Source organism: Xiphias gladius, chromosome 6 (assembly GCF_016859285.1).
Source record: "Xiphias gladius isolate SHS-SW01 ecotype Sanya breed wild chromosome 6, ASM1685928v1, whole genome shotgun sequence".
In the NCBI taxonomy this organism is placed as follows: domain Eukaryota; kingdom Metazoa; phylum Chordata; class Actinopteri; order Istiophoriformes; family Xiphiidae; genus Xiphias; species Xiphias gladius.
Window position 1 is genome coordinate 15,488,739 of NC_053405.1, and position 284,878 is coordinate 15,773,616.

Here is a 284,878-nt window from a genome sequence, read left to right on the forward strand (position 1 = left end):
TTGTGTCTGGGAATGTCATGGTAGTTGTGGGAGTCGTTGTGGTGGTGGTTAAGAGAGTAGTTGTGGAGGGAAGGGTGGGGCAAATAAACTGATCTTCTGTTAAGGATTTGATTTCCTGCCCTTTTAGATCATCTGGATACTCACAGACCACAGGGGAATGAATCTTGTCAGAGTTCGCTTTTATCCAGAGGTGAAAAGAAATCAGATTACAGTCACAGTGCCAAGGGTTGTCACTGAGGTAAAGGTTTTTGAGGTTTGTTAAAGGCTCAAAAATACCCTTAGGAAGTGTCTGGAGGTCGTTGTGAGCTAGCTTTAGTTTGGTCAGTGACTGTAGCTTTTGAAACACATCTGCATCCAAAGACTTTATCTTGTTGTTCTGTAGTATCAGCTCTTTCAGCTTCTCGGGGCCTTCAAGGTTTTCAGCCGATAAGCTAACAAGTTGATTTTGAGATAGATCCAGCATCTGGACTTTCTTTAGGGGGCTGAATATTCCTTTAGGAAGAGTGCGGAGATTGTTTCTGCTGAGGCTCAACTTAGTCAGTTGAGGCATTTCTCCAAAAAGCACTGGTGGTAGTCTTGTCAGTTTATTCTTCTGTAGGTTCAGAGTATTAAGCTTAGGGAAGCCAACGAAAAATTCTTGAGGTAAACCAGTCAGAAGGTTACTATCCAATGTGATCTTGTGTAGTTCGTCTTTATGTGGAAATAGATTTGGTGGTAATTCTGCTATTTTGTTTCCTTGTAAGGCAATTTCCGTCAAGTGTGGTAAATTTTGAAAAATCCCTTCAGGAACGGTGGTCAGCTGATTCTCATAAAGCCGTAGTATTTGAAGTTTGTTTATGTTTGAGAACCAGTCTGCAGATGCACTGGAAAGATTGTTTTTAGCTAAATGGAGTGACGTAAGGTTTTCAAGATCATCAAACAGCCCATCTTCTATCGATCCGATCTCGTTCCCATGTAACTGGATCTCTGTTACATTTTTAAGGCCGTCAAACAAGCCTTTCTCCAAACTACGGAGCTTGTTGAACTTTAGTATAATCTTCTCCAGGTTGCTGAGGTCTTTAAATACTCCCACTGGGATCGACATTAACGGAGTGCTGGAGATCTCAATGTGCTTGAGGGATACCAAACCTTCAAAAGCTCCTGGCTCAATAGATAACGTGTGAGTGTTCATGAACTCCACCTTTTCAAGCTGGGGGTTTTTAGCAAAGGCTGCTTTGGGGATTGTTGCAAGATGGCTTTCCAAAAAGAAAACCTCTGTTACACCTGATTTCAACTTGTCAGGAATTTCTGTTGTAGATTCAGAATAAAAAGCCTGGTTCTCTTTGGGACAGTCTGTCACTTTGCTGCATTTTTGTTTTTGAGTCAGTAAAGACTCAAACAGTAAAAGCAGAAAAAGAACAATGATTTCTCCTCTTGACATGCCGTTCACTATGAAAAGAAAAACAATTGTGTGATAATGTATAACTTATCAAATTGAGTACATAAAATTTTGACCTTGTGCACGGTTTTTTTGTGATACCTAATCAGTAACATTATAATAAGCTTTGCCATGTTGTCATTAAATCTATGTTCTGTTACGCTCAAATACTAAAGAAACATTGACCTACCTGATTATTTCCTGTCCCAGGATAAAGCAGAAGGTTGTTAAATCAGCCGAGACATAAACAAACTCAGTCTCATTAGTTATTTTCTGTCATGATGTTGGGCAGCAGGTCTCGTTTGTGGTGCATCCCACATGAGGTGTGGTGTAACGTACATCTGCAGCTTGAGATAAGAGCAGGGACGGACGGGTTTTAAAGTTTCAGCCTATACCTACACTGCTCTGCAGCATGGCTTTAAAATTACATAATGGATATAATTTTTTCTTATAATCACTGACATTCCACATCTATATCACATCTTTAAACTGTTCATTTTCAATATTCTGAATATTCTAAATTAAAGTAGTTTTCAAAACAGTGTGTTCTGCCAATGAGTTGAATGTTGATTTTAAACTTGGATGATTAAACTTTTGCCACTGAGTCCATAAACAAGACTGCAGTAGCCACCAGCCTGATGTATATGTGAGGTTATTCACCTAGAACAGTAGTATAAACAGCAGTTTTTCTTTTTAAAAGTTTGAACATTCTTCACATACTTTAAACACTAACACACTCTATGGTATGTAAACATTTTGATGCATCTGTTCCCACATCAGGACAGGCAGAAACAAAGTAAAACTCTAAATATCCCCAATGTTCTTCCAGTTCACATGCAGTTATCTCCGGTTTGTTGATTATGTTTTGTTTTAACTTCTTTAGCAGATCATTGTTATTGCCAGTTAACAAATAGAGAAAACATACATAACAACGTTTGTGATTCTTTTGTTTTGTTGGAATTTTAGTATTTAGCCAAAATATTCTCAAACATTAGTTGGACTTCCAGTAGATGGCAGTGTTTTATATAGAATTCATTATTGGCCGAAGTTATTACCAGTGCTAAATGTACACTATCACTCCAATACTCTGTGTTTATGAAAAATAACATAGTTTGCTGATAGACTGCTGTGAATACAAAGCCCAAAGGTTTTGGTACAGTATCATGCTGTGCCTCCTTCCCCTCACCATGAAGACTAACAAATCTACTTAGTCTCTACTGGTGATTTAAAAAAAAATCATGTGACGTCTAAGTGGTTTCAACAGGATCAGCATCCTACAAAAAGCAGGCCATAACATGCTGTATGAATAACAAAATCTCACAATACTTTTAGGTGTGTTAATGTATGTATTTTTCTTTCCTTTTACTTCATCTAATACAAGGTATAACAGTATGCCAGTGTAATACTACTTCCTTTTATAACTTAACCTTTATTTTGTGGGTAAACCTATTTTTCACAAGCATGAAAGAGTTTTAACCTCCACCACATCCCTGAATAACGTGTAAATAAAGGATAACTTGCTGTCAGATTCTGGGAGAAAGTTTATATGTTTGTATGTTAAAACATGAATTGCTTAGTTCAGTAAATGATTACTACAACAGAAGATTGCTCCAACTAAAAGCAGTCCATTTATTCAATGTATAGTAGCATTTGCATGGTATTGTGTTACAGAGGAATAAAAATTACATATTTGATTTTTTATGGATAGCCCTTTTGCGAAAATGTGAAGTGTCTCCTAAATGTATTGTTGTTAGCAGAAAAAGGTATTTTCAAACTGTAATAATTAATAATGAAAAATGAAACACCATTGAACCGAATAATGAGTGCAGTCTAAATTTGACTAAAAGAAGTATACTGTTTCAGTGCATTTGAGTTTACATTCACCAAAGGTCCAGTTTCCCACAAAATGGCATGGTGGTTTTAACAGTTTGCCTTCTTTTTATAGCACACAGTACTTACTGTTAAATGTGATAATTACTAACTGAACACTAATGAATAAAAAAAAGTCTGTTTACTTGTGTTTTCTAGTTGAAGAGGAAGGAGCTGAAGTGGTTCTTTCTATGCTTTTGAGGCTCTAAAATCAATTCTGTGCTCCAGATTTTCCAAGTAAACCACAGTAATCAGCCAACAGTTTCTTTAAAAGTTCTTGGGTTACTGAAGGTGGGATGGTTTGGTCTACAGCACAGAGTTCTTATTTCTGCGGCCTATATTTCCCCTGCCTCTCTTGTTTTTCCTCCAGCATACACAGCTAATGATGATAGTGCTGATGATGACAGTGGACACTACTCCGATGATGATGAGGATTATTGCAGTATCATTAGAAACTGTTCCTTTTTCCCCTTGTCCACTGCTGGTGACCTCCTCGTGCTCTGAGGTGGGTGTGGCCTTGACAGCAGGTGAGGAAGTGCTTCTTCTGGTTGGAGGAGTATTGGGTTTCCTCCTCTTCTCCGTTGATGTAAACACAGGCTCCTCGGTGGAGCTGAGAGGCATCAGGTTCTCATTTTGCAGCTGAGCAATCACTTCACCATTCAGACTGAAAGGTATGTCACACACCACAAGGGTTTGGTTGACCTTTGATGGGTGCTGTCCCAGCCAGTCCCTAAGAGGCAGAATATCCTTGTCACACCTCCACGGGTTCTGTTGTAGGAGTACTTCCTTTGCCATGGTTAGCGCATCTAGACTTTCCTGTGGCAGGTTGGAAAGGGAATTGTTTCGCAGGTCTATCTGTCCTAGGTGGCTCAGGCCCTGCAGAAAACCCAAAGGGAGGGAGCTTATGAAGTTGTGCTCCAAGGAAATGTTGACCAGGCTGGGCAGACGTTGGAAAGTCCCAGCTTGCAGGGTTGTGAGCAGATTGGTGTGAAGTGATACCTCTTTTAGCTGTTCCAACCCTCTAAAGGCCCCAGTCGAAACATAGCTGATCTGGTTGCGACTGAGCACCAGTAGATGCAACTGAGTCAGATTTCTGAATGTGTCATCCTCCACACGGATCAGCCTGTTGTCATACAGCCACAGCTCCTGCAGGGCCATAGGCCCAAACACCCCTGGACCCAGACTCTCTAGCTGGTTTTCATACAGTGAGATTTGGGAAAGGAGGGGCAGATTTAAGAAGATCCCTTGTGGAAGTGATGTAAGCCTGTTGTGGGAGAGGAACAGCTTCTTGAGCTTCAGAGTCTTAGAGAACAGGTCGTGGTGGAGGTGAGTGATTTGATTGTCATTTAGGGATAGTTCCTCTAGGTTTCCAAGGTCATCCAGACTGCCAACAGGGAGTTCCTGTAGCGAGTTTTTACTAAGCCGCAAGCCCTTAAGGTAAGAAAGACCCTTGAATGTCTCTCTAGACAGTTGGCTGATGTTGTTTCCGGAAAGATAAAGGTAATTTAGGTCAGTAAGAGGGTGAAAAGTTTCGACAGGTACAGAAGTGAAAAGGTTCCTACTGAGGTCAAGAGATTTCAGATATTTCAGTGGGGAAAACCAGTTTGGGCGGAGCACCAGGAGTTTGTTGCTCCTCAGATTCAGAGACTCAAGCTTCTGAAGATTTTGGAACAAGGCCTCAGGGAGATCTTGCAGTCCAGTGCCAGTAAACCCTAAGGCACCTATATTCAGAGTGGAATCAAATGTGCCAGGGCGCACTTCCCTCAAAACAGTGTCTTTAATCACAAAGATGCCAAGGGCATTAGAGAAATCAGTGAGGTCCTCTGGTTTCAGAGAGTAGATACTGCAGTTGGAGAAGTAGAGGGTGGTGGTAGACGAGGGCACAGCTGTTGGGAAGTCCAAGAGGCCACTGCAGAGAATTTTGGTTCCTTGACATTTGCATCCATCCGGACATGCCCAAACAACAGCATTGAGGGAACAGAGAAGTAGGAGCACATGAAGGGTCAGTGGCAGGTCCATTTTTTCACTGGAAGAGAAAAAAGAAATGTATTACAAGTTGAAGCTGGTTATGAGTCTTCAAGCAGATTTACAAGGCTAACGGCTTTGTAAATGCTGGCATGGTCATTATGTAATAAATTCACCAAATTTTTTGGCATTTTGCATATCAAACTCAATTAACTTGTCACTGGCAGTACTTTCACTCAGCCTGTCTTTTAATGTCTTTTGTGTCAAAATTAATGTAGATACTTAAGTGAAATTACTTCAGTACTTTTGGGCTTGGAGGTTACAAATTTTTAAAAGAAAGCCAGTTTTAAGAAGGAAAGACGTGCATTTGCACACACTGGGACGGAAAGCCTAGCAAAAAGTTGTATTATGGGAAATGTAGGAAATGTTTGTGGAGTTTTACCGATATTACAGACTAAAAGTCAGATGGTGTCAGCCTCTGCTGTTTTAATTTGGTCCCTTCTTTTTTAAATCGGTCCTTTGCAAGTCCAGTAATTTTAAGGAAGTCCAAATTGCTGGAATACCCCTTTAAGTCATTGCTGAGCTTTGCACCAGTTGAAGTCTTTGTTGTGTTTTTACTTCACTGCAATACTCTCTTTCTCCTCTCCCTGAGAGAACAGCCACAATGGTTATTCTCTGCACTTTAAATCACCACCATAATAAGACAGTTATACTGAAGAAAACTCTAATTAGTAACAGTGTCTCCATGTTGCAGCCTCAGCATTCTTGTTTTAAACAAAAAAAGGCATTAGCATAAATTGATCCTGTGTTGTATTTTGCTGCCTGTGGCTTGGAAAGTTTCCCATCAGCATTGCCAAAAGGACTGACTGGTAAAACACCATGCTTAACAACCTTTTGGCATTAAAAACATTTATTCGTGATTCATGTTCAAAAGCAGTTTTGGAGCTCAAATATGCTTGAAAAGTTTGATGCAGAATGTTTTTAGAAGTAAATGCCCATACTGTTGAGTTTATGCTCGTGATTTGGACATGCTGTTTGGTTTGCTGCCACAAGCAAACATTATTACTATTATTTTTTATCTTTGGTAGGTCTATATCTCAACTTGTCACACTTCTTGCATGTGTTTGAGGCTGAGGCTGTGCTCACTCTTTGCAATAGTAAAGGAGGCTCTTCAGATAAAACTGTGCCAACATAATGGCGTGCTTCTCTGTACAAATCCATTTAAAGTTCTGCAACTTTGGGTTGGCAAGCATGAGTCGTTTCTCAGTGGCTGAGGTGTATTAGGGTGCAGGAGGAGTCTTTCTGAGGAAGTAACTTTCTAAAGAGGCTGTTATGTCCTTCAAATGAGCTCAGCTTTCTTTCTTTCTCTTTCTTTCTTTCTTTCTTTCTTTCTTTCTTTCTTTCTTTCTTTCTTTCTTTCTTTCTTTCTCTCTCTTTCTTCCTTCCTTCCTTCCTTTCTTTCTTTCTTTCACACTAAAGTTGGAGGGTCATAATATCTGAAATACATCCTTTTTTCCATTCACTCTCCTTTTTTGATACATTTTGTACTCATATCTGCTTTCGTTCAAGTGGTGGGGTGCTAGCTCCCTGCTGTGAGAGGGAAATAAATGTTTTCATTGTTAGTAGAACATTATTACTCTGCTATGTTAAAAAGAAAACAAATATTTTTAATCTCTAACCCTATAAACTTGACCTTACTAGTATCGATTTCCCTAAGCCTTAGAAATATATTGGTTATGACCTTCCTTCTCATTTCTTCATATGAGGTTTGTGAGGGGCAATACCAACTGGTTTCATTACATCCCCATTTCCCCTTTTTATTTTAACTGCTGTGAGTGTGAAGGGTCAGGAGTTCACATTTAACTCAGGGATGTGTTTCTTATTATGCAAGTACCTAAATTACTAAAAGTCAGTTATCAGTTGAGTAATGTATTATCTGAACACAGTTCCACTTCAGTTCTGTGTGTTCCATTAGAAAACACCACCACATGCAACTTCAATAGCTTTCAGAAACATGACACATCGTCTCATCACGATTCCCCAACAAAATATCACTGAGAACCGTGGAGCCAGTACGCCTGTTGTGACTCCCCACAAGTATAATTTCAATAATGTTGCCATTTGTGAAACGTGACAACCAAACCATGTTTCCTCTCTGGAATAGAAATTATAATGTCCCAGTCCAGCGAAAACCACTGTCTGCTCTTGCCTGGGACAACCTGGAATGGTCTGCAGTACAGTGTAATGGCTGAAGCATTTCCAGGTCACCATGAATCAAATAGACCCACACAAACACACACATACACACACACACACACACACACACAGATACACACATACACACACGCACCCCACCCCCCCCGCCACAGCTGAAGGATCAGCACTTTGTCTGCCATGAAAAGACTGCACTAGCAGAAGAGAACAGACACTCAGTAGTCACGCCATTGAGCTTTTACCGAGCGTTGATTCATTGTATATATAAAATGGTTTTGTTTATCACTTTAACTGACACAATGTGAGAACTCAATTCCTCAAAAATAGCCCAATCTTTTAACAGACAACTTAATTTATTCGCTTGATTCAGTCCATATTAGGAATCCCAGTAGGTAGTCTCCTGTTTTACACATGAATACACACATTTCTTGGCAAAATCAAAAACTGAATTGCTAGTAACATATTGATCATTAACACTGTCTTATTATCTTATCTTATTTATGATAAATCCCCTTCCCTGAAATATTTACGTACCATGTTTTCCTTGACAAGTATGTTACTAATAAGTACCAATCAGCAGTTTGTTTACCAGGACAGCATGCCGTTGAGCAGAACTTACCTCCAGTAGTGGCTGACGACTGAGCGAACAGACAATGAGTTGGTGTGGTTTTCTTTTATGTACGTCCCCCCCTTCCTCCTCAGCTTCACAAATCCTCTGATGAAAGTTTTCCAGCACTCTCTGAGTCTCACAGCATCACATTTTCCTACTGTTCGTCATCACTTGATTCTCTTCATCAGTCAGTTTTTTAGGTTTTTTTCTTTGTTTTTGTTTTTTGTTTTTTTTTTTGCCCTGAGCTCATGAAATCTGCAGGTTCTTTCTCTGAAGCTTCACTATCACTGTTCACCACACGCTCACACTCACACTCACATTTTTCGGGGGATCAGGCAATGGGGAAGCCCCACCCTCTGGAAATGGATTTGTGTTTATGTGGGAAATAGAAAACTTCTAATAGGATGTGTGGATCTGTATTTCATCTTACAGGATCCACATATTTTCAATTATGTAACTACATGTTTTTCTTGTCTTCTTCCATGAAAAGAAGGTATCTTTGTTTTGGAGGATAGTGTTACAGGGAGGTTTAGAATTTGGTGTGGTTAAAGACAATAGAATTGTTTTTGTGGTTTTTTTTGTGAAATAGTTTTGCTTGTGTTTCCCCTCTTGTTTTGGTTGTGCAAATTTAAGCATCAGCTGCACATAGTATCTTTGGTATGACGTCCCTGATTTGGGCACTTGGCAGACTTGGACGTGTTCACAAAACCACTGTTAGGAGATTACAGATTGCGAGATGATCCAAAAAAAATCCAAACAACCAGCACAGTTGTGGTCAGACTCTTTTGTTGCAAAAATAGTGAACTTTCAGTACTGTATAATTCTGGATAAAATTATGTGATGAGGCTTTCCCTGCTATTGCAGAGAGCCTCTGTTTGTGTGTATACACAATATGTGGGCATATGAAACTGACTAAATCATAAATATCCAGATTGTATCCCGAATCATTCAAGTATGCTCAGTATGGCAGAACACACAACATCGGCTCTGAAAATGTTCTTTTAAGGATTTGTTTTTCTCTGAACCTGTCCATGTAAATTCAGTGTGATTTGTCTGTGGTGCTGAAATGTAAAATGTTGTGTTCTTCAATAAATCAGTGGAAAAGACAAAAAAAAACCCAAAAAAACAGTGAACAGTGAGTGTCGGTTTTAAGATTCCTGTGTTGTTGTGTTGTTCTAAGTAAATCCATCTGTTAAGTAACATGACAAACTCTCTCTTTACCACAGAAAACAGATAGTGAAGGTGGAGCCAGCAGGAGCCTGCAGTTTTCTGATATTTGTTGTAAAGATAAAGGAAGATATATTGAAGATAAAGTAATAACTGTACTGCAGCAGTACATACCAGTGTTTTATAATTGACATAACTCACCAAAGCCAGTTGACAAAATCATCATGAAGACCTTTTACCATTAAAATTGCCCACACATGATTCTCTGTATAGCAAAACGGAATGGAAGAACATCCCATGTATATCCCATAATGTTCATATTATAGTTTTCCAAACTTGGATATAACCTCAGTCGTGTGTCAAAACAAACAAATGACAGTCCTGGGATACTATCTTCACTTCTCTTTTCGAGCATATGTGAACTTGGATACTGTCCTCTTGAAAATTACAGTTTACTGTCTTAGCTCCCATACTTCCCGTACACTTTCAGTATACATCCATTTCCATTTGAAGAGCATTTCAGTAGCTAAAAAATACCAATGAATTTGCTGCAGGAGTGTTTCAACCAGATGGTCAAGAGTTACAAATACAAAGGCAGTAATGGCCCCTGACTGATGGGCCTGTATGGATAAAAGTCTGAGTTACAGTAACAGCCATTCCTAGGGGCCCTACATGGTAATATGTAATAAGTGTATATTTTCTCCAAAAGATTTGGAAATGAATGTTTACCTAGCTAAATTGGTCATGTCCATACTTTCAACTTGGCTTCATGACAAAACAATTCCATTTAAATGGGAACCAGTTAGAGATCAAAAATAAACATAACAGTAACGTTATTGTAGCTGTCTTGGGCAAATGTTTTAGCTAAGACTACATTTTGTTAAAGTCAGAACTGCTGTCTAACAGTTAATTATTGGACCTTAGAGGATTATCGCTGTACCCTACAGCCAAGAGTCTGCTAAGACCAGGGTTAAAAATGTGCTGTGGAAAATCTCTCTGGATACCAGGTTAAAATAAGTTCATCACAGTTATTTTTCGGATGTGTGATATCAACAGGTTTTTCCACTTTCCACTTGTTTTTCACTGTGGTGAAATAGTGTGTGACACCTGCAGTGCAATTTTCTGTCACCATGCTCATCCTCTCTCATTGTGTGTGTGTGTGTGTGTGTGTGTGTGTGTGTGTGTGTGTGTGTGTGTGTGTGTGTGTGTGTGTGTGTGTGTGTGTGTGAGTGTGTGTGTGTGTGTGTGTGTGTGTGTGTGTGTGTGTGTATGCTCACTGTTGTATAAGCTCAGTGTACTGGAAAGGCCTAATCACCCGTTGTCATAGCAATGAACTTGGGTGCTGTACACCAATTCATCTTCTTTTGTTTGCTGTTTGTTTTAAAGTCCAATCACTTCTCGTGGAATTCATGGCATCCAGTGTCATTTTGTGAAGGTTTAAAAGCTTCGAAAGCTTTTTTGACCAGCAGTCGAACATTCTCTGTTGTTTCGCCCCATAAGAACAATGGTATCAGTCTAATGTGTAATTGTAAATACAACTGGTTTCAAATATAACTTTAGCTGTATGACCTTTATTTGCCTTTGTAATCTTCTCCAATTTTCTTGTGTAAAAAAATTTGCATGAAAACTTTAGGATGAAATTAAGAGCCAAAACTTTTCTCAAACTTTTTCTAGGTTATATTTTAAGTTTTGTCATGAGTAATCTTGGATACCACTCCAAAAAAAAGCAGTCATCGCTGTATGCAGAATTTTGTGGGGGTTTTTTTCATAATGGAGTCTTGTGAAATTACAGGGCACTGTTTTGCAAAAGAAAGTAATTACAAAAGTTATTTTGCTCCATTACCTTGTGAAATCTGAAAGATGACTGGTTAACAGCTTCCTGTTTTAAAGGCTGATACAATAAGGAAGGTGTGCTCTTCCTGGTTTCCAAGATAGGATGCACTTAGGAAAAGCATATTTCCTCTTTTGGGAAAGCACATTCATTAAAATGCCCCTCTATTATTCACCTGTAGAGAGGAAATCCAAATAGGAACAAGATTGGATCATAAAACACACTGCAGTGCTGGAACAGGCTACACAAGAGTAAGGTTTCTTAAAAATACTTTAATAACTTTTAATTTTACTGGTAGAAATATAAAAAATATGACCAAATTGCAACAAACATCTGAGCTCCCTTACCGCTATTGCTGCCAAATAACAGTGTGCGAATGTACAGATAGTGAGAAGAAGTAAAGAATAAGACCAAAAGAATTAGATATTCCTGTATGTATGACCCATAGACTGTCTTCATTATGATATTGATACTGATAGTGGTTCTCATTACTACAATGTGATGTCTGGCCTTGGTCAGATCCAAACCGATAACAGATGTAGAGCAAAATGTACTTTTAATTACTGATGGGAGAAGCAGGAATAACATCATTATGGTGTAGCTCGATGGGAAGTTTATATGTCTCCATTGCAGGAAATCAGATCTTCTACTCACAAAAAAGCATTTTCTATCTGCCAAAATGTCGAGAAAGAAAGAAAGAAAGAAAGAAAGAAAGACAGAAAAAAAGAGAAAGAAAGAGAATAGGAAAGAGAAAAAGAACAAAAGAAACAAAGAAGGAGAGACAAAAAGAGAAGTTAAGAAAGAGAAAGAAAGAGGAAATAAATAAAGATAAAATTATTTAGTCAGAAATTTGCTTGATTGCTCAAACATTGCAGTAACACTGCTTTGAGGCTGTCATTGTTCTTCATGCAGTTTGAAGCTTTAACCACTAGAGGGGAAAAAAATCACCTGTGATTACAATTGATTACGGGGGCTTGGTTTTGTTTATGGTGCTTAAAGTTTCACTCTGCATAGGTTTGCCTTAGTCCTAAGGAAAAAAACTGAGAAATAAAATATGGAAAACTTGAAAATGCAGTTAGTCATAGTATGTATAAACCTTCATGCATGCAACCTTAAGACAAGTAGCTAGCAAAGGAAGAATGTCAGAAAGAAAGTTTTATTTCGTGTTTATTTTAAAGCTTAAATCTGGCTGAAGGCTGAAACTAGCAGTTATTTTAACTATTGATGGATCTGGCTAATATTTTCCAGATAAATGCAGTAAATTCATTGTGTAGTTGCAAAATGCCAAAAGTAGTGTAAAACAACTATCACAACCTGCCAGAGCACAAAGTGATGTCTTTAGATTGCCAGTTTGTGGAACCAACAGTCCAAAATCCAGAGAGACGTCATTTACTTACATACAAGACAAAGAAGAGCAGAGCATTTGAAAAGCTGAGGCCAGAAATGTTTTTGCATTTTTGCTAGAAAAATGACTGAAACGAATGAACAAAAAAGTTGCTGATTTAGTTGACTATTTGATTAATCAACCAATCCTTACAGCTCTACATAAATTATATAAAATTATGACCAAATGATTAGTACAAAATGTTGATTTACACAGCTCTGTTTTTAAAGCTTATAAACAGTATTGTATATTGTATTCTATAATATTTGATTATTCTATATAGTATTATTATTATTATTATTATTACTTTATTTTTTAATGTTACAATATTTTATTCCAAGTCTAGCAGTCCTAAAGTAACACTTGAAGATGCAACTTAATCATCATCAAGAAAAGCAACAAACAATAATAATCTTTTATGAAAGGACAGTTTATCTTGGACTCTCGTGCACCAGGCCTGATAACATGTTTGGTTACCCTTCATTATGTGCACACTCGTCCTTTAGCTTATCTATGGTCTTGCTAAGGAGATACATGCCATATATGGCAGCAAGAATGAAGAACAAGCCTGCGGCCACAAGGAAGATATGGCAAAACATGAGGAACCAGGCCAAGGCTGTATATGAGGGCAGGAACCACAGATACACCCAGCCCCTGTGAAGGTTGTGGTGAACAAACTCAGGCCCCTGTTCAATCACAAGACGGTCATAGAAAGAAGGCGACATGTAATAAGTTGAGTGAGTCTCAGCAATGAGAAGAAACTCTTCATTGGGTAGACCAGTGGTTACAGTGTGGAGGGATGTTGAGAGTGTTGTGGCATCGGGGCTGGTTGAAGCTGCAGGCTTGGTGGTTGCTGGGATGGTGACTTGTTGGGTAGTTCCTTGAGTGGCGGTTGATGTTGTTCCGGGTGGTGTGGTTGTTGAAGCAGGTCTTTGTCCACTGGTTGAAAAATAACTTGGGACCTTCTTAGCATCGCAAAAGTTGAACTCTTCATCACGCAGAGAGCCAATTGTTCGGAGCAGTTGGTACACTGGACTATGACATATCACATCCTGTTTGTCAATGACCACATGTTCGTTATGTCTTATCCATCTTGCAATACCTCTAATGCTACAAGTACAGTCCCAGATGTTGCCACTCAGAGTAAGAGCCCTCAAAACTGTATTTGACAAGAAAATATCTCCTGGAAGAGTCTTGAGGTCGTTATTCTTCAAATCAATGGTCATAAGCCCTCGAAGGCCCTGAAAAATGCTTTCTGGTAGATTCTTCAGCTTATTGTTACTGAGAAACACTATGCCCAGTGTGGTTAATCTCCAGAACAGCTGAGGATGTAGATAATGGAGGTTGTTGGATTTCAGCGAGAGCTTCTGAAGGTTGGGAAGGCAGCAGAATAGGTCTGAAGGCAACTCCCTCAGTTTGTCATTAAAATGTAAGTTAAGGCTCAGCAGCCCAGACATGTTGGAGAATAAATTTCCAGGAACAGTAGTGAGATTAGTATTATACAGATAAAATTCTCTCATCTCAGGCATGTGACCCATCAGGTGGTCTGGTAGAGATAGCAGCGGGTTTTTATAAATGGTAAGCTTGCTCAGCTTGGGCATATTATAAAAGCTTTTTTCCGGGATAGCCTGAAGTCGGTTGGAGGACAAGGTGAGGACCTTCAGGTTCCTCAGTGACCAGAACACCTGAGGTTGAAGGCTGGCAATCTGGTTGTGGTGGATTTTTAGCTCCTCAAGGTTGACAAGTCCATCAAACATCGCAGCTTCTAGCACCTCCAGCTCATTGTTATAGATCATCAGGTGGCTAAGTTTGGTCAAGGAGCGAAAAATGGTGAGTGGAAGCTTCTTTATGGAGTTCCTGCCAAGGTTAAGAAAGGTAAGGTTGGTCAGTCCGTTAAAAACTTCTGAAGCAAGACTAGTCAGTTTGTTGCGGCTCAGGTCCAGATCCTGCAGCCTGACAAGTCCGTTAAACATTTCCGGAGCAATGGTTTCCAACTGGTTTCCATCTAAATGCAGCTGCTCCAGAGTGGTCAGTGGACTGAACACTCGAGCAGGAAGGGTAGAGAGATCGTTGGATGACAGCTTGATAGACTTGAGCTGTGGAGCAGCGTGGAAGGCCAGTGGATGGATAGTGTGTAGTTGGCTGTTAGTCAGACTGAAGCGCAACAGGAGGTCCTGGTTTTCCAGGCTCTGCTCATTTATGATCTTCATGTTTGTGTCGTTGAGCTGCAGTAGGTATGTTTGGACAGGCAGCTGCTTTGGTATATCTGTGATGGTGTAGCCAACACACTTGACGGCTCCTATAAAGTTGCACAGGCAGCTTCTGGGACAGATCATGTTGCAGGTGAGGTGCGGCAGTGTGAAGAGGATAAGAATCAACCGCAAGGGGCCTGGGCATTTGAAATAAAGACAAATTTAAACAAATATGATCAAATTTGAAATTACACTTTTATTGTAAATGTTTGTCTCATTAATATCATCTAAAATAGCAGTGTAAGGTAATAATCTTCCTCTATCTATCCAAAAGGCCTACATTTTTCTTCAACACAAATTTTATCAGGTCAGTTTTAATGCGAATCTGGAATTCAATACTTGACATACTTCTCCAAGAGTAATTATCAAAGAAATAAGTTAAAGTGTTCTTCACTTAACAGTCTAAGACCAAAGCTATGGCTAAAATGACTTGGGTTAAATCAAAAGAAGAAAAAAGAAAAAATTAACTGTTCTACCAACCTCTGAAGTAAGAATCCGTCATCTCCCGTTTGATACTGTAATGATGATGCTTTGTGCTGCTCTTGGGGCTGGAGGTGTCTGGAGGAGCTGGGCACCCTCTGTCTATCAAGTCACCCTGCCCCCTGCTTAGCCACAATTACACCACCCATCTTTCATGCTACTCCGACCAGTGCCCTAACCTCCCAGTCCCTTCTACCTGGCACCTTCGACTTTGAACGATATGAGGACATCAGACTTTTGAAATGACTTTATTCATTAAGTTTATTTCACCAGACATAACACTTATTTTATTAGACTTCTTTATATTGAATTTATTACATACATTACTGTACTGGTCCCATCATAATGTTTTTGTTGGATTATAATCCCATTAGTTTAAAGTTTATGAGTTTACCTAACTGTTACTAACTTTTGTAATTGCCAATTTCCTATATTAAGCTCCTTGCACCCTCTGTTTGAATTGCCTTTTATTTTCCTTATATGGAAAGTTTGTGGGGAGGTTTTTTTTTGTCTTCTTGGAGAGTTTGGGTTGGGTTGGGAACTGTAAAGTCTATCGTATATTATATTTAGCTATACATTATAAAAAAAAACTCAAAAAAAATTATATGAATGACACAGAGGATGTTTGTTCATTTCCTGTGGACTTATCTTCCCCGGATGGCTTCACCCCACTCTGCCTGGGCTCCAGTTTGTGGACTGAACTGAAACAGATAACACCATTTCCTGAACCATATCAGTCAGGGAGTTTTGTGTCTGATGCCTGTAATGTGACAGAGAAGTTTGATATAAAATGCATTTGGAAATAAAATTTGTAAAGGTGTGACTTTGTTTCAGATTTTTATAGATTTGACAGCTAGAGCTTCTTCAGTGTGTCACCTCTCAACATGTCGAGTGTTGGTAAAACAGAGATAGAAAGAAAGTGTGTCTGATTCATTGGCTGCTCACTGACCATTACACGGAGTACCAGGCAATGATGATGTACTGCTTATCAGTAGTCACTCCCAGATCCCAACAGGTTCACAACAGGGTCCCATTAGTTTAATCATAATGGTTGTCTAAGTGTTACGAATGCATGATGCATTTTGAGTCAGATTACACTGACTCACTCACACAATTTAGAGGCAAAATCATGAAGTCACTATTGCGAAAAGAGAAACAGAATTGTTAACTTGGGAGACATTTTTCTTTTAAGTCTAAATAAGTAAATTGCAACTGATTGCTGATTAGTTTTATCAAGTGAAGTTTCTCTACATGTCGCTTTTTTCTGTCTCAGTTGCATCCTCCAAGAGCTGATCGTGATGGAGGAAAATACTTGAGTGTGTTCTGCTGTAACCTGCTGAAAATTATGTAGTAAAACTGAAAAAGAATTATAGTTCTGTATTTCAAGAAAAAAGGTTCTTACATAAAACCCAGTAATAATTATTACTGAATTTTACAGGTATATCAATTTACATTTTAGATATTTTTTTTCATTGACACCTTATTGGGTGATATATTGCAACATGTCACACAAGAGCAGATACAGTGCTAAAAGAGCAGTTATGCCAAGTAATGTTGAATGACTGAAATATACAAAATGAACAATGTTAAATAATAAAAATAATATCATACAATTATTTATGTGTGCATATATGTAAGCACAACAGAACAGTCTATTGTAATATAGAATTGCTTTTTCTTTTTTTCCCTTTCAGTCTTTAAATAAAAAAAGGTAAATGTGGACAATTTACTCTGGAAGCACTAACTGATGGAAAAAATTCTGCTTTCTTACACAGCCTAATTTATCTTCATACAATGCCGATATTTACATCATATTTGTTATTGCATGTGCACAAATGAACTGCGTGGGTTATACTGTAATGTCCTAGATTGTGTATGTGTGCGTGTTTTGTATGTGGATATCTTGATGTGCAAATGCATTAATAACCTCTGAAATCACAACAGCAAAAGACTTACTGATGCAATGCAAGGGTCATCCCTCTTTTTTGATGCTGCTGTTTTAGACTGCGAATGCTGTACAGCGTCATATTCGGTCTGGTTTCCCTGAAGCCTCACTTGTTCATCATGCTCTGTCTGGTTCAGGTCTTTTCAAAGCAGCGCTCCCTTTATTTTAGCCTGTGACTCAGCTTTGTCAGCCTCCTCCAAGAGATCCAATCAAATGAACTTCACGGTAGAGTAAATCACCCGTCACTGCAGATGAGCACCACATGCCACACTCCTTCACTCAGACACTTATTTCCACTGGATAAAACATCTAATATCCAAAGTGAATAAAAAATAAAAGTGGGCATAAGGGTTAAAAGTATGGATATGTTGTACAGCAATATTGTATATGCCATTTTTTGATGGGAAATGAATGCAAAAAAAATTGTCTCCTTTTTTAAACCTCTAAAGAGAGTCCATTCAGTGACCAAGTCATTTCCAACATTTTCTCTTAAGAGCTTTTAAAAGCAAAAACAAAACAAAATTACCCCAAAAAAAATTCAGATTCATGTTATGATTTTATTTGTTTTGTAAAACGAAGGGCATTGCATTTCTAAAAGCAGCGACAGATGTTGGCAGTTACAAAAAATGTTATGCCCAATTCAGCCACAAGATGGCGACATAAACACAGGCAGTAGGCAAATAAAATCCCTGCTAAAATAAAATGTCTTTGCAGACAAGTATATTTTGTCATATCTGACCCTCAAGTATTTCCAGTGAGTAGCTGATTATTTACACATTAAAGATTTGCCGTCACAGTCCTTAGATCTCTCATGAGAGCATCTCAGTGCAGTGGTAATGAAACGTTTATTGATGACACTGATTATGATACAACTCTATGCTGCTGGAATAAATACAGTGTGATTATATTACTGGTGTTGTGAGTCTTAAGGCTATGTTGGGCTTTGCAGCAAGATTTCACAGTGGTCGTCCTCCTCTTGTATCCATCTCAGACACAGTACTTCCAGAAGCAAGCTGCAGACGAAAAGGAGATAAAGACTTGTAGAAAGACATTCGACATGCAATGTATATATACTGCAATGGTTATAATTGATGACAAATATTAATCAGATTGCATGATGCATAGAAATCCGTAACTACTGAATTTAACTTACGTTCACCCCTCTTCTGAGTTAGGGATTTGCCTTCTGCCAAACTGGCTCTGATCTCCCTCTCCAGCTCCAAGTCCTCCCTCAGCGCCCGCAGCTACAAGCAGAGATCACAGTGATTAAACACAGAGGTGTAGCCGTCATCTCAGTATCAATACACCACCTAACAAGAGTAACAGGTTTTCATTCAGATCCTCCTGGGTGAAAGCAGAAGGTATTCATATTTTGAGAAATTGAAAAAAGATACCTGCACTGCAGTTATATGCAAACATAATATGTCACACTGTATTGGATCATGACAGGTTTCCTTGCTAGTCACATTTTTTCTAAAGTTGCTTCATGGTGAATCTGTAAATATCCTTACCTCCTCTAATTCAGCTAATTTATTGGCCTGCTCAAGACCTGTGGATAGAAAAACCAGTAAAAATCCCACAAGAATGTGTTGTTTGTATATGTGTGTGTGTGTGTGTGTGTGTGTGTGTGTGTGTGTGTGTGTGTGTGTATTTATATATAATTTTTTTTTTTTTTTTTTAATTGTCTCTCACCTAGAGGATTGTCCTTTTCAACTGGAACTAAGCTTTTGTGTAGTAAGAGTGCTAGAATCTTGCTCTGGGCATCTGTGTCTTGGGCATCTTTGGGATTAAAAACATGGTTTCCTGTGCATACAAAGCAAATAAAAATGCAAGAAAATGAAGTCATATCCATCCCATTTCATAGTCAAGCATTGTCTTTTAACTTGTTGCATTTTGGCAAAACTGAAGCCAACAATAGTAGTAATTTAAAGGTTTGCAGTAGTTGTATGCAGCCTCCTCAGAAAAATCTACAAACAACTTAACATTTTCATTGTATTTAGACCCAAACAAAAACTATTTTGTGAACTCACCGGGGTTAAAAAGGCTCCTTCCCTCCGCATTCAGCACTCCCTGCAGTAGTAACAAACCCAGGAGTCCTAAGCAGTAGTTCACAACTGTAAGCCTGTCCATGGCACTCAATGTATGGTCCCAGACAAACGCCGCACTATGAGTTGTCCCTCAACCAAAGCAAGCAATCTACTGCCTTGAGTCCATCCAGTCAATATATTTATCCTTTCAGAGGCTGGGAGGAGGGGCAAGTCAGCCCCCTGTGCAGTAAATCAATAGCTAGTCATCGTGCGTTTCGTCAATAGACCACCTTTTCATGGGGCTCATGGAGCGTCTCAGTGAAATGCAGTGATCTGACGTCGTAGGTGAGGCCCGTAACCCTACATCACTCTGACATGGGCAAATCAAACAGAGAGAGGAAGTTATCAATCTGCCTTTAGGTTATGAGGGACCAGAATCAGATGTTCTTGGCACTTGCAAGTCTTTTTCTTTTACATTAATTGCTTCTTGAAATAGGTACATGGGAGTGTGCTGTCTGGGGGTGGAGGGGGAAGTAAATTGATTCAGTCTCTTAAGTGCATCATTGCCAGAGATGAGCTCCTCAATCCTGGCCTCAGGACTGATTTGGAGCTGAAGGATAATCCATCAGTGCGGGCAAGCCAACCACAGGACACCTCCTATGTCCATGTAGTCTATTTTGTGTATCAAGGAAATCACATCTCATTCCGCTGCCAGGGGAGCACGTTGTGTTTGTGCAGTGTTAGGGAAATGATATGGCTGGAAACTGCTGACTTTGGCCTGTGAGGGTCTCATAAAAGCCCCTGGTCTCCTTGAAGCCCTCCAAACTTGACTCAGGAGCCGGTTGATGTCTGGCGTCTCGCTTCCAAGAACCTTTCACAAATCCAATTCGTCAGTCATTCAGCTGTTGAAAGTACAGCAACTCAAGGACTCAATGAAGAGACTAACAACGTGGAGCGAACTGAAAGAGTCAGGGGAGTGTCTGCTGGGGGGATCTTGGGGACCATTTGTAGTTATAGCCATAAAAGTAAAATTTCTGTTTGATAAGGTACCTGATACTAATTCAGACAAAACAGACGTAATTAGCAAGGGCAGCAAGTAACAACATTGTCTGCAGGTTGGCATTTTCTCGTTATTTATATCAAGTGAATTCCTTAGTTTGGGTAATGCATGCTCAAGGAGCTTTTCTCTAAAGTGCACAGCAAGATATTTCAAAGCCAAACAATTGATCCAGTTCTGAGTTGTTGTTTTTTTTAATGTAAGAAATGTGTGTGATGTGGGAGCCAAAGACGTGCAGTCATCAGCCCTGTTTCTATCCTCACCCAATCCACTGCATCACTAATGAAAAAGGTCAGGGTCATGTTGACCTCACAGTATATGATTTAAAAAAAAAAAAAAATTTAAGGCTTTTTTAGCATTTAGTATGTACACTGCCTGTGGGTGTCTACTATTGGCGTTACTGATTGGCTAATAAATGGAAAACGAATTCATTTTAACTGATTTAGGTTAAAAAAGAAAATCATTTGAAACAGGTGTGGTTCAGGTGTGGCAGACATCTGCAATTTGAAATGTTGGACATTAGAGGGAGCAGTTATATTAACATAGTCAGATACCAACTGCTGTCAGATCACATGACACGTGTATTTGTTTGTGCAAATTATATATATATGTATAGAGAGAGGGGGAGTGAGACAGCAATAAGAGCAAACAAAGCTTGTAACACATTGTCACTTATGAATGTGTGTCCTCTTTATTCAAACAAACAGGTGTGTAGTCAGTCTACTTTGTCTGTTTTGGAACTGTCGCCCTAATACCGTCCGCGTACAGAGCCTCGAGGTCTGTCCAGTCATTTGGCCCATAGGTTTGGCCCGGGGAGGTGTGTTGTTCCCTTTGGCTTCGTGGCGAAGACTTCCTGTAGCTGCAGACGCCGACAGTCGCTGCACCTTGCGGAGGGAGCCGGGTCACATCGACCAGACGTAGCCACAGTTATACCGGAAATGTGATAATTTCGCCTTCAAAATTAAAGATGGAAACATGGCTGTTGATTGGCCTCTGCACATTTTTTTTACGAGTATCCTTAGATTTAACGATAGGTCAAAGCCACTGTTATTTCGGTGATAATATATTCTAAACTCAAAGTTTACTCACAGTTTTGACCATATCTCACAACTCTCTTCAGTGAATGGCACTTGCTCTGTTCCTCAATGTGATCTATGTGCAGAACTTCAGTCAAAAATTTCAACAATTTGAAATGCAGGGCTGTGAAATCCAATAAACACGGTATGAATTTTAAACCTGAGATGCTTAATTGCTTTGCTGTCAAAGGCCCTAAAAACTAATTTTCTCAATCAGCTACTTACTTTGAGTGATGGGATCCTATATGAACAATCTATTTTCTGCCGAAGTTATAACATGTTTGATCATGTCACATATGAGATTTCTGTATTGATCCTTTCACAAACCACACCCGCATAGTTTTTGAGTCTTTAACCGATAAAATCTTAAGATGTTTTTACTTTGAGTGTTGCTTACTTAGTCATGAATGTTAAATATTGGAAGAAAATACTTGTGATTTGAAGCTAATTTTTCAGGGGCTTTAACTATCCAAACTGAAATATGTAGATGGAGTTGTGATTAACTCCAGTACCTTACTTGAGTACATATCTGGGGTACTTGTACTTTACTTGAGTATTTCTATTATAAGCAACTTTATAATATGTAAATATTGTACTTTTTACTCCACTACATTTATTTGACAGCTTTAGTTACTAGTTACTTTGGAGAGCTGGATTAGTAAAACAAAATAAATATATATATATATAATAAATCATATATAATTATGATACATTAGGCCCGTTATAGTGACGGTTACACATTAATGCATCAGTAATTATCATCCAGTGATATAATTTACAGTCTATTATTCTGAAATGGGTCATTCTGCATAATAAGTACCTTATGTATTTATTGATGCTAATACTTTTGTACTGTCACTTAAGTGGGTGTTTGAATGCAGTACTTTTACTTCTAACAGAGTAGTTTTGTACTGTGGTATTGGTAGTTAATCTTATGTAAAAGATCTGAAGACTTCTTTTTTCAACACTGCTTGTCATGGACGGATTATGAAACAACAGAAAGATGGGCAAAGATATGTGGAAGCCCCCCTCCACCCCCAGATAGGAGCAAGAGACCCAGTCTGAAAGAGACATGTCTCTTTGTGGTCATTTTGAGTCCTATTGTGCTTCTTTTGCTTGTCTTTGCGGCCCTTTTGTGTTTCTTTGCGGATGTTTTGCATCTTTTTGTAGTCACTGTGCAGGATTTTATGTATTTTCTGTTGTTGAGTCTCTTTTTGGTTGTTTTGCATCTTTGTGGTTATTTCGCGCCACTTTGGATTAATTTTTTTGCGTCTTTTTGTGGGTGTTTTAATGTTAGCAGTCACTTCCGACGGAGGCTTTGGGCCCGCGGCCGGTGTGCCCGTTTACAAATTCATCCATGCCGGCGGTTATGAAAAGCGTTTAAAGCCAGTACATGTAGTGCTTTGTTATTCAGCTCTATGGCATAAAGTCGTACAAACGTCTTTTATTTTGACGTCTGTGACAGGAAGAGCCGGTGTTTACTATCTCCGACTTGGCGGGCTGGCTTGTAGAAAGGGCCGGGGAAGGAGGGACGCTCGTAGAAAATCTGACGCCAGCTTCCGCAGAGTATCTGCCAGGCAATTACAGCGGCGACGTACCGAGAGAGAGGGAGAGAGGGGGAGACAGAGAGAGAGAGAGAGAGGGGGGAGACAGAGAGAGAGAGAGGGGGGGTGGCTACCGAAACTAATCAACAGGGCCGTCCAGCACCTGAACCATCAATCGGGTTTATGAGTAAAGGCGATCAATCAGCCTGCCGTTAACCTTCGGAAGAAGCGCGGAAGTGTAATTCACCGTCAACGGGTTTTTTTTTTTTGTTTTGTTTTTTTAGTTTTTTTTTTTTTAAATACTTATTATCAGCGTCAACATGGCTGAATGTAACATTAGCATCGACCAGAATAAACTACCTGGAGTGAAAGAGGGTAACGTCCATGATATGTTTCTCGTCTAAATGTGAAGCAAGCTAGCTGTTTAGCATATGCAGTTAGGCTGATGTTAACCTAGTGCACACAGGTGCTTGTTTTCGCTCTCACACACCACGGTTATGATGGTTGTTAGCACAGCTTGCTAGTGGATGCTAGCACAGTAACGTTAGTCCTTAAGGCTGGAGACAGGTAGTCGGCACTGATTAGACTCCTCGGCCTGGGTACAAGTGTCGTGCCAGCTTTTGTGTCCCAGTCAAGGTTACAAGGGGAAACATTATTGTATCACGGAGAGCACAATATGTCCCCCTTCATATTTCCCACGGTGTTTGGACTATGGTGAAGTGGTGATATACACTCTAATGGATGTACACAGTGTGGATAAGTACAGCGTTACATGAGTCAGGTGACTTAATGGCCTTAATACTGATCACATTGAAGGTGTTTTTTCTGTTGCAAGGTATGTGGTTCAGCCAGAGATCTGAGGACATGATGCCTTTGTTTTTTGAGATGCAATGGACTGATGATTGCCAATTTCATATCTGACAAATCTGATTAGACTTTGCTTTGGGCTGTAAAATCTGTTAACTGCAATGAGTCATTATCCTAAAAGATTGGACTGCATCACCAACCCCCTCCCACATAACTTTTATACACACCCAAAACTTTGTCTACTATTGTTACTGGTGGAAAAGCAGGTGGAGAGCGGGGCTTTAACACCGAAACAGATTTTGAATGGGATGCCGTGCTGGTGGAAAGAACCCATCCTGTTTGTGTGAAGCAGCTGCTCAGCAGGATGCTTGTTATTCTGGTCAGAGAGAGAAGGAACGTGCATTTCCACTGCTTGGGTAGTCTGCAGAGGGAAAGACTGAGAAAGCTGCTGGAGAAGTTTAAGTTTCATCCCTTGTGGGTTAGGAAAATAGTAAATATTGTGAACTGTCTAGTTGTTACTGTAGTGTTACTCACAGATGAACTGAGCTTGTATTTTGACATTCCCCACTGCATGTGAAAACTCTTGTGGTCTTTGTGCATTGTGGCGTCATGTTAAGCTTATCTTCTGTTTCTTAGCCTTAGGTGATTTCATGATGGAGTGAGAACTTGAACCCCGCTTGCAGATATAATTGCCTACTGTCACTTGTTGCTTTGTGTTTTTGAGAAAACTATGTCCAGTTAAATACTGCCACAGTCAAACAAACCCACAGTCCTGGTAGAGTTAAAACGACTAGCGTATATAAGTATACCAGCCACTATAAATCTCAGGTTTCTTGGCTTAGAAGATTAAGCATATGGTTGAAAAATGGTCTATGTTATTTAAATCCCGTACTGATCTGAGGCAGCGGGGGGCTTGGTTGGAGGTCTTGTTCTCCTCTTTCCAGCATCTGTTTATTCCAACCACTCACCCTGTCATCCACCCTTCTACTATAACCAGACGATCTGGACCACTCGTCAGTGTTTTGTTTGGTTCCCAGGCGTGTTTGTGCTGTTAGTAATAATGGCAAATAGTTCTTATTTTTTCAGAGCTATCTCTATTGCATCCTAACACATAGTCATACTGTATTTCTGGTTATTCTTTTTTTTTTTTTTTGGGATGAAGTAGTCTTTTGAGAGCAGATGATGGTCCAAAAGCCTTGGAGTGTGAGGTTACTGAGTGTGGCTAGGTTCTGTAATGAAAGCTGGGAGGAGGAGAGCTTTAAATACAAGATTAGTGTCAATGAAAGGATTTATAAGACTTTTTTATTATATATATATATTAATATAATATAATATAATATAATGATATGAGTGACTGTATGATGTGAATAATTTGCATTGTAAAACAAACGTGGGTAAAAGAATTATTAAAGCAAGTTAAATTTTTCTTTTATTTTGGTCCTCCCTCAATAGGACCACTTCCAGTAGCAGAGAGGTGCATGGCTTCTTTCAAGATGAAATCATGGCTTCATTTTCTTCTTCTATATTTGATGATGATGTTTACACAAGTTTTGCAGCTGAAGTAAAGTTTCTTACTGCAGGATTTCAAGAATATCATTGTTAAACAGGAAGTAGTTAAATCCACGTGGACTGAACCGTAGAAACAGATGGTATACTGTAAGTACTTGCTGTACATATGCTATAAGGTCCATCCAAATCCATAATTAGCGCAGGCTGTGATAAAGGTCTCACATGTCCCCCTTAGTTTCTACTGTTTCCTACACAGGAAACCTTCAGCATTTGAAGACCTCTGGATCCCGAGTATTCAAAGGGAGAAAAAGAGAAAAGCTGTCCGCCTCATTTCAGAACACTTTAAGAGGGATGCGTAGTGATAGTTTGGGGTTTTTATGAGGAAAACTCCCCTCCTACAATGGTCTTCTCAGAAATGAATGCTCACAGCATTTTGCCATCAGTAATATTGAAATCATACATGGGAAGTGCTTTATTTTAGATTTGCTGTGAAGATATCTGTGCAAGATGGAAAACAAGTAGTAAAATATAGACTTTTCCGAAAAACAAAAAAGTATTGCTGGCCAATAATTGTGATCATCCTCTATAGACAATATCTGTATCTAATTGCAATCTTGACTTTAGCTGTAATGGTGGACCTTTAGTCCTCAAGCTCAGGCCCAATCATAACTATATTTCTGTCATCCAAACTCAGCTACTGTGAATGTGAATCACTGATGAATATGTTGTTCAGATGATTATCAGCCTTTTCAGATCTCACGCTGTCTGCTGGTGTACATCCCAGTGCAGTTAGTGCCTATTTTGTAGGGTAGAGCTTTAAGATAATTCATTCTTAGTGGCTGATTAACTTATTTTAACCACATCGGCGTTTAGGATACATCACACGATTAAAATGCACATAAATACGTTAAATGTAGCTCTGTCTGTGCCTTGTGGATGGACACACAAAATATTGGTGAGAGTTTTACCCATGGTCTTGTCACATTTTGTCAGCCAGTTCAGTGATGGCAGCTTGTCAGTAACAAGTCTACAGTACTTCTCACTTCTTAAGGATCCTCTCACCTCTACATAATGTTTAAGAAAAAGCTCAAAAAGTTGCCACAACATCAGTCTTTATTTAGGTTTCTATATTGTTTTTTTTTTTTTTTTTTAGCCTGAGTGTAAACGATGGTTCCTCATTCACAGTTTCACTTCATGCTATGCTGACCAAAAATAAAAACCCATTTGCCAGATGGCCAAACACTTAAACAGACTGATTAAAACTGTTTCTCCCAGTTTTTAATCTGTGAAAAGTATTACAATTTTTAACTCTCATACCTTGTTAAACTAGTCATTAATAATTTGGGTTTCAAGAGTTAAACAGATCTTTTGATTTTGCTCCAGTATCATCCAGTGGTTATCCGAGAAGAGTAGTTCATGTTTATAATAATACTAAGTATTTTGCTGTTTTTCATTCATTTTGCTATGAAGCCTACTTGTCAGCTCATCATATAAAAAGCCACTGAACATAAAATGAATTCTCAAATTAATTATTTCTTATGTTGCGTTGACGACAAATTCGATCCTCTTTTTGCGTTTTCTAGTTAACCTGTTAAACTTTGCTTCCTGTTCTCGATTGTGTGACCGTTTATTAAATAATTTTTCTATTCAAGCATGTGTGTAGGCAGATGGGCTGGATTTTAACACCTGTGTATAAACCTGAATATGACAGATTCGTCTCTCTTGTATTTTCAGTGTGCCGAGACTTTGCTGTGCTGGAGGACCACTGCCTGGCCTATAACCTCCAGGAACAAGAAAGTAAGAGACTATATATTAGCCATTTTTTGATTTGTTGCACTTAGTCCCCATGTTTTCACCCAAAGGAACATGTAACTCCTACTTATTTAGAAGATCTTTCCTGCTTTTCTGCTTTCAATGCTCCTTATCACAGGGCTGACCTTTGTTGAGCTCCAGTCAGAGTAAAAAGCTCAGGTGCCCTTGATGGGCTCTGTTCTTGATTAAGATTAAAAAATCCACAGAGTTCATACAGATAGGTCCATTCCCTTTTTTCCGGACTCTGTTTAAACAGTTAAGTCATTTATTGTTGTAATGTGTACTGCATCAGACCCCTTGCTGCATTCCTAGGTCACTTAATGATTAAATTTGCAAAGGAACAAAATATGAAAACATTTTTTAGATCTTAACAGTAAAAAAAAAAAGAACGCAGTCCACAATGCTCACCTTTTCCCTTTTGGAATTTTTGTCAAGTCTAACAGGGTAAAATGCAGTGTCAGTGGCTGCAGTCTGATTAAGCTTACATAAACCCTGCTTCAGCCACACAGTTCACCATGTGAATGGTGCAGGATGCCACAACAATACTGTATCAGAGCAGGGCTGTGGAAGAATACAGTGGACTGGTGCATGTGATTTATCTGGATCACATTAATTGTTTGTGCTGCAGCTGTAGCACAGAGAAGCCCTGATTCTGGATCTGAAGTTGGACAGCGCAATGAGCTTAGCAAGGGTTTTTATATTGAACACACTGCGAGATACTATTGTCTTCATCTGTGTGCGTGTGTGCGCTTGTAAAGAATTTTGTGTGTGCATGTTTTGCAAATTCACACAATCCCTAACTAGTCTTTTTTTTTTTTTTTTTTTTTTGTGCATCCTTGTTTGTATTTTGATAGGTGTGTGTTTTTCCCTGCATGCCTCATTAGATTAGCTGGTGCCTTTTTTTTTTTAATGTGAGATCATATGTGTGTAATTAGCCGGCATCTTTTTCACATGATTTTAAAAGGCACATTGGTGACTCACTATAGAGGTTTTGTTCCCCTGCTGTACATTATTTTATACAGTCCCTGCATTACAAATGAAATTACATTGTCTGCCAAGACGCACTGACAAAAAAAGACCCAGATATAATGAGGCCTTCCTTTAATCAGACACAAATTAATATCTGCAGATAGCTGATGGCCACCACACCTCCTCATATCCTTCACCTGCATTCATTCATATAAAAAGTTACAGGAACCAACAGATGGAGCTGACTGCTTCTATGTTCAGGTTTCTTTGGTGAGCTTTTGTTTTGAAGGGATGGATACATTTAGGGTGTTGACAGCGGAAACAGAAATTCCATAAATATGTGGAATATTTGGAATTTCTAATTCCATAAATATGTTGCTTTATATTAACATAAAAGGGTAAATGCAAAAAAGCTCTACAAGAAAGAAGGCCAGATGTCACCCAGTGCAGATTAAACTCTGTTCTAGCTGTGATTAATTTGCTTTTGGCTGGCCTTTCCGTGTGTTGTCATTAACCCTTTTAAAGCCTTAGTGATCCATAAACGAGGCTTATCTCCCTTTGTTCCCTTTGTTGCCACACTAACTGCTCTGGTTTGAGCTGGAAAAACGTTTGTTTCACCTTTGACCCTCACGGTCATTGAGGAGAATGCCAGCTGATGAAGCCTGGCAGTCCTCTAAATATGTAGTGTCCCTTTTTAATTTTTTTTTTTTTTTCTGGATCAATTCAACAGATGGCCATCCCAATGGTTACTTTTTAGCACATTCACTGCCTTTATTACCATTTAAAATGTTTAGAATATAAAACACTGAAGCATGCAAATGCCACGTGGAAAGTTTCGTTATGACTATGTTAGCACTTGGTGTCTTTTTTTTTTTTTTTTTTTTTTTTCCAGCGTCTGTTTCAGCATACAGCTCCTCAGACCTCTTCAAGGTTGAGTTTGTTGAATGAATGAATGTCACGATGTCCGGTCATGTTTTTCTGCCTTGAAAGATGAATCAATTTTCTTGCTGAAAAGCGTGGCAGTGGATAAATGATAGCCTTATCTTGCGCTGTGACATCAGTTTTGCTTTCAAAAAATATTTTTTTGTGAGGTGTCATAAACTTAAACAATTGATCAGTGTCATACAAAAAAATCAATGTCAACCCTCTGACTTTGTACCAAGTTGCCACAGATGTGACTCACAGTTTCCCCTTTCATCTCACCAGTCAGAAAGCAGAAACTTTATGGAGCCTCTCACGGGTAAATTGCCAAATGTAATTTGGTCCTTTCACATGAAAACTGTGAACAGATCGATAGGCAGGTGAAACAGAGCTAAACGAATGAGTGATGCTTTCCATGCTTACAAAGCGCTTGGAGTGCGTCAGCAAGCAGGATTTATCATCCGTTATGGCCCACAACGTGCCATCACACAACCTTGGAACAAAGCCGTGGCTGCGAACATTCATTTCTCAGTGACTAAGAGCGCTCTGTTTATTACCAGAGACTGAAGCATCTGTGTCCTCGACGTTGATCTTGTTCTCTGCAGACCATCAAAACAATGCCACTGCTCCTCACAAGAACATTAAGTGTGGATCTGTAAACACAACTGCTGTGCAGTGTTGTGCTGTTTGTCATCCATCTAATTCCTCATCAGTAGTCCAGTCCAGCCAGCTGACCTACTGCGGTTTGTGTGTACACAGTTTTAAGAGCAGTGCTTATGTGTTTGTGTCTACAGTTGAGAGCCACTTGGCATCAAACGTCCATAAGAGCCGTCTGGTGCAGAAGGACCTGCAGGTGGCCAAGAAGCTGCAGGAGGAGGAAGATAAGAGGGCCAAGATCAAGGGCCAGAAACAGCAAGGTGACATGTGGGTGTCTCTCTCGCACCAGAAGACACACACACACACACGCTCACGAACACCATTTATATAATGTATGTCTGTATCAAAGCAAAATTGCCCTGCCAAGAGATGGCAGCCTATAAAGAGGAGACATGGCTGAGTGATCACCTGGTAAAAATTTAAAGCAGTGATGTATTTGACTGTGTTAGTAAATTGTGCGTAAATTTATTAAACATTTAAAATGATACAGTAAATCACATGAGATCCAGAGTTTACTCAAAAGCTGTTATCTGGTATTATTTTATATAATTATATGGATGTAGATAGATCTATCTTTATAAGTGCAGAATTAATTAAATGCCTTTTGCCCCTAAAAGACTTCATTAAGTCATCGGAATACTTTGCAATTATATTTGTGTAGCTGTGTATAGTAATTTGTTGCTTTTTTTTTAGCATCTGTTTCAGTTTAGTTAAATCTAGTGTAATTACTCCCAAACCCTATACATAAAACAGATTTATGCTTCTCCAGTGAGGTGATCCAGCAGTCCCATCATAGGGACTTTTATTGTTGAAAAACAGTAGATCGTGTCTTGCATTCATTACTAGAAGAAAGCCTGTTTATGCTCTTTAATTCAGTTTATACTAGAGTGTGATGACGGAGAAGTTTGGTACTAAAGGCCCTTAGCTAAATGACAAAATAAAAATTTGTTTAATGTTACTGAAAAGGATATCATAGAGCCTGTCATCAGTTTTATATACTGTACGTTATCGTTGCTATCAACAACTGTTACCGGCATTCTAAATATGTTGGAGAAAAAACAGACAGCCCAAGCAGATCATTCAAAATTTTTCTGGTCTCTGTGTGGTATCATCCATAGCCCTGATTATGTAGATACTGAATTTTTCTTCAGGTGTTTGGGTCAGCCCCAGCTGCACATCCAAAACTATGCAGCATCCATGCACACTATCCACATTGATCTGATGCAGAAACATAAATCAAGCTTCGCTGACCGCTCCTTAACATAGCTAAGTTACCAGGAACAGAGCATGCAAAAAGGCACTTGGATTCGAAGTCCTTCTATCTGCTCTGTCATTTTTTTTTATTTTTTTTTAAATAAAAGTGCTGACTCACAGCTCAGTGAGGTCACTGTTTCAAGCACACATAGGCATAGAGAGCTACAGCAGTGGGCTTGCACCCCAAGGGAGAGGCCAGATGCTCCACCACAGATGCAGGCCGGCCATACTGCTCATCATGCTGGGAGCTCACACTGCCATCCACCCTGCTCTTTTCAGTGCCACTTCACATACACCCACTCTCACATTTGACTAACACAGACACACATGGGAATGCAGCATCACTTACTGCCTACTGATGAATGCATACTAAAGTTATCTTAAGTTCTCCTGAGCTGTCGGCTGCTCGGGTCAAATAAAGGCGGAGCGAAGGGTAGTTAACCTGTTACCGTACCTTATAAGGAAAGCATGCAACTCGTGTATGTACTCACACAAACAGAGAGATGTTATTTGCATACCAGCCCTCCGAGGCAGATGGTGTTGTGTTAAAATCTCATCGTTTAAAAATGTGAGTGAACTGAAGCGGACTGGAGAGATCAACTTCACAACAGGCGAGGACATTCCTGCTCCTGCTTGAAGCACCCACGTGCTCTCTCACAACATGCTAGAAAAGTTCAAAGCTGGGCTCTTGGTGTGTTCACTGCTCTTATGTAATATGACAATGTAATAATAGTTAGCATATTGTGATATCTGATGATTAATAATTGTTTATTTTTTGCAGTGTTTAAGTGTGTGTTTGTTCTTCAAACTTTTTAAAATCTAAGTCTGCTGTATTGAGTCCGTCAATACCAAGCCATGTGAGCTTGAAATATATTTAGGGGAATTAGTTAAAAGCCAAATGGCATCAACTGAAAGTGCTCAGAAAAATGTGTATTGAGCAGATATGAGGGAAGTATAAGAATATGGATTAAAAAAAAATAAAATTAAAATCTTTTTAATGTGTGTGTGTGAAAAAGGTGCTTTTATTCACTATGGAAAGTTTTCTTATCAACATAACATCTTGGTCATTATCATCATCATCATCATTATCATCCAAATTCATACTCTTACAAGGTGTAGATCTGTTACAAATGTTTTAATGTTGTCCACCATCTTCCTCATACACGCATTACTACACATGGGAACCTCAGTGAGCGCCAAGATAATGAGATTGCCCAGGAGATTCAGGAACAACTGGTCCGACAGGCAGAGCAACAGCGACAGCAGGAAGAAAAGGATGCGGTAAGAAATATACACATGCGCGCCCAATCAGACATTTCTGCCCACTCAAGCATAATGTTGGTTACATCCCCCCGTGAATGACTTGACTTTTTTTTTTTCTCAAAGTCTTAATCACAATGTGTACGACCTACTTAAAGAGCAGATGTCAGAATATTTTCATGAATGTTTTGTCATGATATTGTTGCTATGGTAGAGCAATGGAAAAAATAAGCAAATTGGGCTGAGTAATGCACCACAACACTTGCTTACTTGTTTTATTTATCTAAAACATCGGGGAATGATGGATCTCCCCACTATAATCTGATATGTTTGAAACAACGCTGGCTGGCAAATGAAAAAACTAAAACTATGTTTCAAAGTGACCATATATGTTACAGATTGGGTAAAACGGTGACTTTTTTTATATTCATGTGGGACAACATGTTTACTGTTGCCTTATTTTGTTTTGTAGGCCATAGCTCGTAAGCTGCAGGAGAAGGAGATGAAAGAGGAAAGGAGGAGACAGAAACAGCTGGAAGCAAACTTTGAGGAGGAGTACTTTGAGGATCACGGAGGTGGGTGAGAGTATCACTGGTTTTGTGTGTGTGTGTGTCTGTCTGTGTGTGTCACATTTGTATTTGTTTCCCATTTGAGCTTGTCTGTGTTTAAGAACATGGGAGAAGATATACGTTACTTTTTGTGGACTGGGATTTTTTTTTTTTTTTTTTTTCCCAAGCTCTGCATTTGTGAGGGTGTGCTTCTGATGCTGCATGGATGGAAATTGTTGCTGACTACAGGCAAAGCTTTTGGAATGCATTCATAAGCACATAATTAACCTTGAAAGGAGGCTTACATGTTCCTGCAGAGAAATAATTTATCATTTTGCTCCTATTCAAGAGCAAACACCGCTGCAAATAGGTGCTCCATTTTTAAGATGCAGATGAAATTTGTTTTTATATCAGATTTTACCTCAGATATTAAATGAATCCCCAGTGAGTGGGTACCAAATGCATTAAGAAAAAAATAGATTTACTTGCTGACGTTACATACCCACCTAAAACATCTTTGTCCATCTTTGTCTATGTTTGTTATGCTTCTATAACATATCGGTGACCATCTCACTGGCACATATTGGAATCCATTTCAAGTCTTCACATGCATATATCATACCTCTTTATGATTCATCCCACTGGAAGTCAGTTCATTTTTTACTGAAGGAGAAACAGTGACTCAGTTTAATCTTCCTCTTTTCTTTGACCTCATTTTTTAAATTGTTGCCTTCTGTCAAGTAACCTGTATAGGTGATTGACAAAGAACTTTATCCTGATTCCAGCGCCATCTCCATTATGAGAAATGCAGGTTCAGAGCAGGTCCTTTTATTGCAAAGGGCAATCAGTTTGTCAGCATGGGAAATTTTGATGCTGCTGAAATGTAGCAGCCATCTAAGAGTAGCATGGATAGGTCTGAATGCAGTTTTAGTGCTCGTGCCACCGGTGTGACTTTGAGTGTAGGAGGGGAATATATTTCTCACGGTTCTTTTTAACATTCCCTCCTCATGAAAGCTCAGCTCTTTTCTTTGCAGCTGACTGAACATGCTGAATCAAATCTGGCAGATTGAATCTGTTTTCCTGCCTGAACCCTCAGCCACGTTGTATTTGGATTTTGTCTTCTCCAGAGGCAGACATTTAGCCCCCACCACCACTACTCATGTCATCCCTAGATGGTGAGCAGAGAAGGATAATATTTTTAGTAAACTTCATAACACAGATCAATCAGTCTCTGCTTTCTCAACTGTTTTTTTTTTTTTGTTTTTGTTTTTTCCCTTCAGTGTTCCGCAAATATTCACCATAGATGTCATAGTCTTTACTCCCACTGGCAGGTTGCTGTTGTATATGTTTATTTGTCTGCTTACACACAATTTTTAAGTTTTTTCCACTTCTCGTGCTCTGCGGGTATGCAAGTAAAACATCGGATGCAAAACAGAGGCGGCGGTTCCCAGGGGAGGGTACAGCGTTGTATAGACACAGACATTGGCCTCTTTGTTGACATAAACAGGACTGGCCAAGTTTCTCCTGCTGTCAGTCTACCCGTCCTGTTGTGTCTGTATGGTTTTCCAGCCATTGCTGTGCTTTATCTCTCTAAAGAATGTCACACATGGCGTGTGGTCAGAATCGAGCTATGCCCTTGCTGACTGTGCCAATCTGCCCTGCTCTCTTTATACTAGAATATTTGTGCCACCGCCAGGCTCACTGTTTGATGTACAGCCTTGTATGTTACATAAGTATCCACCTCTAATGTCCCTGCTGAGTTTGCGTGTGCATGTAACTGCAGAAGTGTGAATGTGCTCACAGTAAACAAAGGTTCAGCTCCTTTGTTTACTGTCCGTCTAATACTATAATGGAATGACGTAATTTAGTAACCAGATGCATTTAATGCAGGTTATAAGATTATCACTGTGCACAAAGTCGTTTAGTTTTAAGGCTCACTCTCTGAGCATGTCAGTGTCTTGCACTTGTATATGAATTCTTCATAGTAGTGTTATATTTTAAATCTCCACCCCACTAGTTTTTATATCCTTATGCACATGTACACACACACATTCACACTTTTTTGATATCACACAGCTTCTCATTGGGCCGTGTAATTGGCTGCTCCTCACAGGAAATGAGAGGCTGCTGGCTGTGTTTGTCTTAATCCAGTGGATTACAGTTACACACAAACCAGCACGGGGGCAGAACCTGTCTCCACTTGACAGATGCACAACTGGAAAAGGAGAGGGAGGTAGATGGATAAGTGTTTTTAAAATTGAAATGAGAGAGAAGAGAACAAACACTTTAACCAGCCACGTCACGGCAGGTACCATTCAGACTGTCTGTTGTACCTGCCTCCTTTTTTTTTAAAATTTGAACATGAACAAGGTCGATTGGACATTTAAACAGCAGGTAAGATAGCTGGAATTCCATTGAGCTGACTCTCAGCACAGAGAGGACTTGACTTTGCTGTGCTTCCTCAATGTGCTTTTCCACTCATTTGTTTTCATTCAAACTTTTGTCAGTCACAGGCCAACTCCCAGCAGGACGCTGTTCTTAGAGATGAACGTGTTGTTCAAGTTCAGTTTCAGTCATGCTCTGGTTATAAAACCGTATTTGCTTGGTTGTCAGGTGTGGCACATACTGATTTTCACCTGTGTCTGTTGGTTGTTCCACTATGTCGCATCAAAAGTCTGACATGTTGGGAGCGTTGTCATTCTGTAGGACTATTATGCATTCATAAAACTGTATATTATTTAAGTTACAAACACCGGTTGCCACTGACCTCACCTATTTTAATTTTCCCAGAGTAATAACCACATCTCTGGACATTTTGGGTGTAGCTAATAGCTACACTCTTTACATTTATGGCATATACCTTGTCTTTTGACCATCCCTCTCCTCATTGGTACTGTGTCTCTCAGTGCTTACTAACCATTTCATTTTATATCATTCTTATCTGTTACTTTTCATCTCATGTTCTGATCAAAAATCGTTATTCTCTCCACTCCTCCCACCCTCACTCCTTCATCTCTGCCCGCCTCAGCTGCAGGACGACCTCTTGCTTTGGACAAACACAACTGTCACATATCAACTTCCCCAGGCCAATATGATGCATATGCTCCAGTGAGCTCACATCATGATTACTCGCCAGATTATAGCTCAGCAGAGCCCAAAAGAAGCAGGTATCCAAGACAGGACCCAGTAGCACCCCACAGCCGCTCCAGATACCCTGAGCACTACCTGGTGGCGGAGGGAGGGCGAAGCAGGCATGCAGATCCGTACCCAGAGCACCTGCTGCCCTCCAGAGGCAAGCAAGGGGACAGGTACCCAGAGTTTGAACCCACAGAGAGTGGCAGAGTCAGGGGCCTAGGGGGGGAGGACAGAGAGAGAGTGGTGAGGAGGAAGGAGAGACCAGCCAGACCACCTCCACCACTGATCACCAGAGAGACAGACAAGGCCTGGGAGAGAGAAAGGGACAGGCAGCGTGACCGAGACAGGGGCAGAGATCTGGAATGGGAGAAGCATATGGGCAAAGAAAAGAGGAGAGACAGGGAGCTAGACCTTAGGGGGACGAGAGCAGGAGGAAGAGAAAGGGAAAGATCCAGAGAGAGAGGACAGAGTGGGGACAGAGACAGAGAGGGAGACAGGCAGAGACAGAAAAACAAAGACAGACCACGAGCAAGAACCAGGAGCAAGGAGAGAGGACTTGATGAGGATAATTTGGAGCAGGGTCATAGCAGGGACTGGTGGAGGGAGGGCCAGGTTTCCAGGGAGGAGGCAAATGATGATGTTGAGAGGGAGAGGAGGGCCAGGGGCCGGCAGCGTGTCCACTCTGTCCCCAAAGAAGAGCTTAACGAGCCCAGGAGCGACGAGGAGAGAGGGGGCACCGGGGATTTCTGGGACCCTCGGCAGGGGGAGGGTCCCAGCAGGGAACGCATTCATAGTCACCCCAACGGAGAGACAGGTACCACCCTGAGCCTCCCTCTGGGCTCTGCAGGGGGTGTTTGTGTAGTGTGCTGGAGTTGCTTTTTCGCTGTGGCAATCTCAGGTGGTGGGTTGATCTACTGAAACATTGCAGTTGCTAATGAAACTAATGAAGATACAAATTTTCTATTCTCATGAGGACAATGAAGATTTCACAGTAATATCTGATTATTGATGTGATTCAGATTTTCATGGTTTGAAATTATTTGATTTGTTGCTGTTTTGCTGTGGAGTTCGCTCATTCTTGCATTGTCTGCTGTGTTGTTGAGCAAGGCAGCGATTACACTGCTGAGTCTGAATGTGTGCTGTGTTTTTGTTTTTTAATTTTTTTTTAAGTAGAATAGCTCCTTGCATTGTTGATAGTGGTGAGCTGGTTGTACTATTTTACACACCAGTGGAGTTGCACTGCAGCCCTTTTGGGTGGCTTATGGCTTTAATCCAGCTACAATTGTGTGTATTGTAGTACTGAAATGATTAGTCGATTAATCATTCACAGAAAATTATTTTGATAATCATTTTAATCATTTCATTTTGTCATTTATCAAAATGCCAAAAACATTCTGGCTGCATCTTCTTAAACGTGAGGATTTACCAATTTTCTCACATATATCAGGTCGTATTGTGCACCGAGGGAGTGGAGCAGTAGTAGCAGAAACTGAGTATGGGCTGAGCGAGGCCACCGAGGGGTTGACGAAGCTGGATCTCCGTGCGCAGGAGCTGAAAGACATGGAGGTGGCCAGGAAACTGCAAGAGGAGGAAATCAAGGTACGGAAGGAAACCAGAAAATGCATTAGATTTTGTTTATTTGTGGATACAAAAGGGCTGGCGAACAGTTTTATGTTTAATATTAAAATAAAATCAACCCAAAACTCATCAAACACTGAACTGAAGAAGCACGATAATGTGCCAGGTGAATCCTCTGGTACATAAGTTTTATAAATTTGAAAAGCCTTCCCCAATTAAACTACCATGTACTGGTGAGAGATCCCAAAATTTCTGACTGTGCATGTTAAAAATCCAGACATTAATACTTGGCAATAAACACTGTAAGCCAAGAGCAACTTCAAGTACTTAAACCTGGTATTAGTGATGGCTACAAAGAGCTGGTGTTAAACACTAACACTCAGCTCCTGGATAATGATTGATGTGAAGTCAGGTCAGATATACAAAGTCAGATTTTGATCTTATAATAAATCCAGTATCAGAAGAGTAGGCATATAATAGGCCCAGTGTAACAAGTACAATGTCAGTTCTTCACACCAGTGGAATGGGTGTGTTGGAGGCTTTTCAGTGTTCTATAGAATTAGGTTTTTGGCGTAATAACATGAAAACAGAATTATAAAAGAAAAACTTGTACGCTTTTGGTGTGTTCAAATTATGCGTTAAGTCTACTTTTGAATTGGCATGCTTACGTGAACATCGCAACTGCACTGTCGCAGCAGCTTCAATATCTGGAGTGAATACTGTATGAAAGAAGCAATTGGAATACCACTATGTGATAAAGTGAAATCCTCTAACATGTAAGCTATATATGACTTGAAGCCTGAGTGTCAAAAAAGCATTTTGAAAGGCTTCAATCTTAGTCATTACTTATGTTATACACTGTTGTAGCAATGTAATCCCATCTGGGGAAAATGTGACTTTTTGATTGTTTTTTTTGGTTTCAGGCAAGCAAGGTGCATGTACGTGCAGCCCAAGTGGCACAGGATGAGGTGAGTGGGCGTGAAGTCTGAAAACTTTTCTGACGCTGTCTGTCCTCTTTTAATATAATTTCATTTCCTGAGCTCAGCCAATGAAATTAGCTTTGTCATATAATCCTGAATATATAAAGCCATGTCTAGACCAGACATTATGTAAGAAGAAATAATCCAGTATAGTACAAGCGTTGTTAAATATGCTCTTTTAAATAGACATATGACTGTAAACCAGGTGTGTTCTGATAACTGTTTGGATCCCAGAGTAGGAATACACACTGTATGTCATATGACAGTTAAAACACATTATATATGTCATGTAAATACATAGTGACATGAAATACAATCAACATGTAACCCACAAATCGAATCTTGTAAGATATTGGAGCTTTTCTCTGGCTGTATATATTATGCAGTTGATGTGGATGTGTCTGCTGTCTCGCTCTGGCAGGAAATGGCCCGACTGCTGATGGAACAAGAGAAAAAGGAGTACAGGAAGAATCGGGAACGGGAAAAGGAGAAGGAACGAGAGAGGGAGAGGTTGGCCATGGACAGGATGGCAATGGAAAGGAGGCGGCAAGAGGGAGACTACAGGGTAATTTTCTGTAACCATACTCTTTTGAATTTCTGGGGGGGAAATATTTTTGCAGCCCATTTGAAATATATGTTTGTTTTCATTGTGGTACAAGAACCTTAATTTTAGATTTAATTTTATTTTTGTTGGTTTCCAGCCAAATGTGGAAGAAGTCGTCCGGCCCAGAACACGAGATGAGTACGAATACCAGAGGCAGAGGAACCACAACAAGCCTGCCAGGTACAAGACTCATTACTTCGTAAGAACAAATGTTTCCAGTCAGCCAAAAAGTAGATACTCAATCATTACATTAATTTTCTTTCTCTGTTTTCTTCTGTCTCAGGCCTCCTCAGCCTCGGGCACATGACTATGAGAATGTGAACCCTGGCTATGGCTACTCAGACCATCCTGTCCCCCCTCGTGCTCCCGCCAGACCTGAGGCTGCTTACAAAGGTATGATGTCCATGGGAGGGAGTGGCTGTATTGACTTCATCCTAACATAAAGTACTGTCTAATTAAATAAGGATGTACGCTGTGTTTAATGACTACACTGGTGATTTTTCATTATTGCCTACTAACTACAAATTGCATATTGTTAACATTACTGCTTACTATTTTTCTATACCATATAAGATGTTTATTCTTTTCACTTCTTACTCTTAACTGTGTGCCTCCAGAAAGCATGACTGTCCTAACTGCACATATTTTGTAAAGGAACTGTTGATTTTGAAATTGCTGAAAATAGAAATCTGCACATATCTTTCTTTAGGTTACACATCCTTCCTATAATGTATCAAGGCAGAAGAAAATTACAATACCATGTCAGTTAGTGAGTTTTAGCCATCAGATAATGGTATTATTTATAGGATGCTTGGATTAAAATGAAAATCCTCATACCTTTTTGATGTACTAAAATCGAGGCATGCAACAAATGATTATTTTCATTATTGATTAACCTGCTGATGATTTTCTCCAATCAATGAATCATCTACTCCATAACGTATCAAAAACCATCAGTTTCTCAGAGCTCAGAGCAACTAAAAGTGAGCCCAAAATTGCTCATTTTGACCGAACATCAGTACAAGATGACAAATGTTTGGGTTTTTTGCTTGAAAAATGACTGAAACAATCAATCGATTAATTTTCTCTCAATGGATCAGCTTTTGCCATGTTACTGTAAAGGTCCCTACCACTGCTTGAATTAACTCATACATCCTAGTATTGGGTGTACTTTCCCTGAGAGAAGACAATTGGGACACAGGAAGTGATGAGTTTTTGCCCCCCCACCCGCCGTTAATGAGTTGGCAGTCAAGACATGACAGGAAATGAGGATGGATGGAGAGATCGAGAGAGAGAGAGTTGGGGAATGAATCACTAATGGTCTGCGCCTTAACCCTAAGGCGAGCAGGACGCACAGGGGAATGATGTAATATTTCACTGAAGCGTAAACATTGCTCGTTTCACATAACTGGAAGAGTAGTTAGTGCAAGCAGCAGAAATCAGAATTCCACATCTCAAAGAAGAAAAAACTGATCTCTGAAAAGTGCGGTTAAGAAACACTGCAGTTACAATACAACTTGGTGCTGATTGATCTGTCTCTTCCATCTTTTCCAGGTGCCCATAACAAGCGGTGACTCAGGCTCTCTACCATGTCCAGACATACTATCAGTCCTCTTTTGTCCTTTTTTTTTTTTTATCTTTTTGTTTTCAACCATTCACACTCTGTTGACCAAAAGCCTTGGGAAAGTCTGATGAGTTGGCAATGGCTTTTTTTTTTTTTTTTTAATAGTACCCTCCAAAGTTGGCCCAGAGTTAAGTGGGTCTGGGAGTGCTGGAACCGCACTCAATTTTTTCCTTTTTTAATTTGTAAATTGTGATTAATATTATTTCTTTTAACTGACACAACATCAAGACAAGCCAAAAGAGCAGCCTTGTGACATGAACTCCCATGATTCATAGCTGTTGAGATTGAGGAAATGGCTCCTCATTTCCTGTGCTCATTGTGTGCTGATGTTTGTCCCATCTGTGGACCATGCCATCACAAGGGCTCAAGGCCTCTGCTGGATACAACCATGCAATCTCAGATTTCCTCATGACTCTTCATGGGACGTGCCTGTCTGGTCCAACATGGCTGCTACAGTGTCTTAGATACCAACATGGCAGCTGCTTTGTATCACCCGTGCTGCAGTTCTGTTCTTTTGTCATGCTGTGCAACGAGGCTACACAGACCCTATCCATGTGCCGCACTGCTTATGTCTCTGGAGGGATACGTTTCTGTTGCTGTAGTCAAAAAACAAAACAAAAAATAAACCTTTTTATCAAGATGCTGGTAGCTTCGGCTTTGACATGTTTACCATCTTGTTCTGGTACAGAGGAGGGTGAGCTTTGTCACGATCCATGGACATTTAATTGGCTGTAGGCTGTGTCTTTCTTTTTCTGCTTTGAGGGGCACTTTTTAACCCTGTCACCCTTAAGCTAAAAGTGGATGGATGATATTCTGTCTGACTCACTGTTTCTATGTGCATGCTTACTGAAAGTGTACAACTGTGTACATGCATTTCAGCTTTATATCAAATTATCTGGCTCCCTCTTCTTTTTTGTCAGAAGGGGCTGAGGCACCAACACGCCAGTAATCTTCTTTGTGGATTAACAAAATGTGTGCTAGTTCATATACTTCGGTAAAATATCCTTTTTCTGCCACTATTTCATATCAGCTTGTCATTTACAAACCTAAACTGGCTCATAGAAGAACCAGAAATGAAATGCATGTACATTACTTGTCTGTGTGTAACCTGAATTCATGCTTGTGCTTATGGCACAGACATTCTGCAATTGAATATATGCTCATTTTATTTAAATGTAAATACTCGTTTTTTATTTTTTTTTTTGTTTTTTTTAAATGTGTTACCAAATCCTGTCCCCCATTGTGGAAAATACAAGATTCTCGCTTCAGTCCAAATATCTTGTGTCCCACTTTGTTCAGAAAGGGAGCCTTTATATTTTATTTTTATACCATATCTTGTTGGTCTTTCCTCAGATTGTTCCCTTACTTTCCATTCCCTCTAAACTTTCCCAGTGTCACTTCCGGTCCTCATCTGTTTGTCTCAAAGTCTAAAGGCAGACATCACTTCCTGCCTGCAGAAAAAGGCAAACATTCCCACAATAGAAGTGCATCTGGATGGAGGGAAATTCAGTCACATTAACTGGAAAAGTCAACAAATTATATATTACTGCTCAAAGGGAACATATTTTAGTGTTTTTTTACTGCTCCAGAATCCATGATTTTCTGTTCATATTGGATAAGGAAAATGAAGAGCACGTTTAGGCGTTTGAGTTTACTGAAAAGTTTGTATTAATGCCAACAAATTGAATCAGTCTTTGAACATTAAGGTAGACTCTGCTGGCCTCAGTGCTGCTTCCACGTTCCCATGTAATAAATGCTGCTGAAATTATGAATCCGTTTCGAAAATGATTTCCTCCCTCTTCAGAGAAAATGTGTAGTTGTCTTTGCCTAAGTGTGAGATGTTTGTATTGCTGAGGACCTGCAGCAATATGTACAGGTGTTATTGAATTGATAATGTGCTCATTGCTGTTGACAGAATGGGATTTGTGCCATATGTTTGTAATCTTTTCAGGGACTTGAAACTGGGAAAAGCTTAAAGTCGTTGTGGTTGTAGCAGAGCTATCACACCCACAAAGGTGAGACTCCTAATTTATTCTGTGATGGGAGCACCACCTTGTGGACACATTGACAATTTAGAAACAATGGAAACGGATCTAATCAGGATGCGTCTTTGTGTATATGTGGATGTTGTGCATCGGACTTTGAACTCAATTACTGTCTGCATCAAACGTTGAGTGTTATGTTTTAAATTTATTTTAATCCAGGGCTTGTATGCAATCCACCAATCATGAATCAACACATGTGTTGGCACTTGCTGTAACAGAATTTTTTTTTTTAAGTAAAGTGAATTAACCAGTGGCTTTTACTTACAGCATTCAAAAATGTAATAAACAGTATCAGCATTTCCACAGTTTATGAATATGACTCATTCATTAAGTCAAAGATAGTGAAACCGAAATGTGCAGGCCCTCAAATAACCTTAAAAAATGTGTTTAAAAAAGTGTCTTTAAAAAGACCAAACTTTAACCCTTTAATTACCAGAGTCACATCACAAATTGTCTACCTGAAGGACTGGTTTCAAGCTTCCCCACAAAGACAAACTGCCCAAAGCAGAGAGGAAGAGAATTTATGCATTTTCTCCAGCTCCATACTCTCCCTCCTGCCAGTGACCTGCCGAAACTTTTGGCCCAGAGAAATTCTGCGTAGCAAAACACAACAAAAGGCATTTACATTTGAAATTGTGGTGTTGATGGCTCTCACCCCAGGTTCATGTCACATTTTTTTCTGAATGTTACAAAATGTGTCACTTGCCTGCTAAAAGTGTTGACGCAAGTAATCCTGGTCAGTATTTGCACACTAGCTCAACAACACGACATAAAAGGGAGACCAGTTTGCAGAAACCTGTTTTAACTTTGTGAAGACCTCCAGCTATTTGCATTCACAAATATTAACTGCACTTATTTGTGCTAAAAGAAGACGAGAAGACTGTTTCACATACAGTAGTAACTGCTGTACAAGCATCTGTTTCTCATTTTTATTCCTGTAGGAGCAGAGACAAAAGCAAACATTCTCTCAAACCAAAGCCTAATTTACAAAGCTTGTACCTAGACAGGATTTTACTTAACACGTATACAAATAGGGTCCTCTTAGATTGATTCTTTTGCTTTCTTTATCTTGGACTCCTTAAAATCAACCATGTGCTTTGTATTTTCATTGACCAATTTCCTTATAGGAGGAGCTTACTGTCAGTGCTGGGTAGCATTTTATTGTCAGTATTTCTTAATAAATCATGCCACTCAAGAAAAGTACAGAGTTACACCCATCACTGGCTGATTGGAGCTGGTTCACCGACATACCTGACATACTGATGCTTCGTCTGCATGTGGTAACACCACTGCCATGCCCTCAGTGGGATATGTCACAGCCAAATTACTGGAGGCTACACCTCCATAACCAGAATAGTGGCTGCTGCTGCTGCTGCTAGAAGAGTTAAAAAGTTTCAAAATCAGACAGGATATCTGTTTTGCTCCTGGTGGCTTCAGGATGCGGTGAATTTTTAAATCATCTCCTAAAATGCTCCTCAGATAGGTCCTTGGATACCTGGTGTATTAAAAAAGGACAAGTAGACATAAAACCTAGCATTTGGCTTTCCAGTACTGCTTTAACAGATGTCGCCAAATTCTACAATGATGATGCAGGTTTTGGTTATGCTTTCCGGACAACAGAGCTCAGCTCAGATCAGCATATTTTTTTTTTTTTCTCTCTTTTAAAAAAAAAACAAAAACAAAACAAACTTCAGACATATTTCAAAAACAGAGTTCAATTTTGCACCTAGGCCTGAATACCACAGTCAGTCTCTTAAGAGTCTCCCAGCAAAAATCCATCCATAACTCCACTGGTTGGTCTTGGATGCACATTACACACACGACCAGAAACAATGACTGAAATTTTTGCGCACAGAAATTCCCAGGCAAAGTTTCCAGCTGTGTGGGTAACAGAACTTCTGTGAGAAGAACCCTGCGAAGAGAAACACGAGTTATTGTTTTGTGTATCAACATGGTTGTTGCGTGCGGGCGTAAGATGGGCCACCGTGGTGCACCTTTGATCCCTCTCTCCCTATAGCCTGCCTGCTGCTTCACAAAAACACACAATCTAATACAGGTACTCACACGTGCGAGCAAATGTTTATTCGTGTTCGGGCTCGAACTCGCTTGACAGGGCCGGCAGATTCATTTGACTCATCGGCGTGTGCCACGCTATCGGCGGCGGAGAGTCGCGGTCCGGCACGCAACAGGTGCTGTGCACCGAAAACCGAGGCGGACGCGGTGGCGTGCATGACGACTGGCGGGCCCGCGTGTTCGTTAACCAGTGTTCACCACAGCCGCAGAGACGAAACACGACCATGTGTAGCCCATTTAGGGGTCAGTGGACTCACCTGTCCTGGCCGGTGCCATCCGGACTGTCGAGTGGGATGGTGAATGATGAGGTAGCTGCCGTGCTGGCGTCTCACCTGGCAGGTAGGGAGATGAGTGCAGGCCGTCCGACGACAGCACGCCGTGTTGAGACACGAAGACACACCCACTTGTTGGAGAGGGAGAGAGAGAGAGAGAGAGAGAGAGAGAGACTCTCCATGTGTTTCTCTCCTTCCAGGTTTAGCCTTGATCAGCAACGTAAATCCTACTGAGAAAATAAAAAAACTCCCCAGACTCTTTGATAGGACTCTGTAACAGCAGGAGAAACGGTGATACTTAATAGGACGCGCTGCGCGTTTTTTCTCTCCCTTTCTTTCGGCCCGATGAGGCCTGGGGCGCATCTTCAGGAAAAACCGGTAGAGGTAGTCAGAGAACGGTTTAGTCAGACGCTGAACTGATCCGGCCCCGTTCCCCAACAGAGAGAAACCGGAATCCGTCTGCGCTATGGGAGGAGATCATGACAGCCGTTGCAAATTAAAATGTGTGACTGAAATCCAAAAAGCAAAGGCTAGACGATCTCATGCGTTACCTCCCGTGGCTTAACGTGTCACAATATGTTAGAACTACGACCGTATTTCCGGTTCTGCTTTGTAATCTGAGCACTTTATAAGATAACCTTCTCTCTCTTTGTCAAGTATTAATTCTACACAGACAGGATTGCATCAGCAGAGCTGCCGCTGGCACCACACCTTCGTCCAGACAATGTCTTTTCCAAAATCAGTAGCTACCAACTACTTATAACTGGGGGATTTGACCTTGTAGCTGAGAGGTTAACCTCAAATCTATCCACCTTGCGTTTGCAGAAAAAGAGCTCATAGTCTCACACGAGGCTGCACAGAGTACATTCAGTAAATTCAGGTCGCTTTATATCAGGTGGCCCTTTAGTATCTGACCAATGTTGGAGATGTGTCATATGCATTTTGTCCTTATGTAGGGTCACGTGCATAATCGTCAAAACAAATTAAGAATGTCACTCTCAAAGCCCTTGAGGAGTGTCTGTCATACTTTAAAAGTTGAAATCGAGCTACAGATGGCGACGGCTCTTGAATCCTGTGGACAACAGCAAACGTTGGGGGGGGGGTGTAAAAATTAATCAGGCCGTTTGGCCCGAGGCACTCTGCGCTGTGCCTGATGCTGGAATGACATCGGACCGGTTTGGTGCGGCACCCGGGCCCATCTGTGCAGGGAGTCACCCTTGTACGCATGCCAAGGCAATCCAGAGGTGCTTTTGTTGAAGCTTGCAGAGAGTAGCACCACTGACAGGGGACAGAGTACTACTGAATTCACTGTAGGATATTAATCAGCTGGTCTGGTTGTAGTTAAAAGCAAGGCCATAGAAAGACCTAAAGAGATTGGAGAAGAGAAATATGAACAATACAGCTAATTGTAACATGCGGCAACAGAAAGTGTATCTTACGCAACAAAAAACAAGATACTGTATATATGTAGAGTAATGTAAGCCTAAAACACTCATGTAAAAATGTGTATAACTGTAATCGGAAACAAATGTACAACCAGCAGATCAGACGTCTTAGGAACAGCTCTTTTGGCTTTCGTCCATCAGCAGTTGGCACAGGAGTGCGGGTAATGGGCATTTTTCACAAACAACATTTTGACATGTGACAGAAAGGAAAAGCAGGCAGGTGTAAATAAAAAAAAATGCGTGATGACTAAATTCCAGTTACCTGCTTCACTTTCAGGCTCCTGGTGTTTTTCACGCTGGGACACTATTGTTAATGTTGGTAGTAACACCTGTAGTTTTCCGGCTATGACGAGTCAAAATGTCAAGTGATTGTGTGAAAAAGCCGGATAAAGCTTCCGAATGACCTTACAGTAGGAAGCATGCGCTTTTGTCCTTGCTGAGCAGCCTTTATGTAATTCCTAGCTTTGATACGGCGCAGCGCCGACTGCACTACTGCTGCTGAGTAGTGCTCAAGTTGGGGGGAGAAGAGGAAAACCTGTGCTAGGTCTGATTTTACAAACTGTATTGATTTTCGTGGGCAACGTCTTCCTCTGTCAGAATTAATCATAATTTTTGGTGCTTTCATGCACCTGATACCATTTTTTTTGTCAAAGTCACTAAGAAGATTGCCTACCACCTGGTGAGTTTGCACTGTAGCAAATTTTATTAATGAGTGAGGGAAATCCCCATCAGCAAGCATCAAAAAATAGACAAAGGAAATATGTATAAATTGTCAATGACACAAATGTATAAAGACAGAGGTAAGGCCTGTTTCAGTAAATGACTGTGATTTTCTCAATGCATAAGCTACTTAGAGAAAGTCAAAAACAACCACTCCACACGTTATGTTTTTTATTCCCAGAAACCTGACACGCTCTCACAGAATTTGGTCACACCATGCGTTCGTTTCGGAAAAGCACAGGTGTATCTAATAACACTGGCGATGGCTCTAAACCCTGGTGGTGAGCCAGCGTGCACAATACAGCACCAGAGCGTTGTCCCTGAAGCACCTAATGGTATGTAGTCATAATTAATGTCACTGTTTACGCCTTTGTTTGACAAGTCAAACCTTCCTAGTGTGAGAAAGCCTTATTAGCAGCCAATCCCCAGTTCTCCCAGTGGCCAACTGTGAATACTGGTTGTTATAACACTAGTAACAGTGAAAATTAGATGATGCAGCTGCAACGTTTAAAAAAAACTTTACATTTCTATGCCTCTCTAACAGTAATTGTTTGAGACACTTTGTTCTGTGCCAGCAGGTTTTCGGCTGTGTATTTGATGGTTTCTTCATTAATTGACTCTGTAATATTGCAGATAAGTCAATTAGCATAGATACTATGTGCCAGTATCATCAAATATATAATATACATAAAAATTATATAAATTGCCCTGTGATTACAGCTAGGTTGTCAGACTATAATCTCTGTATCAATCCGGTGAAACCTCCAGGTTGATATGCTACTTTACTGAAAAGTAAAATGTGAACAGTGTATTTTGTAAACCACTGTTTTGGTAATGACGTCAGCTTCAGGAACTCTAACAAGTGTCTCTGCGTGTCCTCAGTGACCCCTGCTCCTGGTGGTTGTCCTGCTCGGATTGGCCACTAGATGACACCTTCCTCACATAGTTTGTGGGATGCCTCCCCACCTGCCCAAGTCACTCGGTTCATTTAACTTACATTCAAACCCCTCCTCTCTACTTGGCAACCCAGCCAAATAAGTATTTGGGTGTAATTAACCCCAGTGGGTTACTGCTAGTCCCAGAACAGAGATTACTCTGTGGCTCCTCCACGATATGTGCTTCCTCCTTTTGTGTGATGATGGAGAGCATTAGGCAGCGCTTGAAGGAAGTCATGTGGCCTACTGAATTCCTGAGATGGTAGGGAATGAGAGGGACCTCCATCCTTGTCCCCTGTCGCAGGACATGGCTTTAAATTACAGTGATAACCTGTATTTAATAATAATTTAACAGGTGGTGATGTCATATTTTCCAAGAAATGAATCCTGCCTACCATAGTATTTCAGCTAAACTGGCTGTGATTGTAATGTGTACCAGCCGAACCCTTCAAAAGGGCTCAGTTTGAGTTTTCTGTAAACAGTTTGATTGGTTCACAGGAACACAACGCCCATTACTGAAAGTTGTAAACTAATCACAGTCATGCTCCAATTCCCTTAATTTTAACTTTGCAAAAAGAGTCTAAGAACTGCAGTGTGTCGGTGTTGATCATGTGTTGAGGATGATCTTTGCTTCCTGTCACTTCACTTCGGGGTGATAGAGTAGATAACTTAAGAGAGGAAACTGGTTTCGTCACTTGTGTATAAATCACAAATTTTAGAAATTGCAAGAAAATCACACATGGGGGAACACAACAGATGTCAAAACATTTCACAGCTAAGTGCATAAAAATACTCCTAAAACATTTTGTGGGGCATGCACATCTTAATAATCCTGCTTACCCCAACATGGCAGCACAGCATATGTGGCACTGGCATCAAAGACTTAATAGAAAACAATGAAGAGTTTACAGCTGATCTCCAAGGACCTCAGTTTCCTGAGAAAAACAATCTGCACTGTGCCTTTTTAAATGCAGCAATTACACTTTATAGCCATTTCATAATTTATTTCCACATACAAGCACCCAGACATTGCGTTGTTAGAGGAAACAACCTCAGCCTGCTGATTTTTGATAAAGAGTGGAAAAACTGCCTCTTTCTTTGTTTCGAGGGTCAACTCAGGGAATGTCTGTGTGTGTGATAAGGTTTCGTCATTTGCCCTCGTAGACATAGAGCCAATTTTCCCTTCCTAGCAGCGTTGTGTTATGCTAACATGCTGATACTAAGCTCAAGCCATGGTTACCATGATTGCCATCTTAGTTTAGCGTGTTAGCATGCTAACATCTCCTAATGACCACTAAACACAAAGTTCAGCAGAGGCTGATGGGAATGTCATTAGCTTTGCAGGTATTTAGTCACATACCAAGTATTGAACAAATTAAAATTTTGACACTAGACAAAAGGTTAAAGGATGACGATAGATCAATCAAAAAATCAATCATCTTTCAAAAGTAATCGTTCTGTAGTAAACACTTATACTGCTGTGTTTCAAAAAACCCTTACAGTCAGATTCGCTATTAGAAGAGGAATATGACACTTACAATTAGTATCTGACATCCTTGGACAGTGTGTGTGTGGGTGTCACATTTGAGGTTTTCCCAGATGTCTTCATCTCAGACCCTGACGCTACATTACTATCTATAGGAAGTGGGTGTATCTGCTGATCAGCCATCAGAATCATAGTCATGTCCACTAACTTGCCCATCATCTGAGCAGTCACAGTGACTCCTCCCCTGTTTTGAATCACACAGTGAAAACTGTTTCTTAATGTTCCAGACTACTTTTACACATCCCCCCTGTGACCTCTTGCCCTTTTGAGATTACATGATATCTATTCTGAGGATCCCGGAGATCTGCTTTTTTTAGCAGCTAAAATGGAAATGTGAAGGCCTAATTTATTTTTGGTTAAAAATAGCGAAACATAATGCCAACAACATGATAAAATCACATCAGTGTCCATTATGATGATTCAGAGTTTTGTCTGTACATCATTAAAATCAAACAGATGTTTGCAGTTGTTTGGATGATATCTTTGTGCCTGTATCACAAAGCAAGTCCAAAAGAGTCCGGCTTCACTAAGACACTGGTGTTCCTTGAAGTGTCCTCACAAAGTTGGTTATCAATAGGCCCTGTTCACCAGGATTTTTCACTCAAGCACAGTTGCATGAATGATGAAGGGTTTGCAAACAATTGCCTGCAGAAAATTATGTGCAACATCAGCAGATCAACACACAGTATTAACCATATTCAACATCGGATATTAGATACCATTAAAGTATTGGTGAAATCAGGTTGTTTCAGTGATTAAAAATTAAATGATTCTTTGGGTTACAGGGATTTAGATGCATACAAGCAGAATATAAAAAGAAGGACTTCAGTTAGTGGTGCATTGGTTACACAAGAAGGTCCTGAGTTCAAATCATGCACCTGTGACTCAGACTGAAGAATTGGCGGGGCCTCTTTGGCCTTTTTGTGTGGAGTATGTGCTTAAGTGAGCTTCCCTCCCACAGACATGCAATACATGCAGTTCTGGTGAACTATAAAGTAGAAATAGGTGTGAATGTAAATTGTTTTTTATCTATATATTTAAACCCTGTGAAAGATTGACAACCCGTTGAGGTAGTGCCCCTGCCCATTGCGAGCTGGGATAGGTTTTAGCCCCCTCTATCCTGCAAAGGATAAGTCTGTATAGATAATAAATGAAATTAATAAAGAAAAAAAATAGGGCTAGGTGCAACACGATTTTAACATGGATAAACAAAAGCTAAAAAAAACAAAACATTTTCGGTCGTGGCCTCTTCCATGACTCTGAGAAGATGAGAAGAAGAAAAGATAATGCGAGACTGTCTTCTTCCCTCACTACGTACATGCACAGCTATGAGCCAGGCACACGTCTAATAAAGGTGGAGGACAGGAACTGGCCATTTAAGTCTTTACTGGAAGCAATTGTGAAACTGAAAACAGGACTGGAAAACAAATTCAATGATGGTGATAACAAATGAGAAAACGATGGGCTTCCATAAACAAGAGTTGGACCAAAGGGTGTTTAATTAGTGCAGTGTGTACAAATTTCACTGCCAGAAGTGTAGACTAGCAATAGCTGTCAAACCAGTTAGTTACATTGTCCCTCAAAGTATCACTAGAAGAGACTTGGTCCTCTGTGCAAACAGCTTATCACGACCTACGACGTAGCTACGTTTTATTGTCAGGCAACCTCTAGCGGCTGTAGTTACTATGACAGGAGCACGAGAGGTAGTCAGGTGACAAGGCTATAAAGATTGACTGCGTTGGGAGACTTGATCAACAAAACACAAGAATTTCACATAAGAGACTACTGGTTTTTTTCCAATGTGAAACCAATAGTCAGCGTTGTTTCTTTTAAGCATGACTGTTCCACAACCTTAAATGCTGATCATTATTGTAACTATAACAACGAAGGTCCTCAAACCTTGAGGAAGTACGTATTTTAACCCAAATCACAATATTTTCTTAAACCTAACTAAGTAATTTTTGTGCTTAAACTTAACCTAAACCATGACCGTGTGTTTATTATTGTTATCATGATGATGAAGGTCCGGCACACTTGCTGCTGGTACGTTCCAATGGGTCGCATCAGAGGGCGGGGGAAATCTATACGGTTGTTTAGGTTGGAGGACTTGTTCCGCACGAAAACTATCAACATTAGGTCAGCTTTGGAAGTATGTTTACTAGTAGAGTCAGCAAGATTAGGAGCAAAAAATAGTCAAATACAGATAGCCAAACAGTTAACCCAACTGAAACGGTTCAACAGTAATTTAACAGTTACTTAGCTAGAATGTTACATTAGCAACACATTGGCTTCCAACAGGTAGTAAATCACCAATCACACTATAGCTGTAATAAAACCAGAATCGATAGATAATGCTCTAACGAGGGTATCTGGGGAGTGAGTAAAAGATTCCTGTCAATAGTTGCTTGGTCACTCACCTGACAAAACGCTGGATCTGACAACGTCAGGTTAAACTGCTAGAGAACTTTGCCAGTGGTGGTTGCTATAGCAAGAAACTTTTCAGCTGAGACTAACTGCTGCTGACCGAATACTATGAACTTAATGAATCATATAGAAACGTGCTGTTTCAATATAAAATTAGGGAACACTTTATAATACAACAATACAACTTTGTAATGCCCCGTATTTACAAAACTAAAACCCCATATAGCCTTTCCTCTAAAATTCCCAATTGCTACTCCCTTGTTCCTCGTAGTCCTGTTTTCTTCCACTGTATTTACATACCAGTAGCAACCAGTCAGTAATATTAGTACCTGATTCATACCATGAAATAACACTGCAAATTGCAGGCTGATGTGCTTCTTAAACGTATCGTCTATTCTCCTGCGTTTGATAGAATACAACCATGATTTATATCCTCACTGAAAGTGTACCTCTTTTCTATCTCAGTGCACACCTGTTAAACACACACACACAGTACTTGTTAAACGTGCTGATCAGCACATCTACAGATGCATCATAAATTAATTTTCCATCTTTATCATTTTCTCACCAAGTCCTCCCAGGATGTGAATCAGTTATTACATGTATAGGGGCGGGTAATGCCGTCACGGCTAATTTACAAACGCAATATTGTTCCTGTGGGAGGACAGAGGGCATATGTTTTCTTCAAGTTAACTTACACATTCCTCTGGCACTGAGCATACTGTAAGAGGAAGTCTGTTTCTATTCCTAGGCCACGTGACTTTAAAACTTTTTATTGTGCATGTGCCAGATTAGACACTTGATGGAAGGGTTAGAAAACCACAGGGAAAATAGTCTATGTTTTCCTCATATTGTCATTAACCATCTGGCCCAGCCTACAGGCTGAAAACATACTACAGGAATTCCTTGGATATAAATTTTTTTTCCCCAGGCAGACCTTTAAAGTAATATTAAACAATGGGAGTGAAAAAAAATTAAACAAATAAACTAAATGCTTGAAAGGGAGGGATACAAAACGACTTGTTTTAGGCAAACTCAGATGGGAGCTAAGACTTTAATTACAGCAAAATGTTTTGGTTGAGGCTTAGTTCAGGAAAGGGCGTACACTGATTCAATCTAACAGGCAAATGAGGAGTGTTTACAGACTGGCATCCCCTTCACCAAATATGGTCAAATAATTTGAAAATTGTCTGGGTAAAATGAAGACTGTTTGTACACATAAACACAAGCTTGCTGTTTTAAATTGCTGAGAAAAGGAATGACAATTGAGCATGTTAACCACCACTTGTTTGGGTGAAAGACCTCCTCTTTTACTGATGTTCTTTACCCTTTGCTTCTTGTGTTCTCTGGTTGTTGTTACTGTATGCAATGATGGACACCTATTGCACCAAGCTCACTGAATAATACAGCAATGATTTCCTGATGTAGGCTCATGCAGGCTTAAAGTGAAACATGGACGTGCTTAGTGCTCATACTGTTGTAAACGAAGGATAACTTGGTAGGCATTATTATGAATTCATCATCCACATTTTTTTTTTCAATACATCATCAGCAACCAGCTTAACAGTGAAACAAGGAAGCTACAGATTTGACATCAAACGTGTGGATGGAAGAGGACTGGATGAGCAGTTTTTGCGGTTCAGATATAACTGTGATGAATAAAGCCTCATACTGGTGGTTCTGCATGTTTTTCTTCCATTCACTGCAAAATTGCACCGACATAACTGCAGACCACATGTAGAAAGCCATGAGTAATGGTGGTTGTAATAAAAATAGTGTAATTGTAATAATAATGTTAAGCTCCATTATTTCATTAGTGGTGGGCTAAATAGACTAAAACATGCAGACGCACCTGGTCCTTTCAGCATTTCAGATTTTGCCGGTGGAGCCAGGGCTCGCCCATGACGAACCAATCTCGGCAAACATCCAGACTTAAAGTTCAACTACACATGCAGATGAAAAAAAAAAAACAAATTACAGAAACTGCAGTTCATTCTGCAGCTCTGAACTGTGTAATGACAACAAACCTGAAGTCTTGATCATATTCACCTTTCCTGTCAACATGTCTATGTGGGCACCACGTGGGTAAGAGATTGGCCGACAGCCAATCTCTTACTGAGAATGGGTTATTGCACACATGTGCAAGTTTACCCAGAGACTGTATCAGATGGGGGCTCGGGGAGCACTTTGCAAAAATATTAACCCGTAATGTTGTTTTTCTTTTAATTGAGAACGTGTCGAGACGTGCTCATTCAACTATACGGACGTTTTTGGGATCGTTTCTTCAGCCCACATTAATTCTGAGGATTTAACTTTACATCACATTGCCATCGTTGCTCGAGGGCTGCAGCACGTCTCGTAAAGTTTGCACGACACTCCAAGAGGAAAATCGCGCTTTCGCCCAACTCTTCTGGGGCCGCAACTCCTTTTTATTCGGAAGGGTCTGTATCTGCCACCATTTATTAATTGGGCTGATACGACTTCCAGAGAAAACCCCCTCCCAGCATCTGCTGCAGGTGGAGTACAACCTCTCGTGCGTCACGTCCCTAGGACTTTATATAGAGGCTGCAGAGGAGCGAAGGAATAACGGTCTGCGGAGGTGCGAGGAGGCGTTTCAAGCGAGATCACCGTAAATCAGTGAGCGTTGACTTCAGCGACCATCGATCACTCTTCCTTTTTTTTTTTTTTTTTTTTAATTTTACCATTATCATTTACATTTTGGGCCACATCCAACCAAGTTCGCGGACTCTTTTCCATTCACCGAACACGCCCTGTCCGCTGTTGTCGGGAGACGATGGCCAGCTCGGGAATGCAGCTCCTGGGTTTCTTCCTCTCGCTGGTCGGCCTCGCCGCCACCGTTGCCGCCACTTTCATGGTTGAATGGAAGAGGCAGGCGCAGGGCAAGACGCACCGCATCTACGAGGGCTTGTGGATGAGCTGCAGCGGCAACGAGAGAACGACCTGCGAATTCCACGAGTCCCTCCTAAAGCTGCCAAGTAGGTTTCATCGCAGTCGACACTACTGGCTAAAACACCTTCCACTGGCAATGAGTTAGCTTTAATTAGCCAGACGTGCGTCTTTGTTGTATGAGCTCTTTGACTTGACCTCATCAGACTTTAGGGTATCAGCTCTATATTCACATAAGGAATGTTTATTTAGGGATTTGTCTTTTCTTCTTGTGGAATTTAGGGCCAGCCAAAGTCCCCCTCCGTCTATTTTGCAGAATTATATTTTTGTTTCACCTTCACATTGTATCATTTTCTGCTGTTGACAAAGGGTCAACTAGAAAACACATAGTGTGATTGTAACACATATATGAGTAATACGTAGGGTCTTATAGAAAAGGAGACACAAACGGAGAACATGTCCAACAATCACAGACTGCATCCACGAGAAGCCGGCTGTAGATATGAACCGACATCCCCTCCTCTGTCCCTCCAGCTGAAGTCCAGGCTACCCGGGCAGTGATGCTGATCAGCATCTTCCTCTCTGCCGTGGCACTGATGGTCTCCACAGTTGGGATGAAGTGCACCCGCTTCATGGATGGCAAGTCTGAGAGCAAGTCCACAACAGCTATGATCGGAGGAATAATGTTCATGGTTTCAGGTATGTTCGGTGGCTTAGCAGGACCTGACAAACCGTCACAGGCACTACAGATGAATTCTATGTCAAATATAATATAGCAACATCATCCCTATTCATCATCTTTGATGTAAGTATAGTATAGTAGGTGATTGTCAAAGTCAGTCAAAAGTTACTTTAATCTTTTTTATAATTCACATGCCATAAAATTCAGAAAATTATCTTTTATTCCTCCTCTATATTTATTCTTTTCTGCTACTTTTTGCAGTCATTCTATAAACAATATTTATAATGATAAAAATTAAACCAATCCCCTGAGAAATAAACAACATGCAAGCACAAAAGATTTTAGACCTGGGACAATTAGTCAATTCATTGATTAGTTGATTAACAGAAAAAAAATTGGCCATTATTTTGATAAACAGTCGATCGCTTTCTTTGTCCTAAGTGATGATAAATATTATATCTTTAGTCTTGAAGTGTTGGTAGGAATAAATCAAGCAATCTGATACCATCGGTCTGGGCTTTAAAAAAGTGTGGATGTATATTTTCCTCTGCTCTATCTCTAATGTTCCAAACACTTCAATTATTCATTGATAAAATAACAATCGACAGTGAAAAGTAATTATTAGTTGCAGGCCTAAATGATTTAAGAACAGTAGGATCTTGGAAAGATTTGCAGAATTAAAATGAGCTCTACGTTGATGAACAATATGATAGATGATGCGTTTTCTTTTTCAGGTTTATTGACCCTCATCATCACCTCCTGGTATGTCAAAATGATTGTTCAGACCTTCCATTCATCCCATCGCCTGCAAAGGTACAGCAGTCAAGAGAACACACACACACACACACACACACACACACACACACACACACTGATCTTGTAAACATGCACATGCATCTAAATGTGTGCGTATCTGTTTTTCTCGGCAGCTTCGAGTTTGGTAAGGCAGTGTTTGTCAGCTGGGCTGGTGGCCTCCTCACTATGGCCGGTGGCGCTTTCCTCAGCTGTCGGCGATGCTCACGGTCCGAGTCGTCCGAGTCCATAAGCTCCAACCACCTCCTGCCCACCACCAACCCCAAGTCCAACTACGTCTAGTCAGGAGGGCACAGGAGAAAGGTTGGCACAGTCTGAGGAAATGTACCACTGTGGGACTGTTATGAATATACTACCTAAATTCAACAATTAATTATGAGCAAGATCGAGCTGTGTGAAATGACTTGGAATCTAATTTATCGTGTGGGTGCAAACAGCCACAGCTGTAGCTTGTCCCACTGTCAGGTGTGAGGATGTGAAGGATTCAATGTTTAAATTACTTACCAATAACAACAAATTATTTGTATTTTTTTTTTTAAATCTACATGTCCAGTTTAAACCCAGTGGACTGTTTCAGCCTGTTTGTATATGTGTGAAATCATGAAGTTACTCTTCACAACTACCAATGACGAACACTCGTTTGAATAGTTTACAGTTTAGCCATGAAGTTTTTACACTCTGTAGCAGGATTTCTGTACTCTAATGGTGTACTTTCCCATACAAATCCTTCCCCTTACCTCTTCAGTTCCACACTGGTGTTAATATTTGTTTGTGTATATTGTTTATTATATGAATAAAGTTTTATATTTTTAGTCTTGTAACTCCTCAGGTTGTTTTTATTGTTACGTAATACATTCTATGGCAGTTTGAAAGATAATAGTATGTAAATTTTGAGAGGAAAAATAAATTATTTTGTTTTCTTTAATTTTTATAATTGAACCTTGTGGTCTATTATATTGCACATATTATATATATCATATTGTGTATATTATATTTATATTATATATGCAATATAATAAATTCTTTATCATCTTAAATGTTTTGTGTACCACCATCATCAAAACGCCAAATGAGGGAACATCTTTTGGAAGAATGGTGCTTCGTCCCTCCAGTAGAGTCCAGAGAGTCAATGCCAGGGTGCGCTTAAGCTCTAGTGGCCCAACACCATACTGAGACACTGATTTCAATGATGTGGCTGGTCGCTGCATTATATACTAACAATTCATTACATGAAAAAACAATTTGATTATTTTACACTGTATTTAGCATGCAGTTGCCATATCAAGGTACAATATCGATAACAGGAAAAGAAAGTCTTGTTAACATCATGATATTACTTTCACTCATCTCAGTTGGTGCTGCCTGAAACATTATATTTTAAACCCACTTGCTATGTTGGCTTTTCACACAGCCAGGATTTTTTTGGCTTCACTCCACTGAAGGTTTATTCATAACAGAATAACTACATATTTTAGGTAAATTGTGTTATATTTTTTTCTTTTAACCTCTACACATGGCACTGGATTAATGTTTTCTTCAAGACCCTTCCATACTTAAATTACTCTTTAATTCTGACTCCCATGGTGCAGTGCAGTAAATCATTCGCTTGCTTTACATGAACCGTTTTTTCTGAGAGTGATGAAGACTTACCACAGTGAGAAACACTCCATTACAAGTAAAAGTCTTGCATTCAAAGACTCATTGTGCAGAATGGCCTACTTCAGAATTATATGTTATTCACCATGATTGTTGATGCATTAATGTGCGAGCATCAGTTTAATGTTGCAGCTGGTAAAGTCAGAGCTAATTCTAACTACTTTATATACCGCTGGCAGCATAACCAAAAAAATTCATTTTAACTTAATTTTTGATTACATTTTGTATCGATAATCTGAATCTGCAAAGTAACAAGTAACTAAAGCTGTAAAATAAATGTAGTGAAGTAAAAAATACAATATATGCCTCTGAAATGTAGTGGACTAGAAATATAAAGTAGCATAAAATAGAATTAATCAGTTCAAGTACAAGTACCTCAAAATTGTACTAAAGTACTCAATGTTAACTTTCCACCTCTGGTCATGATGAAGATTGCGTGGGGCACCCCCGAGGCCTCAGTCTCTGTTTCAAGTGTAGTATCAAGGGAAAATCCATATGTGAATTAGTTTGCGTGGCGTAATAAAACAGCCAGTCTAATATTAACATCTCTGAACTAGTCTGCCGTTAGGAGTACGATGACTTAATCACACAGCAGTTTAATTTCAGCAAAGATTCGACGCATGATCAAATTTCACATTCAGCCTGCACTGAATCTGATTTGGTTCGGTTTAAACTGTAAAACACTGCTGTTTGCTGTGGCGAAGCAGAACCCGTTGCCTTGAAAAGACCTACAATGCTTTAGTAATGAGAGCTTTCCTGGCACAGGGATGTTTTCCTTCCTTTCATATGTACTGACATTTTACCCTTTAAATACTGTATTTAATGGCATCGGTTATTATAGCTGCTACCACTCAGAGTAGAGAATTTATTGGAAAAGGAGTGAGAGTTTCCCTCCATGGAACAGAGAGACAGTGTTGAGATATCACCTGTGAAGGAGGGAAATACTAGTGAAAAATACCAAGTAGTTAGTGTGTTAAAACTCAGCATTTAAGATGCTTAAAAACTGACTGATAAGTGAGGAGATCAAGCTTTGTAGGACTTCCCACATTTTGTTAAGAAGCATACAAATAAAAAGAGACAAATACACAAGACGGAATGTATAAACAATGATGGATAAAACATTTAAAGTGTGCCTCAGTGTTTTCTGAGATGACCTGACCTGTGCCGGTAGATCTCAGAGCCAAGACTACAAATCCCAGCACCTTGAGTCCTAAGTTTTGAACACGTTTGAACCTCAGTTTTTGCTCCAATCTCATACCATACGACTGAGCCAAAGTGTGTGTAACACCTTGTGTGACAAAAATCATTTGATGCTTTAAAACTATTAATTGCAGAAGAATGCCATCCTGGAGTGGCAGCTGTTGTCAGTGTTTTCCTGAACGCCACGGCAGTCCGACGGAAACATCTTCCAACCTGACAGAGCCAAACTGTTGGAGGAAATTTCCTCATTCTTCAGTTGAAACACAACAAATACAAGGAGGCTGTGTTATGCCCTCAGTGGATGTAAACAAAGGCTAGAATCCCTCATGGGACGGATGCAGTGCCAACCCTTCCTGAACTCTCAGACAAAAAAATTGAAAGTAAAATGGGAGAAAATGCTAAGCTGCACAATGGATGTTTTGTGGCAGTGGTATTATGATTTTTCTACCCTGTTTTATTCTATTTACGTCTGTATTAACTTAAACAGTTTTAATTATTTGTAGCACTGTATCCACAAACAGACCAAATCTTTACCAGCCATGTGTCTCTTTGAGGAAAGTGCACTGCAAGAGTTTTTGGCCTGAAAAGTTGGACTTGGCTGGAGTTACTGTATGGTTTTATTAATCTGGCGAAGTATAACTGTCAGACTCCCTTCATCCGAAGTACATTCAATTGAAAAGAAAAGAGGGCAGAGGAACCAATTAAAGAGCACTTACAAGCTCACCCAATTTTCATAATATATTACTGATTGCAACAACCACAAAATTAAAGAATCATCCATGATATGTGGAATTAATTAAGTCTGGGTAATGGTGAAACCTTCTCGAGCAAAAGACAGCAGACTGAAGAGACACACCCTTACAGCAACTGGTAATGCTGTACTTCTACATGAAGACAAACAGCTGTAATGCAATCCAGTACAAGAGCCCTGCAGGGAGAACTACCAGTCTGAAACTCGTACTGAGTTGTTGATTCCAGTCTGTGGTCATTTTTGAGATGCTAGTCTCTCGTGTTTGTTGTGTTGCATTGCGTTAACTAGGCTATGACATTTCTGTTATTTTGTCCGTTTCTTGTAGGACCCTTGTACAAACAAGCCGAGACGTTCATGTTGAGTCCTTTGTCCGCTATGGTTTTGTGTTTCCTCAACGCCCATTAAATCCTACTCTTTTTGCAGTTAATCATTCTTATGGACAAATACATTTAACTCATATAATATGACCTATAATTGTCTCTGAAAAGGTCAAATTTTTTCTACACTCATTGTGCCATACTAATTAAATTATGAATGAAATAGACAGGGATCAAACAGATCACATGCTCATACTTTAAAACATTTAGTAGAGTGTGTACCGAAATAGAGGAGTCATCCAAATGCAGATATAAATACACAGGAGTGCCTTCGTCCTTACAGTAAAGAGCATGAGACATCTGTAGCAGAGAAACACTTCAGCAGATGTGATGTGCCTACATGTTCTTCAGCAGGGAGTACTTGTGATTCTGCAGGATCCTCCCACACATTCACTGACTGATGCACGGGGGGGGGGAATTGATTATCCTGGATGCCAGTAAAGTGCATTCTAAAGGGTTTTCCTGTTAAAGTAAATGTATGTTTGTGTTACTGAAAATGAAATTTCCTCCAGATAAAAACGTCTCCTGTGTTTACTGCCCTCTAGTGGTGAAGTCCGCATGGAGTAGCTTTCACAGTTTGCTTTCAGATTACAGTTGTGAAAGCTTTTGCTTGATATGATATTTAAAACCATCACACAGACATTTTTCAGTTAGTTTTCAAGCTAATAAAAGTTTGGACCCAGACTAAACTGATAGACACACACACACGTAGATTAACCACATACCTGTGGCCTCTGTAGTTTCAAAGATGTTGCTGTGCAGGTTAATGTAGTGTTTTTTTTGTTTTGTTTTTTGTTGTTGTTGTTGTTGTTGTTTATTAATTTATTTATTTTTAAGATTCACCCATGTCTATTCGTTGTCCTGAATGATAAGATGCGGGAGTAGTTTTAAAACAGACCGGTGATTAAACTGCTTGTAACTGAAACGTCCTCAAGAGGGAGACTGTGTCTTTTAAGTGGACAGTGTCTGACGGTGTCTTGACACACAACCGCCTAAACAACAGTCTTCCAGAAGTCAAGGGCGCCAGCATTTGTACACATACCTCACCAGAAATGATACGAATTTGTAAATATTATAATAATCCAATGTCTGTTAAGAAACTGAAAAGTTTCAAACTTTTATTTAAACAGCCCACTTTTTTATTTTTTTTTACCATTTATGGGTTTATTTCACATGAACAGTGCACATTAATCAACATGCCTTGATGCAGGAAGTTAGCCAAGAGGTTATTTTTCATCTGTACCCACTGGGCAGATGTTACAGGGTCGCCCTGAAAAGGAATATAAAAAACTAATATTGCAAATGTATCGAGTTATTATCCTTGCGCCACTTTCCTGAAAAACGCACAATACCTAATAAGTACGGGGCTATATTTAACATTAATAGCTCGTTTAGACAAAAGTCGAGTTTTAATTGAGTCTATTGCTGCAGCTCTCCTCTTGAACCTGAGGAGAACTGTCTTCTTCGTATTGAGGCACATTTCTTTTTCAGGCATTTCCGTAGTCACTTTATCCAGCCCGAGAAGGAGCCCACACCTCTTCTTTTCATACTGCGGAGCATCTGAACATTTAACGTCTTATGGAACAAAAACTTATTTTTTTTTTTTTTTTTTTAAAGAGAAACGAACCTGACAACAAAGATTCGGATGTGCGTGGTGAAATACACGTACATTTTTGCTCCTGCTTGAGGCTACCCTCGGGGATCCCTGAAGGACCCCCGTGACTCCGCGCACTCGGCTGCTCCGGCAGCCTGTAAGGAGAAGCTCTGATTGTAGTCTGGCCATTCACGCCTCGGAGGGGAGGAGTCACCCGAGCCGGAGAAGGGTCACAGCAAAATGTGCGTCCCCGACTAAAGTAACATTCCGCCCTGATCCGGTGCCGTCCCGACTGTCTTTGGGAGGAACATATAAATGGACTGTAAGGCGAGTCTGAGCTGACTGTTGTCGTGACTGACAGCCGCTCCGTCTGCTCCCCGCCCGTCGCCCCTCACGGTCTGAGCCGAAGCTGAGGATGGATGGAAACTTTCCACGGGCTGCTGTCCTGTCAGTAGTCCTGCTGACCGGCGCGTTGTCATCCTCGGCCGCTTTCCTGGAGCCCTACGACCTGTTATACGACAACGCGGTGCGGGCATTTTACAGGAGCGACTATGAAACTATGGTGCGCTACATGGAGGGAGCGCTCAGCAGCTACGGAGAGGTCCGGCGCACCAAAGTCCGGTGCCGGCTGAGTTGCCACGACCAGCATCCGTTTGATGAGACCTTCGCGGACCTGCGCTTCTTCGACGTGGTCCTCCGGAGAGCGGCGTGCATGAACACATGCATCGACGAGAAACTCGGCACGCAGTCTGTGCACGCAGTCAGCGAGGATGTGGTGCAGGACTTCCACAGGAGGATCCCCTACAACTATCTTCAGATGGCTTATCAGAAGGTAAGGGGGCTGGGGGGGGGGGGGTCCTGCATGTGAATCAGCGAGGCGGGTCTGAATGAGCGCTATTGTTGTCCCCCGGCTGCGCTCCGCACTACCTGCTGGAGCCTCCGTCAGCCGCCGCTGCCGCTTGCCGAGCACCGTGATGCGGAGAAGCGGAGTGATGAGAGGAGAGCTCAGAGGAGCGTTTCGAAGGTGCTGCACAGCAAAGGCGCAGGCCCGCAGAACACTGCTGTTACCTGTGGTGGTTCGATGGCGTTTCCACTCCAGTAGCTGTACATAAAAAGCAGGGCACACACACACATGCACCAAGTGCCTCAGTCCTGTGCAGTATAACCACATACATGGGACATAAGTGTATGTATTTGCCAGTAAACGTGTTGGATTGACACCTGAAAACTGAGAAAATTCCTGCATCAGTCAGCAGTTGGCTGACAGTGAAAACTCCACAGCACGAGAAGAGTGTTGGATTTTGTAGGTCCCGATATTTATATTTAAGAGTTTCATTCTTTTTTCTCTTTTTTTTTAAAAATCTCATATTTTCCAATCTTTACTTTATTCAGGAACATAAAGTAAAGCCAAGTTGACGAGGATATGTAGCTATAATCTGATCTTTACGGCGCAGGATGTTTTACAGTTGAACAACAAATGTTATTTTCAAAGTCGAGGGGTGATTGTTAAGACAAAAGTCAAGTTTTAGGTAAACCTCCCTGGAATTACATTTTCTGTAAAGAATAAATGGAAACATACACATATGGACATGTGGAAAACGTGAATCTAACACAAATCAGCCATACACAGGCCAGTGCAGGCCAATAATATTGATCAGACTCGATGCAGAAACTTGTATATGTATATTGTATATGTATTAGTTGTTTAAAGGTGAATACTATGGAAACATGGAGTTGTCAGCCCTGACGGCCGCAACATGCGACAGGTTGATGTAACATGCACCTCGTGTGCCTTTGTTCATGCACCACACTCATGTCAAAGACTATATAATGTTGACATTTAGATTTATTTACAGGTAGATCAAGGCTCAGTAGCTCTGTCACAGCAGGTTCACTCTACAGATGTCTGTGCACTTGCTTCAGTCCTTTGTTTCACAACCCCTTTGCTTTTTATGGCTCCTCTGTGTGCCATGTTGCGTTTGAACAAATGTTTGTGGGTTTTTTCTGTTTCGGCGGCTCCAGCTGGGGCGATGTTGAGGAAGAGGCGTGGGAACAATCCAAGAGACAGATAAAACAGGACAGCTGGGAACAAAGTGTAATTGCTTATTCAGACTCTGTTTGACTCTATGCGGTGTAAGTCCCCCAGGAGCAAGAAATTTTGATGCTTTTGTCAGATTCTAAGAATATTTGCCATTAGATTTGTATGTGTAGTGTCACTAAAGATGGATGTTTTTATCGGAAGCTCCTTATTTAGAAAGAGCTGGAAACCCCCTTGTTATGCACTGATTCTGCATCTATTCAACAGTATTTTCAGGAGTTTTCTTGAATGTTTTTTGTGTAAAGAAAAGTGTCTTCCAAACTCTTTGTATGCAGACTATTATTTTGGACTGACAGCAGATGAAAAGAGGGGAACTTGAGCTTTACAAACACTTCATTCAACATGCAGGCGTACAATGACACAGTGATTCCTGCGAGGAATCAGTCTTTCTGTATCTGTCCCTCAACAGCACGGTCAGGGTCAACTTCAGGACACTTCAGGGGGCGGAGATTTGCAATTTCAGTGTCTCGAAGTGTAACTGTCACACAGCAGTGACTACATGTCAGAATCTAAGGAGAACTCACTCAGGCTGTAGTTGAATTTTATTCATCTTTTCACCTTCATGTGAGTAGGAGAGTGACATTTTAACCCAGTTGGAGCTCGGCTGGAAAGCTGGCACCATCTCCTCACACGAACCTGAGACCCAGTCGAATTCCACCGCCGCTGACTGCAGACCAGCTCCAAATGCCCGGGTGATGACACACAGCTTCCACTGCTCAGAAGTGTTGGAAAGTAATTGGCCCTGGTACTGTCTGCGGGCAAATGGTTTCTCAATTTTTTTCTGAATCAGCAGAGAAAGACTAAGAGCTGATGTTAAAAGTGCACACTCCTGTCTAGACATGAGCAGGGACACAGCTTGACAAAAAAGAGCTTCAACGAGCTGCAAAAATAATACTCATCTTCTATGCAAAGAATTATGATTTCTCTAACATCTGTTTGGAGAAAAAGTGGCCTATTATGGTTTTCCTCCCACAACAAAGTAGTAACCGAAGCTCTCATGAATAATCGAGCAGATCTTTATTTCGGCCTCCCCTTTGTTGCTCTGTGTTTCCTGGCGTCTTTATGAACTGAGCAAATGGCAGCACATCAAGGATGAGAGCTCTCATGTTGATCTTCCCACAGGTAAGGGGAGGCAGAGATGGAGGACTCCTATTGGCCAGGCCGATGTGAGCACATCAGACCAGCCAGTGTGTACACATGCATATTAGTATCTGGATCTTCTGTGGGTGTATACTGTATGTGTGCAGGGACCCTCCTATGTGTGTTGATAGGGGAGTGCTTGGTGGTGTTTGTGAAAATAAATAACATTCCTGCAGTATTTGACATTCCAGCGTCACACACCCTCCTGCTGACAGCCTCTGGCACAATGCTGCCATTGGGTCTGTCAGAAGAGGCTCCACAGTCACCAACTGTTCTCCTTGCTGAGGCTGCTGCGTATGTCCCCAGCTCGCCCATCATTTAGCCTGGCAAATATTTTATTTTCCTGTTGTGGTCTGTTTGCTTTACTAAAAAAAGAGAGACACGCCACCGTTTGCAGGTATTAAAGGGAGACTTTTGCAGCTGCCGGCGGGCTGGAACCTGATGGTCTCCACTGATCTCTGCCACTGTCCACAGCTCTTGCTACAGCTGCCCGACTGCAGAGCAAATCAAAGGCCCTGAACAGCCCTCAGGGGAAAGAAGAGATTGTATCTCCAGCTGCTGTAACCTTAATCTGAAAGGTGTCCTAGTGCTGCTATTCCAAGAGGTGATTGTGAAAGTAGGGCTTATTAGTTTTGTTTGAATTATAACAAATTTGGTATTAACATACCGTTTGAGCAAACATTGCTACTTTAATTTTTTTATTTTGTTTTATTTTTGTTTTAGTTAAATAGATTTTAACGTTTTTTTTCCTTTCACTTTCATTACTGCAAGCGCTTCCTGTAGTGAGGGGACCTTATGGATGCCTGGGGACATTACATGCTATTGAAAATCTGTTTAAACTGTCATATCCTTTTAAGAATCCGCGTATTTTCCCTTGAACTTCTGTGAAAAATGATGAGCTTTAGGTATAAAGAAAGGCAATGCAGAGGCATAAGCTTAACCTCTTCAGTCACACTGACACACTCCTAGTCACTCATAACAAACTCATGCTGTGCAGCCAAACATTCTTCAAACCCACTGAACGTTATTATAATTTCTAGTGGAGGTCCCAAAGTTTCCAAAGATGCCAAATATGTCAGAGTGAATTTTGAGCGTTTATAGAACAGGGAGTCTGGGGTTTGAATATTTTACTCAGTATAAACATCAAATAGTTTCAGTGAAGGGCTGGAACCACATGGTTTAGAATATACATATATATTTCTGTCAGAGTGGAATAAGATGATTTTAACATCCTTAAAGCTTCTCAGTGGGAAATTAAATGAAACTGGACGTTATGGGGTTAAACATGTATACTTCAAAGTACTGAAAAGGCTATATAACAGGTTTATGTAAAACAATATACAATCTTAACCGGTTGAATCACAAGGTGAGGCTAGCAAGCCCTTTGTCACCCATCCTGATCCAAACCTCCCAACTTCACCCTTCCTGTCAAAATAAAATTCTTTCATTGGGTATGAGAAAGAGTCTGCACAGATAACTATCCATTATTAATCCCCGTGGAGAAACTTGTCCTCTGCATTCAATCCATCAAAGTATTTAGGAGCCTAAATGCAGCGCCCAGAGAGAGCTAGATACACACTGCTCTCATCGTGCTCATCTCACAATACATCAATCTCATATAACCAGAGTGTAATGGGGGTTGTCTGACAGTTTGCTTTACAAGTCTGCCAGCAAAAATATCATTTTTTGCTAATTATCCAGTTTGTCCAAGGTTTGAGAGCTTGGGACCGCAATTACCAGTAATTAAGGTGGTTGATGATGCTCCATAATGAGCCTGTTGACATGCCAATCCTGTATGCACAGTTCAACCCCGGTTCTGAGACCGGACAAGACTTTTGAAGTTGTTACTTTAAATGTAGCACTAGTGTTGAGGAACAAAGATTTACAGGCTCCATGCCGAAAATATGGAGATTTGGCAGTAATTGCAAAGTGTAAGCTGACTGTGATTTGACACACATAAGTTATTTCTTCTGATTGAACTGACATAATAGAGAGAGGAGCAGCTTTCTCATGAGTTGATTTGTCTTGGGAATTAGAAAACGTGATTCAATAACCATCACATCATCATTTTGTTTTGAGAACTTCAGAGTCTCCCAGCACGATGTTAAAAGGTGAAAGTAGGTCAGGACAGTATCTGAAGCCTGTTGATGTTTTGAGCCTTCTCTTGAACTTTCTTTTCAAAGTCGGATTGATTCGTGATTCCCTCTTCTCTGTAAATATGATGATTTGATTACAACACAGGAGGCAGCTTGTGGCTCACGTGCAGCCCTACTTACCTTAGATGGCCACGTGGTTAGTGGAAATCTGGTGCCAGACATAACAGCACAGGCTGCAAATGAACGGACTTTGTACTGAAAGAGCTCATAGCGGTGAGCATTTGTGCGCTCGATGGGAATCACAGATAATACAGTCACCTGCAGATGATAATATGTGGATTGAAGCTTTCAGACACAGGGAGAGTGAGCTCTGTCTTTGGATTGGTTAAAGCAAGCAGAAACGCTGCAATTTGCTCAGAGGCAGGTAGGTTGTTTGCCACTAAGTCAGATTTTTGTGTTTGATGTATCTGCAGGGTTGTTTTGCGATGATCCTATCGGCAAAGTGACTGAGGGCCCGGAAGGGGGGTGAGAAGTAGTGCAGGAGTAGATGACAGTAGAATCAGCTCCCCACTCCGCTCCTGACTCAGGTCGGTTACGCCACTGTGACTCACCGAAAAGGTCCATTTATAGTTTGTGATGCAAAAAGCAGCTCAGCATCAGGGACATGAAGCAATAACGTATTGTGGCAAGTTTTAGCATCTTAAAGCAAAGTAAGTGTAAATAGAAACTTTAAAGGAATCGTTTGACATTTTGGAACCTGGAGTCTCCGCTGGTTGTATGGCAACCTCATGGTGATTACAAGACTCCAGGAAGTTACTGCACCCAGCCAAGAAATAGTCCCGCACATAGTCCCCTGTAAAAACACAACATGTTGTTTATACATTTAAATTTTTATATGGATTTACCAAATGAGATATATTGTGTTAATTAGTGAGCTTTGGAGGTGCTAGTCTTTGTGCTGAGCTAGGATAACCTGCTGCTGTAGCTCTATATTTACAGACATGACAGTGCCCCTCAGGCACGCAGCTGGTGACATAACACTGACTGCTGGTGTGACGTCGGATGACCAGAATTCAATGTCAGGACAACGTGAAATGCCTTTGTCAATTTGTCGTAGAATGCTGATGGCGGTGGGTGGCGTGGTGGTGCGGTGGTTTAACACTTCCGCCTCACAGCAAGAAGGTTGTGTGTTCAAAACCCGTTTTGGCCGGGGCCTTTCTGTGTGGAGTTTTATGTTCTCCCCGTGCCTGCGTGGGTATCCTCCAAGTACTATGGCTTCCCCCACAGTCCGAAGACAGGTTAGGTTAGTTTGTGACTAAATTGCCTGTAAATGTGAATGTGAGTGTGAAGGGTTGTTTGTCTCTGTATGTCAGCCATTTGAGAGACTGGCCACCTGTCCAGCGTGTATCCTGTCCCTCGGCCCATGTCAGCTGGGATTGGCTGCAGCGAGACCCTCAGTGGATAATTGGTATAGCTAATGGATGAATATGGATGACGGCTGACGTTGATATTTTGCTGGTTTTAAGTTGTGTTTTTAAGTATCCAAAATCCAATGTCTTCCAAACGTCTCATTCCAGCGGCACCTTGACCTAGAATACTGACAGTTTAGTCATGAAGTATGGTGACCAAAACCCAACATCTGCTAAACTTCAGATAAACATTACAATATCAGTTAGCCAACATTGGGTTTCGACATCAACCGATTTTCATTTCTAACTAAAATTTAGCATCTGTCTAATGTCTTTGTGATGTAACATCGACATCCAGTGCCAGCTTTAATGTACTGTTTGGTTGACTATGAATATACAGCAAAGCCAACATAATAGCTTCCAGGACTAAAATATCTTACTGTTAAGGCCCTTAGTGCCGTGGCTGTTTGTTCTTGTGTTGCTCTCCTCTCTCCTGTGCCTCAGGTACTGTCCCTCCCTCACCCGCAGCTGACTCATTACTCATCCACAGATGTATAAAGGGGGAGAGAGGGGGACCCCCCCCCCGCTGTTCTTTCTTCCTCTTGGGCTCATTTTACATGTGTTACTCACTTTATCCTCTGGAAATTTTAAGGGGACATAACACTTACCTTTATACTGGTGCTGTTGATGATGAGATGATTGAAACAAATCATTGGTAACAGATTAAAAACATCCAGTCTTGACAATCAAATGACTATTACAGAAACATGTTTATTTTACTGCCTGCTCCTAAAATAGATACTGGAAAAAGAACTAAAAGAGGCTACAATTTTTTCTAGATGAGATCCAAGTACTTCCAAGTCCTCACACATTAAAAAAAATCATTACCTTAAAAATATATATCACACTGATGATGGAAAATGGAAATTGAGAGGTATTGCACGACTGGATTTAATAAATGTAAATAATTCTCTGTCCCCTTCTCCTTTCCACACACCTGTGGCATTCGGCTGCTCTCCTGGCTCCCCCTAACGTAGCCTGCAATACTGTGCTTTACCCAGACAGCCAGACATTGTGGCACTTGGCTGTGCCAAAGGTCTTCTGCATGACTGGATTTGAGCGGATAACACACCACAGGAATGTGGGGGCATGCTGTGGCATGACACACCAATATTGTTCTCGCCCTGATTAACAATTAAATGGCTACACGGGAGGAGGAGGAGGAGGCAGGAGGCTGGTTAAGGATCACTCCTGAAAACACTGCAGCGGTTTGTGATCTGGGATGAGACAGCAGCAGGTTGCGGACTTGGCTCGGAGGCGACTTTGTCAAGTAGTGTAGTTGTGTAGTTGAATCCAAACAGCAGACCAGCATGAAGCAAGAGCTGACGGGAATCACGATATTTATGATTCAAGTTGAAAACCTGCACTTTTGATTAATTGAGATATTAATCACAGTGTTTTCTCAATTTATGGAACATCATAATATCCCTTGTCACAAAAAAGAGAGGATTTGGACCAAGATTCACTTTTGTGAGCATCCATATACTGTATACATATATGTCTATATGTGATATTTTTTTTTTTTTTTTTTTTTTGGAAAGTTGGCAGCAAGGACAGTTGTTGCCACTGCAAATTCATTATGTGTTTGAGCTTGCGTGTGTGCCTGTAAACCCTGGTTGTGTGTGTATTATTCTTTGTGTTTTGAGATGATCAGTCTAGCCAAAGAGTCCTTGGTTAGGGTGGAAAAGGAAGAGTTTGCCAGGCATCTGTTCAGCTTCACTTGTGACTTGAACTATGTGTAGACTGCTGCAGGGGCGCAAGCAGAGAAACCACCTCTATGTGTCATGTTATGTTTTTGCATTTAATCAGCACATGGAAAAGTTGTCTTCTTGAAACACAAGGAACATTTATTTCAGTCAACTCTGACACCCGCACCGTGCAAAGAAACTGAGTAGAAATGTGTTTGCATGCACTTTTTCTGTGTCTGATTAACGTGTTGACTTTCTTAGAAAAACACTCAACTTTTGGATGAACTGCTTTGGACAGAACATCTAGTTTCCTGTGAACCCTGCAGTGGTTGCATTAGAGGAAAGAAGCCTTTTATGGACTAATGATTGATTCTAATGAAGTTGAACATACAATGATCTCTGTAGCTGAGTTATACATACACCCATGGGTGTGTTATATACTATAAACCTGGCTGTTCAAATAGAGGAGATGGAAGGAGCCAGAGTACACTGACTAGTTTGGTGTTTTCTTAGTATTATATAGTAAAGGATTTATACTAAGTCGCGCACTGTCCTTAGCCTAAACACATATTTGGCTTTGACAGGACTGCTGGCACGGATTTAAGCCAACCTTTTAGTCCACTAAAAGAGTAAAATGTTCCTCGGGTTTTCTGAGGTATCCTCTATCCACACAGCTTGTTCTGCACAACCGTCAGCTATAAATTGTGCTAACGTCTCAAGTTGCTTCTGTCCTCAGCAGATCATTTCTAGGAATTGGAGAGCTGTGGGCTTAGGGGTGGAAACCACAATGAGGGTAAAGGGTACAGGAAGTCAAATCTGTCGTGGAAAACACTGGAAAATGAAGTCGTTTTCATGGTAGTTTTCTTTTCACTTCAAGTACACATGATTCTTACCCTCTTTCCTTTCATCAGTTTTGACATTGATCCCAGCAACACAGTGTTCTCATAGTTGAATAAAGCATTTCATTTGTGCTTCCCATTCATATATTGAACTGAAAGCTCCTCTGGTAAATTGGGTGAAATTTCATTTGCGTCCTCTAAGGCAGGAGGTTTGTGATATTTGGTATGCGGCCTCAGTAGCAGGGAGTGTGCGGCCTCATATGATCGGAGCAGTGACGCAGCAAGGTCACATGTCTCCTAAGCCTTTTTTACACTGTCTCGGTGAAGCACGCTTAATCCACGTTGTGGTCGTTTGCATTTCCACTGCATCTTCACGGCAGTGAATAAATGGTATTGTTCTGATATCATGGTTGTGCTTGGGAGAAGGGCCAAACAGTGACCGTCTCCACCCCCTCAACCAAGCTGCGTTGAGACTGACGGGATCAGCTTGAGTCTGGGTCTGACAACAATTCAGCACGAGGATAGCAGAGATGAAAGTATACAGTTGTATCGTTGTTTTGGGTTGAGTGTGGCTCCAGTGTTAGTTGTTTATTGTGAACATAACTATTGAATAGAAGCACTTAGGATGCATTATACATTTTTAATATTACTCCTCTCCTATGTTTGTTTTTTGAACATTTTCTGTATTTTGCAGCAAGAATGTAATATATTTCTTTTTTCACAAACAAACAGAATTTATTTCTTAGGTAGATATAACCTAATGGTATACTGTAAGGCCTCCCAAGTGTTGTGAACCTTGTTGCCTGAAAGGGTCAGTCAAGGTCATGCCCAGTCATGAGGCGCAGACTACAATTAGTAACTTAAAACATACGACCGAATGAAATTCAGAATGGAATACGGTACAGCTGGCACGATTAGTTGATCACCAAAAAATTAATCTGTAACAAGTTTGAAAGTCTTTGAGTCGTTTAAATAATTTTCAAGCAAAAATGCCAAACATTCTCTGTCTCCAGCCTCGCAAATGTGAATTACTGTAGGTATCCAATCAACTATGTTTGGCTTTTGGGCTGATGATTGGACAAACCAACCTATTTATAGACATCGCCCTGGGCTCTGGGAGATTGTGAAGGGCATTCTCTGCTTTTTTCTTACATCTTATGGACCAAACAATTTAGACACAACAAGATTGTCTGTCATATTTGAAGATTTAAATTACGGATCCTGTGTCAAATCATCCAGTATTTGTCAGATGTGAGACATTTTCACATTTTGAGGGCAGTTTGTTTGTCTTTTTGATCCCACAGCTGTTTCCTTTGAAATTCAGTTAGAAGTGTTTATGGTTTTATGCAGCCCTGCTCCACTGTCGTCAGCCTGCAGGGCAGTGGTGCCATGGTGAATCTGTGGTAAATGTGTGCTTATGTGGCACTTTGTGTGTGTTTGTGTGTGTGTGTGTGTGTGTGTGTGTGTGTTTCATTGTTGAAGAGGCTGAAATAGGTGGGTGATATTGCAATATGTCTTACATGAAAAGGTCAACAAAGTCAGGCCTGAGATGCTCTTCAGCCACGTCCTGTCTGTGTTCTATTATAAACATTCCAGTACAGATGTCTTAATTTCACGCCATGATATGACAACATTAAGTTCTCTGAATCCACCTGATGCTACACAACAGCTAGTTAAGTTTGACAGCTGGCATAGGGAAGGGGGACTATTTCCAATTCGCACACCTCCCTCATCCTCCCTCCAACTGCCAAAGAATAATTAATCTTAGCTGTGCATATCGCCAGGATTTCCAACTGTTATCCCTGCTTGTGACCTTCTTATCTTTGTCGTCACATCAAAGCATCTCCTCTGACCGACAGCTTTTTCCCTGCAGGGAATCAGGTAGTATTACACCTATTTAGAGTACAGGAGAGAGTAGTTTTCATGATCCCATGTTGACCTGACCCCTGGCCAGCACTGACCTTGCAGCAGTCTCCACATCTGGTTCAGATCTCTGTGAATTACAGCTAATAACGCAGTGTTGGGCAAAAGGAGCCACAAACAGGCGGGTCTGCTTTATCAAAGGTGTTTGATAGCAAAGGCTGAAAGTGAGGTTTGGGCTGGAATGTGTGCTTCGGTACTTATTTCTTTGGTATCACTTATGGTAGCACTTTGGTAACACATTCTTAGTGGAGTAAGCTCACTGTCAGTTGTATTAATTACTTTTCTAAACACAGTGTTCTTTATTTCAAAGCTTTCTATCCTCAAACTGCCTTGTTGTTTACACAGTTGCCCATGCTGCTTAAACAGAATTTAGAAAGTTATTTAGATAAAAATAATTAATCTTTTTCTAAAACAAATCCCCCAAGAAAGCTGAAAGTTTTGGACTCCCAACATGTACCTGGGTCATATCTCAGAGCTTCCAGAAAGTGGTGGTGAAACAGGATAAACAGAAAAGTGTTTATGTGTTGAGCTCACCTCATAAGCATTGAAATGAGCCAAATGTCCTTAAAGAACCTTTGCACTAAGCTCAGGATGTTCCCTGAGCAGCAGGACTATATCATCTGCGAAAAGTTAAAGTGAGATTAGTTTTGCATCATCTCCTGCTGGCTCCTTACCTGTTTTAAATATCAGCTCAACTGAATAATAGTGTGAAAAGTGAGACCTAAGGATTTACTCAGTTTGGAAGATCATTGACAGCTCTTTGGCTTTGAAAATAAGAGTTCAAAACAAATTACTCATCTGTCTAAAAGAATTAGCGCTAACAACCGTGTTGCTCAAACCAGCAGTACCTGATTTAATGGCCATTTTGGGGGCATGGAAAACAAGTTGTGAACACAGTTTTTAACTTGATATGGTGAACTTGTTAGCGTACAGTGGCTTAGTTACACATTCAGCAGTCACAGAGTCATTTTTTTGCAGGATCATGGTTTTATGGCCTCTAAATAGTAATTTGTAATTTGTTTTATTGGTATCACATTTGGCAAAGTTAAATGTTTTATGATCAGAAAGTTTTTAGCATCCAAAAGTAGATGTATGACTATGGCAGTGATGTTTGCTCTCTCATCCCATTGTTGACCGTTTTTAAAAATGGGCTGAAACTATGGGTTTGTTCTCTGTCTAATACACCTTAAGACTTTCAGGATGATGTAAAAATAATTTACTCATTAAAGCACATCCTAAACTACAATATGCAAGTCCTGGTTAGATCCCTGAAAACTGCTGTCAGCTAATGCCGCATGTCCAATTTTTGCTTCGTTTTACAACAGCTTTTAACATTTGGCCTTTATGTTCTTTGCCATTTTAGTAATGAGTCATTAGGAGTGTAGATTTGGAAGTTAAGTTCATTTGAAGCATTCAGGGGGCTGTGATGTCACCCAGTGGGAGAGCCCCTGCAGAGAAGGTCAACTTTTTGGCTCCAGTTTTGATTTTGAGAGAAAACAACCTCAGACCTGACACTTCAAAACGATGTATTACCCTCGGAGCACCCATTAAAAGGGAAGGCATCAGGCTTCATGTCTACATGCAGAATTAATCATTTGAAAATAAGCGCTTCCTCATGCTGTAATCATAAACATTACGACACAGCCGAGGCCAGAAACGCATTCAGTCCTGGAGAAAAGAGACTCCTAGGAAGTTCACAGACTGTTTGGTATCCATGCTGAGGGTATCCAGTGTCGCTTTGAACAGGTCTGCTTTGTATAATGGGGTGGCATGTTTACAATCATTTATTGTTTTATCCTTGAAGCTGTTTTGTAGGACCGTCTCTGGTTCTTCTTTGCTAAAGCCCAGTGTTTTGTTGTTATAGTTATGTGAAATATTAATGTTCACTGCCGAGGCCCTCAGACAGAAAGGAATGGGAAATACACTGGTGTGGATTGTACAAAATATAAAGCATAAGGAAAAGAATTCAAAACTTATTTTAAAATTTTGTGTTCAGTGAACAGTTGTATGTTGTTCATAGCCTGAATTTTAGTCATACTTCCTGAATACAAATTCTCAAAACTTCTATGGCAAAGGTATTGCCATTTACTCATCTCAGTTATTTTGTCTCACTGTGTGATGAGTCCTATGTCCAGCTAAAGGTAGAAAAAGTGAAGGACATGATTATTGATGACAGAAAGTCCTAATGACTGAGGGTGAAAAAAAATCAAGCTGGTTGGACACTACAGATATTTAGCTGCTGTTTAGGAGACGGAACAATTTTGATTTTAATATAGATGCCATTTAAAAAAGGGGAGGAAAATGAACTGTTTTTGTTTCTGCCGTGATAGATCAGGTTTTTAGGAATTTAATAGAAACAGGATTATCCTCCGGTATTGTTATCTGGTATGGAAATATGGCCAGTAAAATGGGCTTGACAGGCTTCTTAATGTAGCAGGCAAAATACTTGGAGTGCTTTAGGCCCAGCTCGAAGGTATTTACAGAATGTGAGTCCTCTGAAAGGCCAAGGACGTCCTGTACTATACTGACCAGAACTCTGACCATGTTTGTCCTAGGAAGACTTAAGGACTACTGGTTACTTTTGTATCGATGGCCATTAACACTGCTCAAGATGGAATATCTTATGCACAGTAGTGGCTGCCTCCTCTCGCACTGTTGTATTTTCACCTGCACATGAACATGTATTTGCATATTATACTTCCTCAGTTGATTGATTGATTCAACTTTCACTGGAGTTTTGGAATTGAATCGTTCCAACTGAGGCTGATATTTGTTATTATATTTATTGTTATCTTATAGTATAAGGTCATGTTTATGTGTAGACATAGGGGTGGTAACGCTGTGTTTATGCTTGCTAAGTTGCAATAATAGCTGTGGATAAACAGTTTATACCAAGTTAATCATATTAACACAGGCCAAGTTGATACTAAAACACGATGAGTCAATGATAAAACGCACAGTTCAGATAAGTGTTATCTTGTAATAATAATTATTCAGCAACAATCTGCTGGCAACATCTACCATTGTCTTCCACTTAAAAGATTGCACTGTTGTGTAACAGTGCTGTTAAGTTTTGCAGCAGATAGCAGTGGGGATAGAGAGCAAATGGTGCTGAGTGGGTTTGTAATCTCTGACAACAGTGGATCTCTTGCATAAGCTTTGTGGTTGTTTCATCCCTGTCAGAACATCTGTAAAACAACCATCTCACTTACTCCGTGTTACACATCCTGCTGTTTCTTGACATGTGGATAACTCCCCAGACTTTCCAGATCTAACCCGTCTGTTGTTAGAAACATAAATACCAGCTTAAATTAAAATAAATAATTAATAAATTATAATCAAATAAGTAGCTGCTTCCTCTTTTCAGCACAGATCCTGAGTTGAAATACATTTAGCTTTAGATGGCCTCCTCAGACGACTGTACATTTTTCTGTGGAGGCCTAAAGTGCTGACCTATTACAAATCCACAGGACCTTTCCTTTCATGTTGCTTTACTGGCAAACCCCAAGCTCTTATAAAGTAAGGCCTAAATAAGGCCTGTACGTGCTAGTTGAAGTGGTTTACGTTAATAATAGGTTTTAAGCCCTAAGAATATCTCGTATTTATGGCATATGTTTCCGAGAGTGTGATGTTTTGAGACCTTTGGCACAGCTGAAATAAATCACAAATTGTGTAATGTAATTAACTGAATTCCTTACTTTAACGATGGCTCGCACAAACTGAGCCACATCTCATTAAGATGCTGAACGTCAGCTGAGCAACAATGTTGGGGCACATTTCCCCTACTAATTAAGGAAATCCAGTGCAGTAGCTCACCTTGTGGGCTGGTTTCTAAGCAGCAACAGGGACACAAACAGAACCAAAGAGGGCTGCTGCTCTGTGGTGTGGTGGCTTATAGCATCTCTTCATCATGGAGGAATTTTTACATGGTTTGGGCAGAAAACTGAATGTTGGAGACTGTGTCATTCTGAGGAAATGAATGGTTAATTCCCCCAGAGAGGCTGTAATATGGACTCAGATTGGGACGAGAGAGAGGAATATGACTTTCTGTACAGTAGGACCATTGTAGCGCTGTGCAGAAATGACTTCATGACATCATGTAGATGTTGGAAAGTAAAACAACCATCCTTTGTTACACATAGTTTGAGTGGGAAAATCTTACTTTGGGTTATTAGAATTCCGCAGTGTAGTGTCTCTGAAGTGAGGGTTTATTGGTTTCACGAGTGGGAGTATGTCACTTTACCTTGACAGCTTTTAATATACTGTACATCAGGCCACTGTTGGCACTAGTTTGGCCTGCTGTCATGGAATACAGACAGCAGGTCATTTTTATCGAGGGATCTTTTCAAATAGCTCAACAGAGCATTTTAATTAACTTTTGCACTGAGGATGCTCTCTTGTATGAAGCAGGCTGCTCTTACTCTCTGTGTCCTGGCTCTTTAGCTCTTGTGTGGGCCCGGACTCACAGCTGTTCCATCAAGCCAACAATAACACAGATCTTTTTGGCCTCTTGCTTGCTGGTTGCAGTGTGGTTTTCAGTAATGTGTGAGCATGTCATACTGTACCTGTGGAGTGAAGCCTCCGTGTTTCGTCCTTTCCATGCTTCTACTGTACAGTCTGGCCGTGGTTTATGGCCGAGGTGTTGAGGTTTTAGTGCACCGTCAGCCTGTAGGAGGCCTCAGCTCAGGCTGCGTGTGTGGTGTGAGAGGCATAGCCGAGAGGCTCAGTCATGGGATGCACAGGCGCTGACTTGGCTTCAGACATCGTATGACTGCCAGGGCAGGATGAGCTCATCTGAATTAGTGGTGCTACAATAGAATTTAAATGTGGAATGAATAATGCACGTCATACAATCATAGTTTTTACAACATGGAACCTGTCTGTGATCAATGCTCTTTATATTTATATGATTGAGCCAATTTCACATCAAACATGTCAGAATAATTTAAAATCAGGATCGGTTATTCCTTTAGTACAGTTTGTGTGAGCAGGTATGATCACAAAACTAATCAAACTGGCATCAAACTGTATCACGATGTGTGAGACTCTGACTCTCCAGACAAATAAAATTAAAGTGTAGCTCAGAACCAAGAATAGAAATAAAGAGCATCATAGCCCGGTCAGTACTTGATATTGGAACTGATATTTGAGGTTTTAAAAAATCTGATGATAATATATAGTATCAGCTGATAGCAATGTTTTTATATCAACACATAATATGCACAAACATTTTGAAAAGGATTCCTTAATTATTCTTTTTTTTTTTTTTTAGGGACTGATCATGTGATCAAGATACATACTGAGTGAGAAATCTTACAGTCGAAAAATAAACTGTTTCTAAATTACCTTAAAAATAGTTTTGGCATTTCCGTACTGCAATGTCTGTTACTTGTCGGCTGACATATACACTACATTGATACAGTACCTGTAATAAGTTAATATTGGCCAGTATATATGTAAATTTAATGGTCTAGCTCTAAACGAGATGATTGTTGACATATCTAATAGTCATACTGTACATGTTGACTGCATGAGCTCTGGATTGGAGAAGGGCCTCAGATCTGCTGCAGATTTGTCACTGTCTCCCTGGTTAAAATGGTCTGTGTTGGGGTGAGGTGTGGGAATTGTGGGAATGTCAGTAACATGTAAGCTTCGTAGGGAAGGATACTCAGTCACTTTCCTTCACCTGCTTGAGGATAAAAGGCAAGATAAATGTTTGAAGGTCTGTGGGACTGTCTTTGATCTGTTTTTCTTTTTCTCACCCCCCCAACCTCCACATACAGCTGTCCTCACTTAGTGTTTAAATTTACACTCAAAACAATTCTTCATCCTCGGTTATCCTGCGGGCCTAGGGAAGACTACCATAGGTATTATTAACTGCCTTACAAGTGTCTTATTCCAACTCTTGTGGTATGCAAATGTGGGAGCATACCTATGTGGATTGCTCAGTGAAAGTTTAGATACATACATGTCACTCCCTGCTTTGTAATTTAGCGATTTTTGTTTTGGAAATTACCCCTCTAATTATGTATGTATGTTGTTATGTTTTCTGTTTCTAACAATACCCTCCATGCCCCCTGAGGCTATCTCAACTGTCAAGCGAGTCCATTTTTCCAATGACGTGATGGTGAAGAATATGAAGTTCAGGTTTTATGAGATTTTATGTTATTATCTCATTTTCTGCCTCTTTCCAGCTTTTACTCTTCCTCAAAGTGCCACAAATAATGGTCACAGAAAGTCCTGGTATTGCAGCCTGCAATACAACCCAAACAAAAGAGCTTTCATTTGAATATTATGTCTGTGGATTGTACTCGGCAGCCAATGAAATTAATGGAAACAGCAGTTGTGGCTAGAGGCTGCATGCTTGGATACCATGTCACATCTTCATCCAAGATGAAAGGGTGGCAGAAATACCAGAGAAGCAAAGATAGGGCTGGTTTCATTCTCAGGGTCTCAGTGTGACTCAGCTGTGAATAGAGAGGAAATGAGGTCAGTCACATTTTTGGAACTGCCCACACACACACACATCCGCGATAATAATGTTGCACTTCTTCAGTTCTTTTCATCTTCTCCCCATATTTAAATACATTTTTTACGGAGCATTAGTCTAGCTGAAAAGCCACCTGGTTCAATTCTTAATGGTGGCAATGGTCGAGCCCCCCAGAAAGCTTTGTTTTGTACATACACTTCACTGTATGTGCAGTTGTGTTTTTTCCCCTGCAGATTGGAGGGAATTTCCTCTCCCTCCTTGGGACATCCTGTTATCTGAGCTGTGACTCAGTGGAAAAACCTCATTCCAGTGACTGGACCTTTTCTTCCCCCTAGATCATTACATTTGATTGATTCAGGCAGTTTTTCTTGTCTAAAACTCCAAATTTAAATACCTTGGTTCCATTATTGAGCATTGATGTAGTATTTCATTAGGTTACAGGGCAAACTATTAAGTTATTCAATTACCAGCTGGCTAAAGGAAAAGTGAAGGGAATACAATCAATCATTCCCTCCTATAACTCTAGCAGCTGTGTGCGGGATGACTCAGCTCTGGACAAGAGGAAGCACTTTTTTAAAGGGGAAATTAATATAACTCCAAAATATCTTCTTGGGAAGGGAAACAGAGTTCTGAAGCCATCCTCTATTGTTAAGAAGATTAATTAATTAAATTTCATCTGTTCAGAACTAATTCTTTTTATTGTTATCAACGACATAAGAATACTTTAAGTACGGTCAAATGTTGTTTTGGAGAACACTGAATGATTTGGCACAGAACCACTGAACAAGCCTTTGTCCAAGACAACACCACTAAAATGAGAATGCTTAGCTCAACTTCACAGTACTTAAAGAAGAAATATCTTGACTAGTGTTGGGTGGATTTTGATAAAAACATTCAAACATTCTTTTGTCTTTTTAAACAGTGCCATCAACAGGCTTAAGATACAGTTTTTCCCAGTGGACCTCCAAAACTAATTCCCATCAAATGAACTCTTGTCAGACCCAGCTGTACATGGAGAGAGATGTTAACAGAGCTAATTTTTCTTTCTAGCGTGTTAGATACTGGCAAGCTTGTACCTTTTAAACCTTTGGATAAGCTCTAAATTGGTACCAAAATGTTTGGCCTTTCGGAAACGCAGTCACCTCTTTGATTCACTGTCTTGCCAGGGAAGACTGGTAAAGAAACCTCCATTATTTTTTGATGACATCAAACTGTCTTTGTGAACCTCTGGCAATATTTGCTAACTATGGACATGTTTGTGCAATCTCTGTTCAGACACGAAATCAGCTGGCTATTACACAGCATTGACAATTTAAACTAAGACCTTTCCTAAGTGATCTCATGCTGTTAAAATCCGTCCCCGGGGATTTCTCTTGTGTTAACCTTAAAATGAAACACACCCCAGTGAACCAGTCTGACCCTAGCTCGATGTAAATCTCTGTTTGCCCTCAGCTTCTAACTCTGGCCTGACATTATGACAAAACATTATGGTCAAAGTTTGGTCACACAAGGTTTCTCCAAGGAGTAATTAACATTACTACGTGATGTGAAGTAGAGAGAGGGAGACTGATAGAAATATAGGCCAGTTGTGCCTGAGGGCCTCTTGTTCAGCAGCCGGGTGGGGTGAACTCTGGCCTCTATGGCCTGTACTTTGATTAACATGTCAGTTTGTCATTTTCTTCTCCTCCCTAGAAAGAATCTTATTAGTGCTTTTCTGGCAGAGTTACACCCAAAACTTGAGTGAAGATTCGTCACATTAAAAAAGATGCTGTGTAAATTATGATGGTATTTTACTCACACCACAAGGGACTCGTGCATCCAATAAAGGCTGAAGGCAATATTGCATTAGCTGTTTATACCTTGTTTGCCTACATTTTGTCCAAAAACCTCTCGTTTATGAGTCTACGTGTGTTACTGGGCTTCCTGACTCAGAGTCTGAGTCATGTCCAAGTTTGGTATAAGACATTTTCCCCTCTTCAATTCCTCTTTCGTTTAGATTCGGCAGTGATCTAATTTTTTCTCTGTAGTAAAGGAAGTATTACAGGGGGAGCAGCCTCTCAGGTCTGGATCAGGATGTTGGGATCAGCATGCATGCGTGAGTCCGGAATTTACAAATTAATCCGTATCAAGCTTCAGGAGACACATACCTATTCAGTCAGGTTGAGAATTTGCTGAAGTCATGCAAACACTTGGCTTCAGGTGATTTAAAAAAAAAAAATTCTCTCAACATGCGGTATATTCTGTTCACAATGGTCGTCACCTCAGCTCCAAAGAACACCTACTGTATGTCTGTCCAAGCTCCCATCTTAAGGAACTGAGTAACATCAATGGTCCTGGATGCTTACATATTGAATTGGTCTGTCACTCCCCCTGAAAGAGCAAACTATTTATATGTAATGCAGATGTTTGTCCCTATTGTGTTGCCATAAGGCCTCATTTTGTAATGGCTCATGGCCACATTTTGTGAGTCTCTGAAGAGTCTATGCAAGTAAACCAGAGATTTAAGTATTTTATTAGAGGCATTATATTATAGTTTTCTTATTAGGCTGATATCCATAACTTTATCCATGATCAAATCCAAGCAAAGATGATGGAAAAAATTTCAGGGCATTTATGTCGTCGTCTTCGTTGTTGTTGTTGTTGTTGTTGTTGTTGTTGTTGTTGTTGTTGCTTTGAGAGTGTCACTGGCTGACCACAGGCCTGTACCACGAAGCAAGTTCGACATACCCAGACATCTTTTCGTTATCTGGCTTCACTGAGCCTAACATTTGCTGTACTGGATAACCTGTATCACAAAGCTGCTTATCAACTAGCTCAGTTAACTCTGGGGTTTTCTGTCCAGGTATGAGTGCGTTCATGTGAAAGAGGCGGAGTGATATTCAACAAGGTGAAATGGAAATAATATGATCACATAACTAGACTAAAGTCGGGCTAAGGATATACTGTAAATAAGTAAAGAAATTATTATAAATTTTCTTACTGAGTATTTTTGCTCCTTTGTCTTATGAACAATCTATTATGAGTATGTGATGCAGATTAAAAAGAAAGGTCAAAGTAATGTCAGTCTGTTTCTTCTGCTAAAGAAGAAACAAAAGGAGAGGAGAGAATAAAATTCATGTCTGATGAGGTCAATCTTATTGGCATGTTAATTATAACCATGAGAAGTATTCAACAGTGTGTGGATAATTTTCCAATAAAAGGAAAAGTTAGTTTTTGTTTCCAATTATCGTCACAAAGTCTCGAGTATAAAATCATCGACACTCTCAGGAATCCTGTTGGGAATGAAAGAATCTTTGTGCAATTAAAATGAAGCTATAATAGTTAATATGTAGTTATTTAGTGGGATAAACTCTCCCTCCATTTGTTAGAAGCTCTGTTTCAAAACCAGAGTGACACATAGAAAACCTCAAGCAGCAAAACAATTCAACTGATCTACAAAAATATCTATTACTCGTTATTATGTGTCACTTTATTGTAAACTCTTTTGTCCACGTCGGGATCCCGCAGAAATGAGGACTGTGGTTTTCCAGTGATCTGATTGGTCAGTAGTAGGGCTGTTGACAGGTTTTGATCTGATCCTCTGAAGTTTCCCTGCTCTGGGGCAGGTTAGGTGTGCAACACAAGTTCCCATGGTGATGTTCCCTGGTAAGAAGTGAACCACGGTCATTACCCTGAAAACCCAGGGTCAAACCTGAAGTAACCTCGCTAACCACGGATCCTGCTTCGTAGTACAGGCCTCAGATAATGTGAAGGTGAGTTATTGAAGTAATTCAATTAGGCGCAACCCAACAAACCCAACTGGCATTTCTCAATTTCTCAATTTCTCAATTGCAGAATGTCGCCAATGACAGTGAATTTTGTAAGTTTCACCACACTCCACTTCAGTGATTTTGGCTTTGGTTTGTCAATTTTAATTCTGCTTTTGGATGAGTTGATGAGTTAACAGGTGAATTTTCGTGCAGGGAAGCACTGATTTCAGCCTGGATTTCGTTGGCTTGTTGTGGTGCATTCATGACTTTAAGTACAGGTGTTTATAGACCCTTTGGGATATTTATATGCTTTGTGTTTTCTTTGATACCCGATCAGATCAGCTGTGTTTTCAGCTGCTATACAGATTATTTAATAATTCCATCGTCAGGATAGAGGTGTTTGGGAAACAGAGTCAGATGTTAGTGGGGTTCTGTTGACCGCAGTCTACCAGCTACAACCAGGATTTCTCTGCAGAAGAGAAGCAGACTTGGTATAATGAACAGATGTCTAATTCCAGACCTCCTGTGTGTCCTTCTATGCCAAACCACTTCCTCACAGTAGTATAACAGCACAAAGACCAGACCTGAAACTGAGACATTTCAGCCTCTCACCTCTGTAGTTACAGACGACATCCATCCAACAAACGTCTCAAAATACTAACAGGGTTCAGTAGACGCTGAGGTCCAGAAGCCTCCCTGTTAACTATTTTAAGTGGCAGCTAGCAGAGTCCCAGCCCTGAAAATAAGTTTTTAAGTGGAGCAGAGATTGTCCGAAACTTCCAGAGTCTGAATGTTCAGGATTCTTGGAAGAAGAGATCATCTTATCTTAGCTGTTGTGGTGTTTGGTGGAAGAAAACCAGGACTCTCTGTCTCTGCTTTTATACATTGCTGGGGAGGTTGAGAGGTTAGAGTGTGCAAAAAATTTAGAGAGCATCTCTCGACACTAATCATTGTTTATTCTCCCTGCCCAGTTAGACCGAAGAGTCTGTAAACTCTTCAACCCCAGCGGGGAGACTGCAGCACAAATTGGATGAGCACACAGTTGCTCAAACAAACCTGTGCCTGAGGTGTGCACATGCAAGACTGCACACACAGGAGGTGGTGTGCAGGTGGGACACGTCAACAAGCAATAACTCAACACATGCATCCTCCTCCTGCCCACACACATCTCTTCCATCTTACTCCAGCCCAAACTGATCTCATAGTGACTCTAGTTTAACCTCGATAGGTAATCTCAGCACGTGCTTTTATTTCCCGAGGTGCTGTTTGGAGGAAGGGGCTGGTGTTCGATCGTACAGTAGAAAGTGTGTTGATTTTATTGCCTGTGACCCAGCGTGACCGTAGCAGAAACCATTGCCAGGTGGGCTGCTCTGCCATGCAGACTGAGGGGTGCCGATGGATATCTCTGTCTGTGAGTGTTTCAGTGAGGCGGATACCGAGGCATTAGCCGCTGTCAGTCATTCACTGTCAAGGGCAGTGCTCAGAGAAACACATACAGAAACACTTATTCCAAATGGAAGCTGGTGCTGCTGGTGGTTTTGTTTCTGAGACAGTGTCGGGATGAATTGGGTGCTCTCATTCAGTCAGGAGGCAGTCAGTGAAGCTGCATTCAAACTACAGGCCTTTGAATTCTTGCTGGTTTTTAAACTGTTTACATTTACCTTATAAATACCCCTAGGTTTAAAGAGCAACAACAAAAATTGGGCTCGATTTTTATTTTTTATTTTTTTTTTATTTTTTTTAGCCACACTAGTGGGGTGGCTCTAGAGATGGCGATATCAGTTTGACAGTCGGTCTGCCACTTTGCTCAAAACTGAAATACCTCAACAACTATATGATGGACTTTCATGAAATTTCACACATACATTCATGGTCATCAGAGAATGAAGTCAACTTAATTTGGTGATCTTGTGACTTTTTGTCCAGCACCCCCAGCAGGTCAAAATTTTCACTCATCCAATACCTTCTACATGAATTGGTGAAAATTTTGTGCAGACATTCATCATTCACAGATGATGTATCCTAATGACTTTGGTGACCCCCTGACTTTTCATCGAGCGCCACCATCACTTTAACATTTTTGTTTTTTAGTGAAATGTCTTGACAACTGTTGAATAGACTGCCATGAAATTTGGTACAGATATTCATGGTGATCTCTTAAATTCTAATCTACCGCCATCATCAGGTCAAAATCTTAATTTGTTCCCATCAGCCTCAGCTAATGCTTCATTAGTAAATTTTAATAGGTGTATACACTATAAACAAAGATGGTGAACATAGTAAGTGTTATACCGTCTAATCATGAGCATGTTAGCATACTGATGTTAGCATCAAGCTTAGAGCAGTGCTGTGCCTTGGTACAACCTCACAGAGCTGCAAGTGTGACTGTAGACACTGTTCCTACACTTTTAAACCACTAGATGTGGAAAAAAAAACAGTCTATGCAGCTTGTTGCATTTCACACTGATTATAAAGCACATATCAGATAAAGTGTGTGACTTGTGGCGGAAAACATCAAAATTAAAACACTTTAAATTTACAGATCATATCTGGAGTCAGTCAGTCATATGCCTCATTTATGTAAAAGTCTTCTCAAGAGACGTTCAAGGCTCTATCTCCACAGGATATGAGATATTTTCTAGAGAGATGGAGGTGATTATTTTCATCTCCCACAGTGCTGACCTCTGATAGTAGCCTCAGGTACTGGTGTTAATTTGTGGTGGTGCTAAAGTACATACAGTCGCTGACATTTTTACCAGTGTTTTGCATTGCCTCTGTGATTTATAGCCACTAAAAAAAACAACTAAAAATGTCACTATTTTTATAGCAAAATCTGTCCTGGTTATTTTTAGAGTGTCACTGATTAAAACCCTAACATGTTGAGTTTACAGTGTAGAACATATATCGAGCATTTTTCTCATTTACTGTACGTAGACACATAATCTGACGCACAGAGACAGGTGAGGATACTGTGGGACTCTCAGTGTGTGGCCACGCTGGATTTGCTACAACAGGAAATAGAATTTAAACGATGTTATCAACAGACAAACAAACAGTGTAAGATTGTAAACACACTGCCCACATCTGGGCCAGCTCTCTCCTCTGTCGCTTTTTAGGCCTGGGCTTGGTTTCTTTGCCTTATGAGAGCTCAGTTTCTCTAAATAGGCCCAATCGTAGAGACACAGACTTTCACTCTGTCTTTAATTTGGCATGGAATAAAAACCAAATGGACAGGCTTGGACTCAAACTGGGGTCAATTGGTTTCCATTAGCCTGCATCCACATGGCTAACGGGTCCCATACCTCCAACAGTAGAGGAATGTAAGGATTGCCCATTTAACAAAGAACAATAGTGAGCAGAAGTAAAGTGGAAGCAGCTTTTCTTAATCAGGATTGGAAATCCTCGCTGGAATTGTGTCTCAAGGAAAGACCACATGGAGCATATTATTGCTAGGTCTGAATTTATGATTGTGAGAGATTAGCATGGCTTATTAATGTATTTTTTTATTTCTAGGTACGTTTTTGGCGATGGTGTCCTCTGACTCTATATCATTTCAGTTTAGTAGCTTTCACAGAAAACATGCTGCACGTGCTTGGCTGGTGATTCTGAGGTTGTGGCAGCAGAGACGAGCCAGCAGCAGCACTGACACTGACATTACAAGCAGGATCCAACTCCTCGCTGTTTCATTCATGTTGTAAAAAACCACAGCTTTGATTACATGGTGCAGTCAAGCAGTCCTACCCTGCCCTATTATTAGGACTTTCCCTCCAACACACTGTCTCTTTTATGAAGCCAGGCAGCGCCATCACAACTCACCCCTTTCACCACACTGGTGAGGCTTCTCTTTTACCTTCAGATTTTTCATATGGTAGAGTAAGCCCACCATAGCTTTAACAGTAAGAGTGAATGAAAGAAGGCTTGAGTTTTCCACAGAGGAGTCCAAGTCTGCTCTTCAGGAGTGTGATTCTATGAGACCTTTATATTTGTAACTGTTAAGGAGTCTGTTGTATGTTGAAATGCTCACTGGTAACTTATTAAACAAAAACACATGAGTTAGTCTTTGATTGTCAGTCTCAAACTATCTGCCTGCCTGTGTACCTGCTCACTGTGAGCTCATTCAAATCTAAAAAAACAATGGCTGTCGATCAAACAGACTCTCAACTTGCTGCCTGTTGCGCTCCTCTGCACATAATGGCAGCATCTAAACTCGTCTGTCGTCAACCTGGTGGTAAACTAACCAAAGTCAAAAGATTAAAATTAAAAACAAAAACACAAGAAAGAGTCAGCAAGTTTTAATTTTAAACTCTAAATCAGTTCATTCGTCTTTTTATTAATATTATGCTTAGAATGTACATTGTGTTCACATAGTAAACAGCGTTGACCAGTAACCTGACCAGTGTTAGTTACATTTTTTTTTGTTGCTCAATAGCCCTTGAAGTTGAGTACATTCAAAGACTTTTCCTGCTCTATCAGAACAATGATCTCTGAATTGACACATCAGAGTTTCTCTTCATCTCATGGAGCACTGAGGTGGCCCCCCAGAACTGTGTGTCTAGTCCGAACCCCACGGCTCCTCCGTCACTGCTTGAGAATGTGAAGCATTCCTAAGATGTCTCACCACTAGGTCATCAGCCTGGCACCCACACGACCCCTGACCTCGGCCCTGTCCAGCCACTCACAGCCAGTCACATCAGGAAGAAGACAGGAGTCCCTGCCTGTGCAGAGGATTTAGCCACAGACAGGAAGAGGTAGACAGGCGTAGACCTGCTTGCTCACACGCTCGCTTACTTATTTCTTTTACGAACTTGTTTTTACCGTCTGTAAAACTGGGAGCAAGTAACATTTCTCTCGAAAGCAAACACAGCACAAACTGATCATTTGGATCCTACTGTGGTGGAAAACATCTGCTTATAGATTTGACACACATACATATACACTGTTTGGGCACAAAAACACACACACACACACACACACACACAAACTTTAGTCCCAAAGCTCTGTCTGGTAATCAATATCATGTGATTGTGTGTGTGTGTGTGTGTGTGTGTGTGTGTGTGTGTGTGTGTGTGTGTGTGTGTGTGTGTGTGTGTGTGTTATTTGGCCAGTTTGGCCTGACTTCCAGTCAGCATGCTGTGTGTCAAGAATGCTAGATTTATGTAATGTGACAGCAGCAACAGGAACTCGTCGTGTTATGAAGGGAGTACAAATTTCTTTAGAGGCCTGCAAAGAGATTTTACTTTTGTGTTTGCTTCTTAATTATCTCCAACAAGGAAAATGAAAACAAAGTTATATTGTTTTTTTGTAAAATACTGATAGGATGAGATTAGGTGGGCACATTGCTCTTTGCCTGAGTGTCGATCTAATATTTTGATGGTGACTATTTTCTGGGGCTCGCCCTGTAGATCACTCAGTTTTAGCCAAAACAGTTACGCTGTGGTGGGGAAACGAGGATTCCTCTGCAGAACCGACTTTTTTTTTTCTACATCAGGAAACCTTGGTGTGCATTATCACGCTACGACGGCGGCCAATTAGCAAAGGAAAAAAGAGAAGCTGTGCATAAATTTTCATCTAGTTTGATTCCAGTCAGTTTAACCCATGGTTAGGTTAGTTCATCAAGCAGTGAGATTAAACTCCTATTGTAGAGTGAAGCACAAGTAGTGTTGCTATAATTATATTTGATATGCGGTACCATGTGATAGAAACAATTAGTGAATTAACCGATTAGCTGGTTGAAAGAAAATGAATCGGCAACTATTTAGATAATCAATTAATTGTTTATACACATGTACATACAAAGTTCTATTAAGTACATATAACCTGAGCTGGAGATCTGCTTTTTTCAGGTCATTCTTATCCATACTTAACTTTTCTTTAATGTGTCTGTGGAAATCCTCCCTGAAATCACTGCAGCAGTGTTGTTTGAAATTCTCTAACTTTTTTATTACAGTTTTTGTGAAAATCAGTGATTGTACTGTAAATCGTCAAATAAAGCTCATGGCTCAACATGTTCTCTTTTACCCCCATTTCACTTTTTCTTTCCACATGGGAACAGTGTCACTAATTAGTCTCACTGCAGTAAATGATTCGCCTTGTGTCCTCGTCTGTGTGTATATAGAAGAGTTATGGCCACTCGCTCACACACCAACCGACATGGCCTCTCACACGTGGAAACAAATTCACAAGGTATGGGTTTTCTCACACAGGTGTCCACACACGCCGACTCACAGCAAGTGTGTGTAAAGAGCCAGATGAAATGCGGCGGGGTGTAGACCCCCTGACATGTCAGCGTGGTCGGGTTTTTGAAACAGCACCCCAGAGGGAAGTGGCGACGGGCTGAGAAAAATGTCTGCAATTAGGTCTTGTCAGCTTTTCTCCCACTAAACTTTGTGTATCAGCTCATCGTGCACAGAGTGTATTTTGAGTGTTTGAAAATGCACATACAATAAATTTGAGTTATTGTTGCCGTCACATGCATGCAGCCTGTGCCAAGATCTCCTAGTGGGTGAAATGTAGAAGTGTGTGTGTCTGGGTGTGTGAGTGTTTGTGCACATTGTCATGCATATTTCTTTAGAGACTAAATCTAAATCATGTCGCAGTTTTTTGTCTTGGCCACAACTATGTCAGGAATTTCTTCGGCCCACAATAACGGTTCCAGCCTGTCAGTATAATGTACACCCAACGCTTTGTATTTATTATATCACAAGGATTCATTCTTAAATGGCCTTACTGAATGTATTGCACAGTCATTCATTTACCCTTATAATAGAGACTATTTTTCTCCATCAACTGGACACTGGTCGTTTTTACAGTTTTTCTTTTCTTTATTGAACATCTGAACAACACAGAAAAGCCTCCTACTATTGTCCCAGATTTATGGGAAGCCAGTGGAGGCCAGTCTTAAATAAGCTGCTAGATTTGCTCTGTAATTAAAATAACAAGCTAAATAATTTTAGGTGGTGATGGATGCCACGCCTCTCAACAGGGGAAAACTGAAGAGGACCTGCAGACCGTGTGTTTTTGCAGGATCTTCATAAAGATAGGATAAAAAGTAAGCATTAGATGTCGTTCTAATTTTGCTGTACGAAAAGAAGGGATAGGAAGGACAAGAGAGAGAAGAATAAACACTAAATCAAAAGAAAAATTAAGTTTATCCCTTGCTACTACAGCCAAAAGTCACGCTGCTTATATTTACTGATCAGGAATCAGTCTTTTGCCTCCCGCTGAGTGCGTACATGAACAACCTGTGTTTGCATCTCTTGCACCCCTTTTCTCTTTTCAGCATCTGGACAATTTTGCGGCTGAGCATTAAGTCCCCCTCCCCCTTTCCCACCCATAAAATCTGACCGTTCAACCCCGGAGGGAGTAAATCCTGGATCCGGTTGCATCCCCTGTGGTCTCTGCAGGGGAACAAAACTGTTGTAACTCCAGGGGAGGCAGTGAAAGGGAAACAATGAGGGAAAGATACTGTCCTTACTCAAACTCTACACCATCCTACCTGTTCAGTGTGTAGGGAGATGAGGTTTATTTTACGGGCAAGTGGACCCATTACAGGACCATTTTATCATTGAAAGCAGTTAAGCTGGCCCTCCTTGATGCTGGAAGCTGCTGTATATATAATGGACTTCTGCTCTCTCCTGGTTGTTATTGTAGCCCTCATGCTCAGCTGTGGATCTGGATGGCTTAGTTTCAGCTCACATACCACCAGCAGCTTTAGGAAGAGGCTAAAGGAGATGCATTCTTCCCTCCTGTAGGTAATCCTTAAATCTGGCAGGCGTTACTGTTTTTGCTTACTTTCCTGGCCATTTCTTGTCTTTTTCCATACCATAGTCTGAAGTATGCCTGGTTTTCTTTTTCCACTGCTCAGGGGCTGGCGGCTTGATTGATGGGCTGAGTTTGTGATGAAACACTGTACAGGACCGCTCTGTCATTGTTTGATTTAGCCCCCTAGAAAAAGCTGGATCCACTACCTCGTCAGAGAGTGAGGCTGAACCATGTTTGAAGCTTGAACCAGGAAATATTCCTTCAGGGCAAGTGAACCTTTCATGCTCTAATCTGGGGGAAACACAGCAGTTAAAGAGTCCTTTAGATGATGTTTCTGTCTTGACATGGAACTGTTTAGCATTTTTCAGTGACATGGGAAGTTGCTCTTGAGTGCATGCTTCCTCGCAAAAGGAAGAGTTTATGTAAAACTCCCCTGTTAAAATTGAACATATTAATGATCTTTGCATCCATCACTCGTTCTCAGATGCGTTTCAGTCTCTCAACAGCTGAAGTTGACTGTTTTGGGCATTTTGTGATGCCCCTTGTCTGCTCATTGCTACAACACCAGATTGATTTCAACATGAACAAATATATTTTATATTTCTCAGGGGTATGTGGAAGCCAGACAGTGTGAGAACCGAGCGGCTGGATGAATGCTGGCATTGTCTGCTGGGGCACACATACTCAATGCTTCACACACACACACACACACACAAACACACCTACATACAGTTTCCCTTTGTGTACTGTTCTATGCATCTCTTGAAGACCTTGTTGTGTGTGAACTAAAGATTTGTCTGCTTTAGATTTAACACTTAAACACCACATCATGCCCACCATTTCTTATTTTTCCAGCCTGATGTCTTTACAACCAAAGTGGAAAAGCTGAGGGTGCCCACTCTCATGTGAACGGGTGACCTTTGACCCCTGTCTCTGAGTGGCATGCCCGTAAATGTTTCCTTTAAATGCGTCATTCCTTGTAACGTTCCTCTCAGGCGGGAAATCCCTTCATATCTGGAGCTATATGGGGAAAGGTCTACAAAATTTCTAAAGTGGTTGGTCTCATGTTATCTCTTCCGAGGGAGAAGTGACTTCTGAGCTTCTTTCTGAATGGCGTAAAAGGAAGTTTCACATTTTGAGAAATTCCCTTATTCTCTTTCTTGCAGAGAGTTCAGCTGAAGTGATGCGTATAATAGTTTCACGTCTAGCAAACCACAAGCTAATTACCCGAAGAAATTCGGGTAATGGAATTTAATTTTACCCTGATGACAGTGTAAACAAACCACTACATCCATGAAACAAACATGAAAGAATTTGGATTTATCAGCATAAACGGACGTGACAGTGACAAAATGCGAAATGATATTAAGTGCCTTGAAGAGGAATTGCTCTTCTTATGCTCTGCTAAAAGATCACTTGCGGCTGTGTGCTGAAATGTAACCCCGAAATCTAGAAGAAAAAAACAGAAAAATATCCGACAAGATGTTGGATCAACCAGTCAACTTGCTTGACACGCATTGTTGAGATTACGGGGATGTTCGCATCAGCTCCTCTTTGAGCTTCTGCAATCCAGGCTTTCCCACAACACCCTTCTCTGCATAGGTTTGCAAAGACATTTGATACCACTTTCTGTAAATATCATGCTACACCCAGCAGTTAGCTTAGTTTAGCATAAAGACTGGAAACAGGTGGTAAGAGCTACCCTGGCTCTGTTCAAAAGTTTAAAAAACACCCATATACCAGCAGCCTCTTAAGTCCAGAACATAACCCCCATAAAGCCAGAGTTTTCACAACTTGGTTTTCACAACAACTACACAACTTGGTTTTTGGTGGGATTAAAACCAAATTTTAAAATAATTTTAAAAAACATATAACATGTTACTGGTAGACCTTCAAACAGAGCTAGGCTAGCTGTTTCCTCAGTTCCCTGTCTTTGTGCTAAGCTAAGCTAGCTGGCTGCTGGCTTCAGCTTCATATTAACTGTACAGACATGAGAGCGGCATTGTTCTTCAAATGTAACTCTGAGGGAAAGTCTGCCTGCTAGTGTGTGTGGTATCCCATGCATGGGATCCAGTTCCAGTCTGTATATAGCCTTGATACACACACCACATCCTCAACCAAAGGCAAAGTGACAGAGACAAAACACAACTGTGAGTCACATTTCAGATCTGTGGGAGCAGTCAGTGTGTTTTTCCAGTCTAGTAAAAGGTACCTTTATGTGAATGGAACCTGGTGGAGTATGAGATCAGAGGATAGTAGTGTAAAAATAAAACGTCGGCTAACTAGGCCTGCTTTTAGTAGTTCCTGAGAGAAAAGAGAGTGTGTGTCTGTGTGTTTGTGTTTATCCGTGTGTGTGTGTGTGTGCATGTGTGTGTGTGTGTGTGTTTGTATTTTCGTGAGAGAGGTGTTGGGAAGAGAAGGAGGAGGAGGAAGACGTTATAGGTGATTTTCCACCATGTCTGCACTACTTAAAACGTACACACCTTGTGTTTTTGAGGTTTCAACACAAAGGTGGCCTTGTGTGTCCTGAAACTGCCAAGGAAGCGAGATCAGACATGGGAAAGAGTGTGATGGTTGACTAAGGATACAGTAGCTGGTGGGCTGTCAGATGGCCTCAGGATAGCTTAGAAGAAAAGGCTGTGTAGTGTCACAAAGCTTAACTGGACTGTCACTGGAGACGGAGAGGATAATGGAAGCAGTCATTTCCCTCTACAGCCAAATGATGTCAGCCACAGGGCAGACATGGCTACAGATGTACAAACAACCGCATCAGTTCAAGTTGCATGATCCAGATTAGCTCATAATGGACATGAAGTGTGTTTAGATAACTAATAGATTCTGTATCATGAGCGTCTGTTCCACATTCTGGGTTCCCAGTGAGTTCACGCCACTGCGGTCAAGTATGTTCGCTCATTTTCCCCCCTAATCAAAGCCAGCAATTTTAAAACACACAGCTCGGGCACGAAATGGAACACTGAAGTCATGGTTTGCTCCCGTGCACAGCGGCATTATTATTCTACCACTGTTTTTTTTTCAATCTACAGTCTCTGCTAGGGTATTTTAGGGAAGCTGAAGGATGGAGGCCGGTGAAGGAGGGAGCGAGGGCTGGCTTTTCCCAGGTCGTCATGCCTCCTGTGTCTTCATAGGGTAATGAAAGACGCTTTTTAGCAGCAACAGCGTTGAGGCTTTTTCAGGCATTCCTCTGACATGACCTTATAGAAGGAACACGCTCTGGTCCAGGGTGGGGCGAGGACAGGCAGAAAGAGGCTACTATGCAGAGCTGTCAGCAGGACCAGACAGATGAGAGAAAGGTGAGTGGTGTGATGGAGAGAGCAAGCAAGAGAGTGGAGGGAGGACATCAAGGTAGACAACTTTTACCCATGACATCACTAAGAGGAAACACTTCCCCCACAGCGTATGCTTAACATGTTAGCCACATTGCATGTAATGTGTACACCTTGACCGGCTGGCTGGTTTCCTGAATAGCATGGCAAATAGCATGGAAGTATGAGTTGCAGTTCAGATCCTGTGTGAAAGTGTTATTTGTTTTAGCAGCATTGCAAAAACAAACCATTGTCTGGTTCATTTAGCTGAGATTATAAAGGGACTTATTCATAGCCTCAGTGTACAGTAAAGACATTATGTGGCCTGTGTGTACAGTAAGCATGTGCTGAAGCAGTTTTATGTCCATCAAAGCTATCGAGTTAATGAAATGAAAGACTTATGGGTGCATGATGGAGAGGTTCATTTGTACAGGTCATAATGTTTTCCTGTCCAATTAGCGTCATTCATACATCACAAGCACCCGTTGCCTCTGTATATTTTGATGTTTGAATGTGTGCGTGTGCACAAGTGTGAGTATGTGTGTTCAAACAAATGTTTCATCCCCATTTTGTCAAATCCTCCCTCCGTCTGGTTGGATATGGCCAACATATTGTCTTACACTAGGGGATCTTCCAGTGTAAATACTCAAAAACAGACATAAGTTGTTTTCCAGGCGTCCAGGAATTCCCAAAGTTCCTTGAATCGTCAATCAAAGTCCTCACCGTACGCCTTTGAAACGATCCAGAGTGGAAGGAAGTGGGACGCTCGCAACATGGGGAGGTAATCAGCCATTTAGACAATCTTTCCTACAGTGAGTTCCTCGTGCCAGGTATTGGTGCCAATACCTTCACTCAGCATATCTGCTGCAGGTATCACTGGCAATAAAAAGCTCTGTTGAATAGTCAGTGGGTGTGTGCAACTTTCCCGGCCAGGCAAATGTAATCCCAATCTATCCCATTTGGTAATGATTTACACGTATTGTAAAATGATCTCAATGCTCTTTCCAGCCAGATGGTCATATCCAAGTTCCAGCCTCTTTAAGTGCAACATGTTTTCTCAAGCCTGAAGTTTATTAATTAAATGGACCTCAGTGGTGGAAACCATAATGACCCCATTGTCAATATTGGAATAGAAAGACCAAGATGCATTTCCCCTCCGTATTCAATAACTTGTTCAGAAAGATGTACCATTAATAATTAGGGCTGGATATTTGCATTTTTTAAAAATATATCAATACTAGGGCTGCAACTAATGATTATTTTCATTATTGATTATTCTAAGGATTATTTTTGTGATTAACTGATTAATTGTTGCCCATCACAATATCATACAGCATAAGGTTTCGTGATCAAATCTCTATTTTTGTCCGACCAACAGTCCAATATCCCTAAATATTCAGTTTACTATGATGTAACACCACGAAAATTTGACTTAGTAGTTGCTGATTACATTTCTTTTGGCCGACTAAGAAAAATTACTGACTAATCGTTGTGTTTCTAATCAGTACAATACTTAAGTTTCAGTATCAATAATAAAACAATACTTTTTTGATACCTTACATCTATAAATAAAAACATTCTTTTCATTTAACAAAAGCCAATCGTATCAAATGTTACATTTTGTCTAAACACATCTGTACAAGAACTTGTACCTACTGACCAAATTAAGTAGTCGAAAATTTGCAAAATTATATATATACTGTGTGTATATGTGTATATATGTGTATATATGTGTGTGTATATATTATTATTATTATTATTATTATAAGATGACAAGAGTACAAATCTGACTAGATAGATACCTGCTTTCAGTACTCGACAGTTGGCGATGCTCCATGCTGTGGACACATTTCATTTGGTAACAATAAAGTGTCGACATTGTATACCCAACACTACTAATAAACTTAAATGTACTTCTTTCCTTTTCTTCTCGTCAAGTTCACCTCATGTTGTGTCTGAACTTCTGCAATGTTTGTCTTTGTTTGGTCTGATTAAAACGCATCTACCGCCAAAATTTGCTACCAAACCAAAGACAGATATTATGTGGTATACTTGTTTGATTTGGGGATAAATACATATTGAAGAATATACTACTAACCCTCCACCTCGTGACACAAATATTGGTTTAGTGACAGTAAACTTGCTATGGGTCTGGTCAGAAAAATGACCTCTGTGATTACAGAGGAGGAAAGATTCTTCCCATTAAAACACTCCGGGGACAGGTAAACACAGGCTCAGTGCTCCCCAGACAGATGGCTGGAATGTTTAGGTCACAGCCGTGCAGCAAAAATGTCTTTTCTCATGTTTATAGGTCCATGGCTTTAGGAGTAATCTGTTCTGAGCGCTCGGGAATTGAAACGATGTCTGTCAACTTTTCAATACAGATGAGAGTTCCTCTCTAATGTGATTTAAGGACAGGGTTTATTTTCTTTCCATCCTCTTCTTCCAAGAGTTTTTACAAGCTCAACATTTTTTGTTCTAATATTTTTATCATCTGGTTGTTTACATACGGGGACACACCTCTTCAACATCTCCTGTGATGGGTAGGTTTGTATTAATGTGACAGGTACTCCGAAGTACATTCCTAAAACAGTTGTATCACATTGACCTTTGAAAGCAGACACAACATCTCCACTTCACTGGCCTTAAAACCATTTTTGGCTCCATCAGGACACTGTTATCACACTCGCAGATGTTCCTGCTGGAATGTGTTCAATGTAAAGTGATGTGAGGCAATGCTGTACCGTAGATAGCCAGTAATGATTTAATACACCTTTTCAGGAGGGATCCGTCAACAATTAGCAGGCCAAATAGGTATTTAAATGCAGCTCTAAGAAGGTGTTGGAGGGATTAGCAGTCAACTGGAGTTCAAAATGAAAATGGCTGGAATGGTGTGGGTTTGTTGTTACAGGTACCAGTAAGAAAATAAAATGTGATCTAGAAAGCCCCCTTTGGGTAATACAGCAATGTGTTTTGAGGGTTATTGGACTTCAGAGCACTGCACAGCATTTTATAAAACTATGAGACAGCATTTCAAGAACTGGGGATTTGAAAGACGCTGAGGAGAGAGTTCTGTGTGCTTCAACCTTGAAATGCTCTACGTGTGGACGTGTGGCATTGCAGCTGTTCTTGTGTCCACTGTTAACCTGAACACTAACCTCTGTCTACTTCATTAGAGTTTCCTAACCTCTTGAGAACCATAGAAACTCTTTCAAACAGCATTCAGCACTGCGGTTGCCAGGTTTGACCACTTGCTGCAAGCTCCTCAGTCATTTTTTGGGAGGTAAGTTCTGCCCCTGACAAGCCATCTGTGTAACTCTCTGCAGGCCTGTTTGTGGCTTTGGGATACGTGCTTTTTGTGACAACATCATCTCTACATCTGTGGCGCCAGCCCAGGCGTATTAACATACCTGTGAATCAAGCAGGAGGCCCAGAGGAGAAAGGCATGCAAATGTACATTTGCCTTGGCACTACTCAGTGCCCACATCAAGAGCACTTCTCTCAGAGTGGCAGGGCGGTCCAGCAGCTCTGACACTGGTTGCTCTTTAGTGAGGAGGGCAAACTGAGGGCTCATACTGAGTGGTAGTTATTCTCCTCTACAGGTGCTCCTGTGAAACTCACTAGGGAGCAAAAATGTCCTCATGTGGTACAAGACATACACTTTTGTACGTGTGCAGAGATTTGCTTTTCGTGGCAGAGTTTTAGTGTTGCTGTGATTTTAAATCGTGTTGTGTTCCGTGTCAAAATTAACTAACGGAGTTTAGATCAAATATTTCCGTTGTGTAGTACCAGCACCACAAGTTTTTTCTGTGTTTGTATTTTTCGAGCAAAGTGACTTACAAATAGAAAAGCATTCTTGAAACAGCAAACTGGTTCAATTTGTGTAACAGTTTCACATTAATTGTATATAACTGTAACATTTTCCGGTTCAACCATTTCTGCGTAACTTGCAGTTTCCCAGGGAAAAAAAAACAAAACAACTTATCAAAATGAAAGGGTTGAGCAACATGACGATAATATTCCATGAAATAGTATAGGTTTGTTTACTGTCAACACTGTAGCTATGCCTTTAATATCTTTGGTTTCATGGTGGACAGTTGACTGTATTTTTATATGATTCTTAAATTTAATGTGATGAAGTATCATGATTTTACAGCTGTTTAATTTGCTGGATTAGCTAAAAACAGGCATTTCTGTCTGATCATTTTAACCATAAATGGTTTCTCACAATATTATTATTATCACAATATACTAATGCTGCACAATTCAGTTTCATAAACCATGATAGGGGCGTTTCGCCCTACCACCCACTCCTCCAGTGTAACACAGTGGCTAATGATGCACAGACTGCAGTGTTAGGGGGTTTTCTTGGAAAATGACTGACATTCTCAGTATCCTTTTTCTCCTCTGTGGCAAACACGGGGGAGACAAGTCATTTTGATTTACCCATGCATGGCTGTTTCTAGGCTGTATTGTTTTCCATTACCCTATTCAGTATAATGGCAATCTCACTTTAAGACCATGACTGATTTCTGCTGTCGTTCTGAGGGAGTGTTTTAACCTTTCACTCTGCTCATTTTGATACATGAGCATGTGTTTTTAATTCAGAATCTCCAAGCTTGGACCCTTTTGGGTTTTTGACAGTTTGATACAGTAGTCAGATGCCAAGAAATCCTCCATGTTGAATTATCTGTCTTCATAAAGTACTAGTGACCATCTTGTATGTGTTAGCTCAAGGGCTATCAAATATGACGGTAAATCCATTATCACTACAGTGTGAGTCAAGCACTGAAACAAAGAGTAGATCTGTTTAACAAAGGATGCGCAGTCTTACGCTATATTGCTATATTGCTATATTGCTTAGAAATAGAAATGCTAGCTGTGACTGTGAAACCCACGATGAGGTAGGAAAAATACAGTGAGTTTCCCGTGTTCAAGGCTTCCCCGCGTTGTGGGTTGCCTATTCTCGGGACAATAGATCTGGCAGTAGCTGACCACAGCTGTGTTTGGTGTACTGGAGTAATTCACTCCTTCCTCCAGCTGACCCTCTGGACTGAGCCAGGTCGTTCCCGAGGGGCTGGGGGCAGCCGGGGCCAGAGGAAGTGGAGGAGGTGGAGGCAGGTGAGTGCAGACTGCAGACTAACTTTCCGCTCACCTCCTTCCTCCGAAGCCTTTGTGATCTTTGCCGTTTAATTTGCATGAGTTTGGACAAAACCTATCAATAGATGATCTGATCCAGTAAAGCCAAGTCGACAATAGTGTCTTAGGAGGATGTTCTCCCTGAACTATCTTGGGGAGACTTTGTGAGGAATGCAGCGGCAGAGGACACAAGATAGAGCAGTGTTGTGTGCTTGAGGTTGCAACATCAGTTAGGGGCGTAATCCACCATCAGATACACTTGATGAATTGTGATGTCTTCATTTTTAATGCAATCTAGGTTTTACTGTGTGCTCCACAAGTATTTCGGTCCAGTCTTGATTAACTCAGGTTCCTGTCAGTGTACAGTCTATTTCTACATTAGTGAGTAATTCATTTCCACATATTTCATAAGGACTGTTATGACAGCTGCCAGCATATTGGTTTTGACTTGTTGCGTGTAAGTGCATTTAGCTGCCCTGTTAAATTCCTGTGGTTATTTCTTGCTGTATGGTTGTCAAATTCAAGACATCCAAACCTGACCATCTCTACTGGTGTTTCGGAAAGCTGAATACCGATCAACAGTTAATCATATTTGCGTTGGAAATATGAAACCAAGGCACCAAGGTTGGGCTGGTAATCCATGTGAATAAGAAAGCCACAAAGCAACATGACTGATCAAGAAATGCATCATTCTCACAGGGGATATTTTGATTAAATTCTCGTCAAACATCTGATACATTTCTATTTGGCAAGTAAACTCCATTTTTTAAATCCGTTCTGTGGCCACTAGAGGGATCAGTGAGTTCTTACATTCAGTATTTCATAACACAGAATAGATAGAATAGAAGAAAACCTAATACTGTGTGTCCCAATCACCTACCCTAGCTCTCTTCCTCCCTTGGTGGTTGTCGGTCATGCCGGGTGTGCCCCCGTGGCTCCAGCCAGGTTATCTGACCAGGAATGCCTGCGACACTACCTCACTCTTTGGCCTTTCAGGGGTAACCAAGCATGTCCAGCTAGGCTTTTCTGTCCTGCCTCTTCTGCTACCAAATGAAAGAGACCCAATTTTTTCTGACAGGGGAGTCATTCATCAAAAAGAAGTAGGTTGATTGTGGGTGGAAAGAATTTCTGCTTCTTCTTTTTCGGCAGTTCGGTTTGTGTTTTATGATGTATTGTGCAGACTTTGTGGAAACTGTCTGCCTCCCCCAAAGCACACACAAGGTGCTTTGCTGTGTTGGTGTGTGCAAAAACAGTCATTGACTCCCATAACACAAATTACCCAAATTTTTGATATATGTGGGAATTCAGTAGATTTATCTCACTCAGTCATCCCCTTGAAAACAATACAAAAGGACCAAAGGTTTTTGTTGAAACCAGTATCTTTCCTGGCTAACGTGAATCAGTGCCGAGTGGTAAAACAGAGGGGCGAGTGTGTTGAGAAGGTCTCTCAGCCAGTTATGTTTTTGGCCACCAGGCATGACTGACCTTCTCAAATGTCAGGAGAGAGGCAGCGAAACACTGGGATCTGCTTTAGGTTCACACTTGTTGAGAACAGGAAGGACTGGGACGAATGCATTCAGAATTCTCTGAGATCCTGTGACTGAATTAATGTTGGGATATCAAATCCCCACACAAGAGCCGGCGCTGTTCCTCCACTGCTTCCTGCTTAAACCTTAATCTCTCTTCTGCTTTGTGCACAGTTTAATCACTAAAACGCCCCATAACTGCACTTTTTTAAAATCATTTTTTTAATGATTAGTTTCTTGATTTCTTGGTCATTGTGCTATAGAGAATGAATGGAAAAAGAGGAAAGAGTGAATGGACATGCAACAAAGGTCACAGGGCACCAGGTTCAAATGTTCAGCTGGCAACAGGCTCTGTTTTCTGATGGTGTATTGCAGTGAGCTGGATTCAGTGCGGGCTTTTGTGTAACCTGCCCATGTTGAGGCTTGAGCACGATTAGGATCTTATCTGACTGGAACCAGGCATGTTCTGACGTTCCAGTTCTTCTAAAAAGACTTGTGTTTTAAGGGATTAAAAAGTATCATAAAGCTGCAAGAAACTAGCTCACAACAGACATCCAGAATTTTCCTCTCTCACCTGAGCTTTGTTCTTTTTATGTTTTATTTTATGTGCTGTTGATGCCATAAAGTTTTTTGGCACAATACGGTTCAGAGAAGGAAAACTTCCAGACCACTTCTTGTATTATTTTCAAACAAATTTAAAGATATTCATGTAGACTTGCATCTTATTAAGTAAATATTTGATAAAATATAGTACAAAGTGATGTGGTCTCTTTTCTCGTTTGTTTCAAATTATATATTCATTAAAGGCGTTAAGGTGTTTTAAAAGAAATGTCATTTCTGTTGTATGATTTATTTTTCTGTTTCCTTGCATTTCTTTCCCAGCACTTGTTTTTTTTAAATCTTATTTTAGGTTGATAAATAGGTCATAACCAAGCAAATTATGGCTTCCATTTTCTCACCGCGCACTTTACAGTTTTTTACTCTTTGTATGTTTTTATTTTTTACTGCAAATGTATCTAAAACTCTAAACAATAAAAACATATTGTGAATTTTTAAACATAAGGTACTATACCTAATGTTTTGTGTGTAAAAATTCTTTAAACATATGAACATACTTTGTCTACTTGGGTTAGTTTATTAGTCAACCAGCTGCTAAGACTGAGATATGACAGCTGGTGGCTTTCATCCTTCAAGTCATTCACACAGGACGTGGTCTGCAGTGTATCAGTGGCTTTCACAAACACACATTAACATACATTTCCTTGCCACTCAGTATTTCTCTTATCCATTCTGCAACTATCAACAGTCAACCGCCTCTTTTCTCTTGTGTTTATGTTAGATACAGTACATTTTCCAGAAGTGGATAGCATTCCTGTGGTGATTATTTCATTCTAATACTCCCAACATCCATTAAGCTCAGGGACCTCTACTACTATATGAGCTTTAATAATGACAGGATGTGCATGGGAACTGTCTGTGCCTCTAAATCTGCTCGGTTTTTCTCTGGTCTGATGAACCAAATTTAGCAACATTACTTATTTAACGCGGAGTCCAAATTACTTGCCACAAATCCGTTTAAAAAAAAAAAGGCTAGACTTAAATTTTGGCGAGTTTGTTCCTCCTGCAGGGACGGCCTCAGAGAAATGTCTGCAGATTTATCTTCTTGATCATCCAAAAGCAGTTACATTTATAAGGATTCAGAGTAACATATTCATTTTTTTAATCATGAAGATGTTTCACTTTGTTGCTGTTGAAATTGTGTAAATAAAGTTTTTACATATTCTACTTCTTATGGAAGATTGATTTAGCAGTTTCTCATTGGAGACTTAAGCAAACACTAAGCGAACACTTTGTTCTTACAGTTACATCTCTCATGTCTGATGTTAACTCACTACATCAGTTTTATTTGTGTGCTTTTAAGGCTTCCATGGGTTATTGGACCAGTTGTACAGTAAGCGTAACCACAGTGCCAGTGTCTGTTTTGGCATCTGTTTTAATGAATAGTCTCTCTGTTTCCCTCCCTCTAGTTGAAGCAGCCTGACAAGGCAGCAGCGGCAGCTCACACCTATTTCCAGGCCAATCCAGAACACGTGGAGATGGGTCAGAACCTGGAGCAGTACAAAAACCTGCAGGGCATCAAGGAGGACCACTTTGTGGACCGAGAAGCCCGGCCTCACCAGGTAAGCCGGAAATCTGAATCATTGAGTTTCGATATAGGCACAGCGAGTTTCCTTTGTTGTTATTTCTTCCTTCTCTTTTTCTTGTCTTTTTCCTTTTCTGTCTATTTTTTAGGCCTCTTACATGTTAATGCCACAGTTAATGACCTGTTGCTGTTTAGCCATCTTTTATCAGCTTTGGCCAAAGTGTCTGTGCCAGTGTTTCTAGTTTTTGTACTTCAGTTCTTTACAGGGTAAAGTACAGATGGTCTTACCATATGAAGGGCCCTTTGTGTTAATGGTCCTTGAGTATAATGACTGGAAACTCATTTAGGCCTTTTAGTGCTGGTTGCGATTAAGCCCTGAACGGTAAAGAGTCTTGGATCCTTTGTCTGCTGCTCCAGTGTCTTTCTGCTGTTTCTCTCTTTTGTCATCCTTTCTCTCTTTATCTTCAAGTGAAGCTCATACCCTGAGTATGATCTTCTACCATCAGGACGACAACAGAGACTCACTCAATGCAAATCTACCACAAAAACATGTTAAGCTGTCATTCATACCTACCATACCTTAATTAAACTTGTAAACATCACTGATGATATAAGTTTTTTGTGTCTCTGCAACTTCACTTATTACTGAGCGTAGCTTTTCTATATTTTTTTCTGCAGGCAGCTAGTGTGCAACAAGTCCAAATCAAATTTTCCCTGTAGACAATATGTAGTTCGGTCCATAAGTATTTGAACAGTGACACATTTTTCATAATTTTGACTCTGTAGACCACCATAATGGATTTCAAACGAAGCCGTCACAACATGATTGAAGTGTCGACCCTTTCAGCTTTAGTTCAACTTTAATATTTAACAAAAATATCACATTAACTGTTTAGGAATTACAGCCATTTTTACAAATAGTCCCTCAGTTTCAGAGGCTCAAAAGTAATTGGACAATTGATTGACAGTCAGTTTCATGGCCTGTTTCTTTGTTATGTTCTGACAAGTTAAACAGATAAAAGGTCTGGAGTTGACTCCAAGTGTTGAATTTGCATTTGGTAGCCTTTCATGGCAACTCTCAATATCCGGTCCAAAGAGGTGTCAATGCAAGTGAAGGTCTCCATCATTAGGCTGGAAAAACAAAACAGACCTATAAAACAGATGGCAGAAAATTTAGGAGTGGCCAAATCAACAATTTGATGCATTCTTAAAAAGAAGGAATGAACTGGCGGCTCAGCGACACTAAAAGGCCTGGAAGACCACGGTAAACAACCAAAGTGGATGATCGCAGAATTGGAGGAGATAGGAGTCTAAGGCGACTAAGATGAACTTCTACCACAATGATGGGAAGAGAAGAGTACGGAGTAGGAAAGGAACGGCTCATGATCCAAAGCTGCCACAACATCTGTCAGACATGGTGGAGGCAGTGTTATGGCATGGGCATGTATGGCTGCCAATGGATCCGGGTCACTTGTGTATATTGATGATGTGACTGCTGATAGAAGTAGCAGGATGAATTCTGGAGTGTACAGGGCTGTACTGTCTGCTCAGATTCAGCCATATACTGCAAAACGGACAGGATGGTGCCTCACAGTGCAGATGGATAATGACCCAAAACATACTGTGAAAGTAACACAAGAGTTTCTGAAGGCAGAGAATGGAATATTCTTCAATGGCCAAAATCAGTCACCTGACCTCAACCTAATAGAACATGCTTTTCACTTGTTGAAGAAGAAACTGAAGGCAGAAAGACCCACAAACAAGCAACAACTAAAAGCGGCTGCATTAAAGGCCTGGCAAAGCATCTCATGGGAGGAAACTCAGCGTTTGGCGATGTCCATGGGTTCCAGACTTCAAGCAGTCATTGACTACAAAGGATTTTCATCCAAGCATTAAAAATAATCCTAATATTTGTAATTATGTTGGTGCGTCCAATTACTTTTGAGCCTCTGAAAGTTAGAGTTTATGTATAAAAATGTCGGTTAATGCGATATTTTTGTCAAACCCCTTGAAATAAAGCTGAAATTCTACACTTCAATCACATTTTGACGGCTTTGTTTCAAATCCATTGCGGTGGAATAAAAAGGCAAAATTATGAAAATTGTGTCACTGTCCAAATACTTATGTACCTAACTGTATAAATACCTTGTTTTATATTTATTCAAAAAGAACTGACAGTTGTACTCCTTTCTGGCGACTGTTTCCTGTCCTCCTTTTTATTCTAAACAAATGACCACTGCTGCCACAGGAAATTTGATGTGCACCGGAGGACTTGTAAAAGCTTTTATGAGCTGGCTACAGGTTTACTTATAGCATTTTAACTGTGTTAATGAGGAACAACCAGATATTTACTCATGTATACATGTCAAGGATGAATAGATTTACTGAAAACACCAAAGATCATAAATACTGATCCCATTTTTCTCATCATCTTCCATCTCTCCGCCGACTGCAGCACTCTTTCATGGCAGCAGTGACATTGTATGACAAGGGCGACCATGAGGGTGCCATTGCTCTGTTTGAGGAGGCTCTGGTGGAGTATTATGAAGCAGATACAGAGTGTCGGGCCCTGTGCCAAGGACCGCAGAGGTTTGAGGACCACGATCACCTCCGGTACCGTTACAGCCTCCACGAAGTCCTGTCAGGTAAGAGCCAAGAACTGAACAGGTTTACCCGAACAGAAAACAATGTTGACATACATTTATCATCCAGGAACAAAGAACTTGTTTTTTGTCTATACAATCTGAAGAAGGGAATTGGTAAGAATAAGGGCTCAGTCTTCCTTCCCTGGGTAATTAAATACTGTAATAAATTTCCAGCATGGACATGGACTTGATGTAGTTTTTGGATGTAATTTGTTGGTTTGTTGGTTGAGGTTTGAATTATTTACACAGTTTGTACTAATTAAAAAAAAAACATGCAAACACAGTGACAAAATAAAAAGGGAGGGAACATCCAACATTGGTTCGGAAAGTTTGGGTGTGAATTTTACTGTAACAGAACAGCATATTCCGATATTTTATCGCTTGTATAAATTGATTTTTAATTTTCTCATCTCCTGCATGGTGCACCACATTAAAAGCTTAAACAGGATGTGGTGACATATAGATACACAGCACTCTGACAGTGGTTTCATAAATTCTGTCTTGAGTTTATTCTGATGAGACTCAGAAGTCCCGAACAACCGAAGACGAATGAAGTGAGACTGTTCGGTTGATATGTGAAGCATTTTTATCAACTTGTCCTGACTGTTCCATCAACATGTCTGGCAGTACTGCATGGCAACAAGCTCGGGCTGGGCTTTTTGTTGTGCCGAGAGAGCCTGGGGAGGTTTAGGCAAGGCCAAACAACACTCTTCATGCTCACTAAGTGATCAAATCTGCCTGGCATTGGCTTGGCACTGGATGGAAGTTGGCAGATCAGTGCAGATGAGGGATAAAAGCCATGTTTGAACTGGAGGATGCACCGAAGATAAGAAAGGCAGAATTGAGAAAAGGAGTCACTATCGAGGGTGAAATCACTGCAGGTTATTAGAACTCTATCCATAACCATAACCCCTTAAAAAGAAACATTTGAAACACAATTAATTCCTTGGTGCAGCTTAATTGCTGACAAGTGTGCTTTGTCTTAAATACTGTGTGTATGGCCCGGTCGAAAAAACACTGAAAGACGGCTAATTAGTTTTGGCCTGGCTTTGTTTTACTTACAATCATGGGATTATTTTCCACGGCAATGCTATAGTAGAGACTTTGATTATTTTGTTTATTTGTGTAGTATATTCTGTTTTGTGAGCTGAATAAAAAAGAGAGGATTGCATAGAATTACTCTTTCATGCACTAGCTCCACTGACCGAGAAACAGCTTTACATGATTACTCCAAGATTCTGTCCTAACACAATTCAGATCCCTGCTCTGCTGGGACTTTGAGACAGCCCACAACTCTGTTGTCTGAGAGTGAGGAAAGAAGTGCTGCAGCTGCTCAAAAGTGACCTCACTGTACATACACACTCAAAACACGCAAACACACAAGTGCTCTATCATCCACTCTCCTGCCTGTCCTCTCGGAGATGGTCATAAGGAAACTATATTTGGCACCCTGTGAAATCTGTCTTCCTATAAGGTTCGACAAACATCAGGATTTATCACTACCTGGGGAGCAACAAAGACATGAAAGCCCTGCACAGTTTTCGAAGGGAACAGCATTTATTTGACCTATTTCACAGCAACAAGGAATGATAGGATGTTGGACTGGCTTCATTTGATTTGAACGTCATAAATAGCCCCTCAACCAAAGCTGGGCAACAGGGAACAAGAGACATTTACTACCAGTGATTCGCTTTAAGAGCAATTTTCAGCGTCTGTGTAATATACGGTTCTTCTGATTTTCGGCACTAGGACACGTTATGATATGGTCTCATGTTGGGGATCAATATACTATACATTACACAAATAATATTTTATCAGCTAATTGGTGTAGCTTTGACCTAGAATGACATGTTATGTTGGAGTTCATGAAATTTTTCTCTTTCTCACAATCCGTTTTCCATCTATCTTCCTGTGATTCGTCAGACATTTCATATGCTTTGATGCAAAACAGGTTCTGCTGTCATCAAAGAAAGTGACTGTATTTCACCATTCTGATAATTCTGTGATTAGTCACTGTTGTTTCCATTAAAGGGCCTAAAATGCTCGAAAGTAATTCAGTATTTTCAGCTGTTTTTTTGAGTGCCCATTTGACCCTGAGCGGATATCACACTGATGATCTCAGCAGAATTAATGGCTGTGGTCATAACACCATAATATAATAGTGACCATATTGCACCAGTGCATAAATTAATACCAGATCACACAGGGTCTTAACTAAGTGTAAACTGGCTGTAAGTCCAATGTACTGTAACTGGAAGTGAGATCCCTCCTTCTCCTGTTGCTCTGCCTTTGGCATTAAGCTGACATTAAGTAAACATCAAGTAACATGCGTCCAAAATGATTTCATACATGCAATCATTTGCGAGGACAAATGATAAAACGTTTTAAAAACCATACTAGTTTAAAAAAAGACTACTGATCCCAAAATATGAATTTTTGGGGGGATTTTCCTTTGCAGTTTTGAAAAAAATGTGCATTGCAACTTGGGCAGTTTTGATTAAAATCAAACTAAAATCAAACTAAAATCATCTGCCTTCAGTTACATTGGTGATAGGAGCACTGATATCCAGCCCTTAACCTGACGCTCATCTTAAATAAGAGTCCAAATGCCAAATATAAGAGGGAACTTACTATCTCAAAGTTATGCTGATGCTAAAAACTGATTTTAAACCATTTTGTTGCAGATCACTTCACTCAGGTGCTGCACTGTGAACACGAGTGTGTCAGAGATCTTGCCACCCGGCCAGGCCGGCTCTCGCCCATGGAGAACTACCTGCCTCTACACTACGACTACCTTCAGTTTGCCTACTTCCAGGGTAAGTCGAAGGTCTTTGATACGTTTTTTGGATAATTCATACTTCGTACCTTTTTGTACTTCATTATCATGACTTTTTCTTTAACACTGTGTAGCCTGACTATGCTTGGGGGAATTATCAACAAAGATAATGAATACACCCATAGGTCATACACCCAAACACACACACACCCATATGAGAGCTCATGGTAACCACAAAGAGCTGCAGAGAGGTCGAGTCAATCAACAGTGAGCTACACCCTCTTAAAAGCTCCACATTTTTTTTATATCAAGTATTTTGGATATTACCTGGTGTGTGTCTGTGTACCTGTCTGGATGACTTTTATATGGGTGTGTACAGTCTAAAGCCGGGCCTTTTGGGTGTGGGTGTGTGTGTGTGTGTGTGTGTATGTGTGTGTGTGTGTATGTCTGTGTGTGTACGTGAATGAATGGACAGCCTCAAGTTTCCTCTTGTTGATGGATTAATGAAAAGCTCTTCTAGACAAGAGCGTTGGCACAACAACAAAGCGTCGTTGGGAAGGACAGTGTGCTGAGCAACTGTGAGATCACCAGATTATACTTAATGACCCATATGCATGCGGTTCAAAAAAAAAAAAGTGGATCATTGGGTCTGTGCAAGCACATCGAAAGCAGGCTTTGACTCCTCATGGCCACTGATGGAGGTGTGTGTGTGTGTCTGTGTGTGTGGGTCTGTGGAAACCTGAAAATATTTTTTTTTTTTCCTGAGTTGATAAGAGCGTCTCATTGAGTCTACTGTATTGTAAAAGTGGAAATGGCTCACATCTTAGTGTGCATCACTTCTTATGAAAAGACTAATCTACTTCTGTTTGTTTCTTTTAAGTTATTTAATCATATTTTTCACGATATCAAACTACCTTTATCCCAGTCTTTATGGCTGGCATTTTTTCAACAATAGCCATTCCCTATATATGCATTCTGCCTCTCTGTATAGTACTGTAGATTTCATTGTTACTCGCTGTCGTCCTTTTCCACGTGAGATTCAAACTGCATGGAAATTATGCATGCATGTAGTGGCAACACTGCAGAAAACAAAAGTCGGGGCAAGTGAAATTTGATCACAAATTCAGTGTTATCACTCTGAATGATATCGTGTCATGTCTTTTAAGTCTTTTTTATCAAAGCGAAGAGACGCAATGAATCCTCTTAGCCCATGGTTTGTTCGGGTGCACTAAACAAATACACCTGTTGTTCCTCTATGGCATTACTGACACAATCAGTCAGAACTCACATCATTTTGAATGGGACTCTGTGATTATTAAAATGCACTTGCTGATAACACCAGCAACCACAGGTGTCACCAAATCAGCCAGGAATTCAACTTTAAGGATACAGGCTTGAAGGTCAGCATGGCTTGTAGTTTAAAATAGTTGAAAACATTTTTTAAAAAAGTTTAAAAACTATATAAAAGTTACAAAGATTTTTTCAAATCTTTTAAAATCTGGTAGCATGCTGTGTGCATGAAATGCGGCAGGACTTCTTCTGGTAACAGCAATTTTATTGTCAAAACTGTAAATCTAAGGCAGTTACTACTTTCCAATAGTCAGCATTCTGAGTGCCCTAACACCCAGCAGCGCTGTGACCCTGCTGTGTTTTACACTCCTCAGTGGCTCCACACCACACTGCCACAGTGGACGTCTGCCATCACTCAGCAGCCTCTGATTGTGCTTTGGCTGCTAAAGTTTCCTAAATAAACCCTCAGTGACGTATTTTCTGTTTGACTGAGCTCAAATCTCCAGACTCTTACCGACCTGGTAGCACACAGCTGACAGCAGCAGATACACGGCCTCAGCCTCGGCCCAGGCAGGAGGTCTTTGGTTAACCTCGCGCCTCTACAAGCTGGTAAAGAATGTCTTTGTGAGCGCACTTAGCTGCAGTAGTGTAGAGCAGGTTACATATGTGTGGTTGCAGGGACACAATACAGTATTGTGCAGATGTGTGTTTGCCTCACTTCATCCCCGACATCCTTCTGTTGGAACCAGCAGCTCCTGGGCAATTTGCGCGTGTGCGTGTGTCTGTGTGCTATTTCCATTATGTCAGAGCGCAGACTTCGCTCCGTTGTAGTAATGGTTTTGGAATGCCAATCGTGATAAATTTCCACGTTTCACTTTCACTGGTCATCCAGTCCGTTCAGTAGATAACGCACCATTTCTGCATAAAAGGCAGCTCGAGTGCACCTGGCGAGATCTTTGTGTGTGTGTGTGACTACACCACCTTATTTATTTATTTATTTTTGGCACGTCAGCCACAAAGACGAACCACTTAAACGACTCTCTGTCTCTCTGTCTCTCTGCAGTGGACAGGCTCGAGGAGGCGTTGCAGTGCGCTCTGACCTACCTTTTATTCCACGAGGGAGAGGAGTTCATGACGGACAACGTGGATTACTACAGAGAGGCCCTGGGACACAACGGCGCACCACGAGAGGTCAGGATCTGCTCTGGGGACGTGGGGTCTGAAGGGGTAGATGGTTTGAAGTCTAAGAAGGAGAAGAAGGATGGATGGCCTGTTGATTGTATTTTATCCTTTATTTTAGAGCACAACTACACATGCCACAGTTCCTTTTCACTTTTTACAGGCATTTTTTTAACTTTAAAGGGCGTTTTCACCAAGGTGTTTTGAAGGTTGCACGGATCTTTGAGTATTGTAGTTTTGTAATTTCTAATTTCTAGTATTTTTCAATACCAAGGTGTTTTACAAAGTGGTTCAAAAGAGTAAAATCAAAGGCATACGGAAGGGTAGAAGAACTAAAAGACAGCAATAAAAATGGGTTAAAATAATTTAAAGGCTTAAATGAGGATAGAATATAGACACATTGAAACAGATTTAGAAGACGAAGCTTTACAAATTATACAAAATATCTGCAGCCTGTCTGACATTTTATGGACAGCCGCTCTAAATTCCAGGGGCCACAACTACAACAGCAACTTGTTCTCCTTTTAGATTCAAGTTTAGTTGGTGGGATACTTAGGTGAACTTGTTCCGATGACCACAAACATCATGAAGACCTGAATACTTTTTAGCAGGTTTAGCAGAACAACATTCTCGGGGGCTTGGTCATGCCGTGCTTTGTGGGCAATAATGACCATTTTGAAACTGATTCTAAAACTAATTTGCAGCCAATGCAATGAGGCTAAAACTGGAATAATGTGAGAAGATCTTTTGGAGTCTGGCAGCAGAATGTTGAACAAGTTATGGATGATTAATTGAAAACTGAAAAAGAAATAAAGTGGAAAAAGACTTACAGTAATATAGGGAGGAATATGGGGAGAGACTGCAGAAGAGAAGGAAAGAGAGAAGGCATGCAGAGAGGAGAGACTGGAGAGGAAACTTGTGGACCTGAGGGAAAATGTGGAGACAGGAGGCAGCAGTGCCGTTTGCTGTATTTCTTGGACGAACTTGCTACTCGCTGTTTGGCAGGAGTTGCCTCTTAAAGTTTGCTTTTCACTTGTATATGTTCTCCATCCAGCTGGAAGTATTAATCACATTTTGCTACGTCAATGTGTTTACGACAGCATATTTTTTCCTCTTGTAGCGCTCATTATTATTTCCTTGCCCCTTGGTGTTCATAACGCTCGGAGTTATTCAAGGCTGAATATCTGCCCGCCTGTCTGAGAAAATTAAATTTGCAAAGTCTGGCCACTCATCAGCCACTTCAGCACTGAGAATTTTTCCTTCCTAAACTCTGATCAGCTACTTTGAAAAGTCAAGCACTGCCTTGTTTAAGTCCCATCTACACAACCTCTTTTTCCTGGAAAGCCTGGTACTCATTAGAGTGAGCGAGGCTCTCAGCAGGACTGTGTGAATGCGTGGGTGTGTGTGGTTGACGCTGCATATGTGTGTGTGAGATACAGAGAATCAGAGAGCTGACATGTTCCAGTTCATGCTTTTTTTATTTTTACTCATAGCTTACATTTCTCTAGCCCTCAAGTCTTTCCAGTCCCATCAGCTCGCAGTACAGTTGTTGGCCCGAAGACTGCCTCTCCTCTTTGCGTAGTCTCTCCCTCCAGGGGAGCTCGGGGAGCTCGGGGAGCACATTTACAGAGCCCTAGATCTCAGTGCCAGGTCCGGGCTGCCCCCCTGCCAAAGAATCTTGTCTTTCAGTAACATTGGAGGAGGAGGGAAAGTCATGTCAGAGTGCCCACAGAAGTCTCTGGAACAATTTGTTGAGAGTGATGCAAGCGAAGACTTTTCTTTTTTAATCCAACACAAGGAAAATAATATTGGCTGCTCAAGTTTCATCACGGCTCCAAGCCCCAGCTCCAACCCCCTTCTTACAAAGAGACAATAATACAAATAACAGGACATAGGTAGTCTTGTAAATCCTTTACAGTGAGATGTATACGCACAAAAACTGTGCTCACACATTGTCTCTCCGTTTCAATCACCATACAGGATGAAAACAAATGCAGAGACATATCCAAGACTGTTAGATAAATTAAAGATAAATTATTCAATATGTGGATCATTTTTGTGGATATTTTGGGATTAGTGTGTATGTTGGTTGAAGTTATAAGAAATAAAGTACAGAAATACCAAAGATACCAAATTAGAAACTGTTTCTCTATTACATCATTTTTCCACCACAGAGTACTGGTAAATTAAATTATGAATATTGCGCAATATATTGTTATTGAATTCTTGAACTTTTAAACTTTTAATCCTCTAAAAGCAAACACACTTTCTGTCACAATCCATCTTAATGCTAAGGCAAAAGTAGCACCCATTGTTACTGTGTTAATTTAGGCCCTGATTTTTTTTTCCATGCATATTTTTACTCCAGGAAACAGTAATAAAACTGTCAGAGATGACACACCCATGACACACTCCAAACAAAGCTCCATACAGAAGAATGGAAGATGTTGTAAAATGAATATGCTTGTCTTAGCTAAACATTGGCATGATATGGACATTCTCTTTATAGTACTGTTAAATATGTGATGTATTTTTCTGTCTTTTCTACAGTTATTTTCCTCTTTCCAACATCTCTCAAAGATGAAAGCATGCTTTACGCCTCATAACTCAGGAAACTGTTTGCCATGAACCTTTGGTGTGTGTGTGTTTTGATGTGTGTGTTTGTGTGTGTGTGTGTGTGTTCACAGAAAGCTGCATGGTACCTGAGGAGGCACAAACAGGAACTGGAGCTACTTCTGGTTGGCAGCAAAACCATGGGTGTGGAATTTACCGAAGGGGTGCGTTAATAGAATACAGCTTTATCCCAGTGTTACTGTTCATTACTCGTGTTTAACTAAAAAACTCAAAGCAGACTGGGAGCACTTATTGAAAGACCAGTGCCCTTTAATTCTCAGCTTTACCCTGAAATGAAAAGCGACTGTGTAATTTTCCCGTGCAGTCCTTGGTAAGCCAGTCCACATGTCTCTGATGCAGAGCAGATCTCCTGCTGGGTGTGTAACAGCCTCAGTGTGCCCCTGCTGCCGGTTACTCAAAGCAGGGTAACAGGTGTCTGGCTCGGCCGCCGAGCTCCCCTATATTCTCATTCAGCAGCGACACTTACTGGTCATATTGAGACAAGTCATATTTCGCATTTCTTTGTACACAGCATTTATAAAATTGACTATGCCGCAAGTTACCTGAGGTAATAGTCAAATCAGTCCCACTGGTCTGGTGTATTCTTGATCTAATTTTTTACTTTGACTGCTTTTACTTTTGAAAGTATAAAATGTGCATAAAAAGATTTCCCTTTGTCTTGCTTGTAGAATTACTGGAGCAGCACAGGTGGAAGAGACAAGTCAAACAGGTAAAAAAGATCGCTGAAACTGTAAAACAAGTTTCCTCTGTCATTGGTATCCTCAATAGTAGGCAGATTTTAAACATTTAAAGAAGCTATAATCAATACTTTTATAACAACAATGGATCAAATGACTGACAGGAACGACTCCAAAGAGAATTATCACCGGACTCTGCAGTTTTCTTCAGCTCTACGGAGATTTATAGCTTCTTTCAGCTCATTGTTTTGGTTCACAGTGTCGCTTTCAGCAGGCAGCTGTCGCCAGTAAAAAAGCTCCAAAAATCCAAAGCACGCTACTTGTCTAGCACCAAACAGGAGACAAAAAGTTAGACTAGCAGGTGAACAGAGTGGAGCATTTAGCAGTTAAAGAGCCACATATTTCCCTCAGGAGTTAGTGGAGGCCAAAAATAAAGGCAGAAATAAAAGAATATGGAATGTCGAACTTACATTTATCTGTTGGCCAGATTCACAACTTAAAAAGAATAATAACTTTGCTCTGTATCTGCTGGAAGTGTAATAACATGTCAGTGTTTTTTTCTCAGATTTATCTCGCTGCCTCCAAGTGGCCAAAAAAAAAAAAAAGAGAGAATCAGTTATAGCAAATTTATAGTTTAAAATCATAATTTTGGCTCCTCAAAATGAAATCCAATATCTGTTCTCTGCTCTCTCAGGATTCCCTCTGGTACAAATGGCTGGATGGAATATGTTCCCATCTCAGAGAAGAGGATCGTCACTGTTGCTGCTCCACAGCAACTCAAAGAAGGTAAATCTTCACTGCAAGCAGAGCTGGAGGGGAATGGGAGTTGAACTGCTAAGGTTAAGTCAGGGGCGTTCATTTCAATGTTCTCTGACCACTGCGGTTGAGATAACACGTTCCATTCTTTAAATAACGTTCTGTGATCTGTGTAGGTGGCCCCTTGGTGTATGACAGGGTGCAGCTGGTGCAGAACTCTGCGACCTTGAACGGGACACAGCGGGTGCTGCTGGATCATGTTATATCTGAGCAGGAGTGTGCAGAGCTCAAACACGTGGCACAAGTAAGGTCGTTACACAGTGTTAATAAAATAAGGGGTTTAAATCACCGGAACCGTCACGGACAACAAAAAATCTTATTGGGCAGGTTTTCTTTTGGTTGACAGTTTTAATGCCCCTTCAGATTTGAAAGCTTCACTTGACTGTTGATGAATGACTGTTTGAACCTGCTCTAACTGTAAAGTTCAGTGTGTGAATCTGCACTTGAAGCTTAACTCTGGCTGTACTCTTGTCTTCCAGGCTGTCACCATAGCAGGAGACGGTTACAGGGGGAAAATATCTCCACACACTCCCAATGAGAAATTTGAAGGAGCCACTGTGCTCAAGACCCTGCAGGTACACTAACCGCTAAAAAAAACTAATTTTAATTAATTATGTTTTAAATGTAAAAAAAAAAAAAACCTTTATATATTATCTAAGCAAATTTAGGGCCCAAAGTTGATCATCAGCTGGGGAGAAGTGTTGGATCTAAAACTGAGAGGTCAAAAATTCAACCAAGCTGATCGAGATTACAACTCAGTGGCTTTATCCTAGGCAGTCATAAAATGTGTCACCCTGTAAAGCTGCCTGTCTTGACTTCGTGTTACAGTCTCTTTTTGTTTTCTCTTCCCCGCAGTATGGCTATGAGGGCAGAGTGCCGATGAGGAGCGCTCGCCTCTTCTACGATATCAGTGAGCGAGCGAGACGCATCATCGAGTCCTACTTCCTGCTCAACTCCACCCTGCACTTCTCCTACACGCACCTGGTGTGCCGCACGGCCATCACAGGTCCATCACGCACGGACACAAATACCGTACACTGTCACTTGATAATGCGTCGAGGGTAACATTGAATGAGCTCAGCTGCACAATAAGCTTAAAGTCCTTACAGACAGTTGTCAGGGAAGCAGAGACGCTACACACCCCCAGTGGATTTAATAAATGCTATCTGCTGCTATCCTTGACGGTTCAGATGATGTATGAGAGGGCAGTGGTAGATTTAATTTCCAGGAAGGAAAACACGGAAATGTACAAAAGACTGTTTCCTGTGTTCATTCAAAAATATCATTTGCTGTGTAGACAAGTATTAATGCGAATTCTAATGACTTTTGTTTTTTTGTGCTCAGGTCAGCAAGACCACAGGAATGACCTGAGTCATCCCATCCATGCTGACAACTGTCTGCTAGATCCCGAGGCCAATGAATGCTGGAAGGAACCACCAGCATACACATACAGAGACTACAGGTACAGTATGAGACTGCTGTTTTAAAAACGCATGAAGGAAATACATCTACTTTGCTGCTGCTGTGTTATACAGTTACACATGTATAATGGTCACTATCATATCGCTCCATTTACTGTTGAGTCTGTACTGATCTTTACTTTTCATTTATTTTCAGCGCACTGTTATATCTAAATGGAGATTTTGAAGGAGGGGACTTCATATTCACAGAAATGGATGCCAAAACCATTACAGTAAGCTGGTTCCCCGGCGATATGAGATTTGGTTCAGAACGAAAGATTTGAAAATGGCACTGCTTTCTGTAGGTCAGGGGTCCGACACCCAGTGGAGGCAGCCATGCTTTATATACATGCAGGTTAATTATTAATTTATTACAGAGACAGTGTTTCTTTTAATCAGTTAGGATTCGACCCTGTAGCAGGACAAACCAATGCACCAATACCAGTGACACTAAACGTAAATGGAATAGGGAAGTGTTGGTGTGACCGACATGAACAGATAACGGTCATTTTAACCTCACCCCTGTCCCTTCTTCATCTCTTTCATCCTCCCCAGGCGTCAGTGAAGCCCAAGTGCGGCAGGATGGTGGGTTTCTCGTCAGGAGGGGAGAATCCACACGGCGTAAAGGCCGTCACTAGCGGGCAGAGGTGTGCTGTAGCTCTGTGGTTCACCCTGAACCCGCTCTTCAGAGAACTGGTAAACGCCTGCTGTAGTTAAAGCACTTGGGCAGCCATGTTGGCTCTGCATAATAGTTTTGCCAATTTGCCTCTAAGGTTATCCTCATTTTAATTCCACTTTTGAGTCAGACACAAGTTTTAAAACGTTGTTACCGCAAACTTATTCTTGTTATAATCTCAATTATGGATTCTTCATTTTTGTGAGCTATGAAGGGAATTTCCTTCAATCAGAAAGGTTTTTGCTCACTCCTTTAATTCAATAAAGCGGCAAGGGCACCATGGGTATATATAGTGATCCATTTTTTCATCTGACAGCTTGTCAACCCACCAGACAAAGCAGCTTTAAATAATCAAATCCTGTCTTTTCAAATCATAAACTGGGCATGACAAGCACAGGATAATTCCTTCCATACATAAATACGAGACCATAGAATTACTGTGTGCCCAAATTAAATTCTGGTTCTAGTGGTGAGCACTGGTGGGAGATTTTAAATTGTCATTCCATTTTGCTAATCGGCTAATTTGAATTTAACAAGTGAACAACTGACATACAATTTAATTTTGTTTGAGAATCACACTCATTATTGCTGTTGTTCCTGTTTATAATATCCCTTCGCTATTCCTGATACCCCTTAATCTCATTTCTCCCTTATTTTTTTCTTTTTCTTCTCCAGGAGAGACTACAGGCGGATGAGGTGATCCAGGCATTGGACGCACAGTCTGTGTGGGGTCAGGGCCTCAACATCAACCCTAAAGATGAACTGTAGAAGCAGAACAGCCCCCCCCCCCGCCCAATCAATTCCTTCCTTATATTTTAACTATTTATTGAATGACCTTTGGATCAGAACATTTCTATTTTTGTACTGGTTGAAGTCCAAGATCGATAAGATTGACATTTTTTTGTGTTTTTTCATATTTCTTTACACACCAGTACTGGAGTCTACCTTTGGTTCTTTTTCTCTCCTTCCAGTGACAGCCTCAAGTTAAGAAAAAGTCCGATTAACTTTTGTTTTGTTTTGGACCTGCTGGGTTTTCTATTGAGGACTGCTCAGACCTGGGATCTGACTGAACTGTGAAGATGCCAAAGAGAAGAACGGCAGTTGACATTTCTCTGCTTTGGTTTGTGCTTGTTCTTATTCTGGACACCATATTCAGTGGCTTATATTAAAAAACACTATGTACAGTGATTAAAAAATACTTTAATTTCAGTGGTCAGTAGTTCAAAATAATATTAGATTTCATCTTTACAAATGGTACTGTTACAGTAGTACTCATACACAATACGTTTTTTGGGGGTTTTTTTCCCATTCCAAAAATAATTATTTTCAAAGTAGGCAGTGCACTGTTTTTCCAATTTGGGTATCTAAGTCTCAAATAGCACTCATTCAAAAAACAAACGAAAAAAAGAGCTCTGTTCTAGTATGGAGAATAATCATTGATCATGCACTCTGTCCTCTGTGTGTCAAGTCTAAAATAGAAAATGTCTTCTGTCACTACTTTGTCCATTTTTCCTCTTGGTGTGATAAATCTCCCCTCTCCTGTCTGGGCACACGGAGCAGAATCCTTTTACATGTTCACTGACATGAGGACATGGTGTTTGTGTGTTGTATGTTGTACTTTAACTTATGTGTTTTTTAAAACAGACAGCTGCTGTTGTAACTGTCTGCATTTGATATGAGTAATTTTTTTTTCATAAAAGATGTCAGTCATTCCTGTTTCAAGGAATACATATTTGTAAGGTCTTTTATTTTTTTCTATTTGTGTTGAAGAAACAGATGATAGGCCGAGTCGTGCACTGTAAATCCCATGGAAAGAAACATACAAAGAGTAGTTTTTTTTTTTTTTTTTCTACATAGATTTAAACTGCTAACCAGAAACTTAATCCTGTCGTTTAATGAGTTTGGCCACTTTTCCTTCAGTGATATTTTATTTTGAAATGCTGTAGCAAACAAAAGTTTATGTGTACATGCCTATGACTTAAAAAATATTATCTCACATCTATATTCAATTGTGTATTTTTGTTCTATTTATTCATGTTTTATTGTTGAGCATAAAATGTTACAAATTGTTCAGCAAAACAAAAATTTCTTTAGTATCAACTAAAAATGCTTTTTATGTCAAGAAAATGATTTGTTTTTTCTGTTTCACATCATCAAACAGTAGGCATATTTACTACAGTACTTTCTTCTTACAGATATATATTTAATTCCTTTACAGGTACATCAGTATAAGTAACCGCTCACAAAATGTAATGTATCCTTGTATTATATTAATGTAAGCAAATTCTCTGATAAAAGGCAAACAGTAAGAACTGGTTCTGCCTTTGTATCGAATCTGCGCAGCACAGCAGTTTGTTAACAGCTCCATTTATAATAAAGTGCATCTGCCTGTAAATAAACCAAAAAATAATTTAGTCAACACATTTTATCACAATTTATATTAATTTAGATTAATTATTTATCCAGGTATCGTCACACTGAGTGGAGGTCACTGCGGTAAACTTTTTTTTAAAGAAATGTGCTTTAACGAAGCACAGGAATCGAAATGACAAAACAAAAACCCTATCAACAACTGAACACAGAATGAACTATGTCTTGTGTTCCACACCGTCTTGTGTTGTATGGTCTGAGATTAAATTACTATATGAGCGGATTCACAGCATCAAAGTAGAATCTAATCCAGTTTTAGGTGATGCTGCGTGAATTCAGCGGGCTTGTCGGGTGTGTTTGGTTCAGAAGCGGTAGGCCAGTTGCTCAGTGAATCTGAATGGCTTGGTTTCATTGACAGTACACAGCAGGTCCCTCATACGTCGGGCTCGCTGCTCCTCCAGCACCAACCTGCGGGAGCGCTCTCGCGCCACCTGCTGCTCCGCTCGCTTCTCCGCCCGCTTTCGCTTCACCCACCTGAGGACGGAGAACATCAGGAGAGATGGTTTTGACACCAAATTTAATGTTAGAATATTAAGTGAACTATTGGCAGATCACATTAAATGCCTGGGCAGAGACACTTTTAGTATTATTACTGAGCATTTATACTAAATCATCAAAAGAAAACCTAAGATATTCTATAGTTTCTTAAAGCAGAGTTATTCTGCTTAGTTGTTGAAACTCCTTTACTAAATTTACTGTATTTAAATGAAATGTTACTGTAGCTTCAGCATGCTGTGCAGCTATTATATAAAGGAAAAATAAACAAAAACAAATATTGGATTGGATTTGGTTTGCAGATACTCGATATTAAAAGAGGATCTGATCAGGATCAAGAGCAAAAAAACAAGTTCAGGACCCTCTACTTTTAACTGATCTTTGTGACTTTCCAACAACAACTCTTAATAGCAATTACTTCAAACAAAGGCTCTGGCCCAGGGACGGCCCTGTAACCCCTAAGATCCTGGGCCCGTACCCAGGGGTTCAGTTCAGTAACACTTTCATGTCTGTGAGTGGCTGGTACAGTTGTTGACTATTACCGATAGCTCAAAAATGACTCTGCATGGTGCTGAGTCTTTTGAAAGTTTGAATTTTTCTGTCAGCATTCGCTGTGCCGACTGTTATTTCAAGACACTGCAAACTCTCTCTACACCTGCTGGGAGCTTTTGCCTGCTCAATGATAGAGAACAGTGCCACCAGCAAGCGAGCAACAAGTGAGCCTAGAACAGAGACTTGCATAAATGGAAATTAACTTAATCTAGACTGCAACTTCAACTGAATGCCACTAGAGGTAAGGAAAATGATAGTTTACTCAGTGCAATGTGTAATTATTTGAGGGGTTGACGTATCAAAAGCCAAATGATAAATACTAAAATTGTAGAGAAATGTTTGATTTAAAAAGGTTAAAAGGTTACTTCATTAATAGTTGAAAATGTAAAAATACTGTAATATTGGCTATGTAATTAATCAAAAAAAATTCCTAAGGGTTTATTACTACAGGTCTTGAATGAAAAAGCTACAAGGATTAAAGTGAACTCACAGTTTGAAGGCACGTTCACACTCCTCCCGGCTGCGTAAGAGGCAACCATCGTTCTCCTCGAGCTTCTGCAGCTCCACCAGCTGTCTCTCTCTCTGCTGCTGCTCCTGCTTCCTCCGAAGCCACAGCCTAAAAGCCTCCTTTGAGTCACTGTGCGAAGAGTCTTTCTGCGTGTAGAAGTAGAAATGAATGCAGTAATTAAGTGGAAATGATTAGCAAACATTCATTATGCGATGTGTTTGAATGGCTCTAACTAGTGCTGTAATTTGCTTTTCCTTGAATTTTCTGTGAACGAGTTTGGGATAACAGTTTTATTTCTGTTCTGTAATTACAGTTAAATTTTCTAAATCCTCTAAAATTAGATTACAGTGAAGCCTCTTGCTACCTACATGAATTCTGTATCAATGTTTCTTTTCATTTTGATATTCTAAAGCAATTATATTAGTTAAAGAACACATGACCTAGTGCTTGTTAAATAGTAAACCAATTGAATTAGACTAGGGACAGGACAATGAAAGGATAGTGGCTGACTAATCAATACAAATAATTGCTAATATCTAATAAAAACAAAACTGTTCAAATGACCAGCCATAGAGCCTTGTTTCATTATGATCAACTTTGTAATTGTGTTTTAGTAGGTTGGTGGGCCCCCTTGTGGCCATACCTTAGAATTCATCCTCTCCATCTCCTGAGCTCGGTGGATCCTTCTCTCCTCCTGTAGCTGCTCTCTCTTCCTCATCAGCCAGGCTTTGAACGCCAGCTCATTCTCCTGCCTCTTCTGCTCCTCCTCCTCATGTTTTCTATGCTCTGCCTGACATGGCGAACAAGAGGGATCAAAAACCCGATTCAAGTAATTAACAACATTACGGAAACATAAAAATGATGCATATGCAATTTTGTTATTTGATTGTAAATGTGCTATTTTTTCTGGTCAGAGTTCAGAAGTTACACATTTTTTATTAACTTCTATTTGATCAACTGTATCCCTTCTTTCCTACCTCTCTGGCCAGCTTCTCCTTCCTCTCCTGGATCCTATACAGCAGCTCTTTCTGCTGGGGGGAGAGGGCGTAGGTGGCCTGGAAGGGTGTCCCAGTGGCTGACTGCACCCGCCGCTTGCTGCCTTTCCTCTGGCTGCCTCTCTGGCTGTGGCTGGCTGAGCTGGGCCTGTTCCTGGGCTGCACTGGAGGTCTGGGGGCCTGGAGGTGATCAACGCCCTGCTGGAAGGGGGAAGAGCCAGCACGAAAACGAGGAGAGGAGGAGGAACTGTGGATCTTAGTTGAGCTCATAGTCTGCCCCTGGAGACGTGAGTAGTCGCTGTAGTTGCTTGCGATAGGAGGGAGCAGTCCTTGACTCTCCACCTCTTTCAAGCTGACCAGGTCAAACTTCCCATCTTTTTCTACAAGGACTCTGCCCTCCTTTACCCCATGCCCTCCATCACTGCTCCCCCAAGCCCTGCCAGATTCTCCGGATCCTACACTTTCTTCCCGAGGAGAAAGTTTTAGCTCAGACAGCTTCCCTGACACTTCAGTCTCTGCCTCCGTATCCTTCGCTTTAGCCTTGTTCTCCTTTCCCCCTTCCAACCCATCGCTTTTGCCATCTTTCCCAAACTGCAGGGGAGGCACCACCAGGTCCACCAGCGTCTCTTTAAAATGCAGCCGCCTGCGCCTCGTCATATCTGGAGCTTCCTGGTCCTGCAGCTCCCGGTTAGCCTGCTCGATCTTCTCCAGAATGTACTTCTTCTCCTCATCTGTCTGCTCATCCTCCCCTGGAGGAGGTGGGACTATAGGTGATGACTTATTTGGGCTGTCTCTGTCAGGGTCGTACTCCAATGGCTCCATAGGTGAGGGCCACCTCTCTTCATCTTCTTCCATCTCCTCTGTTGTGTTATCTGTCTTCTCTTCTTTGTATCTTTTCTCCTTTTGCTTCATTTCTTGCTGTTTCTCATCCTCCTCCAGTTCTTTGTCAATTTCTGTCTCGATGTCATCATAGTCGGGACCCTGTGGGATGGAAAAGTCGGAGGTACACTGTATTCATTAATTAGGTTTGAATGTAAATAAATAACCAGCATCAGTACTTAGCAGGTAGTAGGTTCGCTGGTGTGAGAACAGACATTTATAAGTGTGTTCATCAATATTGCATCCAGCAGTGGCACAGGGAAAGTATGTCACTGTATGTCAACAGAGTAGGTTTCACGTGCAAACAGTGAGATGTGCCAGCTCGGGTAACTCAAAACTACTCACTGTCACACTTTCACAGAGCAGGGTCAGGGACCCATTTAACACCCAGTCGGCAGTAAGCAGATCCGATAAAACAAAGACGCAAGGTGATAAAAAGGTAGAGCAAAAGTACAAAGAGGAGATGGAAGCAGTCTGCCCTGTGGTCGCACTTTGCATATTGAGGCCTGACTTACCTGGTCCTCACTCCGGCCTTCCTCACTGATCAACCAGTCCAGATCCTTCTCAAAGTCGTCCTCATACTCCTCCTGGGACTTTGTGCAAACCACCTGACTCATAATCTACTGAGAGAAGATCAGAGACAAAATTTTGCCACACTACTTGCTGGACCTAAGAAAAGTGATAACAGCCAGTCAGTCCTAAGCAAGATCTACTGGCCAGAAAACCAATAAATAAGTTCTGGGTATTCATGGCCCCCAGAGAATGACACATGTTGATTCCTGTGACATGCTACCAACAGGGAAAATTTCATATTTTAGCCCCATTACTAGTTAACTTTGATAATTAAAAAAAAAAAAAAAAATCATCATTATTTAGCTTGTTCCCTTAAACACTTCTGCACTCTGGGATCCAAAGCACTGCAGCCTCTATAGGTCACTTTTTGGTATGAATCCTGAAGATATGTTCTGGTCATTCTATCCATTCAGCCTCTCTGGTGCAAATCAAGGAATTAAATTTTCAGCCCAGGTTGTGTAGTCTTTGATCGTCTGGTTTATTTATATCTAATGACATCTTTGACATCTCGGCACATCCATAACTACACCACTGACTTAACATTTACACTTTGTACACTATGATGTACATATGTATATTGTATTACATTGTAGTGACCAAAGTCCACAGATGTTTACCGCACGGATGTCACCTCATTTAATCAAGGTATGAATAGCCCAAAGAGGTTAACATATCTGGGACTGCCCACCCGTCAGTGGAGTCACTCATGTGTGGGAGATGAGTGGCAATGCTAGATAACCTATGACCTGAGTGACTGAGGATCTAAACAGACAGGCAGCACCCAGCCTATAGTACGGATCAGGATGTCCCATTAGGTTCCCTCTATTTGGATAATCTAAATCACATCACACAAAACAAATTACAAGCCAAATACTCCAAATTATGCGTTTGGTTTCGTTTTTGTGTCACAGCGGGAATGAAGAACCACTCATATCAGCCTGGCCATCACCACATCACAGTATGTATATGGGTTACATGTGCGATTGGTCGCCATCTACTGGAGAGAAACCAGTACTGCAGGATTAGGAGTAAACTATTGTTATTGTTTTGAGTACACATATTCCCTGTCTGCTATCATGTGCGTTATGTTTATTGTAGCCGTTGTATCTGTATTTCTGTTGTAACTCAGAAACCACTTTCACTGGCTACAAGGCAGGATGTAACACAAATAGACTGTGTAATCCTGTTTATCTTTATAGCTCGGCGGCTTATAAAAATAAACAGGACAGATACAGAATAAGAGGGTAAGCTTTAGAACAGAGTTTGTGCCTATAGGACATATATTAATCAACATTTTGGCTGCCGTGAATAACAGCATTAAAAAAAATAAATAAAAGAATTCTGGTACTGGGGCTCTTAAACTCACCACCAGCTGGTTCGTAATAAGTGCTCCTGTTCAGTTAAAAGCGGTGAAAGAAGACCTCCCGCCCGGCTGTTTGGTGAGTATTTCTCCATCTAACCGGCCCACATACTGCCTGGCAGCCCGCGGAGCAACACCTGAGCACATAATCTGCTTCTGGTCCCTCCGCAGCCCTAAAAGGTTTACTGGGCCCGTCGTCATAGAGACCTACAACACGCTTTACTACTGGCGCATGCGCAGTCAGGACATACGCGAACCGAAACTCATTATACGGTTAATAAAATCTCCATGTACACAATGTAAACAAGTTAAAACACCCAAATGTTACAAAAAAATATTGTAGTCTGGTAGGAAATTTTAAAAGGTAACTAAAAAAAATGAAATAGCACTGTTTCTGGGGGTTAATTTAACATATGAAAAGCCAGCTACCGTATCAAACAAGATTAAAATGTATTATTGATTGCAAGGATCACATTAGCTTAACCATTTTTTTTCGTGCTCGGTCTATCTCAGAAAAGGGACCGGATTAAATGTGTGTCATTTGGATTATGGTAATTTGAATAATTGCAAATTTGTCTGGGAGTAGGCAGTACTAAAGCACAAACTCACCTGTAATTATAAAGGCTTTAAGGTGGGCTTTGTATTATCACCTCTCTTGTAGAGAGAGAATGATCAAAAAGTTGCAGACAAAACAATACAAGAGACAAGAACTTGAAACAAAGGCAACGCCAGTTCAGTGCATATCTACCATTTTATTTACAAAAATCTTGAATTAATTTACAAACTCATGTTTAACCAGGTTACAGACGTTTTCCTGGGGAAATGGGTGCCCACCCCATTTTTAGTTTGGTTAATATTTAGTCATGTTTACAGCACGGGACCATTGGACAGCGGTACCAGCCAGTCGACTCTATTTCTGGACCTTGTTCATAATGAAATGACTGAATAATATGAAATAGATCATTTAACATATTTTAAATATCCACATGGATTTGATAATGATGGGGGGTTATACTGCAAATATTACATTATGAGCAAAAGACAATTTAAACCTAAACAACGGTACATAACACAACAACAAAAGCAGCACTTGAATTCATCCTTACTGCTAGACAGAAAACGGAGCACATGAGGAGTACTGGAACGCAACATTTGATTTCGGGCGCACTGCACTGTGGGTTTTGAAGTCTCTTGAAGGCTTTCACCACTGGGAAAGCTCGGCAACGCAAGCGGCGGAGAACGACATCTCCCGTGTTGCGTCTGTCACTACCGCGGAACTACACGCCCCCTTGTCTCGAAGCACGACTGGAAGCACGTATGCACAACTTCTGATAATGTTTTGAATACTTAGTAAGAACACTGTAGCTGCCCACGACCGGTACGCAGTACTACGCACCGAGGAAGCAGCGGGTGTTTCTCTCAAAAATGGCTACCATCGTGTTTTGCACAGTAAACAAAACAGCTCTGACTACGGCCAGACAATGTTTGACTAAACATTTAAAGGGGTTTGCTAGTGCAAGACACTCGCATCTGCCGTCTCCCTCCACTCACAGCCCGTCAGGGACCTTGCTAGCGAGAACGAGATGGTTTTCCAGGGGCGCCGGGGTAAGGTTTATGTCCCATGGGACCGCAGGCAGATCCGCAGCCGGACGAACCAGAAGGGGAGCCCTGGCGCTCAGCGGAGCTGCAGCAGTGACAGCAGCAGCTGCTGTAGCTGGGTTTTTCGCCAACGCTAACCACTTCCAGCGTGCGGAAATGGCAACGAAAGTCTCCCAAGCCGCCGAGGAGAAGGAGCAAGAGGGGGACATACTGGAGAGATGCCGGGGGTTCATGTCTCCTCCGGTAACTGACATCAGCGTCCTGCAGGGAAGGAAAGGGGAGATGCGTACGAGGATGGAGATGCTGATCATGGAGACGCAGGCCGAGTTCTGCAGAGCCTTGCAGGATGTGGACGGCGGGACGTTCAAGGTGGATCGGTGGGACAGGAAGGAAGGTGAGGGGGTGGGGGTGGGGGGGTCACCCGATGCAGTGATGAAAAACTGCACAGCTCAATGTGGAGCAGAACAGATCCATTTTCATCCTAACCATAAACTCGAGGGTATTTATGAGATTCTCCAAGTGCTGGAGTTTCAAGCATGCTGCTTATTTTTGTGCTGAAAGCAATACAGATGCACGTCATAAACAGGCAGGCAGCAGAACAAACAATATCAATTCAGTCTTTTACCGTTCATTCCATCTTGACCCTGTATGTGTGTGTGTGTCAGGTGGAGGAGGAATCAGCTGTGTGATGCAGGATGGAAAGGTGTTTGAGAAGGCAGGGGTGAATGTGTCAGTAGTATTCGGGAACCTGACCGAGGAGGCCGCCAGGCAGATGACGAGCAGAGGGAAAGTCCTCAAAGGGAAAGATGGTGAGTTCTGTTGACCTGACATTTGTATGCAAGCATAAAGCTTGATATAGCTCCTCACCAGAAGAAGTGTGTTAACCTACGTTCAGAGTAACACATCATAGAGTGAGCAGTCCTTTTACGTAGCACTTCTGATACACACTCAGAAATTCACTGATTTTTGCATCTACTAACAGAGTTCTGCTCTTATTTTGCACTTTAAGCTCCTTTTTATGTTTTTGTATGATGCTCTAATGGACATTAAAACATGCCTGAACTGTGTCTATGTATGAACTTTTAATATTATGCTCTGTTTCTCCCAGGGAAGCTGCCATTTTGTGCCATGGGTGTGAGCTCTGTTATCCACCCCAAGAACCCCCACATCCCCACAGTGCACTTCAACTACAGATATTTTGAGATCGAGGAGGAAGATGGTGAGTGTGTGATTGTCAGTTCTTGACGTAAACAGTTTTGTCTTGGTGTCAGTGACACTATTGGGTAAGTGAATGAATGATGACCCTTGTTTCCTTCTTCTTTGTCTGTGTGTGATGTGTGTATGTGTGTGCTCCAGGCTCTAAGCAGTGGTGGTTCGGTGGAGGCACAGACCTGACTCCAGTTTATGTTAATAAAGAAGATGCGTTTCACTTCCACAACACCCTGAAGGAGGCCTGCGACCAGCACCACCCGCAGTACTACCCTGATTTTAAGCAATGGTACAGTTTGACTCATGAATAGTCCCCTGGAAGTGAAACTCCACATACTGTGTACTTATCTGTACGTCTGATTTCTGTGTATTTCTCTGTGTGGATTACAATGGGTGTTTCCTCACTGTAATATAATGATAAGAGGAAGTCTTTGCCTAAAATCTGCAGTTGCAGAAAAACCGTTGAGCCATGACGTTCCATGACAGAAATGGGTGTGGTTTATCTGATGTGGCGCGGAATAAGAAAATTTTGTCATCTTAATTCGAAGTTATATTTAAAGGGAATAGTTTGAAATTTTAGGAAATAAATGTCTGCATTCTTGCTGAGAGTTACATGCAAAGATTGATACCACTTTCATATCTTGCCATTACATATGGAGCTACTGCCAGTTGCCAGTCAGCTCTGGCTGACCTTAAGAGGTGCTGGTAGGAAGAATGTTTTGTTTTTATTAAACCTTCAGAAAGAGCCAGGCTAGTTGTTTCCCCATTCTTCCAGTCTTTATGCTAAGCTAAGCTCACTATGTCTTGGCTGTAGCTTCATATTCAGTGAAGACACAAGATTGGTTGAATTTGCATATTTCTAAAAATGTCATACTATTCCTTTAAGTAGTGACCAAAGCAAAAACAAGTAGCAGTCAAAAAGCAGTACCTTTTAAAATCCCACTACTGCGACTGATGTCCTCTCATCTGACCTATTTTCAATTCCCTTGTCATACCTGTACTTTAACCAACCTTTTATGATTCTTTTGGAGTACTGACCAAATTAAAACGACATGAAAACACACCAAATCTATAGTGCAGCTACTTTGAAGTTTAATAAAGGAGAAAACATGCAACAACCAAATTTAAAATACATTTTTATGTCAGCCCCTCAGCATTGGTTGACACAGGACTAGCAATGAAGTAGCAAACATACGTCATGTAGTGCAGGTGTTGCTTTCCACTGTAGCCACAGTTGAATCTTCCACCATGCACCTGACAGATAGCCTGACATGGAAACTAGATGATTTTCCAAACCAATTCTTTTGTTCTCTAGGTGTGACAGATACTTCTATATCCGCCACAGAGGAGAGACTCGAGGTATAGGAGGGATCTTCTTCGATGACCTGGACTCCCCGAGTCAGGAAGAAGCATTCAATTTTGTCAAGAGCTGTGCCCGCACTGTGGTGCCCTGTTACCTGCCTATCGTATACAAACATCTCAATGACTCCTTTACTGATGAGGAGAAGGACTGGCAGCAAGTACGACGAGGCAGGTGAGAAAAAGACACACAAAATAACGTGGCTGTTGATGAGTATTTCATATATTTTACATAGGAGATCGATAAAAGGAGATTTTGTGAGTTGATATATATATATATATATATTTTTTTTTTAATTTTAAAGCCAATTTTAGTTCAATAACTAAAGACTTTGAAGATTTCATTGGCCGAAGTCAATCATAGTGAGTCATAACTCACCGCCTTACTTCTATACCTACAGTAGTATCTGCTAAAGTCTTAATAGTTTTAGGACTTCTCATTCTTTCAGTCACTTATCACTTGCATTGTTTGACCAGCTATTAAAGCTGCAATTTTCAAATTGGCTACAGTATACTTAAAAAACCTAACACTGATCCTGGAGTCTTTTCCATACATAAAATTACTGCTTTAAAAGTCAGTCAGGTTAACATTTCGTTTTCTTAATTTTGTAAAAGTTAAGACTTTGACATCCACTAATGAAATAATGCAAAAATGATTTATGACAAAGCTTTGTTGTAGACTCCATGCACAGCCCGTGTGGTCCAAAGCCAGAGCAGATCCTCGCAGAGCTTACTGCCTCAGCAGGGAGTCTTGAGTCATCCAGTGAGAGATTAACAACACAGAGAATGAGCTAAAGTGCTAGTTTATGAAAGGGAAAAAGCATGGTATTGAGCCTGAACCTCGGGTAGGTGAAGTAATATGGGAGGGAGGAGAAAGAAGATGCTAAACTGGAGTGAATGGTGTAAATTAACCACGGGTCAGTTTCATCAGTGAACTTAAGTAAACTGAACAAATTGCATTAAAAAGTTGTGAGCTTCTGCCGCTGAAAGTGCAGATTCATTTGTACGTAAACAGTGTTTTAGGTTGATGTGTTGGTGACAGGCAATAAGCAAAGATGGATGAGGGTAATTTGAATTTGGTTACTTTGTAACCATAGAAAGGATGATGCTCTGCAGCCAAGACTACTATATCAGAGCTATTTACCAGCACATAAATGCACCAACCTGGGGGACTTCAATTCCTGTCCAACAATAATGTTAACCTAAAGCAAAGCTGACTAAATGTTCACTGTGCTGGATGGCCTACATAGCTCAAGCAAGTTTTAAATCAAGTCTGTTTTCATACCGTACTTGAAATACTGTAAAAAGAAGCCAATAGCTGCCTGTAAAGAAGATAAAGCCTCATTAAAATCCAAGATTTATGGTTCTCAGGTTGCTGTGGACTAGTTATCAGTTGTAGAATAAGGCACAAAAGATGTAAACTTAATATATCATAAATTATGAGAAGCCACGTGTCTACAGTAGGTTTTGTGTGTTTGTCCTGTAGATATGTGGAGTTCAACCTGGTGTATGACAGGGGAGTGAAGTTTGGCTTGGCCACGCCGGGCTCCAGAATTGAGAGCATCCTCATGTCCCTCCCCCTCACCGCCAGGTAAGAAAACACTGGTTTGAGGCAGCGGTTGCCCTGCTCTTGTATGACAGCGATGAGCTGTCTGTGTTGCTTGGTAACAAACTCACCTTTCATCCTCAGGTGGGAATACATGCACGAGCCTGCCAAAGGTACCCAGGAGGCTGAGATACTGGAAGTGTTACGAAACCCCAAGGAGTGGGTGTGACCACAGTTTAGGTTTACATGGGAAAATGCACAAAACATTCAGAAAAACGTCTTTGTTGTATTTGATAATTGTGTGACCTGTTTGACTAGATCAGCAGCGGTTAACATCACGATTACCAAAATAATATGAACTTGCTTTGCAATTGCGTAGGAGTTTTTTAATCTGTCCCGGTACTTTTCTCTTTCCTGTTTCCTATTTTTTGTCATATCACCCTTGTTGAAATTTAATCACAGGGGATTTTAATAATGTAATGTATGAGACATTGTGTTGTTCAACTCAATGAATGAGCTTTGTGCCAATGCTTACTGAAGTGCAAAGTAAAACAAGACCAGATAATGTAACTTCACAGGTGAACATTGCACCTGCTTTTAGGTCATCTCACATTGATGATGTGCTACTTTTAAGAAGTGTTTGTGTCAAACTCTACTTGCTCTACTTGAAGCCATCTGAGCTCTACTCTCCTCTGTGCTTCTTTAACAAGGCACTGAAAGGGAAAACTAGGTCAAACTGAGCCACTGTGTTTGTATGTGTGGCACTACTTGTACCAAATGTTAATAAATCTAGTTTTGATGTGCATCTGCTCACCACAATGTGCTATTCTTGACAGTCAAAGATAGATAAAAAGATTTAACTGTTCCCGGTTGAGCCCCATTTACACTGTGGTTGGTCATTCATTTGTGGTAAATGAGTCACATCCTGCTTTGTTTGAACAGCAGTAAATGGTACTTGGATTTTGGATTATGTCCCACAGAGAGGATAAATGTGGATCACAGGCCAGGTGGTTCCTTTAGAGACAGAAGAATATCTCCAAAAAAAATGTTCATGAGTTGTATCCTTTAAAAATAATTTATAGCTAACAATTATAATAAGTTGTGTATTTTAATACCTTTTACCCTAATATTCCACAGAAAACTTGAGTTAACCACTGAAATCCAGGACCAATTGTAATGCCTTCATTCTCGATTTCTTGTGACTTTGCACACATTTACCTTTTATTCACTCTTTCATGTAACTTTGTTCAGTCTCTCACAACTTTGAGTCAGTTTTTAGAGACTTAACAAAGCTCAGCGCTGTATCATTGTATTGTTTGTAAAATTATGATATTCTGGGGACACAAGCAGGGAAGAGGAGAACCGTAGAAAACGTTCACCATTAACTTATACACGCATTGGATCATATTCTTGAGACACTGAAAGAAATTATGCAGAGCATGTTCTGAAATTTTTTATTACAAATTAATTCAAGCTTTTGCACATATCAAGGATTTATAACAAGTTCCTTCACATTTCATGTTATATAACATTTTGTTTGTTTGATAAGGCATTGTAAAAACAGGGCTCTGTAAGTAACAGTCCAACAACGGACCTAACCAAAATGGCTACCCCTACCAGCACAACTCAGTTCTAGGTCATAGCAAGTGCTGGGGTTCAAAGGTCAACTCACAAAAAAGTTACAATAGTAGTCAGTACTCAAAGTCTGAGGTGTAGACAGGAAATGTGACTTTTATCAGTGTCAAGTGAAAACTAGATATATTTGGTTTTTAGAGTATGCAGCAACATTGCATACAGATTATGAAAACTTTTTTTTAGAGGATTACAGCGACATCGTTATTGCTGAGAGTCACGCTGAAGACTTCAAACCAGAGTGTCCTAGTTTTCATTAAAACGGCTCATTTGGAGCTTAAACACAGAGTGCCTTCTTTTATTCACAACCTAGTGTATAATCGTTTCATTAGTATCAATGCATTCAGTGTATTCCTATGCAGTAAAAACAATCCCACTGTAACTAACTTTCACACGCGGACTATACATATTTATAAACAGGTACATTACACATGCTAAACATGGACACTGTCCATAGTGATATTAAATACAGAGCTTCTCCCTTCTTTTCCCAAAGCTTCTGTCTCTATTGCTTTCTGTCCCACATTCCTATGCAAGTCACCCCACAACTTACATTTATTGTTGCAAACCTAGTTGAAGAATCCTCAGTGTAGGTTTAGTGAAAGTAGCACAGCAAAAGACCCTATAGCCATATCAAATACAGTTGCATTCGTTTTAGGGGAAAGAGTGGGGAAATATTTTCACAGCTAAAGCAGGCTCTGAGCAACTGTCAGCGGCCCAGAGTGAACACAGACGAGCGAGCACTGACCCATCAACGAACAGTGCAGAGCCAGATCCAACCTCGGGTGTACAGACCAAGCTGCATGCATTACCACACATTCACAAAATGTATTTCAGCACCCACTTTAAAACCGATGAACAAAACTTAAAACTCAGAAACACTCACTAGTGTATACTGAGGTTGGGCCAATGCATTAGTTTGGCAAACCGATTGTTTAAACGTGCGTTACAGACGCTGTATGTAAACTTCCTCTGCTGCCGAGGGTGGGTGGTGGTGACAGTGGTCGCTAACCGGTCGCTTAAGCCATTGTTGCCTTGACAAGGTAAGAGGTTGTAACGCGCCCTCTGGGCAGCGCTGCTTCCTGGGGGGCAGACAGAAACACCCGCAGCGACCCGCTGTCGGAAAAAGGGCCGAGACGGCCCGGCCGGCCCGGGGCTAGCCGGTTAGCATGCTAACTTCAGGTGATGGAAATAGAAGCGAAACGGGAGTTCACACTGGCGTTGCCCTCCACCGACGGAGACAGCTCTTGGCGGGTAAAGGAGTGAAGTTTGATGCTGAACGCACAACGTTTCCTCTACACTGGTTAGTAAACAGCTTTTGATACTAACGTTGGCTGTGTAGCGATAGCGAAACTTAGAAATAGCGCCTCTAAATGGTATTTTTCTATTAAACAATTAACCAAAAGAGTCATGGCAATGCGGCAAGGTCACTAGTAGTGCATCTCTAGACCGTTTCAGCTAATTGTTTTGGTTCTTTAGCCTAAACAGTTACTGTTTGGTTGGACCTCGGGGCTCCCTTTAACCCCCAATATGAAACAGTGGACAGCAATTTAACGGGTTGGCAAGCTCAGACAAGCCAGGCGCACGCTGCCTGCCCGGCACGAAGCGCCAGGGAGCTGAAGTAAACGAATGCCTGGTGGAGACATGTTAGTATTTTCTCTAGTAAGCAAAGGACCCAGATATTTCATGGGTCAGTCAACCAAACAAGACCCAGCAAGTAAATACTGGACTCGGATGAGTCACATGGGGGGTGAACAGTGTTGCTCCGATGAAGATGAAGCGAATAACATTGCTTATCTTGTAAGGTCCGGGATATATTAGACGGCAAGTGGACAGTCTTTTCTCATTGTCAGCGTGTTGGATGCGGGAGAAATGGGCAGGTGTAAAGACCTGAGCAGCTTTGTTTACGTGTATGATTAAGTCATTGGTTTGTTCTACTGTAACCGGTCACCCATAACAAATATAAGCTTGATCCTGAACATGTTTTAGATTCTTTTTGCCCCCTGGTGGTAAAAAAAAAAAAAAAAAAAGGCTTAATGCAACTTCAATTAGTCTGGGATTCAGTGAAATTGTTCTTTTGTTGTCTAAATGCTGTTTCTAGGTCTTGCAAAGCAAAAATTTCAGAATATACAAAACTGTAGGTGGAAACTGTAAATACTTGTTTTTTGACGACAAAAAGGTCAAATTTAAACATACTAAAAATAGGTACAAAACATCTGGTAAGCACTTAAGTCTAAAAAATTGACACTAACCTTCAATAAAGCATCGGTCCAACCCCTATATACGCTTACAATATTTGTCCTTCATAATGGCAACCATAACCTTTTTTCTGTATGTAACATTTGTTATGCCTACAGACTTAAATGATTTGCTACAGTGTGATAGCATAGATGCAACCTTAGGGAATTCAGCAGAGGTGTTGGTTGGTTTTGGTACTGCAATATCATTTGCACCTTCCTGCTATCACTTTACCTCATTGTTAAGAGGTTAGCGCAAATTTCAGCACCGCTGGTTCTGGTAAAAATTGCATTAGTCCACTGACCAGACACTTATTAGTGATTCTATTTGTCTTGAATGGGGAAGGCTGGTTATACCACAACAGTGGCACTGCTAGATGATAAGATAGTCTTAGTGTAGGTTAGGGCTTTTGTTGGGGGTGCAGTGAAAGACAGGTTTACTTCCCCTTACCGTTGACACTAGTAGCGCTGGTGTTGACTATGTCCTCGTACTGTGGAGGTGGCTCCGTCTCTATCTGGACGTCTGTATGACCCACAGCCTCCTCATAAGATGGTGGCGGGTCTCCGGCACTTCCTCTTCCTGATGTGATCTCTGAGCCTGGATAATTTGGGCTGCTGTGGACACTGAGTTCTGATTGGTCACCGTGTTGGTAATCCCTCCCCCAATGGTCCATAGAGACCACTGACAGGACGTGGTCATGATGTGCGTGTCCCAGGCTGGGGCTGCGCTGTGAGCGCTTGCGGGAGTGGCAGCGCCAAACAGTGATGGCTACGGCGGCGATGATGAGCACAACCAGCAGCAATGGCACTATCAAGTATAGAGAGTGGACTCCACCTACCACTGTCTCCAGCCCTCCAGATGGACTGGTCTCTCGCACATATTCCTCCCAGAACAGTCTCTGCAGCCAGTCAGAACAAAGAGACACATAGTCAAAAACATGGCAGGATTAAAAATATTTTCTTCAAGACAGGACTCAGCTACATTCATGCAGGCTACAGTGTGCCCATGGTGGCACAAAATTGTTTCCAAAACCATAGGTCACGGTACACACCGTGTACATTGTATGAATACGTGTTATATGGATTACTGCGACACAAAGGCACCAGACAACAACACTGAAACAAAAAGAGACCACATGATTTTGCACGTCCATCTGCGTGACTTTGCTCTCTCGCCTTTCACAATAGTTTTACAAATATGCCTCCCTCTCTAGCATGCACTCGGCTGTTCTTCCTGCTGATAATCATCACTTCCTGAAAAAACACCCACATTCCACAAGCTACCACTCCTGGCATAGGATTTATTACTGGACACATGAACCCTACAAAACAGCACTTCAAAGGGATAGTTTCGTTTTTTTTTTCTTTCATAATTGGCTGGAATCAGCTACTAAGTAGTAGCAATATTGATTTGTGGATTTTAGCTCTCGCTGTCCTGTGGAAGTCCTGTGTTTAGAGATTTCCAGCTGCCGTTCAAAATAAGAATTCATCAGGAGAATCAAGCAGCAGAAAGATATCTGAGTTTTTGTACTATCATGTGGATAGTTCTGTGTTCTTGCTGCTTGTGTGGTTGCTTATTATTGTTGTTTAACGACCACACAAGCTGAGGTAAATTTTTGTCTGCCCAGTCACAGGCTGTCCAGGAAATTTCTGAGCACATGACTTTCTGCTGGACATCCCTGTATAGAGATCGCAACTGATGAGTAGTTCAAACCACCTAATCCTAAAAAAAAAAACGCAAAGGCCACTTCATGTGGTTTGTGTGTGGCAGGGGTTCTAAGGTGTTCTACTTTTCTAGTGCTGTGTGTATTTAACTTTCAGGAGAGGAGGAATGTATTTAGTGTGTCTCTCTCGTGTCCTCACCGTCCTCTCGTCGTTCTCAAAAGCCTCGCGGGCCTCCTCATAGGTGCAGATCTCCTCGCGGCATTCCCTCTGGATGTTACCCTGCTTTATCTCCTCCAGCAAGAAGTTGGCCCTGCGCAGACGCCGCAGCACAGAGTGGGCTGCGTCCGCTGGCAGGAACACTAAGAGGAGGGCAGTAGTGGAGGAGTGGAGGGAGAGGCAAAAGACAAGGGCATAGAAGGGGAGAGGATGTAAGATTGAGATGTGTGAGAAAAAAAAAAGGAATGCATCAAGATAACAAGTGGAGAGTGTAGGTACGGGTGAGTCAGCAAGTGGTAAAGCAGGAAGGAGGAAACAGTGAGGCTAAGCAGAGAGAGTATTGAAAGAGAGAGGAGTGAAGTGGAAAGAGGAAAAGGGGATAGAGATGCTGGAAAAAAGAGAGAGGGAAAGAGGTGGGGACTGAAACAAAGGCTGCAGAGCAGAGCCGAGCAATGCGCAGTGCCCACATTTATGCATAAAAACAAAAGTTCCTTTGATATAGGCATCCATCCATGTGCCACATTAGAGACAGAGCACCCATCTGTTTCACGTATCCATGATAAGAACATAAAATCTCCAACAGAAACTGCATACAAGATGCCACAACATGCCCTGGAAATATTTGACATGCTACCGAATTAACAAGGCATGGCGTCTTTGTGATTCATATGTTCAGGGACCTGATGAACACAAGACTTGAAAAGAGAAAAAACATAAACACACCACAAAATGTGCTCAGTAGAGCGCAGACCTCCAGCAACGCCAATGTCAAACAACATATACCAGACTTTAGAGGAAAACAATTTTCCCCAAAAAATTCAAATTCAAAGTAAATGATGTGGATCTGCCCAAAATTTTAATGGATTCTTCCCTGGCCCATGTCCCATCCCTCCACCGAGTTGAGTGCAAATTGGTTCTCTAGTTTTGCCGAAATCCTGCTGACAAACATAACAACAAACAAACTGACACAGGCAATCACATAACTTCCTTGGCAGAGGTAATAAGGGCCAAAATGCAGGAAAGAATGTGAATTGTTTGCTAAAGAAAACAGAAAAAACCTGAGGAGTCAAATTCCAATGACGTGTGACAAACAATGTTGAAAATCACCACACAAAAAAAAGCAAAAGAGGAAAAAAAAAATGGAGAAGAGTTTTTTAAGTAAACTGTGTGATGAAGCAGGACTATAATGTCAATAAACTTACCACTCCCCATGATTCCTGCCAGTCTGTTTGGGGGGGGGGTTATCTGTAGAAACCAAACACACATTAATGTACAGCTTTGAACCGGCTGATACAAGTCTATAATTAACTGGCCCCCCCTTTGAAAAACTACACCTCTTCCTTTGTTTCTGTCTTAAGATAAACAGTCATTTAAAGAGACGTAAGAGCCAGTGAACATTACTGTTGGGTCTTTCAAACCTGCACTGCAAAAATGACCTGATAAATTCAAGTGACTGAAAAGTAAGTAATGTCACACATTTTCAAGAACTGTCCTGAGCGTCCGCTACAGGGAAGAATATCTGATAGTAGTCAAATCACTTTACTCAATTTAGGAAAATTCCTTTAAAATTAGATTGTAAAAGGAAACTAAAAGTGAACACAGTACACAGTAGTAGCTGTATGATATGAAACCATCACAGCCCCTTTGTCAGATCTTTCCTACACGCTTTGGGGGAAAATAAGACGTGAAGACTGTAATGAAATGAAGGGATAATGATATTGTTTTAACGGGCTGCTGTCAAAGGGCGTTGCTGCGTTGCGACTATGAGACATTCTTGATCCAAGTGTCGATGAGCAATGGCGGATGCAGGCCAGTGTTACTAGTACATGTGTCACATTTTTGGGCTGCTACGAATCCTGCTGCCCAAAACAGATGACCAGCAGCGGGAACAAATCTAACAAAGCGCCGCCGCCCCGCCACGCACACTGCCAGAGGGACGGAACAACAAATGGAAGCTACAGCAATGTTGGCTGGGCTTCGGTGCGGCTGCTGCCGGCCTGTTGCCGACTGGATGGCTGTGAGTCGGTTTAGCGGGCTGGAGCTCCTGGTTAGCGCCCCGTGTATCGACAAGCGGGGGAGGATTTGTAGGACCAGTGCGCCTCCAGCCCCAGATGTGATTTATAACGATTCAGACGACACAGAGCTCGAATGACTGCATAGGACAGATTTTTCCTTCATATCGAAAACAGACTGTTAGCACAGAAATCAAGTTGATCGGTCCAACTCACCTTTTTTTGTCCCCAATAATCGCATAAACGATCCCCCGTCTCCTCTGCTGCTCCACCGGACAGCGCAGGCGCAAAACTCCGTTTGCGTATAGCGGACCACGAACGCGATCTTTTTTTTTTTTCCCCCACCCGAGCTGGATGAAGACCCGCCCTACTATGCCTCCGATTGGCTTTGTGGGTAAAGTTTAGGCATGAGGAGTGGTGATATGGTTGGGTTTAGGAGAAAATGCCAGGGACAGAGCCAATCGGAGACAGGGTAAGGGCGGGTCTTCGCCCACCTCGGGTGGGAAAAAAAATACTCACCACAAACTGCCCCTTCCCCTGAGTTAAAGGGACAGTCCACACATAAAGATTATAGATTATACTGTCCGCTGATGACAACATACTATTACATCACAAAATAACTTTATGAAAGCTACTAACGGGAGATAACGGAATTCAAACAGCCTTAGTAAGTGTCTTAATGCCTTAAAACAAGGTTTTAATGTACTGTGTATTAATTAAGATGAATATTCAATCCCACATTGCTTCAAGTTGAAAGGTTACAAAGTTGTGTACCTCTTTCTTGTAAGGCACCATTTATAAAAGGTTTATAAGATAATGAATGCATTAATAGTTAATACATCATTTACTAGGTAAATGAGAACAGCTGTAGGGTTGTCAGATTTGGAAAAGCCTTCTCCAGCGTGATACTTTTCTTGCCTTTTTAGCGAGCGCATTTATTCATTGGTGAGACCTCTCCCATGGACCGTTTGATCTCCTACCCTCCGGAAAAAGGCTGCAGGACATCTGGACTAATATCCACTGATAAACAGTTTATAAACATTTACAACTGCAGACTCGATGGATTATAGAACCTGTGGTTTATTAACTTCCAGATCTGACAGATTAACATTTATAGCTGCAAATCTGATAACCTGATTAGAAGGTGTGAAACCCTAAGTACTTATTAATGGTTTACCAACATGTACTATTGCATTATTGCAGTAATAGAAACACACAGCTACGTCATTATCAAAGCGTTTTATTTTAACTGGTACACTGATGCAAGAGTGTCTTTATTCAAACAACAGAACAGGGCCTTCTTAACCTGAAAACGTACACAATACAAACAGCTTTTACTGTCAACATAACAGTTCAAATTCACTGTATTGTTCTGTCTGCATTTGCACGATTTAAAGATTTGCATGCAGATCAACAGCTAGTCAAACTCTATGTATAAATTAAATAAATCTTTATACCATAGTAACTCAGCTGTTGTCAAAAGTTAATTAGCGATTTTTAAATGGAGTTTGGTCCAGATGTCCCGTAGCCCTTCTCCAGTGGGGAAGTGGTCAAACAATCCATTGGAGAAATCTCCCTGATGAATTAAAGAGCTAAAAAGACAAGCATGTCGTCCTCTCCCAGGATTTTCCACAACCTGGCAACCCTACAGTTTTTCTTGTTAATGATTTATAACTGATCTATAAAGCATTAGTAATTGATTTATTAACCATTAACAAAGCCATTAATTACAGCTTATAAACTTTTAGAAATAAGACTTTATCAGAAAGTGGCACCAAACGGAACCGAAATCAGAAGAGCTCATCCTTTGCAAATGTTTTTGTGTCCAGCAAAAGTTACTCTTCACTGTCAGGTAATTGTTTAAACTGTGCGCGTAATATCAGCAGTTAAACATATCAACATATCTCATATAAGTGAAATTATATTTGTTTGTCATTTTCATTCAAATTGACTCCCTCAGTAATATGGACACAAAATGTTGTACCAAACCTACATTATAAAGTTATGTTATATTATATTATATTATATTATATTATATTATATTATATTATATTATATTATATTATATTATATTATATTATATAAAATTAATACATTACAGAAAACAAACAGAATACTATGTAGAATCCAAAAATTCTCTTACATTCCCAAATTTTTTCTGTATCCATAAAAATACAGTTTTTTAGAATTATGTTTTGACATAATGAATACGAATTTCCATTGACATGAAGGGAATAGTTCTAAGACTAAAATGGACATTTCTCAATTGAAATGGAGATGAGAACTTTAAACAGATTGGACAAATTATTATTAGAAGAAGGTAGTCGGAAGTGTTGTGTACGACAGTGTTACTGGTGGCCAAAATGGCGACACTCAGAAAAAGATTGTAATTTCTATGAGTAAATTTAAAGTAATTTAATTGAGAAAGTTTAAATTAATAAATGTAATTTGAGTATATTCACTTAATTGAGTAAATATAATTTAATTTAATCAATTTAATTTAATTTAAGACATATAATTTAATTTAATTAATTTGACTCAATTTAATTTGGGTAAATTTAATTTAAACCAATTTAATTTAATTGAGTTAATATAATTTAAAACTAGAAACACTGACGAACCCATTCAAAAGAGTGCCAAATATTTAAAAAAAAAAAAGGTCACCAATTAACCCAGGTTTGACAGACGGTGTATGACTTGTGAATCCATACACCATCCTCACTTAATCATTCCATATTAAACTTTTTTTTTTCTTAGATACCAGGTGAGGGGATTTGGTCATGTGGGCTAGTTCTAGGCCCCTCCCACTCTATGTGCGCAAAATCTGGGGTCTCTGGGACTACCATAACAACCAAGTACCTGGCTGACATTTGGGAAATTTTTTGGGTTGACATTTAGGCACACCGACCACCCCATTCAAAAGTATTCCAAATGTCAAAATTTAAGGAACTGACCTTTATAGTTTGACATTCAGCATACCTTTGAATAGGGCGATCAGTGTTCCCAACTGTCAACCAAAATGGCAAAAATGTTCCCAAATATCAACATGGAACTTGGTGTTAAAAAATTCAGCACACTTGAGGCAAGCGTGGCGAGAATCAAGGTAGTGTAAAGCAAAGCGCCCTTTGGGCCCTCTTGCAACATGAGTCTTTGACCCAACTGGGGTTTGTTAGATTTTTGAACCTGGACTTTGGCCCTTTTTATTGCTTTTACCCCCAGTTTTCCTGATTTTCCCTTGAATATCTTTTCTTAGCTATTATAAATATTTTGTGCAAAGGGCAGATGTTGAATCAGTAATAATAGTGAATTTGGAAGGGATGTGGCAAAGGTGGTTGTTACATATATGAGAAAGCACACACATACACACACAACTGTCATAAGATAGTGTAGGACTAATAATATTTTATATTTGCATATTAAAGTCATAGTTATTATTTGTCACGTACACGTGTTGTTGCCTTCTTTCACTCCCAGATTGTGAGAACAGATAAGGTGAAGCATGGAAATATACTTGTCATTATAAGAGTTAATGAGTAAAAGAGAAACAAAAAGGAATACAATACTTTAGGGCTTGTTGATAGACACTGGTTGGCAAATTACAGCAATTTACTCAGAATTATAGTAGCTCCTTATACACAATGTAATGTACACAGTTTGGGATGCAGTTCGCCGCCAAAGTTGAAAAATAAGGTTACGCTTCTGACGTAAATGAACATTTGTCTTTTATTATAATACAGTTTCACATTGTCTGAGTTAGTTCTCAATCGCCCAATCCCGGTCTCATTCTATTATAGATGGATGTCGATTTAATTAACTTTACAAAACAAATATGTGCATCAATGGGCATGTGATGCCTGAGATGGGCCTTTGTTTGTAACTAGAATTAGTTAAGCACACCCATACGTGAATTTTATTGGAATCAATGCACGGAACAACTTGACTCTTGACAGTCTTACCACATCTTATCACACGGTATAAGTGCTAAGGGAAAAAAGAACAGAACAACCAAACCGGAGGCGGGAAGACCGCCCCGCGCAAACTTGGTGTCGTTTGAAAGGCCCCATTAAGAAATAGGTTCTTTCAAAATTTCGTGCCCCTTGTTGCTTCGTTGATGGAGCAGTTATGCGTACAGACACACAGACACACACACAAACTGCTCTGCAATTATAGTAGTAGCAATATATATATATATCATTATTTTATATTATAACCTCACTTAAAAAGGCATTGATTGCAACAATTTTTCACCAACAGTGTGTGGAGTGTATGTAACTGCTGACATCCATGGCCTCAAAGAAAAAACAAAACATTCCAATGAATTACAATTTTTTTATAATTAAACAATATATGTGTCTGTAGTATTTGCTTGACATTTTGTGTTAGCTGTAAGTGTCTGTGAGGAATATGATCTCACATGTGAAAACAAGTCTCCCTCTGGCCCAATAAAGACTTTTCATCCACCTCCCCACCTGCTTTAATTTTGTTTTTTCGCTCATCAGCTAATCAGCTGTGATGCACTGCCGGCCAGTTATTGATGGCAGAGACATGAGTTATCAATTTGTTTCCACATGGTTTAACTTTTGCTTTATGTTCTGTGTACAAATTTGTGTGCTGCGACTCCACAGCAGCAATATCACATTAACATTGACGAGTTTTGTTGCTCTGTGGTTAGACCAGGATGTTGTGTTTATGTGTGTGTGTGAGTGTGTGTGTGTGTTTCTTCTGTTTGTACCCATCGAGTCTCTACTGATTACAATCTGTAATCATCAGTAATGATGTTGAAAGACTTTGCCACCAGGAACAGTTGACCTACACTCCTGTAACTCAAAGACACACACACACACACACACACACAGTCAAATCAAAACTGCTGTGAAGGACTGAAAGAGGGGTTTTGTCATTATAATATAAACCTGCATATAAAGGAAGTAATACAAATGTATTTGGTTGTGGTTGATGAAATTGAAATCTCACTAAAAGCTTGTGTTTTATTAATTAAATGACCACTGTTTTCGTTGATTCAGTGGTTCCACCAGCCAGCTAATATTACATGAACTGACAGTAAATTAACAAGAAGTCTAACAGAGATGTATTTCTATTTAAATATAACTTTGAAGTTAATTTGTTTCAAAAAGTGTGTATATGCGTGTGTGTGTGTGTGTGTTAATCAGTATGAATTAATTCTGAGATTCTTCCCTAAGGACAAAGAATTAGTTAAGTTCAATTAGCAAAAAAATGATCAGTGTAAGCTTCCCTCAGCTCAGTGTGTGTGTGTGTGTGTGTGTGTGTGTGTGTGTGTGTGTGTGTTTGTGTGTGAAAGACAGAAAATTGGGTGTTAAACAAAAGTGTTAAGTGTGAAGAGATAGAGCAGAGAAAGGGAAGTAGGGTAAAGTGTGTCACGAGAAAAGCAAGGTTGTGGTTTAAAACCACTAAAAGGATGTTTTATAATATACTTGTCTGAAAACAGATTTTTATTGTTTTGAGTATTCCACATACATTTGACATTTCTTCCCCAGAATACAGGGGGAGCAAAACCTCTCAAACAGCATTTGCAAAATCGCAATTGACAGTGACTCATACTGTACATGAAATCTTGAAATAGAAAACAGGTTCTAGTGGATGATGTGACCGAGTAATATATGGCATTTTTTTACACATGCGAGTCAGTGTTTGCGACGTTCATTAGTAGTATGCGGAAGAAGTGTTTTAATTCATACTTTGGATTTCCCCCCTTTTTCTATAGCTACTAGTTACTTTTCAGTTTAATGTTACACACGGAAAAACCTACGAGTTTTTAAAATGATACATTTTAAGGAATGACTACTCCATAGTAGCTATTCCTTAACAAAGCAGTTAAAGTTAGCTCCACCTCCACCACGTTACATTATACATATATGTAACATAGTACGGACCGGGGCCATTCTGCTGCCCGTTGAGTACTTTCGCCTCCGATACTTTCAGTGAATCTTGTTGCTAATACATCTTTACTTTTATTTAAGTCAAAATATGAATGGGAGACTTTTGCTTGTAGCTTTGGTAAGTTTTAGCATTATATTAGTATTTCCCCACATTGTGAGAAAACACCTGAATTCTTCCTCCCGCCGTTGCTGTTTGTCAGTGGGAGTGATTGAAATACACCATCCATCCATACAAGGCCGCACATTGTCGTCGTGTGCAATTCCCACGCTGCTCTTGTGTTTACCGCTGCATCAGTGAATATGAGGAGCACAGACAGAGAGAGAGAGAGAGAGAGAGAGAGAGAGATGCTGCGTGGCTGGCAGCCGAGGTAGGCACTAGGACCCAGCAGGTGCAGCGCCGTGTTATTTCAGTGATCCGCAGCGCGGTCCCGTCAGCAGAGCGCCCGGTCCACAGCAGCGGCGGCAGCGTCCTCTGCACTCGGGACGCGGAGTCAGCGGCGGTCCCCATCCTGCTTCCCACAACACGGGCACGGGCAGGGGGGGGGGCTACCACAACTTAAACCTGACTCATTTTGTAGACTTGAGGAACGACACAGGCCCCAGCACGAAAACACACGTGCTCTCTCTCCTCCTTTTCTTTTCTTTTTCTTTTTTTTAAATGAGAGAGCTACTTTAGATCGGCTATGGCTTCATCCGTGAGCGGCACAGAGGAGGTCCGGGTGTCGGCGTTGACGCCCCTGAAGTTGGTGGGACTGGTGTGCGTCTTTCTCGCGCTGTGCCTGGATGTCGGGGCCATGTTGAGCCCGGCGTGGGTCACGGCGGATGACCAGTACTACCTGTCCCTGTGGGTGTCCTGCTGGAAGCCCGTCAGCTCCGTGGAGTGGTCCTGCAACAGCACGCTGGCCAAGGGTGAGAGACACGCTCATGCGCCTTTAGCTCACACACGGATGGGGTGATGCGCCACCATGTTGTTCGGGAGTTTTAAACCGGTTGGGTGTTGTAGTTTTAGGGATGCTGCACCCTGGAAATGGCAGAGGTTGGGGTGCAGACAGACACCCACATTCATATTCAAATGGAAAAGTCAGATGCTCAGCCCCCGGGAATGACAAAGGGTCCCTGCAGACAGTGCGCTGCTGAACCAATCTGTTCTGTGGGTGAGAATTATAAAACATCACCCTGGAGAGTGCTAAATGTTAATTACTTTATAATTAGCTATTGCCTGGTTAATTTAAACTGCAGAACTTTTCTACATGAAATAAGATGGTGAACAACGGGGTGCACATTACAGTTTTCCAAGTGGGAGAGACTAGAGGGGGGAAAAAAACAACAATTTTATGCTTGAGTCTCAAAGTCTGATGAACAAGATACCTTTGATTTTCTATCTAGGGTAGTTAAGTTTTTCCCTGAAACATTTGCCCAAGTGCGACACTGAATGATGTGGGAATTTCGCCTCGCCAGGAGCGGTCCAGCTGGGGTTTCATTTGGCCTTTTGTTGCGCACAAAATGAGCCTTTGTGTGGGTTTCTTCACCAGCCAAGGAGCGAGGGCAACTCAGAGCGGAGAACTCCCCAGAGATCCAGATGCCTGGAGATTAGTAACCAGGGAAACGAGCGAAGCACTCCAGAAATGCTGATTTTCTCTATTAAGGAAACTTCTGTACGGAGTCCCCACATTAAGCTTTTTCTGGAAGCATTTCATGTTTCCATCACAGCTGGTCATTCGGGGGGATTCAAAAAAAAAAGAAGGTGGTTGAACTTAGAACTGGTGCCTATCACGAAATGCACAGCGTTTACAAAAATCAATCAAGATTTCAGGAACTGCCTTATGTAAAACCGGACAACTTTAAAATCTAATGTGATCCAAAACAACAACCATGTACTTTGTGAGGTGTATAATGTTCATTTTTATTGCAGCTGATTCAGTTCTGGCAGAGTTCTAGGCAACAGTTTGTGGTATTGCTGTATTAAGTTGCAATGGATTGTACGATGCACAAATTAACAGGTATAAGTTACAGTATAATCAAAGTCCAATACAAACACCATAATATACAACCTTGAAAAAGCCGCAACTCTTTAGAAAAACAAAAGTTCAGGATTTCTGTAGGGCTTTTTATGGGGTTGCATTGTTTTTTGTAGGTGTTTTTTGCATCCAGCCGCTGTAACTTAATATTATGTGAATTTATTTCAGAAGGATTTTTATCAGCCTAAAATTTGTCTAAACTCAATTCTGCAAATGTAAAAGGGGGGTAAAGCTTATGTAGACTTATCTTGCACTACATCCCTGACTACAGCTTCTTACACTTTGTGTGTATGCTCCTACTGCTGTGTGTGTGTATGTGTGTGTATATATATATATATATATATATATATGTATATTTCATTTTTTTGCTGCCTCTGACCTTCTCCTGTGTGCCGAGTGGTGAATAGTGATTTTGTTAGTCTGACAAAATGTTGTCATTCTGTCTGAGAGATGAGTAACTGTGGGTCATGCTGGCCCCGATCCTCGTCTGTCAGTGCAGACAAAGTGCACTTTGGTGCCATATAAAGACATGCCTCCGTGTCAGCTCTCAGCTCTCATCAGCTCTCAGCAGCATACCACAGTAAATGCACACAGCGAACTGCCCATTTCTTCAGGCTTGTGCTTGGCTAGGCTTATTGATTTGAATCCCAGTAATCAGTTTTTAACCCCCCCCGCCGCCCCCCAATATTTCCTCAGTGTCATGCTCTGGGCATTAAATAAATCCTGTTAGTTTGAAACACCAGCTGGCCGCTCAGATGTTTTGAGCTTGTACTGCAAGGCCTGCATGTGTGTATTTGTCTGGGAAAACACAGTAATATGCGGTGTGAATTAGAAAATAGACACGAGATATTGTCTTGTTACAGGCTCATGAAGTGTTTAAAATACACAGACACATATGGTAGCTCTCCCTCTCTTTCTTTTTCTCTCTCTCTCACACAAACACACAGACTTATGGGGGTCAGAGGTAAAGTATTATAGATACAGACTTGACACAGGGGTTGGAATGTGGAACGGTTGTGCAAGAGCAGTGTGTGTGGATGCCAGGTCGCTGCGAGATGAGGGGACAAATGTGGAGCCAGGGTGTGAGTGGGTCAATGATATTAATAATGCAATATGTTATCAATCCTGCATTTGGGCGATTGTCCTCTCTTTGAGGGAGGTCAAAGCAGAGTGTGGGCTACATGGAGCTGGTAGGGTTTCAGTCTCTTGCTTAAGGACTCTGGGGTCTTGAACCAAGGAGCTCTGGTTGAAGATCTTCCTGCTACCTACACTTCTCCATCCTGCTACCTTGAGAGAGGGAGAGTGAGTGTGTGTTTGACAGCGAGAGAGATACTCAAGGCTCCTCTGTGACACAAATCTTCCACCATTGTTGTCTCAGACAAAGAAACAGAAATGGGGCCCTAAAGGATTTTTTTCGATTAACACTTCAGCAGTCCCTGACATGCACACAGGGGACCATAATTAAAGCTCAGATTGGATCTTGTGTACTGTATCTCCTTTTCCATCTGTCATCATGCGGGACTCAGATTAATAGTTTGGCACTTCCGGCTCGTCAAAGCCTTTAAGCACTCAGACTCTGGCTGTGTTTCTTGCGCAGCGTACAGGGTGTGTTCCAAATCTGAGATGAAATGACTCTCTGTCTCCTGCTGTTTCAGGGACGCACTGATAAGGCGTCAGTGCGCCGCAGTGGTTGCAGACTGGCTGGGCTGAAGGCACCAAACTGACCTAGAGAAGATATTTCACCAACAATCTGCTGTGACAGCTGCAGGTCAAGTCGCGGTGGCCTTTTTACAGAGCGTCAGCCAGTGAGGCAGTGGCAGGGAAAGTCAAGGGGTCACTCTTTGAGGGGGCCTCGTGTTGTGCAAGCTGGAGGCTGGAGGGAACGGGTGCTCTGCTTTTTGTGGGCTCCTTCCAACATCCTGTGGTGACAGGGCTCATTTTTAAACTATAAATCCTGAACCATATTTGGTCAAAAGTAGTTGATGTTTGTTTATATTTGAGCTGCTTGGCCCCTGGAATAAAGTTTCCCTCCAACATGAGCGGGAACTGTATTTTAAGCAGCTTATGTTCCGTCACGTTCTCCCCGCTGGTGAATGTTTTAATGATTTTCTGCCTCAATAGAGAAGAAATAGTCTTGGCAATGTTTAATTTTTTTTTAATTTCCTCGGGCTCCATAATAGACAGTACCATGTATACTTACCAAGAAAAAGACACAACATATTCAAACTGAAGTCTGTCAATGTTAACTTTTCCAGAAACTGTGGTATTGAATCACTTATGTAGAGCCCAATCCCCTTTATGCTTTGATGTTGTTTGTTTTTTCCACCCACTGTACTTTAAATTATTTCCTACTGTGTAATCAAATGCCCTATCATAATATCCTCTGCCTGTTTACATATAGACCTCCTGTTTTCGTGAGTACACAGCAAAGATACAAAAGAGACTCTTAATCTCTAAACAGTAACATATAGTATGTCTCTCAACAATCCTCAGTTAACGAGCCATGTCAAATTAAGTCTCTACAAATCTGGGTTTTTTTTTTTTTTGTTTTGTTTGGACAAGGCAAACTATTGTCTATTCTATAATGTTTTTCTCTTTCTGACAAACACATGGGCTTCCCCTTTTTGTTCTCTTTTTGTGTCCACTCCAACAAAGATAGGAAGCAAGACTGAGACAGTAGTTATTTCCAGTTGAGTGTTTTTGGAGTAAATCTGAATGAAATGCTGAGAATGCCGCTGAGCTGGAATCAGCCAAGAGGGAGGGATACTCATTATCTGAGTCACCTCACAGAATCACTTTGTTTTTCTGCTGCATTGGGATCCATTACTGAGCCGCTGAAATCTGTGCGTAGCCAAGCGTACGTGCATTTGTTTGTTCCTTGTCAGCCAGAAACTGCTGTGCTCGGTTCGAGGGTTATTCACTGCATGGTTCACATTCTTCTTCTGCCACTGGCCATGGATCCCCAGTGGCTCACATCAAAACACGATGAGTCGTCGCCAGCTCCTCAGAATATGCACGGGGAGTTGTCTCAGCCCCTGAACCACAAATAGTTTGTGTTTACACTGTGGTAATTCTTTTTTCTCATGTGTGAGATTGAGTGTGGTGGTGTCACTGTGGTTTACCAACATGGTTTATGACCTACTCTACTTCCTCCCTCTTTTTTCCTTCTATCACTTATCATTTATCTCTCCACTTTCCTCCCTGCTGTCAACACGCGCAGACACAGCTCTCCAGAGCAACCTCGTTTTAGCTACCTATGTCACGCTCTCTCTCAGTGTGATTTCATGGCTTTCCTCCCTCATCACCCCCCCTTCTCCTCTCTGTCCCTGTGTGTGTGTGTGTGTGTTTCTCTCAGACTGGCAGATCGCCACGCTGGCTCTGCTGTTAGGGGGGGCGGCACTCACCCTGCTCTCCTTCCTCGTGGCGCTGGTGTCCCTGTGCTTCGGCTCCAGGAGCCAGTGCTACAAGCCTGTGGCTGTCATGCTGTTCACTGCAGGTACGTCGAGAGATTCACTCATTTGGAAAGCAAAAATAACGAAGGAAGAGCTGAGGGCTAATCCAAAAATACGAAACAATGACTGTACAGCTTCCAAAAAAATGTCTGTCCATAGTAGGTTGGCTGTCAGGGTAAAGATCCAAGGCACTAAAATCTGTCATTATTTCAAGTTTGAATGTAGGATTTTAGAGGAATTAGCGTAAGTCAAATCTCCCTTTCCAGGTATGTAAGCTGGTTAGTCATTGTCATTTTACATGTATTTACTTCTCTCTCGCCCCTTTTTTCTTTGCAGTGGTGCTTCAGGTGTGCAGCTTGGTCCTGTTCCCCATTAAATTCATAGAGACGGTCAGTCTGAGGGTGTATCATGAGTTTAACTGGGGCTATGGCCTGGCCTGGGGATCCACCATTTTCTCTTTTGGAGGCGCCATCCTCTATTGCCTCAACCCGAAGAACTATGAAGACTACTACTAAAATATGTGAGCAACGAAGAGAAACTAGAACTCACTGTTTCACCAGTGTCCTCTCAGCACTCATAGGAACTTTCTGTCTGTTACACAGTGCGCAACCACAGACTACAAAAATAGGACAGACAAATACTTATTGTTAGTTTTGGGGCTGAAAACGAGCTCTTCCATTTGATACTGTGAAGTTGTTGTCTCAAAGACTATCCCTCACTTATTGGACTGAAGCCCCATGCTCTCTCAGGGGTTCTGGCAAACCCGGCTGTGAGAAAGAAATACAAAAACCAACCAGTTTAATTTGGGACAGAATGTCACCATTCAGATAAGTATGCGTCCCCTTTAAGTGGAACTCCAGTAGGTCTTAGATTTGGGCTGAAAATCTGGAGGGAACAGACGGATACACTGACCCCATACCAGGACGAATTGGTGGACTAATTAACCAATCAGAGCAGAGGAGGCAAGGAATGATGTAAACTCAGGCCAATCAGGGAATTAATGGATCCAAGGAGGAAAATGTCTCATTGAAGTCATATCCTGAGGATAACAAAGTGAGGAAGACAGGGCAGACCTAAGGAAATGCAACATGCTACATTACCCCAGAGATAAACTACATCTGGAACTTGGCCTAGTCTTCTTGCTCCAGTAGAGTGTAATAGATTAGTGAAAACATGTCATGAAGCTCCCATGGACTGGCTTTATTTTCCTCTGCCCTATTTGGGTCAATTAAAAGGGTCAGAGATACTGATAATAAAGAGGAGCTACCTACAGACAGTAAAAACATTCCACAGGCACCTAACAAATGATATCAGACTGGTGAGAGAAATACTTACAGGTTAATGAACAGCAGTCAGTTATATGTAAACAGTGGAAAAACCTTTGGCCGCTAATGTAAGACTGCAGCATAACCCCAGTTATACCTGCTTTTTGATAAAATTGTTGTATTATATGTAAGTATGTGCAGTAAGCAAAAGTAATATTCATCCCAAGCAGACCAGTGGGAAGGAAGATGGCAAATGACCATGTCTGCCGAGTGTGTGCGCATGTCGGCGTGATCATACCACACGGCATGTGCTCACAAACCTCCCCATGTGATGCCTCCTTATCTTCCCACTCTGTAAGAAATGCTTTCAGTAGATAAGACACCATTAAGAATACGACAGTTTTTAGATAGGGAGAGGGTATAGAAGGAAATCTCTGTAGTTACCGAAAAAGTCAGTATATTTAGTTTCTGCATCTTAGTTAAGATCCCCAATACAGTACTTAAGGAAATGCCAGAGTGCAATGTGCTGTGGATGAGTAGTGTCACGGGATTGATTACATTGAAAATGGAAAGTTTCAAACCTGAAGGACAGTGCAGTCATGAGGTGAGACTTGTGGGGGCAGAAGACTGACACTCATGTGCTCTGGTAATACCCATCTTCTCAAGCCTCATTCAAGGTGGTCAGAAACTTTTTCAATTCCCTCTTGCAACGTTAGTGAAAGTGAGAGTGAGAGTGTGTGTTTGCACGTGTGTGTGTGTGTGCGCGTGCGTGCATGCCACTACCATTTACTGCTGTATTTGATTCCCACTGGTTTGATTACTAACATAATAAACATTTACTGTGAAAAACCGATGTGTTGGGTTCATTTGGGAAAACGGAGCATCTGTGAATTATGACATAAACTATGCAGACATGCTAGCTGCACATGGTCAAGTCACATAGAATCAGATCCTTTATTAAGTACAGCAAGTTGAGGCATTTGCACAGGAAATCAACATCTTTTGAACACATAATACAGGGTGGCATAATATGCATAAAAGTACCAGGAATATACTTGTATGCAAGTGTCTTTAGTGTTCTTCTTTCAGTGAAATGAGCTCTAATACAGAGCCAGATACAGTGTACAGTCTACATTTCGCATTAGTCAGAACTTATATACCATTGCTTTCATTGTTCCACTGTCAGAGAGGGAGTTACAGATCCTGGATTAAAATGGAAGTTCCTCCATTTTGAGTTCAGGAATGGGCGCAGTTGTGTAAACACGGCAGTCACTCGTTCTGCGTGGAATGTTCGCTAGGTAAACCGTAGCTCCTCCTTGTCAATCCTCAATCGCTTTGACCTTTCTGTTGCCCTGTCCCAAACACTGCCAGAGTCACAGCATGTCAATCCCTCTTTTATACATTTGCCATGAGAAGAGTCTCCAACTGTCGGGACAAAGATCCATCATCCGCCAGAAACAAGGGTCAAAGTGCACAGGAGTAGTGGATGGGAGCAGGACAAGTGGGCAGAGAGAGATAGTGGCTCTTCCTCAGCAGGTAAAAGGGGCTTATATGTTGATTGACAGGGGAAGACCTCTAGACAGATTCTGCAGATTTTGGAGGAGTGTGGCTTATAGTATCCAAAGATTGGCAAGGGATGGGGCAGGGCTGGGCAATACAGCGCAGAGCTAAGCTCAGGTGTAGCGCGGCATCTCGCACTGTTCACAGCGGTTGAGTGCAGGGTGGTTGAGGAAGGTGCAGCTTTCACAGTTCCAATGGGCGCCTTCAAAGTCCTCGTCCCTCTGAGGCCCCGGCACCTGCTTGGAGCCCTGCTCCCCTTCTGACAAAAACACAGAGAAGCAGAGCATGAAAACGATGGCTTATTTGTGTGAGATAAGGGCATAATACAACAACAATTTAAGTGTCATCAACTCAGGGCTGGAATTAACCATGGCTGTCACTCAACAACTGTGTGTGAGGCACACATTCAAGCATCAACCATTCAAGTAGAACTGATAGACATGTGCATTCACTAAATAGGGGTTTCTCATCTAGTTTTCCATGCCAACAGATTTGCTAAGGCAAACACAGATGAAAGTCAGTTAAGCCTTTATTCTCGGTTTTCAAACAAAAATGTCCCAAATAAGCTGTAAGCCAAATAAGCCAAATATGAGAGTAACAAGGACCTGAATGGTCTTGCATTGAAACTCGAATTTGTTGTCTTGGCAACAGTATTAACGCATGATCCTACCATGTAGAACATGTTTTTCTTCACTTCTTAACCGATCCTTATGAAAATATCTTATGACTCATGAGCATCGTGTTCACAGCCTGAAAACTGCTTTGGACTATTCTTACCTTTCTTTCCAGGTTTAGGCGGCACAACTGGACCAGGCTGAATGTTGTCATAAAAGTTGTTCATTGCTTTTGGGTCAAACTTCCCTGTGGAAAATAGCAGAAATCAGATACTGAAGTTTGTTTAGAAGTGCCCATCCCAGTTTAATCAGTCCGATCGGTTTCCAGCCACTCTCTTTGAGCCTCTTGACTGGCTGACGTGTTCAGAAAGATAATAGCAGCCTCCTCATTTGTTGCAACCGTACCACCGAGGCAAAAAACAAGAACGCAGGGTCGACAATCAACATAGTTTAACCTATCTCGATTTTTGCAGCAAGGCAATGAAACATCATCTGGCTACGCAATATATCGGCCAATCAAATTCATGCAAGTGCACAAACATTCCTGTTAGACTAATTTGTAACAAACAATGTAATACTACTGTTTACCTCAGGACTGTCAAGACGAGGGGATGAAATAGTTGCTGCTGTAATAACTTTCTAAGGTTGTAAAATCCTGTCTCATAGTGAGATAAACCGCTGTGAAGTGTTTTGGCATCCAAAAAGCCTTAAAATTCATGGTTCCATTACTCAAACTAACCATCCTGGATTGTATCTAATCATCTCTCTGGCACCCAAAGCGACATGCCCAAACCAATGCAGCTCTTCGTATTTTGTTAAATTCAGCGCTCAATATGGTCTCAACAGCCCCTAGGGCAGTCACCAAAGCTAAATAAATAAGCCAATTCAAGCAAAATTCACACATTTACAGGATTTTGCGAAGGGATGTCGCCTTTTTGTTTCTTCACTTGGATGCGAGAGACACTGTTTTAAATTGACTGCAAGATGAAATAAGGGAGCTCACTCTGTCTTGAGTGCTTACTGTATATAACCATGGGGATGCTTTTTCCAAATTATCAAATATTTTGAAAATCCCCGAAAATTTAACATTGAGAGAAATACAATGTTTTAATTCAGAGGCTGACCAGAAAATCCAATTATTTTGCAGCCGCTTTTTTTGCTGCAAGTTCAGAATTATTTATTGACAGAGCAGGCCTTCCTCAAAAACTGAAAGTAAGAGTGGCACTATTGAGGGTTGCCTATGCTCAAAGGCTCAGAGGAGTGACACTGTAAATACAACAACTGCTACACAGGTTCTTCACCAGTCACAGCTTTATGAAAGAGTGGCAAAGAGAAATCCCAGTGTTCAAAACAAGATGTATATACGATATCTTGGCCAGTGTTTGCCAAAAGGTATTTGAGAGACTGAAACAAAGAGGGAGAATGCTTTAATGTCTCAGACGAACAAAATGTATCTTTTTGGCCATTTGGCTTAACACTATGTTTGGTGTAATCTAAACTAGAGCCCGCTGATTGCTGGAAAGCAGAACAGAGTCGGCGTTTGTGCATCTGTGTCTTCCCACTAAGGTGCTTATTTCGCGTGTAATACATTACTTGAATGTTAAACCACGCTCACTCTTTTCTCTTTATGTATAACCTTAATAAGCCTGACAGCAGTCAGTCAGGCGTGTAGGCCATAGCCCACTGACAAACCTGATTTTACGTTTATTTGGGAAACAGCAAGACTGTATCATTTTCTCGCTCACGTTAGCTTTAGTGCACATGCTGGCAGTTTATCTGTTGCTAGTGGAGGACAGCTAATGAGCCGTTAACATATATCGTTATAACCATCTGCCTAAACAACACTAGGGTAAATATATCCGCAACTCACATGTCAGTCCAGTCACAGTCATTGCATTGGAAACAGATCTCATTTTCCCCAAATATATTATACTGGTAGTACTCAAAAGTTTAAAGCAGAGTCTCAGTGCCTTTTCAGAGTTAACACTGACCACCTTAACTAATGTCTAACCCTCACATTTCAAAATCAGCTGGCTAGAACTGGTAGTACAAGAGGGATTATTAGACCAGTAGAAAAACACAAAATAAACATGCACACATTGAGACAAATAAATGACAACGAAAACGGATTCAGACAATCCCCATGACCCCTTCAGTAACTAAATTTAATGGGTCCTTGTTAAAGTTCTTTGTTTGTGTGTTTCTGTTTAAAAAAATGAATATTGGCTGATATATCTTTATCAAATTTTTTAAAAACCCTCAAATATCGAAATTGGCATCGTCCTGAAAAATCCAGTATCCATCTAATCCATTATCGCACATCAACAGAAACACACCATTCCAACCATGAAGCCTGACATGGCAGCATCATGCTGTGGGGATGCTTAACTACAGCCCGCCCTGCAAGGCTCGTCAAGGTAGACGGTCAGATAAACAAAGCAAAATACAAATAAATCCTGGAGGAAACCCTGCTGCAGTCTTCAAGAAAACTGTGACTTGGGAGAGGATTTATTATACAGAAAAACCACAGCCCAAATGTTCAGTGGCACTGGGGTAATTGCAAGTAAATTGGTCACAGTCTTGAGCCTGCTGCCAGTTACACTGTTTCAGCTTCCAACATCACCACTACTGGTCAATAGATAAAGCATTACAACAAATTTCCACACACTGTGGTTAGGGGCATTTCGAGGCAGTACTGTTATCAATTACGTAACCAACAAGGATCACGTACCTATTATTAACACTGTGCACGGACCCAATGAGGGTCAACCATGGATCGACCCATGTCCTGTCGTGGACCAGCCAGTCAAGTTAGAACGCTGCATCTGTATGCAGTGTGATAGAGCCCCATCAATCACTTTGGACCCAACTCTGCCTGCTTCTGGGCTAGGCTCTTTCAAGATCAATGCTTTCAAATAAATCAGAGACATACTTCAAAGGTTTGTGTAGGAATGTGCATTTCTGTGTGTGCATGTGGCATGTTTGTATGTGTGTGTGTTTGTCTGTGTGTATACCTCTAGACTGCAGTAGATCTGTCTCCTTCAGGGTACAGTCGATATCAATCTGGAGCTGTCTGTTCAGACTCCGCAATCGGGTCATCTCTTCAGGCTGCAGTAGGTGAAAACACACAACCCATTGATATTAGACAAAAACAGACCACCAAATATTTCCCACCAAACTTCTTACTAGTAAGAAATTGTTTTTAACATAACTTTGTATAATACAATAGTGCAATTTGTCTTATTAATACTTTTATTGCTGCATTTTACCTGCACCTGGAACACTAAATTGATTGTTTGTAATGTTAGCTGCAATTTTTTCTGCCTTTTGAAACAGCTGAGAAACCTTAAGGCTGATTCAAACCCAGAATGTCAGATGCAATCTACCTGCTAGAACCTACTGAGCCTCCACGACTAGAAAGACAGAGTCTAAAATATTCTCCTGAACTTGTGAAATTATTCACAATCCCACAGTCTGTGGTTGTGCATCTGGAAAAGTATAAAAAGATTTGTGGTGACATAAAATTTGCAAATGCATAAAGAGCAACAAAAGGGCTGGTGATTCCGTGTACGTGATCAGTCCTTACTCTGGGTATGAGACTCGTCGAATTGACTCGTCGAAAACGTCTTTGAAGGGCGTCATATTCCATGTTGTTGACATCAGCCTTGAGCTGCTCTAGTTTCTGCTTCTCCAGCATCAGCTCCTTCATTAGACGCTCCATCCTGGCCCGCTGGTGGAGCAGGAGAGCTGGAGGGAAAAAACACCAAACACAAAATGCTTGACATTCAAGATTGAAAAAAAAATAGAATTTTATATAAAACTTTCTCTGACTTCAGTGCTCTCTTAATACTCCAAATCAATTTACAAGCCACTGACATTAAGGTACAGGGGCTGGACAAACTAATAAAACAATCCCATGAAAAACACTAAAAGGCAGCAAAACAGACAAATCATGAAAAAAAAAGATCAACTTGCATTATGTTGGTTGTAGAAAAACTCTTACCATCACCACTTTAACAATATGTAGCACAAACAACAAAAATAGTTTAAGAGGACAAAAAGACACAAAGCAGTCACACAACCTATATAATTTATATAGCTGTGGGAACAGTCTCTAATATAGCAAATTATGTCAAGATAGCAGCTAAAACACCACAAATTGATAATCATTTACCTCTTCTTCAACATTTATTTCTCATTTACAAATAAAAATATGAGAATTTAAAATGTAAGTTGAAAATTACAGTAGCAACACTTTGTATCCATGGCCAGCACACACACATGCAGTATATTACTGAATAAGAAGTTGGCTCTTGTCCAAAATCTGTGATGTTTGAGATCTTATATATTTGCCAATAAACTTTGAATAAAATAAAAATAAAAAAAACAAAATTTTTAGTTTAAAAAGTGTAACCCTTTAAAGCAGTAAGGTGAAAATTGATGATAAATTTTTTTTTTATATGCTTTTTTGGGGCATTTTTTTAGTGACTGTGTAGTGTAGATACATAAAGTAAACATGGGACAGAGAGAGCGGTATGACAAGCAACAAATGCACTTTGCTGGAATCGAACTGGGACATCACAGTTACATAGTACATGTCTTAACCACCAAGATCCATATTTATCATTGAAATCCTAGAGGAAATGCATCTCTAAACTCTTTTCAAAAGAGGTTTCATGAACACCATTTGGAAGTCAGATGCTGGGCTAGTCTTCATTTTAGACAGTATAGCCCCAAACAGATTTCAAATGTCAACTCCAACTGGAAAACATTAGTGACAGAGCCACACACATACATAGTAATAGAAAAAAAAAAAAAAGAATCCCTTACCTTGTGTGTAGGCATAGTCATCAGAGCCTGAGCTTGAACGTCGGGGCATTTGCTGAAACTGACTGGCAATGTTCCCCGGTAGAGCAGAGATTGGCAGGATGGGTGCAGGGGCAGCGTTGTGCTCCCCTTGGTCTACTAAGTTGAGAAGAGATTCCGCTTCAGCCACAGGAGGTGAGCTGGGTGGCCTCTGGGCCTGGCCTCCAGGGGAGACTTTGATTTTGAAAGTGTATGCTGATTGACCTGGTTGGGGAGAGGATGCAGGCCGAGGCCTTGTGGGGCCCTGGTGCTGCAGGTACATCCCAGGGTGAAAAGCTGCTGGGCCTGGAGGTCCACTCATAGTGATGCCCCTTGAAGGGGAGCTGGGCGAGGGGCTGGTGGCCATGTAAAGCGCGCCTTGGGGGTGAGGGGTGTGTACAGGTGAGTTGCTGCGTGGTCGTGGACCCTCTAGGGTAATCTCTATCTGGTTCTTGAGGGAGCTTTTTGTATGGTAGGGCCTGTAAACAGCTTGCTGTTGCTGGGGTTGTTGCTGGTGATGGTAGGGCAAGCTGGGAAGGGTTGGGGAGCTAATAGGGAGGAAGACATATTGCTGGTGCTGGGGTTGCGGCTGGGGCTGTGGTTGGGGCTGTGGCTGGACTTGATGCTGTGGGGAGCTGTAAGGTGAGCCATATGTGGGAGTACTGTAGGGGGACTGCTGATGCTGATAGACAGGCGCCCCTGAAGAGGACCAAGGCGCTGGCTGTGGGCTCTGGGAGGGTGAGGGCCGAATATACAGGGTGGTGTTGGTGCTGTTAGCGTAGTGCCCAGGAGGGATCTGCAAAGCCTGTGGGACATTGGGTATACTTTGTGAAAGTGTGACTGTTATAGGGTTCATAGTGTAACGTGGGACAGGGGAGTATGTGGGAGACATGCCTTGCATTGGGGGTGGAGGAGTGGGAGTGCTGGCCGAGCGGCTCTGATCGTTCATAAAGAAAGGATTGTAACCCGGGGAGGGGGCCACGGTGGCTGGAGCTGACAGGGGTTCAGGGTAGCTGGGCCGCTGGGGCTCGATGTGACTGTCACTTGTGCTGTGCACTAGGGAGCGCCCTACTCCTGCTGCTCCTCCATTTGCGTTGCTTGCCTCTGAGCCTGGGTAGCCCAGGCTAATGTGTAGCATGTGGTTTCGGCTCAGTCGCCCCTCCTCCGGACTGTGATGAAACTCTCCATACAGGTATCTATTACTCTCCTGACCCAGCAGGTGGCAGCAGAGATCCAGGTTGTTGTTGTTCTGAGACAGAGGCAGAGAACAATCTCATGCAAGCAGTTTGGATCAGTGGGAGTGTTTAAGTGCTCATCTTGCTGCTTTACTGTCCAGCACACATCATACGGAATAATACTAGAAGTTGGTAGTTGAATAATACAAAAATAGCTAGATACCCTGCAAAAAAAACCCAACAACCTTCTACCTAAGTGAATGTCACAATGCCACAACTTTCTAGCATTCTCCAAACAGCTTTTTGTGCATATGCATGAACAAATGTGTGTGTATGTGTGTACATACCTGCAGAAGGCACTGTGACACTACCCCCTCTGGGATCTCCGGGAAACGCTGCTTGAGGTCCTGCAGGATGTGGTAGTCGAGCTGAGAGCCTCCCTGCGCCATCCTGAGCCAACGAGCCCAAAGCTACAGTTGCGGAAATACCCAATCTCGACTCATCCCCTGAAGATGCAGAAATGACATACAAAACTGAGGACAGAACTCAAATGTCAGCGGAATTCTTGCAATAATCCTATTAGCACTATTGGCCTGCAAAATGTCTGTCACACACCCTATGTGTCAGCAGTAACTGCAGCGAACATTTCAATTAAATAGTCTTTGTGAGGCATGTCAGTCTGAGTTTTTTGTTGATGTTTTTTTTAAAAAAACGTTATTTATTCATCAAGAGAGCCGAAAACAGACGAAATTTAACACACAGCCAAAAAGAAAATACGTCAGCGTCACTGGTATTCATTCACATTAGCACACGGGGGCTAGCAAGTTGCCTGTCAGTCTGTTGTTGTTTGTTTAGCCATACTGTTGCACTAAGCAACGACGACATACCATCGCTAGCTAGCAGGCTAGTTATCAGCATCAGTTAGCCTCCGTGCATCACTCAAACAAACAACCAACCACGCCGGTGTCCTGAGAGGCTACTGCAGCACACAACATTACCACCACAGGGAGATGTTCCAATGCCACCTGTGACTAATTCAGCAACACAATCCCCTAAACAAGTTTAAGTAAGATAAACTCAATTCGCTGCCAGCTAACTTTGCTAATGCTATTCGTAGCTCGGTCCTGTTGGCTGGTCAGCTGTCACAAGCCTGGGTGTTGATGGATTAGCTAGCTAGCCATGCTAAAGTCAGCGAGCTTTAGCGCGAACCTCTTGATAAAACTCACCATATGTTAAGCGTCTCCCTCATGGCTCAGACCATGGCTTACTCCCCAGGAGAGCTGAGATAGTTCTGAAATGGCGCACCAAGGTTTGTCAATTTTTTGTTTTTGCTAAATAACTTGCAGTTTCGCATTCCAGCGTCAGGCCCCCGCCGCGAAACTGCACACGGACAGACTGTCTATCGCGATAATGTCAGATTTTCCCGGACCAGGAAGTTGTTCAAATCGGACGGATTGACGCTGTGCGTGCATGCCGTGCATGCCGTTCCCCTCTGATGAGCGTGGGGCAGAATTCCATTCAGTTTTTACAGATTTATACTCAATGGCCACAAATCTCTCCTCGAAAAGTTCCCTAGTCCCCATAAATACTGCGTGATTTCTCAACAAACTAGATGCCTTAAATCTATTCAGCCAATACCGGTTCCAAATACCTAATACTGTAATTAGGACAATAAAATTCAATGAAACATCCTAAAAGTTATAGTACACACAGTACATATTAAAAGTTGAAATAATAATTATAATCTTTATCTTTAGAGCACTTTTCAAAATCTACATCGGTTTTACACAAGTTGACAGTTCCTCATTAGAAACATTAAAAACTGGATGAATATCAAAAAGATAATCATAGGAATAAAAAAACAAGAGGCTTCAAGTAAACTCAAAAAACTCAAGTGAAATCTGAATATGTTCATATCATACAGTTGTTAGAAGCCCCAAATGACATGAAGCATCATAAATGATAAACTGTTTTACTCACTGCACATTCAACATTGAAACATAAGGGGCATAAACAATAATCATTTGAAAGAAGACAAACTAATTACATTCATTTAATTTCCCTTTATTTGACAACTAAAAGTCTCACTGAGATTAAAATCTTTTTCAAGAGAGACATGGGCTGAAAAGGCAACATCAAAACTTTGTTACAACAAATACAAAACAAACATCATAAACAGGCTTGATAAGCAGTATATAAACAGTTAATAAAATTTATAACACATTATAATGTAGTTATAAGTGGATATAAGGACTTTTTTGAGTTTGTTAATGTACAGTTTTTGTCAACAATTGTAACCTCTCTTATTGAAGTGTATTTCATATTATTATTAAAACTATATTTTACTATATTTTCCCTCATAACCTGTTTATACACGAGCCTCCACTTATGGGTGTCCATGTGAGGATTTATATTTCCTAACAAATACATTCATAAACACTTATATATACTCAAAACTACATTATAATGTTTAATAGCCCGTTTATCATTATTAACAGTTTATAAATTGCTAATAAAAATCCAAAGAGGGGGTCTTAAAATAAGGTGTTACCATATACAGTTAAGATGCATAACCAGATATGAATTTTCAAAACTATCTAAAATAATGTAAAAACAAACAAAAAATAAATTTGGAAGCCAAGATTGACCAAGAATTTCGTTTGCTACACCCTTTAACACTGAATGGAAGTTGGCAAAAGTGATCAGCTATGTTCTTTTCTTCTGTATGTTCTGTGAGGAAGGAACTCAAACATACACACTCTGTTACTGAACTAAAGAATGTAAATGTATGGAAGTGGATGACTTCTGTTTCCTATTTCTAAAGAGAAGCCTAACCAGCTCTTGCTGTGTGTTGCCTCAACAATATCATATATCATACGTCCGCGTTATCTGATCTAAATTCATTCATTCATTCTGGCATACTGACATGAACTGACAGTCACAATGTAAATATGTGGAAAAAAATGTAGAGGGAAAAACGGGCTTTGTAACCTCTTATAGAATAAAGAACTGTGTTGGTTAACCACTCTTTAACCCCTTATTACATACATGTTTCCATTTCTTAGTCTACTTGGCTGCAAGGAGTCTTTGAACTAAAGCATATAGACATGAAGTAAGAAACACTGAATGTATATCAGTGACTGCAGAAGCGCATTATGACTTACTATCTCATAATTAAGAGAAAATATTTCATTATTACGAGACCCTCATCTCTCATAATTACGAGATACTGTAGACCAAAGGGACAGCAATTGGAACGCTTCAGAACTTGCCTGAGAATCATCAGGTTTTTAAGCTTTCGTCAGTGTCAAAGTAAATCAGTGATAGCTGTCAGAACATCCTATGTTACACAGCAAAAATGAACTGTTAATAGCCAATTCGGCGTGCTTAATTTTCAAGAACTGTAAACAAATATAGGCTAAAAAGGGGGTTCAAGTTTTAGCCCAGTGTAACTCACTGGTTCCATGACAACATAATACTTACTCTGTTCACACAAGTAAAGACGCTTATAATTTCATTTAACATTTTCCAAAATTTGAGCTCATATTCATTATATATATGCGATAGACAAAAAAAACTTCTTATAATTAAGAGATCCTGATCTTGTAATTATTAGATCTTTTTTCGTAATAATGAAATATAAAGTAATATTTATGAGAAGTCATCATATTTTTTCTATTGTGAATGCAACGTAAATGACCGGTTCCCCTATCTCACATACCATACTGGGTGTTAGACTTTGAAACTGTAACAGTAAAGTCAGGGTTTGTTTTAGCTGTTTTCACTAGGGGGCAGTGAGATCCATGAATTCCTCACAGGCGCTCACATTTCAGAGACAATAACAGGAAGGAATTCGGATTGGGCTGTGTAAAGGAAACTATGCGTTATGGTTTAATTGATTGAACGGTTGAGGAGGCAAAACACATCTTTTCTCGAAATTTTGGCAGATTAAGGCAAAGCAGTAAAATATGAAGACCATATGCGAGGTCAGAGAATAGTACCATCTGTAGAGGGTGAACATTTATATAGGAGTCTTTTGATAATGCAGTGGCTGCTGTTGTTGAGAGACTGGTCAGTCCTGGATAGCACCACTGTTTACAGTCTCTCCATGGTAGGGCTCTTAGCAAACCAGTTATGAAGAGTTATGCCTGTTAGCTACTAGTGCTCCAATTAAGTATTAACTTTGGGCCGTTTCAGACTACATCCTACCTATGGAAAGAGGGGTTATTATTAAAGACAATCTTGCAGTGTATTGTAGCCAAATTTTAAATTATATTGGTCAATTTTTGTATTTGTGCATATGATATTGAATTTACTGTTCTCTGCAAATTTACAGGATGGATGAAAGCGCTTTTTTTTCTCACATGAAAAAGTTTGCTTTGCCCTTAAAGCAGCCTGATAAGAGTGTGGCCGGCTCTGCTCTCAGTCAGCACCTGTTCTGTGGTGGAGTTGCTTTTTGTCCTCGTGACAGCTGAGCACTCAGCAGCCACAGCTAGGATATTATGACATTACTTACTACATGTAGTTCAAGACAGAAACGGTTCAATTGCAAACCTCTCAGAGATAAATTCTACAGTATCGCTACATTGACAAGTTCAAAAGAACTGGTACTGTATTGGGATTTCTGAGACATAGAGAATATTTGCTTGTCAAAACATCACAAACATGTCCATGTGATTTTTAGTTTGCAGGGCTGTATCTTAGACATTAATGAGAAAAGGGTTCTTATGTTGTTGTGTTTTCTTATGTTGTCAGAAGTGATTTCACCTGCTACTTTGATAACATGGTTGTGACACAATCGTTCAAATGATGGAAGTGGGAGGCTTAAAATCTTGGATGATTTGTTGACAGCTTGTGTGATTGGTGTATACAAGTGGACGGGGAGTCAGTGTTCACAGAATAGACAGGTAGTTTTTTTGGTAATGTGGTCTGATATCTGGTGATATGAACTGAAAATGGTTCAGTAAAGGTGTGGACAGATGGCACTGATGCGTCCATCCACCAGCACACAATACATTTTTGACCTGCTGAGCTGGTCTAATGGGACTTCAGCAGGGGGTGTGGGGCTGTACCACTGCAAAAAATTTCATAGGGGTGTAAGGGCTGAGCTGCAGCAGCTGAGGCTAAGGCCCAGTCTGACTCAGGTTAGCTGTCTGTTCAGTGTTGATTAGTTGCCACAGCTGTGGTGCTATTTAAAGCAGTCCCGTTGTTGTCCCTGATGCCCTGCAGGACTCAGAAGAGAGGAGGACGGACCCCCTTTGCCCTGAGAGTTCACAGAACAGACCGATTTTCAATTCAGGACTCCTAAGCAGGAAGTGAATAAGTCGGGAGGTGAAAAGAGCTCCAACTCCAAAACATGCTCAACTTCATTTCTTTTCATGTTCAAATGTAACCTTGAAAAAGAAGAGATTTGTTTTCCCACGTTAAGATACAAGGTGCTAACAAAAAACCGTGCATCCACATCAGTGCATATTTCAGACACAGTGAGAACAACATAAAGACAAGTGAAAGCTCCACGCCTGCTTCGAGGAAGTGCACTGAGCTTGAAATACATTTGCTGGCTTTGACTTATATTACAACCACTCATATGTTCATTTTCTCTCTGTAGGTACTTTTGTTGAATTGTCTTCACCTGAAGGTTTTCCTTCTTGCAGACAGGGACCTTCCAATAATACTCCGGCTCTTAAGATTCCACTTCCAAGTACAGTCTCAGAAGGAGCTTTGGCCTTCTTGTTGGGGGTTTCCCAAAGCCTCAGCAGCCCTCTCTGGACAAAGTGAGTGATTGCTGAAATTATGCAACATTCAGCATTTATCCTGAAATTTACCTTTAACCTGTAAGCTGTTAGTTTCACATTGTCATTTTCATGTGAATGTTTTATTACAGCATACCAAACAATATGTATTAAAATGCTATGACTAATTGGGTAGTGACAAAAATAACCTGACCACAAGATCAATAAAGGCTTCAGTGGGACACCTCTCAGAAGATCTGTGGCATTCCTAGAAAACTTGAATGGGGACTTTACTTGCTGTATTTTCTGCCTGCGGCCTGTTTGGCCAGTGAGTCAGCAGCTGTGCATGGAGCCTTCGGAGCAGACAAAATGTGTCTGCAGCAGGGTTTCTATTTACATCCATCCACAGTGAGAGATCCACTTTCTCATCTGAGTTTGAATGAAGACTCACCCATTGGGGGGTGTATCAGGACTATGATGAATATGTTATACTGTAAACATATAGATTACTTCAAAATGGCTGACATGTAAGAAATTATGGTTTTCTGACTACATGTGACCCCATTGAAAATAAATTACAAAAAAAAAAAAAAATTGATGAGTGGATCTTTGCGGGATGATATGAGTTCCAGCTGTCACTGCGTAGCAGAGTGACAGCAATTTCTAGGTTATCACATTATCACAACAGTGATCAAGCTGGTGTCCCTCTTAACTGATAAGTCAGGAATCCTGGCTCTAACAGGCCAACATTCAGATAACTATAATGTCCTTCTGCATTTAGGCTGTAATGCTCCAAAACAGACTTGACTAGAAGAGTGTCTCTGTTGTACCAGACAATTCGGCCACTTTTTTTTGGTTTGCACATCCCTGAAGTGCAACCTGGCAACATTTTATTTCAAGTCCCCCTATTCAGCATCTATAAGGGCTATACAAAATGCTTAATAAATGCTTATAAGACACTATAATGAAGTGGTCAGCATATATAAGTTTTTATTAATGTATTTTTTTAACAACTAGAACTACTCCTGTGGGTACCATAGGTGGAGGCCCACAGGATAATACATGACAAAATAGAAATGAACGACAATGTATTTGTATTGTGATAATATATGTCTTCATCGGAAAAGTGAGAATATATATGAATAAGCACTTAAAATCTCCTTACAGCTGCATACAACTATATTATAGTGTATGTTAAACCGTTTGTTAAATGTTTGTATACTTCTTAGAAATGCTAAATATCTATGAAAACAGGAAATGGCAAATGGGTGACAAAATCAACGCAGACAAATGAGAGTGGGATCTGAGGAGAAATTACAGACACAAAGAAAATAAACAACTTATAAACATGCATTAGGCATCTGGAAAAGGGCATCTGTTGCGGCACAACAAAACCACTGTCATAAATTATGGTGAATGGATATAACTGCAGCCATAACCTATGTATCATAAATTAAACTTAATATAAAGTATTGCAGGCACACTATCACAAACTGCATTATGGGTAATATACGCATATTCAAGCGACAACGTAGAATATAAAAATATCACTCAGGTCATTACAACCTATTTAATAACCTGATGTTAACATAAAAACAGTGACTAAGTACAAAAAAAAAATCACTACAAAATAATCAGTGACAACACAATAATGGGTCCCATGAGTTATCCACATTATTTATGCAGCTGCGACTGTGAGCGAGGGTAGATGTGTGTGTGTGTGTGTGTGTCTGCGCACACGCCCGCGCGGGGCGACAGCTGAACCTGCGGCAGGCGCGCGCGGAATGCAGTATCCGGTGGAAAGTAACGGTACTTTTATGGAAGCGGCTCACCGACACACAACCAGCAGCCGGTGGAGTTGGTGCGCCGGGTGGTCGCATCTCGGACTGTCCCGCTTGGTCAGAGTTTCCCTTCTCCTGGTTTATATTTACCCAAAGGATTTCTTTTTTCTTTTCTTTTCTTTTTTCTTTTCCTTTTCTTTCTTTTTTTTTTTTTTTTTAATTTTTAATCATATACAGGACGACGACAGCACGCTCAAGAGGTAAACTCTCATTTTAAAGGTTATGTAGCCAGGGGATGTCTGTAAAACCATAAAAAATAGCCCATCACTAGTGAGCAAGGTCAAAGCTGCTTGAGTTTAAAAAGTTGTCTTAGGCAGATCGTAGCCTACCTCTTAATTCTGACAGGCATCAGGTGCATCAGGTTCCTTCATTTGTAAATCTTCAAGTCTTTTTTTTAAACTGTGGTGATTTACAGTTACATATATTTGTTACAATTCATGTCCACAATATGTGGTCAGGCCAAACAGAAACAAACCATATAAATCCGATTGTGTTGGTAGTAGTCAGAATGATCCACTACCATATGAATCTACCTGCATATGTGTCAAATTCTAATTGTTTTTCTGACACAGAGTCATGATATCTTGTGGCAGCTGAGTACAGAAATAGGACAACCACAGCCAAAGCTAAAAGGTTTCCTGCAACTGAATTTTTTTTTTTTTTTTTAAAGAAAGTTTGCAGTCCTTCAAGGCACTAAGAACTTATCATGAATACTATTTTGTTGAATGTTCTCAGTCAGAAAATTGTATTCATCGATGCACATCAGAAGAAACACTGTCACAGGCTGCGGTTTGAAAATGGCAGATTAGGATCTGATACAAGTGTTATTCGGTTCAGTCTCCTGCCATTCACCTCCCTGTTACTAGGAATGAATTTGGGAGATGAAAGGAACCAAAACTGATCTTAATCAATGAGAAGCTTTTCTAAATGGATGTTTAGCAGAATAGCAAGCACCATGATTATCATATGAAACCAGAACTTGCTTTTAATGTCAAATGGACTGGTCTGCTCATATAATTTTATTGTTATTCTGATTTCAAAAGTGTCGCCACATTTGCCAATCCTGTATATGTGTGTGGACAGAAACATGAATACACATGTGGACTCCTACCAACTATACTAAAGAGAAAAATACAATTAATTCATCTCAGACAGGAGAGAAATGTTTGCTTGTTTTTTGTTTTTTTTTTACTCCAGATCGTGCTGTAAAGCTGGTCAAATTCCTTTCGATGATTTTTGAATCTCATTTTACGTTGACCACACCTCTGAGGCCTGCCATGGTTCAACTTCAATATGGACTCAGTGTTGACTGGGGGCTAAGAAACAGGAGTCAAATCACTGTGATATGGGATGATTTTTGACAAAAATAAGAATAAGATAGACCGTGGTTCATAGTTCTATAGTCTCACTGTTTGTATACCATGCGACACAGAAATGGCCAAGCTCCCGATTAGCAGCATCATGCCACAATATGATCCTCATACCTAAATAGAAGAAGTATTTGAGAACACTGATAAACAGCAACAGTTTTAGTGTTGGATGACTAACAGTCCAAACAGTCTCTCATTCATCCAGTTGTCTGGCTCTTAGTCTGGCCATTTTGTCAAGGGTCTGTTGGGCGACATGTGGGTGCCGACTTGAGCTCTCTCCAACTGCCTATCACTCATCAGAAATAGCCATGATCACATGTCGTGCTCCCACAAGTGGGCTATAAATAGAGGTCAACCAACTTCCATTGCGCTCTTTACTAGGCAGCTCTCTTTGCCCTTAACTTTGTTGTCAAGAATTGCCCGTTGCACATATAAATCCCTGCACCAGATTAAGAAAACAGTGACATTACAGTATCATAGATTAATTGTGAAAAGTGGAGAATCTAACCTTTCAGAATGGCTGTACTCTTGTTACTTGATATTCAACAGTTACAAAGGGAAAACCTTGGTATTTGAGCATGGATTATGAAAAGATCTTAAAAATGAATTATTTAATCAAGAAATTGGTCAAAAATTTGCTATTAGAAGGGAATCTTGATATTTTAAGAGTGCACAAAAGGACAGGCATTCATAATCAACAAATTCATGCAACAGAAAATTAGGGTACATAAACACGTTAATTCAAACACATTTGAAAAGTATTAAGTTTTTGTTTTTTGCATTGGCCGTGAATGAATCGTTTACTAGCCTTTTGCAAGGGGCGTATTTAAAAAAAACAATAGATCTGATAACTCAGATCATGTCATATGATGGGTCATGTCATATGGTCAAAATTCTTAACTAGTGTTATGTTTAAAGCAGATTGGCTTCAATCAATCAATTGTGGATTATGCAACAATACAGTAATATTTTCCCTATTCCTCCTTTGCTTTACAGGTAACATTCTAACAGAGCCTCTTTGACAACTTATCATCGTGGTACAAACATGACGGAGGTGGCGCAGGTTGCGGTTGTAGTCGCTCACGATGTTGATGATGTCACAAATGAAAATGAGCACAGCGTGAGCGACGCAGAAAACAAGGAAGATGATATGACACATGAGGAGGACGATGCGGCAGTTAATGAAGATGACGACACTGGGGAGGAAAGTGAGAAGACGTTACACAAAGAAGACAAAGAGCCCTGCCACATGAATGATGAAGAAAGTAATGAGACTGACAAGCCACATATGAACGGTGTGGAGCACAAAGAAGACGAAACTGCCGATAAGAAAAGTGAAAGATCAGAAGCTGTTAATGGCGTAGCACGGGACAGAGAGAAGGAGGAGGATGCACAGCCTGAAACAAATGAAGACCAGAATATGTCTGATTTGGCACTTAAGAAAGAGGTGAGACAAAAATTTAAGATTAGAAACATTATTTTTACAACATGTTTCATGTGATTCTCCTCCATATGAATATTGCCCTTTAGAAAACCATTCCCCCTGCTACATCAAATAACTTTCTACTATCTTTTTTTTTTTTTTGGACTGTTAAACCACAGAAATTTCTCAGATCCAGAAAGCCGGTTGCCAGAAGCTACGTGCCCAAGCTGAACAAAGACAAGGGGGATGTGACGAGCAAGTTCGCGGCCATGCAGAAGGCCAGGGAGGAGCGCAGCAGGCAGAGGAACAAGGAGGAGCAGCAGAAGAGGAAAGCGCAATTCATCAAGGAGAGAGAGTGGAATCGCAGGAAGCAGCAGGTCAAAGACAGATAACCCCACTAATCTCTGACCGTGACCTGCATGGCATGATGAGGCATGACGGAGTGACAAGCCTGCCAGTTTGAGTGAGATTTCACTGTCTTCTATACACTACACTGCAACATTGACCGCAATTAACCTGTTAATTATTTTTGTTTCATGTAATATTCAACTTTGGTTTGTGCTTGACTTTAGAAAGATGGTGAGTCTTTTTTTTAAGTTAACTTTAACCCTGTTAATGTGCACACGGAACACTAAACGACTGAACTCCACTGGCCCTCCAGTGGATCCATAATCTATAAATGCATGATGACCAGCCATACATTGGTCAGCTCTCTAAACTTTTGACACTTAAGACATTTGAAGACATCACCTTGCATTCTGGGAAAAATAAAAGATTAATCTATGATCAAAATAATTGATAGTTCCATTCCTAGCAGATAACGATCCTTTTTTTTTTTTCATTATATAAAAACTCATGTCTTGGACTTTGATATTTCATCTTAGCTTCAGTGATGCACAAGGAGAAACAGAGAATATACACATGTATGATATGGACATGCAGTGTGGAACACAAAATTTTTTGACTTAGAAGCAGCTTGTGGGAAAATGTAAGGGGAATGTCAGAGATTAGGAATTCAAGAGTTAAGACAGCTTTTCTTCTAGATTGACTTTGATGAAAAAAATGCAGTGATACGTTGTTGTGAGTGGATTACCAATGATACTTAGACAGAACAACCTTCCCGTGTACAGCCGTGCCATAGCTGGCCAGGCTCGGACACCTACGCTCATCTCCTGTGTGTGCAACAACATCGGGCCCCAATCACAGGCCCACCTGCAGGTCACATGGCCAAGCTATTAGCAGGGATTAGGTCCTTGTTCTTACTGGGACCAGCATGGCTCCTGAGTGACAAAGGAGATGATCCCAGCTAAACCGTAACCTCACCACACTCTCCATCTGATCCGCCACAGATAAAAGAACTACTCGCTTCCAGTGATGAGGAGGAAGAGGTGAAGCCAGCGAAGGCAGAAAAATCCTACGTCCCCAAAATCACAGGTAAGACATGCAAAGGGATGCAAAGGTTAGGAAAGATGGATATTCAGTGAGGGATCTGGGAGGAAGGGGAGGCTGAAGGCTTGTGTCATTCTCTGTGTAATCCTCAGGCAGTGTGAAGGGGAAGTTTGCAGAAATGGAAAACAAGAGACAAGAGGAGGAAAGGAAGAGGATGGAAGAAGAGAGGAAGAAAAGGGAAGCCCAGGACAAAATGGAAAAAGCCAAAATCAAGAAGGAATTGGCTCAGAAAGCAGCTGAGGTAAGTGAACCCGCAGTGAATTCCCTGTACAGGGAAGTGGGCCAGCCTGTCTAGGTGGCTGCCTTTCCGATGAGAATGGCGTACTTGTATCTGTGATGATGCAGGTAATTCTCAGCTGCCACTCGGATGAGTTATTTTAAGTGGCATTTGAGATCCAAACAGTTGGCAGAGGCTGGATATAGGTCTGAAACCGCCAGTAGCATTGTTGACATGACCAGCGTGTGAACTCATGGTAAACGGATCTCCTTTTATTTCATCTCACTGAGTAAGACCTTTGGTAGTTTGGAAGGTAATGTACTGTAAAATGAAGGAATATTTCCAATCAGTAATGTAAAGATGGAACACTGTGAATGGTGTTTTTAGGCTTATTATACCGTAGCTTTAGACAGGTAGTGTAGTTCTTAGGAATAGTTACATAAGCATTCTTGTGCCAGATAGGCAATTAAAGGGAATTACCTGCTGTTTCTTTGCTCTAATTCTGCCTTAGTACAGTGAGAACAGTTTAACTTATAATAACATTAACAATACTTTAAATGTTCAACAGCTATATGAAAATCTTTCACAGGACTCTGTTATAACAGCATTAATTGTATTCAGCTTTTTACTTTACATGTCTTTTCAACTCTGCCTTTACCATCGTCAGTAATGATCGGATCCATAGCTACTGTGCCAGTGGGAAGACTGGGGTCCTGTCCCCTGGATTTTTCATTGGGAATTCAGGGGTTTTTAACAACTTTGGGGTAGTTACATCCTACAATTAAAAAGTCAGACATTATTAAGGATAATGTCACTGTTTTTAGATGCAGTATTTCTCCACCGGGATTCAGTATTGAATCCCTGAATTGTATTCCTGGCAGCTTGGACAGGGCTTTGAATCAGCATTTGGACCCTCTTGTTGGGAAATAAAACTCATTTACTGGGTCTGTAACTGTGACAAAATTACTTGGAAGTTTCCTAGAAAACAGAGCAACGAGATGGTTATTTTAGTTTAGTTGGCTGACTTGAGTTTAGAAGCAGCATTTTCCTTGAAAGAATTGCTCCATTTCAATAAAACTTAAAGAATATATAAGTGTAACAGCTAACCACGAAAAACCAAATAATTAAAAAAAAAATTGAGACTTTTGAAAATCCTGGCTTGACCCTAGTAATGGATCAGACAAATATCATGTACGTCAAATGAACACTTTCGGCAACACCATTCCCTAACAGCCTAGTTTATTCTAAGGGGTGTGAAAAATCGGACTCGTTAATGGCACAAAACAACAAGTACATCGGTCTACAAGTACCGTAACTAGAGGGCTTTTATGTGCATTTACTTGATTTTCAGTGGGTCACATCCCCATTTTTTACTTTGACATATTATTATTTCCTTTGCGTCTCGTTCAAGTATATTAACAAACGGAACGGTGTTTTAAATCTTTTGTCAGCAACTGTCCCACAATTAAAACGGTCCTGTTCAAATGTGAGGAGGCACTGACTTGGTGATCTAGAAACAACTGGAACAGAGCTGCCAGGTTTAGACAGCAGATGACTGGCAACTGTTTCCCACACCTCTCAGTGACTAAATTAGCCCTAGACCTCCTTACTGTGACTGAATTAGACTCTGCTATCTTAGATCCTCTGACCTACTGCAAATGGTGACATTAGGAAAATAGAGTTGCCCCTAACCCACCGACATGCTCTTTTCCCAAGTCTATGTGTGTTGGGTGTGCACTGAGTGACCTGCATTTTTTTTTTGCCTCTATCACTGAATAGTTAGTGTGTCACACCATCTATAAGAGCTCAACCCCTTGCACATGACTTGCCGACATGATTTATATTTCGTCATTCGTTTACTTTAACAAATTCCTTACTCTGTGCCTTTCATGATCCAATTTATCAAACACTTTTTAGGAAGGAGATGACACAATCCTTGTACGGGTGGTCCCAGCGAAGCCATCACGACCCCCGGGCAGAATCAAGCTGAACTTTGAGGACATGGAGAAAAATCGAGAGGAGGAACTGAAGAAGAAGGCAGAGGAGGAGAAAAAGAGACAGTACGATGAAAACAGACGTTCCTTCAGGGAAGCCAAGCGGCGCTCGCTTGTTCAACAGGTAGGAATAAGGATTTGAATACCGAGACACTTCTGTGAACATTCAGCTTAAATAAGAGGTCGTTTTGGGTTTTTTTCCCCTATTTTTACAAGCACCTTAATGAGTGTGGATCACAGACTAAAAATGTCTTCCCTCTCACACTTATTTGTCTTTAGGATGAAGAGGAGAAGCCCTCTGAGAAGCTGCAGGTGACTCCTGGAAAGCTGAAGATGACATTTGAAGAGCTGGAGAAGGAAAGGCAGGAGCAGAGGAGGAAGCAGGCTGAGGAGGAAGCCAAACGACGCCTGATAGAGGAGAAGAAAGCTTTTGAGGAGGCCAGGCTGGGAATGGTAAACAAAAACTGCAAGACATAACACTGATTTCAAGGGAAAGTTGCAAGTTTTATAAATCAATTTCCTTTTGCAAAACACCATATCAATACAGTTTAGAAATAGTTATTACAACTTAATACATGTATGGTATTTTACTATCTTTCTTTCCCTTTTATCCTGATACTGACAAACAGTGATATCAGACAAATATGATTTTTGTTGCGATAAACTGTGACATTACACTGGATGGATTATTTTCTGTGTAGCGTAAATTACTACTACTTTTATTTAAAAAATGCGGCACCACCTCCTATTGAAGGAAAACATATAAACCAAATCAATTTGTCTTATAATCAGAAGTAAGACAACATCTTGGTCTAAATCGGGATATTTATTAACCACCATCTACTAACAAGGGATAAATGCAATGACCGACAACGATGAGTAAAGTGGAGCAAGCGAACAATGCTAATCTGTAGTTGATAAAATGAACTGTGTAACGAACTGGACAATGGTGGGAGACAATATGACTAAGCTTTTCTACCTTATGGCTATACTACTAACTGACACTGAGATATCTACGAATGAAATTAAGAATGAAAGAAGAATTTAAAAAATATTATTTCGACTTCAACCCAGCCAAGAGCAGAAAGTAAGATGGTTTTGCCTACTTTGAGCGGTGCTGAACGTTTCTGGAGACTTTGTTGGTCGGAACCCAAAGCAGTTGATGGTTGCGGTTGGCAACCTCTTGACGATGGACTCCGGCTGTTTTCCCTGAGGCGTCGTGTGGTTGCCAGGCGACGGGTTGTACCAGTGTGTCTCAGCTGTTGGTCGTGAGCCAGCAGACCTCTCTTCGCTGATACACCGCTGGTTGTACTTGTGTAGGCGGTCGTGGGCAGATGTGTACTTAACTTTCGCTTGGTAACTTCGGAAGGGATTGGCGTTGGCCAGACAGCACGAGAACCTTCAAAAATCTTCAAAGCAAAGCTTTGGTAATAGTTATAAAGTTATAAAAAAAATATTCTAAGGCACTTCTGCTCTTCTGATTCAGTTTACATTGATTTGGCTTGTAAAGTAATGAAATAAAGATCTAGAGTATAGACAAAAGTAAAAGTACTCAGAAAGCATGTGGCAGTAGAAAGTACAAACACACAAGGTCGAAGCGAAAAATGGCAGAAGAGCAGCAAGGAAAGCAAAAGAGGCAAAAAGCGACAAAGTTTCATATCAGTACATCATTCAAAACCTTCATCATAATGCAAATGATTAATTGACCAACAAGAAGAATCAATGGTTTCTAACACTATTCATAAATGGATGGAGATTATACAACATTCCTGTGAGCAATACTGATAAAAATACAATTGCGGGTGGGAACTGAACACAGACCTGTATGGCGGATGCTTAATTACACATAGTCACTAGGTGGCAGTATGGTAGATATTGTATCGAGCTTTACCTTTTATAAAGTGGGCCTTCTAAATGATACAGACATGGGAATCGCAGTCATTTTCATACAAAACATTTGCTGAGTAATATCAACTGGAATTACTGAGTAGTTGGACCGCTATTTCATGTAAATTCAGACGTGTTAAAAAGGGAAGAATACTAGTTTCCAAGACAGTGTTGGTATGCAGCATTATTTTTGATGGGCCTGCTATACCTGAGAGGAGAAGAGAGAGTAGCAGAGAATACGAGTGTTTGTGTGTGAGGCAGGGGCAGAGAGAGGGGCTCACACCTTGGCAATAATTACAGTTCTTTTGATGTTGCTTTCTCTGGGGAAGCAAACAAAGATGAGCTCTTATTGTTTTATCGTCGTAGAATGAAGTCATTTTCATTTTGTGGAGATTTTTATTGTTTTTCCTACCATTTGCCACTTGGCAGTTTTGTCCTGTTTTAATTGCACCAGTTCTCTGTCGTAAACCTTTCTGTCTTCTCCTGGAAGTGAATCCTTCCTCCATTCTGTTTGATGTCAGGGTGATTGTTTCATTGTGAGAGAGGGAGAATGTCCCTACTTAATGGCGTGCCAAGATGCTGCTGTGTCCACTACATCTGTGTAGCAGTAGTAAAGCCCCTTTGATTCCATTTACACCTCATAATTTTCTTCACATAGATTTCTTTTGTAGTGAAACTTTGAATGTTTGAATTGTTGTGTTGACTTATGGAATGTTTTTGTATTATCAGGGAGAAGATGAGGGAGACCCTCAGCCATCTCAGGAAGACAAGGAGGAGTTCCGACCTGGAAAGCTGAGGTTGAGCTTTGAAGAGCTGGAGAGGCAAAGAGTTGAAGAGGAGCGCAGGAAAGCTGAGGAGGAGGCCAAGAGACGGATGGAGGAGGAGAGAAGAGCTTTCGCTGAAGCCAGGAAGAGCATGGTCAATATGCTTCCCATGAATAGATACAAAATTGACTAGAAGAGCTGAAGTGAAGGCAGACAAGCGCTCAAAGATTATGAAAAGGGGAGAGTTAGATGAGAAGCCTGATAGCGCTCTCATGTCTGTCTGTTACATATAAGGCTGGGGAACTTAGCTTAGCACAAAGACTGGAAAAAGGCGGAAACAGCTAGTCTGGCTCTGTCCGAAGGTGACAAAATCTACCTACCAGCACCTCTAAAGGTCATTATTTATCATGTTATATCTCATTTGTTTAATACGCACAAAAACCAGCATGTAAAAATGAAAAATTAACATTTTATAGGGGGTTATCGCCCAGACTGTTTCCGGGCCAGAAGCATTAACTTCCTGGAGTCTCCGCTGGTTGTCTGACAGCTGCTCAGGGCCAAGAAATAGTCCTGCATATATCCCCCAGTAAACAACAAATTGTCATATTTACACTTTGGTTTGGTACGGGTTACACAAATGAGATATAATGTGATAATTGGTGAGCTTTAGAGGCTTTAGCGGGTTTTGTTACCGTTGGGCAGAGCCAGGCTAGCCATTTCCCTGTTTCGAGTCTTTGTGCTAAGCTAAGCAAACCGGCTTTGCTTCATATTTACCAAACAGATATGAGAGTGGTAATAATCTTTTTATCTTCCTCTCCACCAGAAAACGAATAAGTGCATATACCAAAATATCAAACAATTCCTTAGCTTTCATTTGAACTAGAGATCCTTAGTGCAGGAGCCAAATTTGGAAAAGTTACATAGAACTGGCAAAAGATAACTACGCCATCAGCCACTTCTTATCTACAGTCCTCAGGCTTACCTTGTTGTGTTTTTACTCAGCTTGTAGATGAGGATGACGAAGCGCTGATGGCCTTGTTGAACCTGGAGGGCAGTGAGCCTGGGAAGATATGCGCCAGTTTCGAGGACCTGGAGCGCCAGAGAAGAGAGGAAGAGCAGAAGAAGGCCGAGGAGGAGGCCAAGAAGAGATTGGAAGAGGAGAAGAGGCTCTTTGCTGAGGCCCGCAAGACCATGGTAGGTGCACATGACTCAGTGACCAAAAACTGTACAGTGTGCATGTGTTTTGCTGATCACTAACATGTCAGAACTATGATGTTGTTGTTTGAGCTTTGACTTAATTTGCTGCTGCTAAGCTTTCCCCTGTAAAAGAACGGGGAGAAACCTATGTTATTAGGAAATTTTAAATAGCCCAACACACATGCAAAATGTATAGACATAAACTTTATTTATATATTTTATTATCATGGCTATTTGTAGCGCGACTTAAAACATTTGTTAAAAAACATTATAGATAAACATCAGTTATGACCAAAGCAGTTTTTCGCTACATCAAACTAACACTTATTTTATGTTTTCACACTGACCTTATCTGTTATCAATAATTGGATTCTAATTGGACGTGGATTAATCATTTTTGTTCATGTATTGTATATCATTCTTATGGCCTCAAATGGCACACCTGCATTGCTGTTCCCTTGTCCAAATTATTTCTTTAAGAGCCCTGGCCTGGATCAGGAAAATTCTGCATATGGAGATGAAACAGTAAGATATTTTCAATTTCAAATGTTCATCTTTCGCAGAAAAAATAGGAGGAAACAACAGTTGTTCATACAGTATACAGTTTGCCGCTTATAATGCATTCAATCTGAATACACGGACACAAACGTCTCCAGATGATGATGGTGTTTTTTGGATGCATGTAGTCTTTAAATGCTATGTGCAGCAATAAGAATGGCTCCTGCTTAGTTTTTTTTTTGTGGTTTTATGACATTATTCGATGTTGGGTAAGTAGTTGGACGTTTTGGAATTGTTTTATTCTGTTATCAACTGAAGCCAACACTTTAAATGGTAATATAAAATGGACATGATACTGGATGTAGTCAGTTAGTTCCTTCCCAAATAAAAAATATCTGCCCTTGTCTGCAATTGTTTCCATAGGCACCAGATGAGGAAGAAGGGTTGGTGAAGAGTGAGTCTCAGGAAGCACTGCACCCTAGAAAACTGGAGATCAACTTTGAAGAGCTGCTGAAAGAGAAGGAGGAAGCTGAGAGAAGACGTAAGGCGGAGGAACGCAAAAAGAAACTGGAGCAGGAGAAGCAGGAATTTGAACAACTCAGACAAGAGATGGGCGAGGTCAGTCTGGAACAGTTGAAAATTTATGTGGAGCACATGCATCAATACTGTATGTTTTTGGAAGCTCAGACTTAGTATAACTTTGTCAGCTAATTATGCCAGAGAAAACAGTAGTTGTTCTACACGAGTGTTTTAATCTTAGCTTAAACAAGTGTTTTACAGTATCACAAACATGCAAAACTCATGCTTAGGGCACCTTAATCGATTACAAATTTAACCTTGAAATTTTTTACTCTGCACATTGCTGACTGCACTTAATTTTGTCCATAATTTTCAAAGTACTCACAGTCATGCCAATTAAAGTGGCTTCTCTTCCACAGGAGGAAATAAATGAAAGCTCGGATGTTGTAAGCAAAGAGTATGAAGAGCTGACTAAGCTCAAGAGGACCGGCTCCATCCAGGCCAAAAATCTCAAGTCCAAGTTTGAGAAGATCAAACAGCTGACTGAAGAGGAAATTCAGAAAAAGATAGAGATGGAGAGAGCACGGAGGAAGGCCGTTGATGATGAAATTAAAGAGAGAGAAGCTGAGAGGTTCCAGGAAGTAAGAATACCCCCACATTATACAGGGATGTGAATCAATAATTCAAGATGCCACAAATACAATTTTTTAATTTGATTTATTAAAATGAACAAAAGATATATGTTTTTTCTCTTTAAAGTCATGAAATGTTACTTGAAAGATATCAGGTTTTGTTCCGACAGCAGAGTCTCACTCTCTTCACTTAAATGTGATACCAACGGAGGATTATCTCAGTGTCACATATGGAAGTTGCCCTGTTTTTCAGGAGGATGAGGAAGGAGAAACAACTCTAGTGAGGGCCGAGGAGTCACCGTTCAAACAGAAAGTGGACATGCGAGCCCGATTTGAGCAAATGGCCAAAGCCAGAGAGGAGGAGGAGAGGAGGAGGATAGAGGAGCAGAAACTGCAGAGGATGCAGTTTGAGCAGCAAGAGATTGATGCTGCCCTCCAAAAAGTAAATCTTCCATGTTCATGACCATATATGTATTCTTAATGCATAGCAGCTAAGTAAAAGTTCGCTTTAAGGACGCTTTGGTTCCAGCAAACACTTCTGATTCTTGTTGTCATCTGTTTGCAGAAAAAGGAGGATGACGGGGAGGACGAGAGCAGCATCATCAATGGCTCTGCGGCCTATGAGGATGAGGAGGATCATGCCAGGTCGGGGGCTCCATGGTTTAAAAAGCCCCTTAAGAATCAATCAGTGGTGGACGCGGAGCCGGTTCGGTTCACCGTTAAGATCACCGGGGAGCCGAAGCCGGAGGTGACCTGGTGGTTTGAGGGAGAGATGCTCCAGGACTGTGAGGACTATCAGTATATAGAGAGAGGAGAGACGTACTGCCTCTACCTGCCGGAGACCTTCCCAGAGGATGAGGGAGAGTACATGTGCAAGGCTGTGAACAGCAGAGGCACAGCAGCAAGTACCTGCATCCTCACAATAGAAAGTAAGACCACCTTTGTGTGACTGAATGCCTGCATGGTACCTCTTATGTGGATTTCAGCTTCTCAGTATGAAGTGGATCGCATGCTCCTCTTCCTCGTGAACTCGGGCTGAGAGGCAGATGTGGATAACTGCTCTTCTGTTTCTTTCTTGCAGCTTATGACTACTGACGCCCTTCTACGTTCTGGAAACTTTCCCTGTTGTCTCTCACTCCTTTTGTAAAACCTTTGCCCCTCAGTGTATGGTATGGTCAAAGAGCAGAGGGGAGAAAATAGCAGTATGCTTGGCATTCCTTAGGGAGGGGATACACACACACACACAAAAAAAGCAAAATGTTTACGTATTGCGCAATTGTAAAGCTTCACTCCCTGTTAGATGATACCTGTGCCAAAAACAGACATGATTCTTGTTCCCATGCCAAGGGTTGTACAAAACAAAACAATCTTCACTGAGAGGCCCTATTGATATTTGTGATACCAGCAATTTTCAAGTATCAGAGTACTGTAATGTAAATATCACACTTTATGGTCCATACGCGGGAAACGTGATGCTTGAGGCATTGAAAACGGTACAATGCCGTTGCCTGCTGATTTTAAAGAACGGGATATGGGAATATCAGTAAAACATCTTACATGCTTGCTTCGGTATTCTACTACTGCTCAACAACTTCATCAATCAGCATGTAGTTTTCGGTACCCTACCCCATATTAGTAAATGGTATTGTGATACTTGCTGGGTATTATATCGAGGGGTAACATGCTAGTCATCTCTGTGGGGTTTATTTACAATGATATGATATTGTAATGGTAGCCGCATATTGCAGGAACAAAACAATTTGAACTTGTGTACATCCTGATTTTCAGTGAAACTCTTTAGGTCCAGATCATGTGTTTTTTATTTGCAGCATATAAACAATTTTAATATGTTGATTTCTCATGCACCAACCCCCCCCTTTTTTTGAGTTAAATGTAATACTCTTGATACAGTTGTCATAATTCAGTTGTGCTGGACAGTAGGTAACCGTTTTATGGTTTGATAATGAAAAAAAAAACTTAGGCTAGCCTGAATATTTGTCATATATTATAAATGAAAAATGTTTTAATAAAATGAACAAAAATAACAGCATTTTTGTGATGTCTCTTATTTTTACTTAAGGAAGACGTGAATAACTGCCACCCACTGCCTGATCTGTTGTACTTGTTGCTGGCGTTGCTTTTGGGAGAACTGTCCCTTTCCCTTTGGCCGTGGAGGATTTTATCATAGTGGCCAAAGTTGGAACTGTATGTCATGTGATGCACTGGGCCATATCTATTACAAATATAATTTCCATAAAACTGTTCACAATTTTTTTTTTTACAGAAATTTAAACCGTGACCCCATAAAACAAAGCAACCCCTCCTCATCAAGACTGGATTGCCACCCAGGCAAAGCAGATAGCTGCCCTAGGGCCTGAATGCCAGTTGATTTTGGTAAATGATTTACTTCAAAAATGGTCAGGGAATTAGAACCTCCAAAATACAATATCCATTAAGGCTGTTGCTACATTATTGGTTAATTTTTTGTCCACGTCTTGCAGAGGAATCTTGTGTCAAAATCTAGTTATTAGAGCTTGATTATTTCTTATTATCTTCTGCTCACATGATGCATTTTCCTGACTGAGTTGTACTTAATCAACTTGCTGCAAAACAACACAATTAACCATTGTTAATTGCATAGGAGCGCTGGTTGCTCCAGACTGTGAGGCCATAGAGAGTTGCTCAGAGGGCGCTGGGTGGGTTGGTCAGAAGGACGCTCCGCAGCAGAGGCCGAATCCAAATGTCCTCAAGACTTGTGTCGTGTGTACGGTGACATGTTCACCGTCACCACGCCAAGTCTTCGAGGCTGCTGGACCTTGAGGGAAATATCTGCGAGTCTAGTTTTGATGATAAGAAATCCGAATTATCTGCCTATTCATATTCCGTATGTGCATTATGAAACCGTACTGCATCAATAAACGTATATAACAACAATGAAAGAAGTTTTACGCCAGATGATTATTTCTTTTTTTTTTACATAATCACATCCATACCGCTACGAGTAATTCCCCGATCGAAGCCAAGTGAAGTCCGCACCCCACGCAGACTCTCTGGGAGTCACTGAGACCCCTCGATGAATGGACTTGATGAAATGTGGATTTAGTCAGTCTGCGAGTCTGCAAATTGCATGAAGTCCGGACATTTGGATTCAGCCTGATTCTCATCCAGGGCATCCTAAGAGATTATCCCCTCCATGCTCCTCATATGTGACCAGTTCATCTCAGCAACTCATAAGTAAAAAGCAAAGATTCTGACACTTTCTGAAAAGATAAGCACAAGTTACTGTTGAAGAAATACGAGGGAATCGCTTTCTACTCTCTCCAGCGCGTTCGGCAGGGGGCAAAATAAACTCGCTCCGAGTGGGCATTTTTCTTCGGAAAGAATAGGCCGCCATATTCGCATACCTCGTCCACTGACCATATCCGCAGTGGAGAAGCGGAGCGACTCGCGTCGCCAAGGAAACGCACATTGCCGAGCAACAAATCTGAAAGAGCTGCGCGGTTTCACTGATCTCTAGCACACGTGGACCGTCTGCGAAACGGCCCCCCCGTATGTGAAACGGCCCCGTCAACCTAGTACAGATCTGTGCAGCCCACCGCCGTGTTCTGGTTCGCTAGTGGGTTCGTTAGGGCCATAGTCAGAACAGCCTCTTGTTGATTATCTATGTTCCCATCATGGTTATTTCAGTTGAAGACGTTTCTTCCTCCCTTGTGCGGGAATACCTGAGTCGAAAGGTAAGTTAGCTAACGCTAGGTGGTGAACAGGCTGAGTGCCGGACACATCATTTCTGTGACTACAAACCGCTAGCATCGCTAGCGTTAGCCCCGGCTCAGCTATGCTAAAGAGTTTATGTCGGTGTTGTGTCGAAATCTGTATTTCGTCTGATTCTGTGCCACCGGATACAGATTCAACTGTGAAACCAGTGCAGAATTTGTGACCCTGTGTGTAGTATTTAGCATTGGCTAGGAGGAGGGTCACATATAGTCATAGGTGTATCATCAGTGTCAGAGTATGTGACCATGGTGAAAAAAAAACAAGAACCTTGGCAGCTGCAAAATGGCTAAAATTCCTTGTCACAGGCTCTGGTCGGTCACAGAACACGGTATAACAGTACTGCTGATGTCGGTATTGATGTGCAGGGACTCAAGAAGACTATTGCCTGTATGGATGAGGAGCATCCACGCACAGAGGCCAGTATTAACAACAGATCACATCTGAGGCAGATTCTCAACATGGAGGATCTCTATAGAGAGAATAAGGTAAGTCTTGCAGCTGGAGGTTGGCACCTGGGCAAGAGCATAACACGGAAAAATCTGGGGCTGACATCTCTGCCTTTGCAGGTTCAGAGCTCCCCCCTGAAAACTTTACTGGAGATTATTGTAAAGCATCACATCGCGGGCCCTAAGAATGACAACCTTACCAGCAGTGAAATTGATCCACTGCATTCTGCTCCAGCTATCAGCTCAGTTGCTTCTCGTGCAGTAACACCAACAGTGATGAATGACACTAAGACAGACGGTAGTACAGCAGCCTTTGTTATTGGCAGCCACATCAAATTGAGGTATTTCACAAGCAATGTTTTTGATACATAAATTTGTCCTGTTTTAACTATTTAAAAATTGGTTTGAACTTATATAGGATTTATGTTTCTCACAGGTCTGATATAGAAGAAGCATGCCCTTCTCAACCTACAAATACCTCATTATTGCCTGAAACAGACAGTCTGTCTGGCTATAATCAAACAGGTTTCTGGACCTATGATTCAGTAGACCACAAATGCAATCCAGTGTTGGCTCCCGCTAGGGATAATGAGAGCTTCATGAGAAGAGAACCTGAAAAAAAGACTCCCATCGCTGAGAGCACCCAAAGGAGCAGAACTAATCGAATTAGACGTGGCATGATGGCTGGACCAATACCTCGTACACCTCAGGTACTGAATGTCTGATGCAGTTCTTAAAAACATATTGATCCCATGTTCTTGTCCTTTACTGATGTTTTTCCTTTTTAGGAATCAAACAAAAAAAGGCAGAGTCGAAGGGTAGAAGCGCCCCAGCTGCTGCTCAGAAAACAAGAAGAACTCAGGCAGTCTAGGGACGGACCCTCCACTACTGGCTTGCATCCAAAAAGCTTAGAAAGTGGCCTAACTGAAATAAGATCAGTTGACTGCGTAGGAGGGAGACAGGAATTGCGAAGTGCGCCAGTGAGAATGCAGAGTGAAAACAGCTTTGAAAAAGTGGGACAGCACATACTCAAGACAAGAAAGTAAATAGCTTTAAGATGTTATACTCCACATAATCAGTGACTTCATGATTTTATACCGTTGAAGTTTTTTTTCCTACTGATTTCAGGATTTTGTTCATTAGTTTATTTATATTGTGTCCTTTTTCTCAGAGTAAAGACCAGGCCAAATGAGACTGACTTGGATGTGTCTGAGATGGTTTTAGGTAGGTGCTCTATATGTTCAGTATTAATGCAGAAAATGTGAAAAAAAAGGGTTCATCCTTTGTCTTTGCCTTTTTTGACAATCAGCTCGTTGCCTTGGAGTTGTCAAAGCTGATGGTTTGTGAATATATTTCCAGATGATATTGATGACGATGACGATCTGCGAGATCTCTCCAGAGTGTCCTTTCAGAGAACCATCACAGAGCACAGCTATGCAGGCCGCCCGATGGACCAACACACTGCTATTGTATGTGATTTATGGTTTCTTGTAGAAATGCTGGTCACAGTTTCTGCAGTTGCCTTTGATTTTCTGTGTGTTTTCTGTTTTTGTTTTTCTCTAGGAATTGAAAGCGGTTCTTCTTGGCTCCAGCCTAAATTATTTCAGTGTTGAGTGGAGGAATCAGGGCTTCGCATTCTCAGAAACGCATGACCTGAGATATGGAATTGTTCAGAAAAAGGTTGTTTCAACTGTGCTATTTTGCTAAAATTCACTTGTCCAGCACAAATTTTCATACAATGTACTGAATTGTGGGATTATGCTTTATATCCTTATATTTGCATATTTCTTTATTTTCTAGGGTGGTCCTTGTGGAGTTCTGGCATCCATCCAAGCCTTTGTTCTAAAGAAACTGCTCTTTGAAAACATCGAAAGCAGTAATGCAGGCCTTCAGTATGTCATCCTTCAATTCAGAGCTCTTCCCTATCATAATCACTAAAATGCTTTTTATGGCCTAATTCACATCAAGGAGTTATTTGTAGCCACTGTTAAGTATTGACACCTGCATTTTGGTATTAACTGTACCATTACCCCAGACAGCTTGCTTTTCACTTAAATGCCACTTTGTTCTTATGAGGTTAAGACCTTCCAGCAATACCAGAAGAAAGTGTCTTGTTTTAGCGGCGGCTGAAATCCTGTGGAGGGCTGGCGAGGAAAAACAAGCTACACTTGCAATGTAAGAGCTTACTGCTTAATTCTCTCCATCCAGGCATTTACCAGTAAACAAAACCTCATTACCGATAGAATGCATGTAAATACCTGGCTCAGATGTTAAGGATCAGGAGGATTCAGTATGTCACTATTATATGAGCCACATCCACTACAATTTTTTTTGTGCATTTATTTTTTTAAAACAGAAGTTCAGGAAGAAATCATTTCACCCCAACAGGACACTACAAATCTGAAGGAGTGCTTGAAAAGGTATGGACATGTCACTGCATACACACCTGCCAAAATGTATGTATTGTAGTAAAGTTAGAGTCAAGGGTTAGAGTTTTCGAATATTACCATGACTAAAATATTATTGTAGTAAAATTAACAGCCATATTTGATTTTGCAAAAACAATTTGCACACTGGCAAATATCTTTGTTGTTCTTATTTGTAATGGTTCACCTTTGCTGTGTAAATAATTCATTTGCAAATTAACAATCTTTATTTAAATCTTTGAATGTAAATGTGATGCCTAATTTAGAGCAACGCTGTTAAGTGTAAGCTTTATGAACACCTTTTTGTTTTAGATAACATATTTCACTGTGGATAGTATCAAGGATCTGCAGTTGCTTCTAGAGCAGCATATTGAGCAGGTGAGAGACTCAATATCATCTTCCTCAGTTTCATTTTGCTTGTCAGATGTACAAAAGATTGTCAACTTTTCTGTTCTAATCTATCTTTTTTTCCACAGTTTGAGACTGGCGTGTTAGGATGCATACTGCTGACCATATCTGCTGTTCTCTCTCGATCTATTGAAAAGTATGTGGAGCCTTTTAAACGGCATTACTCAACAAGATGTATAGTATAAATTTCTACGACCCAGATGGTGGAACAACACCCTTAAATGTGCTTTCTCTCTCTTTTTTTTTTTTTTTTTTTTTTAAGAGTAAGAAAAGATATGGACGTGCCCACCACCACACTCATTGGAGCCCATGGTTACTGCACTCAGGTGTGACGCAAATCAAATGGTTTAGGACACTGGGTGTTGTGTTTTGTTTGTGGTTCAGATAATAAATACAGCCGCAAGCAGCGATTCCAGGTTCAAGCCCTTTTGCGCTCAACAGAAGGAAGCAGCTCATTCGGCCAAAATTGAAGACGCGAGCAGCAACGTGCGAGTTTCAGGCTTTACACGTGGCGAAAGAGCCATCATGGCATGGTCAAAATTGTGTTTTTGGGCCTCAATTACAGCGCCACCATCTGGCCAATTGGGCTCATATATCTTGGGAAGCGCTTGCAGATCATTTCCTTTTATTGGGCTGAGTTTCATGTTTCTAACTCACTCCAGCTCATTGATATTTGAGCCGATTTCTGCAGAAAATGATGATGAATCCCCCTTTGGGGCTCAAACCCTATTAAAGGTACAGAAATTGCTCTGGGTGCCACTGGTTTAGGGACTTCATCATGTTGAAATAGTCAGTGTTTCTAGGTATAAAAGGCATCAATTTGCTTGTATTTCTCCAACTCTGCTGCTTTCAAGGTTAATGTTACAGTTTAAGGTAGTGTTGAACAGCTGCCTTAAAGCCATGTCATTTTTATAAATGAACAAGCAGCTCGTCAATGAACAACTGCAAATAATTTTCACAGAAAAATAAACCAAACACTTAAAAATGTGCTGTGATGATGTAACAGACGTGCTCACAGGACGTACAGTTTGTTGATGGCACAACAACAGATAAATCTCAGTGAAACACACAAAACTATCGTAATCAATACTGTACTGTTAATACTCTATATACAAATATATTCTGGTACCAACATTGCCTTTTTGTGTTTGTATTCACCAGGAGCTGGTCAACTTGTTGCTCTGTGGCAGAGCAGTTTCTAATGTCTTTGACAATGACATGGAGTTAGACTCAGGCAATAGCAACATGACTCTACTCAAGGGAATCAAAGGCCACTGTGAAGTTGGCCTGCTGTCCTTGTTTGAACATTATAACATCTGTAAGGTGAGCGACATTGCTGGCTGACTGTGGTCACCCCGTCACTGACAGACCAGATATAGTCAGAACCAAGTTTAAGACACAAGACTTCAGGGGGCATTGTTTACTGTAATTATAGGCACATCTGTGCTGCTGACGGCCCAGATGTGCCCATAATTACAGCAAAGAATGTTCTTAAGACTGTTATGGGATTTATTTGATAGTTAACAACACATACACAGCCTGAAAATGCCTACTTCAGAATGGATCGCAAACACGAGAAGAGGATAACTGAAGAAATTGTGACATAACAGGCTCTCTCTGGTTATCTCAAGCAGAAGCATAGTAACAAATTAAACTGACCAAGTGAAGTGGATAGTCACATCTTCATATGTGAAGATCTTTTGATGAGCTGATGAGTTGATGAGTTTGATGTGGTGAAAAATATCTAAGTTGAAAAATATCTGCCCACAGAAAGCACTGATTAATTGCAGATTTTGCCCTCATGTTTCTAATTATCGAGTTCTCAAGATTTTTTTCAGTTGGAACTCGGAGAAACCAGAGACTTGGTGGCGTCAACCAGAATCTGAAATAAAGAGGAAATAGTGCCATGAACATTATACAGACTTAAATGGCAGACAGGATGATGAGTGTGTGAATTTATTGTCCCTTTTCCTCAATTTTTATCGAACAATACTACAGTGACAGAGTTTTGATTTCACTCCACTCCCACCCTGGTAGCAGCAAGGCATTTTTAACACTTTTTAATATGTCCCCCTTGAATTATGTCACCCAGTACACTTTATCACATTGAAATACAGAATAACAGTAGCAAGACATCATCCTAATTGGTCTTTTTCACATGGCTGAATTCCATTTAGCTGTTTCAGGGGCCTGGTAATGTGAATACTGGCTCACTGCGACACTGTCATGGCTTACTGCGGCACATTTTGTTTGCAGTGACAAGGCCTGTGACACTTTCTAATGACTACAGCAGACATGTACACTATGGCTTCATGAAACTATATGACTGACGTGACAAAAGAGTAGATGAAATTCTTGAAATTATTTCACCTAACATGCTAATATACCACTCTGCTATGTTCTATATTCTCCTATCTAAGGTAGGAGCTTACCTGAAGACTCCCCATTACCCCATCTGGGTGGTGTGCAGTGAAAGTCACTTCAGCGTGCTGTTTAGCCTGCAGAGGGAGCTGTTGACCAATCCGGACAAAGGTCCGGGTTTTGACCTATACTATTATGACGGACTGGCCAATCAACAGGAGGAGATCCGCCTCACTGTCTGTACGTAGCATCACTTTTCCCGCATTCTGGGTGTTCTTGTACTTTCCTTTTCGATGTTATGTTTATTATAATCCCCTCGTCCCAGTGAGTGACCACTCTGAAAAATGTACACTCAGATTTGGGTATAATTTGATTTGATTTTGGGGTTTGTAAGTTCATGAAAACCATGGAAAAATCAAGGAGTATGAAAATGGCAATTTCCAGACTGAGAGAAGTTTTGGAAAAATAAATAAATCCAAAAAAAAAAAAAAAAAGGCCAAATATGATGTTCGATTAGTCCTTCTTTAAAAACACAAAGGTTCCAAGCATTCAAATATCTTTTTTTTGCACTTTATGTCCATAAGAGGGCACACTGTTGCAAAACAATTTTGTGGTCTACTGAACAAAATCCAAAGTATTTCCAAATAAGGCTTCTTTAATTGCTTGGAGTGCATATCACTCTTTCTGCGGCCAAGTTGGGTTGTGAACTCTCTGCCATCATTACCAAACAATTGTTTTTGAATTATTCAGTTGTTTCAGCTTGACCTACATTCCATTTTCAATCAATGAAAGTGACGTTGTGCGACTCCTCTCCGTCATGCAGTGCATTCAGTGCAGTGGCCCAGGCACGTGAGAACTCTCTAGGCAGCTAACGGTGGTAGTGCTATTTTTTTTTTCCACAGTCAAATATTAATATTCACATTTTAAATGTCTGTTTTTTCTTCCAATTCGATTATATAATCGAATTTAGAATATTCATTGACAGCCCTACTATATAATAGGGAATGTGTGGTTCAGTTAAGATAAATGAACAGTCCTTTGATGTTGGGGCAGAGCAGTCACGTCATTTGACGTTACGTTGTTCTCTGCCTGGGGTAACGTCAGAACTTCGACCTGAGATGCAGCTTTTACTTGGACAAGATGTAAATCTGCACATTGCCAGGAAAATGCCGATTTAATAATGTCTGGCTTCACTTGGACAAGTATAATGCATGGCTTTAGAAAGACCAGGACCAGGGACGTGCAAAATGTGGACTGTGTAGTAAAATGTTCAACATTTCGAATATGGAAGAGGCAGCACTAGCTAGCCATGCTAAAGGAGCTAAGCCACCCACTGCTGCTGCTCAACATGAATCAACTCTCAACCCCATCACAGACTTTTTCGTCCCTGTGACCAACGTGACACCTGCTGCTAGCTGCAGCGCTTACCTCTCTTCAGCCATCAAACAAAGTACCATTTCGGGTGCTGTGTCCAGAAATGAAGCCCTAACAGCAGAGGAACTGTGGGGGCTAAAGGTGGTTAATTCTCAATATTCCTACAAGTCATGTGAAGACACAAGCCAGCTTTTTACTCCTCCACCCCAGCGACAGCTGTGGCTGGAGGCATTATGTTTTCGGGTTTTCCGTCCGTCCATCCCATTCTTGTGAACGCGATATCTCAGGAATGCCTTGAGGGAATTTCTTCAAATTTGGCACAAACGTTTATTTGCAGTTGAGGACTAACTTAATAGATTTTGGTGGTCAAAGGTCAAGGTCACTGTGACCTCACGTCCATCCCATTCTTGTAACTACGATATGCCAGGAACACCTGGAGGGAATTTCATTACATCTGGCACAAACATCCACTTGGACTCAAGGATGAACTGATTAGAATATGGTGGTCAAAGGTCAAGGGTCATTGTGGCCTCACAAAACAAATTTTTGGCCCTCACTCAAGTAGTCATATGCTAATTATGACAAAATACACTTAATACCTTTTATTAAATTCCTTCAAAGTTTTTACTACATGTTTTTGGATTGATATTGAATTTGCAGCAGAAGCCACCCTGAACTAACTCAGGTCTTCCAAAAACATTTCAGAGAGGCCGAGACTACAGATTACGTTGGACCGCGAGGTACTCTTGACCTCCTTGAAAAGCAGCTGAAAAAGGCCGCGGTGCATCACTAATTAGTGAGAAGCATGCAGTCCCTCAACCCGAGACGCATGGCTGAATCTAAGGAGCTGTGCATAAGTCAAATGAAAAGAATTTTGCACATACTTGTTGAAGCTAAACACATAGATGAGGCAACGTGCGATGATATCCTCAGATTTTAGGAGGTTTTGTGATTTGGCTGCTTCTCGGGCTAAATTCAGGGAATTTGACTCCAAAACAGATTGATTGGACACCCTGCTGTGTGAGACAATGGGGACATAACCATTATTTCCCAGAGTGTAAGGTGTGGTGAAGGCCAGTGTGGAGAGAGAATTTTCCATTAACAATGAATTGACTGTGGAGAATCACAAGGAGAGGTCTCTGGTGGCTCAGAGGCTTAATGTTGATGTCAGGTCTGTTGGGGGCATAACCAAGGTAGAGATCACAAAAGAGCTGCTCCTTTCAGCGGCTGGAGCAACGCAGAAGTACCATGGCTAGCGGGATGAAGAGAAGAGGAAGAAAGAACAGCAAGCTCTTCAAGCTGACTTGAAAAGGAAGGCCATTACAGATGAGCCAGATGATTTGAAAAAGAAGAGGGCTGGACGGAGGCTGATATTTGTGTCCTTGAGAAATTGGTGGATGAATACGCTGAGAAAGCAGAAGCCACAAGCAAACTGACCTTCATCACCAAAACCAACAGTTTCTGCTGAACTGCAAAAGAAAAGAAAGCATCTCTGCTGAAGATTGAAAAGCATACTGATGAGAAGCTTGAAGAAATTAAAAATGAACTGTCTGGATTTTTTTGGGCGATTCAAACAGGGAAGGTTATTTTTTGTTGATGCTCAATTAGATTAATGGAGGCATAGTTGATTTAAAATCTTCTTAGTTACAAAATCTTGTATTCCAGAAGAGAGTATCTCTCTGATACTAATGCCATCTGAGGTTAATGTCAGTTTTACTCTCTCAGGTTTTGATACATTTTATTCTGTAAACATCTTACTGGTGTGTCAGCGTTACATAATAATAAATAAATGTTTATTTTGTATCAAACCACAGAGCCTGTCATCAATTTTAGTTAAAATATACTTTGGTAAATTTTGACATGGATTTTTATTCTTATTGTTCACGTAAACAGTACAGACATGTGTATGGTCATGAAAATTTGCCTAAAAGTCATGGCTAAGTCATGGAAATTTATTGGTAAAAATGTGTATGAGCCATTCTGAGTTAGATGTTGGATCTTTCCCATGCTTATTTCAATGCACTGTAAGTATGGCTAAACTGAAAATGTTAATTGTTTGCGTTTGTAGCTGTTGGCGAATCGGCCGTGAGCTGCCAGGATGCTGACACTGATCTCATTCCTCCACTGGAGCACTGTATCCGAACAAGGTAACACATGGACATACGTCCACATACACAGTGATATCTGCAGATCCTGAATATAACCATTAAATGCTTTGACATTTATTGCTGTTTAATCAAGGGTTGTTCAAATTCCTTGCACACTCTAAAGACAGCATTGAGTTGTAAATGATCATACATTACATACCTGGGTAAGTGCTAAATGCCTAAAAAACTTTTTTTATAACATTTTTAAAATTTTTTTTTTTTTCAGGTGGACAGATGCATTTGTCAATTGGAATGACACAGAACCTATTCTCTGACTGATCACATGGATTGATGTTATATTTATCTATATATTTCAGCATTACCATTTTTTTCCCTTCTAAGTAAGACCCAGTGTTGGGCAGATTTCACTTTGTTCTGCCATTTGTTCACGAGACACCACGGCCTAGATGTTACATATCAAACAAAGTATGTGCTGCTGTAAGGGTTTGGGCCAAAACTAGGATATGGCATATCATATCAGTCATAAAGTCACATGCTGTTGCCAACAAAATGATATTTTGAGAGAATGCAATAACTGTTTTTGGAAAGTTTCAGCAATAATGAGTAAACATGAACAGGCTTGGATGGAAACTCTTATAAGTCGCCTGTGAAATGCAAGAAGATAAAATATTGAACACAGTGGCCTTTTACTCTCTACCTATACTTTTATCGTACAGATATTGCAGATTGTTGTCCATATTTTACATAAAAAAATACAATTTCCCTTATTATTGTTTATTATGAATGAATATGTGATATTTTAATAAAAAAAAATTGGAAAAATTACTAAAAATGTAAGATAGATGTACTTTATAAAATATTTCCACACCATGTCTAAACAAATTTCACATGATAATTATGATCTTGTTTTACCATATGGTTTTAAAATGGACAAACATCAAATTGCCTTTTATTACACGTGCACACTTGAAATGAGGTAATCTGTTGGGTTGTATTGTATATGTTTTCTTTGGTCCAGTTATAATTCAGATGTGCAGTATGAAGATTACATATACTGATAAGTATGTGTGTGTTTGTGTGTGTGTGTTTGTGTGTGTCAAAGAGCAAGACCCGATAAAGGCTCCAGACATGTGTGTTGGTGAATGTGGCACTGAATATTATACTATATTGCTTATTGCCTTGATGAATTTTCACTCTTGACAGACCCCTCATCTGGAACAGATATTTAAATTACTTAATACCACAACTGTCTCGACATAGTGATGGTTGTTTTGCGTCACTCTCTTGCAACTCTCCATCACTGTGGCTTTATAAACACCATTTCTTTTGCTAAGGAGATATGTTTTTTTTTTTTATTTAAATCTTTTTCATGAAGCTTTTTGCCTGTCAACTAGAGGACATGATGAAAAGTATTGAATCAATCGCTCTAAATATAATTAAATATGGAAATGTTGATTACAATTACTCTACATACATTTTGTTACACCGGGTTGCAAGTTTATTAGGTACACCTGGATAAAACTAATGCAGTTTAACAACAGTCCTGCAATAAACCCAACAGTCAAGAAGGTTATATTGTTCAGTTTTTGTTGAAACTGTTGATATACCTTTATGATCATTTTGAAGGATGTAGTGTGTGGTGCTGTTGAACTGACTGACAGAGAGGTGCTACCGTTATTCAGCCTACCCTCATTGATACAAATGGGGTTGACCTAATAAACTGGCAATTGAGTGTTCAGCTTGGACAAACTTAAATTTTAATTATCTAAATGCAACTTGTCAGAAAACAATGTATTCTAACTACTGACATTACAGATTACTTGCAGCATGAGGTTGGTGTTACACTGCAGCTAGTAAAAGTTTAGTAGCTCACTGAATGTCTTTAGCAAACATGTTTTTAAAAGCTATTGAATTGTCTGTTGAATGTAACTGAGGCACCATTTATCAGTTGCTGTCTGTTAATTTTAATTTACAGAGTGAATTACTGAATGAGGAATAAAACAGACCGATATATAGATTACTAGAAACACCTGGCTTATACAGATGTACAAATCACTTTCATAAAAATCACTGTGTTTGTACTGCAATGTGCATTAGAGGCATTTATTTTCACCTCATTTGACAAATGAACATTTATGTAATTCTTACAGATTTTTCCAAATAAAGAAATCAAACTGAAAGCTAATTGTGAATTAAATTTCAACTATGTGACTTGCCAGGGTTAAAAAACAGATTCTGATGAAAGATTCCTCGTTGTTAGTCAGTGCCTTCATTATTGGCAATGGCAGGCATCAGAGCACACACAGTGTGGGGCATGCAGAGGGGGTGGCAGGCAGACCTGTGCCAACACCTCCAGCAAATGGGATCAAAGGCACTGCAGCTGGCGCACAGACAGAGCTGCAGTAACTCACTTCCCCATCAAACTGTCTTGTTTAACACAGACCAGAGTCCATATAATATCCTGGAAGCACAGTGTATGGGTCAACACATATCCAAACCTTAGCAAAAGCACACAATTGAACAATAGATCCTGCATTCTTTATCAAATCTGTCAAAGTGATTCATATCCATCACATTTCCCTTTTGGCATGAAGGAAATGCTGGAGTAGAGCTCACTGTGATGATGACCATTCATTCATCTTTCAACTGTCAAATTCCAATTATATATTAGTGGTGACTCATGTAGGGATTTATGCACTCTACAAAAGGCATTGGAAGAACCATGAATTAATCATGAGACATGGAGTGAATCGATGAGCCCGCTACAACAATTTTACGGCCATCAAGGCTATGGTGATCACTATAAATAAGGTGGTTTGCTTGAATAAGGCCTTGGGGTCTAAGAGATTGGATTAAAGTGTTTACTTTTGCCACAAAATTTTCTGCGGATGGGGGGAGTTTGATATACGTCATAAGGAACCGTGTTTAGGTCTTAGAATATATGCTAGTCATAATCTACCCTGAAAAGCTGGCGCGTAAAATATTTTAATAAGCACCAAGGGGCTAACAAAATTACAAATGTGTGTATGATTTTCAAAGCCAACTGAAGACAAGAATCAGGACAATCCATTGGCTTGGTGAGCTGGTATCAACTCAGAACTGGGACTTGCTTTCAAGGTCCAAAGTCTGCTGTAAGCCTGGTGCTACTCTCCAAATCACAGCCTCCTCTTACAAAATAAAGGGTAAAAAAGCGAGTTTGTAATTCTGTCTCTCACTTTGTCTGTTTCAAATACAGTGAATAGCTTGTAGTTAAAACATTAAGGTGTTTCTTCTCTCTTTAGTGCAGCAGGGTGCAGTCTGACAGGAAGGAAATGGCCTGGCTTTGGTCTCTGTTTACTATTTATTGCACTAGTATTTCTCAGAGGTTTCAGAAGAGGGATTTGGTGCTTGTGTGTAATTGTGTTAGAGCCCTCCCACATGCTGTCCCCAGTGCATCTTCTGTCTCCTCTCCTAATCTGTGCTGTTTGTCTCCAGATAAGTGATATCCTCCTCAGATTAGGATCTGGTGTCCCTGCCCTGCCCACCCGGAGGGAAAGGGATCCCCAGTGCGTCCCCATGAGGCGCAAGCTGTATTTTTAGCTGCCTAATCCTTTTATAGCTAGGGCAGAAAACATCAAACCCTTTCCACTAATTGTCGCAGGTAATCATGATATAGTATGCCAGAGAGAAGGCTCCTCAACTGTTTCTTTAAAAAAAAACAAAAAAATCTTAGTTACTTTTTCGGTCATTGTTTGGTTTTGCAGGGTCGACGATATTCAGGAATTTGATGGAACATAAATTTCTAAGCTGGACTGTTGTGTTTCTGAGGAAGCTGTGATTTGTGGAAAAGAGGAAATTCACATTTTATGGCCTTTCAGAACAAGACGATCTCATATCAAGTTGAGGACACCGCATGGATCGAGATCACAATCACACTGATAAGACCTGTTTGTCGAAAAAAACACACTCTTTCAATGCAATTTCAGTTCACAACCTTTTGGACTGTTGGCTTCTGTGGATCATTTTTTAATGATCTGACAACAAGCTAAACTTTGTTGAATAATGCATGATCCAATGTAAAAAAAAAAACTGTTCCTGCAGTATCTGTAGAGCCGTGCTGGCGTGAGAACTGGGCTTGAGAGTCTTTGTCTGAGCATATGTTTTCTTTCTATTAGCACCCCTATGTGTGCGTGGCTCAATATTTATTTCACTACCCAAATAAAAACTGCAGACAATCACTGTAACTACTCCCCAGGGAACATGGCAACATGACAAGAAGAAGAATGTTGGATCCGGTTTATTTTGTCTGGACTTTATAGCACTCTATTACTGTAAGGGTAGGTAATTTAAACACCCTGCAGAAATACACAGTCATAGAGTTTCATTAAATGGTGGCTCTGATGCCTTTATTTAAAAAAAAAATGTTTGTAGTTATTTATTTTTTGATTTTGTTTTTGCTTTTTCTCTTCCCAAGTGACTTTTATTGAGAACTATTTTTGAACAATACAATTTGGAAAATACAACATGTCTTCAGGGAATTTAGTACAACCTTCCATTATTTAGTTGAATAATAGTAAACAAACATGACTAGAAAAAATTGACAAAAATTTAAAAATAACAAAAATGATATACATAACGTACATATGAACCCCCAAAAGAGATTTATTTAATTAGGTATAATGTTGGAATAAGAGTTTGCATAAATTAATAGTTGTTTTTTTTTTCTTTTTATTACTGGTTTTTAGATTTGATAGAGTTTGAAGATATGTACTATAAGCTCAATACAGGAAGATAATTCCTTTTGGAATTTCATTTTATCAATGTAAAATTTGGCTAAAGTAATGAGAAAATTAATGATATATTGTTCAATGTTGGAGAAATTGGGACCGCAAAATATCAATAACAAATCATTGTCTTTAAGTAAAATTTCCTCATCAAAAAATGTAGGATCTAACTGAAAAATCAGCCCAAAACATGCCCTCATGCACACACACAAAAAAAAAAACCAAACTGATTTTCTAGTATTTACACCCCATAATTACCAAAAGAGCATTTGGCTTCTATATTAGGGATATATTTACAAACAATGCAGTTTATACAGTAATGACTACATGTGATTTGAAATAACAGTTCATTAATTTTATTAGGCAACACATATTTATAGGGGAGAGTAAATTTAGTATTCCATGTTCTACCACGAAGAGCTCGGTCTTTTCATATTGAGTTTCTGATGAATGTGTTGTTGAATTTTTTTGTCAAAGATGGAAATGCCATCAACAGTTATATAACTGGCTTAAGAAACAGTGTCATATATATTTGAGTGCAAAATGATAAGCACATCACACCAGATGACAGGGCAATTATAATAGTACTATACTCAAATTGGGAGACAGGAATACTATATTTCTCTATGAAATTTTCATACGAATACGGAGTTCCTTTGCAGTTAAATAGCTATTTATAAGCAAAACCTTGCTGTTAAACCAATTTTCAAACAATAATGATTTGTTTCCTTACGTGAAATTGGCATTATTCCATAAGAAAAACATTTGTGGAGAGAATAGTTGTGTTTCTATAGTACGGACCAACATATTAGAGCTTGCCTATTTAAGTTGGAGAGTTTGACAGGAAGTTTACTGACAGCATAAGGGCACATTAATAAAAAAAATTTAGACCACCTACTTTTTAAATAGAAAGTTTGGGTTAATATTCCACCAGTTAATTTTGGTAACATGGTTAAATGAGGATAAGTCCAAAACGTTAAGACTTCCCTCTGTTAGAGAGTCAGACATAACTTCCTTTTTTTTTTTTTTTTTAAATCTTCTTTCTTCTTCTTCTCTTTTAAAAACAGTGTGTGTGTGGTTTATTTTTCAAAATAAAGTTCAAAAGAAGCCTGTCTAGATAAGAGGTTTTATGTTTGGTGAGATCAAGGGAGGGAAAGACATAAGAGGCTCTTGATAGGCTTTCTGCCTTGGTAAGTAGTAATCTACCACAGGGAGATAAATCTCTCTTTTGGCTAACCCAAAGTTGAATTTCACATTAACAGAAGCTATTACTGGCTCCAAATTCTGATGCTCTGGTGCCTTTATCTACCATTAGAAGGTAATTGATTGGACTTCCGGGTCAAGTGGCCACGGCATGGAAGATTAGTCGAGCTCCCCACGCCATCGAAGTGCCAACAAACAATTTGGTGAGTTTTTAAAAAAAATATATTATTAGTACCTTTAAAGATAATATGTGCGGGTAAGCCTGGGGAAAGCGGGCCCGTGTGACCACCAGAGGACAGAAACGAGAAAAAAAAAAAAAAGAGCTAAACGTGACTCCAGACTCGGCTCTCGCTGAAACGTAGACAGTGCTCGTTGCACTGAAAACAGATTTGAACTCAGAGTGGAAGTCGGAAATGAAGTCAGTGAAAAACGGATTTGAGGGAAGGCAAGAGAAAGGGACGACGCTGAATGAAACGGCCATTAAACAAACAAACAAAAAACAAACAAACTTGAAGAAGCAGAATCTCGGATAAGCAACAACGAGGGGACACGCGAAGCCGAGAGCTTCTTTCTGTCTCATTTTGTTTCTCTTAATTTAGTATATTTCACTTCTGTTGTCATTGGAAGCCCTGATATGTTTCATGTTTCTTTTTACAAACAACGCATCTGAAAATATGTACATGGGTTTAGAAGGTCCACAGGATACATTATTGAATAAACATGGGAGAACTATGGACACAGGGAGAGTAGTATTTTAAAACGGGGGGGAAAATGTGGTGCATGGAAATGAACACAATTTCATTCACTGTTAATGGTCTGAACGAGCCAATTAAGAGGCGCAAAGTGCTTACACAAATGAAACATCACAGAGGAGACATCCTATTCATGCAACACATTTGTCTATTGTCTATTTGACTATTTAATGCCCAGGTTATTAATTCATCCTATCACTCATCAAGAAGAGATGTGATAACTATCATAAGGAACCACAACCCATCTGAAGCAGAGAATACTGTATGTGACAAAGCAGGCAGGTATGGTTTGGTGGTAGGGAAGAGAGATGGGGAACATATCACACTATTAAACATATATAATCCCCTTGAGGAAGGCCCAGGTAAAATTGAGAGGATTATTGATTTAATCACAGTACAAAGTAAAGGGATATTGGTATTAGGAGGAGACTTTTATTTACTGATGAATGGGGAAAAAATGGATTCACAAAGAAAAACAAAACATAAGGCCCAAAAGGTTGCTCTTTTGATGAGGAAATTCATAAAAGACAATGGAATAGTGGATGTATGGCGAACCTTAAATCCTAGTCACAGGGATTACACATACTATTCCTCTGTTAAAGGAAGCTATTCAAGACTTGATCGTTTCTTTATGCTTCCAAAGACCTATATACAGTTAAAAGTATCCAAATTAGTCAAATACATTTATCAGATCATGCACCTTTACAAATGACATTAGAACTAGTATGGAGAAGGTGCTAGTATATGGAAATTTGATATCTCTCTTTTTAGATGAGTTTAAAACAAAGATTAACTGGGTGTTACAAGACTGTATAAAGTATATTGATACAGAAGGCATAAATCCAGTAATATTATGGGAAGGGGCAAAGGCTGTTCTAAGGGGTGAAATAATATCATATGCCTCTTAAGAAAAAAACAAGATGAAAATGCAGGAAAATAACTTGAAAGGAAAACTGAGGAATTAGAAAAATACTGCTGAAACCTCGGTATTGAATGACCTTAAAGAGGCTAAAGCAGCAATGAATGAGCTCCTAAATATGGAGGTACAAAAGTCCCTGGGCATGGTAAGACTAAGATCATATGATGGAGGCCCCAGAGCAAATGCGGTTGTGGCCTACAAACAGCAAAAGAAGGCAGTTGATTGAAAAAAATCCAAAAGTATTAATAAGGGGCAGGAATGAGAAAAATATGACCAAGATCTCTATGGCGCCACACAAAATATTGTAAACAGACACAAGTTAGTATAGTAGTTAAAGATCTATAATCATTTTGATAAACTTAAAATACATAAGCCTCCTGGAATTGGTGGATGTACCAACGAGTTTTACAAAGAATTTCAGAATGATCTTGTTCTAAATCTGTCTAAAGCCTACAATTGGGCACTGGATAACAAAATATGTGCAGCAACATTGAACTATTATAAGAGCAGATTTTATCCCCCTATATTTTATGTATATAGCGGGAGAATATCATAAATGTATTCAGATGACAGAATAATCTTTTATTCTAAGCCTGAACATTATAGTTTTAATGAATGTAATTGAAGAATTTGGAGCCATTCTAGGGTATACATTGAATGTAATGGTTTTGTGCTTTAGTAATGCAAATACAAATATGCATTTCACTGGGAAGTGGAAAGGATAAAATACCTTGAGATAAAAATAAAGAATCAGGACAACTTGTATTAAAAAAACTATGAAGAATGGATAAGTCAAATTAAACAAGATTTAAATAGACGGTCTATAATCCCATTGTCCCTCAGGGAAAGAGTTAAAATTATACAGATGAGTATATTACCAAGATTTTTATTGCTTTTCAAAGCAATACCTATATATATTAGCTCTAATACTTTCAAACAATGGGATTCTATTATTATGAAAAGTCATATGGAATGGCAGGAAACCAAGAGTAAAAATGAAAAACTTGCAAGCTTTCTATCAAGCAGCACAGATAAAAAAATGTTAAGTGTGGATGTTAGAAAGCTCACATACAAGATGGAGAGAGATGGAATTCAACTCTGGAGATAAACCAGTAACTGTTCTGCCTTTCTCCAAATATAAAAAAAAAAATCATACATCTAGAATATAGACAATAGGGTAGCGGATACACTTAGGGTTTGGAAGGAAGTCTATCAATCAAAGATTAAAGGAAGATTTAATTTATTAATTTTATTAAAAGAAATGGGAACTGGTCCAGACTTCCCTCCCAACAAAGTCTATCAGACTTTTAGAATGTGGGCCTCTAAAGGTTTAAAGAACTTTGGACAAATGTTTGGGGATAAAGAAATGAAATCCTTTGAACAGCTATCGTCACAATATGGTCTGTCCAATTCTCATTTATTTTCTTCCATGTGAGAATCTACCTTTTTGATGCACTAAAAAATTGATCCATTCAAGATATAAATCCACTAATAAAATATATGCTTAAGATACATGACTGTAGGGACAAACCCAAATTCTTAACCAAGATGGTTAAATTCATACAAGCCGACCATCAAATTGAACAAATTAATTCAAATGTCAAAAATAAATGGGAAAATGAACTCTCATGCAGTATACCCGTAGCTGATTGGGAAGTAGAATCATGGAAGATTGTAATTAGATATTTTAAGACACCCCAAGTCCAAAGTTAGTATAAAGAACATTGAACTTCATCATGCTAAAGACAATGTGGTGAGCAGATGGCCAACCACAGTCATATATTCTAGTCATGTAAAGGTATAAGTGGCTATTGTGAAAAATTCTGTTAGAGAAATATCATATATTTTTGCTGTTTCTCTGAAGAAAAAACACTTGTTTTACTACTTGGGAAAATACCAGAAGAGATCAAGAAGAAAGACTCTGACCTGTTCTCAGTAACACGGGCAGTAATAATAAAACCAATTACAAAGCATTGGTTGAAGATGATAATTTAATAACCTCTAAATGGAAGGATCTTTTAAACGAAATGTATGGTGTGGAAAAAAATAACCATGAGAATTAGAAATGAAGTTCATATCTTTAAAGAAAGATGGGAAAAATGGCTGAGGTATATAACACACAATAGTGCTGATGACCCTCATGTTAGATGGGATAATTAGGACGATCATACGATATTAATTGTATTGATGTCCTTCACTTGATACATGGTCATACACAGGAAAGTGTGTATGAATATATGTGTACGTATATGTACGCACACACTCGGTTGTATAAGTGGATGTACGTATATCAATGGTAACCAGTTAATGTTTCTATATTGGTAGAATTTATCCTATGAATTAAATATATCAGTTTATTTAACTTTATACTAAGATTTTATTTTATTATGTAATCAATTAACTAATTTATTATCTCAATTATTTTAGTATTTTTTCTTTTCTCCGTGTTATTGGTTTCATTGAATTTCTTTTTTTCGCACCACTTTGTATGTGATAACCGTGTTTTATAATTTCATAAAATACAAATAAAAAAAGGACTGAGGAAATGAAAGCTGTGTTTGTTTTAATCTCTTCAAATTCTCATACATAATGTTTATTATTGTCCATTTTCAAAACCTATAAGGCAAACAAGCAAGATCTTTTGAGAGAAAATAAACGCTTTTCCTGTCGAGTCAGGTTGGACAACGTGCTCGCTGTGTATCAGATTTCAGCCAGTTTTTGCTCAAATGTGACAAATGGGCTGCAAAACCAGGCACACTTCATTCATTTGAGTTCAATGATCGGGGAGGACATTTGTTTGAAAGTTATGCTTCCTCAACTGCATTGCTTAGCAGTCCAAGAAACTTGCCAAAGCAGTTTGCCAAGCCTTCTAGAAGACAAAAAGGTGCTTACAAGAAGGAAATAAAACTAGGATTTTCCACGTACATTAAAATATGGTCTCCATAGAAAACTACAAACATTTAAAATGTCTTGCACAAGTGATTACATAAGGAGTTCAACAAGTATCGCATACTGGTCTTATCCAAAGTATATTTGATTCAGCTGAGCTTGAATTGCTCAACATCCAAATGCGTCCAAGAGTCCAAGATATCGGACAGCTGTTACTGAGTGGGTGATTGCCAGAAACACACACAAAAATCTGGCAGAAAGTTTTCAATGAACCCCAGTTAGAGGAGGGAAATCAGTCATGGTAACACCTGCTCAGAGGAGCAGGGATAGAGGAGCCTTTGTCAGTCAGGTGCTCAAAACTCAGATATGATCAAGAAGAGAGGCGAAAAATATTCCATCTGCAGCAGGTTTGTAATGTAACCCAGTTCAGTTCAGTGCTCCTCCCCAACACTTTGGAGACGGGGATAAATGATGGGACTGCTCAGTGTAAAAGGACAGCGCACACATTTTTTCAATAAGCACTCCACTCCCCTACTGAGTGCATTTACCATCACCATGTGTGTGTGTGTGTTTGTGTTTGAATATATATCTATATTTATATAGAGATAGATCTATATCTATCTATATACACATACTTATTTTCCCCTTTTTTCCCCTTGTCTCCAATAATTGCAAAATACAGTGTGCTTCAATATTCTTTATTGTTCAATACTGCAGTGCATTATCACCATTGTTGTCATTCCATGTGTCCTCATTGTCAGCAATCACTCAAGTGCCAAATAAAATGTAATGAAGACAATGATGGAGCATGACAAATCTTTCAGACCAGTTTCAGAATAAAATATCAGCATAATAGCTGAGGAGAAATTCATACGTAAGGAGAAAAAAAAAAACAAAGCCTCCTTAAGATATAATTTTTTATAACCAAAATAATAAGATTTTTAATTGTATAATGGTGAAAATATGTACAATACATACCCTTTCAATAAATAGGTGCATTTAATATTAAATTAATGTTTTCTTACAAATATATGGTACATACTGGTACATTAAAATAAAAAGCATTCCATTCAAAAACAACCAGTAATGTCCATCAACATTATCAATAATGACAAGAACAACAAAAATAGAAACACTATAAACACAACAATGTTCATATGACTGCTGTGGATTTGAAGGCACTTCCTTGGCAACACATTGATCCCTCGTGCATTATTTTGGAACCTGAAATGAAATTTCAAAAAAAAAAAAATTAGAATGATTAGAGTTTAACAACTGCAGTTTCTGCATGCTTTAAAGCTGTATTTTAGAGAAAAAATCTTCTGTCCAGTATTGGCAAAGTAATTTCTAGCCTTTCTGAGCATGTCATGTTGTCAGCTTCTAAAGATGGACATCACTTGCCCGCCATTACTGGCATCCCACAATTTCAACTCCAAGCTAATTCAGAAATGCTCAGGATGACTAAATAATGACTCACTTACATGCCTTCACATGCCTTCAAAAGCCCCTCGATTGTGATATACATTTGTCAGATTTCTCAGAACAGTGCGAACAGGATCTTATTATCTGATTCACTTGAGAAACTGAGTACCTGAGTATGTGTCAGCCTCTTCAATTTTCTAATCCCCAGAAGTCCTACACCACAAAAAACTCAAATGAACTAAAATAGCCACTTGTGTAGATGAGCTTTTTCGCAGCAATCACTTACCAGCTAGACCTAATTGCTCACTGAGAGCACATGCTTTTACCCATGTTGGATTTAGGACTAGACGGCAGTGAACGAATCAGACCTGCTGTCATCAAAGATCACCTTAACAAAGGGATGACTATGGCTACATCAAAAATTACTCCAATGACGACAGTCTGAGTTTTTCCTTTGTCTTGAGAATGGCTATGTTTAGCTTTGGTGTGTTTCAGGTTAGTGTAAGGAGCATAGAGAAGTGTTTCTGGCAATCACAATCGGTCCATTAAAAACGAAACAAAACAAGCAAAACATTTTAGTTCTAGTTTTCTTACTTTGCCCTGAGATGGTGCATTAGCTATTATGAAATGCTTTGCCTTAAACCCACCTACAGATATGTATAATGTTTATAAAAGGCTGTAGGAGTGTTGGTCATGGGGTAAGAATGAAAAAATTGACTTTTCATGTCAGATGGCATGGCATGACATTCCTAATGCAGTTCAGCGCTACTGGGAAAGTGTTTTCCAGCTCAGAAATAATCACCTTAGCAATTTTTTTCAAAACCCTGTTACAGTGGTGCCAGAACAACAAAGGAGCTTCAACAAATTTACATTTACGTATATAATACTTGTTACATTTATGTGTGTATATAGAAACTATTAACCATCATCACGCTTTTTATCAATGCTTATCTATGACATCTTGTTGATTTTGTTTTGGAATTTAAACTCTGACTAAACAAGACATATGAAAATGTCATCATGGGCTCTGGGTAACTGTGATGCAAAATTTTTCACCATTTTCTGAAATCAAAAATAATCAACAGATTAACACATAATTAAAATAATCGTTAGTGTCATCTCTAAATAGTTACCTTGGTTACACCTGCAAATACAGTAAGAGAACACTTCACCATCATCAGTGCAAATTATTTCTCATAGGGCAACTTTTCAATAAATGACCAAAGGGAGGGAGGGGGTCAGCAGCAGGTAACTGAGAATACTGAGCATACAGTGTTGTGCTGAACATGTCATATCAACGATAAGCAAATACATATATAATGGAGAGGGACATATAAGTAGTATGGTCTTGCAGCAGGACGCAGGAGACGCTGGGTCTAGAATTACTGACCACACCATGTTAGTTTCCCACATTTGCACAACACGATGAATTACATGTTGTAATATACATTTCTGGCATCACGATTCCAGAGATATTAATGTGTGAAATCTGTTTCTTTTTCTGCTTTCTGTCACTCTCTGTCTTCAGCCAACTAGCGCTAACCCTAATTAATGGTCAAATTCAGGTTAAATACATGCAGTAAGAGCCTCTTTCTGACACAAAAGTGTTTCAGTGTCCAACACTAAAAAGTACTATATTCTTAGAGCATACAAGAACTTAATAACTTAGGCGGATGTAGTGCAGATATGTTTCTGATTATATGAGCATCAGATTTCTTCAGTTGCACATCAGACACACATTAGAAGAAATCTGACCAGGAGCAACAAAGAAATTCCTCCACGTCATGCTGAGAGAAAATCAGATAAATGCGTACATACAAAATGAATATCTGTCTATCTTAATAAAACCATTTTAACTTTGACACATTAGAGGTTGATGAAAAGGAATCCGAGTAATTCTGTATGTACTGCAAGACTGAACCCCACCCAAGAAGAGAAGAACACTTTTACTCACATGCAATATCTACGATTGCATGCAGAGTGGACTCATTGCTAATCGTGTTAGCAATCTTGCACATCTTTTGTAATCTGTAAAAAAAAGACAGTGGGGAAAAAGGCTATTAACATGTTAACAACATAACACCCTTGCAATTAACGTCCTAAAATTTGCCTCTCTAAAGAACTTGATTCTTAAATTCCGGGAGTCAGTGAAAGACTAATTTTTAAAGTTTCGAATACTGCTATGAACGGTAATGCAGATCAGGTATTTTTAAACCTGATGTTTAAAAATAATCCAAATGTCCTACTGTTTTCAAAATACTCATGCTGGACCTTAAATACTGGGTATGTACCAAATATTACTCAATACATAAGTGTCAATCAAAGTGAGAGAGGAACAAACTCCATACCAATGGAAAAGACACAAGAAGCAGTGTTGATGTCAGAGATGTTGCAATATCCAGGTTCCTCACTGAGCACTAAAAGTTGCAATGTTCTTTTAACATAGTCTGCACGTGAAGTACCATCAGCCAACAGCGAAATCATCACTAAATTTAGCATGAGAAATTAACCATAAATAGTGCATTCAATAACTCTCTGCATGATCCCGTCTGACAGACCAATGAATCCTGACTGTGACCCAGTCGTCGTCTATAAGCAAACTGACGTTCTATAAGCACGTCTCTCTTGGTGCTTACTTGACTGCATCAGAGACACAAAAGGCAGCACTTAAAAGAGGGGCATCTGTCTCTGATTCACCCTTTCCACAGTAAAGGCAAGTCTAGCTAAACAGATACCCATTTGAAACAAGTGAACACGATCTGCAATCATTCTCCAGCGTCTGCTTGACATCATTTTCTTAATTGCCAAACGTAAACATCCCAGAGAGAAGGACTGTTTCTTCAGTTTGCAAACTGAGGTTACAGCTCTGGTTGTGTCTGTATCGGCGGTTTCCAACTTGGGGTTCGGGACCCTCTACGAGGTTGCAGGATAAATCTGAGGGATCGAGCACTGATGATAAACAAGATTGAAAAAAGCATATATGAAATAAACATATTCTGCTACACATTTTTCTAATATTTACTTTTTTATTATGAAATACTGGATAATTTGACATCATCATGACTCTAAAACAATCTATGAGGTCTAACTGCTTGCAAATCACAGAAATATGCAACCTGTTACAATGCCAAAGGGTCAGAAATAGACATACCTTTTTTTTTGATATGCCAAAGCAGTTAGGAACCACTGCTTTTTTTAAATTAAATTGTCATAGATCCGTATCCATTTAGTAGAGGCAGTTATCAAAAATTTTTCAGCTTTGCAAAATCCTGTATACAGGATTCACATTCACAAGAAATCCCACACATTTGCTTATAGAACATCAGTTTGCAATTAAAACTGCTTTTCCATGATTGAAGGGAAGCTTAAAGCCACTAAAAAGTATCCATGACAAAATATACATAAATAAAAGTTAAAGTTTGGGAAAACATCCTTGGTTATTATTTATTAAGAGTTTAGCACTCACGAGGTTTAGCACTGAGCGTGGTTTTACCATATGTGATTGACAAAGGCAGACAACCCGCCAAGTGTCTTTAGAAACTGATTCAAATATCACTAAATCCTAATTTTTTTTAATTTTTTTTTTTTTTTTAGGGCTTTTTTAAGCATAATAAAGGATGTGATAATAAAGGATGACGGATCGGACATTGAGCACATATATATATATATATATATAAGAAGAGCAACATAAGAGGAAAAAGCCATACATACATGCTGGTCTTGAGCAATCCCTTGTGTTGTGATAAAGTCTATGAAAGTGTGTTCTGCACTCCGATGAGAACTTGACTGGTCCTGCTTAATAGAAAAGCACTCATCAGCCAAAATGAAAAAGACTTCAAGGGATTCATTATTTCCTCGTTATCCAATCTGCTAGTATTACCACACCACAAGCCCACAATGAGTTTGTGAGTAATCAACTAATACAAAAAAATGACACATCACAAAGTGAAAGGGAACAGCACACTATCACAGACATGGTTAAGTCCGGGTTGAGTCAGTGTTCAACTGGACTCAATAATCGAATTGATTCTTTGATTATAATCACGTATAACGATTTCTGCACAAACATTCGAGCTTTCACTCCAATAATGAAGTCTACTCATAAGTCCTGAGACAAATAATCAGCTTAACCTTGCACTGCCTTCAACTTAATTCTGTCAGCTTCAGACCATGTGCAGTTTCTCTGCACTACGGCCCTACAGCTAAGCCAGGCAACCCTCTTCTGACCCACAGCAGTGCTAGTATTTACAAAGCTTTTAATGACTTAAGCATACTGTATGATGGCTCAAAGGAATTCAAATTTTTTTTTGAAAGGGGCAAAACTGAAAATTCCAAGCCAAAAGTTGCATGGGAAAAGTGCCAACTGTGCTCTAAAAGATTTTTGCCAGATGAAACAGTTTTGCAATGTCTGGAAAGGACAACAGCGAAATAAAATCAATGCCCGAACTTTGCACTAATGAAGTTCTGTCTTTGATGGCAATTTTCTTACCTGTGAAATGCTTAATGAATTTGCCTTTCATGTTTACATCTCTAGGAACAATTTCTGGAAGAAAAAAAAATCACGGTTAGCATGCAATCAACAGTCATCTTACAAAAGTTGATCACTTGCCAAAAGTTACAAAGTAATATTGATGAATATGACCATCATCGTCAAAGTCAGCCTCCTAGGCATCCATCATTGTGATGCAGGAAAATCCTCAATCCCACCACCTCAGGGTAAAATATATAGTTCAGTTCAACAAAAGGCTGCACAACTATTATTCATGATTCACATCCTTGAGGATTTTGGGCATCAACAATACTTTACTTCACTCCCTGCATCTTATGTAAACATGATTTCTAAAGACAGCACTCCAAATGAACATTATTCTTTTCATTATATGAGTGAATTCAGGTCATCAGTGGTGCAGCATATGTAGTGTTTCTATGATGTACCTACACATTTTAAATTATTCTCTATGGAGATCTGGTGTCAGGTTAGGGATTTCATAGATGGGCATAGATGGGCATCAAGTAACCCCCCTCTGTGCCCACACAGGCAACACATGCAGCTGTCTGATAACACACTGGCCATGCTAACAGGCTAAAGAGATTATTGTAGGGGGGTTTAATGCTCATCAGAATAAGTCCATGCAAGTAGTTACTGGGTTAACATCACATTAGCCCCCAGCCCCAGGAACATGTAATGCTGTAAGTGAATATAACAGCAGGGGGATTAAAGATAACAAATGAGTCTATTCGGAGGCCATCATAGGAAGTTATTTTAAATACTTTGAGTCCTGATATACAGTAAGGCCAAAACAAACCACCCTATCCACGCTATTTAAAAGGAAAAACACATGTATTTTACTGTTCTAAAAAGAGTTATGGACATGTAAGAGCCAACTGTGCCACCAATACCAAAACCCAGATGTGAAGAGTGAAAATGGCAGCCAGGGTTACACAGAGTCAGCTAATGTGGTTTCACTACATAAGGTCTGCATAGTGTATTTCCCAGGCACTAATAAATGCATGTCAACAACAGTGAAATACAAAAGTCTAAAGCAGCCAGTCTAAAGTTTATTTCATGTGCCATACATATGAAAAGAGAAACTGTAACAGACAAAGGCAGTTATGAAATAAATGTGTTACCCTTTATCATGTCTGTGTTCTCATAGCTGTCATTCAGATGACACAGCAGTGGCTTTTGAGGAAACACACAAGGACAACTGTGGGGTGAACTCATCATTGGATTCACAGATGTTTCTCCTTCCTCCTCATTGTGTTTAAAACATCTATCCTTGCGTGACCATGGATCTTTGGTAGTGTCACACGCACCACTTGCTAATATGCTGGTTTTAATATCCTCAAAAGATAAATTCCATCCAGTCAGTGGTCTGAGAAAGGTACTTTTCCAATCGCATAAGCTGGGTCCGAGACTTTGACCTGTATGATGCCTGTGCAACAAGTCTAAAACATGATCGAAATGATAGTGGTGGTAGAGTGAGAATCTGAAATTGTAAACACCAAATTGTTTGTTGTAATTCACTCAACACTTAAAACAACGCCTACTGCATGTACCAATCCTGAACTACACTCTAAATTAACTTTGTTTGTTGCTGCAATAAAACCAGCCACTGTACATAAAGGATTTCCCGGATACTGTTTCTTTAATACAGTTTGACTTAGGCAAACCTTCTGTCTTGGATCTCAGATAATTGAAGAGGTATGTATCACAGATTTACAGTACTTAAATGGCTTGATGCCAGCCTGACATAATGATTTATTTAAGCCAATGAAGGCAGAGCTACTTCAAGCATATTGCCACTTGTCAGAGACCTCAGATGCAGCTTAAGTACCATGTAGTTAGGGGGAAATTATTAATTGTAGATCAATTTTAGCCAAAAGCAGTGTTGGAGTAACAGTGACTGTGATGCAGCACCCTGAGTTACATGGATGTGACACGGCACAGCCAAACATTTTTCTGTGCTCTCTGATATGTCTTGCAGAGATGCATGCTTTGTGATTGCCGATGACATCTGGGACATCTTAATGTGTTAGTGTGCGTGTATGTTGGTCATCACTCATGTTTAAGATTCCACAGTGAATCGTACTGAATGAATCATTCACAAGTTTTTTGTGACGGTGCCGCTCCTACGTGAGTTCATAGCACCTATCCGCGTCTCCAGTTTGAGTGGTGGAGCGATATGTTCAAGACATATGGTGAAAAGGTATCTCTTAGAAATAAGAACACCAAGTGTGATAAATGTGACAAAACCTCTTTGTCCTACACGTATAAAGCATACCTGCGTTAGATTTATTATATAACCACTTTAAATTGAGCTGGACTTTTGAGGACAGAAAGATTTGGATACTGTCTTTTGAGTATACTCCTGCCAACTACCATTTATGAACATGCAAACCTAATTTATCATTCCATATTTCTTTAATTAACATGCATACTCCGAGCTCCATTCAACCAACTACATAAGGCTCCTAAATAGGCAGTACAGCACAGACCAGACCAATGACAGCTGTCTCCCACTGTAAAATGGGGATTATGCTTTCATCATCATGACCTAAAAATAAATCTTATCAGCTTACCTATGAGTCTACTGTTATCCAGCCTTGGAACATAGAAAGGCTTTTCAGGGGAGGAGAACTTCATGTCTTGGGCTGATGTGAAGAGTCCACTGCTACAGCGCCTGGAAGCGGGTTTGTCCCGTAGCTGGCTGTCTCTGATAACCTGTAAGATTAGATCCAACAGGGTCCTTCTTTCTTTCTGCTTGACCTCCTTGCTGTCCATGCACTGGCCCGAGGTGATGAGCAGAAAGAAGATAGTCAACAGTATGTGCCATTTCCTCTCCACCTGCATGACTTCACTGTCTGCAAACATATGCAAACAAGTTTGGTTACACAGGAGTTACATAGTTTCTTTTAAGTCAAACAATTAATTGATTTGTTTTATTCTAACAGCCAAACAGATAGCTGTACCCTTTGCATCATGCTTAACCCCAACAGATGTATCAGCATTGCTTGAGATCCTTCACGTTCCCAAAATTACTCCAAAAAATGGCAAGTCAGGGGTAACGTACATTGCCTCTAAAAGTGGAATTAATCACCAGAAATAGTCCGGTGGAGTCCACTCTACTACGCAGCAGCCGCATTTCTTCTGTTGAATACATGGGTAAAACAAAAGAAGCTAATCTAACTTTAGACTTACTAGTTTCGGCGGTAAAGATGCTTATGTCCTGGAGAGTGGACACAGTTGTCTTCAGCAAATTCCTCCAGGCGTTGTCTGTGGTCCCCGATAGGAAAGAGAGAGAGAGAGAGAGAGAGAGAGAGAGAGAGAACAGCCAGCAGATTGTGCTCACCACCGTCTTTCTTGAAATAATGCGTCCCTATTTATACGAGGAGCCACCTTCTTGAAGGTAATACAATCGATTTCGAGTGGGTGGTAAAGCAATGTTGACATCTTTGGTCCAATTTCTTCCAGGGGCATACGCTCACTTTGGCATGCGCCCCTCCTTTACGCACCAAAACATCACTAGTTGTAGTTTTACTGGACTATTAAACTCCATGTGAAAACCACCCCTTGACCAGACAGAGTAGTGGTTTATCGTGCAAGAAAGAGTCCGACTGAAATTCCCATTGAAAAGAGAGAGAAACAAAAAACAAAACAAAAAACGACAAAGACTGCGGCGTGGGAGCGCGCAAGAAAGTAGTTTTCCAAATGGAGCAACTTGTTGGATGTTGGATGCAGAGAAGAGAGGAATAGGTGGGCCTTTGAGCTTCTAGCTGGACTGTCAGCGTGTCGATGTTTTTGTTCACCAATGTCAAAGTCTTGTGACCGCCTAAGCGCTGCAGAGAATGCGCCTCCTGCCATCCGGCTGTTTTCCACCCTTGGACAGAAATATGTAATTGTGAAAGAGCTTTCAAGAATTATGACACTCGAGGGAACATTTAAAAATGCATTTGAAAGGGAGTCCAAAAAGTTAGCGAATTGCTGGCTCAGCTGTCTGAGCCAGCAATTCAACAATTCAACAATGTCTTTTAAGACAAACAGTAGTTGTTTGTAAACGAGTGTATTAATTAATTAATGTATGGCGTCTGCAGATTGGTTCATATTTTCATCTTCCATCTATAGTGGGAATGTATATTGGACCACAGCTCCCTTCATAACTGCCAAAATGTGGTCTGGTTTTTGCAGCAATACACCGCATTTGCACTCTGCATGCATTCCCCTACATTATACAGTACATTAGGCGAGAACCGCATCTTTACTGACGGGAAGGACGTCACCTGGTGGTGTCTCACTTGTTGCACAAATCGGTGATGTGGTTCAAAGAAGCTGTAGGCGTATTACTGACAAAGGTGCACATTTTCTCATGCATTAGTGATTTCTATTAAAAAGCTAAGAGGGGAAAACCCAAATGCTTATTATTATTATTATTATTATTATTATTATTATTAGTAGTAGTAGTAGTAGTAGTAGTAGTAGTAGTAGTAGTAGTAGTTTCATAAAGGAGTAAGTGTAAAAACCGTTACGCAGTCACATTGGTCACATTGTCAGTTTGATTTCCACTGATTAAAAGGTACATTAAAAAATAGGCGAGTAACTTCCGGTATGACTGTTACTATGGAGACGGGCCGAGCACTGTGTCAACTTGGGAAAGCTGACCACATGTTTGACACACTGTTGCTAACTTTAGTTGAATTTAACACTGTAACTTGTTACTCGAAACACTGGAAACATTTTTCCTTTCTCTGGAGGCAGAGTAATGTCGCAAAGGTAAACTTCCAAGCAGCCGTTAGTGCTGAACAGTCCACCTAGTTTCACGTTAGCTTGTCAAATGTAACTTTAGCTTGTTAGCTGGTTTCATGCGAACAACCCCGGCAATGTTAGGGCAAAGCTGCACTGCATTGCTGTTCATAAAAATATATGCTAATAATTTTTATAGTACTCAGTCTTGTTCATATGACAACATTACAGTTGTCATATTACCGCATGACTTGAACATACAATGAACATACAATTTGGAAAATGTGGGATCGGCTTAACATAGGTTAACATCCCAGAACACGACAGAGAGCAATATCAGTAAATAAAATGAAGTAGTTGAAAGTGTTTTTCCATACCTCATCCATTGCAGCAGTGGGGTGGCAGCAGTGACCCACACTATAGCAACTATACTGACATGCGTGATGTTGATACTGAATCAATCTTGGCCAGTGTCTGTGACATTCCTGCTGGCCAAATGGGCAGTTTGACCATTGTTGTTTGCTGGCCTTGTTGCCCCTTCGTTACTCTTAACAGTTTCTCAAGTCTGTCTCAAAACAATATTCATGTGCCCGTGATGCTGAAACAGGTTTCTTTGGCCGTAACCCTCCTCCTGTTCGTACAGGCCATTAAGAAGGTTTGTTCCTAATGTGCTGTCAATGTGAGTGATGTGGGAAAAAAGCTACAGTTTTACTTCTGTGCAAAAAATGTATGTAAGTTTGCAAGAGGCTGTAGCAGCCTCGGGTAGACAAATGCGGTTGATATCTTGCAAAGTTAAAGTCTTTAAAGTACCTATTTCCTTTTTTGGATACTGTCTCTCCATTGCACCTCAGCAGGGGGAACACTGTTGAAATACAAAGAGACAATATTACTCTAGAAAGACTGTAACTTTAGAAGATATCCACTTGATTTGAATAATGCAGACTGCTGAGGCATCTTATTAATTTTTTTGAATACATTTATGCACAGGAGGACTGTGGATTTTGTCCCCGTTCACTTAGGGATCTCTTAATGACCACTATGTACAGAAGGAATAATTACAACAAGCAAAACTTCTTTCAGTGTTTTCATATTGGCTATTGTTCTAAGACAGACGTGAAAAATAGTGAACCTGTATTTTAAGACCTTTTATTAAACAAATTTTCACAAAAGACAAAAAGATTGTTTCCCACACTTCCAGGATATACAACGAGCTGTGGGCAGATGCCCAGTTAGAGTTGAGCCGTCTGCTAAATGAGGAGCTTCCTGCTGAGCCCCCTCGTCCTGAAAAGGACAGGGTAGTGTTCTTCCAGCGTCTGGCCATGCTTTATGTGCGCTACATCCAAATCTTCAGACAGCTGGAGAAGGTCTATGACCAGGTGGTCCACCCTCAGAAGAGACGAGTTATTCGGTTGGTTCTTGATGGTGTAATAGGGAGGGTGTTAGAGCTGAAGAACGAAATGGTCGAAAAAGAGTTTTCAGAGTACCACTACATGGATGACGTCCTTCACGACTTAAAGCTTAGACCTGTGAGTTTCATTTTTCAGAGCAAGTTTAAACTGAATTATATTTCTGAAATGTGAATAAAGTCACACTGACTTATCCATACCAGAAATTTGCTTTATCAGGGATTCCCCTCATAACTCAAAGCTTTTTTTTTGTTGTCATTTTAGGCAGACCTTGAGATCCCTATCCCTCGCTATTTCATCACTGAACGCAACAAAGAACTCCAAAAACGAAAGACAATTCTGAAAGATATCCTTAAAATGGTGGAGATGACCGAAAGCCCAGAAGTGAGTCAAAAATGAGCCACATTTTAGTTGAAGCTTCTATGTGTAGGCCTAGGTCATTTTATTTTGTCATGTACAAAAACGTATCACATCAGGAAAACTAAAATGATAGTTTTCATTCATTATTTGTTATATTTAATTAAATAATGATAAGTAAATATTTTATTTACTTTATCTACTTCTTCTTATTTTCCCTATAGCCTCTAATGGTCAAGGACATGAGTCAAGAGGAGGCCATTAAGATCATTCAAATGGCAGAGAGGAGCCGCCAAGGACGCCTGAGGGCAAAGTTGAATGAAGAGAGCAGAAATATGAACAGGATGTACAGAACCAAGTACCCTGGAACAGTTGGCATTGATTTGGCTGCGGTCTGCATTCAGAAGGTCCTCTGTTATCAGCGTAATAGTATACACCTTTTTCTCTGCCTCTGTCTTTGCCTTGTGTCATCTTTCATGCTGAAAGATCTGGTTGAATATGATTTGTAGGTGTGGAGGGGCTACATACAGAGGAAGAGGGCAAAAATTGCTCGGGATGAAGAAATGATTTTTCTGGGAATGGTGAGTAACATGGGCCATCTGTGTGTGTGTGTGTGTGTGTGTGTGTGTGTGTGTGTGTATGTGTGTGTGTGTGTGTGTGTGTGTATACACTATATATATATATATATATATATATATAATATTATACACACATACACAAAATGTGTATGTGTGTATATGTATGTATATATATACTTCTGTCTTGCTTGAGATTAAGTTAGGACATATACTAGTATTTTTTTTTAAACTTTTTTCTGTAAAAAATGAGAAACTATGTAGCTGTATTGTCATGTTTCTTTGTTTTATCTCCGAATGAAGTAAGACTATTGACTTTTCATTGTCTTTCATTGACAATCAAAGGTTTTTAACATTTACGGTATTTTTTGGTCACTCCCATCTTAGGCCATGGATCCAAAATACCAGGTGACATGCCCTGCAGAAATCACTGCCTGGGCCAGTGAAGCTTGCACACGGATTAAACAGGAGGAGCATGAAGAAGACTACCAAAGGTCAATAGTAGCTGTCACAAAACAACTACGAGATGTGGAGGGTCATGATATGAGCAAGACAATGAAAGACCAAATCCGGCAGTGGTTCATTGAATGCCGGTAAGGTGGCACAGAGGGGGTTGGTATGATTTTTGCTATAATAGTTTAATATTCACACATTTAATGACATTAATCAAGTAGTTGTGCTCTCACTTTTTTCCTCCTGTGTTTTTTTTTTTTTAAATAGTAATGCTACCGGATCATTTCCAGACTACCCTGATGAAGAGGATGGAGGGTCAGCTCTCATTTTTGCAGAAAAGACCCCTCAGCAGGTACAATACACCCTCAGTCAAAAGTATGGTTTATTGCATATTTTTTTCAGTAGTTTGCAGAAGGAGAACATTGTTTAGTGTACATTTATTTTTTTCAGTTAGTGGAAGAAATTGCTGCAAAGGAAGACGTGGATTCAAACAACAAACCAAAAGGGAAGGAGGAAAAGAAGAAAAAGGGGAAGAAGGACAAGGGGAAAGATGAAGAAGTAGTAAGGGCTCAAAGTTTTATCACATTCATTTTTATTTATTTAATATAACATCGAGTAAATTTTGGTGTTATCAGCCTTTTTTAAACAAATAAAAATATAAAATAAGTAGGATATCATTTATTCAGCCCAACCCTTGCTGGCTGTCTCAATCCTTTGCATTGCACATTCAGCCAATATAACTTTTGAACTTAAATTTTAAACTACAGGAAGAGGAGGCAGGATTGAAGATGCTACCTTCGGCTTTTCTGTCAGACTTGGAAGTGGGAAACAAAACCTTTGTAGGTATGTTTAAATTTTAAAAGGTGAGGATATCCCTGAGAGTTTGTTGTTGAGATAGGAACCTGCAAATCATTAGTGAGTATGCGACACACTAGCAATGTTTCTCTATTTTAACATAATCCTTACTCAGTCATGATAAACCCTGAAGTGAATGTTTATCATCCTCAGATTTATGGCAAACCCACAATGAGTCCACAAATTTCAGCCAAAGGCACGAGGTGGAGCTGATCAAGGAAGAAAAGAGGAAAGTCATTGAGGCAGAGATTCGAGCACAGGTGTTGCTGACTACAGAATACAAAGCACAAAACCAATACTCTAATTTTTACAGGCTGATAAAACCCGAATGGTGGTTGGGGTTACACTGTGTGTGGCCAAATTAGTGTCCCAGTCACTGTTGTTGCACTCAGTGGTTTTTTTTGCTTGAATCAGGTAGATGAGCAGATGAGACAAGAGCTGGCTGAATGGAAGCTAGTTGTGGATAAAGACAAGGGTGGTAAAATCAAAGGAAATGCCAAGGTACTAAAGTGAAAGACAGTGGTCACAGTTTACATTAACTTCCTTAAGCTGTTTCCTGATGATATTTTTTACTCCACAGAAAAAGAAAGGATCAAAGAGTGGAAAGAAGAAGAAAAAGGAAAAAGATCTGACAGCTGATAGGTGAGGTCACACAGAGCCTATACTTAATGAACCTAATGAAGTATATGGTTTTCAGTACAGAATTGTGTTGTATGAAGTCTCTAAATCATTCAACGCAAATACTGGAGAAAACAATTACATCATTTATTTATGTCTACTAGGACTCTTGAGTCTCTTTGTCAGGAGCTGGTGGCACAGGGCTTGTTGAAAAAGGCAAATAATGTTAGACTACAGGATTACTTGGGTAAGACTTTGTATATTCTTTGTGTAGACTGGTGTGGCAGCTTTCAGATCTCCTTTTGAGTTATGATCATTATTGTATGTTTGCTTTTAATGTGATTGCAACAAATGTGTTGTCACAATACAGAACTCTCACAATTCTGTACTTTGTATTAGTCTAGGTATCTGGAAATTATGTAGTGGTGTGCTGCCCTCTTTTGGTTTGTAATTGCCAAAACACTCTGATTTGAACAATTTCAAATGAGCACAATAAACTTTGCAGTTAGAATGCAGATTTTTAAGTCCTTTCTTGCAGTTTTCCCAGTGATTAACCATGCAGATTAATAACTACTGGTTTAATGGTTGTTCCCTCCTGTTCCTAGGTGACTATAGCTACCTAGGGACAACACTGAGGCAAAATGATATCGAGCCCATGCCGTCATTGTCAGATGTGCGGCAAGTTTTATCTCTATATGCAATTTTGCCATTAGGTATGAAAGTTATTCACTTCATATTTAAAAAAAATATAACTGAAAAACTGTTTGTGGTTTGGATATAAGATGTGCGTTGTTTGCAGGCTCTCAGGTGGTACATGAGAAGGCTCCTCTGATAAAGGCCATCCTACTGACAGGGCCGGCAGGCGTAGGTAAGAAGATGCTGATCCATGCAGTCTGCCAGGAGACAGGCGCCAACCTGTTCGATCTGTCCCCTCTGAACACGGCAGGAAAGTACCCAGGCAAGAGTGGCCTTGCTATGATGCTTCACATTGTCTTTAAGGTAAGACACCGGAATTCAAAAGAACCCAGTGCCATTGCCATTTAAAAAAGTTTGTCATGATAGCAGTTATTCTAAAGTTCTTTGAATAACCATTATCAAACCATTTCTGAGTCATTTTTTTCTTTTAAGTCATAACCCTCACCTACAAAGTTTAAGCATAAACTTTACCCAACCTATATGTGTAATGCTTAACCTCATTAAAGATCTTATGACTGATTAAGTAAAATAACCCAAAAATGCAAACACTGAATATCCTCCCACCATGATATGTGGTATCATGGGCAGTATGTTTTCATGTAATACTTAGGACTGCGTTAAGTTTAATATATCATGGAGATCTTAGCATAACATCAGGATGTGTCTTGCAGGTTTTTACATATTGACTCGTGCAGAAAGTAAAAATGCTGTTCTTCATAATCATCTTCACTCAGGTTGCAAGACTGCTGCAGCCTTCCATAATATGGATTGAGGATGCAGAGAAAATGTTCTACAAGAAAGTTCCCAAGGAAGAAAAAGAGGTACTCATGTGCATGATGAACGCTGGGTGGCATCGTTATGTTTTACTAATGTTTCAGTTATTTAGTCACATGGTGATTTTAATTGTTTTATGTGTGTAAATAGTTAGACCCTAAGCGGTTGAAGAAAGATTTGCCCAAGTTCCTTAAGTTGATCAAAGGAGAAGATCGTGTTCTGATAGTAGGAACAACTAAAGACCCTCAAAGTGCTGATATTAAGTCACTGTGTAAAATGTACAGCAAAATCATCCTCATCCCAAGACCTGACTATGGCTCAAGATACAGTAAGAAAAGACACAATACGAAAGAAATTCTATTTTTGAAAATAATGATTATGGTATTCTTCACTAAATTGGTATGAAAAATGACCTTTCTTAATCTGATTGCTTTCAGTCTTGTGGAAGCAACTGATCCAAAAGCGGGGAGGTGAGATAACCAAGGCCCTGGACCTCAGCTCTCTTGCGAAAATTTCTGATGGCTACACTCCAGGTCACATGGTCAAGGTTATCCAGAGCGTTGTCACCAAGCGTCGCGTCCTGCAGCAGGCAAACAGGCCCCTGACTGCTGCTGAGTTTGTTGCCCCTTTAGCCAAGATTGACCCTGTGTTTCAGGAAGAGGAAGAGGCCCTTAAAGTACAGTGGATATGACATATTTTTGTTTTCCCTATATTTTCATGACTGTGATTGTTTTATTGTCACCTTATTTTAGTTTAAACATATGCTTGTTTATAATTCTTTCTTGTGTGCCACCAGAACTGGTATTCAAAAACGCCTCTGGGAAAGAAGAGGATTAAGGCTGCCACAGGAAAAGAAGAGGAAGAAGCCCCAGTTAAAGGAAAAGATGCAAAGAAGAAAGGGAAAAAATAAGTTTGTCATCACGTTTTAATCACAGCTGAATGTAGTTAAATATTTATTGAGGCTTGTATGTGAATTAGCCTCTGATGAAGTCAACGTTGTCCCACTTACTACCTACAAAATAAATTAAAAAATGAATAAAAAGTGAATTTTCCTACCTCAGAAGAACAGGGTTTTACTTATCTGAGGATATGCTGTGAAATTCGAGCTCATGTTGCAATGATAGATAATGATATAAATATTATGAAAGCTTCTTCATATTGTCACTAAAGCTTAATTGAAGGAGACAGAATACCACAGCTCACATTCTATTACAAAAAGGAGTTTGTACAGTTCGTAAGGAGAGGTGCTAATTAGGAGTTCCTCCAATAAGAACATACAGTAAATAGCCATTTTATTTGTGTTCTTATCACTAATCTCAGCATTGTGTAATATTCCCATGGTACGCTTTATGTGATGCTTTAAACTTTTTCATACCTACTTCCTGCATGTGATTACATTTATGTTTGGAGTGGATTTACTGGATGACTGCTCCTTATTGAAATATTTAACTCAATAACATAACCTGTCATAGGTGCTCATGTGCCACCAACCAAACTACATACTCTGTATGAATATGATCTAAAATAAATCCAGTGGCCTGGCCCTGGTGGACAGAGTCCTATGGCTATAGTTATCAGACCCAAGGACATGCCATAATTAGACATACCAAGACTGTTTCTTTTATTTGCTTCAGTCAAGGGCATCTACTGTTTTTACTGTATGGCTATGACAATTGGTCTTGACTACTACATTTGGGACCTTGCCAACGAAAATAACACACTACCTGAATGAAATTGTTTTTTGGGTCACCTAGTCTGAGCTCAGTATTGGATGACTACTGTAGATGCATGTTTGGGATTTGATATACAGATATACAGTGCTGAACATTCCTATATTCCTTTATTATGACCCCTATCAGGTGTAGAGAGTCTGGACAAGAGGAAATGTGACACACAGGACAGGGAGTGTTTCCAAACATGGATCCACAGGCTTAGGTGGAGTGTTCAGCTGTTTTGTCGAGTTCTAAATTCCCTCAGCACATCCTCACATTGCCTTGGTTCCTTTAACGTTACTCTATTTTTAGCCTTTGTGCCCCATCAATAGGATGCTGCACACATGAAAGCCTACATTTCAAGATGTCAAGTTGATCTACTGGCCGTCTTCAATGTCGCAGGACATGATTTGGGGCCTTTCCCTCTTCATTCTTCAAGGAAAAGAACATCCTGTTCAGAAATCAGCATCAGATAGCCATAAAATACCCCAAATTCTAATCCAATGAAATATAAAATGTTCTGTTGGGGAAACATAACTGACAGTTATGTGTCCCCAACACTGACAGTTTATTCCATCCCACTCAAATGTCGCAGAAAACTGTGAAAATCTTTGTAATGAATGGGCTGCTGCGGAAAAGTTGGACTGGTTTGCTTTTGTGGACCACCTTTCCACTCTCAGTGATGACAAGTTGTTTTGTGTGCCCCAGCAGGACTGCACAGAGATTATCCTGTCGATAGAGTTTCACTTGAATTAGGAGTGCTCGGTGGCACATGGAGCTGTCTATCAAACTGAGATAAACACAATGCTGGGCAGTGCTGGACGGCTGGATGAGCAAACTGAACCCTGCAAACTGAAATACCGTATAAATTGTCAGAGTTGTAATGCTAACCAAACACCTTAGCCCAACATATATTGAAGAAGGAGGAGCTAGAAGAAGGGTTATTGGCAGGTGAAACAGACATTTGCAGTGTATGGCTGCTGTGCTTTCTGAATGACTTTTGTGTTGTTCAGTCTGATATCCTTTGAAACCCTGTTATAGAGGTCCTGGTTGTACACAGGTGTCAGCCGCTGTGACACTTATTTTATGTGTATGTAAGTTTAAGGATAGGTCAATGTGTAAGGGCTTTCGCGTGTGCTCTCACTAGTGATGACCATGTGAAATAGGAGCTTAATATCACTTAATCTTTTATGACCTTTCAACTGTGGCATTGGTGGAAACTCCCTGTGGATATCCATGGACTTTGATCTCTCTAACCTGAGGTTTAGGACACTGAAAGATATGGGTCAGTTGGAGCATGTGATTAAACTGCATCAGTCAGATACTACGTAGACTGCCTTACGTCTATCCTGGACCAGTCATTTTGGTGGAAAAGATCTTAGATCTCAGTGCGACCAACATGGTTAAAAAAAAGGTAGTTTGATTGTGTTTAAAACAACACATTCATGTGTAGACAGTACAAATTATGCAGACCGCTCACCTACATCCCCATGCTACTTTCACTGACTGAGATGCGTTCAAGTAATTTGCACTAGTGTAACACTCATTCATGCACAAAAGAAAACAATCAACCACACTAAGCCTATAGTATACATTTTGATTGCTTTTGATGGTTCCATTGATGCTGGACATGAGTTGTCTCACACAATTAAAGCCAAAGCTATCTTTGCCCTCATGCTGACAGAAGGCTATTTTGGAGGTTAGTATGTGGGGAGAGATATGTCAGCTGTTCAGCACTATGCTCCATCACAGAAAAAAAAAGTGAGAAAGCACTATAGGCTGTCTGCTTTGGGGACTTGTATGCAGTTTGCAAACCTGGGCATGTTCTCCTTTGGCTAAATGATTGTTGTTAATCTTAAAGGCTTTGTGAGAAAAAGGACAAGACTTGGACAGATCTGTTGCCATGGTGGATGTTTTATCCAGCTGTTTTTTCAGGTGAAGGTGTTCTCATTGGGGCAACAAGAGGGTATGCAAGGATTTTCTTTCTAGAAAACACCTGTGTAGTTGAAGGTGGGTACATAACTTCAAATGGTCTGGTATGTTCTTGTTTTATATTGGTAGTGTATCTAATCATTATCTCTTTTGTTTGATTGCATACTTTAATAGACCCAAAAGGGAAGTCATGATTGAACATAGTGTTAATGGGGAAATTCAATTAGTTGAGTCATACAGTATATTACCAAATTATATTAGGAAATGTCATTTTTATGAATGGTCAAAGTCTTAATAGGTGAATACAGTTTGTCACCATTAGCTGTTTTGAGTTTACTCAACTCATTGTAAAGGTGTTTTTTTTTTTTTTTTGTTTTTTAAATTTCCATGGTATTTATTCATCTGTCGTGGCATCTTGACGAAGATTTCATTAGACTTCACAACATATTAGTAATTTTAGTAGTAGTAATTTTTATTAATTGTTTGCAAATTTAGTGTCACTGTGTGACACATTTTGAAATGTCATTTTAGCTGATAGGTAATGAGATAGAATGATCCCAAGCTTCAGCCTCTGAAAAGCGTTTCATGATCTCAATGATAATATCCATCAGATGTAGTAATTGACAGTTCTTTTTTGGCATTTCATTTGTTCTTTTTAAAACTTCCCTTTTTCTGAATTCAGTGCATGCAGCCTGATAGAGTTGGCATCACAGCTGAGTCTATATTGGTGGTGCTGAGCTCAGCCAAGTGAGGTGACAGAGATTACTATGCTCTTCATTACTGAGGAGGACTGGCATGCCATTACAGGGATCAACCATACGAGAGTGTTGCCATGTGTATCCATTTTGATAGGCAAACGTTGCCCTTTTGGAAGTAATGGTTTATACCATTATTAGCTTGAGAGGAATTTGTTTGGCATTTAAATCATAGTTGTCCCCGAAACAAATACAGGGTATACACAACAGGTTATTTACCAAACTGTATCTACAGAGCGTACCTGAAAGAAGCTGAATGCCAGTATCTGTGAATGAGTTGGTGGAAGCTGGTAGCTTCATGGCAGGACTGAATACTCTTAATTATAGTGGTAAGACTGATTACGAGTTATCTTTTTAGCCAGAAACATTACCTGATATGTATTTTCTTTTTAAATCATATTATAGTTCTAGCCCCTCTGTGATTTCTGTGGTAAAAAGCTAAGATTCCCCAATCCAGCTGAGAGAAGAGCAGGAGACATGGGAGACAACAAACCTGGAGGAGCAGTGGCAGCTGCAAGTAAGTTCTCTTCTCATGCACAGCTGTATCTTTCAATGTGGTTCTTGCTTTTAGATTTCTAACAGTGTGTGTGTGTTTGTTTGTTTGTTTGTTTGCCAGAGAACCGGCTGCAGGTGGTGAAGGGCTTGGAGGACCTGGAGGTGTCTGAGTGTGAGAGCTGCTCCTTTGAGGTGACCCTCAACCTGGCTTACATCGAGGGTGTGTGGATCAGGGATGGGATGCAACTCAAGTCTAAGCCCAACTGTCGCATTAGCATGCATGGGAAGAAACACTCCCTCATACTGAAGAGGGTGGCTCTGGGAGACGCCGGCCTGTTATCTTTTCAGGCTAATGGCATTCAGACGTCAAGCCGACTCAGTGTCAGAGGTAAGGTAATACAACAGACTGAAAATGGGCTAGCCTCATTATAATATAACTGATCATACCACATCAGGTAACAGCCTAATATACCTAAGGGAAAAAAATACATAAATTGTTGGTTTTTTTCCTCCTAAAAATACTGTTGATGAATATGATTATAAATGAGCAAATAAGTTGTTGCTAGTCTGTGTGTTTTTTAGCCATGCTAGTGGCAGGGCTCTAGGGATGGCAATGTCGGTCTCTAGGTCAGTTGTTCGGCACACGATCACCCAAGATTGAAATATCTCCAAAACTGTTGAATTGATAGCCACGAAACTTTGTACAAACATTCATGGTTCCCAGATGATGTATTCAAATGACTTTGGTGATCCCCTGACTTCCTAGCTTCCTCTAGACCCACCAGCAGGTTGACATTTTTGGTTTGTATTGTATTGTCAATAGTTTTTAACAGCTACATTAGAGTCTCAACACCTTTATGAATGAACAAACAACCCTCACAGACTTGCAAAGAAAAGCCCTTACTGGGGTATCAAAGAGAGATCTGACACCGATTCATGAAGTCCTGTTTGAGTTGCTTTTACTGAGAATGTAGTCATGATTTGGATATGTTCGGCCAGCTAGGGACATCCACATAGTGAAGGAGCTGGACGATGTTGACTCAATGGAGCGTCAACCCGTGAACTTCCTGTGTGAGGTCAACCAGGTGGATGTGGACGGTCGGTGGTACAGAGATGACTGCAGGATCCGCCCTGGGGACAACATCAAGATCAGACACCAGGGTGAGTGACCAACCACATGGGTTTTACAAAAAACTAACACTTAAAGAGTAGGAATACTCCCCAGTGCTTGCTTCATAGTACACTCAACTTTGCCAAGAAGCTGTGTATGAGTGGTTTTAATGGGTAGTTTCTAGGTGTAAGTATATAAGAAAGATTAAAAGAAGAATAAAACCTGGGCGAATATGACATAAAATTAATAAAATCTTTTGCTTTGATCTGATTGCAGGAAAAATTCACACCCTGTTTTTCAAGTCAGTCAGGCCAGAGCATGCTGGAGAGGTCAGATTCACCGCAGAGCGTGTGTCATCCTATGCAACTCTCACAGTAAAAGGTGAGCCAGCAGTCTGTTTATGTCCCAATATAACATGAATATATGGAGGAAATGATGTCCGACCCTATTTAGTCACTTAAGGTTTAAAGCCTGGTCTTCCCTCCTTCAGAGCTCCCAGTCCAAATACTGCGTCCTCTGAGGGTAAAGATAGCCATGTATCACCACCGGGGTCTGCTGGAGTGCCAGGTGTCACGACCTAATGCTCAGGTCAGGTGGTACAAGAACAGGAAGGAGCTTCTACCCAGTAAGAAGTACCAACTAATCAGCCAAGATGTCTACAGGCAGCTGACCATCGATGATGTCTGCTCTTCAGATGAGGACACTTACACCTGTGATGCAGGAGATGACAAAACCTCCTGTCAGCTCCTGGTTGAGGGTGAGATGCTCGCTCTCACAGTAATCATAGCAGTCACAATGTTAAGTGTATGGCTGACTGTATGTTTTACATTCATGTAGCTACACTTTCACAATACTTACATATCATGAGTAATCCCTATCAGATAAAAAAAAGACACTTGAAAAGAACAAAATGGTTTATGTACATCTGCACATGTGTTTATAATGTTCAAACTATAAAGCTGGATGTGTTTTTTTTCTAAGGCTATGAATCAGGAGTAGGGTCAGTAGCGATAATGTGTGTCATGGTTGTACATGCAGAGCAGGCTATCAGCATAGTGCGGGGGATGAGCTCAGTGGAGGTGATGGAGCCAGAACCCGCACTCTTCCAAGTGGAGACCAGCCTGAAGTCAGGGAGGCCTCCGAGGTGGACCCTGAATGGTGAGGTGCTGGAGCCATGCGCAGCGGTGAACATCAACAGGGAGGGCACCCTCCACAGTCTCTGTCTCAACTCCACAGAAAGCTCCATGTCCGGCCCTGTGCTTTTTGTGGCTGGCAAGAGTCGCTCCACTGCTCAGCTTACTGTGAAAGGTGAGTATCTCAGACTCTCTGAGTATTAACCACAGGGAAAAGGGTTTAAAGTAGTGAGTTAGTAGGAAACACACTGAGAGCAGTTTGGACTGCATTTTTTACTGTTCCTAAGAAAACTGTTCAGTGTTAGCCTATGTTGTGTCACCTGACAGCTACTCTACCACAACCACATCAATCACATATCATTGCTCCGACTCAGCAAACAATTTAAAAGCTCTCATAGTAAACCTTGATTGACAAAAGCTTCCTCGCCTTTTTTGCTGCTCAGCTACGGGAGGGAGCATCCCAGAGCATGGAAACAAAAGCATGGAAACAAAAGATATCAGGCATTAGTAGTCTGGACAGAATTTAAAAAAAATAGCTCAGTAAAATGTTCTTTTTTGTAGTGTAATACAAAAACAAATAATTTTGTAGTCAGCCTGAATTTTCATCTAAAAAGACCATCTCTCAAAGTAGACTCTGAACCTACTCCCTGTGATACCCCTACAAGTGACTGGCAACCTTTCCTGCATAATGTCTATAGCCGCCGTGTGATCCTGAAAAGGATTGCGTGGATAAAGTGAATGGATGTTGAAATTTTTAGGGGTGTCTCTTTAAGCACTTGTTACATTTTTCCTTTGTAGAGCGACCTCTTCAGGTTGTTCACCACTTGGACGATGTGGAGGCAAAGGAGAACAGCTCTGTGACTCTGAGCTGTCAGTTTGCCCCTTCTCCCAGGGTGGTGTGGTGGTTTAAAGGTCGTACTGCTCTGAAGACTTCAAACAAGTACAGCATGAAGAGAGTGGGGAAACAAGCAGAGCTGACTATTCATGGCTTGACAGGAATGGATACAGGGCAGTACCGCTGCATTGCTGGAGGTTCGCAGAGCACAGCACACGTTAAAGTAGAAGGTAGGTTAAATGTGGTTTAGGAAAAACTGAGTTGTGAGGTATTGGATATTCAATATTTTCAGACTTTTATTAAACTGCATCTTCATATTAGTTCAGTTAATTTCTTTAGATAATAAATTTGTTTGCTGTGTATTGTAGTGCGAACACTTAAGTTGGTCAAACACCTCGAGCCAGTGGAAACTGAGGAGGATGGCATCGCTACTTTCTCATGTGAACTCAACTATGTGGTCGCCAAAGTGGAGTGGCACCTCAACAGTACCCGCCTCTATTCCAACGCTATCAACAGGATCCAGCACATGGGCACAATGCACAGCCTCACAATCAAGAAGTTACGGCCACAGGAGAGCAGGGTCACCTTCAAAGCAGGCCTTCTCACTGAGACTACAACCTTAAAGGTCAAAGGTCAGCCATGGGAAAAACTGAAATATATTATTAGGATTTTTTTTTTGTGTTAATTTCGGAGAAACATATGAACACTATTAATGAAATTATATTTGGCTCCAGAGCGTCCTGCAGTGTTCCTGAGGTCTCTCGAGGATGCAGTAGGAGAAGAGCAAGGGGAGGTCTGCCTGCAGTGTGAAATTTCCAAAGAAACAGTGACCCCTGTTTGGAGAAAGGATGGAATTGTCCTGACAGCCGATGACAAACATGAGCTACTCCAGTTTGGGAAGTCCATGGCGCTGATTGTCCACTCACTGAGCAAGGATGACGCGGGACAGTACACCTGTGACCTGGGCACTAGCCAGACCAAGGCTAAAGTTACAGTACATGGTGAGGAGTAGGAAAAATTTTGTTGATTGTTTCTGAAGATCTCTATACCTTGAAAATCAAGTGTTTTTCACACATTAAGCTGTTAAACTGTAATCTTGGATAACAATTTTCTTAAAACTAATACAAAGTCACTTGGAAGTCATTCTGACACAAAGACGTTAAATGATTAATGAATTCTGTAGTGTCAAGTGTTTCTCTCTCTGTATTCATACTCTATAACTCTGTAGCTCTGAGATGTGGTACATGGGTGGTACAGTTAAATATAAATTGCAGTGCTAAGATAATTTTACTGTATTAAGGCTACTTTGTTGTTTTATTTATCTACAGACTTACAAATCACCATTGTTCATCGTATTAAGACAACCTCTGTTCTGGAGGGTGAAAGCTGCAATTTTGAATGTCTCCTCTCTCATGATCTCGATGATGAGCCATCCTGGACAATCAATGGCCAGGTTGTGGTCACTAATAGCCGTATCCAGGTTATCAACAATGGCCGCAAGTACAAGATGACCATCAGAGATGCCATACTTACCGATGCTGGAGACGTGGTCTTCACAATTAAAGACCTCAGCTGTAGGACCATGCTTTTTGTTAAAGGTGAATACCTTGCTGTTTTCCATAAAATTATCAGCAGTGTTATCCGTGTATTTGAGGATACCTGTATCTGCATTTTATTTTGAAAAAAGCCATTTGGTAGATGCATTTATACACAATAGCCTGGGTGAGAGTGAATGCATTTCCCCTCCATTAGAGAAACCAGTGCACATCTTCAGGGACCTGCTGAATGTAAAGGCAGTTCCAGGTGAGGACGCAGAGCTGAGCTGTGAAATCACCAAACCAGAGGTCACCATCCGTTGGCTGAAAAATGGCCATTCAATCAGGAAGAGCCCCAAGTATGAAATGAATGTGGAGAAGAACTTGGTGCGGCTGGTGATCAAGAATACCACCATCAAAGACTCTGGGGAGTACTGCTGTGAGGCCGAAGGCGTTGCCTCCCGTGCCAAGCTGGAGATCAGAGGTAGGTGAGAGTGTTTCAAAACAAATACCATCTGATAACAGTTACAATGTAGTGTTCTTTGCTGCAGTGTTGTGCAAGTCAGGTCTGCTCTCCAATGTCCCACTTTGCAATTTAGGTCAGCGACTATAGAACTAAGTATGAAGGTTGACTCAATTTTCTGAAATTCACTATCCCTGTCAGAACTCCAGCACACATTTGCAAGGGAGTTGAGGGAAACGAGAGGAGAGGAAAAGGGTAAAGTGACCCTGGAGTGCGAGACCAGGCGGCCAGCCAAGGGTGTGACCTGGCTGAAGGGAATGGTGGAACTAAGGTCTGGTAAGAAGTACGTCATCAGGCAGAAGGGTGTTGTGCTGTCTCTGACCATCACCTGTCTGGAGAAATCGGACACGGATATTTACACATGTGATGTCGGTACCATGCAGAGCCGGGCACAGCTGACCGTGCAGGGTGAGACCATTGCGTAAGGGAACACTGAACACTGTGATTGTATCACTGTGGTTTAGGGGTGTTATCTAAAGTCAGCTAGGGCCAAATGTTGTTGTGGGCCACAGCAGGACAGATCTTTATATTAACTCAGTTCAGTTGTAGAAATTCTGGGATATATTAGTCCCTTTAACTGAGTAATAAATTAATCTACAAAGTCTAAATCTAAATACTGAACAATAAAATAAAGGAATACACATGCAATAGTAAATATATGGTATTATACAGCCAGTACAGAGCTGAGCCTTTAAGAACTACAAATATGATAGAAGTTGCTGTAACCCTTCATCATTTATGAAGCTACTGCCAAACTTCATTTTTTTCTTTTCTGTTAGGTTGTTTTTGAATGGTGAAAAAAACACATTTGTGTTAAATTACAATAGCACAATAATAAACAACAATACGCTACGCACTGTCCAAGTAAAGTCTAGATTTCAAGAGGTCGCGCTTTCAAGGCTGTTGATTGAGGCTTATAGTACCACTGTATATGATGTTTATTGGATTTTTGATTTTTCTTCCATGTCTTCCGTGTTTCACTTAGGCCAGAAGGTGTTGATCGTGGATGAACTAGAGGATGTTGAGTGTCTAGAAGGTGACACAGTCACATTCAGATGTCGAATCTGTCCCAGTGATTACATTGGGGTCAAATGGTACCTGGATGAGACTCTGTTGTACACCAATGATCTCAATGAGATCCAGATGGTGCCTGGAGGCTACCACACACTCACCTTTAAAGAGCTTGCCCGCAAAGACACTGGCACTATTTCATTTTTAGCAGGGGACAAAAGATCATACGCCTCACTGTTGGTTAGAGGTGAGGCTTTAGCCTGTGTCAGAGTTGTATTGTGTATTTTTATACCATTGTTCATGGTTTTGATTTAATTTAATCTCTCTGTGTTCCCAGAGAGGCGTCCCACCATCATTAAAGCACTGGAGGACTGTGAGGCTATTGAAGGAGGCGGTTTGGTTTTGTCCTGTGTGACCTCCAAGCCATGTCACATCCTCTGGTACAAAGATGGCTGCCTGATGTGGAACTCCTCCAGATATTTTGCCAGTCGTTCCGGCTGTGAGGCTCGACTGACGATTCGGGAGGTCTGTACCAATGATGCTGGGGTGTACGAGTGCAGTGCTGGATCTGTCACAACTAGGGCTGTTGTAACTGTCAAAGGTATGAATAGATATCTAAAAGTCTATTGATACAAGGCCTTCATTGGTTACTGTGGACATTGAATGACAAAGGTTTGTAATAGTGTCCCCTCTTTTTGGTCTGATTTTAGCCATCCCAGCAGAGTTCACCCAGGCTCTGAAGACTGTGGAGGCCAGAGAAGGAGAGACTGTGACCCTGACCTGTGAATACTCTTTGCCTGGGGTCCAGTTCCACTGGAGGAAAGGTTTTGAGAGTATCAGGCCTGGATACAAGTATGTGATGAAACAGAGGAGGACAATCATCTCTCTGACCATCAAAGCCCTGAAGCCTGAGGACTCAGGAGAATATACCTGTCAGTGTCGAGATCACAGCACGACTGCAAGCCTCAAAGTGCACGGTAAGACCCATATAATTCATTTTGTCATCACATTTTACCATACCTAATCGTACTCAAAACTTTGAGGTCGAGAATTATTTTCACGTCAATTTCATGTTCATTTAAATAAAGTCATTTATTTAAATGATCAGTTTCCGTCATAAACAGTAAAAAACAAGTTTTTTCTCAGATGGCCTAATCCATTTTAAGTAAGAATGTTGGAGCACATGGAGTCAGAGATTCAACAAATTACACAAAAGGCTAATTAAGTGTTTTTTTTGTGACTGATAACTTAATTGACATTGTATTTAAAGGGATAGTGCAGATTTTTGACATAAAGTGGAACTCACTTGGAATGACATTGATTCATTCACAGACAGAAAGAAACACCAGCGAATTCAGCCAGTTAATGAAAATATTTAAACTGCAATCCTCAAAAGTACTCAAAAACTCAAAAGTTTTAAGCCTTCAAAACATCTTCAGTCACGAATGCCTGATTCTCCTCTCAGACCTGTCTCTGTTTGGAAACTTTTTTGTTTGCTGAGCAGTTTCATGAACTGATGTTGCCTTCTGTTGTCAGTGTTTTCAAAATATTTTACGGATTTGCAGTGTTTTAGTTAAGTTCCAATGGTACAGCCATAATACAGTATCACTACAGATGAGCTACTCTTACCATCTTACAGTACCTCAACATCTGAACTATTTGCTTAACAGCCCTGATGAAGTCCTGGTTGGTGCAAAAGTATCTCAAAACAAATGCCATGAAATATTTTGCAAAACTTTACGCTTTTCACCTGCCCCCTAATAATTATATCAAAAAAATGTTGTATGTCATCTCTTGCTTTCCAGCTATTCCTATTTCTTTCATACAACATCTAAAGAACATGCAAGCAGAGGAGGGCAGCAACGTCATATTGCGCTGTGAGGTGTCCAAACCTGGAATACCAGTAGAATGGAGGAAAGGGCATGAGCTGTTGAAAAATGGGGTCAAGTACCAGATAAGGAAAAGGGAGACCACACTGGAGCTTCTGATATGGAAGCCTGTGCTTGAGGACAGTGGGGTCTACAGCTGTGTGTGTGCTGATCAGATGACATCTGCCACTGTCAAAATCACTGGTAGGAAGTAATTTATCAACAGACTGTTAGGTTGATGGGTTTTAAGTAAATTTTAACAAACAAAGTTTACAAATCTAAATCTATGGTAATCCATGACTCTTCAGCTCTCCCGGTCACCTTCAAGCAGAAGCTGAGGAATGTGCTGATCGAGGAGGGCAACACGGCGACTTTACGATGTGAGCTGTCTAAACCTGGTCATGCTGTGGAGTGGAGGAAGAGGGGGAATGAACCCATTAGGAATGGAGAGAAATATCACATGCGACAGAGAGACACTCTGATTGAACTGAGGATCTTTGATGTGACACCTGAGGACAGCGATATCTACACATGCATCTGTGGAGATATAGAGACCACTGCAACTCTGACTGTAAATGGTAGGGGTGTATTATTAACAGTATTTTATAATGTTCTACTATTTTTATCTGTTTACTTAAGGGGAACGGGAGTAATATTAATACAAAAGGTCTGCATACGAGAACAAGCCAGTGCAGAACTGAGAATTTAAGAATGAGAAATATGATAGTAATTAACTCTCTGATTCAGTAAGCTGCTAAATTGAATATATTTTCCTTAGACTGGTTCAAAGAGCACTGTAATTTCAAAGCAAATTAGCATAATTACGTATGCACCGTTACTTGATTTTTAAGGGCTGAAATTATTCAATTCCTCTCCATCACCTTACTGTAATGTCGCCTTTTAGCTCTTCCCATCACCTTCGAGCAAAAGCTGAAGAACGTCCAAGTTGAGGAAGGACACAACATCACATTGTATTGTGAGATCTCTAAACCTGGAGTCCCTGTGGAGTGGAGGCTCAGAGGAGACCTGTTGGAGAATGGAGAGAAGTACCAGATTAAGCAGAGGGACTCTGCCTTGGAGTTGACTATCAGAGATGCTGTGCCGGAGGACAGTGGCATCTACACCTGTGTGTGCCGAGAGCAGAGGACAAAGTCCTCTGTTAAAGTTATTGGTATGCTCAGTGTGTTGATGTGTATAGTGATGCTATTCTGCTGCATACTTGTTCACTGACTTTTTTGTAGAAGTCTGTTGAGCTACCTGTAAAATGCTTCTTCAATATTATTGCTTGTATTCTTCTGCTTTCCATGTATAAACAATATCTGTGTTTGGTTCAACAGCGGTTCCTGCCACTTTTAAAGTGAGCCTGAAGAGCCAGGAGGCTGAAGAAGGGAACAGTGTGACGTTACGCTGTGAGCTGTCAAAGAAGGGAGTCCCATTGCAGTGGCAGAGAGAGAGACAGGTGCTTTCTGAGGAGATATCTCGAGGAAAATATCAGATGAAAGTAGAAGGGAAGACAGCTCTGATGACCATTCTTAGTGTCCAACCAGAAGATGCAGGGCAGTACAGCTGCATCACAGGAGAAGAGAAAACAACAGCAGAAATCATAGTGAAACGTAAGTTTGAAGCAGGCAAAGACCAACAAGAACACATTAGTCTCTGGCCACAAAGATATGATTTTTTAAAACTCTATATTTTTTAATATGTTCCATATCATCAATCCAAAAGCAAATTACGCAACCTGTGTAATTTTAGAAGTATTGTGTTCTCAAGGTTTCTAGTCATTTTTAATCTCATTGGATTACAAACATGCATAAAATCACATACCCATGGTACCAAAATGTGAGTCTTATTATTTCCAAAAGGAGAGGCTGAAGAAATATGTAAGTGTTTGCTCTTCATATTGCAAAAACAATATCCAAGGAGTGAATGGGGAAAGCCCAAAGAGTCTTGAAGATGGCTCTGCCTTGGCTCACAGAATTTAAGTTATGATTCATAACCTTCATTCAGAAACAGCAGGGTGAATAAAATAATTTTTATTACACCTACTACAGCACTTCCTGTGACATTCAAACGAGAGATCCAGCGCCTAGTGGTGAAAGAAGGGGGCAGTGGAGTTTTCTGCTGTGAGCTCTCCAAACCTGGAGCTCCGCTGGAGTGGAGGAAAGGCAGAGTCCTCCTCGAACCTGGAGAGAAATATGAGATGAAGCAGGAGGGACGTCTCACTAAACTGGTCATCAACAATGTGGAGGAGAGCGATGCTGGGAAATACACCTGCAAGACTAAAGACTGCCAATCAACTGCTGAGCTCACTGTCCAAGGTGAGACAAGGTCTAGTCAGAAATTCTCACCTAAATTTTTGATTCCTGATTTTGTAAAGCATTATTTTCCTCCTTTTGTAAATTTTCCAAATGTATTCAACAGAATCACCTGAGCGCAGACATCAAAGAGGTCAGCTTTGAAATAGTACAATAAAAACTAGAAATGTGCCCAGTAGAGCGCAGACCTCCGCCAAGGTCAACGTCAAACAACATACACAAGACTTCAATGGAAAAAAAAATTTAAATTTGCTGGCCCGTGCCCCATCCCTCCACCAAGTTAGATACAAATCAGTTCAATAGGTTTTGTGTAATCCTGCTGACAAACAAATAGACAGACATGGGTGACATGATCACATAACGTTCTTGGCGGAGGTAACTAAAAGAGGCCCAGTAGGTACTAGCACTGTGTGACCTCCATTTTGTACTGTAGTTTCACTAAACCTTAATGGAGAGTCTATTTTTGCTTAACGAGTCATCTGGTTTGACAGCCTGATTATGGCTAAACAATACTTTGTGAGTCATATCATACGGGATGTTTAGACAGTAGTTTGTAATGTGATCCATTCCATGAACTTCTGTAACTAAACTCTAGCATTAGTATTATCTGTAGCATTAGTGTTTTTCATGTAAGTAATATTACATGGTACAAAACTTGTCTTTTGGTGATTTAACTAATCACTGATAGTGGATTATCCATTATCAGTGTCCACTTTTCAACCCAAATGCAATAGTAAGTTTGATTACGAGCATGACTTGTCTTGTAAGCATACCTGCCATGTTGCTTACATCACTGCAGAATATTTATTCTCGTCATTCTTATGTTGGATGATTAGACTGTTGTTACCATGTTACCATTTTCCTTTAGTTATTTTGAAGCAGAGGAGATTAGGTGGGTAATTTCTTTGTACTGGTTCTCTATCCATTCCTATTCAGCTCTAGGTTGTATCCTTGTTCTTGTTTGGTTAGTTTATTAATCAATCACTAATGAGATCATTAATTTTAACTATAGTACTTACTTGTTTAAGCTTTTAAGGAGGTTTTCAATTTGTCATACATGTAGTTAAACATTTTTGTCTGGTTCTCGGCTGTTGACAGGTTTACCGCCAAGTTTCAAGCTGCCACTAGTTAATCAGGAGGTGACGGAGGGCGACAGTGTTGTTCTGCGATGTGAGCTTAACAAACCTGCCCCATCAGTGGAGTGGAGGAGAGGGGGTGAGCTGCTGAAGAATGGAGACAAGTATCAGATGAGGAAGAAGGACCTCCAGGTGGAGATGAAGATTGTGGAGCTCAGTCTGGACAACGCTGGAGATTATACCTGTATATGTGGAGAACAGAGGACAACAGCTAGGATCATGGTGAATGGTAAGTATTGCATTAAACCTAGTAGGATACATTTTGTTGTTTTAGTGCTTTTGCAAGTACTCGAGGGCCTCCTGACCACACAGTATATCAAAAAGTAAAATATAAACATGCGACATGTAAATACAGCTGAATTTATAAGTAAAGAGTTGTTATTGTGTTTGCACAATTGGTCTAGAGTACATCTCATTATTTAAGAATTTTGAAGACTAATATAAAACACAAAGTTCTCTGAAAGTAGTGGTCCAAAGGATCCAGTGGTGTTGTTTAATTTTGGTGATATCTTTTCGATCGCACTTGGCTTCTGTTGTCACCTCTTTCTTGATAACTTTTGCATATCTGTGGATGCTGTTGTCTCTGATTTTCTTTTTTTGTTTAGCCTATATGCTCACTTTACCTGCTAACCTTACAGTTCTAGTAGCATTTACTCCAAAGAAAACAGTGGTGATGCTGCAGGAGATATAAAATGTGTCAATGCAAGAGGAAGAAATTGTCAAAATTTTCATGAAATTTGTGTAATCTACTGTAGAGACTTATCCATCAGGAACAGAGAGTAACAGAACGGATATTTATTGGCATGTTTTCAATCATTTTAAAATTTCCTCTTGTGGTCCTTTCCAGAACGGCCCATCAAATTCCTTAAAGAACTGAAAAATATTCAGGTGCAGGAGGGCATTGGGGTGACTCTCTGCTGTGAACTCTCCAAACCTGCTACTCCTGTGCAATGGAAGAAAGGAGACAATGTGTTGACCAGCGGAGAGAAATACCAGATGGAGCAGAACGGCTCGACATTGGAGCTCCTCATTAGGAAAAGTCAGCCTGAGGACAGTGGCACATACAGCTGTGTTTGTGAAGACATAAAAACTACTGCCACCATCATCATCACTGGTTGGAGCCATTATACATTATGAAACAGAAAACATAATTATGCTTTGGTAATTTGCATGTTTTCCGTTGTATTTTTCAATGTCTGTCTGATTTATCACTCCTCAGCGATCCCAGTGACTTTCAAGCAGAAGTTGAAGAACCAGGAAGCTGTGGAGGAGAGCACTGTGACACTGCGCTGTGAGCTTTCTAAGCCAGGAGTCCCAGTGGAGTGGAGGAGAGATGCTCATCTTCTGAAGGAGGGAGAAAAATATCAGATGAAGCAAGAGGGCAGGGTGGCTGAGATGCTGATTAGGCATTTAACTCTCACAGATGCTGGGGAGTACTGCTGTTTTGTTGGCGCTGTTGTAACTTCAGCTGACATCAAAGTAAGAGGTATGCTTCACTACAACCGATATGGATGAAAAATAACAGGGAAAGACACTGTATTTTGTGTCTAAACCACAGTGAGATAGACTTGGTATATCATATGACAAAAACATGGCAGATGTAAGTAGAAATCTTACAAAAGGAGTTATTTCCAGTTTTGGATTCTGCTTAATTTGTTGTTTTTTTTCCCTCTCAGCTCTCCCTGTGACATTTAAGCAAGAGGTTGAAAATTTGGAAGTGAAGGAGGGCAATAGAGGAGTTTTCTGCTGTGAGCTCTCCAAACCTGGAGCTCCAGTGGACTGGAGGAAAGGCAGAGTCATCCTCAAACCTGGATACAAATATGAGATGAAACAGGAGGGACGTCTCACAAAACTGATCATCAACAACGTGGAGGAGAGTGATGCTGGGAAATACACCTGCAAGACTGAAGACTGCCAATCGACTGCTGAGCTCAGTGTCAAGGGTAGGATAGAGATCTTGCACTGAAAACACAATTAATGAAATAACTGCTATGAATTACTCGTGAATTTTAAAAGGAAATAACCACTCCTTGGACCCTCGCCTTGCAGCTCCTCCCATCATGTTCAGGATGAAGTTAAGGAACCTGCAGGTGGAGGAGGAGAACAGCGTGACTTTGAGCTGTGAGTTATCTAAGCCTGGCCTTGCTGTGGAGTGGAGGAAAGGAGAAGAGCTTCTGAAGAATAATTTCAAGTACCAGATTAAAAATCGAAACAGCATCATGGAGCTGACCATCAAAAATGCACAGCTGGAGGACAGTGGACTCTACTGCTGTATCTATGGTGATGTCAAGACCACCGCCAACGTTACCATTACACGTAAGGGAACATTGTTAATGTGACATGTTTGTGTGTTTTTGCATTCTTTTCAGTAATTAAGAAAATTTAGAAAAGACAGAAATTTAGATTTGTGAATACGCAGGTTTTAAAGATATGCATTTGAATTTAAAAGGGAGCAAAAGTAGGCAAATATTATCTTTCAAGGAAAACAGCAAAAGGAAAAAAATACCACCCCACCCGAGCCATTGAAATTTTCTCAGGCTTCCTAATTTTATATATTCTTTATTTTATTGTTTAATTAGTTGTGTCTCCTGGGTGTTTTCACCGTAGAAAAAGGGCCTGTTTTATCTGCTCTCAAAACACATGAAATTGACTTTTCACCCCAAACCCACAGCTATTCCCCTCACTTTTAAAATGGGTCTGAAGAACCAGGAGGCCCCCGAAGGAGGCAACGTGTCCCTTCACTGTGAACTGTCCAGGGCCGGGGTGCCTGTGCAGTGGTGGAGGGCAGAGGACCAGCTCTATCATGGAGGGAGGTATCAGATGATGCTGAAAGGGAAGATTGCTGAGATGCACATCAAAAACATCCAGCCAGAGGATGTTGGACAGTACAGCTGTGTCTTTGGAGAGCATAGGACAACAGCTGAAGTGAACGTGAGAGGTATTCAACATGCTCCCATTTTTTGTTTCTTACACCAAGCCACTGTTAACACCTGAAATCTCAATTTGAAACTTACATTTGTTAAGTTGCACCCTTTTTGTTGCTGGGTTTCTTTTTCGTAGTATTTCCTGTGCATCTCTGTGTTCTGCTGTGACATGTCTATTTTACTAGATTTCTGTTGCTTTTAAAAATGCACTTGGATGCTTATCCACTTGCAAAGCTGTCATAAGTTGAACAGCACCGTCTCCAACCCCTTAACTTTTAAGCTTTGATTCTATATGACTCTTCAGGCTAAATATAAACCCTGTAATAAACCTATTCCACATGAATTGGCTGACTAAATTACATTTACTCAACATTTACTAAACTCTGATCCTAACCCCTAAATAAACTCCTTATTTACTATTTTGAGTTGAAATTCCACTTTTGTAACGTAATAATCTCCTGTCTGTCTTTTATCAGCGGCAGCATCGGTGTTCTTTGAGAAGGAACTGGAGAACCAAGTGGTAATGGAAGGGAAATCTGTGCTGCTGTCTTGTGAAGTTTCCAGTGCTAATGTCCCTGTCACTTGGAAGAAGGACAACGTTGTGGTGAAAGAAGGGGGACGTTGCATTTTAAAGAAGCAAGGCCCCACACACTATCTTGAGATCAAGAAATTGCTTCTGGAGGATGCTGGAGAGTACTGCTGTATTACCAGAGGCAAGAAGACCACCGCCAAGCTGATCGTGAGGGGTGGGTGGATTCTACAGTAGAATTTCAACCCTTATTGACTGATATATATGGCTAATTTATTTACATTACAAGAAATGTGGCATGAAAAGAACCAATAGGCTGTTCTCAGCTAAGTTTTTGTAAATATATCAGATACCATCTCTAAAAAGCCAGCTGTATCTAGCTCCTTCTTCCTCCACAGAGCGTGTGCGGATTGTTACAGAGCTGCAAGATGTAACGGTGACAGCAGGAGAGGATGCAGTGTTTGTGTGTGAGCTGAGCCACGCGGACGTGAGTGAAGGTGTCTGGTGGCTAGGTTCCAGCCCTCTGCAGAGGAACGAGATGAACCAGATGACATGCCAGGCTCGCCAGCACCGACTTGTCCTCACCATGACAACACCTGAGGAGACAGGCACTGTGGCATTTGTGATTGGGGATGAGAGGACCTCTGCACATCTGCTAGTGGTTCCTAAGCCCAAAGGTGAGCAGAAACATAAGAGATATAGGAAAGAAATATATTTGTATTAATACAGATCAGCTTCCACAGCGTAATGAATTTATTTCCACTGAATCAGATAACCAACACTTACCATATATATCCTTACTGCTCCATGTATTAACAAACACAGTGTATCTCCTTTATTTTATGTTATTATCATTCTAAAGTGGCATGTGATTTCAAATTCTAGTTCTATTTGAGGAGAAGCCTAACGACGTTGTGATCATGGAGGGAGAGACAGCCACTTTGTCCTGCACGATCTCTGACGTCACCTCCCCAGTTACCTGGAGACGCAACCATATTCCCCTTTGCAATGGTGACAAATATGAGCTGCGAAAGGAGGGAAAAGTCAACCTACTGCTTATCCATGATGTGGAGCCCCTGGATACTGGCATATACTCTTGTGATACAGGAGACATGCAGAGCAGTGCCAAACTTACTGTAACAGGTAAAAATGGAAGTAATCTCTTTAAGAGACTAATTAATTAATGTTATTTTCCGATCAACAAGATGTAGATACTGTAAAATTTAGCTTGTTACCTTCCTTTTTCCATCGGAATGCTAATTATTACGCCTGCTTTCCTTAACCGTAATTAGATTTGTCAAACTATACTATGTAATGTTCTCTTTACACCAAATGTCCTCAACTCAGTTCTTTTTCTCCTATTTTCGCAGAGCTCCCTCCATTCTTCCAGGAAGAACTGCAGAGTGTGGAAGTTGAGGAAGGAGGTTTCGCCTCTCTGTACTGTGAGCTGTCTAAACTTGGAGTGCCGATTCAGTGGAAGAAGAACAGACTGCCGCTGAGAGCCAGCAGAAAGTATGAGATGAGGCAGGATGGCTGCCTCCTCCAGCTTCGCATCAAGGAGGTCAAACCTGAGGACGGCGGAAGCTACACATGTCAAGCAGGCAGTGCTGAGACAACTGCAAAAGTGACAGTGAAAGGTGTGTGAAGTTGAATATGTGCATAGCAAATTTGACTATATCAGGAAACTCTCAGTAATGTATTTGTCATTTAAGGTATTTTCGTGTGATTGTGTGAACTCTCTTAAACTCTTTACATTTTCCTACATAGCAGTTCCCACCCAAATGTTCACAAATGTAACTTGGTCGGCACATTTTTGTGTCAATACTGCATGCAGTCAAGCCCACATATTACCGTCAAGTACGGTAACTTTTACTTATCTTCCTATTACTTTCTGGACCTGCTTTGAAATGCATATACTGCACATACTGTTATGCTAAAATAATAAAATAACAATTGACTATTTTGCCTTTTTGTGGTGACATGTGGTGAAGATGTGTAATTTTTGTCCTGCCCACTCCTATTTTCCCAGAGCTCCCTCCATTCTTCAAGAAAGAATTAAAAAGTGTGGAGGCTGAGGAGGGACGAGCAGCCTCCCTGTCCTGTGAGCTGTCTAAGCCTGGAGTGTCGGTGCAATGGAAGAAGAACACACTACCTCTGAGAGCCAGCAGGAAGTATGAGATGAAGCAGGATGGCTGCCTCCTCCAGCTGCACATCAAGGAGCTCAAGCCTGAGGATGGCGGAAGCTACACATGTCGAGCAGGAAGCGCAGAGACCACTGCAACTGTGGCAGTGAAAGGTGTGTGAATTTTGAGATGTATATGGCAACTGTTACAGTGTCAGCAATATCTAAATCAAAGAAAACTAGACATAGTAAATGTCCAGTTATTTCTTGTGATAATGTAAACTTTCCTCAAAATCAGTATGATTTGATATGATATGGAGTAAACACCACTATCACATAAGTAGACTACAAAAACATTAACATAATCTCTACCGCTTATTTTGGCCCCTCCAACCCTCTTATATTTCCCAGAGCTCCCACCATTTTTCAAAGAGCAATTGCAGAACTTGAAGGCAGAGGAGGGAGGTTCAGTCTCCCTGTGCTGTGAGCTGTCCAAACCTGGGCTGTTGGTGCAATGGAAGAAGAACAGACTGCCACTGAGAGCCAGCAGGAAGTATGAGATGAAGCAGGATGGCTGCCTCCTCCAGCTTCACATCAATGAGCTCAAACCCGAAGACAGTGGAATCTACACCTGTCAAGCAGGAAACACAGAGACCACTGCAACTGTGTCTGTGAAAGGTGTGTCCATTTGGATAATTCTGACTGTTTCAGAACATTTTAGTGTAACAGCTGCATGCAATTTAATGTGCAGCACTTTCCTGTTGTCTCTGATCTATCTGGTAGTCATTATGTTATCTTACCTATGCTATATTATAAGCCCACCAACTTAGAATATAGGGAGTTTGACAAAAACATAAAAAGTAGTTACAAATTCTGTTCTGGTGAGGTTTCGAGCATTGTTCCCTTTACATTATAGATGTATGATGCTGTTTTTTCTTGACTATTTTTGCAGAGCTCCCTCCATTCTTCAAGAAAGACTTAGTAAGTGTGGAGGCTGAGGAGGGAGGTACAGCCTCCCTGTACTGTGAGCTGTCTAAGCCTGGAGTGTCGGTGCAATGGAAGAAAAACAAGGTGCCCCTGAGAGCAAACAGGCAGTATGAGATGAAGCAGGATGGCTGCCTCCTCCAGCTGCACATCAAGGAGCTCAAGCCTGAAGACGGCGGAAGCTACACATGCCAAGCAGGCAGTGCTGAGACCACTGCAAAAGTGACAGTGGAAGGTGTGTGAAGTTGAATATGTGCATAGCAAATTTGACTATATCAGGAAAACTCTCAGTAATGTATTAGTCATTTAAGGTATTTTCGTGTGATTGTGTGAACTCTCTGAAACTCTTTACATTTTCCTACATAGAAGTTCCCACCCAAATGTTCACAAATGTAACTTCGTCGGCACATTTTTGTGTCAGTACTGCATGTAGTCAAGCCCACATATTACCGTAAATTACAGTAACTTTTAGTTATCTTCCTATTACTCTCTGGACCTGCTTTGAAATGCAAATACTGCACATACTGTTATGCTAAAATAATAAAATAACAATTGACTATTTTGCCTTTTTGTGGTGACATGTGGTGAAGATGTGTAATTTTTGTCCTGCCCACTCCTATTTTCCCAGAGCTCCCTCCATTCTTCAAGAAAGAATTAAAAAGTGTGGACGCTGAGGAGGGACGAGCAGCCTCCCTGTCCTGTGAGCTGTCTAAGACTGGAGTGTCGGTGCAATGGAAGAAGAACGCACTACCTCTGAGAGCCAGCAGGAAGTATGAGATGAAGCAGGATGGCTGCCTCCTCCAGCTGCAAATCAAGGAGCTCAAGCCTGAGGATGGCGGAAGCTACACATGTCGAGCAGGAAGCGCAGAGACCACTGCAACTGTGGCAGTGAAAGGTGTGTGAATTTTGAGATGTATATGGCAACTGTTACAGTGTCAGCAATATCTAAATCAAAGAAAACTAGACATAGTAAATGTCCAGTTATTTCTTGTGATAATGTAAACTTTCCTCAAAATCAGTATGATTTGATATGATATGGAGTAAACACCACTATCACACAAGTAGACTACAAAAACATTAACATAATCTCTACTGCTTATTTTGGCCCCTCCAACCCTCTTATATTTCCCAGAGCTCCCACCATTTTTCAAAGAGCAATTGCAGAACTTGAAGGCAGAGGAGGGAGGTACAGTCTCCCTGTGCTGTGAGCTGTCCAAACCTGGGCTGTTGGTGCAATGGAAGAAGAACAGACTGCCTCTGAGAGCCAGCAGGAAGTATGAGATGAAGCAGGATGGCTGTTTTCTCCAGCTGCAAATCAATGAGCTCAAGCCTGAGGACAGTGGCAGCTACACATGTCAAGCAGGAAGTGCAGAGACCACTGCAACTGTGGCAGTGAAAGGTGTGTGACTTTGGTAGTGAACAATTTAGTGTTTCCTTTGCATGCTTTTAACCACATAACAAAACTGAGCGTTCTTTCTTGAGATTGTCTCGGTGTGTTAAGTTGCTATTACAGCATTTCCACCATATGCATTGTAAGTTGGTTGAAAAGTCTTGGTAATGCATTATCCACATTTGTTAGGTTTTATTGTTCAATTCCACTTCAAATGTCTAATTATGATTTTTTCTGATCCATGCCTATTTTTGCAGAGCTTGCTCCATTCTTCAAAAAAGAATTACAAAGTTTGGAGGCTGAGGAGGAAGCTACAGCCTCTCTGTACTGTGAGCTGTCTAAACCTGGAGTGCCAGTTCAGTGGAAGAAGAACAGACTGCCGCTGAGAGCAAACAGGAAGTACGAAATGAAACAAGATGGCTGCTGTTTACAGCTACACATCAAGGAGCTCAAACTTGAGGACAGTGGCAGCTACACATGTCAAGCAGGAAGTGCAGAGACCACTGCAAGTGTAGCAGTGAAAGGTGTGCGCTTGTTGGTCTTGTGTTGCATGCATTGAAATTTGTAGTATTTCATCTATCGAGCTCTTGTGATAGGAGTATATACATTTTTTCAAAATTTAAAATACTTATATGTTATTGTGTGAACTGTCAAGCACATATAAAATTTAAGCTAATTCAAACTGTGAAAACTATGTATATTAGTTAAAAAAATTAAAGAGGTGTTTAAAAACCAGAGTGCAGATCTAGTGTGTGCTGTAGAAAGAAAACTTAGCACAGTGTGCTGGCTGAAAAACGGCCAACAAATCACTCATGACAAATCACTCATGCCTTATTGGCAGCTTATCTGGTGCTGTCTTAAATAATATTTTGGTCTGCTCTGTACCACCTCCTTAGAACTCGCTCCATTCTTCTACAAGGAATTACAAAATGTGGAGGCTGAGGAGGGAGGTACAGCCTCCCTGTACTGTGAGCTGTCTAAGCCTGGAGTGTCGGTGCAATGGAAGAAGAACAAGGTTCCACTGAGAGGAAACAGGCAGTATGAGATGAAGCAGGATGGCTGCCTCCTCCAGCTGCACATCAAGGAGCTCAAGCCTGAGGACGGTGGCAGCTACACATGTCAGGCAGGAAGTGCAGAGACCACTGCTACTGTGGCAGTGAAAGGTGTGTGAATTTGGAAATGTGCATAGCAAATTTTACCATAAAAACATAGTTTAAAGCCAAAGAAAAGTAATGTTATTGTCAGTCTAGTACTGTCTTGTGATTGACTGAACTTTCTGGGACTCATTATAAGTTCTAACAAAGCAAATACCATGTAAGGAACATGTAGGTTGACAAATCTGGTAATGTCTTAGTCACCATTTCTATCATGGTAAAGACACTGACAATGTTTCACAGAGCTCCTGAAAACTAAATATATTTACAGATCTTATTTGGCAGCTTATCTGGTGCTGTCTTAAATAATATTTTGGTCTGTTCTGTACCACCTCCCTAGAGCTCGCTCCATTCTTCAAGAAGGACTTACAAAGTATGGAGGCTGAGGAGGGAGGTACAGTCTCCTTGTGCTGTGAGGTGTCTAAACCTGGGCTGTCAGTACAATGGAAGAAGAACAGACTGCCTCTGAGAGCCAGCAGGAAGTACGAGATGAAGCAGGATGGCGGCCTCCTCCAGCTCCACATTGAGGAGCTCAAACTTGAGGACAGTGGCAGCTACACATGTCAAGCAGGAAGCGCAGAGACCACTGCAACTGTGGCAGTGAAAGGTGTGTGAATCAACAAAATTTGTTTATTAATTTTTTTTTTTGGTCAAACTTCCACTGCACATTAATAAGTTGTCAACATTTTTTTTTCTCATTCTCTTGCCTAGCACTACATTCTACTCCACCAAAGGCAGAACCTCCCACGATATTACCTCGGGTAAAGGGTACTGTTTCCAAAACAACTCCTACTCAAGAGAATGAGAAACCTGGCCTCTCAGAGGTCAAACCTGTTCCTCCAGAGCCCAAAAAAAGAGCACATAGGAAAGCATCTATCACAATTTCAGAAAAAGATGTAGAGCCAATTTTGGATCTAAAACAGTCTATGCTGAAAGAGAATAATGAAGACCCAAAGGGAATCCAACCTGTAAAGCCTATGGAGAAAGACTTTGATCTTTTACAGAATGTAACACAACTGGAGAGGAATAAAGAGAAAGACAGTGAGGTGTACAAGAAAGCTGATAAATCAGTGTGCTTACTGGAGAAGGATGACAGGATTGACAGGAAGGTCACAGAGTCAGGTAGGTCTTTTGGAACAGAAAATGAAGTCTTCTCGGAGAAGAGAGGACCAGGAAGGAATCTGGAGGAATTAGTTAAAGCTGACCTTAAAGTAAGTCAGTCAGAGAGGATTCTGAGCGACACTGTGGTTGAACAAAAGAAACGGACATTAATTTGTCCGGAAAAGGACAATGAAGTTGAACAGAGCTTAAAAGAGCCAGGAAAGCCTTCAGAGAAAACAAGTGAAGTTGAGAAGAAGGTGAAACATCCAGGAACATTCCTGTGGAAGAACAGCGAGGATGAAAAATGGCCTGTGAAACCACTAGAAGAGTTCATCGGAAAAGAAACAATAAAGGAACAAGATGTGAAGTCTACAGTAAAGGAAGGTTCAGTAGACAAGACAGAAGAGGAGCCTTTAAAACCACCAGTAAGATCTAAAGGAAAGACAATAGAGGGAAAGCAACCAATCAAGTATATTTTAAAAGAAACTGAGGAGTTAATTCCCCAAGCATTAAAGATTACAATAAATGATTCGGAGGAAGACCATACACAGAGAGACCGTTTGAAACAACAGTTGTCCGCAGATGCAGATAGAGAGAAAAAGCCACTGAAGCAAGTGTCATCAGTAAATCACCTGGACAAACAGTCAGTAGAACAACCAGAAAAGCCTTCAGAAATAGAGGCTGAATCTGCCCCTCCAAAACCACCTGCGAGAATGAAAAGCAAAGCAAAGGGGGGAATGGAAAAACAGTTATCCAGGGATACTGAGACAGATCAAAGTAGACAAGAGCTGACAGGAGGTGTAGTGAAAGCAACGGGTGATCAGCCAATAAAAGAGTCAATAAGGCCCGTGGAAAAAGAGGCTAAAGAGAAACCCAGATTTGAGAGAAAACCATCAGTAACAACAGACACTGAGATAGCTGAGAAAATAAGGCAACCTGTAAAAACTGCAGAGAAAGATGCAAACACCAAACAGCTGATCAAACAACCAGTAAAACCCATGAGAAAAGAACCCCTAGTTGATCAGGAAATTAAACTGGTAGTCCAGCCAATGAGAAAGGAGGAAGAAAAACAGACAATGAGAATGAAAGAAAATGTTCCCCTTCTTTATATTTCTGAAGATGAGACTTTCTCAGACGCTTTGACCGAGATACCAGTGAACCACAACAGAGTCCAACCAATTGGCTCTTTTATTGAGGGGTCAACCCAACCCTCTAGTCTTCCTCCAATTCATGTACTCCAGAAGACACAACCATCCAGGGACGCTCCACCAGAGTTTGACATCAGCATTGACGATGAACCACAAATGCAAGAGGCTGCAGTCAAGATCCAGGCTGCCTTTAAAGGCTACAAAACCCGCAAAGACATGCGACCTGTCTTTAAAGAGGTGTTTAAAAACCAGACTGCAAATCTTCATGATACAATCACTCTAGTGTGTGCTGTAGAAGGAAAACCTAGCACAGTGTGCTGGCTGAAAAACGGCCAACAAATCACTCATGACCAGCGCTGCCGTATTGAGACTACAGAGAATGGTGTCTGCACGCTGGTGATCAAAAACCTGACCACCAATGACAGTGGAATCTATACCTGTGAGGTGGTGAATAAGTTTGGCGTGACCTCCTACAATGGAAACATAACAGTAGTGCAGCCTCAGCAGCCTGCTCCGACAGCCCAGAAGCCTGTACACCCACCCCTTGCAGCCATAACTCCTCTGCATCTTGCCCCGCTAAAGCCTGTGGTCCAGGCCAAAACACAGACTCAGTATCTGCCTCAGGCTCAAGCACAGATACCCACTTCAGCTACAGATGCTGCGAACTATGTAGAAAGTGTGAGCATCTCTCTGTGGGAGGCCTACAACCTGACGGAGCAGGATACACCACTGACTCTACAAGACAGGAGAGGATCATCACTCATTGCTGCCAGCTCCAGTGAGTAACTTGCTTATACCCTAGGTGTAACGACAAAAACTATGGACTCGCTTGGACTTATATTTATAATATAGTACATACGATTTTCTGCTTTCAACAGTGTCAAGCCCCTCGGATTATGACACAGCTCCTGATATAATTGAACCTGTCGAAACTGGCCCTGCCTTTCCAAGGTCAGAGTCCAGAGGAAATGATTTGTTTTATTATCTGAATTTAATTGCTGAATGTGTATTTAAAAGTACACAAAATATTTTTAATATTGTCACAGGGAAGTACCACAACCAGAACACCAAGTACGTCCAAAGGACGATAAAGACGAGATAAAGGTCGGAAGAGATAAAGAAGAGACAGCTGCTCCACAACCTCCTAAGAAACTACTGAAGGTCAAAGGTAAGCAATGTTGATTTGCACTGTTGTTTCCTCTACTATTTCTTTAGTCTCCTATCAGTTATACTAAAGCTGTCTTCCACTCTAATTCTTAGGGGCTCATGAAGGCAGAATGAGGACACCATCTCCAAAGCACCATTGTGCCCACACACCTTTAGCTAGTACCGTCTCTGGATCAGAGTCAGAGGGGGAAGAGGATAGCCAAGAGGTATTTTTTGGGTATTTTGCTCTGTCTTGGATGTATATACTGTATTTATGGGCCTATTTTTGTGTGGTCTATAAATATAAATGTAACGAACGTGATTTGATTAAGTCACAATCTGATAAATTAGTATTGCACGCTTACTTTTATAAGACATAAATTATGCAATATATTCGCTTTTTTTCCTTTCAGACATTTGAAATGTATGTGGCTCGAGCTGACTGCAGTCCTAACAGCGGAAATAAGGACAGTTTTATTCTGAAGGAGGGCCAGTTTGTAGAGGTCCTGGATTCTGTTCATCCTGACAGATGGCTGGTGAGGACCAAACCCACCAAAACCAACCCTGCTCGACAGGGATGGGTGTGTCCAGCCTACCTGGAGAAGAGGAGAAAGGTAGGATGTATAAATCCAGATGTCAGTTCCAGTGCTGAGTAAACATGTTGCATTCTGAAATATTAACCATTTAAGTTTGCAATTTTGTGCTGTCAACTGGGACATTAAATTCATTATGTAAAGAAAATAAAAAGGCTTTTAATAATAAATGCATGACCGCTGTTTTGAACAGGAGAACTTCCCACAAATGAGAACACCTCAAGAGGATCTTGATGGAATAGGATCTACAGGAGAAGAGTACAGGAGAGCTCTGAGGTCCGTTATTCTGCAATTACATGCTGACATTTTAAATGATATGAATAGTATATTCCTGCACCCCTCCACTTTTGGCTTCTCTGTCAACCAGAATTGGATTTACATTCATTGTTATTTGTTACATGTATTTGGACAATTACATTATGGGGCCTTATATAATTATGGAGAACGTATTTGTTCTAGTTACAAATTTCAGAGCAAAAACAGATACTGCTGATTCACGTCCAATCTGAATGAAATTTCCTCTGTCTTCAGCCAACTGGTCCAAGGCCTTGTTGATGGAGAGGAAGAGTTTGTGAAGGAGATGAAGATGTTCACCTCTCACCAGCTAAATTATCTGGACTCTAGTCGCCACGTCCCCGTTAATATCCTCAACCAGAAAGAGAACATCTTCAGGAATATCAAGGACATTTTTTTCCTGCATGACAGGTAATTCACATGCAAACACAAGAAATGTGTTGTACTTGTACTATATTGTATGTCATTCACTCTTAGTTTTCTCAGTCCTTACTTTTTAATTTTGATGTTTTCCAGTCTCCTTATGCACTCTGCCTTTTTCTACTGATGCTGCAACTCATTATTTAATATTCCAGGTCCATCCTTCCCGGTCTGAGAGGCTGTGCCACGGACGATGATGTGGCCATGCATCTGATCAAGCACACTGAAGACTTTGAGAAGTATCTTCACTACATGGTGGGACAAGCACAAGCAGAAGCCTGCGTCACTGACAAGGCTACCCAACAGTATTTCAAAGTATTCAGAAAATCTGTTTGGATTTAAACATGAACATTGTGGAAACGAAGATGCTGAGTAGCAGCATTATTGCACTGATCTAATGTTCTTTATTTTTTAATATGTTGCTCATCACACTTCAGGAGTTAACAGAATCTGATAAGCCCGACGCACCTGTCATGGATGTCCTTACCTTCCTCCAGCGACCAGTGGAGAGGATTCAAACCTACCAGGCTTTACTGAAGGTCAGCACACAATTTAATTTACACATTTTTGTACATGTTCATAAACTAAATTATGTTTGTGTTTGTTTCTTTACCTTGCAACTAACAACCAAACGGGGAATATTGCAGAGAAATAGGAATATTTGTATCTTGGATACTTATTTCAACTAAACATATTAAAGCATTTACGCTTGTTCTGCTGTTGCACACATTGCAGTTTCTTCTTGAAAATGTGTGAGCTGAATGCCTGGGTTGTAAATGTAAATTTTATTGGCAGGAGTTAATCAAGAACAAAGCCAAAAGTGGTCAGAGCTGCTGTCTGTTAGAGGACGCCTTCTCCATGGTGTCCTGTCTACCCTGGAGGTCTGACAACCTGCACCAGGTGTCCCTCATCGAGAACTACCCAGCTCCTCTAACTGCCCTGGGAGAGCCTGTGCGACAGGTAACTACAGATGACTGACATGTTTTCATTGTAAACTCCAGGACGGGCTCTTGGCCTGATATGAACATCCTGAGTCACATACTGTATTGTCATCATATGGTCTTCACTTGCCTTCTTCCCTCCAGGGAGTCTTTACAGTGTGGGAGGAATCTCCAGAAATTAAGACGGCCTCTAGAGGGCACCAGAGACAGGTCTTTCTCTTCAAGGAATGTATTGTACTGTGTAAACTGAAGAGAGACACCCGCATTAACAGTGACACCTACACCTTCAGGAACAAAATGAAGGTAACGTCTATTCTCCTGATTTCTTACAACGTCTGTTTGTGTAGGTGAGGCAACACAAAAAAGAAACCGTTTAACACCACAGTTTGTCACATCTGATAACGACTACCGTACTTTAGTGTACTCTCATTGCTTTTTCCACATTTTGCCCTCACCTCCCCACTCCCTTGGCTTTCCCATCCTCCCTTTTGTGTTCTACCCAGCTGAATGATGTGGAAATAAAGGAAACTGTGGGTGGAGATGAAAAGTCTTGGGGGTTGTGGCATGAGCACAGGGGCTCAGTGCGCAGGTATACACTGCAGGGCCGCTCCACACTGGTTAAACTCTCCTGGCTCAAGGACGTGAGGGAGCTCCAGCAACGCTCCAGTCTGCCCACTAACAGTAAGTAAATGCGAACACCAGGTGAAGTTTGACAGTGAATTATAAGAGTAACAAATCTTTTCCTGTTTATTTTCCATCATTATGTTCTAGCCTTAAAATTACAATGGCAGCTGCAGGATTACATTGACCTCTTTTATTTCTGAAACCACTATCTATTGTGTCTGGTGGACTGAGGGTTTGTCTTTTGTCCTGTTTTTTTCTCAGAGTTGTTGAGGGTCACAACATTTTTATGGCATGCTATGGCAAACATTTACACCAAATGCTTCATGTATAATTTCTCTATTTGTGTGTGCGTCAACAGGCCCACCTGTGTTCGAGTCACTGTTGTCTGACTGCACAACAAAGATAGGACAGACAATTAAACTGACATGCAAGGTCACGGGATCACCCAAACCAGTGGTCAGCTGGCTCAAAGGTCAGAAAAAGGTTTTTTAAAATATATAAGAACATACTTTTATTCACTGACTTTTATCATCTTAATTTATCAGAGTAACTTTTACTGAGCAGGTACACTCTGTTGTAAGTCATGGTTTCACGGTTGGAATCTGATGTCTGCTTCTCAGATGGCCTTCCTTTGGAGGACGACCCCCGTCACATCATCACGGCAGAGCGGTCTGGCACCTGCAGTCTCATCCTGGACAGTCTCACTGCAGAGGACTCTGGACAGTACACCTGCTACGCTACCAGCTGCATGGGCGCTGCTGGTACTCTGGCTAGGGTTGTGGTGCAGGGTGAGTCTGTGGGTGCACCTTGAGCCACGTGAGCAGTCTGCTACTCCAGAGTGATGTGTTTGTGTGTGTTTGAAGATGAATGCTGTAACTACAATGCGTGCACTGTCACAGTGGAACACAGGAAAGATATGGGACCTCATAATTTATTCCATCATATTAATGTTGTGACTAAACTTACAATTACTTCTACTACTACAAGCACATATACTGCCACTACTTCTACTACTGCTATTACTGCTATACTACTATTACTACTGATAGTATTAATAGTACAATTACAATTACCTATACAACTTTACTACTACTAAAGCTAGTTCAACTATTGAACAACTGCTATTATGCAACTTTTGCTACTACTAGTGCGTTTTTAATTACAATTGTCACACGTACTACTGTTCTTGTTGCTATTAGTACAATAATGGCTACTGCATTTTCTACTACTTGTACTCCAGCTGTAATAATAATATTACTGCATACTGCATACTGCATAATACTTTCACTACTGCAGGCTGATTTACTTCTACTACTACTATTACTACTACTATAACTGCCATTATTGGCCTATTTCTAATTTTAGGGACATTGATGACAATTTAATGTATTTGTTCCTCTCTCCAGCCCCACCAAGATTTGTGAGTCGGCTGGAGAGTGCTTGTCTGATAGAAGGAGAGGATATCCACTTCACTTGTTCAACGCTCAGTACTCCTTTCCCGCGAATCAGGTATGGTCAAAAAGAAGATGTACTGTGACCACAGTGGTTGTAATGTGATTTCTTTGGTCATTGTGTATGTCAAACACATCCATCTTTTGGTTTTGGCAGGTGGTTGAAAGATGGCAGAGAGCTGACTGACCAGCAAAAATATTCAATCCTGAATGATGCTCGGAGTGGAATCTTGTCTCTGTCGGTCATCAGTGCAACACAGGCAGACATTGGACAGTATGAGTGTGAGGTATAAACCCCATATCCATAAAACCTTCAATGTATGAAGATAATTAGCATTATCAGTGTCTGAGATCTTCTTTTAAGATGCAGTTTGTCAAATGTTTTGTTTGGTTTAGCTTTGGAATGAGTTTGGCTGTGTCAAGTGCAAGGCAGGTCTATGCCCTGTTTACGTACCACCGACTGACATTGAGAATGACCAACCACAGGACTTAACTCCGAAAGGTAGGACTGGCAGAGCTGCTGAAGGTAAATATCCTCCACACATGATGAAAACCAGTGACCGGGTTTTCATGTGGCTGAGCCACAGTTTCGCCAGTTCAGCTGTGTTTGAGACGGGATGAAGCACATGCCATTGTCTAGTTTCACTTCAGATCCCGTCCCCCATTCTGCATCACATCTCTTCTCTTTCCAACAAACAACAACAATTTGCATCAATTTCCACTTTCAACCACTTCCCTCATCCATTCGATCAAGTTTGCACCGTTTTGAGATTTTACTCACATTTTCCCTTTTTCCCATTTCACACACACTCACATCATAAGAAGGTCCAACTACCAGACCAGCTGTCACTAGATACCCTAGGGTTATGGCATGGAGTGCAGCCTGTAGATGAATGCCTAAAATATAAAACAGAAAGAATAACTAGTTTCTATCTGCACGGCACAGCAAATGCTAATTCAAGTCCATTAACTGCATTAAATAGTGGTGTGCCTGAGAAAAAAGTACATATACACATTTTATCTCTCATTTTTCCATTTCTACTGTTGCCATTTGAGTTAAGTAAATCATGCATGCAGCAGGTGAAGGCCAATGCATACTTCATAAGTTACACAATGTCTGGGTCTCTGCTGAATGCAAGTGTCAGTGGTTAACCTCTCTCCCAGACGACTACAGTGACCTTAGATACACTAAACCGATACTTAAACATAACCATCTATGACCTATTACCTACACAACCAATTCTAACCTTTGCTCTATGTCCTGAATCTGTGTCACTACTCACTCCATCTGTTCTACTAACTACTGCTGAGTCTGAGGCGCTTTAACCCCTGCTTCTGGAGAAGAACCTCCTAACCATAACTATTTCTAACTATGTCAAAAGAAGCTTTTATTTGCCATAGCCCAGTGGAGTCTAGTGGCTACCATTCAACATAGACACCATACTGTATTTCCCAGGTTTCCTCTCACCCATGAAAAGACATTGATAAATTTATTGTATGGAATGATTTTGTGTTTTTCATCATGTTTCCACTTTCCACACAGGGCATGGATTGAAACAAACTTGATCATTTTCCTCCATTAGACTCATGTTATCATCCAAAAGTCAGCCCAGCCACTGAGGTGCCATAACTAACAGTAATTTAAATATAGAAATAGCAAGTACTGCTTTTACTGTCCTATTTTATGTAGTTATTTTCAAACTGTGTTAATATCTATTATATTACAATTACTGTTACCATCACATAGGGTCAGCAATAAAACTAGTATAATAGAGTAAATAATAGAATTCAGACAAATTCAATGGAATCATTACATGATGTTGATGAAAACCTCCTGTAAGTTTGAAATATGATGTACTTTATATGTAACTGTAAAGTTGTCTCACTCACATATTTTTCTTTTCTGGCTTTTGGAAACTGGTTCACCATGTTTGTCCTTCCATTGTCCATAACCTACATGTTTCTTCATCCTCCCTCTACTAGTCCTAAAGGAAGAAGTTCCTCACATGGACCGCTCCATGTAAGTCATCATTGTCATGGTAACAAATAACTACTCAACATTCCCCTTTTTCGTCTTGCCAACGCATGCCCAGCTAACTCTTCACTCCTACGAACACAAGATGGTCATGTGCTGGGCAGGTGTTCCCTTTACGCCCATGCAGGAGTGGGCACGGGCCCTTGTCCTGTTGATGTGGTGGGTTAGTGGGGTTAAACCCTCAAGTCCCGAGGTAAGAAATGCAATATTACTGCTTGTGATAAGTAAGGTAATGTACTTTTTCACCTTCCATTTTCCAGTGTTTCAGTATACTGTATATTATAGTCAAGGTGAATTGATAATTTCTTAAAATATAGTTAGAAAATATATAGCTATATTAAGTCTGTGATCCATAAATTCCTCCTGAGTGATATTTTGGTTTTGATAGATGCAGACTCAGAGGGCTGGTCAACTGCCTTCGTGAAGAAATGGTTACAGACTGATTTTAGCTCCACCTCCAAGATGCTTTTCCCTCCTGGATACCCTGAACAGTAAGTTAAGTATAGCTTACAACTTACATATATTGATCCTCCTTTCCTTCCTCTGAAGTAAATCTGCATCAGCCACTACCTGAAAAAAAATGTGTCTGTGCTTGGTAAAAGTCTTAGTTTAATAGTTTCAATAGTTTCACAATTTTTAAATTAGTAATGGATAGTAAAAATTTCGATTCCATTAAGTAGTTTTATTATTATATTAAAATGTTACTTTACATCATTATGACTTATCAATTGTATTTAAAATTGACCTTTTCCTTTCATTCATCTCTTTGCCTCCAGAGCAGAGTCTAGCACTGAAGAGATTGTTCTTTCTGTCACGTCCATGGATCAGGTGGTTCAGCAGCCTCTGTATTACCTGGAGGAGGAGGAGGAGGAGGAGATTTACTTCTCAGAACCAATGAAGGAAATTAGAGATGGTATTCTTGTCATAAGGGCAAACATAAGAGTATGACAACTATCAAATTTAGTCTGCTCGCTAAGTGATCTAATTTCCTGTTCAGCCCCCCCTTCCATCCAAGTACCCACTGAAGACCTGTGTGTAGAGCCCGGCCAACCAGCTACATTTACTGCCATCATCACAGGGAGACCTAGTCCTAAGATACAGTGGTACAAGGTAGGAGCACTGCAGACCTGTGATTTCCAAACGAGATTGGTTAATTACCTATATGTAACCAGGAAAAGGCCATTGAGAGCAAAGGTCTCTTTCACAATGATGCCCTGAGGAAAACACAGTGTTGTTGATTTTTGTTTCTAGTTTATCCCCTTTTCTAAAAAGTTACTGAATAGTGCTCATCCTCTCTGTCTCCTCTGAGAATTGAAGAAATAACCTGAAAAAGGGAAGCAGATTTTTTGGGTACATTTTCACTCTTCATACTTACAATGTGAGAGGTGGTTGCAAGAGGTCATGACCTTGTTTTAAGAGGTTACATTGCAAAAGGTTTGACCGAGGATTAATGATAAAAGAGACTGGTAGCCATCTCTATTAAAACTTCCCTCTTCTTCTGTGATTGGAGGACGAAGAGGAGCTTTCAGCCAATGAGAATGTGGAGATAGTACAGCATGGTGCCCACTGCTCACTGACCATAGCGTGCTCCGAGGGTGAAGACAGTGGCATATACACCTGCCTTGCCTACAATGACTCTGGCCACGCCTCATGCCAGGCTCAGCTTACAGTGGAGGAAGGTGAGACGACAGCGTGCACTGTTAAAAGTTTTGTTGGTCTGTGTGGTTGACCATCTTTATTCACAGGTTGTGGTTTCTCTCTAGGTCCACTGGAATGTCAGGAGAGAGAGGTGGAGCTGGGGAAGAGAAGGAAGTTATTTTCTGTCTATGATGTCCATGAGGAAATTGGAAGGTGGACCTGTATATTATAATGACACAATCCAAGCTGTCCATGATCCCTGCAAAGATTTGAAATGACTGCCCTCATCTTTCTTTGTTTTAGGGGAACATTTGGGGTATTGAAGCGTGTAGTCCACAGAAGGACAGGTGAAGTCTTTGCTGCCAAGTTCCTGCCTCTGCGGAGCAGCACTCGGACGAGGGCCTTCCAGGAGAGAGACTTGCTCTCCCGTCTGGCTCATCCAAGAGTGGCCTGTCTGCTGGACTTTTTTTGCACCAGACGCACTCTAGTGCTGATCACAGAAATGTATGCTTCCTGTTAAATATTACAATATGATCACTCCTTTTTCCTTACAGTGGGTTTAGCTTGTTACGTTTGATTAGTTAAGAGTTCTTTTGCTTCATTCCTAGGTGCTGTTCTCATGGACTTCTGGACCATTTATTACTGAGAGGATCAGTCTCAGAGAAAGAGGTTAAAGCTCACATTTATTCCCTACAAGATATTTTTTCTTGCAAATAAAAAGCATCGCTCTCGACTAATATTCTACATCTTATTTTAGGTTCAGTCATACATCCAGCAAATCCTTGAAGGTGTTGGTCACATTCACAGCATGAACATCTTGCATCTGGACATTAAAGTGAGATTCCCAGTCCAGTCAACATGCCATTATTGACTGTGCATTATATTTGTCATTCGGTTTTTAACTCCATATGCATATCTTCCTTCAGCCTGATAATATCCTAATGGTGTATCCACCCAGAGATGAAATAAAGATCTGTGACTTTGGCTTTTGCCAAGAAATAGACACATCCAGACACCAGTATAGCATGTTTGGTACACCAGAGTTCATTGCACCTGAGATTGTTCACCAAGAACCAGTCACTGTGGCCACTGATATTTGGTGAGTCATCTGGTTAATTGAGATTTGCATCAGATAGATTCAAGTGTGTATTTTTATAATGTATTATTGTACTTTTATATACAATACATGTCTTCGATGAACTTGCTGTAGACCTGCCACTCTAGTATTACTAGCAGATTTAAATAAAAGCTAAAACTAGTTTGAAATAAACCATGCACAATTGTAAATCAGAAAGCAAAATAAGAAAATAATACATTAAAATCTATTTTTCTCTCTCCAAGGGCTGTGGGTGTTATAGCCTATCTAACGTATGTATCACTGCACTTTTGATAATATTCTCAAAATCCTAAATATATAGTATATCAAAAACTGCTCATATGACCTATGTGTTTCTTTTAGCCATTTACATGAGGCTTTATCTTTATCTTGACAGTCTGGTGTGTCGCTGCCCTTTTGTGGGTGAGACGGACCGTGCAACACTGCTGAGAGTGGGGGAAGGGACCCTGAACTGGGATGCCCCTGATGTTATGTACAGGAGCCCTGAGGCCCAGCACTTTCTCCACATGGTCCTTCAGCCAGATCCAGAGTAAGGGACCTATTTTATTGTTGCTTAGACCACCACTTATCGATCCAGTCACACACCAAATAATAATAAAATATTTGCTAGAAAGGTTTGTGCAACTGACATAAAATTCCATTTCATGTGACAAATGAGAGATCAAGAAGTTGATATCACTTTTTGCATAAATGATATCAATGACAATTATGATTCTTCAAAATAAAACACAGGGCAACACTGCAAAGCAACATTAAATAAAATGTATGTATTCCTGTTAAAGCTGCATTTAGCTCATTTTGAACCCTCACTGATCAAAGTGAGATCTTGTAGGGCTCAACCAGAAGACTGGAAAAACAAACAATGAATTAAAAAGTGTCTAAATCCTGCGTAAAGCTACATTAGCTTGACTGGTAATCCTTTGTGGCTATGCTATCAGTTGTTGATTCAATGTTTATATCAAACATATTACTCATAGAATATTTTTGCTGCACTCCAGTGATTAGTTCTCACATGGCTGCAGAGATGTAGTGGTATACTCAGGCTTCCAGTAAAACGTGACAATGTTGTTTCAGGTGCAATTTAGCACACGTCTGAGCATTTCCAATTTTCCTTTATCTAGGAAGCGACCGTCTGCCTTTGAGTGCTTGAGCCATGAATGGTTCCAGGTGAGAGGAAACACAACACAATAGTTGTTTTAATCAAGCTTTATTGTATTCACACACATATTAATGCAATTTAGGAACACAACATAACACAATAATCTCTGCAACTGTGTTCAGGACGAACATGCAGGAGAAGATACTGATGAAATCAACACAAGGAGTTTGAAAGTATTTATCTCAAAATCAAAATGGCAGGTGAGTTGCCTCTCTTCTATCATTTATTGAAACTAACTGGTTTCTTGTAATGTTGATTATCTTGAAGTTTGATATGATTACATGAGTTGATTCACAGCAGCTCATATAATTTGCCTACGAGAAAACCTATTGTCTAAATTTGTCTCTAGCATTATCTTTCCCCTGTATCTTCCCAGCGTTCGTTGACTTGCATTGGGTCAGTTCTCACATTGAGGCCCATCCCTGAGCTGCTGGACGCTCCTCTCAGAGAGACTGCAGTGACAGTTCCTCGTGAGCTCCAGGAACATAGCAGCACCTCTCTGAGCAGTGGCTCATCATCTGAGTATGATGAAGCCGACTCTTGGGACTTTTTCCAACACTACAGCCCGACTGAGGAGGAGGAGGAGGAAACAGAGGAGGATTATGATCCTTTAGTGGAGAGAGCACAGATCCCCGAGCCTTTTGCCAAACTCCACCTAGGTGCAGAGGAGGAGGAGGAAGTGACATTAGGGGAGGAAGAAGATGGGGAGGTGGTAGGAAGGAGGAGTGATTTAGAGCGGAGTATGAGCAGGCAGTCAGTTGCGTCATCAGATGTGTCGTGCCAACAGACACCTCAGAGGGAGCGTAGGTTCAGCAAGGACAGCAGTCCATCTCTCTACCTATCCGACTGGGATGAGGGTTCAGGAAGTGACGGAGGTCGTATCCCTCGGGGCAGTGTCATCCGAAGCACTTTCTATAGCACTTCTCATCAGCTTTCACCCATGTCTGCCAGACATATGTCATTGCGGGACAAATTCCAGGCCAAAAAGCAGGAGAGAGGCCGCAAACCACTCAGGAGAAGCTTTTCAGGACGCCTCAATGAGCCTCTTATTGAATATGTAGAGGATGAGACAGAAACTAACCGTGGCCAGAGACGGGGATCTATCCAGCCCACAATGCAGAAATCCTGTTCCTTTGACAGTGGAGTTGGCCTCACCCACAGCAACGTACCCCCTCATAGGAGGAGCCGGTCCCTTGATGAGTATTCACGTCGGTCTCCCAGCTCACCCAAGCGCACAAAGCCAGTTGAAGAAGAGGGCTCTCTAAGTCTGAAGGAAGATTTCACAGATGATGAAGTGGCAGGGAGAAACTTGTTGGCCATCCCAACCCCACGGCGACCCACAAGAAGAAGAGACTCCATCGCTTCTGTACATGGGACTCGCACACTGGGTGGAACATCTGTTCCCTCAACCTTCCTTGCTGGAGACAGAATGAGCACCAGACTGGATCAAGAGCAGACAGAGGGGGGAAATAACTTTGCTGGCTCCCAGGGGTCTCTGACTGAGTCAGATATTTTGGAGCATGGTGGCTCAGAGTCCTCAAGCAGACTTGGCTCCTATGAGGAGCTGGGTCATGGTCATCTCGGAGGAAGATACAGATCGGGAGAGAGGGAAGGGGACGATGAACAAGGGGAGCCTCTGATTTTATCGCCCCCTTGCTCATTCCAAGAAGTTAAACCGAGAGGCTCGTTTCCCCGGGCACCGCCGCGTAACCGCGCCCGCTCCAACCCCACCTTATCTACAAAAAGCAGCAGTCAGCCGGGGCCCCCGCTAAAGCCGAGCCCCAGTCCCAGCCTCTCTTCTCTCCAGGCCCCAGAGAGGCCTCCCAGGGCCAAGGACAAGAAGGAAGGCTATGGCCTCCAGAGGCATGCATCCGCTCCAGCCCTGGAAGCCCGACTGCCCACAGGAAAGTCACCCAAGCTGGGACTGCTGAAGATCTTCCGCAGGCAGTCTTGGACTGGCCATTCATACTCCCAGCTGGAGAACACAGAGTTAGGACCCACATTAGGAGAAATAATGAAGCCCGATACACCCACCATGTCACTGAGGAAGAAAATGAGAGCTTCAGCCTCCAGCCTCACCAAGCTGTTTTCCAGGTCTTCCAGTAAGGAGGATGTGAGTAAAGGAGGTGAGTTATTGCAAATTATGCTACTTTTATTTCATAATTAAACTGGAAATGGTGTCAGCACCATACATATTAAGAAAAAATAAATAAAACTTGATAGCTACACAACGGGATAAGAGCATTATTAATCTATTTTTATTTACCTGATCCCTCCCTAGTTTCAGATGCAGTATATTATACATTTATACTGTACATTAACATTGTACCGTACATTTTATCCACCCTAATGTTTTTTTCCTTTTGGTGTTTGTCCATTATAACAGGGCCAATAGTAAAAGGATCAACGCCCATCCCACCTGAAAGGGAGTATAGCACTGGTCTTGAGAGTCCAAAAAAGAGGACCTCCAAAATCCTGCCTTCTTTCAAAATACCTGCATTCAAAAAGACAAAAGGTAGTGAATACGTTGTATTCTGTGGATTATGTATTTCCTGTCTGAAATAGCCTGAAATCCTGCTATCATCATTTTTGCTATGAGCCTGGTTTTCGATGTGTGTTCCACTCCATAATTTACAGGTCTGCCAGTCCGTCCCAACAAAGCTGACGTGCTCCAGTTAGATGGAGGCGGAGTCCTGCTGGTCTGGAGACCAGTCCAGTCTAGTGACCCTGTCACCTACTGTGTGCAATACTGTACAGATGGTGAGTTTACCGAAATGATACAGCAGCACAGAAATTACTCCTTTTTTTTTTGTCAAAGGGAAATTAAATATTTTTTTATTTGTCAGACAAATTTAATGGTACCAATTCATAAAATATAAAATGTAATCTATTTGCATATGTGGTCAATGTTTCATGATGAAAATTCCTTAGAGATTTGCATTTTTATAAAGTATTTTAAGAAGGACTTTGGACTAACATCAGTCAATACTGAATTTAGTGTACACTGTCTTTCCACAGTTAGAAATACAAACATATACCTCATCAGGAATGTGCAGTACAAAGTGTTTGGAATGACTCACTAATATTTTTCAGTCACCATTTTAGATCATTTCAATTTCATGGAGCTGACAGCCAGTTGTAGTCTAATAGGGTGATTGTTTTGGCTTTGAGTTCTAGTCTTCAAGTTAATTTAAAAATTATATTTCCTATAGTAGAATTTCACTAATATCAGTGTTGCCTGAATCTATGGCAAGAGCATTAACATGTGCAGTGAGTGTGGATTTCACAGTAAATCTCATGTGTTGTGGGTCTCCGCAGGCGGGGAGTGGACGGTCCTGTCAGAGGAGGTGACAGATAACTGCTATGTGGTGAAGGACTTGCCAAGGGGAGCGTCTTATGTGTTCAGGGTGGGCTGCATCACCAAGACAGGAGCAGGACCTTTCAGTGATGCCTCGGCACCTGTTGTTATGGCTAAACACCCTGAAGGCGAGAAAAATACTCTCAAACATGATGTTGCATGTTTGCTGTTGCAAATGTGTCATTTCATTAATTCATTCTTATTTCATATATATAGTGTTTCTGATCTGTGACCGCGCATTGTAAATGTAGTAGGACTTGTATATTATCAGCCACTACATGGAGGGTTATAACATTTTTACGTCTTTTTACTTTGTCGTATAGAGACTCACATTTCTCTCATCCTGACTGAGACCTTGGGGTCGAAGGCCACTGGATCAGAACGACAAACAACACAAAAGAACTACAACTTCCTCTCTGAGATCAACAGGTGGGAATTTTTGTTGCAAGCAAGGGAGGAGCTGTAATGTCCCTTTCCTTACTTTATATGTAAATACTTTGTATTTGCTGTAGTATTTATTTCAGTTTGGTGGCACATGATAATATTTTTCTTCCTTTAGGTTTCATCTTTAAACTTAGGTGTGACTTTTCTGGTTTTTCAAGTCTGACACATACAGACTGTTTTATGCTGATATTCAGTATCTTTATCCTTCTCCCCTTTTATGACAAAAAAATTGAAGTATCTGTGTTTTCCAACAGACTTTAATTGTTCTTCTTCTGAAAACCCCTCCAGTAGCATGTACCATTATCCATCCTTTTTCATTACCTGCTTATTCAGGTTCACGAGGGACTGGAACCAGTTCCACCATGCAATAGGTTAAGAGGAGTCTTGTCTTGTATCTCCCACTATCCCTCAGTCACCAGTTTGCCTTACAGCCTTTCTCTGTACCTCTCCATCTTCTGCTGTCGTCTCTCTCAGGGGTCGTTTCAGCGTGGTAACCCTGTGTAGGGATGTTGAGACCAGCCAAGTGTTTGCTGCCAAGATCACCCCTTACCAGGCAGAGCAGAGACAGTTGGTGCTGAGGGAGTACCAGCTGCTCAGGAGGCTTCATCACCCACACCTGGTGCAGCTGCACACTGCCTACATCACCTCCTCCTACGTGGTGTTAGTGGAGGAGCTTTGTCCCGGCAAGGAGCTGCTCTACAGTCTGGCTGTGAGGTAAAAGAGGGCATGGGAAAAATAAGCTTTTGTATTTCTTTATACACAGGGGAAGGATATATTTTGCAGGAAAATTAAAAAGCAGAATACTCAAACCTTGCAAACATCACATTTATGCAGGCTTTATGTTTTTTGCCAACAACAACTAGCAAGTTGACTATTTTGGTGGGTTGGTCTGTCTAACACTTTGTTCAATATTTCATCAAACATTAGCCACATTGCGATGAAATTTAGTCTAGATATTTATGGCTTTATGAGCATGACTTCCTAATGACAATGGTGAGCCCCAGTCCTCTGGTCTAGTGACAGCATCAGGTCAAATGTCCACTATTTCGTCTAGGAACCTTGTCCATTACAGTGGAAAGCCTCCTTGTTTTGTCCTGAGGGGCCTGTTGGAGGAATAATCCAACCAGAACTGATCACTGCATGATTCCGAAATAGGAGGCTCCACTGAGTCTAATAATTAACACTTAACTAATCCATGTAAAATCTCTTTTCAAACCAATGTCTAAAAGATTATGTTTCTGCTATCTTAAGCCATTTGTGGCAATCCATCACATTTTGTAGTCAAGCTTAACAAACAGGCCTGTCTGTCTTCCTGTCCTTTCAGAGATCTGTACGCAGAGGCTCAAGTCGCAGAGCTGCTGATTCAGATTCTGAGCGCAGTCGACTACCTTCACAGCCGTCGTGTCGTCCACCTGGACCTGAAGTCAGACAACATGCTGGTGGATGATGGTAACCACTTGAAGATTGTAGACTTTGGCTCGGCTCAGTCCTTCACACCTGGACAGCCCCTCAACATTGAGCACATCCAGGGCATGTCGGAGAGCAAAGGTACTGTTGTATTTCTTGTTTAATTTCAAAAGGCGCCAACTAAATTGTGTAAGATATTAAAGCTTGCATTGTTGTTGATTCTTCTAATGTGCTAAACCTTTGACTGTCATGGCCTTCAACAGACTGCCGCAGCAAAGGTACACATTCTTTAAGGAAGGATGGATTGATGGATGGAAATAACTCAGCCTAACTTCATCCACCTCAGCTGATCCTAGCTACCATAACCTAACAAACCCAAGTCAATTTTATTATCTTTTTTGTCCAGTTCTTTCTGATTTGAGTTGTTTTCCTAATACAGAAAATTAAGCATGTGAGTGAATGTGGCATTGCCAGTAACAGCACACCTCCTTAAGAACAATGTCCTGTGTCTGTCTGTTTTGTCAGTTTATATTGTCCTTCCTAAAGCTCCAGAAATCCTGGAGGGTCAGGGTGTTGGGCCTGAAACTGATGTTTGGGCTATTGGAGTTCTGTTGTTCATCATGTAAGTACAAACATAGCGGTGGAACAGCTACATATACTAAGTTTTTAGTTTTAGAAAATATGTGGTAGAACACGTTTGTTGGGTTAAAATCATATTGTCTGAAAACATTAAATCCAAAATTAGATGTTCTTGCAAAATAGTTTTCAATAATGGCAAGTTATGAATAGTTTAAATCCTTGGATTATGAAATCTTAACAGTTCTGCAGACAGCGATGCAAAATGATTCGCTTATTGAGTAATACGTATTTTATGCTTTTTTGTACAATTCCTTTTTTCACTAGGTTGAGTGCCGACAGCCCATTTGATGCAGAGCTCAGCTGGGAGCAAGACAGAAACATCAAGAAGGGAAAGATCCAGTTTGGACGCTGTTACCCTGGTCTGTCAGAGGGAGCCTTAAACTTCATGAAGAGCAGCCTGAATAACAAATCCTGGTAAATGAATCTGTTAAAAGTATTCGTGTGGAAAGTTGTATTAGTGGATAAGGAACATAAATGTGTACATTCAAATATGATAACATGATCAAATATGATTTTGTAGGGGGAGACCCACTGCAGCCGAGTGTCTCCAGAACCCATGGCTGCGTGCTCTTCGCGCCCCACACAAAGCCCGACAGTCCAAGGTGTGTTTCTCCACAGACAAGCTTAAAGCTTACCTCCAGCAGAAGGAGGAGAAACGAGACCTGGTCCGCACCAAGCTTCAAGGTCCCTTCTTCCAGTAAGGCAGCGTTGTCAAAAAAAGTAGGACTTTCTTTCACCAGCAGGTTTTCCTAAACAATTTGCAGGTTTATAACCAGCAAATTTCATTTCAGCTGTGTGGTCAGATTGTTAAGATCGTTTTAGTATCCTCTGATTAAGAAAATGAGATGCATCTTAACAAGTTTTCAAAATGTACTTATCCATTATGTTGTACATGAGAGTGCGGTGCATTTTGTTTGCTTTGGTTTATATGGAAGCTGATCAGGGATGAAGTTTAGTCTATGCAACGAGTGTACACTGTTTGCTTTGTGACATGAGAAAAATTAGCTCCTCAGTATAAAACAGCTGCCCATGTTTGGACTGACAGTCAAAAATGTTTTCTGTGCTATTCTGCTCCATACAGAAAACAGATGTATTTCTGAGTTATACACTGTATTTTATTTAAATCTTTACATGTTCTACCTTCAGATTGCAATGTATAAATAGGAAAATGACTAGATTTATAGGTTTTATTAGATGCTTGTAAGATTCATATTGATAATATATTGGGTCAACAACCCACCTGAATGAGTTAGTGAATGAAAGATTCATTAAAAGGCACAAAAGTGGTCAGTTATTGTCCTCACTTTCTTTATTCAGTCTTACACACAGAAACATACATGCAAATGTTTTAAACATAGTTATACACGGTGATTCTATCATCATTCATGTAATCTTTAAATGATACGCGGAGTGTAAGTGTATTTTTTAAGTACACAGTATTAGTCATCCATATAAATCACCACAATTTTGACACTTAACTATAAGTACATTTATTGCCACTATATTAGAATTCAACAGAACAAATAAAAGTATAACTATTTTCTTAACAATTTCTAACTATTTAGAGGTGTGCGCATTAGGTACTGTCTTGTGATACAGATGTGTTCTGCACACTTGTGGATAGGCCAGTGCCAAAAATGGGCCCATAAAGACCAAATGCAGCACTGGATTTGGCAGTTGTTTCTATTGCTTTTATTTATATATATATATATATATATATATATATACATGTAGCCGAGCCAGCTGGCAGAAATATGTTGGTTAAGATTTTCATACCTAGATATCGGCCATTAATTGCTCTAAATCTAACACAAACCCCCATTCTCTTAGCTGAGAAAACAATACCTTTGAATTCAGACTCCCTCCTTCCCATCTGAGCACCTCTGAGCATATTACGTACAGGGTAACAGAAAAACAAAAAATTTTCTTTATTTCAGGTGTGTTTGCAGTCAGTGACCGTGGGGTTATTCAGGCCAGAGTCACAAGTGTTGGTTTATTCTGTCCAGCAGCAGAAAGACTGGGTTTCTGTTTCTTATGATTTAGCCTCCTGAACTTTTTTGATTTCCTGTAGAAGGAGAGATGAGGAATACTTTTGCATTTTTGCTAATAAACTAATGGTCTTGTCCAAAGCATCGTGAATATAAAAAGGTCTATGCTACAGCTGGCAGACAATAGTAGTAAATTTGTTAAATAAATAAGAGCCAGGATATTTTCTTTTACTCACCTCACTGAGGATATCTTTCAGCTCCACATAGGACCTCTCTAAGTCATCATTGATGATAACAACATCAAACACTCCTGGCTCCTTACCTAGAGATGACAAGAGAATCAGCTGCAGTGATTGTCTTTATTCAGCATCGTGTTCGAGCAGAGCGGCCGAAAAACTTACTGAGCTCCATATCAATGCGTGCTGCCTCCAGACGTTTCTGTAAACTCTCCTCTGTTTCTGTCTGCCTGTCCCTCAGACGTTTTTCCTGAGAAAGACAAGAACAAGAACAAGACATTATCTTCGGCACGAGAGCCGCTCCATGAAAAAACAAAACAGCAGTTATGTTATAACATCATGACTGCAGCTATTTAATATGATAATCAAAAGTATAACACAAACAACATTCTACTCTGCGCAAGCAAGGATAGTGCTTAATGAGTAACAACAAAGCTGAAAAGTGCAGAAATGGAAATATTGCAATATATTACATTAATGCAATATATAAATTTGGACATCTACCAGGATCTCCATGGAAGGAGGCTGGATGGAGATGTAGATGGGGTTAAGATCCGTCTGTTTAATCCTCTTCACCCCCTGGAGGTCCACATCAAGGATGCAGATTAGGTTCTTGGCCAGAACGTCTTCTACGGCAGCTTGACTAGAAAAACAGTGCAGTGTTATACTACAGAAATTACGTCAAACACAAACATATTTAAATAACCAGGACTACAGAAATGAACAAACATGTACAAAATGTGTTAACTTATAATTTTGTGCTCAACATGTAGTGACTAAGGTAAGAGGATTAATCCAGGCTGCTGGGACCGCAGTGGGCATATGTTATCTTCAGAGTAAGAGGAAGAGATTAAACGTTACACACAAGGTGCTGAGCCGCAGTGTTGCTTTTTCTGACCTAACGGAGGTTAAAGTGCCATCTGTCACCAGACTACTATACTGTATATCCTCTTGATCCCTGCGGCCCAGTCTAATGGCATGCCCTTATACAAGGCAGAAGTCTTAATTTCTGTTGAATTAAGTTTGGCTGTTAATGTGTGACACTGATATTCAATTGGCTTATTGCGTTTTCACTCATATCAACTCTCTATATTTTCTGTCAGGGTGGAAAAGCTTCTGAAACATTACAAACTTGAAAAATTACATCATACAGATGAAGTTATTGTTGGCGGGTAACACAGCTAGCCAAATGCTTATGGAACTGAGATACTTTTAAAAATGATTATAAAAATTTGCAGAAATGCACATATTTACCTTGTTCCATACATGTTGCCAGAAAACTCTGCATTCTCAATGAATTCGCCCCTATTGATGCCCTCCTCCATGGCCTCTCTCGTTGTGAAGTGGTAGTCTGTAAGATGCAACATTAATAGCACATGTAGCTCTGCCATTAAAACTTGCACAATGGAAAGAAACTGCAGTTTAGTGAAGGATGACCCTCGTTTTATCGTAATAAATAGTGAACATCAGAGTGATCACAGGCAAAAGCGAAGGAAATCTAGACACAGAGGCTAACCTCAACGTGTACAGCTCACTGGATAACATTTTTGCCCATCTGCCACCATTTTCATGGCTGATAGTGTGTGTTTAAGTGAACGACGTTCTCCTAGGAGTTAGATTTGAAACTGTGTTGCAATTGCGAAAAAACAGACATTCTCTACAGGAAAAGCAGGCAAAAGATGAGAAATGTTTTGTTTTTTTTTGTCAAAGATTCTCTAGAGATGACATTTATAAAGCACCCACTGACCACATTATATTGTCCATACCAGATCCATAAGCCTAGATCTTAACATCAAGACCTCTCGAGATCTAAAACGGCAGAGTTTTAGAAACAAACACGTTACTACTACTACCACTGACAGCCACTGTTACAGCAGACAATCATTAGCGTAACAACACTGATGGAGTCTGTTCAGACTTAAGTAACAATCTGAAGGGAAGTGATGGATAGAACAGGAAGCGACTCTGCTGTAAACAAATAGATAGTAACCCTGAAAGCAAGACAGAATGGATTTTAAACAGCACTCAGGAAAACTTCAGCATATGGAATATTTCTATGCATGATCAAAACTACTATTTGGCCCAAAGTGAAAAAAAATCCACTGTTTTTTTTACTCAAATGATGGGATATAATTTGGATTAATAAAACTACATTCAGTGTCTAATCCTCGGTAAACAAACAAACAAACAACAAACATGAATAGCATCTTGAAGTTTTAACACATTAAACACATGCACATGTTGAATTGTTGTCCTGTGATGCTAATGGTTGGCTGCAAATCATCAGTGCTCTATCAGCCACAATGGGAAATGGGACAGTTAGACCTCACTGGACTGGAAATGGGAACCACTACGGAGGCATCACAGGGGGCTATTTTCAAAAAGCTTTTTACTCCAAAGTGTAGACTGTCTGATCCCGATTCCTTAGATCATTTAATTTTTTTTTCGTTTAACTTTTTGTTTGTCACATGACTTGTTCCTATGAATCCATTGAGAGCGTGCCAGGATGATGAAAGTAACCCCCTTCCCTTTGCCTTAAAATAAACTGTGATCAGGAATCACACCTAGGTCACCTTCATCTGTGGTTTCTGATTCATTTGGACACGAAAATGTGGTTGACATTTCTAAGTCTTCAGAGGAAAAGACGTCTGCTACGGGCAGTAAAGTAGCCCCCAGAAGCATGGGGAGTTTGTTCAGCCCTATGGAGAAAGCAAAAAAGGCACAGAAAGAGGTTTATCCCTTTATATCAAGGGAGCTGTACAGGGGGGACAAAACCATTTGTGCAGTTCACTTGGGAGTAAGAAGTGTTGCGAGCATTATTGTGGACCCTGCAAGTAGGGGAGGCTGGGAAACGTGCTATAAAAACAAAAAGCAAGAATGGTGTATTGTCTCTAGTTTATAAAACAAACTTCTATCACAGCTCTGCAGATTCAAATCCAACCCCAGGGCTGCTGCCTGGTGAATCACAGAGCATGGGGGTCCTACTACGTCAACCAACTGCAGTACTTCTGTAGAAACTATAAAGTGTCTGTTTTGATCGAGAACTACTGTACCTTTGCCATCTTCCTCTCCTGGTCGAGGCTGTCTTGTTGTGTCTGTGAGGAGAGGATTTCAACATTAAAACACATAAGTATTAAAGGTGAATGCTAAGAAGCTGCAAAATCCTCACTCTCAGCATTATAAGGTTTACTGATGTAACACAAATCTGCAGGCCAGTGCAGCATTCAATCACCAGATGGCACACAAACGTACGTGACACGCTGAATCCGAAGACGCCTTCATGATCCTGCATGAGCCTCTTCATCAGAGTGCTCTTCCCTGCTCCGGAGGGGCCGCTCAGCACCACGGGCCTCGGTCCTGACATTGCTCTAAGAACAGATGGACAGACACAGAAAGGGAAAGACAGGGACAGAGTTGGCTCGTGTTTGTGCCAGAAGCAGATTAAAAGCAGATCTTTAGTGCCAGAAAAAACCCACCATTAAAGGTAACAGCTGCCATTTCTAGAATAAGATACAGGGCATCGCAGTATTCACACCATAGTTCCCAAGTGGTGAACTATGGATTCCATCAAGTATTCGACATTGCTAAACTCCCTCTCTTCCTATACATTACTTCTGCAGTGCTGGGGAAGCTCACAAACTCTCCTGTGAACTGGTCTAAGGTTCAGTAAGACTAATCCTTTGATCCAGGCTTCTCTTAACCACTACGCTGTCATGAGGAAACATCCCAATATGCACATACTGTAGAGGGTTAAAAGCAGATCTCTGCTCTTATGTTACTGTTGTGGTTTTAATCGCCGCTAATCATGAACTGACACTTAAAAATGTTCTATGTCCCTTTTCCTTGATTAAAATATTCATTCACATCCATGTCCTAATTGCTGACTCGTTGGACAGCCAGAGGCCCTGGGTTTAATGTTAAGAATGCCTGTTAATGAAGTCCGAACAGGTCAGTCAGCAGGATTAATTGGATCTGGGCCAGGCAGCACAAATAGTCCAGGACAGGTGAGCCATTTAACTGCTGTGCTAAAAGAGGATGATGTATCAGGAATGTTGTTGAATCATTTCGAATCCCCATTAACACAATTACTTAATAAGACAGGAGTCTGTACCAGTCAAAATAAAAACCATACAAACTGTGGAATGTAACAAAGTACATTTACTCTAGTACTGTACTTCAGTACAATTTTTGGGATACTTGTTACTAACTTCATTATTTACACTTTCTGGAGCTTTATACCTCTACTTCACTACATTTGAGATAGAAATATTGCACTATTTGCTCAACCACATTTATCTGACAGCTGCAGATAACTGTTACTTTTCTGCATTGTTATAGACTGCAATACCCAACAGTTTATAAAGTTATAAAAAAATACATTTTTTTTACCTTTAATACTTTGATACAAGCACATTTTTGCATTATCAAAGTACATTAGTATTATCATAACAAGTAAAAAGTCCATCCTACCTTTTCTCGAAGATCCTGTAATCAGTGTCGCTGAGGCGTTCAGTAACAAACAGACGATTCTTCAGCAAGGCTTCTTAATGGACTGTGTTCGTTTGTGTGTGTCTGTGTGTGTGTGTGTGTGTGTGTGTGTGTGTGTGTGTGTGTGTGTGTGTGTCACACTGATTGACTGAAGCAGCTCACTGTCAGTCTGAATTACCACCACCTCCCTTCAGCTCAGCGACCAATCATGTGTGTGCATGCATCTACAGTCCCTACACGTCACACCTTGAGCATGTCATACGGCGATGACATTTTCATAAACAAATTCACTTGGTGAATCTGTTTCTCCTAAAACTCCAGAGACTTGTTGCTGAGGAACCAGGTTGTGACTTTTGGCTTTGAAAGGAAAATGCCAGGTCAAGTTTAAGTAGGAAAATGACCTGTAATTATTACCAATATTTCTTTGTATGATTGTAAGTAGCAAACAAAAGTTGTTTGTACACAAAGTAGGTAAGGAAATTGCTTTTTTTAAACTTGAATTATTCCAGGATAGTTTCAGAAATGGCTTGTTCACTCTCAGAAAGTTATAATCATACAGTGTAAAACTGCTGTCAACTTACTGCTGATGGACCCTAAAATGTATTATTATGGCACTGACATTAACAATTTCCCCTTTGTGCTACACTTTTGTGGTGTTTTCCATCTCTGTTTGGTGTGATGTGACCATTGCAGTGTCAGAGTGGTCAAGTAAAAAGCTCAGAATAGCATAGTGTTTAGTGCTCCCCTCACTCCAGATGAGTTGTGATGGGCTCTTCCTGGCTAATCCTGCCCCGACCCACTTAAGGGGCACGTACACCACATACGGTCATCATAACAAGGCTGTCAGTAGGACTAACCAACACGAGATGCTTGCTTTCCATGGTTTGCCGAAAAGCCACACATTCAATAGGTGAATATCCATGTTATCCCCACAGTTACAAGATTTAGAGACACATCAGCTTTTTAGATGCACGTTTTATTGAAGTAACATTGATAAAATTAGATTTAATGATCCTGTACAAAGAAACACATCAATGACAAAGACAAAATGAGCCTGAATGTTATGAGATTACTGTTAATGGACCTACAGGAGCTAAACCAATAATAAATGATCTAATCAAAGACTCTGTACAGGAAATACAGTCAGGTTGTTCTGCTAATCAACATCATATACACACACCAATCCAAACATACACAAAACTATGTACATGTGCTTCGCAAGGGATTCGACTATTCTTTCCTCATAAAACCGACAAAAGGATTACAAAATCGATAAATATTGTCCCAAAGCAATTTTTCTATGTGTTTTTCAGTGCCTGAGCTCTCAGTTGGCTTTAAATGTTTTTTTTCAGATCTGGTTGATGTTGCAGCAGGAACATGGATATTGTACAGGGCTGTAAAGGAAGGTCAAAGGTCACGTTTGCTGATCTTCAACGTAGAACTTAGGAATACACTGATGTAAAGAAAGGGCCGGGAAGGGAGGAGGAGGAGGAGGAGGAGTCTATGACAGGCCAGCTGCCCACAAGTCCATCCCCGGTTGGCTTAAACAGAAGAAGCCCCTACACTGTCACAGGTAAACCCGCCTCAGGTCTCCAGGTGAGGTGATGGTGTTGCACTGAGGACACAACTTCTTTGCTCCCTGAAAAAATAAAATTCACACTTTTATTAAACACGCTCTGGGCATTTTGCTTCATGGTCATTCAGTTTATATGAATCACGATGTGTTACCAGCGTACGAAGCCAACACTCCTCACAGTGAACATGCCAGCACTGGATCGAGGTGAGCGGAGTTGTGTACGTGTCCTGTAGAGAGAAACAGACATGATTCAGGTGAGGATTTCTTTTCTGTAGTACTAAAAGCTGCCACTAGATGTCCATGTGAAACTAAGAAAGAGCCTTACAGGAGGAGAGGCTCCTTTTTAATCAACTTTTATTGAAGCCCCTTTAATACTCTGAAAGGAGCTGTGATTTATTACACTATAAAGTTTTAGTTTGAAATGATGATATAAAACATGTTGTTTTTGCATTTGTCAACTTAACCTAAAAATCTGAATAAGCAAGGTAAGCCCATCACCTTAAAACCTCTTTGACTTGCCTCCTTCAAAAAAAAGTATGATGTTAGCACATTGGTGTATTCAGATGTACAAGAATCTCATCAAAGATCCAACTGGACACAGTAGCTTTGTCTTCACAAAGAATTGTGAAGCTGCAGTTTAATTTCAAGTTTTTACCTGCCGTCTTTGTGCAGTTGTAGAGCTGTTACATATACATTTTGGCTGATACCAGAGATAAGATGGTATCTCTATAAAGCATATCTTCTTCTGTTCACTCACAGTGAACAGAAGAAGCTGTTCACTGTTTTCCTTTGATATAAAACAAAGGAAAACAGCATATTCTCACATTTGAGAGCCTGAAATGAGCAAATGTGTAGCATTTTGGCTCAATAAATTACTTAAATGATATCAGTCAGTGTTAACGTAATATAGAGTTGACTGTATACTATGGCACACATTACAGTTTCTAAATGTCAACTAATCATACTTAGAGCCTGCATCGTAATTTAAGTATGATTTCAAACTCATGTTCCTACGATTTTAAATAATATTATTTTAATATTAACATTACCAATAATATTGAACTATTGCCAGACCAAAACACAGGTCCCTATAGGAATATCATCAGTTTCTGCATTACTGCGCCATTATCTCCATTTTTTTTCCCCTGGTCTGTTGCTTTGATTTGCCTTCGTACTCACCATGCAGATGAGGCATTTAAATCTGTCTCCTTTAGACACCTGTTTCTCCAAATCCCGTATCCGAGCTTTAAGTGCATCCAGAGTTGTCAGTGTGGAGTCCTCTGAGAGTCTGCATACACACACACACACACACACACACACACGGATGGATGGACGGACGGTAACAGGAGGGGAGAGGGGAGGCCGCGTGAGTTAGGCAGACACTGGAGAGTCATTTATAAATCGAAGACAGATTAAATTATTCGCTGGCCAACATGGACACTGAGCATGAAATTTAGCAGCAATCACAATGGCTGCATTCGCTGTCTCATTTATCATAAGCGTAGGAAGCGGGTGGTGAGGTGAGTGTGTGGGGGGGGTGAGGTGTCAGGATCCTCACAGAGATAGACATACACTCACAATTACCGGAGAGACTTTACGTGCAAACATACTGTACATCGAGGCAGACGGGCTACAGTGCATTAAGTGTGATGAAATGTGTGTACATGCGTGTGTCGCCTGCTATGACCTTGATTGATGATATCGTCACATTTATATAGTATTGTTTATCACGCCGGTGGGAGCAGGGGCAGGTAGTCTGAGCTGATGTGACACAGAGAGAAAGAGCCGGGCTGCCAAACTACACTTTACAGAAAGGGAGAGTTACACTCCCTCAGTTGTGATTCCTGCGTGACATGCTACACCTGACAAACCCAACTCACCCCTGTGAACCTGAGCCGGTTTACAAGTAACAAGAATAACAAGGCCTTTGAAAAAAACTTGTAACATCACAAAAAGATAACATCTTGAACAGTACGTGAGGACAGATGCAGCAGACGTCCAAACTGACTGAGAGAACTATTTTACTTAAACAAAGGATGTTATTCTGTTCAGGACAAGCAATAGTGAGCTCAAGAAAGTTTTATTGTGTTGTTCTACCATAACCAATTAAAACCAAAGGACTTACTGAATGCTTTTGCTGTTTCTTTAAATGATAGGTCCAAAAACCTAAAAACAATAAATCACTTGATTCTTTTTAGCTTTTTTAGCTTTGAAATAAAAATGTCAAACACAACTGCGAGTGTGTTGTATCACTTACACTAAAAACGTTTGAAATTATGAGCGATTAGGGTAAATCCACCAGTGAGAAATATGACACAGACATGTTTGCTGTGTATTTTTTATCTCTGAGTGACCCCGAAACTTATTATACAAACTTACGTCTCTATCTCAGTATTTTTGCAGGTTTTGGGCAGAGCGGATATGCTGACGTCCACTTTCTCTCTACTGCTGGTAGATGGACTCCCTGAGTGAAGAAACAAAAAAACAACAAATAATGGTATAAATAGCGAGAAGTGACCAAACTCAGTAACATCTACCTGCAAAACCTCTTCTTTCTACCTTTCCTCTTTCCCTTATTCAATCAATTCATTCATTCAGAGTTTGCTTAACTCACCATCATTTAACCATTTGGAAAAGTCCAGGTTTACGCGGGAATCAGGCAATGTGCTGCTGCTGCTGCTGCTGCTGCTGAAAAAAGAAAAAAAGCCAAATAACTAAGAAAATTTAAAGAAAATCTATGTGATAAACGATAAGTAATATAGTGTATAATTATTTCATGTCTAACTGAATATCCAGGGCGAATGAAATGCCACCAGGTGGGATACATACTTCACTGTGATCTCCTTGGAGCCTTCTCCTGAGCAGGGGATTACATCCGTCTCTGTGTATCTGAGAACAAAACTCAGGAGAAAACAAGATGGTGGGAGCTAACAACAGGTAAGACACATATCTAACTCGTAAAATTCTGAGAAATATTGTACACTTGTTGTTTATCTACAGATAAAGGAGTTTGTGGGGAAAACAGTTTATTTGTTAGTCAAACTTTCTGCCACTAAATGTCTTCCTTTTTTGAATCATCTCTCAACTTAGGGTTGACATTACAAGACAGTATAGCTCTCATCAAGATCAGTTACAAAATGTTAATAGTTAGAATTTCTTTTCTATCACTGTTTATTCAAAGGTTGTTCACTTTGTACCTGATATTTCTCACCTAACTATAAACTTAAATACACGGGAAAGTGCTGTGATGTTGCACTGTGTGTTCACTGTAAAGGATACTGCGCTCTGCCGTACTCCAGAGTATCGTCCCCATCCACGTCCAGGTCTGCATCGCTGTCTCGACACTCCTTAGAAGTTGTGCTCACCAGCATTGCACCTGATAAGACAATTTTATAGGGAAACGCTTTTTTTAACAGCTACTGGACTGCACGAAGATTTTTGTTAAAGGACAGAGCAGAGAGATTTGTTTTTATTTCTATGGTCACAATAAGGTGAATTTTAGAATCACAAACTATGACGTTGCCCAACTCTCTACCCCTCTGCTTGTTTCTGTCAGTCAGTGTGTAACAAGTTTGCATGTCAGGGCTTTCTTCTCGGGTAAAGGAAACCGTTACTTTTAAGCTAACCTTCAAGGCATCATGCTCCGCTGTAATGTGGACTGAAAAGTTCAGTGGTTTTTCAACTGCCACTCAGTCACATTATTCACCCTCCACTGAGCAAGATCATACACACGGGTACCTCGATAGCACACAGACACACACACACACACACACACACACACACACACACACACACACACACACACACACACACACACACACAGATTTATGCTTACCTTTAAACCCTCCGACTACAGACATCATCTGTATCCTTCTCCTCTCATTCCACTCGTCCTCCAATGGCGCCAAGTCTGCTGAACCCTCCTAAAACACACAAAAATACACACACACACACACACACACACACACACACACACACACACACACACACACACACACGAAGAACACAAGTTCACTGTCTGGATGAATATGTCCGTATGCCTCCTATAGCCTTGAGATGCATATCTGCTTCTGTGTTTTCATAGCTGTGAACCAACGCCTGCAGTGTTTTCACATGGATACACACCGAGCTGACAGTGATCCTGATGCTACATGAACAAAGGCAGTCAACGGTGTCAGAGGGTTCAGACCACCGACATTCTCTCAACCCACCCTCGACATTTTATATTTTCATCTCCGATTACAATAAAAAATGTCAGGGAAACAAATATTTTCATCTCTTTTTCATTCAAAGAAAAAAAATAGAACAAATACCTGTCCCTCCTCTGGTTTCCTCCTCTTCAGCTTTCCAATCCTGACTGGGGACAGAGAGAGGAGAAGCAGAAGACAGTGATACAGTTACTTCAAAGGCAGGCCACAGTGTCTTTAGTGGGTCTCCCTATACATTTTTTTAAAATTGGGTTGTGAGCTCTTGTTTCTTTTTCTTTTTTTTATTTTATCCTTGATTTTTGAGTCTCAAACTTCAGTCTTCCTTCATTCCTCACAGACGAGCAGATTACCGAAAGGGCCAATTCCACTGAAAGAGTTTGTGTCCTTGTGTTTATACATTATACATTTTTTGCAACCTAAAAATTTCCCTTTTTATGTAGTGAACACGAAAATGGTGGAGTAACATAATCTTCATGTCATTTTGTGTCACGTTTTGATCCGAGTTTCAGCTCACTTCTTTACTTTGAGCTTTTACACTTTTAATCACTCTCGCATTTTGAGGCTACACAACGAACCAGGTTCTGAAGCAGGGGTCAGACACTGACACTTCTGGGATCACTACATCTTGCAGGGAAATAATAGTTGTACCACAGTCCACTCAGATATAATTAATAGTTTTAAATAACATCCATTTTGAAATCAGTTTAAAAGAACACAACAGGGTGGGTGTTGATGAAGGGGCACTTGAGTTCATCTGACAGGGCTGTGGAGGCCAGTAGGACAATTACTGATGAATTAGCTCATTTCACAAACTTTTCAGCTCATGTGTCACAGTAATCCACAGACCCTGAAGTGAACTTACAATCAAGAGCAAGGAGACATGAACGTGGGCTCCATATATACAACAGCTGCAGGGTTTGGTTTTTTTTCAGCACTGGCGGCAAAACTTTCCTCCCATCCCCATCCTGTCATCCCAACATCCCCCTCCCCCCATTTTCGTCTCTGATATAAAAGTTAACATGGCAGAACACCAACTGCACCTCTTCTCCCACTCCGACCTGACTGACTGCAGATTGCATAAGGGGACATTAAGTTTTAGGGCCCTCTAATTCCTGCTGGATGACAGTGGCCCCCCGGGGGGGGGGGGGGGCACCCAGAGAGCTGGTGGCCATGACCTGAGTGCCGCCATCCCAGCGAACATAATGAGGGTTAAAGAGACGGTCACAGATGAGGAAGAGCTCATCAAACAGAGAGAGGAGAGAGAGAGAGAGAGAGGTTGATTAATCAACAGAGGAGCCACCCCCTCCCCTCCTCCACCGCTCTTCTTCTTTTTCCTCCCCGACGTGTATTTAGAAGCTCATTATGCTGTCCTGTTATAAGGCCCAATAAAGGCTAACAGACCTCGACATCACTGGCAGTTTTGAAGAGCCAGCTAAGAGCCAGAGAATCTCAGCGGTAATAGTAACGGTAGTAAGATGTCTGTAGTGTCAGCCGCAGCTTTAAGGATGCTCTGTAGATCTACATGTCTACATCAGTGCAGAGGCCCTGTCAGATTACTTTTGAAACTGTTGGATCAACAAGCGTAACTGGCCATAATGGGAGAGTTATGAAAATATTTTTTTATCCAAAATATACAGGGCACAGTTGGAATATTGGAAGTATCACATTTTTTTATTATTCTTTTTTGATACCAGTTTCTAATAACATCCTCTTTATAAAGGGTTTATAAAGTAATTACTTAATGATTGATTTATAAATCATTTACTAATGCTTTATAGATCATTTTCTAGCCATTAGTAAGAACACATTTTGGGTTGCAGGGTTGTGAAAAATCCCTTTGCCTGGTGCTTATTCTCCTCCAACTTGTTCTAAATATCTAAACAGGAGAATTTATGTATTTATATGTGACCTGGTAATCCAAAAGTTGTTAGTAGTGGCTTATAACTGATCGATAATGCGGACAGCACTTATACTACTGTAACCATGAAAGATTAATTCAATATTAATATATAATGATATCTGACAACATGAAAAAATCACAAACTGAATAATTAAATTCATGTCTTTCATAGTGTCATTAAAAAAACATTGCTCATAAGGTGGAAGAGTGACACTAGAGAATAAATTATCATGAATATTTATGAATCATTTTCCCTTTTCAAACTAGTAAATCTTCAATTTTGTAAACCAGGAATTAGCAAATATTTTTTATTTTTGATTAACAAATGTTGTTTAAAAAAAAAAAACTTAAACAGGACAATGATATTGCATTTAGTGTATTTTAGGATAAGTAAAAGTTTCTTCCTTAAACACATATTCAATCTTGCGTCGGTTTAAATCCTGGACTTGGCTGCTAAAAAAATGAGTGTGGGCATGAAGAAAGTGCTTCTCAGTGTGTCTTACCAGCTTGTGTGCAGTCTAGGTGGGCTCCTGCGCTGTGGGGGCGTAAGGGGGCAGATTTGACGTAGCACCTGCACCAGCAGAGGTCATCGACTGTTAACATATCAAGAGGTCAAAGTTGAAAGGTTAATAGCTCCTCTGCTCGTGTGGGCGCTAGGCCAGTGGAGATGGTGTGGGAAAAAGGGTGATATCTGAACGACTGGTGGGGGGGGGCGCACACTGGGCACATCAGTGTGCACAAAGGAAACTAGAATGTTTAAAAAAAAAAAAAAACTCTGACTCCTCACATTTTTTTAAATTTAAAGCCATTTAAAACTACAGACTTGACTGAGTCTACCGAACTGAACTCTCTCTTCACGACAAACTGAGTCAGCAGCAATGAAACACAGCACGTCCACTCTGCATGCATCAACGTACCATTTAGTCTCGTATGTCTGTTGGCCCGCACACGCAGAAACGTCTGCAACAAACAGAAGGGCAACATAAGAATCACGATGCATTTAAACTTTTAAATTTCCATTTTTGGAAATTGCCATTTTTACAGGAATAAATGAACAACAGCTCGGTAGATGGTCGGAAAATTTCCACATTTGTTAATTCATTGTGATTTACAGATATGACACCACAGTAATCTTTACTATGGAACAAAGAGGACGACTTCTGCAGCTTTAAAAAGTGTTTTGAGAATAAGTGACTGCTACACTGACACCGAAAGCATCTTTTTATGCTTTTCTTCTTAAACTTATTACACATGGTATTCTGTTTGTCCTTTATTTATTCAATATTGTGATTACATTTCTTAATATTGTAATTACACTTCTGCTCCTCTGTCTACTCTGAATATTCAACATCTTCTGCATATCTGTCCATCCTGAAGGTGGGATCCCTGCTCTGTTACTCTTCTTGAGGATTTTCCTTTTTTTCCATTAAAGGTTTTTTGGTGGAATTTTTGCTGAATTTAGGGTGTAAGGAAATAGAGTGTATTACGTTGTACAAGTTTTTTTTTTTTTTTTTTCATAAATTATATCCAAATTTAAACTCCATTGAAAATACAGGTGTATTTACAATCACGTACACTCTTTTGAAATCTGGAACTCCTTATATAATTTCCAAATTTTTGTACCTCACCTGGTATCGGTCAGAGTGGGCGTCCTCAGCCGGTCGAGGGGGTGAGGTGGGAGAACCTCCTTCGCGCTTTATATGCAGAGAAAGACACAGAGACTGGACAGAAAAACAAGAAAGAGGAGAGAAGAAAAGAGTCAGAGGTAAGATGATAGTGGATGTTTTTTTTGTTTGTTTTTTTACTTAAACTCATGAAGATGTCACAGTTGTGTTTACCTTTGGGGTCCTTATGAGGTGGTCATGCTGCACCGGAGTGGCACTGTTGAGAAGAGACAAGTAGTACAGAAGCTTGTATGTTAAACAAGCTTGGAAATAGAAAGTCACAGAACACACACACACACACACACAAATCAACTATACCATCTTCTTATACAATATACAAACACAATATGATCTTTTAAATGTTATCTCGTAAATAACCTCTGCTTTTATCTTTTCTGAATTTGTATCTGAGACTGTGTATAACCTCATTTCACTCCTTCTCACTTTATGTCTATCATTCTGTTACTGTTATAGTTACACACGCTCTCTGTCACACACTCACACACACACATACACAGTGTCCCCGTGGGCCAAGTTCAATTTGAAACCATTACTGTCCACGGAGCGGTCGTTAAGCAGATTTGGAGTGTAATGTCTTTATTGGACGAATCATTCTTCGGGTTTAAACAGCAGGCAATGTGTGTACGTGTTTGTGTGTGTGTGTGTGTATGTGTGTATGTGTGTGTGTTTGTGCACCTCTGGTCCTTGTGTGTATGTTTTAGACTGTGAGTGTGCATGTGTGTAGAGCTCAAAGCAGCCATTAGTGGGACATTATCCGCCTGCTGTATGATTTCTTGCCTTGAGGCCGGAGGCTGTAATATGAAAAATGTAGGGAACAATGAGGCAGCTTGTAAACACTCCACACAGGTGACAGAGAAGATGGGAGATACCACCTGGGGAAACTGAGGGATGGGTTGGGAGGGGGTCCCTCTAGCTACAAAACCAGTCAACATTAATTATTACCCGAAAGCTAAACAGAATAGAAAGACTGAGATGCAAAGCAGGAAGAAAATGATATGTGGGTAAATGGGAGAAGTGAAAAGTTGAAGGAAAATAGACATTTGTGGATAAAAACTTTATTGGTATGATGTAAAATAAAGAGAATGGAATATGTAAGAGAAGATTTACAGGATTATAGAGACATCGGAGTGAAATCAAATGGCAGAGTGAGTGTGATACCTGATTTGTAGCTGGGCGAGTTTGGCTAACTCCTGCTCCATGTGTTCTTGCAGCTCTCCAGGTCGCAGAATGGCCTGGCAGACTGGACAAATTGGGGCCTGAGCGTCGTAGAGACCCTTCACCTTGCCTGGATAGAGGAGGAATGAGAAGGTTAAAGGAGGTGTCCAGGACGTGTACCATGATTTTTCTATTGTCTTCGTCTGTCAGACTATGGGAGCATGTAGTAAAGAAAACTATGCCACAGAAAACACTGTGAGAGATGATCTAGTGGGATTTCTTTTTTGATAACTATTAACAGCCAGCATCCCTCCTTCACTCAACTACTCGAGGTGTAAATGGACAAAAACTTTATTAGTCAGTCATGCAGGTGTGATTTCCCCCTTTTTTTGTTTTCTTTTTGTAGACCGCTTTCATTTGGGGTACTTCTTGAAAAATCTATAACTGTGTCTAAATACACATCACAATAATATACTGGCTGTCTTTACAATAAACAATGTACAATCATACCTGAACAAATTTACAAGAAAACAACAATGGGTGAAAGACAAAAAATTCAAATTTATCAAAAAACATTAAATTCTGCAACGACGGGACAAGTTAGTAAAAGTGGCAGGACAGCAGTGTAAAAATAGTATTAACAACACAAATGTACCTGAAATATCAGAAGTAAAGGAACTCATTATGCAGTAAATTGACTCCTGTGAGAGTGGCATTATTTCACAAATTTTATTCTTGGATTATTTTTAGTGATGCATTTATTGATGTGTAAGCTGCATTTCAGTGTGGTTGAATGGAGCTGTTTTGAACAGAGTTATATATCTTACTACTGGCTGGTTTTATATTTATTTTCCATCGTATCCTGTAATCCCACTATACATTTTGCATGTAAAATATTAATCAGCAAAGTAACAGGTAACTACAGTATACTAGTCAGATGGAGTGAAAGGTATATATTTGCCTGTGAAATGTATTGGAAGTAAAAAGTAGCATTAAATGGGAATACCCAAGTAAAGTAGATACATCTGAAAATGGTACTCAAGGAGAGTACTTGAGTAAAATTACTTTCCACCACTATTATTATTTAACATACTGTAGATGTTCTGCAGTTGTGTACCTATGTGTTTGTGTGTTTGTTCAGTCAACCTATCTGTACTATTGACAGACAGCGGGAGTGAGAGTAAAACAAGGTTACACACACAAACACACAGGCACACTGACATGGCCCGCTGCTGTCAGTGTGTTGACATCATAGGCTGTCAATAGGAACATTACCCAGGAGGGCCACTCGGCCCATTGGGCCCCACTGATGGATTACTGCCATAAGCAGCCAGCTGGGAGCCTGAGGAGCTCTACTATATCAAGATTTTACCTAGTAGATGAGGTGATTTACTCCTGAAAGCCATCAATCAGATGGAGAGAGCTAGTAGGCAAGATGCACCTAATTTCCCATCAACTCACAGTCAAGGGAAAACAAATGACAAGGGTGGCAATCACAATTTAACACTATAGAAAATTACAACCAGGTTAGTATTTTTGACTGTTTCCGACGCCTCACTGTGGAGCATAGTGGACTGAACTTCCTTGAGGACCCTATTATCCAAATGCTGGACTTACACCTTACCCCAGCTCCGATCCAAATGACCAGCGACATGACAAGCTCATCTGTTGGCGAATGCCGTCCCCTGACATCAGTTGAGCTATGAGCCCCCATAATGAGGAATCAAATAGGGCAGAATGGCCTCTAAATAAAACACAGGGTGGAAAATAGAAAGCGGAGTCGGGTGTCCTTGGGAGAGTGACAGCTACTGGTTTCATCCCCCCACCCTCTCTCGCCTTTTTTGCATCCCCTCATGGAAGCCTAAATGACTTTTCCCGACACGCATCGAGCGTTCCCGGGCTTTCTGCGCTCTGCCGCCCGGAACATGCAGGCATCAGTAAACAATGAAATCTCTGGGCTGAAATTGAATTTATAACCACATTACCTGCACAGATAGCGTCTCTGTATGGCGCCGCGATAAGAGCAATGGGATTTGATTTTCAGGTGTTTTATTGGTCCACTTTTTGGATAAGCCCCCCTGCTCTTCTGACTACATCCTTGTCCCAACCATTCACCTCTGCTCCACACAAACATCAGATTTAATGGTATGGTTGCGTGCTTGTTTGGATGTATAGATGAGTGTGTTGTGTGTGTGTATGTGTGTATGTGCATACATGCTTTTGCTGAGGCCTGTCTCATTGCTTGTGCTGAGCTCTCGTAAGTGACAGTTGTTGGTTCATGACTACCTTTTTACACGTCTCCATCCCCCCGCTGCCCTCCACCCCCGCCCACATAAACCCTGTCAGTATCAGTCAGCCTCACCCCCTTTCCACCCTGGGGGGTCTCAGACACACAACAGGGGGCTGTAAAACCTGCATGTGGGGCTTGTTAACTGTTCACTCACTACGGCAACTGGCTTGGATGGATTGGCCCTCTCTCACCGGGCTGTGCTGAGTGTGACTGGCCCATCTCCTAATGGATTCACTGTGTCTCTGGTCTGATTGTTTCCTTTTTCTGTCTTTGTGTCTCGCCACTTCAGGTCTTCCTTTCCCGACTGTCTAGCCTTTGGCCAGCTGCCATTTTCTGTCTTCCCACTTGGGAGGTTTATATATATCTATATTTAAGTCTTGTTTCTATTAAACAAAATGCATGGATCAGAATGGCACAGTTTCATTTTTATCCCTATTCTGTCGTCACTTGAAAATTGGCTGAACTGTTTTCATAATTAGTTTACAATGGTACTTTTATATACAACTTCAAAACCTTTACATCTGGACAATTTATCAATTTTTATACAGCTGTTATCAGGAAAGAATCACACAGATGAGCATACACAAATATGTATGAATATCTTATCTCCCCATGGATTTGAAGACAACAAACCGCTGGGGCAAGTAACCCATCAAAACACTGTGATATGTCTCAGCACCATCCCCACTATCAAGATCATCATGTGACTGTAAAGTTCATCTTTTTATACAAAAAACGATATCGCTGTCCTCCTTCCCCCCCTTGTATGACTGATGGTCAAATCCATTTTCTGTTCTTCTGCATCAAGATGTGGACTTTGACTGTCCTGGGTTCAGTACTCACCACAGAAACAGAGACATCAGAATCCTGCTGAGAAATCCGCAAAGCATCGAATCCCCCTGAAGGCCTGGCTAATGGCCGATGCCAGCACCCATATGACGGCTGCCAGTTCTGCCGATGCAGACGAAGCGGAGATGCCTAACGTGACCTTTAGTGAATGCCACATCACATCAGGCCTGTATGTCACCCGCTGACATTATGCTGGGGCATGAAAAGGCTGTTCTGCAGGGGAGACATGGTGACGAACATCCCCCCGGTGACAAACCTGTGGACATGGTATAATTCTGATTGACGTGAGGAGGATTGGACGGCTTTGAATGGCAGGGGACGTACAAGCAAGCATCCAGGGGAGTACGTGGATCTTGGTTTGCATCGGCTGGGTCTGTTTTTTTCTGTGTTTTTTGGCGATAAAGTGCTGAGACAACTCACTCCAACTGGCATCATTATCCCAATCATCAAACAATTCTCTAAGCACATCAGAAATCCCTCTATAAAGCCATAACAAGCAGAGACTCTATATAACCAGTAGGCATGTAGAGATTGGCGGGGGGAGTAAAGTTAACGCTTGGCGGCCAACACTGCATTGGTGGGTTGTGTAGGCAG

The 284,878-nt window shown here is 40.6% G+C and overlaps 17 protein-coding genes across 28 annotated transcripts in view; 9 read left to right on the forward strand and 8 right to left on the reverse strand.

Annotated features, from left to right (window-relative positions):
* Positions 1-3,037: 3,037 nt before the first annotated feature.
* On the reverse strand, positions 3,038-8,300 carry lrrc15 (leucine rich repeat containing 15). 2 transcript variants are annotated; one of them, XM_040129323.1, is made up of 2 exons: positions 8,085-8,300; positions 3,038-5,312 (listed from the first exon to the last, which is right to left on the reverse strand). In XM_040129323.1, the coding sequence occupies exon 2, from the start codon at positions 5,303-5,305 to the stop codon at positions 3,593-3,595; it is 1,713 nt and encodes a 570-aa protein (XP_039985257.1). In that variant the 5' UTR covers positions 5,306-5,312; positions 8,085-8,300; the 3' UTR covers positions 3,038-3,592. The 2 variants fall into 2 exon arrangements, with proteins under 2 accessions (XP_039985257.1, XP_039985258.1); XM_040129324.1 differs by lacking the exon at positions 8,085-8,300 and adding an exon at positions 8,000-8,074.
* Positions 8,301-12,930: 4,630 nt separating this feature from the next.
* LOC120790741 (platelet glycoprotein V) lies at positions 12,931-15,211 on the reverse strand. The gene is made up of 3 exons (XM_040128569.1): positions 15,190-15,211; positions 13,246-14,846; positions 12,931-13,200 (listed from the first exon to the last, which is right to left on the reverse strand). The coding sequence occupies exons 1-3, from the start codon at positions 15,209-15,211 to the stop codon at positions 12,931-12,933; spliced, it is 1,893 nt and encodes a 630-aa protein (XP_039984503.1).
* A 7,846-nt stretch (positions 15,212-23,057) lies between these two features.
* ccdc50a (coiled-coil domain containing 50a) lies at positions 23,058-41,134 on the forward strand. Its single transcript, XM_040129380.1, has 11 exons — positions 23,058-23,213; positions 26,889-26,951; positions 29,651-29,780; positions 31,958-32,048; positions 32,500-32,602; positions 37,158-37,309; positions 38,212-38,256; positions 38,690-38,833; positions 38,970-39,052; positions 39,156-39,265; positions 40,427-41,134. Exons 1-11 carry the CDS (start codon positions 23,159-23,161, stop codon positions 40,444-40,446), a joined length of 996 nt encoding a protein of 331 aa, XP_039985314.1. The 5' UTR covers positions 23,058-23,158; the 3' UTR covers positions 40,447-41,134.
* A 13,543-nt stretch (positions 41,135-54,677) lies between these two features.
* Positions 54,678-57,118, forward strand: LOC120791017 (claudin-1-like). Its single transcript, XM_040129107.1, has 4 exons — positions 54,678-54,952; positions 55,398-55,562; positions 56,280-56,358; positions 56,475-57,118. The coding sequence occupies exons 1-4, from the start codon at positions 54,751-54,753 to the stop codon at positions 56,638-56,640; spliced, it is 612 nt and encodes a 203-aa protein (XP_039985041.1). The 5' UTR covers positions 54,678-54,750; the 3' UTR covers positions 56,641-57,118.
* A 4,758-nt stretch (positions 57,119-61,876) lies between these two features.
* On the forward strand, positions 61,877-118,273 carry p3h2 (prolyl 3-hydroxylase 2). The gene is made up of 15 exons (XM_040128851.1): positions 61,877-62,768; positions 103,205-103,357; positions 105,776-105,965; positions 108,650-108,781; positions 111,095-111,222; positions 113,898-113,987; positions 114,513-114,553; positions 115,216-115,307; positions 115,454-115,581; positions 115,817-115,912; positions 116,193-116,343; positions 116,682-116,799; positions 116,955-117,030; positions 117,353-117,493; positions 118,149-118,273. Exons 1-15 carry the CDS (start codon positions 62,352-62,354, stop codon positions 118,239-118,241), a joined length of 2,046 nt encoding a protein of 681 aa, XP_039984785.1. The 5' UTR covers positions 61,877-62,351; the 3' UTR covers positions 118,242-118,273.
* Positions 118,274-119,588: 1,315 nt separating this feature from the next.
* ccdc181 (coiled-coil domain containing 181) lies at positions 119,589-123,949 on the reverse strand. The gene is made up of 5 exons (XM_040128852.1): positions 123,848-123,949; positions 122,436-123,434; positions 122,102-122,248; positions 121,441-121,604; positions 119,589-120,377 (listed from the first exon to the last, which is right to left on the reverse strand). The coding sequence occupies exons 1-5, from the start codon at positions 123,947-123,949 to the stop codon at positions 120,206-120,208; spliced, it is 1,584 nt and encodes a 527-aa protein (XP_039984786.1). The 3' UTR covers positions 119,589-120,205.
* Positions 123,950-126,492: 2,543 nt separating this feature from the next.
* cpox (coproporphyrinogen oxidase) lies at positions 126,493-132,429 on the forward strand. The gene is made up of 7 exons (XM_040128015.1): positions 126,493-127,258; positions 127,530-127,673; positions 127,973-128,083; positions 128,221-128,362; positions 129,389-129,607; positions 130,919-131,023; positions 131,123-132,429. Exons 1-7 carry the CDS (start codon positions 126,691-126,693, stop codon positions 131,205-131,207), a joined length of 1,374 nt encoding a protein of 457 aa, XP_039983949.1. The 5' UTR covers positions 126,493-126,690; the 3' UTR covers positions 131,208-132,429.
* A 1,050-nt stretch (positions 132,430-133,479) lies between these two features.
* tmem47 (transmembrane protein 47) lies at positions 133,480-152,231 on the forward strand. 3 transcript variants are annotated; one of them, XM_040128019.1, is made up of 4 exons: positions 133,480-133,913; positions 145,324-145,567; positions 150,032-150,172; positions 150,465-152,231. In XM_040128019.1, the coding sequence occupies exons 2-4, from the start codon at positions 145,342-145,344 to the stop codon at positions 150,641-150,643; spliced, it is 546 nt and encodes a 181-aa protein (XP_039983953.1). In that variant the 5' UTR covers positions 133,480-133,913; positions 145,324-145,341; the 3' UTR covers positions 150,644-152,231. The 3 variants fall into 3 exon arrangements, with proteins under 3 accessions (XP_039983953.1, XP_039983954.1, XP_039983952.1); XM_040128020.1 differs by having other exon boundaries at positions 145,335-145,567; XM_040128018.1 differs by lacking the exon at positions 133,480-133,913 and adding an exon at positions 138,081-138,188 and having other exon boundaries at positions 145,322-145,567.
* prrg1 (proline rich Gla (G-carboxyglutamic acid) 1) lies at positions 133,878-139,027 on the reverse strand. Its single transcript, XM_040128016.1, has 4 exons — positions 138,957-139,027; positions 137,931-137,973; positions 136,711-136,871; positions 133,878-135,746 (listed from the first exon to the last, which is right to left on the reverse strand). The coding sequence occupies exons 2-4, from the start codon at positions 137,938-137,940 to the stop codon at positions 135,285-135,287; spliced, it is 633 nt and encodes a 210-aa protein (XP_039983950.1). The 5' UTR covers positions 137,941-137,973; positions 138,957-139,027; the 3' UTR covers positions 133,878-135,284.
* Positions 152,232-152,323: 92 nt separating the features above from the next.
* Positions 152,324-161,069, reverse strand: tab3 (TGF-beta activated kinase 1 (MAP3K7) binding protein 3). The gene is made up of 7 exons (XM_040129531.1): positions 160,814-161,069; positions 159,935-160,093; positions 158,398-159,661; positions 157,154-157,314; positions 156,582-156,675; positions 153,731-153,814; positions 152,324-153,212 (listed from the first exon to the last, which is right to left on the reverse strand). The coding sequence occupies exons 2-7, from the start codon at positions 160,034-160,036 to the stop codon at positions 153,067-153,069; spliced, it is 1,851 nt and encodes a 616-aa protein (XP_039985465.1). The 5' UTR covers positions 160,037-160,093; positions 160,814-161,069; the 3' UTR covers positions 152,324-153,066.
* A 6,084-nt stretch (positions 161,070-167,153) lies between these two features.
* On the forward strand, positions 167,154-181,155 carry nexn (nexilin (F actin binding protein)). 3 transcript variants are annotated; one of them, XM_040129637.1, is made up of 15 exons: positions 167,155-167,360; positions 169,527-169,977; positions 170,133-170,330; positions 171,303-171,387; positions 171,495-171,643; positions 173,537-173,737; positions 173,893-174,066; positions 176,230-176,418; positions 177,267-177,458; positions 177,942-177,986; positions 178,383-178,577; positions 178,898-179,119; positions 179,364-179,552; positions 179,676-180,039; positions 180,192-181,155. In XM_040129637.1, exons 2-15 carry the CDS (start codon positions 169,576-169,578, stop codon positions 180,203-180,205), a joined length of 2,619 nt encoding a protein of 872 aa, XP_039985571.1. In that variant the 5' UTR covers positions 167,155-167,360; positions 169,527-169,575; the 3' UTR covers positions 180,206-181,155. The 3 variants fall into 3 exon arrangements, with proteins under 3 accessions (XP_039985570.1, XP_039985571.1, XP_039985572.1); XM_040129636.1 differs by lacking the exon at positions 180,192-181,155 and having other exon boundaries at positions 167,154-167,360; positions 179,676-180,168; XM_040129638.1 differs by lacking the exons at positions 177,942-177,986; positions 180,192-181,155 and having other exon boundaries at positions 179,676-180,168.
* Positions 181,156-182,582: 1,427 nt separating this feature from the next.
* Positions 182,583-193,584, forward strand: mindy4 (MINDY lysine 48 deubiquitinase 4). Of its 5 annotated transcripts, none has more exons than XM_040129536.1 (18): positions 182,583-182,844; positions 183,190-183,369; positions 183,451-183,671; positions 183,767-184,040; positions 184,119-184,372; positions 184,502-184,554; positions 184,690-184,799; positions 184,894-185,010; positions 185,131-185,222; positions 185,407-185,505; positions 185,687-185,750; positions 186,069-186,134; positions 186,233-186,300; positions 186,427-186,490; positions 187,326-187,487; positions 188,585-188,765; positions 191,968-192,046; positions 192,273-193,584. In XM_040129536.1, exons 1-18 carry the CDS (start codon positions 182,785-182,787, stop codon positions 192,319-192,321), a joined length of 2,193 nt encoding a protein of 730 aa, XP_039985470.1. In that variant the 5' UTR covers positions 182,583-182,784; the 3' UTR covers positions 192,322-193,584. The 5 variants fall into 5 exon arrangements, with proteins under 5 accessions (XP_039985470.1, XP_039985471.1, XP_039985473.1 ...); XM_040129537.1 differs by having other exon boundaries at positions 185,413-185,505; XM_040129538.1 differs by having other exon boundaries at positions 182,585-182,844; positions 183,250-183,369.
* A 9,952-nt stretch (positions 193,585-203,536) lies between these two features.
* Positions 203,537-212,274, reverse strand: alkal1 (ALK and LTK ligand 1). Its single transcript, XM_040129686.1, has 6 exons — positions 211,658-212,274; positions 211,039-211,320; positions 208,445-208,498; positions 207,667-207,750; positions 205,910-205,983; positions 203,537-203,757 (listed from the first exon to the last, which is right to left on the reverse strand). Exons 2-5 carry the CDS (start codon positions 211,307-211,309, stop codon positions 205,919-205,921), a joined length of 474 nt encoding a protein of 157 aa, XP_039985620.1. The 5' UTR covers positions 211,310-211,320; positions 211,658-212,274; the 3' UTR covers positions 203,537-203,757; positions 205,910-205,918.
* An 812-nt stretch (positions 212,275-213,086) lies between these two features.
* On the forward strand, positions 213,087-220,312 carry zgc:153738 (uncharacterized protein LOC558115 homolog). 3 transcript variants are annotated; one of them, XM_040129683.1, is made up of 19 exons: positions 213,087-213,226; positions 214,395-214,722; positions 214,867-214,986; positions 215,184-215,366; positions 215,469-215,540; positions 215,922-216,127; positions 216,255-216,339; positions 216,438-216,548; positions 216,755-216,830; positions 216,996-217,102; positions 217,257-217,343; positions 217,423-217,484; positions 217,625-217,707; positions 218,066-218,173; positions 218,260-218,459; positions 218,891-218,977; positions 219,081-219,258; positions 219,368-219,606; positions 219,727-220,312. In XM_040129683.1, the coding sequence occupies exons 1-19, from the start codon at positions 213,216-213,218 to the stop codon at positions 219,838-219,840; spliced, it is 2,457 nt and encodes an 818-aa protein (XP_039985617.1). In that variant the 5' UTR covers positions 213,087-213,215; the 3' UTR covers positions 219,841-220,312. The 3 variants fall into 3 exon arrangements, with proteins under 3 accessions (XP_039985617.1, XP_039985618.1, XP_039985619.1); XM_040129684.1 differs by having other exon boundaries at positions 218,314-218,459; XM_040129685.1 differs by lacking the exon at positions 214,395-214,722.
* Positions 220,313-223,806: 3,494 nt separating this feature from the next.
* obscna (obscurin, cytoskeletal calmodulin and titin-interacting RhoGEF a) lies at positions 223,807-265,180 on the forward strand. The gene is made up of 80 exons (XM_040128572.1): positions 223,807-223,846; positions 223,946-224,212; positions 224,824-224,985; positions 225,212-225,316; positions 225,426-225,692; positions 225,974-226,243; positions 226,867-227,133; positions 227,272-227,535; positions 227,638-227,904; positions 228,232-228,501; positions 228,656-228,922; positions 229,103-229,369; positions 229,947-230,219; positions 230,310-230,573; positions 230,683-230,949; positions 231,778-232,044; positions 232,149-232,418; positions 232,745-233,011; positions 233,178-233,453; positions 233,892-234,158; positions 235,254-235,520; positions 236,139-236,405; positions 236,511-236,777; positions 236,968-237,234; positions 237,341-237,607; positions 237,963-238,229; positions 238,692-238,961; positions 239,125-239,421; positions 239,630-239,887; positions 240,115-240,381; positions 240,774-241,040; positions 241,278-241,544; positions 241,819-242,085; positions 242,479-242,745; positions 242,983-243,249; positions 243,498-243,764; positions 244,137-244,403; positions 244,735-245,001; positions 245,106-247,421; positions 247,522-247,594; positions 247,690-247,811; positions 247,904-248,016; positions 248,203-248,403; positions 248,576-248,658; positions 248,914-249,087; positions 249,252-249,411; positions 249,534-249,635; positions 249,892-250,056; positions 250,182-250,340; positions 250,541-250,718; positions 251,020-251,133; positions 251,282-251,449; positions 252,068-252,170; positions 252,270-252,399; positions 252,509-252,715; positions 254,206-254,340; positions 254,469-254,638; positions 254,924-255,060; positions 255,145-255,257; positions 255,658-255,826; positions 255,911-255,998; positions 256,089-256,289; positions 256,394-256,454; positions 256,543-256,620; positions 256,712-256,884; positions 257,127-257,153; positions 257,279-257,431; positions 258,024-258,069; positions 258,184-258,261; positions 258,438-260,187; positions 260,448-260,576; positions 260,699-260,821; positions 261,380-261,547; positions 261,743-261,848; positions 262,338-262,577; positions 263,188-263,411; positions 263,534-263,548; positions 263,796-263,892; positions 264,174-264,323; positions 264,430-265,180. The coding sequence occupies exons 1-80, from the start codon at positions 223,807-223,809 to the stop codon at positions 264,608-264,610; spliced, it is 19,074 nt and encodes a 6,357-aa protein (XP_039984506.1). The 3' UTR covers positions 264,611-265,180.
* A 761-nt stretch (positions 265,181-265,941) lies between these two features.
* guk1b (guanylate kinase 1b) lies at positions 265,942-269,497 on the reverse strand. Its single transcript, XM_040129301.1, has 7 exons — positions 269,386-269,497; positions 269,187-269,228; positions 267,388-267,484; positions 266,638-266,776; positions 266,299-266,383; positions 266,134-266,219; positions 265,942-265,974 (listed from the first exon to the last, which is right to left on the reverse strand). Exons 1-7 carry the CDS (start codon positions 269,495-269,497, stop codon positions 265,942-265,944), a joined length of 594 nt encoding a protein of 197 aa, XP_039985235.1.
* A 2,656-nt stretch (positions 269,498-272,153) lies between these two features.
* The window catches only part of rnf220b (ring finger protein 220b), a 29,098-nt gene continuing 16,373 nt past the window's right edge, over positions 272,154-284,878 (reverse strand). Inside the window, exons 2-15 of the mRNA XM_040129297.1 lie at positions 281,149-281,275; positions 280,144-280,186; positions 279,934-280,026; positions 279,223-279,265; positions 278,809-278,898; positions 276,511-276,554; positions 276,033-276,120; positions 275,477-275,573; positions 275,027-275,086; positions 274,812-274,873; positions 274,577-274,661; positions 273,377-273,485; positions 272,350-272,424; positions 272,154-272,260 (exon numbers count right to left, since the gene is read on the reverse strand). Of these exons, the coding sequence (XP_039985231.1) occupies positions 272,189-272,260; positions 272,350-272,424; positions 273,377-273,485; positions 274,577-274,661; positions 274,812-274,873; positions 275,027-275,086; positions 275,477-275,573; positions 276,033-276,120; positions 276,511-276,554; positions 278,809-278,898; positions 279,223-279,265; positions 279,934-280,026; positions 280,144-280,186; positions 281,149-281,275 (1,088 nt within the window). The 3' untranslated portion in view covers positions 272,154-272,188. The remainder of the gene's footprint in view (positions 272,261-272,349; positions 272,425-273,376; positions 273,486-274,576; positions 274,662-274,811; positions 274,874-275,026; positions 275,087-275,476; positions 275,574-276,032; positions 276,121-276,510; positions 276,555-278,808; positions 278,899-279,222; positions 279,266-279,933; positions 280,027-280,143; positions 280,187-281,148; positions 281,276-284,878) is intronic.

Coding starts and splice junctions, on each gene's coding strand:
- cpox (XM_040128015.1), top strand. CDS start 126,691: ATGGCTACCATCGTGTTTTGCACAGTAAACAAAACAGCTCTGACTACG. Junction 128,363..129,388: donor TACCCTGATTTTAAGCAATG/GTACAGTTTGAC, acceptor TTTGTTCTCTAG/GTGTGACAGATACTTCTATA. Junction 129,608..130,918: donor CAGCAAGTACGACGAGGCAG/GTGAGAAAAAGA, acceptor TTTGTCCTGTAG/ATATGTGGAGTTCAACCTGG.
- guk1b (XM_040129301.1), bottom strand. CDS start 269,497: ATGTCAGGACCGAGGCCCGTGGTGCTGAGCGGCCCCTCCGGAGCAGGG. Junction 269,229..269,385: donor CTTCGGATTCAGCGTGTCAC/GTACGTTTGTGT, acceptor CTCTCCTCACAG/ACACAACAAGACAGCCTCGA. Junction 266,220..266,298: donor ACGCATTGATATGGAGCTCA/GTAAGTTTTTCG, acceptor TGTCATCTCTAG/GTAAGGAGCCAGGAGTGTTT.
- p3h2 (XM_040128851.1), top strand. CDS start 62,352: ATGGATGGAAACTTTCCACGGGCTGCTGTCCTGTCAGTAGTCCTGCTG. Junction 103,358..105,775: donor GAGAAGCCCGGCCTCACCAG/GTAAGCCGGAAA, acceptor CGCCGACTGCAG/CACTCTTTCATGGCAGCAGT. Junction 114,554..115,215: donor GGAAGAGACAAGTCAAACAG/GTAAAAAAGATC, acceptor CTGCTCTCTCAG/GATTCCCTCTGGTACAAATG.
- obscna (XM_040128572.1), top strand. CDS start 223,807: ATGGGAGACAACAAACCTGGAGGAGCAGTGGCAGCTGCAA. Junction 223,847..223,945: donor AGGAGCAGTGGCAGCTGCAA/GTAAGTTCTCTT, acceptor TTTGTTTGCCAG/AGAACCGGCTGCAGGTGGTG. Junction 258,262..258,437: donor TCTCAAAATCAAAATGGCAG/GTGAGTTGCCTC, acceptor GTATCTTCCCAG/CGTTCGTTGACTTGCATTGG.
- ccdc50a (XM_040129380.1), top strand. CDS start 23,159: ATGGCTGAATGTAACATTAGCATCGACCAGAATAAACTACCTGGAGTG. Junction 32,603..37,157: donor GTACTTTGAGGATCACGGAG/GTGGGTGAGAGT, acceptor CACATATATCAG/GTCGTATTGTGCACCGAGGG. Junction 37,310..38,211: donor TGCAAGAGGAGGAAATCAAG/GTACGGAAGGAA, acceptor TTTTGGTTTCAG/GCAAGCAAGGTGCATGTACG.
- lrrc15 (XM_040129323.1), bottom strand. CDS start 5,305: ATGGACCTGCCACTGACCCTTCATGTGCTCCTACTTCTCTGTTCCCTC.
- prrg1 (XM_040128016.1), bottom strand. Junction 135,747..136,710: donor TTGAGAACGACGAGAGGACG/GTGAGGACACGA, acceptor GACTGGCTGCAG/AGACTGTTCTGGGAGGAATA.
- zgc:153738 (XM_040129683.1), top strand. Junction 215,367..215,468: donor CTGCGGTCTGCATTCAGAAG/GTCCTCTGTTAT, acceptor TATGATTTGTAG/GTGTGGAGGGGCTACATACA. Junction 215,541..215,921: donor AAATGATTTTTCTGGGAATG/GTGAGTAACATG, acceptor CTCCCATCTTAG/GCCATGGATCCAAAATACCA.
- tab3 (XM_040129531.1), bottom strand. CDS start 160,036: ATGGCGCAGGGAGGCTCTCAGCTCGACTACCACATCCTGCAGGACCTC. Junction 159,662..159,934: donor TGTCACAGTGCCTTCTGCAG/GTATGTACACAC, acceptor CCTCTGTCTCAG/AACAACAACAACCTGGATCT. Junction 156,676..157,153: donor CGACGAGTCTCATACCCAGA/GTAAGGACTGAT, acceptor CACCTACTGCAG/CCTGAAGAGATGACCCGATT.
- LOC120791017 (XM_040129107.1), top strand. CDS start 54,751: ATGGCCAGCTCGGGAATGCAGCTCCTGGGTTTCTTCCTCTCGCTGGTC. Junction 54,953..55,397: donor GTCCCTCCTAAAGCTGCCAA/GTAGGTTTCATC, acceptor CTGTCCCTCCAG/CTGAAGTCCAGGCTACCCGG. Junction 55,563..56,279: donor AATAATGTTCATGGTTTCAG/GTATGTTCGGTG, acceptor TTTCTTTTTCAG/GTTTATTGACCCTCATCATC.
- alkal1 (XM_040129686.1), bottom strand. CDS start 211,309: ATGCAGGTGGAGAGGAAATGGCACATACTGTTGACTATCTTCTTTCTG. Junction 207,751..208,444: donor ATTCATTAAGCATTTCACAG/GTAAGAAAATTG, acceptor TTTTCTATTAAG/CAGGACCAGTCAAGTTCTCA. Junction 205,984..207,666: donor GGATTGCTCAAGACCAGCAT/GTATGTATGGCT, acceptor TTTTTTTTACAG/ATTACAAAAGATGTGCAAGA.
- ccdc181 (XM_040128852.1), bottom strand. CDS start 123,949: ATGAGTCAGGTGGTTTGCACAAAGTCCCAGGAGGAGTATGAGGACGAC. Junction 122,249..122,435: donor AGGAGAAGCTGGCCAGAGAG/GTAGGAAAGAAG, acceptor TCGCCATGTCAG/GCAGAGCATAGAAAACATGA. Junction 121,605..122,101: donor TGGAGAGGATGAATTCTAAG/GTATGGCCACAA, acceptor TTCTACACGCAG/AAAGACTCTTCGCACAGTGA.
- nexn (XM_040129636.1), top strand. CDS start 169,576: ATGACGGAGGTGGCGCAGGTTGCGGTTGTAGTCGCTCACGATGTTGAT. Junction 171,644..173,536: donor TGGCTCAGAAAGCAGCTGAG/GTAAGTGAACCC, acceptor AACACTTTTTAG/GAAGGAGATGACACAATCCT. Junction 178,578..178,897: donor TCAGACAAGAGATGGGCGAG/GTCAGTCTGGAA, acceptor TCTCTTCCACAG/GAGGAAATAAATGAAAGCTC.
- mindy4 (XM_040129536.1), top strand. CDS start 182,785: ATGGTTATTTCAGTTGAAGACGTTTCTTCCTCCCTTGTGCGGGAATAC. Junction 184,555..184,689: donor TGTGTCTGAGATGGTTTTAG/GTAGGTGCTCTA, acceptor ATATATTTCCAG/ATGATATTGATGACGATGAC. Junction 188,766..191,967: donor GGAGATCCGCCTCACTGTCT/GTACGTAGCATC, acceptor TTGCGTTTGTAG/CTGTTGGCGAATCGGCCGTG.
- LOC120790741 (XM_040128569.1), bottom strand. CDS start 15,211: ATGACGGATTCTTACTTCAGAG. Junction 14,847..15,189: donor GACGGATTCTTACTTCAGAG/GTTGGTAGAACA, acceptor TCAAATGCCCAG/GCCCCTTGCGGTTGATTCTT. Junction 13,201..13,245: donor TCTCAACATCCCTCCACACT/GTAACCACTGGT, acceptor CTCATTGCTGAG/ACTCACTCAACTTATTACAT.
- tmem47 (XM_040128019.1), top strand. CDS start 145,342: ATGGCTTCATCCGTGAGCGGCACAGAGGAGGTCCGGGTGTCGGCGTTG. Junction 145,568..150,031: donor CAACAGCACGCTGGCCAAGG/GTGAGAGACACG, acceptor TGTTTCTCTCAG/ACTGGCAGATCGCCACGCTG. Junction 150,173..150,464: donor TGTCATGCTGTTCACTGCAG/GTACGTCGAGAG, acceptor TTTTCTTTGCAG/TGGTGCTTCAGGTGTGCAGC.